Source organism: Scardinius erythrophthalmus (genome assembly GCF_964197995.2).
Source record: "Scardinius erythrophthalmus genome assembly, chromosome: 12".
Taxonomy (NCBI): Eukaryota; Metazoa; Chordata; class Actinopteri; order Cypriniformes; family Leuciscidae; genus Scardinius; species Scardinius erythrophthalmus.
Window position 1 is genome coordinate 35,675,499 of NC_138232.1, and position 255,226 is coordinate 35,930,724.

A 255,226-nucleotide genomic window follows, 5' to 3' on the forward strand; every position below is an offset into this window, starting at 1 on the left:
TATATATATATATATATATATTATTATATTTTTGCTATTTGTTTATTTTGAATTGACAATATTAGTGAGTTGGGGGGGGGGAACATGTCAGCCATTGCTGTTGAAGCCAGTGCCAGGAAGGATACATACACACAGCCTCAAGATTTATTATTAGTGAGAGAATCAGTTTCCAGCATCTGTTTATTGATCAGTAAATCACAGAAAGCCTTACGTTAGCAAACACAATTATACACATGACAAATATGCAGCCATTGAATCGAGAAATATGGTTTAGTCTCTGGCAGACATTATTTACTTTCATTCATAATAGACCGAGTCAGTCAGACAGAGTGAGAGAAGAGACCAAAACAACATTGCCTGTTTTTTTTTTTTTATAATAATAAAAATAAAATAAAAAAATTAACAATAAAAGAAAGATTTGCCAGTGGAGTTAGAAAAAATATATATTCAGTTAAATTTTTATTTGTTTTAAGATTATAATATGATTAGATATTTTATACTGAAAACAAACCAAAAAAATACTGATAACTTTTTTGCAGTGCATTTAGTACAGCTTAATATAGTGGTAGCAGTAATGAATAGTGGAAGCTGACTCAATATGTGAATCAAATTATGTCTGCTAGAGTCTAAAACATAATCCCCATCCATCAGTATTCAGCTGCCTGTCTAATTTGCCAATAATATGAAGTGTCTGAATGTAAATGTCCAGTTTGTATTTAGTAACAGTTGGTAATGCTGCTATGACCCAAAACATATCCAGAATATAGGCTACTGTATATAGGTAACAAAACAATATATATATATATATATATATATATATATATATATATATATATATATATATATATATATATATATATATATATATATATATATATATATATATATATATATATATATATATATATATATATATATATATATATATATATATATATATATATATATATATCTCTTCAGTATCTCTCTCCTTCTCCCAAAATTGAAAATTTGGTAATCATTTATTCACTCTTGTCATGTCATTCCAACCACCCATGGCTCTTTCTGCCATGGAACACAAAGGAAAGTATTTGACACATATCCTGGACGCTTTTCTATACAATGAAAGAAATTGGAAAATCGTGTGATTGTACTTGTGTCAGGTCTGTTATGGTTGTTGGTCATGTTTTCATGTCTTTTATTTTGAAGTTTTCTCATTGTCATGTTTCTTGTCATGTCGAATGATCAGGTCATGTGCTAATTTTGCTCTCGGTGTGTTCGACTACTGCTCTTGACTGAATAACTTTTTTAAGCTTTAATAAGAATACATTTATATTTCATTTATATAGTGAAGACTATACAATATATATATTTTTTTCTGTACTAATGTACATGATAAATAATGTTGTACTTGAAAAACTTTCATATTTTTGTTATATTGTATTTGTCCTATTTTTTGTAATTTGCTTCTTTTTTCTTATTTTTAATAACAGAAATTAGATAAAATAACACAAAATTAGTATTTGTTCTTATCGCCCACCCCTACTTACAGCCAGGTGTATCTTGTCATTGGTCTTTATGTATATATAGCCCTCATGTTCCCATTGTCTAGCTTTGCTTCATGTTACCGTTGCTGGTGAATTTGTGTCCGGTTCATGCTCAAGTCAAGTATTTGTTGTTGTATTTGTTCATGTTTTGTCATGCACTTGGGTTCGGACTACTCGCCTCCCTTGGACTTAAGTGACCACTCCAAAAGGACAAAAAAAGCAGTAACAGCCATACCATAACAATAGGCCATATGATTATTTATTATATTATATTATATTCGCTGCATATAATATCCCACAATCCTTTGTATGCAGTTAGTTGTGTAACTAATTAGCTCAAAGAGGAAATCTTAATAATTAATCATAACTTGTTATGATCAATTATGAATATTTGAATCTGTTAATCTGGTTAACTTGATGTAGCTAAATAACAATTAATCAGTTCGTCCAGCTAACACTTTTGATTATTCATTAATTTTAATAAAGGGTATTTTCATGGCCACAGAAAAATAATTCTTTCTCAACATGTACAGCGCTTAGAGGATGTAACAAGACCAGAAATCATTAAATTGACTTTGCGGCAAGCAGAGAATCAGAACCAAATATGTAATGTGCACAAGTTTTATTAACTAAATCACAAACACAACTAATCTAACACGGAAACATTATGCTATGGAAAAGATTCATCCAACCATGAAAAGAACCATCAACCATTTAGTCGGTTACTTGCATTGCCGTTGCAGTTAAAGCAGTTTAGTTTAAATCAAGTTCCTGATTTAATTTAATTCAGTGAGTCGATGGCATTAAAGTTGCAAACGATCTCTTCTGCGTTGAATGAATGAAGAAGATATGATGAATTTGCACGGTTAGTTTGACTCTGTCGTGGTCGAGGAAGTTGATGCGTTGGGCCTGCCGGTCCGTGACCGGCCTGCAACCGTTTCCAGTCCCACACACGTACAGCAACCAGTATAAGCAGAGGAGGAACTTGTGTGGAGGCTTTAAATCTCTGAGGATGGCCTGTCCTCCAAGGGGTTAGTGAGCCAATCGTACTTAAAGGAGAACTCCGGTCAATTTTAACATTGAGCTCATTTTTTTGTACATTTGGAGTGCTGTCAATACAGAGAACAACGACAAAAATCGGTGTTGCCTACACCGAGTTATTCTATTTTTAAAATTTGCACCCTGTTGACTTCAATGGGGCAATGTTTAAACCTGCTTTTAGCCTCTTAACATCCTTGATGTGTCATTACAAGTGCACAGAAAATGTGAGTGATTCCTTCTGAGTGAACACGGGTGAATCTGACTGCAGTAGATTTAAAAGATATGTATAAAAATGATGTTATTTAAGCCAGCGCAAATACCTGTTTACATCCTGTTTTTCGGTTGAAGTCCAAAGTAGTCAATTGCCGAGTTCACGCGCGTTATCATTGGTAACTAAACCTATGCGCGTGAACTCGGCAATCGACTACTTTTAAATCTACTGCAGTCAGATTCACCCGTGTTCACTCAGAAGGAATCACTCACATTTTCTGTGCACTTGTAATGACACATCAAGGATGTTAAGAGGCTAAAAGCAGGTTTAAACATTGCCCCATTGAAGTCAACAGGGTGCAAATTTTAAAAATAGAATAACTCGGTGTAGGCAACACCGATTTTTGTCGTTGTTCTCTGTATTGACAGCACTCCAAATGTACAATAAAATGAGCTCAATGTAAAAATTGACCGGAGTTCTCCTTTAAGCTTTCGGAGGGAAAGTTTTACGGCTCTTTGTGTTCTTACAGGGCATTTGCATGTGCAACTGGATTGGGTGCTGCATAAACATATGATATACACGATCATGCAGGGCATCGAAATACAAATTCTTAGATACCCAGAAAAATATATATGTGATCTTAATTAATCGAATAATAATAACACATTCATCACAGGATTGATAGATAGGCAAAAACACTATAAAAGAATGTGTCACCACATAGGGAAATGGGATGCATGATTGTATATGTCTCGAGTGATTATTCGACTGAGTAGGAATAGGGTACATTATCTAATAATTCTATCATGATGCATGCATAGAACAAAATGCAATACAAGAGACACCATACCAGACAGTAATAACACATACACACAATGTCCTTGGATGCATGTTCATTTATAGATCAGTTTGTCTATAAATGAATGCAGGAAAGTCTGTTTTAAGGGCTATGGGTCTTTTCTGATTCAAATGACTTCAAATGAGCTCTGCATTCTTTTAAATCATAAAACCACGGCAACTAGAGGCCTGGTTCTATTTGGGGGTTGTAACAGACACCTTGTTTTGTGGTCGGTGAGGGGTTTTAAAGATTATTTGTTAAATATAATAAATACTTTTGTCTGATTTGTCTCAGTCGTTTTAGGTGCTTAGTGGAATTTAAAGGAGTGCTTAAGGAACACTTGATTAAGTGTAGTCTTAACTGACTGGGCAGCAAGGCAGACAGAAAGTCACACTGTATGGGTTTAGAATGACAAGAGAGTTAATGATGACAGAATTAAAAAATTTGGGTGAACTATCTATCCATTTAAAGATGAAGGAGAGAGAAATTACCAATAGATTGAGAAGGATATATATATTTTGTGGTCTTAGCGGCCATGAAACAATCTGGATAGTTTTCTGGACACAGCTGTGCATATTGCTAAAGACACTTTAGCATACTTTTAAAATGAGTACTTATTCTGGAATTAATTTAAAAGAAAATACTTTGAAAAAACTTTAGAACTGTGAAGTAAATGTAATGTTTTCAGACAAGTGTAATTCTTTAAAGCATGCACAAAAGACTGATTTAATGTTTAAATGTACTTAAAGTAAAACTTTTCATTTGACATTATTAAAAAGTGATTAAAAAAACTGTACTTAAGTGTGTTGAGTCATGAAAGTATATTATCTTTAAGTACATTTAAGTGGCATTTTATTTCATCAATAATATATAATCTGTAATTAGTTTTTTTTCATATACTTTTATGATTTGAAATACACTCGAAGTGCACATTCAATACAATTAAGCACAAGTTTTTTTCATAAGGATATACTCAGAGGAAATGGTTAATGACCCAGAAACAATTTCATGCATATGCAAATTTACTGCTAGAGAGAGACACACAAACATGCACATTGGGTTTTCATGTTTTATGGGGACTTTCCATAGACAATGATTTCTATACAGTACAAACTTTATTTCTATTCCCTAAACCTACCATGTACAGAACATTTTCTGCATTTTTACATTTTCAAAACTAGTATGATTTATAAGCTGTTTTCTTCATGGGGACCAAAAAATGTCCCCACAAGGACAAGGATTTTGAATATAGGGAATGTTATGATTTGTCCACACGCACACACACACACACACACACACACACACACACACGCACACACACAAAGCTGAATTTTGAGAGGCCATTACTTCATTTTTCAGTTATAAAAAGATGTGTACAAATATGTGTTTAATTTTGTCATCGTGTTTGTCCCCGGACTTTTATCTTACTTCCTGTCCTGAGTGCCATGTTTGTAGTTTGTTGTAGTTTTTCCCGGTGAATAATCCCTGATTGTTCCCAGGTGTGTCTTGTTCGCTTGCTTCCTCTGTTCTTTGTTGGTTGTTGTCCTTCCATGAATGTCATTTGTACTATAGTTTTCTGTTGCATTGCATAGACAGTAATTTTTAAAGTTAAAGTCAAATTAAAGTTCTGATTTGTTTTATCTTTCACAAAAACCTGCTGTTATAACAGGGGTGTTTAGACTTTTTATATGTGCACTGTATGTTAAGTTATATTTAATTGTTTGGCAGACTCTTTTATCCAAAGTGACTTAAATGGCATTCAATGTGTACCCCTTTATTATTCAAATATTTTTTTTTTATTGAAAAGGTGGAAGAAACACTTCAGTCCAAATTGCAGAATATCTTTAGTATGTGTGGCACAGGGTTATTATCGTTACCTGGAACTAAAACTATTTTTAAAAAATCTTGAAATAAAATAAGCATTAACTGAAATAAAATATAAAAAAGTAAACTTTTTTTTTTTTTTTTTTTGCTATTTGCCAAGGCAAAATTTCTTATTTTTGTTTAGTTTATGTTGTTAAAGGGATGGTTCGGAGTAAAATCAACCTTATAGGGTCCTTTGTACCATGACCTCGAGCCAAACACCCTCCCCAGAAGCTTCTCGACATCCGGGTTAGCGGTAGCATTAGCCATCAGGCAAGTGTTATTTAAATAATCTCCTGATGTACTTACAAACTTTCCAATGCCTTGTTTTATGAGTACAAAACCCTTTAGTACTACTGTAGATGTTTGGTACCATTCTGGGCATTATTAGTGGGGCAATTTATGAGATACAACCTTGGACCCATTAGCGCCTGCACTAAGCCATTCGGCTGATATCTCTAAATAAGCTCTAACTTTAATGTTCGACCAAGGGGAAAAAAGGCTTCTGGGGGGGGGTGTTTAGCTCGAGGTCATGGTGCAAAGGACCCTAGGTTGAAATTACTCCGAACCATCACTTTAACTAAAGCGAAACACTGAAACTTAATAAAAATTTTAAAACAGAAAATAAAATCTAATTCAGAATATTAAGAAAAACTATAACAAAATAACTTTGGTGTGGCAAATTATGCTTGGTGTTTTATGTGCTGAAGATGCTTTATACTGCCTAACACAGAAAACAGCAGTGGCTTAGTCTCTCCGGTATCTAACCAAGGTTAATCGAGGTTCATAGAAACATTACAGGCCAGAAAAAAGGATGAGTCGCTTTTCTCTCCCAAGTGAGGTTCAGAGGGAGCGGACAGGCTAGCAAATCGCCTCTGGCTCTGCTGTTGGAATCCTTCCCAGACATTTGCTGCTGATGTTGTTGTTTGTTTTTCGTCTTTTGTGTTTTCAGGTGCATAATATCTGCTGAAGTGCAATTTTGTAATAGAGACAGATAGATCTTTTCACCAGGTCTGCCTTTAGTTTACAGTCCCACCCGCAGCACCATCTGTTTATGTGTATTTTTGTGGGGGATTTCATGAAAAAGTAGGGGAACCCGGGGACTGTTGCAACAGGGGATGGTTGCAACATTTAATTTTTCTCCAATCAGAAAGAAGTTAGAGTGATGACACTCACACTGCACATGCGCAGTTAGACCCTCCCCCCACCAAGAAGACATCTGCTGCTGCATTTATTAAACAATGAAAGTACATTTTTTTCATGAGATGTATTTTTGTAATACTGTCCTGACATTTTGTATGAATTAATCAAAACTACTTAGTCTGAATTATTGTTTTGTTGACTTCTAAGTGACATGGTTATTAGCATGTGTCAAAGTCAGCGTGTCTAGCAGGCATATGATGTTCTGTCATGGCTGATAGGGTTGGGGACGGTTGCAACAAGTTATAAATTACATGTTTAATAAAAGTTTGTTGCATTGCAAATTGTTCAATTCTTCCTGTCTGACACTGAAATATGGAGAGATTGAATAGCATCTGTAACACCTGCACACTGAATCTATGTAGGCCTATGTTCTACACATAAACAAATAAAACTCAATAAATTTGATAAATATGACTAAATAAATAAATTATAGGCTACAATGATATTATTGTATAAATAAATAAGACTATAATATTATTGTAGGGCTAAAACAGTTAATATTTTCAGAATTCTATGCTCATTGAGACAAAAAGATAAAGTTAATTAGTCAAATTTAAGGTATTTTTAACATGTTGCAACCGTCCCCTGGGTTGGGGTCAGTTGCAACATCTGGCTTCTTCCATTCAAATAAATACTGTGAATGATATGTCATATAATCATCTTTAAATGGTATGGGTAATTAGCAGACAGATGCAAGTTTAATATATACAAATTTGGTTGGTCTAGTCCAAATAGTCTCTGAGTAACTGAGAGAAATGCAAAAAGTGTTGAAACCGTCCCCGCCCGGTCTCCCCTATTCTTTTTAAATGTGCTATTAAAATTCATTTAAATTCAAAGGCCAATTTATAAAGAGAGCCATTTACTTCATTCCTCAATGAAAAAACTGTTTGAGCAAATCGAATGAATTAATGATTCAGTGACTTACTGGCAGTTTTAGTTTCTTTCTTAGAGTATGATTTCATAATTTTTATTTATTTATTTTTTAATCATATTTTGGGGATAGTTTGCCCAAAAATGAAAATTCAGTTTATTTACATTTACTCACCCTCATGTTTTTTCAAACCTGTATGAATTTCTTTCTTTTGTGGAACCTAAAAGAAGATATTTTGAAGAATGCTGGTAACCAAACTGTTTTGGTCTGTGTGTGTGTGTGTATATATAATATATATATATACCAATTCAGATGCAGCTTCTGAAAAAAAAAACCATGGCCATTGTAGCCTAAAAGTCTGTGTGTAATAATTTCTGTTGAATCAAATAAAATCTTTCTTTCTAAAGCAACTTTTTGTATGTCTTTTTAGTGCTTTTCTCATTTAACACAATAATGACTTTAAATCATCTTTTTGGGGTAATTTCTCACATCATGTAATTAATTAGATAAAAAAAATTAATCGCTTGACAGCCCGATAGATAGATAGATAGATAGATAGATAGATAGATAGATAGATAGATAGATAGATAGATAGATAGATAGATAGATAGATAGATAGATAGATAGATAGATAGATAGATAGATAGATAGATAGATAGATAGATTGATTGATTGATTGATTGATTGATTGATTGATTGATTGATTGAATTTTATAGTTAAAAAAATGCAGCTGTGATTGTCAGAACTTTACGGTACAAAAAACACAGTTGCAAAATTTTAAAAGACAACCACCAAAAAAACAGGTGGTAATGAGAAAATCCTCATGTTGACTAGTTCATCAGTAATTTTACACACACACACACACACACACACACACACACACACACACACACACACACACACACACACACACACACACACACACACACAAACAGTAGCTTTTCCACAAGTTAAGGTAAATACTAATATAGCCTATAGAAGGTGCATGGTGTCACACACAAATACACAAATAAAATTAGATCTACAGATTTTGACTGTATAGAGTAAAGCATCTTATAGTTAACCAATTGACAGGGTTTTACTATTATTTTATTTATACTATTCATTTTATATAATTTCCTGGATATATAGACATGGTTTTATAAAGATTATGAAGTCCATAAAATATTTACTGTACGTGTCTAATTCTAACAAATGTATACTTGTGTACAGTTTATTTTTGTAAGTATTATTAAATCAGATAAAGTACAGTGACTGGAGAACCTAAGATGCTGAGAGGGCTAGAATGATGTGTGTGTGTGTGTGTGTGTGTGTGTGTGTGTGTGTGTGTGTGTGTGTGTGTGTGTGTGTGTGTGTGTGTTACAGTACATACAACATTCAGATAGACTTAATTTTTCTATATTTTTCTGTTTTTCTATTTTAGATTCGCTTTCACACTCAAATCTGGGAAGACAACAAACCCCCTAAAGAGGACAGCTTGGCATCCTGCTGCACCTGAACTGAGCATCTCTATCCACTCCACCTTATATGCTTTATTAATGATGTCGGAACAGACGCAATGCAGTGATGATCCACAGTGATTAGAAGGTCAATCATAATGAAGTGGATTCAAATCTCAGCAGATCAGAAGAGTATAGAAGCTTCTAGAAACATCTAGAGTAGTGGTTCTTAATCATTTTGACTCAAAGTCTGCTCATTGTCTGACACAATTTTAGATGGGATATTTCTATTAGAATTATGAAAAAGCTGTCTTGTTCTTAATTGTTTTTATAAACAAAAATAGATACTTAATGAGGGAGGGGGGTATATATGATTTCTAGATTTTTTGTATTTTTAAGCATTTTAATAAAGTTGTATTGTTTTAATTTATTAGTAATATTATTAATATAAATTGTATTAATAATAATAATATATTAATTTGAATAACTGGTTGCACTTTATTTTACAGTACTTGCACTTACATGTACTTACCTAAGAAAGTACTGGTTAATATAAGGTAACTACATGTGTTTAAGGGATACTTCACCGATTAGCATTAAGCTTTGTATCAGTAGAAACCCTAGCCTGGCAAGCCAGACCTACATCAAGATGTAAGGTCTGGCAACTCACCATAGACACGGCTCAATCCGAGGGGCGGGATAAACGGCTGTCTTTCAAATTCCCTCTGCACGCAATAGGACAGCGCTTCAACCAACCAGAGCGTTTTCCCAACAGCGGAGCTAACGTTAGTTGATAGATTCAACTTTTGCCATATCTGGCCGGCAAAACTACGAACACATCTTCCTTTTTTTAAGAATGACTTCAGTGCTGTTCTATGCTCTTTTCTCAAAGAAAAACTTAACTCCAAGTCCTCCAGAGTCGCGGGCAAAGCCGATTCGAAAGATGTTCGCCAGCAGCAGCCGTCATTCTTAGTTTTCAAGTGGCAAGTAACCGTCGCAACTCTGTCGTCATTATGTTAAGCCCGCCCCGCCTACTCTATAGACGATGTGATTGGCCTGACCCAATTTAGGTTTTTGCAGCTCGAAAGTCAATGGAGAGTTGCTAGACTACCCTGGCTGCAAAATACATTTTGCTGCCGTTAGGGTGCGTCTAGATTTCTAGGCTATAGAAACCCGGTAGTATTTTCGAATGACCGTGCTTCCCTCCCTCATGTCCCCCTGAGACGAGAGATTTTTGTATTGTGTGTCTGGAAGAAAACCTCCGATGACGCAAAATTCATCATTTTGCGTCATCGGAGGCTTTTTTTGGCCAGAGGCGAGAGACTACAGCTAGTAGTAGAAGCTCATTCCGCATGTTTTCAACCCGCCCATAAGGGGTGGGATTTCACGATAAAACGGCGTCTTTTCGGTTTCGAGTCAACTATAGCCTAGTTGTATCATTTCTTCCGATACTGCCCTCTGTAACCGGAAGGCGTGGTTTGGGAGTGGCCTCGTTGGGCAGCAAAGCAAGTGCATTCTGGGAGTTGTTGTATTTCATCCACATGAGCCAAAAATACATTTTCTGGCTTTTCTCAGTCTAGAGGGCACCAACTTCTATAATAATTTCACATTTCTACTACATAAATGACCCAATTTAAAAACACATTCATCTTTCCAGCGGTTATTTTAATTACTATTATAAGTACATAGTATGTACATGGGGAACAGGATTGTAAAATAAAGTGCTACAAATAATTTTAAGTCATCCCTTGGAAGTTTGCTGATGCACCTACAGTAATTGGTCCTGGCCACTTGGTTGAGAACCACCGATCTAGAATGAGAACGAGTAAAGAGACTGCTTTCTTTGTCCTTTATCAATAACTGCATATGAAAGAACATAGATATCCATTTAAATAACAAGAGATAATTGGTGGCATTTGGTACGTGAGGAAAATGTTGAGTAATGTTTGTGTTTCCAGAACGAATACATCTGAGCAAAACTAAACCAGCACTGACATCAAAAGATGGAGGGCTTGTGCTCATTTGAGTCATGTTTTCCAAATAACTACACGTGATTGGCCTGTGGGCTGAACACGTGTGATTGGCAGGTGATCCAGCCACTGACGAGATGCCATCCAAGGTGTCATGCCTGTATTTGCTGACTGTGGTCTGCTGGGCCAGTGCTCTGTGGTATCTCAGCGGCTCCCGGCCCTCAACCACCTACGTGGGTCAGATGACCTTCGTCCGCAAACCGCTCCCGCGGCTCTCCAAGAACGACACGCTCAGCAATATCCGCACGCGTACTCTGAACCCACACAATTTCAAGTACCTCATCAATGAGCCCAAAAAATGTGAAGGCACAACGCCCTTTCTTGTCCTCCTCATCAGCACCAACCACAAGGAGTTTGACGCCCGGCAGGCGATCCGGGAGACGTGGGGAGATGAGAACATATTCGGCGATGTTCGCATTGTGACGCTGTTTCTTCTCGGGTTCAGCACTGAACCTGTGCTCAACCAGATGGTGGAACAAGAGAGCCAGATCTTCCATGACATCCTAGTCGAGGACTTTGTGGATTCCTACCACAATTTGACCCTGAAGACTCTCATGGGGATGCGGTGGGTGTCCTCATTCTGCCCAAATGCACAGTACGTCATGAAAACCGACAGTGATATATTTGTCAACATGGACAACTTAGTGTTTAACCTTCTGAAACCCAACACCAAACCAAGGCACCGCTTTTTCACGGGTCGCGTGATAAACGGAGGACCCATACGTGATGTTCACAGCAAGTGGTTCATGTCAAGAGAGCTCTACCCTGAAAGCAGGTACCCAGCTTTTTGCTCTGGGACTGGATACGTGTTCTCCGGAGACATGGCGGAGCTGCTCTATAAGACCTCCCTACATACGAGACTCCTACATCTGGAGGATGTGTACGTGGGACTGTGCCTGCGGAAACTAGGCATTCAGCCCTTCCAGAACAATGGATTCAATCACTGGAAAATGACCTATAGTCTATGCCGCTACCGAAAAGTGTTGACTGTACATCAGATTTCACCAGAGGAGATACTGAGAATATGGAACGATATGTCCAACAAGAAACATCTCAAATGCTAACAAATAGTTGAGGAATATATGGAGACAATATGTGATACTGAAAAAATGGTTATTTAGTGGTGTTTACAGGACTATTTAGGGCTTTTCACATTTGAAATAGTAAATCGTGGGTCATTTTAAACCCTGGGGAAACAGAATCCTGGGTTATCTTGGTTCACGTTTAACAATTAATCCTGGGTATTCATAAGCTGATGTTTCACACTGTACGTAGACCTTATTCAGAGCAGTACCACGACCGGTCTGAAAGCTAGGGTGTGAGGGATAGGCTTACCTTGTTTTCAAGTGCACCTGCTGTAAAAAGCTGTATAGCTGCTTGGTCACTTATAATTTTCCACAGCTAATGTTGTTTGGAGTTTTTTGTCTACTGAAATTTCTTGGAATGATATTTTTGCAGTGTTTTGTCAGCAGAACAATCCAAAAACTCATTAAATAACAGTACAAGCCACTGAAGAGATGAATGTCTGGACCCCACAGCCTCACTTTCGTTCCGGTTAAAAATCGAACATGGCGCTGCTTTGAATAAGGTCTATTCCTAAAGCCTGGGTTAACGTTCTTATTTGCGGTGTCAGTGTCATTGATTGGACGAACGCACGCAGCACGCGACCTGTTTGCATAAAGGCCTTGCGCATTCTGTATTAGCGGCTGTATTATCAAGTTAATATTGAATGGACTTTTCAAACTATAAAAGGTAAGAATGAAACGGTGTTTCATGTCACTATTTGACATTTTCCCCTCAAACGCTGAAACATAGCCTACAGTTTATACAAGTGTCCGGGTGTTTCTTTGACTGATATTTGGCACCGTAATTAACACTGCAAAAGACATGCTAACCCTGGCTTGCTTCAGAGCAGGGTTTCATAACCACGGGTAAAAAACAGTAGACCTATTTATCTCGCTTCTAAATTACAAGTGTGAAATGTCCCTTTACCTGGGGTTAAAAGCGGGGTTTAGAATGAGGATAACCTGGGGATAATTGCAGTGTGAAAAGCCCTTTTGTGACCCTTCAGGTCTGATAAAGCAATACAGTCTGTATCCTCATGAAGCTGATGTCAGTCTGTAGGGTAGGGTCAAACTGAAGTATCTGCAATGGTAATAATGATTTTAAACAGGTTTGCATATTTACAAACATTATTTATTTACCAGGCCGCTGTGAATTGCTTTATAATAATAGTACCAACTTTCAAATGAACAGTATTATATGAGAATTTACTATCACAAATGTCTGTCATAAACTACATTTATTCTGTATATCCTTCTCAAAATGAATGATATCTATAGATTAACCTACAATAATGCATATGTATGTGTGTTAAAGCCTTTGCAAAGCAGTAGAGCTCAGTTCTATAACTGAGTAAAGGAACATTATTTTGCTTTTGTTTAGGTTACAATGAAATAATGATGCAAAAATAGATGGTATACACACACTTTAATTTTGCATGCAGTGCTCACTTTTTTTTCTTAAATGGGGTGTATTATTTTTAGCATAATTTTTACCATTCATTTTTAAATAGTATATTTTATTATAATATTTTAATATCATTTGCGTGTTTTTATATTTTTTTTGTAATATTACATTTTCTTTTGTTATTTTTATTTTTGTATTTTGTCCCCTAAGGTTTTGCACCAAAATATATCATATAACTATTTTCCAACCTCTCTTTTACCCTTATAATGTATTAGTTGAGAAAGTTACAGTTTGTTTTAATGGTACAATTAACATTTTATTTAAAATAAATGAACATTTAATTTCTCATGATGACCACTTTACATAAGCAATTCTCCAAGCAATCTGACTAAATTTGAGAATCTGAGCAGCAGGCTTAAACTAGTCATCCAAGCATACAGTAACCCCATATAATATCACTGGGACAAAAATGTGAACTTTTCATTTTTACAAGTAGTATGTATTTTTGACCATCTTGAGTGATTGTGTGCTGCATAACTGTATATTTAGCCATATGATTGTACTGCTGGTGGATGAACGAAACAGGATGGGGATGAAAACTTCAAACTGTATTGTATTGTAATGATGTAACTGCAATACTAGTGACAAATATCACATATAAGGCCATGCTGGGACCATGCACTTTATTTTGTATCTAAAAACCCATGGACAGGCTCGTTTTACACTGCTAACTGTATATTTAATAAACATATCCACTTTTTCTAAAAATTTAAGTGTCAAACTCTGCAGGACACTCTGCCCTTTGTCAAATGTTCAACATTACTGACACCTGTTGGCCAAGAAATGCCAAATCAGCAGAACCATCTTTGTTGATCCAGGAACAACATTTCAAACAACCAATCAGATTTGAGGGACAAGTGTTCATGTCAAGTTTAGGCTTACAACCAGGGTTAAGTGCTTCTACATCAGTGTTATCCAACTATAATTTCCCTCTGAGTTTAGGGATAACTTGTGGGTAGGGTTAGGTTTAGGGGTACGGATAGGGTTAGGAATACATTTTCAGACAGTAATGTTGTTTAAGGATCAACAAAATATGACAGAAGAAACGCGCGTCTAACTCGGAAAAATCAGGATGTGCACCAAATCAACCTTGTACTGTACAAATCGATAAATCCATTTATCCATTCCACCAGATCCATCAATCCAATCCGCCAGAGAGCAATGTTAAATAATCTGATCTAGTAAGCAAATGCTGTTAGAAATTGTTGCCAGAATTTTACCAATGTAAGGTTGCTTACTGTATTCATTATTGGAAACTGGCTTCTAGATTCTGCCATTAGATGGATAAAAAAAGTAAAGAAAAAGAAAACAAGCTTTAAGTCATTTTTCATGACCCTTTTAGTACAAAATTAAACTGGTTTTACATGCATGATCACAAACGCGTATATTGCCATTCTCCGATGCAATAAAAAGAGAATGTTGATATCACTAATCCTGATTCCGATAGACAGCAGACCACTTAAAAAGGGTAAAATTGGTGGTGGACAGCTCACATTGCGGTGAATCAACCAACTTGAACCTGTTGCGAAATCTGCATGGGGAAAGCTTCCATCCTCATGCTAAATTCCTGCTACCAAACAACAGTAATTGCAGCAACAGTATAAAAAATCTATAATTGTAAAATTATATTACATTTTAAAATTTGTATATTTATATGTCGTTCTATGATAAAACATTTCCAGCAAACTGTCATCTGATGAAGTCTACTAATGGCTAGTTGCTTTACACAATGTTCCTTCCCCAGGTGCTGGGTTGTGTCTTGGAGGTGTGGGAGGAGTTTGATTTCAGGGAGGAGGAGCCTGAGGCAGAAAAGCTCCGCCTGTGTCTGTCCAAACTTCGGCTGAATGAAAGAGGGCTGCAGCGACGCTTTTCCAGTCCTACGTGGGTGCTGACCTGAGATGGACTCAGACTGAACTTATGACTCTGAGCTCTGGACTCATACTCCTCCACTGATGTTTTCTTGTAGCTAAAAGAGAGACAGAGAAGGATATTTACAGTGTCACGGGAAGGCTAATAGGAATGATGAAGAGCTCTGTTCCAAAACCTCAACATGGGCAGTTAGTTACCCTCCAAGACAGTATCCTAACCGAAATGGAGCATAATAAGTTTGAATTATCATTCATCATGTGAAGTGCACAGTTATATATACAAGTTACATATATTAAGACTTCTGTTTGATTAGCTGCTATAGGTTATAATGAGTAACAAAGTGCAGTAAATGGTCAAACTATTTGCACAAGTGTTTATGAATAAGCTAATACATTATAATAATACGATTACAAATGTCATTTTGTAACATCGACCAGCATTACGGACTGTTTTTGTACAGCTAAAGTAACTGGAAGTGACAGAGACTGGAAGTCTTGCACATTCAAGTTGAAAATGGCTGTTTGCTTTTACAAATTTGGTTAAAAAAAATAAATGCTGCGTTTACACCATGTCCTAATTACCATAATTTTGAGATGACAATGTGACGTTCCACTTAAAGCTGTTAAAAGCTGTCTAACGTAAAAGCTGTTCGAACGCTTTTACAAGTTGGAATCTCGTAATTACGGCAATTACGACATGGCATAAACGCACCTGAAGCTCCTGAAAATTAAGCCAAAGAATTTCAATCGCCCACTGGTGGCTGGCTGCAGTATAAGTCATAAATCCCACCATCTCCATGTAATCGAATGGGACACGGGCCAAACTAAAAACTATAGACATGTTGAGGTGTTAAGTTTGGTTTTAGTTAGTTATTTTATGCTGTAAAAACGTTGTGCTTGCGATTGAGTATGCGGGAATATGGGCGCCTCCACCTCATACTAGGCAGACTCTGGCTCCGGGTGACAATCGGCAAAGACCGTTTCTGCAATATTTTGGCTTAATTTTTCTACATGGGAAGGAGGCGGAAACACATCATCCATCTTTTTTTAATAGTCTATGCTAAAGTCAGGTATAAGCATTTTGCTAAGCTAACAACTCATTCAAACTATCTTGAGTGATTGTGTGCTTCATTACTGCATATTTAGCCATTGGATTGTGTGCTGATGGATGAATGAAACAAGATGGGGAAGAAAACGGTCTTGTATTGTAATAATGTAACACATTTAAGTTAAAAATGGCTAAGTTTGCTTATAAAATATGGGCTGCGTCCTAAATCGCATACTCTCTTGAGTAGGTACTTATTTTGAACAAGTAATTACTTCACGACCACTAAAAAAGTATGTTCTAGATAGTACTAATGTGTGTAGTATAAATGTAACCTGGACATACTATATTCGTCATGTTTTCATTATCATGTGACCTACTAGCGTCAGTTACGTCGCTTCACTACCATTCATAAATCCTCTCCCGTGGCCTCATGGGATAGTAAAGTGTCTATCGTACACACACTTCAGAATCTCGCCAGAAGTAGTAGGTCATCTGTGGACTTTTTGCCTAATCTTTTATGAGTACAGTGAATTTGGACGTACTTTTGTCTCAAACTCTTTTTCGCCTACTATATAGTAGGGAAGTATGCGATTTCGGATGCAGCCACGGTCTGGTGTTAGCATGTTGCTAATCTAACAACTCTGATGCTAACACACATTTAAGCATATTTTAGGTTACCAAACAACACATTATATTCAGTGCAGCTTATGAGAAATTTTCTTGATTTTGGAAAAGAGCTATAAAGTGTTCACTGATGCATGCGGGTAGAATGGAAGACCACATCATGATGGTGTACTGTAGTGTGCACTCACAGTCGCAGCAGTAGAGAGGAGAGCACCACTGAGACAGATGAAGCTGCCATCGCAGCAGAGCCCATCCACGGCTGCAGCACCAGACCGACAGGCATGAACACACCTGAAAATCAGTAAACCACATCCATCTATTACTGAATGCACACAGTACACACTAATGTAAGAGAACATTGGAACCAGTGTGGTTGGATCTGTTTACCTGCTGCAATAGGGATGCCAAGCAAGTTATAAATGAGAGCAAACACAAAGTTTATCCGGATTCTCTGCACTGTTTTTTTAGACAACTCGATACTGGCCACCACATCCAGCAGATCATTCTACATCAACACAAAACATAATTGAATTTTTTAAATAGAATTTCCCCTTTATTTCCTGATAAATTTATTTTAATAAGGGCTTACCCGTATAAGGACAATATCTGCTGCCTCAATGGCAACATCAGTGCCAGTTCCTATGGCGATGCCTAAATCAGCATGGGCAAGAGCGGGCGAGTCATTGACCCCATCGCCCACCATTGCAACTTTCAGACCTCTTTCCTGCAATTCCTGGACCTTTGCCACTTTATGGGAGGGCAAGACTTCTGCAAACACCTTCCTGATGCCTACCTGTAAAATAAAACAGGGTGTTCTGGTGTAAATACTATCAGACAAAGTCAAAGACACAAAATGCAAATTGGATGTCAGAAACATGGTGGTCACATTAGAGAAATGTTAGTTGCAAATGAAAAAAGGCCATTGTTAATAGTGTAGTGATGTATAAAGCACAGCTCACACAGAAGTCACTTTCAAACAAAGCCGCTTTCTGTTGCTCAATGCGGCGAATCAACGTGACCAACTTGAAACTGTTGTGAAACATGCGCGGGGAAAATCGCTAAATTTCTGAAATATTAAAATAACTGGATTTCATCTGCGAAAATTTACAGAACAGATGTAATTATGACCACACCTTTATGAACATACTTCAGTATTCTGAATGGTGGTGCTTATGTGTGAACGAATTGAGTTTGAATCCAGCTTGTGATATTTTATATTGTTTTGTGTTATTATATGAATTCCTGCTCATATTTTATTTGGTTCTAGGCAAAATGCGTGTATGGATATGCACCTGTGTGGCGATGGCCCGGGCTGTACGTCTGTTGTCTCCTGTGATCATGAAGACCTCTATTCCCATACTGCACAGGGTGTGAACAGCTAGAGCCGACTCTGGCTTTACAGTATCTGCCACAGCTAACATAGCACACAAGACACCTAAATAAAAAAAGACACAGAAAGGGGGAGAAAAAGAGTGAAGACTTTTGAGAGAAAAAAGCTTGACATTTAAAGGAGTAGTTGACCCCAAAAATGACAATTATACCATTATTTACTCACACTCAGGTCATCCTAGGTGTACATGACTTTCTTCTTTCAGCCGATCACAATCCCAGTTATAATTAATAATAGCTTTAAATAGCTTTGTTTTTTGAGTTTTTGAAGCTCCTAAAAGTGCATCCATCCATCATAAAAGTAATCCATTTGACTCCAGTGGGTTAATAAAGGCCTTCTGAAGCAAGATGTAAGAAAAATATCCATATTTAAGACTTTATAAACTATAATTACTGGCTTCAGACAACAGCCGTACGTCTGTTCACAAGATAGTCGAAGTCTGGCGGAAGGGTGACTTCTGACCCGACGTATGACATAGCGACTCTTCTCCGATATCAAAATCCTCTGACATTTTTCTTTAAAATTTCCCGTTTTAGACTTCTAATTCATAGCTGGTGTTTTGTTTTTCTCTATCCTCTGCGCTTCCACATTCATTCAGCCATTACAAAGCTGGGAAGAGCCAGGATATTATTTAATATAACTCCTATTGTGATCGGCTGAAAGAAGAAAGTCATATGCACCTAGGATGTCTTGAGGGTGAGTATATTATGGGATCATTTCCATTTTTGGGAGAACTATTCCTTTAATAGCTTGATTTAACTAATAATAAATACAAAATATATTATAAATGGACGTCAGGCGGAAAAAGTATGATACGACCATTTTAAAATTAGACACACTGGCAAGTTCTGTTAAAGGTGCAATAAGCGATTTCTGAGAAATTGTTGATATTTGAAATCACAAAAGCAAACACACCCCTACCCAAAAGGATCACACCTCTATCTTGATAGCTCCGCCCCAAAATCCATGAACACGCTATAGAGCACAGGCACCTCCCCCCTCATGAGTGGACACGCCCCTTACTGCTGAAATCGCTTACTGCACCTCAGTAAATGTCAAAATGTCAGGAATATGTTTTGTTCGTAGTGTTGTTCTGTTTCCCAGCCATGTGTTCTCCGACCTAGTTTCCTAGTGTGTGCCAGTTTGTTCCTTTAATTAATGATTTCATTCACCTGTTGATCTATTAGTTAACTCATTAGTTTTCCCTGTTATTTTAAGCCCTGTGTCTCAGTTCCTGGGTCCAGTATTGTTTGTGTGAATGCCAAACGTGGTTGTTATCCAAGTTTATCTCCTAAGTTTTCCTTGTGGATTCTAATAAAAAACTGTTTAAGTTTCTTTCTCTAACGTTGTGCGCTTCTCTACAGCCTCCAACCGTTACAAATATAAGAACATTTTAATTTTTAATAATAAATGCCTGTTAGACAAAACTTATTTTCTTAACATGCAAATAAACACAAAAGGTCATTTATGAACTTGGGCGGTACCATCAATGGCCACAAGTATGGCCGTCTGTCCTTTAGTCTCATGGCTGCTCATGGCATCATCCACATCAGATGTGACCTCCAAACCGTTCCGCAACATCCACTGTCTGTTCCCGATCAAAACAGAGTACGAGGGGCAATCTGAGAAAACACAAATACATATATCAGTACTGTGCATCTGTCTTCATACACCAAGAGATTCATTCATTCAAGGTAAGCTGAGCCACAATCACACTGAAATAAATAAATAGATAAATACATGAAAATACAGAAAACTGACACACAACAAAGCTTTTATGCTTTAAAACTACATAAGCAATGTTAAGTGCTGGAAATATCAAAATGATCAAATATCTATGGAAAAAAAAATAGAAAAAGACCCTAATGTAATACACAAAGCTCACAGTAGGAGGCACCAATAACCCACATTTACCTTACCTGACCCTGGATCTGTGCCTGCCACCAAGCTACTCTCATCTGTGGTGGCTCCTTGGATAGTGACAAGTGGTGTTTGCTTTGCTGCGGGTGTGTTTGTTTCTTGTGTCTTTGAGCTGTTCTGCAGCAGATCCTCAATGTTGGAGACTTTACAACTGATTCCACAGCCTGGAACAGCCTGGAAGTCATGGCAGGAGCCCAGAGTTTCTGTTCCCAACTCCTACAGAGAGACAGATTTAGAAGCAGACAGATTTAGAAACCTCTTTTAACCTGCAAGAGCACTTTCATCAAACAGACACGGAAACAGAAGTGGGTGGAAAACATTTTTTTTCCTAAATTTTGGAGACTTTTGTATGTACAGCTGGATCATGTGATACTGTCCTGAAGTTTCAAAGTTTGTTGTGTGTGGAGGCTTTCCCAAACCTCTTTGCAATGCTTTGCGACAGCTATGCCCAGTGGATGTTCACTGCTGGCCTCGGCGGTGCCCACCACAGCCAGAACCTTCCGAAGAGGAAGCCTTGCTCGGTCCCACAGAACCAGTACTCGGGTCACCTGCGGCACACCATTAGTGATGGTGCCCGTCTTATCAAACATAACAGCCCCAACCTGCAGGAGCCGCAGGGAAGAGAGTCCAGTTTAAACAGATTACCCAGTGAATCCTAAAATAATCTCTGAACATTTTTGTCTGAGCTAGATTTATAACTGCATATACTATGTCTCTATATACAAGAATACAGATACTATACAGTTTTAGACAAAATAGAATATATATATATAATATATGTATATTTGAAATTATATTATATTATATATATATATATATATGTTTATTTTATAAATGATTCCTGCAGAGACCATATATTTTGCTGGATTTTTATATATTATGTATCTACAGTATACACAATTTGTGGTCAGTATGTTTTTGAAAGTCTCTTATGCTCACCAATCTTACATTTATTTAATCAAAATGGTAAAAAAAAAAAAAAGTATTGTGAGATATTATTACCATTTATAATAACAGTTTTCTATTTGAATATATTTTAAAAATGTAATTTATTCCTGTGATGGCAAAGCTGAATTTTAAGCATCATTACTCCAGTCATCATTGCTAAACCATTCTAATATGCTGATTTGGTTCTCAAGAAACATTTCTTATTATCAAAAATGTTAAAACCAGTTGTGCTGCTTAATATTTTTGTAAAAACTGTAACATTTCTTTCAGGATTTTTTGATGAATAAACTTAAAAAGAACAGCAGTTGTTGAAACATTATTTTTTTGTAACAATATAAAATTCTTTACTGTCACTTTTGATTATGTTAACATGTCCTTCCTGAATAACTGATCACTGTGACCAACCCCAAACTTTTTAAAAATATATACAGTATATACATAGTACATAATATATGAAGAGTTCAGATGCAAAAGCCTCTAAGTGCCATCTGAAATTTTCTTCTAGAATGATAATTTTTATCAAGCTCAAAGTTATAAATAATTTCACTTAAATGGCAATGCAAAGGACCTATTAACTGTCATTTAAGTGAAATTACTGAACTTAAATATACAAGCTTGATAAAAATGATGGCACTTAGAGGCTTTTGCATCTGAACTCTTCATATACAAATCCAGCAAAATTCCAATACTGCTGCACCCTGGGATGTCAGCTTAATAAATACAGACTTAGAAGAAGGAATTAGTGTTGAGCATTGCCTTGTGGGCCATCTCTAGGGGTTCTCCTCCCTTTATGAGAATGCCATTCTGAGCGCCCACCCCTGTGCCCACCATAACAGCAGTAGGGGTTGCCAGACCCAGAGAGCAGGGGCACGCAATGGACAGAACTGTGATGGAGGCCTGGAAGGCAAAGCGGACGATCACATCTGTTCGGGAGATGTTTTGCTCATAACCCTGTAGAGGTCATACTTAGGTTAGAGACTTTTTCTATTTTTTTCCTCTCGCACACATGCTTGCGTTAACACACAGTTGATGAATTACTGTAACTCACAGGGAAATACTTTGCCACAATATCAAAGTCCAGAAAGCCAATGATGAGCCATGCTACCACTGTTAGCAAGGAGATGACCACTATGAACGGAACGAAATAGCCACTCAATTTGTCGGCTAACTGTTGAATCGGTGCCTGCCAAAAGAAGAGGACAATTATATCATTACAACAATCTAAAGTAGATAAGTAAGAATGTTTTTATTTTTAAAGGGGTGGTGAAATGCTATTTCATGCATACTGAGTTTTTTACACTGTTAAAGAGTTGGTTTCCCATGCTAAACATGGACAAAGTAAAAAAAATTAAGTTGTACGTTTGAAGGAGTATTTTTGTTCCAAAAATACTCCTTCCGGTTTGTCACAAGTTTCGGAAAGTTTTTTTCGAGTATGGGCATGTGTGACGTCAGATGTGGCGGAATTTCCTTATATGGGTCCTAAGGGCACTTCTCACGGAAGAGCGCGCGCGCACACGTAGACCAGAGCAGAGACATTGACTGAACAGAGCGAGAGAGCGAAATGTCACCAAAGTGTGTTTTTGGTTGCCAGGGCAAGACAACACTGCACAGATTACCAAAAAAAACAGCATTAAAGGACCAGTGGATGGAGTTTATTTTTACAGAGCATCAACGGAGTTGTGCAAGTGTTTTTGTTTGTTTCCTGCATTTCGAAGATGCTTGTTTTATAAACAAAGCCCAGATCGACGGATTTGCAGATCGTCTAATGCTTAAGGATCGAGCAGTCACAATGATAAAGGTTCGCGGTCGTGCGTTTGAACCGGGCGGTGAGTAAAACTGCTTCAAATGTCTCTGTGTGTTGTTAGCTCGGCGCGTTAGCACAGCTTTAGCTTCGCCCACACGGCCCGCCTCCAGCCGCTCGTTTTTTTCCGGAAAGACTCGGTACAGCCTATCTTTCTTTTATAAATATAATAAAACTAAAGACTTTTTGGAGATATGAAGGATGCAATACTACTCTATAGGTACTCAAGATTAACATGAGATAGAGTGAAAATGAGCATTTCACCCCCCCTTTAACATAAATATGTAAAAAAAAAAGTAAAAAAAAAAAATTAGGTTAAAGTAACAGATTGAGCGGATGTTATTAATATAGTGTTTAATTAACTTAAACACAACCAACACCAGACTACGAACAAATTAAACTGAGGGCATATATACACTGGAACAAACGAACAAATGAGGAAAAGGTGTGTGTAATCAATGAAACAATGAGTAACAATGGCAACAGATTAAATTAAACTTGCTTTTGTATCCACATGCATGTCCATTAGCAGGTTTTCTTTACTCTCGGCCTCTTATTACATTGCTGATACCTCTAAAAGCAAAGGTTTGTTTGCACACATGTCCGAGTGTGTTTGTATCATGCTTGTGTACATGAATTACTACCTTTGATGTCTGTGCCTCTTCCACTAGTTTGACTATCTGGCTGAGCGTGGTCTCTGACCCCACATGTGTGGATTCCACTAGTAGAGCTCCATGAGCGTTAATAGAGCCTGCAATCACGCAACTGCCAGGTTTCTTAATCACCGGCATTGGCTCTCCTGGAATGATAAATAGACTTTCAGTTAGGATTTCCAATTTTTAGGATTCATCAGGCAGCTTTGAAACCTTGGACCAATATAATGCTAATATAAATAATGAACATGACAGATCACTAGGAAAAAGCAGAAGGTGAAGCCAGAAACCAAAAATCATACTTTGAGCAGGAACTCAAACATATGGGAGTAAAAAATAAAGGGATAGTTCACTCAAAAAGGAACATTTTGTCAGCTACAGTTCGTTTAGCTACTCCCTCTTATGCCGTTCCAAACCCATAAGAATTTTGCTCATCTTCGGAACTCAAATGTAGATATTTTTAATGAAATCTGAGACATTTCTGTCCCTCCATTAAAACTCTATTCACACAAAACTATGACGCTTCAAAACATTCATAAAGAGATCGTAAAATAAATCCATATGAATTGAGCAGTTCAATCCGAGTCTTCTGAATAAGCATTGATCATGCTTGAGCTTCCATGACCAAATTTGAATGCTGTAATCACTGTTCGCTGAGTTTTGGGTAAATAGACTTTCAATGGAGAGATGGAAATCTCTGCTATTTCATTAAAAATCTTAATTTGTGTTTTGAAGATGAATAAAAGTCTTTTGGATTTGGAACGACATGAGACTAAGACTTTTCATTTTTGAGTGAACTAACCCTTTCATTTTTCACCAAAGGTCATTTGTGTACTTTTTATGTTAAGACACTTTCTCCTATCCAAGCTTAATATGCAAAGACAACTATAAGCACACTGCACCTTTAACTTAAAATCAGAATGACGTTTCTGAATCACTGGGAAAACCTACAATGTATGTACTATGACACTGTTTACAAATTTAACATCCTAAACCACACAAACCCCCACTGACTAAGTCAAAGTCTTACCAGTGATAAGGGACTCATCAGCCATAGACGTGCCTGAAATGACCTTCCCGTCAACAGGGAACTTCCCCCCTGGTGCCACCTTTACCACGTCACCTCTCTGCACCAGATCCACAGATACCTGCTCTTCTCTGACACATAAAAGGAAATTTACAGTTTAATTTTGCAAACGTCTCATGCAACACAGCACACACATCAATCAACACCATTCACTATTCAAATTCATGTCAGGGGTGCTCAACCCTGCTCCTGTTGCCTCACACTTACAGCAGTGCTCCTTGCCTGTCAATCATTTTGTGTGTTCAGGTTTGCTGGCATGTCCTTGGGGGATTTTTTATTTTTTCACAGGAGTCAAGGTGTTCATTTTTACAAGACTAAATTTGATACATCTACTGTAAATAAGAAGGTTGATATCAAAATATGAAAAAACAAAACCGGCACATCATGTCAAAAAGGTTGCTGACCCCCGCTATCAGTCATACCTGAAGTATCCAATTCACTTATGAGCACCCCTGAAATATGATTAGTTTAGCTAAAAGCTCATATAATGACTTCAGTAGACTCTAAAGAATGAACTGAACCTGATGATGATGTTGTCTCGGCCCAGAGACACTACAGTGGCATCTGTGGCCTGAAGTGACATGAGTTTAGCCAGAGCCTCAGAAGTTTTACTCTGAAAGGACAAAATAAAGGCAAAAATCATGGGTTTTTATCTCATTCAGGTTAGAATGATGCTCAAATGGTAAGCTCACATAAACAGTCCGACCATATAACCTTAGATTTTGTGTTTTCTGTTTCACAAAGACTGCTGCATCATTGCAATAATAATAACCAACTGCAGAACCCCAGAACCATATGTCACATGTCATATTTCCTCCTGCCCTACCGTCAAACACTCACTCTGAAAGGACGAGTTTGAGTTTCTGTCACATATCATCCGCACACACTACAATAAGCTGACAGAACAGAGGTAAATGTGTTTTAATGCCGGGTGAAATCGGGGTAAGGGGCAAAAATCGATCGGTTTCTGGTAAAGCCGTTTATGATCTTACTCCGATATAGGAAAACCGTATGTACGCCATTACCAAAACAGAAGTTTCAGTATATTTGTGGCTGTTCCTGTTACTGATTAAACTAAAGAGAGTTCAGAGCAGCTTGGGGAATTCATTTTGTCAGCAAGGAGCAATTCATTATTTCAGCATTTTTATGACATAATGATAGCACCCATTTGAAGCATTTGAGTGAATCCATTACAGAGAAATTACAGCACCAGACATAAACAAAGGGACATAAACCACTGCTGCCGTAAAGCAGCATGCATTCACATCCCACAAGATAAACAAATAATTGTAAATATATGTAAAAAATCGATTAAATCGACGTTATTTGGTTTTAAATAAGCATTTTCTGATACAATGATTTTTGTTGCATGTAAAAAGCAAATGCATGTATAAAAATGCATGTAAAAAGCAATAAAAACTCAGTGTGCAGCCAATAATGTGATATATGGCCTTAACGGCTTGCTAATAAATTAGGTTGTGTGGGAAATATCAAGATAAGTGTATATTAAAATATGGATATGGAAATGACCACCAGTCAAAAGCTTACTAATTTCCTCATAAGGGATTTAAAAAAATGAAAAAAAATTGTTATGTAACCAAAACCAAGTCCTTTATATGGTAACATCTAAATTAACTGCCTTTATTTAAACTTTATTTCATAGACTAATTTTAATATACTACATTAGGTTGACACCAACAAAAGACATTTTTAAGGGTCAGATCACCTAGAATTATCTCTTTAATCCCCATTTTCTGTTTTGGGTCTAAGCGCTGGTTAATATCTCGAAATACATACTTGCCATTAGGGTATTAGGCTGATATGCCATGAATTTTCCTAATGTCATATGAACTAATTAAAAACATTCAACTTGATAACATGCTTCAAATATCTCCTAAGATGTGCTGCCACTCAGTATTTATAACACATTTACCATTGTCAGAAAAAGCATAATTTTGTCACTGCTAACTTTACTGTCCTAAAGAGTGATCATTAGAGTTTTCTTGATGTTTCTTTACCTTAGCAACATGCTCCAGCCAGCGTCCTAGAGCGATGAACACAAAAAGCATCGGAGGCGTATCAAAGAATGTCAGAGGACTCTGTTTGGCTCCTTCAATCATGGCCACGATCAGCACAATGAATGAATACACGTATGCAATGGTTGTTGCCAAGACAATGAGCACATCCATGTTGGCTACACCATGTTTTAGCGAACGGTATGCTTGTATGTAGAAGTATCGGCCACCTAGAAACTAGAAAAGAATCAGAAAAAGAGAGTGAAATACTATTAAAGATTCATCGGCTGTCACTCAAACTATTATGTATGACCTTTATATGATAAATATTCACAGTAAAATATTAGGCCACTTACTAATATGAAAAAATACATTAGTAATGACTACTAAATCTGAACCACTAAACATCTAATCAATACAATTGCTGACTCATAATGGGTATTTATTCACTAGCCAATCACATCTGTGCATAAAACCAGTGCATGTTCCAGTCAGTCTCTGCATTAGTGGTGGGGATTGTTCAGTGAATCTTTCTACAGATTACATCCAGGCCAGTAGGTGGCGACAAGCGACTTCCTTTACATGTGAGTTCTTAATATCATTCACTCATACAATTAATTCAAAAACTCCATTCATTCAGGAACGAAACTAATGAGTCATTAAATCATTTATTCACTCATTTGTTCCAAAGCTTTGTGTGGAATAACACTGAAAATTGGAGTAATGATGCTTAAAATTCAATAAAATACATTTTAATAATAAAATAGTATACAATTATTTAAATTTTAATAATATTTCACCATATTACTATTTTTTACTGTATTTTTATCAAATAAATACAGCCTTGGTGAGCATAAGAGACTTCTTTCAGAAACATTAAAAAATACCCTTTTTTTAATGTTTCTTTAGTTAAAGTTTACAAATATTAGATTCTATATATACACTCACCTAAAGGATTATTAGGAACACCATACTAATACTGTGTTTGACCCCCTTTCGCCTTCAGAACTGCCTTAATTCTACGTGGCATTGATTCAACAAGGTGCTGAAAGCATTCTTTAGAAATGTTGGCCCATATTGATAGGATAGCATCTTGCAGTTGATGGAGATTTGTGGGATGCACATCCAGGGCACGAAGCTCCCGTTCCACCACATCCCAAAGATGCTCAATTGGGTTGAGATCTGGTGACTGTGGGGGCCATTTTAGTACAGTGAACTCATTGTCATGTTCAAGAAACCAATTTGAAATGATTCGAGCTTTGTGACATGGTGCATTATCCTGCTGGAAGTAGCCATCAGAGGATGGGTACATGGTGGTCATAAAGGGATGGACATGGTCAGAAACAATGCTCAGGTAGGCCGTGGCATTTAAACGATGCCCAATTGGCACTAAGGGGCCTAAAGTGTGCCAAGAAAACATCCCCCACACCATTACACCACCACCACCAGCCTGCACAGTGGTAACAAGGCATGATGGATCCATGTTCTCATTCTGTTTACGCCAAATTCTGACTCTACCATCTGAATGTCTCAACAGAAATCGAGACTCATCAGACCAGGCAACATTTTTCCAGTCTTCAACTGTCCAATTTTGGTGAGCTTGTGCAAATTGTAGCCTCTTTTTCCTATTTGTAGTGGAGATGAGTGGTACCCGGTGGGGTCTTCTGCTGTTGTAGCCCATCCGCCTCAAGGTTGTGCGTGTTGTGGCTTCACAAATGCTTTGCTGCATACCTCGGTTGTAACGAGTGGTTATTTCAGTCAAAGTTGCTCTTCTATCAGCTTGAATCAGTCGGCCCATTCTGCCACATACTGGATGTTTTTCCCTTTTAACACCATTCTTTGTAAACCCTAGAAATGGTTGTGCGTGAAAATCCCAGTAACTGAGCAAATTATGAAATACTCAGACCGGCCCGTCTGGCACCAACAACCATGCCACGCTCAAAATTGCTTAAATCACCTTTCTTTCCCATTCTGACATTCAGTTTGGAGTTCAGGAGATTGTCTTGACCAGGACCACACCCCTAAATGCATTGAAGCAACTGCCATGTGATTGGTTGATTAGATAATTGCATTAATGAGAAATTGAACAGGTGTTCCTAATAATCCTTTAGGTGAGTGTATATATTCTTCTTAATCATTATTATTATAATTAAATAATTAAATCAAACGTATACTAAATAAACTAAGTGACACTACAACTGAAGACCACTCTGCTCCCCGTTTTGTGACGATGGACACATTTTTTTGTGTGTGTGAGTGTGTGATTTGCTAAGGCTCATGGCAGATCCATCATACATATAAATAGGCCATTATTAATATATGAGACCCAATGTGCTTCCATAACCTGCAGTGGAGGTACCTGAACAGGTGTGCAGAGCAGGAAGAAGGCCAAGTTGATGATGGAGAGACCAGGTAGGATGTTCTGGTCCACAGGCATGGATCCACCATGCTCTTTGTGTTGACTGTCCATCACTATCATGTAGATCATCAAACCCATCACTGGGATCCCAAACACCAGGCTGAACAGAAACGAATGCTTCCATCTGCAGGTATAGAGCAGTTTACACTATTATACAGAAATACACTGGTTTCTATGTTTTATGGGGACTTTCCAAACACATAATGATTTTATACTATACAAACTGTATATTCTATCCACAAACCATAACCCTACTCCTAAACACAACCAACACCAGACTACGAACAAATTAAACTGAGGGCATATATACACTGGAACTAACGAACAAATGAGGAAAAGGTGTGTGTAATCAATGAAACATTGACCACATTTTTACATTTTTAAAAAATAATAATTTTCTCATGGGGGCCAAAAAATGTCCCCACAAGGACAAGGATATTACCATGTTTGTGGGGACATTTTGTCCACATAACGTAGGGTTTACCTTGACCACACACACACACACAGAAATAAGAGAGGTTAAATTTGAAAGAGATACTTGCTGCCGAATTTCCTCTTGGTGGTCCAGTGTGTTGTTCAGTCCATCGTTTTTTATTAAAGACACACCAAAACCCAAACCCTATAGAAAGGGGGAAAAGAAGAGAGTGACAAATAGACAAATAAAATGAGCGAAAAGGAATAACAACAATAAATTCATAAAATGACACTAATGTTAAAAAAACCTATAAATATAAGTTTACCTCAATAATTTGAACGATATCTCGAGAGCCTACCAAATCCGAGTCAAATTTCACATGAGCTTTGTTTGTCGCCAAAGCAACAGAGGCTTCCAGAATTCCCTTTGTCCTTAAAAGTCTGCTCTCGATGTTATGGACACAGGAAGCACATGTCATACCAGTGACCTGATGAAATAATTTACTATTTACTAGTACATGTAACATGTAACAAGGACACTGTAAAATAAAGTGTCACCAAATATATAATGTTTTGCCTTTTGTGGAGATCATGTTTCCTGTAAATACAATAACTTTTTAATTCAAGCAGTGAAAAATGTTTGAATACATTTATTGGGGAAGATATGAATAAATGTTAATTCAGCCAGCGCACATACCTGTATTTTCTTCCTGTTTTCGGTCGAAGTCCACAGTAATCAATTGTCGAGTTCACGCGCATAGGTTTAGTTACCTCGACAATTGATTACTGTGGACTTCGACCGAAAACAGGAAGAAAATACAGGTATGTGCGCTGGCTGAATTAACATCACTTTTATTCATATCTTTCACATCTACTGCAGTCAGATTCACCCGTGTTCATTCTGAAGGAATCACTCACATGGCTGTGCACTTGTAATGACACATCAAGGATGTTAAGAGGCTAAAAGCAGGTTTAAAACTTGCCCCATTGAAGTCAACAGGGTGCAAATTTTAAAAAGAGGATAACACGGTGTAGGCAACACCGATTTTTGTCGTTGTTCTCTGCACTGACAGCACTCCAAATTTACAAAAAAAATGAGCTTAATGTTAAAATTGTTAAAAAAAGTTATATTAATAACACTGCCAGACACTCACAGATAGATCCAAGACACCATCCTGGACTGTGTTCTCTTCCATCACTGAGGCGCCAAACCCTAAGCGAGAGATAAGTTGGACGATCTGTGCTGGGTCCAAAAGCCCGGGATCATACTTCACCTCTGCCTTTCCACACATCAGGGCGACTAATACGGATTTAATACCTAGACAATCAATACACATACAAATCAAACCACTGTTGCTTATTATATGATACTGATAGCTATTTAAATACAGTTCAAAAAAGTACTCTTAATCCTGAATGCCATTTTTACCTTCATGTTTCAACAGGTTTCTCTCAATGTTGGCCACACAGGATGCACAGGTCATTCCTGTCACATGAACAAAACATTTCCGTGTCTCTCTTTCCTCTGAGCCACAGAGGTTATCTTTGGTGATTTCACTTAGTGAAGATTTGGATGTGTGGCTTTGTGAGGGCAGGTGTTTCACACCACTTGACATCTGACTGCTTGATGGATCTTCACAAACTGCAGAATCTTTGAAAGAGATAAATAATTGTGCACAGTATAGAAGACATTTAATGTGCATACTGAACATAAGTGAAGAATTATTTGTAATTTTTTTAGCCAGTTATTTTATCATTGATGCACTATTATAGTTTTTGTTAATATAATGAATTAGATTTTATTTTTATATTTTTGTTTTCATTTTAATTTTACATTTTTAAGTGTTTTTGTCATTTTTATTTGTTTTGTTGTTTAAAATTAAGTTTAAGTTTTAGTTTATTTATGATGGTACACTGCACAAAGTCATTGGATCGCTGTTCTTCTCACGCTACATGACTGTCTGGAGCACCATTAAAGCCGGGTACACACTGTATGATTTATAATAGTCCTTTACGACTGTTTCTTTATACTGTAAGAACATGATCCCCATTGAAAGCCATGTCACACTGTAATTTCTCGGGTGATATTAATGTCAAACTGTACGGCAGTCAAGACGCATTAAAAACAGATGCACACAAGAAGACTCGTCCGGAGTTTTACATCATCAATCCATGACACGTTCAGTGAAGTGCGCTGCATTTACATGTGGGATAGAAATGGTGGCTAGCAAAACAAAATCAGTCTCTAACATAATAAACCTGCTTGTAGCTTGCTATAGTTTGTATATATATATATATATATATATATATATATATATATATATATATATATATATATATATATATATATATATATATATATATATATACTAAATGTTTTTTTAAATGGATTTATGTTCAGGGATCACAGTTAAAAAGTTATGAATATTTCAGAGAGAGAAAGAGAGAGAGAGCAGTCTACCTAAAGCCTCTTTAATCCGATTAACTCACCCACTTTCCCTTTTAAAGGTTGCCATGTCTGGGTTTGAGTCATTCAAGTACACTTCATGTTATTCTAGAATGGCAACCTGTGTGATAACCAAGGAAACCATTGTTCTGGACAGATTTTGTTGGCAGAGAAGAAGCCACTGTCTAGACAAGATATCTATTAGTGGTCCCTGTGAGAAAGATGATCTTCACTGTGTGAGATATGTATTATAATATGTATTCACTACCTTGATCCAGCCACGCTTCAAATCCCATGTCCTCAATTGCTGCCCGCAGTTCTTCTGGACAGGTCACGCTGGAGTCAAATGTTACAATTCCATTCTTTTCCTGTAAGCAAACTTTTATGGAGCGTACCCCAACTCTCTGGGACACAATTCCCTCTATGGCTTGAACACAAGAGTTGCATGTCATCCCTTCAATTCCAATGGTGACACTCTGGAGTGGAATTTTGGTGGAATTCAATGTAGAGTTCCAACCAGGAATGGAAACCCTAAAATTCCCTGGTGGAATCTCCTCTAAGAACCCTTTAACTGTCTCCAGGGTTAGCAGAGACGGGTCGAATCTAAGGTCCACACTTCCTTTTTCCAATGAAACGAATACAGCGTTCACACCTAACATTCCCGACAAGGTGTCTGTTATGTTCTTCACACATGACCCGCAATGCATCCCTTCTACACCCAATGTCACCTCAGACCAATCAGTCGTCAAAGGCTGTAATTGGCTTGGCAAGACCAGAAGTGAAGCATCAAACCCCATATCCTCAATATGTTTTCTCAAATCCTCAGGTGTAACCTTTGCAGGGTTAAACCTCAAAGAGGCTTCTTTATCGCTCAAAGACACCTGGACACCAACAACACCCTGAAGACTTCCAATGCGCTCCTCAATAGATCGAACACATGATTGACATGTCATTCCCTGCACCCGGATCTTCACCTCAGTCTCCTCGACCACTAATTGGTGGCCCAAATTGCGCTTCAGTCCATTGGGGCCCTCTGATTCATAACCAAGATTATCAAAAGCATGTTTTTCAGGGGTCCAGCCCTCCCGTGGACTTCCTTTCTCCTAAACAAACAGAGAAACTGAGCATCAACTTATTAGCTTACAGATATTACATACCAGTTGAGAAATATAATGTATGTCGCTTTGTATCATTGACGTGATTCAACCTTCAAGGCATTTGAAACATTTATTAAAAGTTCTTAGTGAAAACACTCAACTGAACCCAATAAACTGGCTCTAAATCTGAGGCTCTACAACAAAGCACTTGCTACACACACACAGAGAAGTATTAGAGCAGATTAGTAAAGGTTGTCTGACTGAACAATCAAATCACAAGACTTGGAATTTACTCCACCTATTTTACTACTCAATGACTTTTACATGATTACAACTGAGTGTTGATCAAATTTGATCCAAAGTGCCATTTTTATTTGTACTTTATGCATTTTTTATGCAACAGGCTTTGATCGAAAGAGCTAAAGTTTCTCTGTGGCCAAAAGAGTCAAGACTGTAAAAGGTTTTACAGTGGCAATAACTGTTGTCGTTAATTCTTTGCATGCTATTTGTATTCATATTAATGTCATTGAATTGGACATTTAACCTTCTAATAGATACAGATTTAAAAGTCTAGAAGTTAATGGTCATTCAAGAAGTGGAAATATGTAACCTATATTATCTATGGGCCCCTATTTCAAATATTGGCATTACATAATAAGTAAAGATAGATAAAAATAAGATAGCACACTATTTCAAACAAAGCATTTCAAATGTATAACTCAAATAAATTAATATAGACGTATGTTTAAAATAAAAATAGATTTATTTGAAATAAAAACTAAAATAATTGACACTTTGTGCATGTGTCTATATCTGCAGAAAGCCTGTTAACTTCGGGACAACTGACTTCATTCATCCACAAAAATCACTGCAAGACCAATTAATGGCCAAAAAGCATAAGAGAAGTTACTTCTAGTTACTAGCACTTTAATATAACCAAATGAAATTCACACACTTTTGTGTTGCCAACTGTAGCCTACATAGGCTACATAGACAATATGTACTGTAAAAAATAAACACAATAATTTTTAGATAGGCCTATTTTAAAATAGTTTTTTTTTTTTTCTTAATTAAACTTTATGTAATTGTTATAAATGAAACTAACCTTACATTCCTTCAGTCCATCTTTACTATTTTGTGAGGAAGAACAAACGCAAAGGTCCGGCTCGCAGCGGCACAAAGGTTTGCAGTCTTCCATGCAGAGCTTCTCCACACTGACTGGCCCATTATCAGACGACTTTGAGATAAACTTGGCGAGATTACTGAAAGGACTGAGTTTATTCATTGTAGCGGTGTTCCGGTAGACCTAAGACTTTACTTTAGATTACCCTTCTTTAACAAACAATCGAAAAACAAAAAGCGCTAGTTTGTGGCATGTCTCTGCTGTTGAGTGAAAGGATTGTCCTGTCACGGTCCGTGACTCCGTGCGCATTTAAATCTCCGCTGGTTTTGCGCCCCGCGTGTCATCGCGCGCTATGGATTTTGCACCCGTCACCGCCGGGCAAACCTTTACCCGTCATTTACTGTCAATGATTAAACTGAATGATGTTACCGAGTGCAAAACTAAAACAAATAAATGTATAAATCAGTTCCGAGCAAAGCACACCACTATCACGACATGACTTCCATGTTTCCAAAACTTGCCAATTGAAACAACACTTCACTGTAGACCTCCCAATGGTCCAAACGAGGACACCAAAAAGGCTGTCTTGATTAAAATTATTTCATTAATCAACTAAGTAATCTTTAAGCTAATAAAAGTAGCCTAGCCTACAGACATATTTCACAAAAATAAACAGCATTTTGATTGGATCAGTTAAGCTCACGTTGCATCATTCTGTAGGCCTACTGTAGATATAAATTAGTTGAACAAGTATTTGGGCTGCTACCTCTGACAACCTAACAGTGTTTTTGGGGCCTTAAAGGTAGTTCACTCAACATTTTTGTCATAATTTACTCACCCTCATGTTGCTCCAAACCTGTATGAGTTCTTTATTCTGTTCAACACAAAAGAAGATATTTTGAAGAATGTTGGTAACCAAACAGCTGACGGACTCCATTGACTTCCGTAGTATGTTTTTTCCTACTATGGAAAGGGTTCAGTCACTTTCTGGTTACCAACATTCTTCAAAATATCTTCTTTTGTGTTCAACAGAAGAAAGAAACTACAGGTTTGGGACAGCAACCTGAGGGTCAGTAAATTACTTTTTTTTTTTTTTTTTGTATGTGTGTGTGTGTGTGTGTGTGTGTGTGCTTGTTTTTTATTCCGAATATGCCTATCCTACAATCCCTTTCATAGAGTCACTTATAAACAGTTTATAAACAGTTTAGTCTCACATTTAGCAAAGCTGAAAGTCATTTTGATTAAAAATAAATGTGGGATAATTGGGGACTCTCATTCGTTACACAAATTTCCATCTTAAAATTGTTAAAAGTTAGATAAAATCACAGACATAGTGCATAGCATAGCTAATGTAGATAAGTAAAATGTTTGGGAAATTTCTGTGGTGGTTTTTCTTGCTAGCGTTTTAAGAGAAAAATTAAATCTGGGAGAGCTTAAAAGCGAATTAATAACGACACGAGCAATGCAACAAAGCGCCAACCAGCGGCGAGCAAGTCAAAAACATGCGAGACATGATGCAGATGTAGTATTTTTGTTTTCCACTAGGGCGCATGCGTGCTGCAAAATCTGTGCTGCTAACGAGAGGCACTGCTGATCTCATAACCCGCGGAATAATTGCTCATGATTATTTACATTATTAAAAGGTAAATAAACGTCTATATACTTTATCCTTTAAAATACCTTAGAGTAAATTAGACATACCACATTTTAAGCTATATGAATTCTTTGTTGTAGGCCATGGCTATATAGCCTGTCAAAGTACCTGCCTGCATGGTATTAAATATGGTGATAAAAGTACCACCACAGTCCTTTCTGTAAAGGGTTCAGAGTGTCTTTTATGGTTCAACATTCCTTTAATAGTAACTCTGACACAAAGAATCACATTTTTCAAACCTATGGCCTATCTTCAGTCTGAAGTGCTGGCCAAAGAAGCTTCTTAAATCTAAGAGAACTAACGTTACGCCAGATCTTACCTTACCCATACTGTACACCAGGTGGATCCGTACGTTGGCTTTCGAGTCAGAGAAGTATATGTCCACGTTGTGTTGCGTTGCTTAGATGAGTGGATAATCTGACCTCTCACATCACAGTCACATGACTGTCATGAAATTTCAATTGCCTTTAATTAGCAATGACATCTGTAGCCACAGAAAATGCAACATACAAATGCAACCAGTGCACACACACTGGCATTTGGTAGAATGATAAATGAAGTCCAAAAATCCATCCATCATTGTATATCATAATCAATCACAATTAATAACAATCATAATTATTGTTCCATATATATATAGTATAAAGGCTATACGTTTTTACATACTCAATATAATTATGCAGTCATTTAAAAAGCCTTTCCAGACTACCCTGCAGAAAATCCAGCATTGCTGGTCCACCAGCATGTTTTGCATGCTGGGAACAGCATGGGAATGCTGGCTGCTGCTTGCTTGTCCGCAGCATGGGGAGTGGGAGCACTGGGAAACCAGCTTCGCAAGCTGAATTTTGCTTGAGAACTGCAGACCATGCTGGTCCGCCAGCTAGACCAGCACTATAGGCAGGTTAAGTCTGCTTTTTTTGCAGATTAATTCAAATTATTTGGTGATATACAGCCCTGAATTTAAGTGGCCAAGGTTGTTGACACAAGGCACTCACCCGCCAGAATTGCCATGTTATGTCCAAACAAATCTGTTGAGAACAAAATGTTTTGTACGTCTGGCAAGTTTAAAAGTCAAGTGCTGTTTAGACACTTTCATTTAACACTCCTCAGTGTCTCAAGTTGGGCTGTTATTGGCCTCCCCCTTCACTTTGTCTGCATTTGTTTTTCATTCAGATGGCATTTAATGATTCGAGGTGAATCGTTTGCGAGTTCATTTGCCAAATCCCAGTCTGTCTCAAGAAAGCGACCAAATCATCCTTGCACGGTTTATTTAATCTACCCACATATCATGAACAGGTCTTCACAATATACAATCTATAATAAATTAATGAACATAAAACTATTCCTCACTAGAGGCAAGATAAAGTGAGAAAAGTGACGTATTTCATTCATACAGTGGATATTTGTGTTAAGTAAACATATACAGTGAGTTTTTTACAAATCTTGTACAAAATAAACAGAAATTTGTGGTGTGAGTCCCACAAAGAGAGTTGTGAAACTTTATTGCTGTTGGAACAATTTAAAGCATCCGTCTTCTCTTTTGGCTTTGAGCCGTAGGTGGTACCATCTGCTGACTGTGCTGTGCTGCACAGGTGGACACATGAAAATAAAAGACTTCATTTTTCAAGATTTTACACCTTCAAAAAGACGGTCTCTAAGGTCTGTTGATGTGAGCCATAATTAAAAACCCTCTAGAGTCTGGCTCTAGTCTCACAAATGGCTTACTACCTCATCCCTTTCCTGCTTGTTTTGTGTGTTTCCAGAGTTTGACCTATCTGTGTTGGAGAAGCTCCCAGACCGGCTGCCCTCTGCCCTCTTCCTTAATGAGTTCTCCACCTTCAAGGGAATCCCGGAGGTACTGTACGCCAGAGGAGGGATGGTGTTGACAAGTATCATCTGCAGAGGCCTCTTCTCCTCACGGTAGCGGCAACGCATATACCGGGCAAAAGCGGCACGGTAAGTCTTATTGAAGAGCGTGTAGATGAAAGGGTTGACCGCCGATGACAGATAACCCACCCAAACAAACACGTTCATCAGTCCCCCCACCAAATCTTCGTCACACGCCGAGCCGCACACCACCGCTATCACGTTTGTCACGAAAAACGGACACCACATGATCACAAACAGAAGGAAGACCACGCCAAGCACTTTAGACGCCTTCTGCTCATTGCTGAGGGACTGCATGGAGCGACGGCTGGAAGCCCTGTCACGGCAGATAGACGAACGCGAGAAGAGGCGCTCGGAGGAGAGCGAGCCACGAGGGAGGAGTATGGTGGACGACCATTTTGGCCGCACGACGAGTTGGTCCAGGCACAAAGTCGCTTCGCTTTGCAGAGCACGGATGGTGAGGAAGTAGGTGACGACCATGATGATGAGCGGGATGAAGAACGCCACAAAAGAGCCAATCAGAACGAAATTGTTGTCCGTCAGTTGGCAGCTTTCATTCCGGAAGACTTTGGAGTGATCGTGCAGGCCGAGAACTGGGACAGGCATGGAGATAACTTGAGACAGATGGAGACAAAATGAGAGTAAGAAGATGGTTTGGCATACCAGTGCTAATAGATGCAGTCTCAGTTGTTTAGCATTTCAGAAATGAGCTGGAAAGCAATTTCCTACTGGCTTTGAGCGTTCTTGAACTTACCCACAGAGATGGTCCAGGCTGCTGTGATTTTGACTCTGGCTCTAGTAAGAGAGTTTGAGCGGCTGTGGTGGATGGGGTTACGGATGGCGATGTATCGGTCCAGAGAGATGGTGCACAGGTGCATGATGGAGGCGGTGGAGAAGAGAACGTCCAGGTAGATCCAGATAGGACATAAGGCCTGGGGGAGTGGCCAGGTGTAACCTAACACATAAGAGATATTCGGGACAAGCAAATACTTGTGTGTCATTGGTTACAGTCATAAAATATTGAATATTCATTGGTCAACATTTATCCTTCATGGAGCAAGGAACCTGACTTTTTTGTACAGGACGTTCACATTGTCGAAACTACAAATTTACTTGTTTTTGATTAGTGACCTACAAGTAGGCTAGTGCAGAATCTTAAATATTTTTTCATTCTTTTTACATCATAATGTTGCATAAGAGACTTCTTCCATAAAAACATTTCAAATCTTCCAAACATTTCAACAGTAGTTTATATACATTATAACTATTATTAATTTAACACGCAAAGAGGGCATTCAAATGGTCTTAAAAGAGTCTTAAGGAACAGCAGCAAACTAAATAAAAACAGACTTTTAATTTTAAGGGTCAGAGAGAGGGTGAAAAGTTGTAAAGTGTGTGTTTGGGGTACAAAAAACTTGGTTGCACTTTATTTTACAGTATCTGCACTTATGGGACATCGGTGTACTTACCTAAGAAAGTACTGGTTAATATAAGGTAACTACATGCATTAAGGTTAGGTTTAGAGGTAGGTTCAGGGTTAGTACCTATAGTTATTACCCATTTATTGTAATTACTATAATAAGTACATAGTATGTACATGGGGAACAGGACTGTAAAATGAAGTGCATTTTACATCATAATTGGACCTCAGGGTAAAATAAACATATTAAATAACCCTTTTAAATGGAATTTGCACTATACAGGAGCAAGAACTGCGATGTTTAGTAATTGCTGACACACAACTGTGCTAATACATAATTACTGTTAATCTTAATACTTTTCATATCCAAAACATGTTTTGCTTCTTAAAGTCCATTACCACCCATAATAATCAGGGTACCAGTAGTCACTGGCAAAATAAAGTGTTGTATTTCATGAGAATCAGCCTTTTAGTTAGCTGACTTACAAAGGACATGATGTTTTGGAAGCCACTGTGTCTACAGATTGAATCTAAACACAACGAAATGTGTTCTGGAATAAAGATGAGAGAGTAGAAGACTCTCGGGTGCTGATGAGACAGTGGAAGTCATCAATAGCACCATCACACTCAATGGTGTGCTTCGAACTGTGAAGTCATAGAATCTCCCAGAACTCTCAGAACAGGTTCAGCTGAAACAGAGAGCCCTGTTTTTATCAGTGCCTGGAGTTTCATGTAGGCTATATAAATTCAACAGATCACAACCGGTTATATAATAACATTACATCATGCGGGAATAACCTGTTTCAGGGGGCAAAAGATGATCTTGTAGCTGCTGTCACTCTGAGTGAGTTCTGCATTGCGTGTTTGCATGTTTGATTTAGAAACAATGTGTTACGAGTGCTTTAGGCGGACTTTGTTTTGTCTAGGTTTTCATGTCAAATTCTGATCTATAAATGATCAACTCCACTAGTAAAAGAAGAAAGAAGCAAAATAAATAATTTAGCTGTGTGTTATCAGAATTCTGTCCGTACGACGCCAGCTGTCATAACACCAAAAAAACACATACGTCTGATAGAAACAGGGAGTGGCGTGTTTTATTCTCTTTGGTCAAACTATTCAGTACATCAAATAGGAAGCATAACAATTTTTGCTGCATAAACACACACCAAAGCGCAGCATCGTTACTGCATAATTAATTTCTCATCAAAGCGCTGGAAGGAGTAGGAAGAGGGATTTCTCTCCCCATGCGTGAATACAAGCAGACTAATTTAGGACACACCAGACGGCCCAACACACACTCATTATCCACTGAAATAAATCACCTTCCAGCAAAATGTATGGAGGCCTAATTATTGTTTATACATCTTTTTCCAGAGATACAAATGTTATAACACAAGAAAGTTTGCAATTTACACCTTTGACATGGAAGAAACTCACTGGAGACATCTAATGAGTGCTGATTCTGTAAAACAGCTCAAATAAAAAAACATGTGATACAACTTGTGTTGTATAAAGGAATGATCTGGCTTCTAAACAACTTAATGTCTCTCAACAGCATCTGGGGCATGTTGTCGACAATAACAGAGGTCAGAATTATGATCTATCTATGCTAAGAAATGGCATCACCCAAGCTGTTGTGTTGATTATGGCAGAGAATAATTATGGTTGATTTTTCCCTGTTTGAAAAAAACAAAGGAAAATGCGCTTATATTGTTAATAGTTCAAGGCATTCCCGATATTTTTAGGCAGTAGATGCTTAAAATAAAAAAATTGTACTTTTTGAACTACAGCTATTTAAATCTTTTTTTTTTTTTACGTTTTGCTGCCAAGGACCCCCAAATAGACAGCTTCTGGAAGAGGTGTTTGTGAGGCCGGTATGGGGTGCTCACCCTGTGGTCTGTGTGGATCCTAATGCCCCAGTATAGTGACTGGGACACTATACTATACTGTCAAAGAGCAAAGAGCTTCGGAAAAAAGAGTAGGGGTTTAATCCCGGCATCCTGGCCAAATTAGGCCATTGGTCCCTGTCCATCATGGCCTCCTAATCATCCCCATATATATACACTGATTGGCTTCATCACTCTGTCTCCTCTCCACCAGTAAGCTGGTGTGTGGTAAGCGTTCTGGTGCAAAATGGCTGCCGGCCCGTCGCATCATCCAGGTGGATGTTGCACATATGTGGTGGTTGAGGAGATTCCCCCCTTATATGTAAAGCGCTTTGAGTACCCAGAAAAGCGCTATATAAATTTAACAAATTATTATTGTATATTTTTACAATAAATATTGTATATACATTATTGTGTATGCAATTGGACTCTTGTGTTGTGATATACTGTGTGAGATAAATAGTGACAGACAAAATGTTGTTTCCAAAATTGAATAAAAAAAGTTTTCCTTAATTTGACAGTGTATCTTTTTCTACCCACTATTATTATACAATGTAAAATTAAGTAAATCTTTGCTTGATTTTAATTTTAACCCTTTCATGCATGAATTATGATAACCTCAGTCAGGATTTTTTTCCTATGTGTTTTTATTGCTCTTAGAGCATGAAAAACAAGAATTGATTTTTATTTTATTTTTTTACAAATTTTTCAAAGAGATCTTCAGATGTCCACTTGAGTGGACAGCATGTGGTTATGGTTTAAACTTAAGATATACTATATTAAATATAAGACAATAATCAAACAGATAAAGTATGTGAATTTAACGAACTAATCAATACAATTATATCAAATCATGTGAAAACTATAAAATATACACAAAAAATATAAATGCAAAATATTGCAAAGGCTTCATACAACTTCTTACAAGTTGCACTTCGCGTATCTTTGATATCAGAACATGAGGACGTGATTCCATCAGAATTTTCTACAGTCTGTCAAGGTACTACTGTGGAAACCACTCAGATGCTCCCTCCAGTGCACCAGAGTATGGAGATTTACCCTTATTAGCTGATAATTCTGATTATGTTCAAGATGGGCATGCACATTTCTATCATAGCCCTCCTCTGAGAAAACCTAGCGATACGTTTTTTCAATCTCATCTGAAATGATCAGTGTTGGGGGTAACGCATTACAAGTAACATGCATAACCCATTCAGATTACTTTTTTGATGTTACAAGTAAAGTAATGTGTTACAAGTAACATGCATTACCTAATCAGATTACTTTTTGATCTAACAAGTAATTAACTACAAGTGATGTGCATTACCTAATCAGATTACTTTTTGATGTAACGAGTAAAGAAACACATTACAAGTAACATGCATTACGTAATCAGATTACTTTTTGATGTTATGAGTAAAGAAACGCATTACAAGTAACATGAATTACGTAATCAGATTACTTTTTGATGTTATGAGTAAAAAAAATGCATTACAATAACATGCATTACGAAATCAGATTACTTTTTGATCTAACAAGTAATGCATTACAAGTGTCATACATTATGTAATCACATGACTTTTTTCGATGTCAATGAAAATTAAATTCTAATAATACAAATACATTTATTTACAGTAAAAAAGTCACTGCAGATTAAGTTTTTAAGTTTTAATTTTAAAAAAAAAAATTTGAAACACAAAGGCTTGCCTCTTGGTTTTAATTTATAGGATGATGCACCAGGGTCCAATGAAGAGGCTGATGTGCAACTTTGCCATAAAAACCCGCGCAAATTCAAGAAAATGCTTTTTTTAATAGCTGTCCACTGTAGTGACCACTATGCGTGAAAGGGTTAATACATTTTTTTTTATATTTTAACTATGTAGATTTGGTGCTTATTTTGGTTAAAATAGTAATGATTCATCTCAATGCAAACCAAGACAATAATAATGTCAAAACAATATTGCGTTTAATTAATATGTTTATTCAAAAAGTATTACACATTACCTAGAAACGCCAAGATGCGCAAAAATTCTACAAACGCTCATAAAAACCTTATGCGCTCAAATGAGTCGTGTACATTTTTTATCCGTTAACAAAACGTGCATAAACTACGTCTGAAACACATTTACGAATAATTTCCTCGATGTGCATCAAAAAAGACGTGGCTTTGCAATGGGACGGCATAACTGGTCCAACCAGTGGATTGATCTCATTAAACAGCATCTAAAATGCTGTTTTGGTCATTCTGAAATGCATGAGTTGCCAGAATGTCTGTCGTCCTCCCAGAACTGTCTTATACGACTGCGTTCCCAAACAGCAGGCATCCGCCTCAGAAAGCAAGACAGGAACACGTTTATTGCATTTCGTCTGCACACACTCTGGAGTAATATATTATATATATAGGCTAAACATTATTATATATAGTGGCTTCTCCTACTGCATCAACTTCCATTTTTCTTAGTGAGTTTATCAGGAAGTGACATTTTTGTTCTCTTCAGCTGGATGGAAACGGTGCTTTTTTCGCAAAATGTTACATGCGTTAATGCAATTTTGCACATAAAGTCCTGTTTTTGGAGATCTGCAATTCTGCAAAGTTTAGCTCCAACCCTGATCAAGCACAACTGAACCAGCTAATTAAGTTCTTCAGGAGCACTTGATAATTAGGTGTGTTGGATCAGGGCTGGATCTGAACTCTGCAGGCAGGTAGATCTCAAAAAACAGGATTGGACACCCCTGTTGTAAACATTCTCTCTGTGCTATATCCTTGTGCATATTATGCCTACGGTACAAGTTATACAGGCTTAAAATTGAATGATGGGAGTTGAAAGACTGAACACAACTTTGCATCGCAAGGTTAGTAATCCATTGTATCACGTTAGTTAACATGAATAATGTTCATGCCTTTAGGCTATACTTTCAAAACTTTGTCTGTTTTAACAGTTATTTTGAGGAAATGCCTTGCCCCATAGACTTCTATTGTGTATTACTGCAAATGTATGATGATATGTAAAAAATGTAAAGAAACTCACCATAGAGTATCGTCAGCATGGCTACTGGCATTACAAGGATACCCAGAAGCATGTCTGTAATGGCTAAAGACCTCAAGAAGTAGTTGGTGGCATTCTGTAACTTCCTCTCCAAGCTCACTGCCATGATGACCAGAATGTTTCCTGTCACTGTGATGATTATGACCAGCGAAATCAAAAGAGCCACCCAGTTCTTATGGCCATTAAAGGTCAAATCGACCGACCTATTTCTGTCTTCGCTACAATTGAAATCCATTGAGTTATTGAGAACTGCAGACACCTTCTGCTCCATGAGCCAATGTTCAGCGCTTTTGTCTTTCAAAATCTCAGTCGATATCCCAGAGGATCTGAGTTCAGCAGTCGTCCCATTCAGGGCCATTAAAGGACTATTTTTCCAAATGCGCATTCGATTAATTCACGGAACTGATAGTCCATTTGAAGAGTTCCATGGCACTCCAGGTCTGAGCAGCCCAAAAGGTTCCGGTTTGAGGTCGACAACATGTTCACAGTCACCTTCAACAGCCTCCTGTTTTCCACACCGCTGTTGATGGTTGTTGTACACAGATGTTTAAAGCTCCTTGGGCAGATGGATTGTGATTCAGAATAGAGGAGGGAACTTTACAGCTGCTTTTTTAATGAGAGAGAAAGAAAGAATGAGAACACATGAGAGACTGGAACGCACTGATGTTTCAGCTGTCCTGGTTTAAACAAAACACCACATAAACACACGAAACATGCTATCTACGCACTGCTTCATTCCCACATGAACACACATTGCACGCAACCACAATTCTCAGACTCGTGGCTCCAGTAGCTAGACTGATTCAAAAAAAGTGTAGGTAGAACATCAAACTCTGTGTTTATGTTGTGTTCATATACATTACCGTTTAATCTAGAAGTATTTTCCGGTTTCATGTCACTCCGAACACCAGCGCTGGAGAATGAGCCACTGGTGATGCGTGCTTGTCACATCAACCCAACATGTGGTCCTTTTCCATTCATCCTTTCTCTTTTCAGCACTTCGGTCTCTTATCTCCCTCCCTTCCTCTCTCTCTCTCTCTCTCTCTCTCTCTCTCTCTCTCTCTCTCTCTCTCTCTCTCTCTCTCTCTCTCTCTCTCTCTCTCTCTCTCTCTCTCTCTCTCTCTCTCTCTCTCTCTCTCTCTCTGCGGATAGTTCTCTCCAGCTGTAACTAAAGCTAGACTGTTTGAGCTTCTTCCAGAAAGACTTGTCTTTGAATGGTCCCTTTGGTACTTGTCAACTGGAACAAAGACATATGAACCTATTTTTTATCCACACACATTTACACAGATATTCAAATACGCTGTTCAGGCAGGAAACCAACGGAGGAATCTAATGGAATGCCCCATTTAATCTTTTAAACTTATTGCAATTTCAGGAAAACCGGACCCATTACAAATATAGCACAATATTTAGTATAAATCAGGTGTTTACATCCATGAAGATAGCAGGTAGCCCATCAAAGGGGTGGTTCAGCCCTTTCATTTATATCACATACCCAAAATGCCTATATGCATTAACAGTGTGCCTATATGCACAACATTTTTTAATAAATTATTAAATCTCAGTTTTTTGTCCTTATGTGAAAGTCAATGGGGTCCAATGTTATTTGCCCCCGCATTCTTCTGAATAAATTATTTTGTGTTTTCGCAGAAGAAAGAAATCATACATGTTTGGAACAACATGAGAGTGAGTAAATGATGGCAGAATGATTATTTTTGGGTGAACTATTTCATCAAAAGATACATAACTGGCTTTTAAATGATGGTCAGACAAAATACATCAAGTAATAGGCCTATAATACAGCACCAATTCACTTTTTAGGAGTTCACACTTACATATAATTATATAGAGTAAAGGATAGGCTATGCGTATTTGGCGTACTGTCTGAGGGGAGGGCTCCAAGCTTGGAATTTGTCCCGAACCCAGAGTACTCCCGCCATCCCAGGTTGGGATAGGAATAGTTAGAAGTGAGGAGATTGAGTGGTGAAGGGATGCTGGAAAACATCATGGAACAGAGGTAATTCTGCTGTATATTCACCTCTTATCTTGTAAATTGAGTTGACTGACTGAATGTGCTCCTCCATGTTAATTAGGTTAATTATCTGAACATGCTCCTCCCGGACTTTGTAAATAAAACATCATATGAAAAAAAGGTGCTGGAGTTGATGTGCAAAGCATCACTGTCTGTCAACTAGCAATGTGATTTTGCATCGTATAAAAATGACACTGATAAAAATGTATATAACTCTGTTGATTATATTATAAAAAGCCGAATATTTTCATTGATTTATTTAATATCAACATTTTTTTTGTCAGTGCAAACCAGTGTTTTTTCGATGGTTCTTAAAAGCATGACTTTTATATCTTTATTTGCTGCCTTTCACCTCACGGTTAATTTTTGGGACAACGTGCGTTGTTGTGTTACCATCAGCCAGTCAGCACTGTCATGATCAGGGTTCTAAATTAACACCCGCCAACCCGCCAAATGCGGGTTAAAATTCATTTTGGCGGGTGTTAATAAAAACTTACTAGCCAGTTTGGCCGGTGATGCATGAGCCACTACATGCAGGGATGTAGTGGAGGCTAAACGCACGTAAACGCCGTTTACGCACCTCCCAAAATTCGGAAATAGCATTTACCCACCTCCTAAGTGTGTAAATTGCGTTTATCCACCTCTAAATTTCACGCTTTTCCAGTGCGTGATCGCCGAGCGGTACATGATTCGAGCATTTGGCCCGTTAACGACAGAGCAGAACATTGAGCAGAGAGCGCAGCGCTGACACACACACACACACACACACACACACACACTCACACACCGACACACGGAAGAGAACGGAGCGGAAAAGACACGCTCGTGAAGTTACTAGCTGCGAGAGAACGAAACCTGATCGCCGAACACGGAGGGGCGGAACGGAACATTTATTATTTTATTTTTTTTCTGTTAATGTCGGCAGCATTACACTTGTGGAAACTACAGTGCAACTTATATTGTCTTTCTTCTGTTAATTACAGAAACTTTTTTCTGAGTTTTCTTTAGCCTAAAGTTTGCGAGAAACCATGGAAACGAACGGACACAGAAAACACAAGAAATAAGACAAACGGAGTTGGCTAGTAAACTAGGTTAATATTAAACGAAATGCGGCAGTGGTTGGGACAGACTTCTGGGGGCGAGAAGAGGAACGAGGCAGGGGATGAGGAGGGTATCGACAGAGAAACTAAGAAAATGTAATGCCAAATGGCAGTGACGGGTCGTGAATGGCTAGTGTTTGATCACAATAATGTCGTCATGTATTGTCAGGATTGCCACATGTATAGCCTACTCAAAAAAAAAAAAAAAAAAAAAAAAAAAATTGGCTAGTGGATATTCTGATTGGCTGGTAACTTTAGAAAGTTACCAGCCACATTGGCTGGTGATCAAAAAAGTTAATTTAGAACCCTGGTCATGATGTCATTTTCGTACAGCTGTTTAGTCACATGGCATTACAGCTCAAATTGATTCAAAACTGTGAAGATGGCAGATGTCAAATTGTGTAATTCAGGGTTGGTCCTGCACCAGATGACTTAAAAAATTGGGAATGTTAACAGATAGTTTCCCCTAGATATGAAATACCTCCGTGTGGGGTGTGAGACCCATGGATAGAGCATTGTTCAAATTCTCATTCCCTTTAATTCGGTTGAATTTTCCTCTTGAACCTGCAAGCTCAGGTAATTGAAAATGAATTAGGGAAATATTTGCAAAAACAACATACTTAATAATAAAGGTTCCAAAAGAGGTTTTTCACAGCATTGCCCTTGAAGAACCATTTTGGGTTCCCTAACCTTTCAGTGATCCGTTCTTAAAAGAACCGTTTGTTTTAGTGTAAAGTACATTTTAATAATCTGAAGAACCTTTTCTTTGTGTCCCATTTACCCTTTTTATCCTGAGCTTTTATGCACTTACAGCAAAACCAGGAGTTTGTGTCATTAATAAAGCAAATTTTTATGAAAAGAACAAGACATTTGTCATCCTGCGAAAGGTGTTCCACTGATCCCCACTCCCTCAGGATATAACCTAAAATAATCTAGGTAAATTGATAAATTTTCCACAGAAGACCTTTGCCATCACAGGATATTAATAATGCATTATTAATACACATTGTGAATTAATATTTAATATTGTCCAAGAATACATCCTCACTTTTATCAAAAATGGGGAGAAAATGAGATACTTCTTCCTCTAGGCAAAATTGGGAGAGATAGATTAAGGTAAAGATTGAAGAGAGGGAAATATATACAGAAAAGAAAGAAGAGTAAAAATAAACCAGGACTAAGAAAAAGTAAAACCTGGGTAAACATGGTGAGAAAAAGAAAGGTGAGAGAAGGAGAGACAACCATAGAGTGAAAAGAACGTATTAAACAGAAAATCCATAGATCGTTGGACCTGCTTACTGTCCAAGGTTTGTGATGAAAAAGGCAAAGTGAAGGACGGACCAGAGAGGGCAAACAGATGTACAGTAGCAGAAGGAAAGTGTTCAAACTGTAGAGGACAGAGCTAGGGAAAAAACTCCACCTTGCCTGTCTCCATCCATATAAATGATGGATCGCTCGGCTGGCAGACAGACTGATAGAGCATTCTCTTTCACTCACTCCTCCGGTAATGGAAGGATAGTGTGTGTGAGAATAAGAAGTAGCTGGATTAAGAATGTGTGTGTGTCAAGAGGCTCCCGGCGGTCCTGTAATTGCTCACCTGGAAGCAGGACAAGGGGAGCGAGATGTGGTCCAGGTGTCAGACTCTGTTCTGCACACTCTACTGTGATTATGACCCCCATTAGCGCTCCTAAAGTCACCAGGTGTGGAGAACATGATACGTTTAACTGCGGGAGGTCTGGAAGAAGCACAGAACCAAAGCTGTGCTGTACTGTTCAATGCCCAAAAAAAAATGTAAATTCACAAAAGAATTACAAAAGAACATTTTGAAGACCTTCATCACTTGGAAGAAGAATGCCGGACACCCTTACAAAAAAAAAATGTTCATATAGTAAGATATAGTGATAATATGGAGCATAAACTTTAAGAGGAAAAAACATCTTAATGTTATTCAGAGGTCCAAACTGAGCAAAAATGTACTTTTGGTGCATTTGTTGATAATATGCAGGACCGGTAGATGGAACTTTATCGATCAACTGAGATGAATGACAGCTTTTTAGTGATTATAAAGGGAGTGTACTTTGCTCGCTTTATTGGCTATACTGTATAATGCATTGAATAAAAGTTGCTGCAAAGTTTCTGAAGTGACATCTACATATACACTCACCTAAAGGATTATTAGGAACACCATACTAATACTGTGTTTGACCCCCTTTCACCTTCAGAACTGCCTTAATTGTACGTGGCATTGATTCAACAAGGTGCTGAAAGCATTCTTTAGAAATGTTGGCCCATATTGATAGGATAGCATCTTGCAGTTGATGGAGATTTGTGGGATGCACATCCAGGGCACGAAGCTCCCATTCCACCACATCCCAAAGATGCTCTATTGGGTTGAGATCTGGTGACTGTGGGGGCCATTTTAGTACAGTGAACTCATTGTCATGTTCAAGAAACCAATTTGAAATGATTCGAGCTTTGTGACATGGTGCATTATCCTGCTGGAAGTCAGAGGATGGGTACATGGTGGTCATAAAGGGATGGACATGGTCAGAAACAATGCTCAGGTAGGCCGTGGCATTTAAACGATGCCCAATTGGCACTAAGGGGCCTAAAGTGTGCCAAGAAAACATCCCCCACACCATTACACCACCACCACCAGCCTGCACAGTGGTAACAAGGCATGATGGATCCATGTTCTCATTCTGTTTACGCCAAATTCTGACTCTACCATCTGAATGTCTCAACAGAAATCGAGACTCATCAGATCAGGCAACATTTTTCCAGTCTTCAACTGACCAATTTTGGTGAGCTCGTGCAAATTGTAGCCTCTTTTTCCTGTTTGTAGTGGAGATGAGTGGTACCCGGTGGGGTCTTCTGCTGTTGTAGCCCATCCGCCTCAAGGTTGTGTGTGTTGTGGCTTCACAAATGCTTTGCTGCATACCTCGGTTTTAACGAGTGGTTATTTCAGTCAAAGTTGCTCTTCTATCAGCTTGAATCAGTCGGCCCATTCTCCTCTGACCTCTAGCATCAACAAGGCATTTTCGCCCACAGGACTGCCGTATACTGGATGTTTTTCCCTTTTCACACCATTCTTTGTAAACCCTAGAAATGGTTGTGCGTGAAAATCCCAGTAACTGAGCAGATTGTGAAATACTCAGACCGGCCCGTCTGGCACCAACAACCATGCCACGCTCAAAATTGCTTAAACCCCTAAATGCATTGAAGCAACTGCCATGTGATTGGTTGATTAGATAATTGCATTAATGAGAAATTGAACAGGTGTTCCTAATAATCCTTTAGGTGAGTGTACATAGGAATGCAGGATTCACTCTCGAAATTGCAATGATTGACATAGTGATAAATATAGCATGGGACAGAAATATGGCATATCAAAATAGATACGCATTAAGCAATGTAAATGCAGACTAATAGAAAAATATTCGTAACAAAATATTTTTGAAATTCTATTCCAATTATTTGTAAAAGTAATGACTCGTAAATAATCTTAAATGTCTCACTGTACATTGCTGTTCTTTTTATGGTGGAGCTGTTGCTTACACATCTGCACTTTACTAGAGAACCCTCACTAATTTCAGAAGCACCCTCAGTGATTAGATTCTGGAACCGGACCCATTTATATGGCCAAAAAGGTAAAATTCTGATAGCTTGTAATGTAAGTAAATGAGATTGTTATAACAGTCCAGCAGACCACTTTGCATAGGCAATAGAAATCAGTCACTCTATATCTTCCAATAGTATGTCTTAGTAAGATTATATTTAAATGCTTAGATTTCATAATTTATAGATTTCACTGCAAAAAGAAACGTGTGTACCACAACCCGAAGAGGGATGTTTTTAGAATTTTGTATTTTTTAGAAAAGGCCTTTTACTTGACCATTAAAAAGGTAAAAGGTGCTTGAAAAGAAAAAGGTGTGAAAAACTGGGAGTGTCCTCTTTTTAGAAAACTACTGTATGATCACACAAATTTACACATATGTGCACATGTGCAGGTGTAACACCATCAAGCATGTTGTAATTGCAAACATTGCTACTCAAGAATCTCTGCTGTCTCCTTTAGTTCCCACAAGCACAGTGTGATCTAACAAACACACATTTCTCAGGCGAACCCACAGTCGACAAGCCTGCACCAGCTGGGGAGACTGTTGGCTCTCGTTTATCTGATAAATACTTCATGGCAACCAATTAGCACGTCTCATGTGTATTCAGATACAAGCCCTCAATCACATTAAAATCTGTTTGAATTATATTAGCGGCTTGTGCAACTATAAAGTAGATGTTATGTGGTGACAGTGAGCCTGGGGAGTAACAGACTCACACACACACACACACACACACACACACACACACACAAAACAATCATAACAATCATGTCAGAACAGATTGCCTGTAGCTTCAAAAACTGCAGACTCCTATCAGTCTTATAAAGTGAGCTGAAATGATTTAAATTTCACATATTAAACTAAAATTAACATTTCAAAATCCGACTTACTAAGGAAATCCTTAATGTAGGCTCATACAGTATGTATGAAAAAATATCATCAAAAAAGGATAACTTAAAGACTCTGTAATACCTTTTTATTACATGACATTTTAAATTTCATTTCGGCATTAAAGGGTTTAATTATTATATTATATTTATATATATATATATATGTATATATAATATATATATATATATATATATATATATATATATATATATATATATATATATATATATATATATATATATATATATATATATATATATATATATATTATTGACCGCTGTTACAGAAAACACAATAAAAAACTAAAATACTCGTAAGAGTATTTCCTCTTCCCAATACTATGGGCGTCAGCCACGGTCACAATCACCCGAACCTATACAACACACGAGCAAGAATTACACTTACTCTGCCCCGTTCGGCCCTATAAGAGTATATAGAGTGCTCTGCCCAGTTCAGAGCAGCTCTTTGTGTGTTTCAGAGGCCGCACAAAGGGCATCCGGTCACAAAGTAAAGATTATCCTACTGGATAGTAGACGCCATTGCAATGGCCATGGCCTCTTCCTGGGCATGGTCAGAGGCGTATACATTGGCGACATCTGTGCAGCGGCCAGCTGGTCCTCGCCATCCACTTTCGCCAGGTTTTACAACTCGGATGTTCCTGCACTTCAAGCACAAGTCCTCTCTGTTTAGCTGGGTTTGACCTCAGAGTGAGCTCAGCCCATTAGTATTCCCCTGGAGGCTCCGACTCAGGGTCTGAGCCCCTTTTTTATAGCCGGGCGAATACCTTGCCCTTGATTAGCCCTAAGGCCCTCTAGGCCCTTATATCGAGTGTCTTAGGCTAGGGCCTTAGAACAATTGTCATTCTGCAATCATCGATTGGACTGGTTCCCCATCGTGTCTAGCGACAAGTGAACCATACTGATATAGTGAACGGTTACTAACGTAACCTCGGTTCCCTGAGGCTAAGTTTACACGTGGCCGGTTATTTTCATAAACGGACATTTTACCCTCTCCGTTTTCAGAAAAGTGTTCGTTGACACAAACCCGTGTATATGCCGTCAAGAGCATGCCAAACCTGTAGGTGGCAGTGTAACGAGAAGCTCAAGCCCATGTTAGCCAAACCAAATCCTGAAAATACAGTTTGACCTTTGACACAGTGCAAGTTCTGTCGCATACTGTGACGTCGACTGCCTAAAACTCTGTTTTTCTCAGATTACATGCAAACGTGCAAACGGAGTTTTCCAAAATCTCCACTCTGGCCGAAGTTTTTAGAAAGAATCGGTTTCAGAGGCGAATTCTCTGTTTGCGTGTAAACGAGGGGCACAACCAAAGGGAAATGTCTCTGTTTTTCAAAATAACCATGTACGTGTAAACGGAGCCTGAGACGAGACGAGCCAGTTTATATGGACGGATGCTCCGTCCGTTCTGGTGGGCTGATTGGTTCGCGCAGATACGCTGCATCACTATAGGTTTGTGCAGATTACACTGCTCAGCCAATTGGCTTGTGCAATTCCCCATCGCGTCTAGCAATGCAATACTTGTTCCTGTTATCTCAGGGAACCAACGTTACGTTAGTAGCCAAGTACGTTATTAGGACAGTCATAGGAGAAAAGGACAAAATAGAGTGCATTAGTGCACTAGAAAATTATTAGGCTATGGTTTAGACGTCTACTAAATTTTCACTGACAGCCCAAATTTTGCCTTGTTTTAGACGTCTGGGCTGTGTTTGGACGGCTATTAGACGTCTTTTTTAAACGCAAAATTGCTTGCTGGAGGGAAAGAACTACAATACCATAAATCATTGTGAACAGCAAAATCAAATAAAAAAGTATGGAGAAATATAAAACTACTCATTTAAAAATGTTATATATTATATACATATCAATATATTTATTGCACTATATGCATATTAAGAATTTTTAAGTATACTGAGAGCATAGGGAGACCGACTTATGTCATTTACGGTTCATGGGAGTGAGCGGAGCTTAAAGGAGAACTCCGGTCAATTTTAACATTGAGCTCATTTTTTTGTACATTTGGAGTGCTGTCAATACAGAGAACAACGACAAAATTCTATTTTTAAAATTTGCACCCTGTTGACTTCAATGGGGCAAGTACTAAACCTGCTTTTAGCCTCTTAACATCCTTGATGTGTCATTACAAGTGCACAGAAAATGTGAGTGATTCCTTCTGAGTGAACACGAGTGGATCTGACTGCAGTAGATGTGAAAGATATGTATAAAAATGATGTTATTTAAGCCAGCGCAAATACCTGTTTACATCCTGTTTTTCGGTTGAAGTCCAAAGTAGTCGATTGCCGAGTTCACACGCATAGGTTTAGTTACCTATGATCACGCGCGTGGACTCGGCAATCGACTACTTTGGACTTCAACCGAAAAACAGGATGTAAACAGGTATTTGCGCTGGCTTAAATAACATCATTTTTATTCATATCTTTCACATCTACTGCAGTCAGATTCACCCGTGTTCACTCAGAAGGAATCACTCACATTTTCTGTGCACTTGTAATGACACATCAAGGATGTTAAGAGGCTAAAAGCAGGTTTAGTACTTGCCCCATTGAAGTCAACAGGGTGCAAATTTTAAAAATAGAATAACTTGGTGTAGGCAACACCGATTTTTGTAGTTGTTCTCTGTATTGACAGCACTCCAAATGTACAATAAAATGAGCTCAATGTTAAAATTGACCGGAGTTCTCCTTTAAGAGATCTAAAGATTGGTGGAATTTTCTGTACAGGTAATGTAGTTTTCACCACAAATTCCACTGTTAAAAACTATTATTTAAAAATTAAGTTGAAATAATGCGGGCCATCGATTAACAATCTTGTAGCTAACGGTAAGGCTGTCTTTAAATGTTTCTACGTTATCGTTAAAAATCAATTTCCCTATGGAGAAAATGAATGGAGTTTTTACTTTTGGAACCCGACTGTTGCACTCTATACAGATAAAAAATAATTGACACCCCTGGTATAATAGTGTGTGAGAGAGTGCTGGGTTGGAAAGGGGGTTGAAATCTATGGTTACCAAGGCAACAGAGTGTCAGTTCTGTTTCCACAAACTGATGAACGAGTTTGTTGAAGACTCACATCACCCTGTCTGTATCCATATCAGAAGCATCCCACTATCTCAACAAATAAATGAGCACCGCCTTTAAGGCATAATCTACATCCAGCTGTCGAATGAGCGTTTGTAACAAAAGCAGACACTTTCAAACAACAACATTCCCTTCGAACGGCTCCACCCCTTGTGCTTTCAGAGACGAGACTTTCACGAGACGTTTTTTTAGCATGAATTCCCTCAGGCAACAGCGGCTCCATGCTAACAGTTACACATTGTATCTTTAATAGCAGGACAGCAGCAGCTTGACTGATGCAGCTCATCTCATTCAGCAACTGAGCACATAGATAAAAACATGTGTGTCTCCTGGGACCACCTGACACTTCGCTCCATAACAGCAGGTGAGGTGGGAGGGATGCAGAGAGATCCTCAGCTTCACCTCTTTCACCTCTCTCAGCAAAAGATTTATGAACCGCTGTCAGAACCGCACAACTAATGAGAGAGAAGATGATCGGGAGAGGGAGGGAGGGAGAGAGGGATGAATGGACTTAGAAATGCTTTAGGGAATATGATGAGAATAGCTAATAAAGGGATACGGCTTTGGTGAGAGGTCGACTCTAAAGGCTCAATTTGAGGCCTTTGGTCTAGGCAATTTTAATGGATCGGGTGAGGTCAACTCATGTCTGAGATATCATATTTACGACTTGAAGGAACATTAAAGTAATAATTAAAGGTGGGCAACTCTGAACTTTCTTTAAGCCCTTAAGGCACCGATATAACTCAAGCGAAATCGAAGAATAGAATCAAAATAAGGAGTTCGAAACCCTTAACTTCACTGTGAGTATATCGGGGCCTTTCGTTTACAAGTTAGAGGCATGTCAGTGAAAATATTGACAGTGATTTTTTTTCTTTCATTTACTATAAAACTTGTACAAAATACGACAGAAACAATTCAATTTACAGCACTTTTATGTGCTGAATAAAAACAAAGCAAAAACACGCCTGATGCGCATTCTTTATTCATCACAAAAAAATCGTTCAGATTTTTTGTAGTAAAACTACATTCATCTTACTCTGACCAAAGTGATGAATGCACCTGACACTGTGATTACGACTTCACTGTCTCGTAAATACAAACTTCTCAGGAGGACTTGAACGCACCTTAGTCAGTGTAGCGCCATATTTATTTTTAGACAGGAATGCAAAAAAGGGCGCTCGTGAGCACGCTTCCAAAACCTAAAATGATAAATGCATGACACCCTACGGTCTCGTGGACTTAACGGACATGTCTGTCACAACTCTGCAAGAGATAGGACCCAGATGCAAATGAGCAGACAAGGGGGTTTAATTAACAAGACTGAAGACTTGAGACAGCAGGGAGAGTGAAGCGTGAACCACAGTTCAAACATTAGGGCAGGGCAGATGACACAACGACCGGCAGGACGGATGACCACTGAGACCGTCAGGAAGTTGGCGATGTCGGGAGTACAATAGAGGCAGCTCCTAAGGAAAGACCAGGCAGGAACTTGATGTAGATCTCAGATGTAGCACCAGTCTTGCCACCAGGAAGAGGCTCACAGAACTAGAGAGCTGTACCAGTCAGGCAGTTAAGAGTCACTGGCCAGGGAACTCAGGGTACAGGTTTTTTAATGGAAACAAGGAGGGGGGACACAAGTAGTACATGGCAAACAAACAAAGACAGTCATGTGCTCAAACACAAGACAAACATAGAGACCTGAAACAAGGCTGCCAGGGAAGAACCTTGATACGCGGCAGCCATTGTATGTCCACAAGACCTAAAGTGCAGATGAAGTGTACCATTTGGGACAAGGCCAGAGACTCATGGTCTTCAGCTCCGGAGTCACTTCATGAGTGTTCATGCAGGGTATGTGTTCATGTCCTCATATAGCATACATTGAGATGGCAGATGCTGAAAACACCACAAGCGCCACATCCTTGAATATACCTATAGTAGGTGAAACTGTCGCTCATTCACACACACAAGCAGAACAAGCAGACTTTATTTTTAAATTAGGTGTATTTTTGCAGTTTAATATTCACAGACTCTAGTCCATAATAATTCATTTTGATTAAGTTTACAGCCCTACTTTTAATTTATCCAAATTTAGCTAAATTCTGTGGCATTCCGTGTTATACCGCAAATTAAATGTTGATTCATGAATTCATAGGGCAATGGGGTGAGTGATACATTCTGGTGTTATAAGAATTGTTTAAATCCACAAATTGCCTTCTGAAAAGTTCCCACAGACAAATGCAAATCTCCCACAAAAAAAAATCCAGATTGTCATTTCAACTTATTTCCAGTGAGTTCAAATGCAAAGCCATGAAGAGGTTCTCCTCCTAAAGCGGAGGATAATTTCAGCCTCAGCACTGCTAGAAAACATTCAGAGGCCCCACTCCACCAAAAATAAACAGGTAAATGTGAACAAGCCTGCGGCATGGTGGGAAATTATGTAAATTTCATTTCCACTGAGAATTGTGAATCTTGACTTGATACTGATTGAGGAAGTAGGTTAAATATACCACAATACAGCAACTGGCTTCAACAGAGATATATAGGCCTACCTCTAAACAGCAGAGAACTGAATTACATTTCAACTGAAATGCATGTAATGACTAAATTATGGTGATGGAAATGGTTTGGTAAAGGGAGACCAACAAAACAATCTCAAGTCTTCTGCAGTGATGCATGTATTTTGCTTTTCACTTGTCTTAATTAAGTGAGTTTCTTAAGTACTTTAAGAAACAGCAGTTGCATAATCTGAAACTCATCTGAGATCAAATCATTCTCTCTGGAACTGCTGAATAACAAGTGTTCACACGTATCATATGCACGTAAAAACAAATTTTCACGTATAAGTTGCACGATAAATACAATGCGTGGGAAATTTTATTTTACAGTGTCCTTGTTACAAATGTTACTTACCATAGTAATAACAGTAAATTATACATAATTACATGCAACTAACCCTCCACCAAATCCCAATCCTACCCTAACCCTATAGTAAGTACATAATGGCTTAATATTACTCAGTACTTAAATATATAATTACATTGTAACAATGACACCTTAAAATAAAGTGCAATAAAGACGCATTTCATGAGATGGCCAGCCAGTTCTGTTGATCCCTGTTACATCGCCCCGATATTCTTGAAACAACTCAAATCTAAATGGTGATTGTAAGATTGTATATATTTCTCTAGAAGAGGTCACTTCATAATGTTGGCCAGAGCCTTGGATTAAAAAAAAAATCCTTAAAACAAGATCAGTGCAATGTCAAGATATTAAGAATATTGAATAAAGTTCTAAACACTGCAAATTGAATATGTTAAAAACATAATTCAAAATACATTTGAGATGTTTTTTGCTTGTTTCCTGCACAAATCTAACACAATTTAGTGAGGATTATGCCAACAAATAAAAAAAAAGCATGTTTTTAACTGCATTTCATAACTAGTAATAAAATATATATACTGTATATATATATATATTCTTTTTGTATTCTTTTTGAAGAATCAATAGGCTAAGGCATGCAGGGAGGAGAGAACCTGAAATGATACAGTATACGAGACCAATACTGTGTGACATAATTAAAAAATATGAAGCAGAGCAGCATCGATTCACATCCAGAGCTGCAGATTATTCACAGGAGGGAACATATCAACATGAGTTTGCCTGATCCCATGTTTTACATATTCCCATAAACATTCAAACACATCCGGGCCTGTAGGGATTATGAAAACACATCTCTGAGACTGCATTAAAACTGTTTTTTTTTTAGATATATATATAGGTTGGTGTACATCAAATCAGCCTTGGCAAAGACATATATTGTTTTAATTTAATTAAAGCATGATGCATTTGCAACAGGCCTAAAGACAGATTCATCCCCACACAAGCACTTGTCTGAACAGTGTGTGTCAAAAACATTTCAAATCATTTCAAATCAACACTAAAACATAATCAAAGAAGTGGAAATAGTTTTGAAAGCAACATATATGTAACATTTTTTTACATTTTAAATTAAAAAATAATTTTTGGGCCTAAATGTAAGATTTATGTATTTAAAACGCAAATAAAATTTCCACCCGTTTGGATTACAGTTTTAACAACCTATAAACTTAATGTTATGATTATTTGTCAGTCATACATAAATGAAATGGGTGAGATTTCTTTTAAAGTTTAACTATTTGCATCTATTTGATTTTATTTAAATAATTGTATTTATTGCATGCATGAAAATTTCAAATCATTTAGAATCAGCATAAATCTGTTCATTGTGAAAATTAAATTTTGTCAAAAAGTATGAACATGGTTAGAATATGGCTGGCTGTGGAACAAGTATGAGATTAAAACAAACTGGATTTACTGATATATATATATATAAACCTGGTTATTGTGTATGTAAAACCCAGTTAGTTTAATAATACTAATACAGAAATCGTACCTGTTTCTTAACAGTTTAATTTATGACTGAAAAAAACCTTAATATTCAACATTACTGATCTGACTGTACCGACGCTGCTGTGTGAGATCTGAACTGAACTGGACAGTGACAATTTTTTGCAGAACTGCTTTATTAAATTAACTGATTTAATAATTGATGATCTTTCCAATGGAACTGAATCAACACTGAACTGACTTCAACTGAACAACAGCTGAAATGCTTTATTTTCCTGTTATCACTTTAAAGCTGCATTTAAACAATCTGTATTGTGTAAAGGGCTATTTAAATAAAGGTGACTTGACAAATATGCATTTATTGGTTTGTTAAAAAAATGTAATCCAAATGGATGGAAATGTAATATGCATTTCAAATACATAATTTAGGCCTAATTATTTATTTATTTGAGTGTATAATGTTTTTGCAAGTGACAATTACTTTTAGGACTCTTAAAGGAATAGTTCAAGCTAAAAGTCACTGACTAAAAACAATCAAATATGGTATATATATACTATTTTGCCCATAAGCAAAGATTTTTCTTTGGAAGGGGGTCCTGCACCAGCTTAGCAACTGCCAATGGATAGTTGAGGTATTACAGACCTCAAACTGTGAGCTGCCACATCCAGACACTTCCTTCTTAGAAAGTTGAATTCTCACCACAGGACCCACTCTAGCATGAAAGATGATTCAAGGGACACACTTTGCCAAAGAAGTACATGTTCTACATGTCAAGACAGTGACAGAACCTTTGAGCAGAAGCAAACATAATCCTCGGAGACGCTTGAGTATTTTTATTGTTTTCTGCTTCCGCTGCACCGATGGCTCCATGTCAGACTGAGAGAACACCAATAACACACATATTCCCTGTGAGTGCTTGTGCGTTTGCTTAAAAAGGGAAATGGTGTATTTCTCTTCAGGAGAACAGAGATGACATCCTACATCGACACACACACACGCTCCCGCCGGAAAACACAAGGCGGGGGAGAGAGGAAGGAAAAACGGGGTGGGATTTTCTTTTAATGATACTTTGTGTGTGTGTGTGTGTGTGTGTGTGTGTGTGTGTATATATGTGGCGATAGTACCAGTGTGTCAGAGACATTCTATATCAACAGAATCATCTCTCCATGTACATTTCAACAGTATAAATACATCCTCCACTTATGAAATCAAGCAAACAATAACATTGACAAAACAAAAAGCAGTAGGCAGTAACAATGAGCCGATCTAAACCAATGGAACCAAAAAACCCTTAACAGTATGTTAGTGGACTGATTTGATGGGCTCTGCACTGGATGAGGTTGATCGGATGAAATGAGAGTGGCGCCATGCAGAAACACGTGTGCTTTTACAAACTGAAATGCACAGAGAACCACCAAGAGACAGAAACGAGAGCTGACAGAAGCTTGAGCAGGACACTGGATTGTGGAGAACACTATTGGAGGTCTGAGACGAGACAAGATCAGGTGGTGGGCTTAGATTCAGTTCATATAAGATGGTTTGAATAGTGAGGTGACTTGTGGGTCTGTTCTGTTAGATGGGCAGCTGGAACTTGACATCAACCTGGGCCTCTTTGGCCAATGATACAATTTCAGAAAGCTTCACAACCTAGAGAAAAAGAGAAAAGATATGGTAATTATGATCAGCTAAAATATAACGCAGTGTCCTACCATAGAGCAAATAAACAATTCAAGCTTTTTCTCATTTTGATGATTCTGCTGTGGCATAAAAAAAGCTCTATGTAATGGTATGTTAAAAATATCAAATATGTTCTGCTTGGCTGTCAATGTCAGGTCATGCTGCGGTTCCGCATTCATTGCTTGTTGCTGGAAACCTGGTTTGTATAGTCATTATTTGTAATGACGTGTGTTAGTTCTATGTACTTGATGCAAAGTTGTGTGGACTGCAACAATGGCTTTCATTTTCCTTTTTGTACACTTTCAATGTATTTGTAGAAATTAATATTACCAAAAGATTTTAAAAAGTATTTTTTATTGGCTACATATACATGCACCCACATAATGTGATTATGAGATTTGGGCAATATTGCGATTAAAATCTACCTCATGTAAACACAATACTTTGGTCAAATTGATGCGATTAAGCCAATAATCGTGGCATATGCCTGTTCCACGTGTCTATTCCACTCTGGTCAAAGTGCGCATGTGCATTTTTAGGGTGCTGTTCCAATGTTGCGCGACATGCCAATGTCCAAAACATTGAAATAAGAGACATTTTTAGAAACGTCATAAGGCTGAAGTCAAATACCAAAGAACCATGGAACAAATCCGAGTGCGCTGGAAGAGTGTGGCTGGTGACGCACCTGCTGTACTGTATGTGAGTTTATCATTTGTGCTGTGCATTGGGGTGTGTGAATAATGGCAGTAGAAATAACCACAGTTTAAATGATGAAATAATAATGAAACTGTGAAAAGGTTGTGCCACCTAAACATCTTACTGGGATTAAGACCTTATTGGTGCACGTTAACGTAGTCAGTGTTAGTTCATGAAACCTAATGCATTAACTACAATCAACGAATTGAACTTTATTTTAAAGTGTTATTACAGTGCTATGCATAAGTTTAGACACCCATGCTAAAGTTGACTAAAAAGAGGAATAAAAAATAATCTTTTGGAAATTGAACTTAATGCCTTAATTAAAAAAATTAGGAAAAATCCAACCTTTAAGGACACCAATTTTCTTTGTGAATGAATAATGTATCGTAAATAAATAAATGTTCTTCCTTAAAATACAGGGTGCATAAGTTTGGACACCCCTATGATAAATTCCCATAGAGACAGGCAGATTTTTATTTTTAAAGGCCAGTTACTTCATGGATCCAGGATACTATGCATCCTGATAAAGTTCCCTTGGCCTTTGGAATTAAAATAGTCCCACATCATCACATAGCCTTCACCATACCCAGAGTTTGGCATGGGGTACTTTCCATAAGATCATCTCTCAATGCAAATCAAACCAGCTATTAGGCTAACTGAAATAAAACCATGCCAATCTCTAGGTATGGTGAAGGCTATGTGATGATGGCTATGTGTATTTTAAGGAAGAACATTTATTTATTTACAATACATTATTCATTCACAAAGAAAATTGGTGTCCTTAAAGGTTGGTTTGTTCCTAATTTTTTTATTTTAAGTAATTAAGTTCAATTTCCAAAAGATGATTTTTTATTCCTCTTTTTAGTCAACTTTAGCATGGGTGTCTAAACTTATGGATAGCACTGTATTTTTTCTTGCATGTGTTGCCATTTTTACATTAATGGCATGTAAAATTATGGGAAGTTTGTCACATCACTCAAGAATAAGTGACTTTGAAATGCCTGAAGAAGGTTGACTAAGGCTACGTTCAAACTGCAGACAAATGTGGCCCAAATCCAATTTTTTTGCTCTTATGTGACTCAGATCTGTTTTTTTTTTCGTGACAGTGTGAACAGCACAAACCACATGGAATCTGATCATTTCAATTCCGATTTGAGCCACTTCCATATGTGGACCTAAATTCGATACAGGTCAGATGTTTTGCAATGCGACCTCGGTCTGAAGAGTCAAATCGGAATCAATGAGACTTTTTTACGTCTAGATTCATTACAATTCCGCACTAATGGGAGTCAGATTTTACACAGTTGAAGTTGTCAAGACAGTTGTGAAAGGTAGTCAGTGAAGGACAGTGATGTGTCAGAACTCATAAGTATTAGTTACAGCTCTACAAGCAAAACATGGGGACTCGTATCATAAATGTTTAAAAACCCTGCTCTCTTTTTTAGCATTTTTATATTCCCTGCGCGACAATAAATAAATGTGTACTTCAATGTTCTCCGTGTTTACTTCCGTATGACAGTATGCTGCGTGACGTCTTTTATCGTTCTTTTGCGCATGCGGGTCAGTCCAGGACCATGATCGGTTCAACAATGTGAACAGCTGTACAAAAAAATCAGATCTGCGCAGTAAATCGGAATTGAGCACTAAGGCTCGCAGTGTGAACGTAGCCTAAATGATGACAGATTTTTAATTTCTGGGTGAACGACTTAGACTATCAATTTGATTACTGAACCATGATGTGCAGATTCTTCTCAATTTTCCATTCCTTGTCAGTTTCGACTTGCCCATATACATGCATAAATAAGAGTAACCAACCATTTTGGCCGCCTCGTCCAGATCATCACAGGCCAGGATCTTCAGAGGACTGGCAGCGATCAGAGCCTTGGCATCGTCCACTCTTGTTCCTGGAGATCAGACAAGCGTGATGAGAGTGAGATGAAGGCAAGAAAGGCATGAAAACATGAGCCACCTGCTTCCAGAAATCTTTTTTCTTTCTGTCACCCTTCTGTCAATGTTTCCTCTCTCAGACGTTCCGGGGTTTTTTTCCAGCTTTTTATTGATATAGATAAGGGGTGTCCGCAAACTGCTTGGCCACAGCTCTGATGAGCCTTTGTTTCATGTTCATGTGAATCAAACCTACTTGAAGTGCTTGTTCTTATGAGTTAAATTGATAACATGATGACATTTTTCAGATCAGCACCCTTTTAAATAAAGTATGGGTGCTGAAAAACATTTTTAATGGGTTTCAAACCTTCCCTCCACCTCTCCATTGATCAAAGTCATCCGCACCATCAATAATAATCATAGTGTGAAATTCGGTCTCTCTCACCTTGTAACCGCACTACGATGGGGATTTTCAGGTCTAAATCAGTGACGGCCATGATAATGCCCTGTGCGATGACATCACACCGCATGATGCCACCAAAGATGTTCACCAAAATAGCTTGGACCTGTTAGAAAGAAAACAACATAGATTTAGAATTTTCCTGAAAAAAACTGATGATGTGTGGTTTCTAAGGTGTGGTTGCAAGTAGTTTTTAGGGCGTTCCTATGTGGTTGATAGACTGTTGCAAGGTGGTTACCCCCCAAATATCTATGATAATATGGACCCTAAATATACAGTTGTGGTCTGAATTAATGGCACCCCTGGTAAATATGATCAAAAATGGCAGTAAAAAATAAATCTGCATTGTTTATCCTTTTGATCATTCATTCAAATTTTTTTTGCAAAAATCTAACTTTTCATTGAAGTAAAATAATTGAAAGTGGGGGGAAAAAAAAATCACATTACAAAATAAATGTTTTTCTCCAAAACACGTTGGCCACAATTATTGGCACCCCTAGAATTTGTTACGAGTAAAATATCTCTGAAGTATATTCCCATTAATATTTACCTTTTCTTAGCACACCAGGGTGACTAGGAACATGAAATTGTCTAACTATGACTTCTTGTTTCACAGGAGTTTAAATATGAGAAACACAAAGGCCAAATCATCCATCACAATGAGTAAAACCAAAGAATATAGATCTGATGTGCATCAAAAGATTACTGAGCATCACAAAATAGAGAGTGGCTGTAAGAAAATAGCTAAAGAATTGAAAAATCCCCATTTTGACCATCAGGGCAATAATTAAGAAGATCAACTAAAGATGTTACGAATCTGCCAGGAAGAGGACCTGTGTCTATATTATCTTAATGCACGGTGAGGAGGAAAGTTTGAGTGGCCAAAGACTCTTAAAGGATCACAGATGGAGAATTGCAGAGATTAGTTAAGTCTTGGGGTCAGAAGCCTACCAAAAAAAAAAAAAAAAAAATAAATTCAAAAACCCCTACATCCCCACATCCTCCTTGCTCATCCAAAAACAAACTGTTGTCAGACATGACTGGAACTTCAAACGGCACAGGGTTCTGTGGTCAGATGAAACTAAAAAAGAGCTTTTGGAAGCAAACACGCTAGATGGGTTTGGTGCACACAAGGATAAAAAAAAAAAAGTACCCCATGTGTTCAAAATCAAAACCTGACGGCTTCTGCTAGAAATCTTATAATGGGCCGTGGTTGGATCTTCTATCAGGACAACGATCCAAAACAAACATCAAAATCAACACAAAAATGTGTTAGGGAGAACAAAATGAAACTTCTGCCATGACCGTCCCAGTCCCCTGACCTGATGAGTGGAGTGAACTGAAGAGAAGAAGCACCAACATGGGAATCTGAAGGATCTGGAGAGATTCTGTACGGAGGAATGGTCTCTGATCTCTTGTCAGATGTTCTCCAAACTCATCAGGCATTATAGGAGAAAACTCAGAGCTGTTATCTTGGCAAAAAGTATTTAATAAAAGGGTGCCAATAATCATGGCCAGCGTGTTTTGGAAACATTTCGTTCATAATGTGATTTCCCCCCACTTTCAATTCTTTTACTTCAATGAAAGGTTTGATTTTTGCACATTTTTGAATGAAAGATCAAAAGGATAAACAATGCAGATTTATTTTACCGCAATTTTTGATCATATTTACCAGGGGTGCCATTAATTCTGACCACAACTGTAGCTTGTGTCCCTAATAAGTATATGGATTTTTTTTTCTCTGTTTTATAGCCCGAGTGTCTCGCTCCACAAAATATATAAATCATTCAGTGACAATAACAGTGAGACTTGCACCACTAATAAGAGAGTGGGCAAAAAAAGAAGCTAATGCAACACAGCACTGCCTCCCTTGACCATGACATTACCTTTTTATCAGAAGTGATGAGCTTGAAGGCCTCCGTCACCTGCTGTGCAGTGGCTCCGCCTCCAACATCCAGGAAGTTAGCGGGTGTTCCACCATGCAGTTTAATAATGTCCATGGTTGCCATAGCGAGTCCAGCCCCATTGACTAAACACAGGTGACATCACATGTATAGATTTATACATACACATATTCAATCTAATAAACTAGTAAAATTGGTACAAATCACATCTAAACAGAATAATTTACTAAAAGTGCAGAATTTAATATAAACCTAGTGGTCGAAGATATGACCAATCTTATACCACGATATCAGTCATCTTTATTTCACGATAATGATATATATTACTATGTAGTTATTATTGCTTTAAAGGAACACGCCGACTTTTTGTGACTTTAGTTTATTCACCTTATCCCCCAGAGTTAGATAAGTCCATACATACCCTTCTCATCTCCGTGTGTGCCGTAACTCTGTCTGACGCACCCACCGCTAGCCTAGCTTAGCACAAATGCTAGAGGTAAACGGCTCCAGCTAGCATACTGCTCCCAATAAATGACAAAATAACGCCAACATTTTCCTATTTACATGTTGTGATTTGTATAGTCACAGCGTGTACAAATAACAAGGTCACATGAGACACAGCCATCTTCTAACCGTATACATACTGGGAACTATATTCTCAGAAGGCGAAGCACTGCTACTTCTGCGGAGTGATTTGAGCAGCAGCTGAGAAGCCCCGTGGTGAGGAGCAGAGAGTTCGCTCAGAGTTGGAGTCATGTTGGTTTCGTTGACGGAAGTAACACGGTGCTTTTCAGGTGTTGCGCTAATCACTCCGCCCAAGTAGCAGTGCTAATGGAGGGTTGAGGGTTTTTGTACTGACCCAGGCAGCCAATAGTGCCATCTAGGCCGATGTAGTTGAGGTCTGCTTTGGCTGCCTGTCTGTCTCTGACGTCCTCCTGGCTCCAGTCTCGCATGTCGAACACTTTCTTCTGTCTATAGGCTGCATTTGTGTCAAAGTTGATCTTGGCATCCATACACATCACTGCAAAGCATAGATGAAGATTTCGATGAATGCATAACTCTGTGGGCCTGGTTATGGATTTTATGTTAAATAAAATTATGAAACAGTAAGAAATATATTGTAATATTACTGTAATGTGAAATAAAAAAATTAATAAAAAATTCTTTGGTAACACTTTATTTAAAGGTGACGTTACTACATGTACTTACTATAGTAACAGTAAATTATGTATAATTACAAGTAACTAACCCTAAACCAAACCCTAACTCTATAAGTACATTAATATTATTTAGTACTTATTTGAGTAATTACAATATAACTATGTCACCTTAAAATAGTGTAACCAAAAATGTTAGGATACACTTTATTTTAAGGTGTCCTTTTTTAGTGTTTTATACATTTAAGGTCTGTGTAATATTAATTAACTAGATGTACTTACTATAGGGTTATGGTTAGGATTAGAGTGTGGTTTAGGGTTAGTTGCATGTAATTATGCAAAATGTATTGTTATGTTACATGTAATGTGTAACAAGGACACTGTAAAATAAAGTGTTACCTAATTTTAAGTTATTAAGAGATATGTTTTTTTTCCCTCCCCCTGATATATTGTGCAACCCTAGGATGGGGTTGTTTAATGTATGCATAATGGTCTAAAGTGCAGGTCGTCTACTTTAAGGTAGAACTTTAGGAACTTAAAGTTAGTTTAGTAGAACTTTCTACTTTAGGTACCAATGCCAGATGCATCTTCCACCATTGGGTTGATCTCCAACATAGATGCATCATACTTGATGAACACATCATAGAGTTTCAACATGTTTTCTGCAGCTTCATTGATCAATGCAGCGGGGAAACCCATCTTCTCTGCCACCTGAGAGCGAGAAAAAGAGAACAAAAACATTTTTCAGCCAGTGTGGGCACTGTCTTGCAGTGCAGAGCTATATCATACTCTGCATCTCACCTTAATAGCCTGATCCATCTTTATTCCCTGTACGATATCAATAGGCTCTTTCACAATAGCATCAGGGTTCTCTGCAGCCACATCCTCAATGTTCACGCCCCCCTGAGAACTGCCAATCAGCACGGGGCCCTGCAGGAGGTTGAGTAGAACCCATGTGATCATTTTAGCCATTTCAGGTCACGACATGAGTAAAAGTTGACCTCTACTGGCCACTCTGCTTACTGCAGCATGTGAAGTGGTGATGTCATTTTTTAATGCTTGTTATTAAAATACTTTGTACTTGAATGTTATCATATGAAAAGCAAGTTCATAGATAAACCACACAATGTGTGACTTCTCACCTGGAAAGACCTCTCCATGGTGATGGCAAAATAATACTCTCTGCGTGGGTATCTGCGCTCGCAGATAAACACTTGGTTGCAGATGCGCCCTGCCTCTCCTGTCTGCTTAGTGATCAGCTTCTTGCCAATCATCTTAGAGGAGATATCCCTCGCTTCCTCAGGCCTGCAGACACACAGAGGGTGAGAAGACAAAGAGATGAGATCGGAAATGTAATAAAGCAAAAGCATTGAACAATTGTGTCGGCACCAACACTCACGAGTAAACTATTCTGACTCCGCCCTTAAATCCTCCCTCAAAAGTGCCTTTGCCTCGACCACCCGCCAACACTTGGGCTTTTACCACCAGGTCTTTAGAGCCTGAGAAAAGAGAAAGAGTAAACAATAATGAGAAGAAAAAAAAATTAACATAAACATATGGCCATGCTCAAAGGAAATTAGCAAACAAACAAAGATAAATGAAATTGACAGATGAAAGATCCAGTACACAACTGCTGCATCCTCAACCAATGAGTCACTCTGTAATTACCTACAGTCTCTAAAACTGAGCTGCTGTACACACACAGAGCAGGCTTAAGCAAGGCTGCTGGACCTGATTGTTTGATCAATGTAATGCCACAAAACAACATGACGCAAGTCACAGTTTTGATTTACAAGGATTTAATCTGCATAAACAGGGTGAAAACAACAGACTTACGACGCCAATGAGAATGATTAACCTGCTTGGAACAATAAGGTGGAGTTTTATACAATATCTACTGGGATTTGTAACTTTACAAGCTCTCTTTTCAATAAACAGACAGAATTATATATTTTATTAACAAAGATATTAATAAAAAAAAATGTTTTGTTCCTAACAAGGAGATGTTACGTTGCTTGTTTCCTGAACAATGGCTTGAATTTCAGGACTGTTTTTTTTTTTACATGCTATCATATACTAACCACCATTCAAAAGTTTGGTTTCAGTAAGATTTCTTTAAAGAAATGAATACTTTTATTCAGGAAGGATGCATTCAATTGATAAAAGTGACAGCAAGGACACCTATAATGTTACAAAAGATTCAGATTTCAAATAAATGCTGTTATTTTGAACTTTCGAAGCAAAGAATTCTGACAAAAAAAAAGTGTCCACAATTTTTTTTTTTTACAATAATAAGTAATGTTTCTTGAGCAACAAATCAGCATATTAGAATGATTTCTGAAGGATCATGTGACACTGAAGACTGGAGTAATAATGATGCTGAAATTTCAGTTTTGTCATAAATGACATTTTAAAATACATTTAAATAGAAAACAGTTATTTTTAATTGTAATATTTTTTCACAATATTACTGTTTTTATTATATTTATCATCACATTTTTTTCCCTTGAGCAATTAAGTCCTTTTTGCCGCTTGCTTTCATCAGGGAGAGTAAATAATGACAGCTCTGGGTGAACTAACACTTTAAAAGTTGTACCATGTTGGAGCTCTGAAAAAAGGAAGTGCCCCACGAAACACCATTTTACCACTGATCGGACATTGTGAAATTTTGGATATTTCCAACTTTGTCCATGCTGCAATTTTGCAAATAAAAAACTCCCACTTTCTACAACCCTGAATGCTCAGTTTGTTGCGTTTACAAGAAACATATTGATTTGGTACCAGAAAATCCAGGCTTATGCTGCTCTGAGACCCAGATTACACCAAGATCTAGACTGTTAGGTCACATAAACCTGCTCTCTATTGTGCACATCTCTCAGTCCAAAGCTAGTTCCTCCATGCTTGTGACACACTACCCTGCTTTATTCAAGCGAACAGCACTGCTTGTCCATCACGGGTCTGTGCCGGCATTGCCTATATGCTGACAGTCAGATTAAAGGTTAGGGCAGCCACATTCTCCAGAGGTGGCACAAATCTATGTTTAGACTGCAGAATGATTGAGAACAGCACAACAGCTGAAACACAAACACACAGCACATTCAAGACCTTAAAATAGGGTAATCTGGCTGTCCTGTTCAAAACACCATAATCTGGCCTGCACTAAAGCACAGTGGATCGAAAAGTAAGCTGTGCACGTCATCGGCATTTAAGTATGCTGTGCTAAAATAGCCCATTCCGATGTGTAAAATACATTAAATAAATCTGCATAATCCATAACTACAGTTATGCAGTCCCTTTAAGAAGAATATATTTTTTTTTTCCTCAATTAGTGCCCAGCAGCATATGTATGTTCATATGTTCTTACCGATCTGCTTGGCAGCAGTATAAGCCTCGTCAGGTGTGTTGGCAACCATACCCGCGGGCACAGAGATGCCCGCCTCCTTCAGCAGCCCGATGCTCATGTACTCATGCAGGGAGAGGTTTCTCTGCTGCTGCAATGACAGCATTGGGGACGGCTGGTTCCCATGGTTACCAAATAGACCTGATGTCCCACCAAGCACCTGGTAATTGGATGTAAAGATACAAATTAATTCCAACTCCACATAGAAATCCAGGTTACACCGCAAGGGATATTGTTGCTAAAAAGCCATGGTCGTATTTACCCTGCAAACACGTACTTTTGTGTATTGCTGAAACGATATTACACAACCAGAAGCAAGACTAGGGAAAATATCTGATTTACAAGACAAAAGGTTCTTACAGTGACTCGTTGCAGTTTACATCCATACGGCAGTAGACGGCAGCATATGAGTGGCTTTTATTCAATTGAATCATAATTGAATTCATTTAGCTACCTAACTGATTTATTTTTGGAAAGGTGCAGCAAAAATAAAAATGATTATTACTGACAATTAAGTAGATCTATTAATTTTCCTCAACTTTGTCAATTTCTTGGTACAATATTTAACAATATCCATAATTTGAATTGTGCATAGCCATCAGTCATTTTTACACATTAAAGGGTTAGTTCACCCAAAAATAAAAATGCTGTCAGTAATTACTCACCCTCATGTTGTTCCAACCCCGTAAGACTTTCGTTCATCTTCGGAACACAAATCAAGATAATTTTGATTAAATCTGAGATCTGGATCACTCCTCCATAGGCTTCTATGTTATTGAAACTTGCCGGCCCAGAAAGTTAGTAAAGACAATGTTTAAAATAGTCCAAGTGAGTACAGTGGCTCAACCATAAGTTTATCAAGCGATGAGAGTACTTTTTGTGCGCAAAAAATAAATAAAAAAATAACAACTTTATTCAACTATTCATTTTCTTCTTCTGTGTGTGTAGTGTAACTCAGAACGTAGGCTCACTACTGGCCAGCATTACACACATGACCAGAATCGGCCAATAGTGAGCCTACGTTCTGACGTACGACCCAGAAGCGCTGCTTTTTGATTTAATCATAAATATCTTAATTTATGTTCTGAAGATGAACGAAAGTCTTACGGGGTTGGAACAACATGAGGGTGAGTAATTACTGACAGCATTTTCATTTTTAGGTGAACTATCCCTTTAAGGATTCTCACGCCCTCTTCCTAATATCTTGATGCCTAAATTTAAAACCATGCCATTTTAATCTGTAAAACGCAAAAATTAGTAATTATCTTTATTATCCATGTTTTTATGTAAAGGATTTTAAAAGGAACAGAGTAAAGTCAAGAGCCTTTCAACAAGAGAGACATTAGGAAATGAGGGATCATAATATCTTTTAAAAAAAGACTGTCTGCGCCAGCAATATAGAGATCATTAATGGACTACTGAATTACTAATCCATCATTTGCTGTGCTCCACAGCACAATAAAAATAGGGAATAACCTGGGTGTCTTACTCAAGGGTACAACCTTCCAATGACCAAACAGAAGACATAAGATTCTTAATCTCAACAAATTTATGATTCAGCAAGTTTTAAATTTAGAATTGTGTTCAATATAACAGGCACAATTGCAGTTCTCAGTTGTTCAGGAGTTAACTTTATTAACCGACGGCACTGCAGTTGAACAGATACACTGAAGTGAAACAAAACAGGCTGTCCCTCTGTCCATGTAGGTCAAAGTTAACTAGTAAGCTCAGATGACATGTAACGTTACAGTGTGTATACACACTAAAATCCCAGATATTTTAACGTGAATCTGGTCAGACTACAAAAGAACATCCACTCAAAGGAGAATGAATAGACTTGCTAACCTAAGCATTCCTAATAATGCCAGACAGCTAGCCTAAAGGCTAATGTCAAAGGAGAATCACCCATTTGGTGTCATTGAAAGTGACCAAAACAGCAAGCCACTTCACAAACGACAATCGGATATAGTTATCTGATGTGTGTACGTAAAACTGACCTTAGCTGCCGAGCTTAAAGTCGTCCTGGAGCCGGAATTCCTCAGTCCAGCGGACAACCGGCCACAGATCAGGGACGTCGCCATGTTGCTCTGTGTACAAGCAGCGCAGCAGAAAACAAATGACTGGACGCGCCTGCGTTAGGACGTACGTCAACTGCGCAAGTGCGCTTCGAGAATCGCGCCTGGTTATTTCCTTCTTCATGACATGAGCCAAAGCTTTTCAAATCAGTTTATGATGTGTGTTGATTGACTGTGCCAAAGATCTGATTTCTTTTGGGAATAAAGATGATTTGATACCATTTGTACATCTCACAGACCACGAACGTCACGAGCCAGGTCGTAAAACACATGCTATCGATTACGAGATTTATCTATTAAGTAAGATAGGTAAGTTTAGACTATGATGTGGTTTGCACTAAAGCAGTGTTGCTTTATGCTCGTGCCGACGCCCAGCATTGCACGTGTTCTTAATTCTCTCACTAGTTTTGAGTGACTCGAATCTTTTCAGTCCGCTCTCACGACTCTTTCTGCCGTTTACATTCTTACGCCAGTAGATGGCAGCACGTGAGTGTCTTTTTGTGTGTTATGACAAGTTATTGAATTATTGAACTGATTCATTCAAAAATTACATGTGACAATTAAGCAGATCTATTCATTTTTCATCCACCTTCATCTACTTAAGTTTCTAGGTATGGCTTTTATCAAACTATAACATAAAGACAACAATAATTTCCTAAATATGCGTTTCTATAATATCCATCATTTTAATTGTGCATGATTATCAGTCATTTGTACACATTCATGTATCTTCCATCCTTTTATCAAGATATCTTGATGTCTAAATTTAAAAAAGCACAATTTTACTATGTAAAATAAAAAAAAATAGTGATTGTTTACACTAATAAATTCAAATGTGTGGAATAATTCCTATTTTTAAATGTTTTTAATGCTATCCCTGTGACAGCAAAGCTGCATTTTTAGCAGCTGATACTGCAGTCTTCATGATCACGTGATCCTTTAGAAATCAGAATATATTGTAGAGATTCAACTGACAAAATGTTTGCACTACAGCTATATAACAGTTAGTGTGTTTCACTACAGTTTAAATTCAGTTAGTGTGTTTCATTACAGTTTAAATTCAATGTCTGAGGCTGTTCAAAATGAAAAACCCCTCCTCAAACGTCCTGGAGTGGGACTTGGGGTTCTTGTGACAGACTCCTCCAAACCAGGATGTGTCCTGTTAGGAAAAAGAAAAACTATAGTTGGGAAAGGCACCTACCAATTACCAGGAGGTCACATTGAATTCGGGTGAGTTTACTGGACACCACAGTATCAAATTAGAAAGACATTTATGTTCCTTTATAATTACTGCTTATTCATGTTAACTTTATGCTTTCTTGTGTGCTAATGCATTTATCCACATGGGTTGCTTGCAAATGAATTTCACTTATCAGAGAAACGTGGGAGCAGTGTGCCCAGAGAGAGGTGATGGAGGAAGCTGGTGTCCGTCTGAAGAACATTCGCTTTGTATCCGTCGTCAACTCCATCAGACTGGAAGAAAACTACCATTATATCACAATCTTCATGCAGGGAGAACTGGACAGGTCTTTCTCAGCCGAACCAGTTAATCTGGAGCCAGAGAAAAATGAAGGTAAATTGTTTCTTTGAATGTGTTATAGCCTGTGTAGAGTCTCAGCCCCAGATGGCCCACCCACAGATCATTTATAATGATCGTGATGAAAATCTGTCATGTGAGAGACTATTATCTGTCTCACTCCAACTTGGCAGTCACCATTACAACATGTTTTAGTAGTTTTGAGCAAGTATTAAAACTTTATTTTAATATAGCTACAAGAATTAAAGGCTTAAATGCATGTTTTTGTAACTAAAAACATTAGATATGTTAGACAAAGTATTATTTAAAGTGCCCCTGTTATGCTTTTTTTCTGATATTACATTTAATCTAGTGTGTAATATATAGCTGTTTGTAAAATATTAATGTAAAACAAAGTGCTTGATAAATGGAGTTATTAGCTGTGTTCGATTAGCTGTGTTATTAGCTGTGTTGAGAAAAATCAATTTCTCAATCAATTTATACTTGAATGATATTACACTGTCCCCAGCGGTTTGGAAAATTGTATGATTGGATGGATGATTGCAGGCGCCATCTTCTGGCGTGTATTATGGGTATTCTCTGGCCCAGGGGTTCTCAACTCTGGCCCTCGAGGTTCTCTGTCTTGGAGAATTTAGCCCATAACTGTCTAGTAATCCTGAAGACCTTGACCTAGCTTTTTCAGGTGTGTGTGATTAGGGTTAAAGCCAAACTCTGCAGGAAAGTGGACCTCGAAGGCCAGAGTTGAGAAACCCTGCTCTAGCTGTTGAGTGTACATCAGTTGTACACTCGTTATTGCAGTGCATTATGGGATAAAATGAGTGCACTCGATAACGTCCATCATGGTTTCGGACCCCACTACAAATGGCTCTCCCCTCAAATAGTGCCCTATTTAAGAGTATAGGGGCGAATTTCAGACACAGCCATTTTCTCCCAAAAGAAAGAACCGATTCTGAACTGCTGAAATGAGTCGTCAGTAATTCCAGCCTTACTTCCTGCACAAGCCTACGTAAGTTTGTAACAAATTTGCATAATGCCAGCTAATGGTCTTTATTGGCTGCCCGTGAACAATGTCTACTTTGACCCGCCCTCAAACACTGTAGTTTGATAAGTGTTATCGACACTTATCGAGAACATACTATTTTCTGCGCTGCAAAAGTAAATCCACTTCCAAAAGTATAAGGACTCAAGCTCAAATCGATACGGACGCCATTGTTACTGTTTGTATCACTGTGTGGAAGCTCCGGACCCGAAATTCAGATATGGTAATGGGCGTTTTGTTTCCGACACATGCTGTAAAAGCGGCAGACCAATCACAACAGACTGAGCCATCTAACCAATCAGAGCAGAGTAGGCTATGACTCATGTAAACCTGATGTAAACTTATTGTAGGGACTTCCAAAACAAAATTAGGAACCTTTAGTTTAATCGCATAATAGGGGCACTTAAAAACAAACGATGATTGGTCACTTTACATGTTGGTTATAGGCTCTAAATGTTACTAAATCTAAATGGGGGCTTTTTGGCCAGAATAGCTACATATAACTGGCAGCAAACCTAACTGTAGATTTACTCAATGTTTACATGTAGCCATGCATTGTATAAAACAATGCTTGAATTTTTATGTTATGAGTAAGTAGTGACCTTTTGAATAGAAATGAGTTCATTTAGTATTACACAATCATTTAAGGTGTTGTTAAATCATCGTAGATAATACCGAAGAATTAGTGAGTCATTTTTAATTATTAGACTATATCTTAAAGTTCCTAAATTTCAAGCAAACACATCTGAATATTGCTGCAGTATTACACTAAAAGAGTCAGATTCATAAGTTATTTGTTTTTCAGGTTGGACATGGAGGCGCTGGGAGGATTTTCCGCCAGAAGAGCAGCTGTTCTTGCCATTGGCCAACCTGAGACAGCAGGACTTCCAGCCATTCAGAGAGGGTTAAAAGGGATTTTCTGTAATTAAGAAATCACTGATCACTTCCTGGCTTTATCTGATTCAGGACCAGGTGAACTGAACTCAACTTAGGCCTTTTCTTGCTCATTTTGAGCTTGTGCCCTGACCTTAAGTAGTAAGATGGACATGCTGTACTTCCAGATTAACTGTTATGGATAATTCATTACTGAATATTATTCCAGCTTCTCAATAGCCTATTCCAAGTAATGATTTTATTGAACACACGTGTACTGAACTATATCAAGGCTATTAAGGCTTATCAGTCATTTATTTATTTCGTCACGCTGGTAAAGTGTCTATAGAGCATTTGTCATGGGTAAGGTTACACTAAAATATTTAGGTAACAGTTTACAATAAGGTGTAATTTGTTAACATTAGTGAGTGCATTAGGAATCTTGAACTAACAAGAGCAATACTTTTACAGCATTTAATAATTTGGTTGAAAATTAATTTATATACATTTTAACATTTCAGGTTGTATATAGTTAAAATTAGTTTTTTATAAGCAAGTATGAATTAACAATGAAAAAGGTATATTCACAGTATAAACCTATATTAATAATGAATGTAATCTTATTGTAAAGTGTTACCAATATGTCATCATAACTTACTCTAACCGTTCCCAGAACTTCCTATCAGACAACACCCTTTTCATGTAATCTTACTGCAAGGATTTCATAACATATTATTTCCACATAAACATTACCTGCTTGTTTTATTATGTTGGGTTGGACAGTCTTTTTTTTCCTTTTTTTTAAACCATGCCCTAAACGGATTATTATATTATATTATATTATATTATATTATATTATATTATATTATATTATATTATATTATATTATATTATATTATATTATATTATATTATATTATATTATATCTCTTGCTTTTCATGTCGGCATTGCATTCATTACAGGTATATTTTCTACTTTATTAAAAGGTTGGTGTAAACAGCGCCCCCTTCCCGTTCACTGATGTATATACAGTCTGAATCCGGGGCTAAATGCGCCACAGCAAGTTGTGAGGCAGCGCTGTGTACAGAGAGGTCGTCGAGCTCTCCATAGTTAGGTGAAAAAGGCATAGACAAAAAATTAACAACAGTTACGCAACATGGTGAAACTCGCTTTCAACTCCGCTCTCGGACAGAAGGATTTAAAAAAGGAGGAGAAGGATGAAGCTTTGATCCCTCAAGATGTGGTGAGTTTTTTTTTTAGCACAAACGCTAACCGGCTAAAGTGATTAAAAACAACGTTGTTTTTATCCATACAATTCTTTATAACGTTTTTATTTGGCTTAGTAGCGATCCGTGTATCGATAAACATATGTCAACATAACGAAAAAAAGAAAGGAGTTTTTTTGTTGTTGCGAAAAAACAACAAAGTGACAAAAACAGTTGTTCTAATCGATATAAGACGTTATTTAGATTATGTGACTGAAACGCCTAGTTTGTCTGAGCTTTGTTAGGATTATAAGATTATTTTTGTCTGACAGTTATGTTTTTTGTGTAAGTAGAGGGAAGCCATCTCCTGCCTTGTTTCAGTGTGTGTGTGAGAGAGTGAGAATCAGACAGCTTTGAGCTTACAGGAAAATGGCCGACAGTCCAACACAAACACCAGGATATATACGCACAAAGCTTGCATTGATCATGCACTGCACTTTTACATGCTTCTAGCAGCCTGGTGCATGTCTGTGCAGCCATTGCGTTGTTGTAAATCAACCAAGAACATTTAAGATTAGATTTGCATTTAAATAAGTGTAATTTTGATGTGTAAACATGTCTAATTTTGTCCCTTGCACTTCCTGTTGCAGCCGTAAACATAGTAAAGTCAGGAAGAGGAAATGGCTTGCTTAGCCAGATTATCGTGGGAGATTGTTCGTAAGTGTGAGACCAGCTCCCACTCATATGCGTGAACCGTCTGGCTGGTTGTGTTCATCAAACACGATCATCATCTGCCATTGAGGATGAGTCAGCGCCTAGTGTGCGAATTGGGTTGATAATGAAGAAGAAGAAGAGGTCGTGAATCATTCATAAGACACTGTTGTGTCTGCTGTAACAGAGCCACCGTGATCAGACCAATAGTGCAGCCTTGTCTCAGTGGCACTAATGCTGTGAAGATGGAAAGGAGTGTTTTAGTAGGCACAAGTCTTATGGTAGAAGTATTCATGCATGGGGCAATGCTCCTTTAAACTTTTCTGGTAATCAGAGACACTGATACTTATCTAAAGCGGTTAAAGGTATCAGTTCATCGTGAAGTAATCTGTTAAGACCGTGCTGTGTGGTCTGAAATCCTCTGTCACACAGGTGATCAAAGCCTCACTGAACTTGTGGCTGGAGCAGACTACCAGAAACAGACATCTTTTGTCCCCCGGTAAATCTCCTGAAGGCTCTGGTTATTTAAACAAAGACCGTCTCTGTTAGGGCTAAGCCGTAATCTGCAGTGTGTGTGCGAGGGTGAGGCGGAGTGTATTTGAAACAGGTGTGTTTGTGTAAATGTGAAAGAGTGAATCTCTGAAGCCTTTTGTTTCTGCAAGTTCATTCATGCAAACAGAACGTCACGTGACTATAAGGTATTAATCTGTGCGTGTAGTTGAATGGATAAAAGAATTGAAATCTAAAATAAAATGTAATGAGTAATGGATTTTAAGGCAGGGAAGGCAATTTCAGAGAGGCTAGCAAAAGAAAGCTAGCTTTGAAAGCATAAGATCCCACCCTCCTTCAAAACACATGAACACGCACAGCCAGAGCAGAGTCTGCAAAGCGTCACGAGAGATGGTGTTAAATTTCCTCATGTGTCAAAGCACAGTACATTACAATAATAATGAATTGTGGTATGAAAATACATGTTGACAGCCAGGTAGGACATCGTATAATTGCATTTGGATCGAATGCAATAATTGCAAAAATTAACATAATCATTGAATTAGGATTAGGGCTGGGCAAAAAAAACTGGGTGAGAAGTTTTGACTGTGCACACATCCAAAGCGCACATGGTTGTGCGTGCAAATAATCAAATTAAATCTCTTTCACGTCTCCCTTCGCTTAAACGGACATATTCACACAGTTTAATCTCAAAATGCCCGCCTTTGCGAGGATCCAAGCAAACCTAGTCGCCTTAAGTGAACAAAGACAGGTTTATTTAAAATGGATTAGGTGGGTTAGGGTTAAGAAAGAACGCATATGTATCAGTATATTGGATCTGTGCATTGTGTATAATATTCCTGCTGTCTGTAGGCCTGTCACGATAACAAATTTTGCTGGACGATAAATTGTCCAAGAAATTATCGCGATAAACGATAATATTGTCGTACTGAGACCATTTTCATTTAATATAATTATAATGGCATAATAATGCAGGTACACCTTTTCAACGATCTATAAACTTTTATTTCTAAAGAATATTAAACATTGAAAACGGAAAACATTTTAAATATCCAAAAAAATGAACAAAACAACCAAAAACAATGAAAGCAATGGACTCTTAGTGTCTGTTAACAAAATAAATGTCTGTTAATAAAAAAAAAATGAAACAAAATTGCACTTCAAAAAATATTAAATATTAGGCTTTAGACATTATTAAATAGTGATACATTCCATAACAGGCAAAACTGACAGTTAGGACCTTTGTAAACAAATAAAAAAAGCCTCAACAAGCCATATCACCCAAATTTTGCACTGTTACTCCTGTTACTTTGTCAAGTGATTGTGTACTGTCGGGAAGACAGAGACGCACTTTATTGCGTGCATGCTACGCACTGAAAATACTTGGTTAGGATTAGGGGTGAGGAGTCCGTGCGTATTACACGCCATAAAGAGTGTATCATATGCACGCAAAAACTATTTTTGGCATATAAATGGCACGAGAAATAACATTTGTGGTATAGATATGCATTTTCATGTGATTGGGCTCGCTGTCGCAACTCACAACTAGCGTCTTCTCTCTCTCCCGGCAGTAGCCGCAAATAGTCCCGCGGCCGCCGGCGCTTTCCCATACAAAGACCATGTGACTGACAAGCGCCGCCTTCCCACACAAAGACCATGCAACTGACAACAAGAGGGTTCACTCCTCCTATACGCTAAAGAACCGAGCGAGAGTGGTCATCCAGTCTCTTTGGTAGAGAGAGAGAGACGAGGAAAACAAACAAGCATGCAAATGGAATTATCGCGGCCGGAAAAATTATCGAGCTCATTTTTTTTATCGTGCGATTAATCGACTTATCGACTATCGCGACAGGCCTAGCTGTCTGTGTTTTTAATGTTAATCAAACTACAAAAGACAAAGAAATCTCTCACTTCTCTTCACTGAATAAAAAAAAAAAGTGAAAATTGAATCATTGGATGAATTGAGAATCGGAGTCGGGACGTCTGTATCGATACCCAGCCCTAATTAGGATGATTTTGTCTGCATTGCATGTTGTGCACTGTGCATATGTTTCGGCCTCACAGATAATTAAAGCTTGGGTTGGTGTCCTAGATTATGCCTAACTTCAAAGTCAAACTATTTTCAGTAGAAGATCATTTGAATATAGCTTCAAATGTTTGCTTAATCAGCATTCATAATAAGGCTTATTTAGCTTTTTTTATATCAATAAAACTAGCCTATTTAGTTCAGTTGGACAACAGACGCTACAAAAGCGTCTGCTCCGCTCCATATAGGCTACACAGGACAAGCAGCAAATTCACAGCAGGAGTCAGATTTCACTTATCACGTAACGAGAGTAGGGAGAGATGACTGACAGGATGACGACGGAGGATTTTGGTGCGCAACAGATCCTGAGCAACATATCTTGTAAAATATGCTCCCTATACTGTGAATTTAAAAGCTAAAGTGAAACTGGTGTTATCCATAATACCATCCCAGTGCAAATATTTGTAACTAGCTGTTATTTTGATAATTACGGAGCCCCTGAAGGGACATTGTGATTAGGGGTTGGGAATTGTTGGTACCTCAAGATTGATTCGATTAAAAAAAATCAATTTTCGATTTGGAATCAATTTTTGATTCGATATATGCATAGATTTGATTGTAGTTTCCTGTTTAGTGTTACTTTTCTTATTTGACTGTTTAATGAAAAAAAAAAAAAAGTTTCTTCTACCCATTTTAGTCAACCCAATATTATTATTGTGATTCATTACACTCTAACATGTCAATAACTTTTAGTACAGTGAAGTTTAAGAAATCTAACACTTTAGAATATCAGTTTTTGAAATCACTCCTAGTGGAAATTACAAGATGGGAGAAAAATTATATTTCAATGTGTTTGCGTTCTCTCGCAAATGTTTTGTGTTCCCCTAAGAAACTTTGCGTTCGCTCGCAAAACTTTTGAGTTTTTCCTTTTCATAAAATTTTAACAATCATAACATTAAAGGGGTGGTTCAGGAATTTGGACATCGGACCTCATTTCCAAGTTAGCCTGGGTGTTATTTATCAGTGGAGACAGTTTTCTCAACAGACATTTACATCGATAGTCTGGCGTTATAATTTATTTGCTTTTGGTGTACTGTGGAGTGGGTAAAACTGTTTTAATGGCAGGCTAGCAGTTACCGTTGACTCGCGCTAGCCTAGCACCGGCAAACCACGCAACTGAGAGGACTGGGTGAAAATTTCATAGTCTCCACTGATAAATAACACCCAGGCTAACTTGGAAATGAGGTCCGATGTCCAAAATCCTGAACCACTCCTAACTAATACATTAGTTTACTAGATCATTGATTAGTGTTTTTTTTCAACCCTAATCATTTTCAAACTGTCTAGACCCAATCTCAAATATTAAATATATATGCGCAAGATCATGAGGTTGGTGTTTACTGAACAAAAGGAGAGATAATGATGACTAGACTCCTTTAAATTGCAGCACTGTCATGGGAAAATTATCACTTGTAAACAAACCTGCAAACCTGCATGTATATTATAGACGTTTCCAGATGAAATTTACCCACTTTTGTTGCTCATAATTTCCCTGGAGTCTACATTATGATGGCTGTTGTAAACACAGGAAAGCTTAGCTCGTTTATCTTGTTTTGCTCTCATTATGTTTTATGTGAAAAATGTGACAAAAAAAACCCCCGACAACAACAAATGAGTCTGACCAAGAAGATTTGGTGCCAAATTGTCGTCATATTCAGTCTGATTTGTTTTCACTTTCATCCTTGTTCATCAGTCACTGTGTCAGCTAATGTTTTGTTCATTTGCATCATGCAGTATGTTTGTTCCTGTTGGTCTCTGGAGGGAGGTTGGAAATTTCCCAGTATCTGTTGTGCACAATGCAATTGTTTTGAACAAAGCCACACCCAGGCTAAACACACTCTCATGTAAAATCGAAGAAAACTCTCTCGTTTAAGACAAATAAACACATGCAGGTACAGGGGTCTGTGGGAAAATTGTGACAGTTGCAAACAAAAACTAAAACATAGTTGTTCCTGAACACATCGGGTGCAGTCGTGACCTAATGGTTAGGGAGTCAGACTGGTAACCCGAAGGTTGCGGGTTTGACTCTCATGACTGAGGTAAACTTGAGCAAGGCACCTTACCCCCAATCGCCACAGTAAAAATAGCTGCCCACGACTCGGGTGCCAGGGTGTGTGTGTGTGTGTGTACACCAACTTGGATGGGTAAAATGCAGAGGACAAAATGGGTTGCCATACTTGGCCTTCACGTCATGTCACTTTCACTTTCCACTTTCAATGGTCTTGAAATAGTGCATGAACTCTGAGCCCATATATATTCAAAAACAATTTATAATAATATGTTTATATGCTTTACACCAAGGCTAACTATAAATTAAATGTAAATGTAGCATGTATGTTATCAACTGCTTAAAGAAACATGATTTTTACTAGGGGCAAATAATAAAATTTTTCTTTGTGTGTGTGTGTGTAGGATGTGGAAGATGTTCTGCGTGTCAGGCAGCAGTCCAGGGCCTGGTGCTGGTGCATGTGTCTGGGTCTGGCCCTGATTCTGTCAGGTGTGGTTGTGGGCGGAGCTTACCTGTACAGGTATTACTTCATAGAGGTGAGAGAACAAGTTCCATCAGAATTAAAATGTAAATCTGTCCTATCCTTAAATTGAACGCAGTAAAAAGTCCTAACAGTTTCAGTGATTTGATTTCTGCTATTACATGAAAAAATTGTTAAAAAACATGTCTTGATTGTTCAACTGTTTATTCAACTGAATGCATTGATGTGATGTTAAAACCTTACTATTTTTTTTTTAATCTTTGGTTACAAAATTGGTGCAAACTTTAAAAAGCATTTAATGTCTTAAAATGAGTTTTCTTAAACATACTGATGCAATCAGAGAATGATGTGTCTTGTTGATCATGGTATAGTCTATTCCTAATGATGGTGTTCAGGAGGAGAGGATGTATTTCTGTGGGGTGAACTACCGTGAGGAAAACTACAAGATGCAGGACAGCCAAGAGGAAAACGAGATGGATATGCCAGCCGCATCCAAGAGGATTGAGGAGAGAGTCAGGGTTCTGGAGGACGAGGGGGTGGAGTTCATTAACATCCCAGTGCCCAAGTTCAGTGACAGTGACCCTGCTGACATCGTTCATGACTTCAACAGGGTGAGAGCCAATGTTAATCTCCCTGTCTCCTTCGCCAAGCCATACGTGCACACACAATTCCAGGATAGACACGTTGCCTGTTTCCCATCAGATTCCCAAAAATAAACTACTTGTACCAAAATAGTAACACGCTGGTTTTCCTTCTTTGCTCTTAGAGACTGACAGCCTATCTGGATCTGCGTCTTAACAAATGCTACGTCATTCCTCTCAACACTTCTGTTGTGATGCCGCCCAAAGACTTCCTGGAGCTCCTGGTCAACATCAAGGTAACAACAAAAACAGAGCTTCGGTAAAGTCGGCCTTAACTTAGTGAGCTGCCAACGTAGACATTTGAACAATGAGCAGAAATCCTGTCTGTGTGGTTAACTGGCAGTGCTTAGCAAGCATGTGAAAGTGTCAGGTCACCTTTATTTATATAGCGCTTTTTACAATAGCGATTGTTTCAAAGCAGCTTTGCAGAACTAACAGGAAAATAATGCGACACAGTTTGTTTCCAGAAGAAAATAGCGTCATAGTCCAGCTTAAGTAAGTTCAGTGATGGTTCATTTTTGTTGTAAAAAAGGTTTGGTGTAACTCTGGGTGTGTGTTTGCAGGCTGGAACATACCTGCCGCAGTCTTACCTGGTGCGTGAACAGATGATAGTGACTGGGAAGGTAGAGCATGTGGATCAGCTGGGTTTCTTCATCTACGGACTCTGCAGAGGAAGAGACACGTACAAACTGGAGCGCAGAGAGACCGTTTTTGGTAAACACATTAACTTTCCACCTATACTTGTGGCGAGAGTCCCATTGTTTTTAGGCTGAGTAATTGCTTATTGCCAGTGAAGACTTTTTTTCTTCTTTTTTGGGGAGGTGCTTTTATTAACCTTTTTACAATTTTGGCTTTAATACAGTAGTGGCTAAAAGTGATGTCCGGAGGGGATATTTGTTTCTAATGACCCTACATGTTTTATTAAACCATCAATATATGTGGAAAATATTTTATATTTTTTAAATAAAAGGGAAACACTAAACTTGGTTAAGGTATTTGTCGGACTAAATTATTTGGCAAAAAAAGGGCAGCTGCATGGTTTTTACTTGAAAAACAAAAAGCTCACAGGAAAAGGCATAATTAACTACAACATAATCAGTTAATAATACATCATTTCTTTGTACTAATCTTTAACACATTTTTAAGGGTGAATGTTAATCGTTTCCTTGGCTGGACATCACTTTTGGCCACTAATGTGTGTGTATGGGGTCAGCAATTATTTTTATTTTATTTTCTAAGAAATGAATATATCTATTTAGCAAAGAAGCACATTTGTAATGTCGCAAAATATTTCTCTCTCTATGATTTCTGTGCTGTTTTATTTAAACTTTCAATTCATCAATGAATCCTGAAATAAAAAATATATATTATAATGATTTCTGAAGGATCATGTGACACTGAAGACTGGAGTAATGATGCTGAAAATTCAGCTTTGCCATCACAGGAATACATTTGAAATAAATTGAAATTTTCTGATAGTAATAATATTTCAGAATATTACGGTTTACTTGTATTTGTATCAAATGCAGCCTTGGTGAGAAGAGACTTTTTAAAAACATGAAAAATCATACCATTTCCAAACAAATATATATATATACACGTGTCTGTGTGTATACACACACACACTTTACAATGTGTTCACAGATTTTTTTTAATTATTTAGCTCTGAAACCAGACACATAAATTCACACGCCATTTGTTGTTTTTTTCCAGGTATCCAGAAGCGAGAGGCCATCAACTGCCACAAGATCCTCCACTTTGAGAACAAGTTTGTTGTGGAGACACTGATCTGTGAGCCGTAGTGTGGAAAAGGCAGCTGGGTAACAAGATAAACCACTTTTGACAAATTCCACTCTTGACCCTTCCTCTCCTTCCATTAAGCCTCTTCCTGTTTTCCCCTGTGTGTTTGTGCGCGCGGGAGTGTGTGGTGCTCTAAGATTTGTTTCTCTGTATAGCAACAATCATTATTACAGAGAGAGAGAATGTGAATGAACGCAAAGAGCAATATTATGCGTAGAATTATTTGTGTTTAGGCAAACATTTGGACCAGTTTATCTCTCTCTCTCTCTTTCTTTCTCTCTCTCTCTCTTAGTAAATGTTTTTTCTGTGTCTGGGTTTTTGTTAAGCGGGGAGTTTAAAGTCTCCAACAGGGTGTGTGGGATCATGTATGACAGAATAACTAGTACCAAATTGACCATGGGAGAGGGAAGGAATCACAGAGGATAAGTGTACGATGAAATCATTAAAAGATGCACTAAAATGTTTAGTGTGCGTATAAACTGTGAACTGTCACAGATACCAGATTAAATACTGGAAAATATATTTGACTAGAGATTTGTGATATATGGCCAATAATTACATGTAAGAATAAACATAGAATTGATTTTTGTACTAGTTCCACTTTTGTCTAGATTTTTATTTTAAATGAAATGTTTCGCTCTGCTGTAAGTTAATACACTGCTTAAACACGTCCTATAGTCAAGAAATACAAATCTAGAGGATGTTAAACATCAGTTTTCCTAAACAATTATCCGAAACAAAATGCAGACTAATAAAATGTGTAGCTTTTATGTCATTTAGTGATTGCTGAGGTGTTGGGTGTAATAGACGACGGAAGAATTATGTAAAGATCGTTTAAATTTACTAAAATGTCTACCAGTTCAACATGAGTTGGAATGATTTATACTTTGCACATAACCCAAAAAGGTTTTAATGTTAAACTTAATACTAATAAAAATTTGACACCTCATTTTGCTCGTCTTCGTTTCTGCTTTTTCTGAAGGAAACAAATCTTGGTGGAAGGGGAAACTCTTACAATTTCTTTTAAATTGTACATATTTTAAAACAAGACTGTTTTTGACATGTATGAGGAACAATGACACTTTGCATAATTTCGTTCTTATCTGGAAAGGGTGTTATTTTTGGCTGATGGTCTACTAAAAAATGAGCACTTGCATTAATCATGTGACCATTTATTTAAAAAAGGGCTCATCAAATACATCTATATAAGCACTTTTAAATACTCAATCTCAACGAAAACTTATCCAGGTCTAAAAATATATATCAGTGTATTAAACTATGTTCATTATTTGGTTAAAAATGAACCATAAATTATTAAACGTGGAATTAAAATTGCAGGGCAAGTTGTGCGAGATGCTTTGGGGTAAGCTGTGTCAGCGATACTACTTCTTGTGTTTCCTTCATATTCAATGAAAGTATTTTATTACATTAAGATATTCTGAATATTAAACATTTTCATATTTGATCACATTTTAAATTTAAATGTGATTGTTATTTTTCTTTTCTCATTTGTTCATATTTTACTATATGAACCATTTACTATATAGACATTTTCTTCTAGTTTCACTTAATAGGAAACCCTAAAACATTATTGTTAGAATAAATCTATCAAATGTCTCCTTAAAGGGTAACTAAACCCTAAAACAACTTTTTTTTTTTTTTAGTTAATGATCTGTAAGACTGGGGCTTTATTAATGCTGTTCATTGATTCAAGTACATTTTTTAACATTTGTGTATAATTCTACAAGACAGGGTGTAAAAACATCTGAATGCTGCCCTCTTCAGGTTGAACGGTGGCTACTGCAGTTTTCCAGCATTTTTCAAATATTGCCAGTGGGTGGAGTTACCCTTTAACCAGAGACCATGGCTGTGTTCCAGTCCACTTTTAGACATGCACTTGCAAACTTCCCTAAACAGTTCCCCACAATGCAGTATGATTGTGACGTCCCCACAGATCTCATCTAATCACCACCACAACAAACAACTCTGATATATTCATTATATTTTTTTTATTTAAAACAACCCAAACACACCTATAAACATTTGGATGCTGCATTAAACCAATTCTTAAAGGGATAAATAAATCAACTCCATAGTTGATTCCAAGTGATCAAGGGCTTAGGACGTTCCAATTCAGCCCATTGCAGTTTCCGCCTGTAGTGGGCGCTTGTGCAACGTAAGCAATGACGTACAATCGACTTTGACGTACATTGAACCAGACGGAGGGAAGTTAGCGAGTGAAGAGCATGACCAATTTGGACTGGAACACAGCACTTGGTAGTGTAGGGGCTTCTGATCGACACACCTGAACAACAAAATCAGGGTTACTAGAAAGTTGCAGGCTTTGGTTGGAGCTAAACGCTGCATGAAAGCGGATCTCGAGGGGTTCCACACCTGAGCGAGTCTGGGCCCGGAGAAAACTCAGAGGAAACGTGAGCAAGAAGACCAGATATATCCAGTTTATTCTCCATCAGCAGGAAAATCACAGAAATGATCAACATGCAAGACTCAATTCACACACCCTCACAACAGACCTTTCATTTCAAATAAAGATTTGCACACAGACAAGCAAGTCAGTCACCAATGATCCACAAACAGTGAAATCGATCCATTTCACGCTCACGCACACACTCACACACATACACTTACATATAGACATCAAAGTACTTTATAGAAAAGGTCTCTGTGCATTGGTACAGTTTGTTCCACATTATCTGCATGTGGCTATGAGGATGCTTTAAAACTTGGGCTGGTTTCGGTTTAATATCTCTTCATCAAAAAAAAAAGTCTGTTCTTCACATTTTGCAAGGTCTCCCTAAGATCACGTTTATCTCTTGTGCTTTAAAAATCTCTAGCTCGTCGACTGAGGACTTTCTAACTGTGCCTTTGTTATTGCAGATAAATGGGGTTCTCTTGTCTCTACACCAGTCATACACCAACACAATAGTATTTCTATAATATAAATCAATATATAACATACATATAGAATAGTCTTGTATCTTTAAGTCCACAGTTGGTCAAGAGGGATGAATCGGAGGTTAAAGATCACAACACACATTTTCTTCCTGAAGAACACCACGTCCGGTGCTGAGATTCAAGAAACGACCTCTCACATCCAAAAATATGACCATCTACGAACATATCTTTATGGCACAAACTTCCTGAACGATTTTATAGTGTTTTTTTTTTTCTCTTTTTTTATCATACATACAAAGAATACACATACTTGCAAATATTTCAAGCAATAAAATCTCGTTGGAAAGTAATGAATGTAAAGGAATGGTGAGAAAAGTATTTTAAGGTTGTAGTCGGTCCCGTTCGTGATCCCAAACGCCACTGAAATCCTTTGGTATGTCCTCCTGCTGAAGACTTCGAAATGAACTGCACTCAAAACGTTAACAAAAAAAAAAAAAAAAGAAATTCAACTTCCAACACAATGACAAACTAAAGAAAAGAAAAAAAGCCCACCTGTATCGAAGTGTTTCTATATGACCTGGCACAACAATTATGCATAAAATCCCTGTTCTGTCATTCTTGGCAAAAGCTTCTCTCTCATTTGCTGGTCAGTGACAGCACACGGTTAAGAGGTGATGTAAAAGGAACATGCACGTCCGAGGTGGCCGTCTTCCGATTTCGTGAAGACATGAAAGAAGATAACTGTCCTTCTACAAGTCAGAACCGTTCCTCCAGAATACAGACGGATAGGAGCGAAAGCAAAGCGATCACTATCAACACAAGTCAAGCAAACCAACACTTTTCTGATACATGTTTCTAAGAGAAATTAAGAGATGAATAAAAGTTCCTAACGCATTTATCTTACACATTTCAACGGTCCTAGTTTTTCCTGCAGCTGTCAGTTGGTTTGTTTTGAACAAGCCTGTGCGTGACGTAGTGTAGCTGACCTCCGTGTGTCTGAATGAGGAAGATGATGGGCGGAGGAGCAGTGGCTCAGTCAGCGTAATGCATGATGGACTCCACGTAGTTCCCCGGGAAGAGGCCCGTGGTGCCGCACATCACACCCTCGTACCAGCCGTCGTCGTTCTTCTTGATGACGTAAATGATCGCCCCCTCCTGGAAGGAGAGCTCGTCTTCTTTGTCGCGCGCGTAGTCGTAAATCGCCACCACTGATGGCAATAGCGGGATAAAAAGAAGGAAAACAGAATGTCTGGTTATCTTTTTATTCCAAGTTTTACTGTACGGCGGACTGTGCTACGCTGTAGATACTGTAAACTGGATAAGTAAGAGGATGTTGTGATTATGTTCACAATACAGCACAACCTCTCCTATCTTACTGCCATTTAGAAATAGTGTATACAGAGAAAAAAAGGTATTTTTATTTTAGAAATGTTTTATTCGTTGTTAATGCTCTGTACTGGATATTTAATTGTGCGTGTTCATCTGCCCTAAACATACACAATTAAATATCACAGCCAATTTTTAAACTTGAGGTATAATGTAATAACATTGCATCCACTGTTAATACTGTACATTATAATGTTATGACACCTAAATTTACTTGTACTATTTAAAACAATCGGCATTCGGTTTTGTTTTTAATTTCTGTCATTTTTATTACATTATTTCAATTATTTTTTACTTTAAAACTAAAATGAATCTTTTTAAATATTACAATGTTTTATTTTTAATTTATGTAGTTTCATTGATATATTATATTTCTTATTTACTTGTAGTATTTTAAATGATTGATTTAAGTTTTTAGTGTTTTAATTTTAATTAATATAGTTTTTATTATATTATTTCAATTATATATTATAACATGTATTTATTATTTATCAGTTATTTTCCATAATATAATAAATAGTTATCGGCTTATCTGTATTGGCCAGAGTTTTAATAACAGTGCAAATATTAGTTTTAATGGAAACCCATTTCTGCCACATAAGGAAAAAAAAAAACATTTGGTAAATAAAAAATCATTATTATGACAACAAAAAAAAAAAAAAATCATGAGATACCAAGTCATAATTCTAATATAAAAAGCTGAAATTATGGAACAATGCAAAATTATCAGATAAAGTGTCATTTAAGATATTTAAATAAAATTTTTTGGATTTTTTTATCTGTAGTTTTACTTTTTTAATCATGAAATGGCATGTCAAATGACATAAAAGGTCATAATTATGATTTACCAAAGCATGTTTTCTTATGTAGCAGAAATGGATTTCAATACATTTTCAATACAACTGTGAAAAATAAGCATGAAAAATTTCGTTTTACTGCAAGTTTAGCTAAACAAGCAACATACATGATAATGTTTGTCCGATTTCATTGCCGATTAATCACGTGTTGGAGGATTTCCATCTTTCTCCATTCAAAGCAATAGGAGCTGTACTTAGAAACCTATTACCTACATAGAAAAAGCTTTCCGAAATGGCCAAATGAGTGTTTAAAGTGCGTTGTGAACATGCCTTTCTCCAGGTAACTGCGAGGGGCCCATGGCGGGTCTTCTTCAGCGTAAGGGTCACTGTACTCCACCACGGCTGACTCTTCCTCATCATCACCCTCCTCATCCTCATAGTCCTCTGGAGGAGGCGGGGGTGGGGTTGCCTCCTCAAACTCCACCTCTTCTGCAGGGGGCGGTGGTGGGGGAGCGTCTGAGACTGAAGGGATGGAACAAATCAATTGTTTTTAAAGCAATTTCTGAAGAAATTGGGTAACTTTTGTTTGCTGATGTGAGACAAATGACTCGTGCTGGATCGGGAAGTTAAGGAGGAAAATGTGTTAGTAAGGAAATTAGGGAGTACTACATTTAGGGAGGGAAGAATAACACTGACCTCAAAACAGCAATAATATTAATAACGAAAAGGGAACTTCACTAAGGTCATGTACACACTGCAGCTAAACAAGGGCAGGCAAATAAGGTTTTTTCCCACACCACTACATCTCAGAAATGATATATTTTAACCCTTTCAGTCTGAATTAAGTGTTATGAGATCAAATGAACATGATCAGCCTGACTCTTATATGCTAGTTTTATAGAATCACTCAAAAAGACTTTCATTACTTTCAGTCATGTCTGACTTGAAATGAACCAATGAGTCAATGAATCAAGAGTTTTTGTCCTAACCAGCCGCGACAGTGATACGCGACCTGCAACAGGGGACTCTATTTTTAAACGGTTTCTATTTCTGCAACATTCAAGGCTGGGAACAAGAACATACAAATTATATGTCCAATGACAATGATATCCTCAGGTACTGAATATAAAAGGGTTTCATTTAATTTTGAATATCACTATGTGTGACTTTAATAGCCATAATGAAAGAGACAATGGATAATTGACCTCAGATGTTGGAGGAAAAAAAAGAATAATCAAGAAGGTATAACAGTTGAGCTTTCTCGTGCTCTCTTTTCTCCAGTGTTGCCAAGTTTACCACGGTACGTGATTGGGCTAGTTTTGACCGTGATGGGCGGGTTTTGAATAGCAATTGGGCTGGTTTCATTACGCAAACCAGGCAACCCTGCACCCGTCTTCTCTCACTCACTGGTCGCATTCGTTTCGACTGAATAGTGTTAGAGTTGCAGGGCCTGAGTTCCGGTGTAGTGCCAAATTCCACGACCCACTGAATTTTATGAACCATAGTAGGTGCTGTAGTGAGGGTAGGGTTAGGGTTAGGGTTAGGATTGGGATTAGGAGTAGGTCGGATTAGCTCAATACAGCGCCTGCTAGGGGTCCTATGCACCATCTTAAGGTTGTCTCTTTATTCTACAGTATTTATTTGTGCTATCGTTTGCATTTTTTTTTTACATTTAGTTCAGAGTTTCAAATAAAGCCTCCTTGTGTAAGCTATTGCAACAGATGTACCCAAATTATCATAAAATTATGAGATGATAAAAATATCTATATGGCAGTATATATGGCAGTTTTCCCAGTGGTATCGAATATCGATATTTTTCAAGGTATCGTATCGAATCTAGAAACTCCAGTATCGTGAAAACACTAGTTAAAACTGTGAACTCTGTGTGAACAAACAAGTGTATTCCATGACAAAGTCACAGAGTATGTATATTGAATAATATTTTTATTCATTTTATAATGTACTCATCCATTTCATTCTGAGTGCGAGATTGCCCACACACTCTTCTGATTTGTGAGTTTTGTAGCCTTGTCGCTTGCCACTGGAATCTAATTGCATTGCAGCTGGTGAGGACATGCAGGGGGTTTACAACACTAATGTCTAAAATGAGCATGCAAATGTTTAAAGAGCATGCACAACCAGTCAAACACACACAAAAATTCCCAAACCAATAACTTACTGGTCTCCTGAACCCGAGCCACAAAGCCCATGAGTGGTAGCTGGGGGGTGATCTGGAGAATAGAGGGGGGTGGAGGGGCCATAGGGGCTGTCCCAACAACAGTGACAATTTGGTACAGAAGGGAAAAAAAGCAAGAAAGGGAAGTGTGAAAAAAATGTGGGTGAAACAAAGGGAACGACAAGAGAGGAAGTTGAAAAGAAAAAAGAAGAAAATGAGATGGCAAATGAAAGAAAAGAGAGAGGGCAATCAGATCAAGTCGGTAAGACAGAGTCCACTGGTCTAAATGACATGCATTCTAATTATTGTAATTATTTTCTACCATTATATGAGGACACTGGTCTCTACCTTGGTTTAGGTTGTAGTGTGGCCCTCCATTGAGCTGGTTTTGGATCATGTTTGGATTAGTGTTTTGAGGCATGTTGTTGGGCTGTCCAGTAACTGATGACGGCCGGCGATAGGGCAGGGAACCTCCCACAGAGGGCGTGGGGTGCCGCGTCATTGGCCGGTTCATACTGTAAAAGTGAGGACCGTTGCCTGGGAGATAGAGAGATAAGAAATAATAAAACTGTTAATAATTCTATAATTCTGTTGGTACATCTCTGAATCAGTATGGAATACACAATAAGTAGACCATGGCACATTCAACGGTATATGGAATGAACTGAAGACATGCTCTAATCAAACCACAGTCAGCCGCCTTACTCTCTTTATTTATTTAATTGGCAAGTAGCCGTGTAATAAGCGTGATAGTAGAGTCAGCCTTCATTAATCACAAAATAATGAACGGCTTTGAGGCTGACTGTACATTCCTTACATTATACACACCAATACTGAGTGAAGCTGAGTGTATTTTAATCAGATTGAACACTTTTTAGCAATACTTTTAAGTATATATATATATATATATATATATATATATATATATATATATATATATATATATATATATATATATATATATATATATATATATATATATATATATATATATCCCTCATGTGGTGTTCAAAACCCTATAACACCTGTGGTCTTCCCGGGTCAAAATGACCCGACTATAAAAAAATAGCTTATAAATCACTCATTATACCATATTTTCACACAATCTTGGATTCAGTCTTTTTGTCAACTTGTTCTCTTTCAATTAGGACTGGTTTTACATTTCTATTTGCATCTAATTAATCGTAGGCCTCATTTATTTGACAGTAGAGATCTAATTTTTTGAGTAAAAAAAACATTATTTTTGAATATTTTTGAATAATTTTGGAAATATTAAATGAAATCTAAAGAAAATTGGCACTGTTTATCACACTAGTCTACTTTAATTTTTCACCAGGAATTTTGTTTTGAAAAACTTTTATTTTGTACAAAATGGCACATTGTCACACTTGTGGTCTTCCCGGGTCAAAATGACCCGACTATAAAAAATAGCTTATAAATCACTCATTATACCATATTTTCACCCAATCTTGGATTCAATCTTTTTGTCAACTTGTTCTCTTTCAATTAGGACTGGTTTTATATTTCTATTTGCATTTAATTAATCGTAGGCCTCATTTATTTGACAGTAGGGATCTCATTTGTTGAGTAAAAAAAACATTATTTTTGAATAATTTTGGAAATATTAAATGAAATCTGAAGAAAATTGGCACTGTTTATCACACTAGTCTACTTTAATATTTCACCAGGAATTTTATTTTGAAAAACTTTTATTTTGTACAAAATGGCACATTGTCACACTTGTGGTCTTACCGGGTCAAAATGACCCGCCTATAAAAAATAGCTTATAAATCACTCATTATACCATATTTTCACCCAATCTTGGATTCAATCTTTTTGTCAACTTGTTCTCTTTCAATTAGGACTGGTTTTATATTTCTATTTTCATCTGATTAACCGTAGGCCTCATTTATTTGAGAGTAGGCATCTCATTTTTTGAGTAAAAAAAAAATATTTTTGAATAATTTTGGAAATATTAAATAAAATCTGAAGAAAATTGGTACTGTTGATCACACTAGTGTACTTTAATTTTTCACCAGGAATTTTGTTTTGAAAAACTTTTATTTTGTACAAAATGGCACAGAATTACACTTGCGGTGTTCCACTGGGCCATTGAGGGCCATTGTTTCAATGGGCCATTGAAAGTGAATGGGAGAGACTGAAACATTTTCAGGAGCATGTTCATTGTTTATGTACACATATGAGCATGTGATGGATTATGGTGAGTTTGGGCTCTTTTTAATCTTAACAATCTCATGTAAATAATGATGTGCCATTTTCCACAATTTATGCATGCTTCATTGAGTTACGAGTTAAAACGCGACATAAGTGCTAGGCTACATCTATATATTTAAAGCTCTGTGAGCGCCTGTGGGGGTTTGTGTGTTACAACTCTATTAGGAATATCTTTAGATCCGAGTGATGGATTGTGCTGTGTTTGGGCTCTTTTTAATTGTGATAGTCTACTGAAAATAATGATGTACATTTTTCTACGATCTGTGCATGCTTCATGAAGTTATGAGCAAAAACCAAACGTGAGAGCTTCATGAGTATATACTTGGCTAGGTGCGTCTGTGGTATTTTTTGTGTTAGAGCGCCATGAGGAATATCTTTAGATCTTGTTGATGGAATATATTGAGTTTGGGCTCTTATTAATCGTGAGCTCCTGCTGTAAATAACGATGTGTCATTTTCCATGATCGATGTATGTTTCATGAAGTTACGAGTAAAAAGGCCAAGTCTAAGCTACCTTGCTTGGCTATGTGAGTCTGTGTGTCTGTAGTATTTTTTGTGTTAGAACTCCATGAGGAATATCTTTAGTTCTGAGTGATGGATTATGTTGAGTTTGGACCCATTTTAATTGTAAGCATCTGCTGTAAATAATGATGTGTCATTTTCCACAATTGGAGCATGTTTCATGAAGTTACGAGTGGAAATGTGTCTAAACTTCCATCATCCATGTATGGTTTACACATGGGTCTCTTGAAGGGCTTCTTTTACAAAAATCTCACTCAAGTTTAGAAAAAAGCCTGAAACAATTATGCTTGCTGTATTCTACTAATTGAGACCTTTCAAATGACATATGACACAGGACTATCTGAGCTGTATGATGTATTTGACATATTGCTGAATGTAGTAAAAAAGTAGTTTATAAATTATGAATTTGTTTTTTTCTATTTATCAGCAAATAACTCAGCACTACTTAGGAGTTTATCAAACTGGCTACATTCATTGTAAGTTTCAGACTCTAAGCTTTCAAATGACACCTATTTTAAGTTGATCAAGGTAACAGTTTTGAAAAATATTATGATTATTTATTTCGCAGCTAGGTGGCGCCTGCAGGGGAAAACTCTTGTTTTAGAGTGATAACTCAGCTCTCGTTAGGAGTTGATCAAAGTGATTAGATGCATTAAAAAGCTGAGATTCTAAGCTTTAAAATGATACCTATTTTGTGTTGTTCCATTCATTGTTTGCATTGGTCTCTCCCATTAACTTTCAATGGCCCATTGAAACAATGGCCCACAATGGCCCTCAATGGCCCAGTGGAACACCACAAGTGTAACTCTGTACCATATTGTACACAAGTAAAGTTTTTCAAAACAAAATTCCTGGTGAAAAATTAAAGTACACTAGTGTGATCAACAGTGCCAATTTTCTTCAGATTTTATTTTATTTTTCCAAAAATTATTCAAAAATATTTTTTTTTTACTCAAAAAATGAGATGCCTACTCTCAGATAAATGAGGCCCACGATTAATCAGATGCAAATGGAAATACAAAACCAGTCCTAATTGAAAGAGAACAAGTTGACAAAAAGATTGAATCCAAGATTGGGTGAAAATATGGTATAATGAGTGATTTATAAGTATTTTTTATAGGCGGGTCATTTTGACCCGGGAAGACCACAAGTGTGACTATGTACCATTTTTTACAAAATAAAAGTTTTTCAAAATAAAATTCCTAGTGAAATATTAAAGTAGACTAGTGTGATAAACAGTGCCAATTTTCTTCAGATTTCATTTAATATTTCCAAAATTATTCAAAAATAATGTTTTTTTTACTCAAAAAATGAGATCCCTACTGTCAAATAAATGAGGCCTACGATTAATTAGATGCAAATATAAATATAAAACCAGTCCTAATTGAAAGAGAACAAGTTGACAAAAAGATTGAATCCAAGATTGGGTGAAAATATGGTATAATGAGTGATTTATAAGCTATTTTTTATAGGCGGGTCATTTTGACCCGGGAAGACCACAAGTGTAACAAGGTATCAAAACCCCCGCAAAAAAAGTACGAAAATTTTCAAAAAACATTTGAGAAGTAGTTATACCCTTTGGGAACAGAGTCACTAAGTTTCAGCCCAATGCGATAACATTAACTAGTATTTTTGGGAAAAAGAAAATCTTCTCCGGGTCAAAATGACCCGAAGACCACATGAGGGATATATATATATATATATATATATATGTTTGTATATTTATAATTAAGGATGCACAAATATAAAAAAATCTATAGTATTTTACAATAACAACATCTTAAATATGGTGCATCCCTATTTATAAACAACAATACTCTTGCTTGACCATTAGTCTTGGATTCATTTTTACTGAGCGTGTCACAATGCATTCTGGGATTCCCTTTTCCATGAATGACACATATAATACTGCCTTGTGTAATGCTGATTTTAGTCAAAAAGAGGTATGATAGAAGGCAACATATGCTCCTTAAAAATCATGCCTTAAAACACCGTCTAGGTAGTTAGCTCACTAGTTCTTGAACAGAGCTATAGAAAACAATATACATAACCTCCAATATAACCTTTGTCCAAGTAAAAATATTGGCCCATCATAACTTCCTCATTTTGATTTGGTATGAAACATCTCATCATTAAAAGTAAATAGTCCCAAAACAGTCCCTAAGAAGCATGACCAGGAAGCAGAGATGGACCAAATGATGTGATGGAGACGTCACTGGGAATGTAATCCTGCCAAGAACTGGAGCACAGATGCACAATGAGCCAAGACAAACCAAGCCCATGCAGGTGAAACCTGGGTGAGGTGGAGGAGGGATGAGTGCTGGGTGAATCACGCATCACGTATGTTCACGTGCAGGTTGTCATTAAAAAATGAACGATGGACTTGAGGAGGGGGGTGAGGGGACTCACCTTGAGCGGGGGTGCTAGTTGCAGCAGCAGGGTTGGTGTTGGTGCTAACAGGAAGGTTGGGGGGCAGCTGTGGGGGTGGTGGTATCTCAGGAGGGCCCTCTGCTGGCAGAGCGGGGGCAGGGGCAGGGGCGGGGGGCACTGGCTCTGGGGTGGGAGGTGGCGGAGGTACGGGAGGGGCAGGGATAGTAACGCTTGGAGGGGGTTTCGGAGGGTTGGGAGGGGTGGGTGCTGTACCTGCAGCTCCGCACGCCACACAGAGACAGGAAGCCCAGGGGAGAAGAGAACAAGAGTGACAGAACAGAGGGAAGAAAGGTCGAAAGGAGAAACAAGGCCACAGGGAGGAGGGATAGGAACAGCGAGTGAAAAAAGAGGTAAGTAGTGAACAGAAAGAGAAGTTATCATCGCTAACAGTGGGACAGGAAATAGCACTTTCAATGCTGCAAAGATACTTCCTTCAGAACCTTGGACAGTCCTCAGATTCATTTACTAATACTTAAGGCCTTGATATACTCACGGCAAAGTTTTTTTGTTCAACTTTCCTCTCAATAACACAATAAACAACAAAAATGACAGTGGTGAGAAAAAAAGCAGTTAAGAAAGCATCTGATCACAGGGATGTTACAAAAACAGCCTTTTTTCACCTTAGAAATATTGCTAAGCTACGTAATATGCTATCTGTTTCTGATGCAGAAAAGCTAGTTCATGCATTCATGACCTCGAGACTAGATTACTGTAATGCTTTATTAGCTGGTTGTCCTGCATCCTCAATAAACAAGCTACAGTTAGTCCAAAATGCCGCCGCTAGAGTTCTTACTAGATCAAGAAAGTTTGACCATATAACACCAATTTTATCATCACTACATTGGTTACCTATAAAGTTCCGTATTAATTACAAGGTATTGCTACTGACTTATAAAGCCCTAAACGGCTTAGCTCCAGTTTATTTAACGGATCTTCTATCGCCCTATAATCCATCGCGCTCTTTAAGATCACTAAATTCGAGGCTTCTGGTCATACCTAGGATATCCAGATCCACCAAAGGAGGGAGAGCATTTTCACATTTAGCACCAAAACTCTGGAATAGCCTTCCTGATACTGTTCGTTGCTCAGACTCGCTCTCCCAGTTTAAAACTAGATTAAAGACGCATCTCTTCAGCCAGGCATTCATATAATATTTTAATCTTACAGTTAAATCCGGTCTCTACTTCATAAACGCCAGAGGAGAACTGGCCCCCGACTGAGCCTGGGTTCTCCCAAGGTTTTTTTTTCTCCATTAGGTCACCTGATGGAGTTTTTCGGTTCCTTGCCACTGTTGCCTTTGGCTTGCTCAGTTGGGGATACTTAAATTGATTAATCGATTCACCAGTGCTATTGATCTGCATTACCAAACGTGGATGTTTTACACCAGAAACAAACACTGATGTACTATTTTATTTAATACTGTGAAGCTGCTTTGATACAATCTGTATTGTGAAAAGCGCTATATAAATAAAGTTGACTTGACTTGACATGTGAATATGTTTGAATAGGGGATCCAAAGTCTAGTCGATTATTCTACCATGATGCTTTAAGCTTGATCATGGCCTATAGAGGGCACAATCTTTGATGTCCACTTTCACGCTCCGTTAAATGACAAATAAGTGCGTACTCCGAGAGTGCTCCACAATATACGTTCGATTATACCATCTAGATGCTCAAAATTTGCAGTTCTAAATGAATGTGCTGCTGCATTGTAAGTACACAATCGCTCTCTCACTAATGCATTCATATAAATGTAATCTTTACTGTACTTTATCAGTATCTGATTTAGAACGAGCAGAAATGTGTGAGAAATGTAACAATCCAAAGACAAAAGAACTGATAAAAATAAGCTGTTATGTAGGAGCAATAGCCTTGTGGGCAGCGCTGTGTCATATGCCATAGCAGTGCCCGCGTTCGAGTCTCAGCTCAAGATTCAGGCTTATTTGTTTATTAATGACGTCATCAGCGATAGTCGACATCAACTTGACTTTAATCACATAAATGTCGACTTCTGAAGTCGTTCAACCCCTAGTTTGCACATGTCGGCACTCCAAGTCACATCACGTTTATTTTTATAGCACTTTATACAAGAGACTGCTTTAAAGCAAGCAGCTTTACACAATGTTAAACATGAAAAACAATGCCAGTGTTTCTTTCAATTAGAATTACGGCTTCAATTTACACTAGTGTGTTCTAGTTCTCCCGAAACAAACGTTTTGGCCTGATTTTGTTCGGAATGACATCACACCAGTTCGTTCTACGATTTCACTTGAATTATATTGGGGGCTCTTACACAAAGAGTGGAAATCTCACCGGGAAAAGCCGTGGGCGGGGCAGGAGTTGGCACGGCGATGGGCACGCCCACACTTCCGCTGCCACTGTTCTCTCTGCTGCTGCTACGACTGCTGGGATGACTGCCACCGCTGCTGCCACTGCTGCCACACACAAAACACACATCATGCTAGTTAATGTAAATTGCCATTTGACTGTTTTAGCTCCGTAACTTGACGTTTTTCAGAGTGAAACAGGATAAAGGATGGGGGGGGGGGGGAGTAGGGTGGGACTTGATATTTGTTCATCAAGAACTGATTAGATCTTCAAAAGTGGCCGTTTCACACCAGAATGAAGCCAGACTGAATGAGAGTTAGCTTAAACAATGCTAAATAACTGTACAGCCACAATAAATTGCACAGATGAATCATTCACAACAAGGAGTGAGCAAGAAAGTAATTAAGGTTAACTTCAGGTTGATTTTAAACAGCACACATAAACAAACATAAATATTTCTTAAAACAGCCCCACACTCAGTCTTGCATATTTCATTCTGCCCTTACCAAAAAATCCACATGAAATATAAAAATTTCAGTACATTTCACAAAATCATACAAATTTCATTGACGAGACCAATTAATCAATCAATATTTAGGCTATTTTCAGATTATAGCCTGATAACTAGAAGTAAAAAATTGAATCAGCCTGGTCGACATTTGGCCTTTTTTTAGACTACGAAATGGCCAGGAAGAACAACAGTCCCATATTTGGCAATTGTCATATTATCGGCTAATTATTACTAGTGGCAGACTGTTCAAAATGTTGGTAGAACATTGGGCAGGCTTTTAAAACATTGTCATATTATCAGTTAATAGTAAGTGGTAGACTGATTTATCGACCAGGCAGATTAAAATCCCTGTATTTGGCCATTCAGATAATCAGCATCAACTGACATTCATGTCCACATAGCCACATAACCACATATTCCTTTTTATATCAGGTTTAAATTTACCAACAGCCTTGTAATATTGTGCATTCCCTGTTTTTAAATATTTTTGAGGGATTTAGTTTAAATGATTTTGCTCTGTTAACCATAAGTCAAAATAGAAACTACTGTGTTTTTAAATCACTCTCCCTTGATGATCAATTTCAATATACAGTCATGTGAAAAAGAAAGGACACCCTTTAGAATTTTATGGTTTTACGTATCAGAACATAGAAATCATCTGGTCGTTCACAGGTAAATGCAACCTCAGACATATTACACCGTGTCATTATTTATTTAACAAAGATAAAGCCAAAATGGAAAAGCCATGGGTGCCAAACTAAGTACACCCTATGATTCAATTGCTTGTACAGCCACTTTTAGCAGAGATACGATGGAGGAATTATTTTCTGTATGACAGCATCAATCTCTCGCATCGTTCTGGAGGAATTATGTAAGAACGCTGCTTCAGTTCATTGAGGTTTGTGGGTATTTGTTTATGCACAGCTCTCTTAAGGTCCCGCCGCAACATTTCAGTCAGGTTGAGGTCTGGACTTTGACTGGGCCATTGCAACACCTTGATTCTTTTCTTTTTCAACCATTCTGTTGTAGATTTGCTGGTGTGCTTGGGATCTTTGTCCTGTTGCATTAACCAATATCGGCCAAGCTTTAGCTGTCGGACAGATGACCTCACAGATTTGAATAGAATACTTTGGTATACAGAGGAGTTCATGATAGACTCAATGACTACAAGGTGCCCAGGGTCCTGTGTCTGCGAAACAAGACAAAAATCAGCAATACTATACATCAGCGTGATGGACAGTTGGTATGAGGTTTTTGTTCGTTTTCGCCTAACTTGGTGCTGTGCATTATGGCCAAAAATCTTCATTTTGGTCTCGTCTGTCCAAAGGGCTTTGTTCCAGAAGTCTTGAGGTTTGTTCAGATGCAACTTTGCAAACCAAAGCCGTGCTGCAATGTTCTTTTTATTAAAGAGGAGAAGTTTTCTCCTGGCAACCCTTCCAAACATGCCATACTTGTCCGGTCTTTTTCTAATTGTACTGCCATGAACTTTAACATTTAACATGTTAACCGATACCATGTCTGAGGTGTAGCTCTTGGGTTTTCTGCAGTTTCTCTGAGCAGTGCATGATCTGACCTTGGGGTGAATTTGCTGGGACGTCCACTCCTGGGAAGATTGGCAACTGTCTTGAATGTTTTTCACTTGTGAATCATTTTCCTCACTGTACATGGACTTTTTGTTTGGAAATGGCCGTATAACCCTTCTCAGATTGATGGCAGCAAAAATTGCTCCTCTAAGATCATTGTCTTTTTTCCTTGACATTGTGTTAACACACACCTGAATGCTCCAGAACAGCGAACTGCCAAAACTTCTGCTTTTATAGAGGTGATGACACTTGCTGATGATCAATTAATCAAAGACATTTGATTAGCAGTGCCTGACTGCTACTTACCCTCTTAATTCACATGGAAGCAGTAAGAGTGTATTTAGTTAATGACACTGTGTAATATGTCATATGTTGTCGTTAATCTGAGATTGTATTTACCTAATTTTAAGACCTGCCAAGGACCAGATTACTTTTTATGTCCTTATAAATAAAACTAGAATTCAATAGGGTGTCCTTTCTTTTTCACATGACTGTATATACACTATCATTCAAAAGTTTAGTGTAGTTTAGTTTCTTTTAATGTTTTTAAAAAGCTTTTTTATTTGATCAAAAATACAGTTAAACAGTAATATTGTGAAATAATCCAATTGAAAATAACTGTATTCTGTTGTAATATATTTTAAGTTTTTAAATTTTAAGATGAATTTTCAGCATCATCATTCTAATATGCTGATTTGGTGATTAACCAACATTTCTTATTATTATCAACGTAGAAATCAGTTGTGCTGCTTAATATATTTAGTGGAAATGGATGATCCTTTTTTTTTCCAGGATTATTTGCTGAATAGAAAGTTCAAAAGAACAGCATTTATTTGAAATAGAAATCTTTCGTAACTTTTTAAATGTCTTTACTGTTACTTTTGATCAATTTGATGCATTCTTGTGGAAGAAAAGCATTCATTTCTTAAAAAAAAAACTTGAATTGAGGCCATGAATTGAGGAATTGTGGGTGAAAATCTGAGAAGAGGAAGAGGAGGAAGCGTTCTGTAAGAATGTGATTATGTGCTCTCTGTTTGTCCCCTGAGATTCTCAAAATCAGAGCGCTGAGGATGCAAACAGCAAAGAGATGAAGCGATACGGGTAAGAAAGACTGAAATAGAAAAAGACGGTGAGTGAAAGAGCAGGAAAGAGCTCTTCTTTAAGTAGGCTATGGCTGTTTGAACCCAAAAAAAGATCCAAGTATGAGAGAGAGAAAGCAAAGGAGAAGAAAAGAGAAAGTTAGTGAGTGACTGTTACTTTGGCCGAGAGTCACACTGCCAGACGACATACACCAAACAAAGACAGCTTAAAAACAGAACAACAGCGACAGGAAAGACAGACAAGAAAGGAAGAGGATGCAGAAGAAAAGGGTGAGGAAGTGTGAGGGACCTTTTTTGCTTTTCAAAGTTTGTTTTTTAAGCCTGTCTAGGGGATAATGCTGTGTGTGTGTGTATGTGTGTGTGTGCGAGTACCTGTACGTGCGGGTCCTCTGATTAACAGATGCAGTTCTAGCCGGGCTCTGCAGGGGTGGTGCGGTGTTGCGTGTTGGACTCTGCACATAGTCGTTAGGGACGACGGGTGGACGCACAGGCTCGAGCGTCCGGTAAGGGGAGTGCCGCCTGCCAGGGGGGCGGGGTTAAAATATTTTAATATCCTCTAAGGGGTGGAGTCAAACATCATTGATGACAGACCCCAATAATTACATACTGGGAGATATTGTATCACATCTTGAAGAGTAAAAATCCATTTAGAATATTTCAACAGTAGCGTAGAGCAAACCTCATGAGTCATGTCTAATTTATAGTTATTTGTAGATCTCAGGAGTAACTAGGGTGGGCAGTAGAGTTCGGTACAAAGTCGGTACTGAAATTGAAAAAATGTGATGCTTTGAGCGCTGTTGAGTGGAATCTTAAACATCTCTGATTCCCCATTGTGCTCACGCTCACATCGGATATGTCTGTGATTGGCTACAAATCTTGAAATGCTGAATGAAATGCTTCAAAAATATATTGTAAATATACATCAATGACGCTCTTCACCGAGCACTTACACAGATACAGACGGGAGTGTTTGAAAGCAGGCGTCTATCAGCAGTCCGGTCCGCTGATATACGCCTGCTTGTGCTTTCAAACGCTCCCGTTTTTTAACACTTTCAAACACTTCTGTTCGCTCTCAAACGCTCCCGTGCGTTAATCATTGTAACCAATCACAGACATATCCAATGACCGTGTGAACACAATGGCCAATCAGAGGTGTTTACGTTTCCGCTCAACAGCGTCACAATTTTAAAATTTCAGAACTGACTTGGCACCGAAATCGGTACTTTTTGACAAATCTAGTGGGCAGCATGACCAAAATAGATCAAGGTATGAGTCATTTTATTTCCAAATCTACAAATAATATGAATATTTTAATGGAATATGAGACACTAAAGTTATTTTTGCTTGAATTTATAAATAGTCACCTGAAAATGCCTTGCCTATAGACAATTTAGTGAATTAAACACTTTACAAATGAAAGATACTTTATTAGAAGTAGACTGAAAATTGGTTTGACCAATACTTGGTTATTGGTTCTTTAAAAGTCTACTAATAAATGACTACGTTTACATGTACCCTCATTATGCGATTATAATGAGACTCAGGCAATACTGCGATTAAACCATGTAAACACAATATTTCAATCAAACTGATGCAATTAAGCTCATAATCGTATTAACCATAATCGCAGTAAAACGTGGTGTATGCCAATTTCTGGGTCACGATAAACAGGCATGTAAACCCTTTAATCACAACTATTCCAATCTGACTAAAGTGTGCACATGCTTATGACGTACAGGGATGACAAACATAGCGGTAAAGGAGGCAACACATTTTTGGGTTGCTGAAGAAACTGAGTTCACATTGACAAAGCTGCACGACATGAAAAGAACGCAGTATTTTGATGGACGAAAACACAGACATTTTAGGTGTGTCCCCAAAAAATCCATAGAATCCATAGAAATGTTTTTTTAAACAATAACGGGTTCTTCCTCATCTTGTTTGGGATACGTCCCACTCTGCATGTTCACAATAATGTATGTTTCTTCTCGGTATGAGGAAACTCTAACGGTGATACATTCATACAGTTGCATATTATATATCGTCAAACTGCCCATCCCTAGCAGGAAACTATTATGTAACGGCCGAGTAGATATTTAAAGGAGCCTGTTGTGGTGTATTAAGATTGTCTGAATTGCTTGTGGTTGGTCGTTGTGTTGCCATGGTGACAGTGAGGGGTTAGGGGCCGTGGACATGGGCATGAGCGGGAAGAACACAGTTGAGGTTTAACAGTAACAAACATCAGCTGTAAAAACTCAATGACATGAAATAAAAATAACAGATCACAAACACAACATGACATTTTGTTCTCCACAGTGACCTGCAGTGGCAGAAAAAGGCACAAAGACTAAAACACAAAGATCCAGAACAAATTAGTGTGTCAGTCCCTGAACAGAGAACAAGCCAAAACTGTGAACTACAACACACAGAGTCGTAGACGTGTGTGAGCCTGGCTGTCAGGGATCAAGATTAGATAAGAGATGGAGAGAAAGAGAATTTCCTTTTCAAACACCATATCAACACATGTGCACAACAGAATCTCATCATTTAAAGGGGTCATATCATATACATAATCATTTTATTTTTGTCCTAGATGTCCACATATAATGCAAGGTTTTTGCACTGAAATACGATGCAAAAACAATTCAGATCAGACTTAAAATGCTCAGAGACCTTATTAAAGATGCACTCAGATGTAATTTTACTCAGATTGCTCCAATGACTTTCAATGTCAACTTCCAGCAGCACGGATGCAGAATTACGCAGCACAAGAAACATTTTCAGTTATCTGTGCTATTCAGTTACTCACAAATAAATTATTCTGTGAGAGAAAGGGGAGTTAGCAAGATAAAGAGAAAAGCATTTCAACTGGTCCAATTAGGTGACACCAATGATTGTATTAAGCCACTGATCAGGCTATTTATTTTGTTTAATTCTTTTGTGTAAAACTTTAATGAGGAAAAAAATTACTGAGTGGCACCTTTAATGTAACAGCCCAAAATATGTAGGACCTTCCCACAATTTACTCTAATTATTAGTTCTACAGGTGTTTCGAAATAATAGTGCCTATTGTACTTATATTACCTTACCAAATTGGCATTATTGACATCTAAATGTTCAGTACTGATATATAAATTGTGACTGGTTAGGACACAATGTTATTTTCAACAAATGAGTTTTGTGGACCGGAGCCCAAGTTTTGAGTTCTGAAAGTTTCAGACTGTTTTCATAGTACAATGAGCTCTTTTAATCTAGGAAAGATAAAGGAAAATTTGATCCCCCTTTTAAGGACTGCCTCTGTTCTTTCTATAAAAATCAAGACCACACAAACTTTTACAGAAAAACAGCTTGACAAACAGAAGCTCCTTTTTTATATTAATGAACCGCAGCAAATTTCATCTCCATTCCAGAAGGCTGTTTGACAGAATATTTCTGTTCTACATCTGTAAACAACTATGAAATGTATGTCTGGGTAAATATCTCATAAATATCTTATGTTACTGGTGTTTCACAACAATACAAATTATTACTTTAATTTTATATATGTCATGAAAAAAGCAGGTCCTCTATCTAACTTACCCCAGTGTTCCTTTGCCTGGGCCAGGCGGGCTGGGTGGTTTCTGAGTCGGGGCAGCTGTGCGTGGAGTTGTACCTGCTTTCATATTCTGAGCGTTGACCTGTGGGGCAAGTGTCAAATATTATTAATCTGAGTGGGAACAAATATATAGACACGGACATTCTACCACATACACAACACACACATCAACCAAAACCCGACTGAATCCTTACCTTAAACCTTAGTAACCACTACATTCAGAAATGAAGGCATTAAGAGAGGTGAGGAGAAAAAAAGATACAAACTGTTAGTGTAAAGAGTAAAGAAAAACTCACACACATGCAAACACGCACAGAGCAGCTAGTTAAGCACCGCAAAGAGAAAATACATTCATATTAATAAGGATGCATAATATGCCAATATTACCATTTTTAAATGGTAACTTAAAGATGCCGTAGGTGATTCTCTGCAGAAACATTTTTGCTATGCTGGTTGAAAGTCTCCTCATATACTGATAGCAATCACTCAGTTAAGCGGCCTAAATGTATTTTTATAAATATATGTCGTCTTTGGAAGGTGTAGGACCATAAAATGTTCGTTCAATCATTGCGTTCGGTCCGAACGGTCCAATAGCATGTGTTCCCTGTCGGTCAATGTGTGTTTGCATGCCACTGCGCAGGTTGTTCACGCAGATATATGAATTCATCAGCGCGTTCAAGTACGCTGTGAAGACAGAGCGAGAATGGCAAGCAGCAACAACCTCACTTTCCTTCTGAACCGACAACAAGTGGCACTGGCAAAGGAGCCAAGCAGACTCTCATCGTGGGAACCCTGTCATGCAAGAAATATTATAACACACTGACAAGTTTTGCTAGCTAAACAAACCGAAAACTTGCTGCATCTAATTCTGTTTTTAAGAATTTGTTTACGTTTGGTATTGTAGTGTTACTAACTGTACTAATAAAGTTTTCTCACTGGTGAATGACACATGATATTGGTATTGCAGTAACGTTGTCTCCGGTCTTCTAGGCTGTGCGCGTACATGCTTTCAGGAGGCGTGACTTTGGGTGGGACGTACGCTTTCACTGCTATCAGGCTAAAGTTAGCATTTTCCCAGATGTCCTACAGCACCTTTAAATGTATTTTTGTTTATGTAGTCCAGGCTGAAATAGCAGTTGTTTTGAATGTATACTGCCACCTAACAGCATGATATAGAATCAAGCTTTTTGCAGTCAGCCATGATTAATTTATACCACAAGCCAAAGTATCCAATAACAAGGGGGATGTAAAAGAAAACACATATTTATCAAGTGAACTTACATATTTTCACATTTTACAAACGGTATTTTTCTTTTACTTAATTACTTTAAATGTAAAACATAAAATGATACCTTTAAAATTACAGCTCTGAATTTCCCCATATTTTAAGCAGATAATATCAAGACTTATTTATTTCATTTTCAACAGATTACTTCTTTTTTGTGCCCCAAAATTTCTATATCATATTTCTATACCCACCACCCCCAAAATATATTCAGGTTTAATCATATTTAATTTAATACAAATTCCACCATAGTCAGCGCTCTTACAAATGCAGACATAGAGAGTTTGGCTTCATCCCTACCTTTACGCCGTGGCCTACGTCATCCAGCAAACTGTAGTCAATGGGTTTGCGGATGTAGCGTACAGGCCTCTCGGGATTGGCTGGTGCGATGATCTTGTGTGTGCGGGAAGTGTTCTTGTTGGTAGTGAGGATGCCAATCTCTCGCCTGGCCACCTTCTCTTTATGGATGTCCACCGTCTGCGGAGAAACGTTGTTGTGTGATTTGACGTATACAGTAATGTACATAGTAACAAAGCAAATTACAGGTTTTTGTATGAAATCATGCCTAAATCATGTTTAAATAAAAAAGTAAACCATGAATGACAAGCAGTCTGTAGAAGAGATTTCCAAAGTCAAAAGACCATAAAACATAAAATGTAATTTGATTAATATAAAAGTACTGCTATGTGCCAAAGTTTAATATTTAGGCTTTTTGATTTTAATAAACCACTTACTTTAAGTATGAGCAATATTAAGAGTGATGCTTTCGTTAGAAAATGAACTGAATGTAGAAACAAAACTCCAATGTACAAGTCTGTTCATCTCACAAAGTGCAATATACCCACAATCCTAGATGTTTCTATAGCAGTAAGAATTACCTGTGAGATGTGGTTGATGGACGACTCCATGCGGCGTAGCTGGGACGCCTGTATATCCAGCATCTGGAGCACATTGTTGGCAAGAGTGTTGATCAGATACGCTACACTGGCCAAAGACTGAGTGGTGTAGCTCTTGGTTTCTTCTAAAGCTCTGTGCTTATCTGGAGACTAGATGGAGAGAAAAGAAGGAGAGAGGGAGTTAATCTGAGCACAGAAGGATGGATAGAGGTGAAAGAGAACATTATATTGCAACATGGCCTAATTTCTACTCCCTCGTTTTCACTCCCCTTTAGGGCTGAACGTCTGATGCATATGGCACACAAAATAGGAAACACTTCAGGCGTTTTGAAGTCAACATCTGATTGGTTGGATTCTGATTGGTTGAATAAATCTGTCGTAATGCCAAACCCCCTCATGGAAGAAGAAAGCCATTGTGTTTACAACTGTGGCAATGAGTGCTTATCGGTATCAACTAAATGTTGGATTTTCAAAAATATGTGAAGTTCACGGCTCCATTGTTGCAGTAAACTTGGACAACATTATTGAATGGATAATTTATTAGATGCATGCTGGTCTGTTATCATATGGACGTCAACTTTCCGTTTTCACGCCCCTAAACATGGTGCGGAACAAAACAAACTGTTATTAGTTACTTTACATCTCACTCGGACGTCCTCTTGGGCGGTTCTTGGACAATGAAAGCTGCGATGGAGTCCAGACCTTCTGCAGTCAGTCTGAAGGTCTAGCTACGCAAGACTGAGACAAGCAAAGTCAAGTTCACGTGTCATTTCCGTCCTTTTGTGCATATTTAAGTTGTAATATTACTTTTATGTTGTATGCATATGAATAATTTCACATAGGACGCATTTGATGGAGTTAATAATTAATTAGCCAGCAAAGCACTTCAGTTTACCGCTGTTCACTCACTTAAACGGCAATGCCCGACATTATTGACTTTGATTGGGTTATTTGAGACAGTCATATTCCTTTTAGATGTTTCTTTTTCAGAAAAATGTAGGATATTATTAGTAATCCAGCAATGTTCTTTTATCTGGTCATATTTTTTCAACAGGAAGCCCATGTTTTAATTAAAATCACTTCTCGTAATGGCTTCGAAAATGCACGGGGATATCTGTAATCACCTGATGAAGTAGATGAAAATGAAGTAGTTAAAGAGGGCATTCACAACGGGAATAACACTTTCTGGCTAACATGTAGCCGACTTCAAGTTCACTTGTATTTGCCTCCTGTTGTACAGATACAAGTTGTAATGTTACGTTTATGTTGTACATCATGCCATATGAGTGGCACTGCAAAAGACGTAACACGTGAGCAGAATGGTCAAACATGGCCGTCTAGTATGTTTACACAGAAACAACGGAAAAACAGCACACAAAAACATTCTATTTGAACGGCCCCATATTTAAAGTATCAATTAACTTTTTTATTATTTCATATTTTAATAAACATAGAAAACAATATTTATTTACGAAATGTAAGAATTTGATATGAATGATGAATCATACAATTAGGTCAGAAACACACTTACAAAGGTAAAAATGGAAATCAATTTAGTGAAAAAATTGGATCAGTTTCTGTCAATGCGGTGAACCAACCACCGCGCAGAACATGAAGAATATGAAAAGCTTTGGGTTCAGTCATGGTATCAGCACAAAAACACAGTTCAAATTACAGTTGTAAACAAAATCCCCCAAAATATTGGGATAACATTTGTTAATATGGCACAACCTTACTCCCCTTTATGATTAATTTCCCATATACGAACAAACTAATTTAAACAGACACTGAAGCAACCAATCAGAGCAAAGCACTACCATGAAAAAAAACCTCGTCTCGGATCACTGCCTCATTGGCTGCCCACACAGCCATCATTCATTCCCTTCCGGCGTAACCATGGTGATGCTGTCAAATATATGGGAAGGCCCACTGATGAACGGTACGGTGAGTGAGGATAGTGGGGGAGGAGGGTAGTGTGTGAGAAACACGCTCGATAGCATTCACAGCAAATGAAACTGCTTCAATGATCACTTCAAAACCAACTAACATAGTAATTCAACAAAAGATCAGCTGGCCGAGTCAACAAACTGTGCTTGAACAGACTAGTAGCCATTTCAGGAATAGTTCACCCTATATTATTTTCTGTCTTCTGTGAAAAACAAAAGGAGATGTTAAGCAGAATGTCTGAGTGGCTCTTTTCTATACAGCAACTGAGGATGAAAGGAACATCATAAATGTATTCTATAAGACTTGTGCACCTCTTCGAAAGCCAAACAACAGCTTTATTACAACGCGACAAATGCAAGAACCAATGTTGCTTTGGCGTCAATAATAATGTCATATCTGGCATGAAAGGTACATTTTTTTTAAAATGAAAACAAATTAAAGATTTCTGAGCTCCAGCTCAGATTTTCAGAGAATTTTGATTTGTTTTTCACACTTCTGAAGAATTGTGCAGGAATTGTTTGGACTACTTTTATCTTGCATTTATGCTCTCCATTTTCATTGTATGGACATTTGGCCATTTGATGTTGCCCTGAAGAATGACAATCATATAGGGTTTTAATGAGACGATAATGAGGAGATAAACTATGGGAGAACAGTCATTGCACTGTCAGCTCGAGATAAAAACCTTCTTTGGTCATCTACGCTTTGAGGAAAAACATCAGATCTCCGTTTTGTTCAATAAAACACCAGAAATCCAGAGAACTCGCTGATTTTACTATCAGATGCACACACACACACACAAAAAAGGTTCTTCTATGACACCTGTGCAAATAATGCAACAATTAATCTGGCTTTTCCAACAACAAACATGCTCATTATTTGTGGCAAAAACAACCATCATGACAATAATAAGAACCTCTCTGAATAACCTTGCTAACATATCTTTATGCAATATGCATGCATTGAGGATGAGGGAAATATTGGGTTACTTACTAAACTAAACTGAAACCAGACCACAGACCACATGCAAGCAAGACTCATATCAACCCGAGCTTCAGGCTGTTATGGAAAGAAATCTAAGCTCGGTCACTTTAAGCTATTTATGGTATTTCTGAGCCTGCTGTGACAACGCTATGAAGTGAGCGGAATACAATGATTTATCACAACCAGCAGAATTTCTTTACAAAATGCATTCAGGCTCAGAGAGCACCAACACTATGTGCTCTGCACGATTCCTATGGGTCTGATTTAGATACAATATGAACTGAGATCCCCCTGGGTCAAATCACAACGAAAAAACTATTTAACATCTTTACAACTATCAGCTCTCACTCTTAAACTATAACCATATGGTTTTGCGCATTGACAGGCCAGCAAGTATGCAATATTTATAAAGAATGCATCACGACTCAAAAGTACTTGAATCAGCATCCTCAGAGAACAAACTCATATCCAGTGACATTCAGTCACTGATCTGCCAGGGTCCATGTGACATGCACTGTATTTTTGGAGCAATAAATGTCAAGAGTTTGATTTCGGATGCTCTCTAAACAGAGAAGTTTATATCCTTACACACCCACTTCTGTGGTTCCCCCAGGAATGCTGAAAATAACATGAATTTAGTCATTCATTTTTGTTCCAGAAGCATTTCACAGTTTCCAGAGTGAATCATCAAACTCATGCGAGCAGAGGAAAAACTGTATTTACCATAGTTCTTGCATAGAAGCTATAGGCTAGTTTAACTATGGTATTAGTGTAATGGAGTAAGCATTACCATGGATAGACCAACATAACAATGGATAGACCAACATAACCAACAAACAAACGGTGTTTGTTGTCAAAGAGCAGCCTAAACAGATTTAAAAACTCACAGAAATTAAGTAACTTGGATACCACAGTTAGTCAATTGGACCATAGTAATTTTTCGCGATTTCGAAAACTAGTACTCGTCACAAACACATCTCCCCTTTGGACTACAACCTAACTTAAACAACACCCTAATATTAACAAAAAAATATATATATATAGAAAAACTATTAATATTAATAGACAACAACACTAAATGTACATTTATCTAATAAAAACACTGCCCATAAGCCCTCGGCATTTAGCAGCTGAGCTAACTTCAATAACATTGCGCTGCTTTGATTAAGGTTTCCAAAAAAAGTATAACTCGTTAATACACCACTTTAAATCACAACACTCGGTTTAAGTTAAGCATTTAAACATGATAAACTCATAATACATGTAAAAATAGGGGAAACAAACTGTCTTTGGATGTGATACATTTGAGGTTTACACATTGGTTTCGCTTCGGCTAGCGCGTTAGCCTAGCTCAGCGTTTGAGGCCCCATATCTGTACTAAAACACTGAAATTGGCAATAAAACGTCCATAAAGTGTGTTATGTTTTGAATTAGTGTATAATAAACCATAACGAATTACAAAGCAGTTGTAATGTGGAGATTTCAGTCCACTCGACTGCATTATCACTCGACAACACAAGCAGTCGGATCATTCATCTCTCGTGTCATTTCTCCGGTGTTTTTGAATATTTTTCAGGGTTTTGTAATGTCACCTGTATGTAGTTGCTCTCGCAGTACTCGGCGACTCTCTCTAGGTTGGCGTAGCTGTCCAGCAGAGCTCCTCGACCAGCAGGAATCTCCTCTTCCAACAGCATCTGCAGCTCCGCCATCTTCACATCTTACTGATGCAGGCAGGAGGAAAACACCACCATCACACTCCCTCTCCCTCACTGAGACATGCAGGAGGAAAACACCATCACATTACCCTCTCTCTCTCTCTCTTTCACATTCACACATTCTCTTTCCTCCTCCCCTATACGTTTCTTTCTATTCGTCACTCTTTTCTGTCATTTTGGTGTATTTTTATGATATCCAGACAGACAAAGATAGACATACAGAGATAGACACACTTTTTATTTGTATTAGTATTGAAAGATTCCAGTTAAAAGATTGGATTCGTTGTTTATAAAATGTTGTTGTCCGTGGCATTTTGATGGAATGAAGCTCTAAAAACTGTGGCATATAGTTAACAACCTGGACCGTTTTTAAATGACATTGCGTTGATCTCGAGCACATGCCATTGTCCATGTATAATTCACATTTCCCAGAAGAGGCTGTCAGGGACGTGAGATATGAGTCCTTCAGTTCCTCTTGCTGACTGTGATCCAGGTGTCATCTTTAGGTGTGGTCACCAGCTCATACCTGGCCTCAACCACCTGTCCTTTAACACTGTGCAGTCTCAACCTGCGCACCAGCGTGCTGAGCAGCATTGCGGCCACAGTATATGCAAATCTAAAAAGAGGAAGAGAAGAGACAGGGAGAGAAGATTTGTGAACTAGATGACCCAATGATGATAATCTGGTCATTATTTACTCACCCTAATGTTGATTAAAACCTCTATGTTTTCTTTCTTTGACAGAACAAAAAAAGACAAAGAGATTTAGCAGAATGTCCTACACATTTATATAAGTGGTTCTCAACCAGGGTGCCAGGGACCACTAGGGGGCCTCAGCACACTTCAAAGCGGGCCACAAGATGCCATAAATTGATAAGACAAAACCAGCTTTAAAATAAGCTACTGTAAAACAGCTGAAAATCAAGATATAAACTGATATTATACTTGTTATTTTAATTCTCTTAAAAACTTTTCATTTAAAGTGCCCCTATTATGCTTTTTTGGGTATTACCTTTCATGTACGTAGTGTGTAATGTATCTGTTTGTGAATGTAAACGGCCTGCTTGATAAATGAAGAACAAAAGAAAGAACAGATTCTGAACTGCCTGAAAAGAGTCATCAGTAATTCCAGTCTTACTTCCTGGACAAAACTATGTAGGTTTGCAACAAATTTGCATAATGCCAGTCAATGGTTTTCATTGTCTACTTTGACCCGCCCTCAAACACGTTGTAGTAGAGCCCTAGAAGAGTTTGGTTCGTGTTGTTCTAAAAGACGCTATTCTCTGCGCTGCAAAAGCAAATTCACTTTACATGCACTTCCAAAGAATGAAGACTCGGGCTCGAATTTATATGAAAACCGACACTATTGTTACTGTTCGTATCACTGTTTAAACAAGTGCTGAGGAAGCCTCTGGAGCTGAAATTCAGATATGGTAATGATCGTGACCAATCACAACAGACTGAGCCATCTGACTAATCACAACAGATTGGGCCTCAGAAACCATTTCAAGCACTGTGAGAAAAGAGGTGATGCTGCAATGTATAAGAAATCAGAGTGTTTTTTGGCCTTGGATGAAAGTATGCCAATTGTATGGGAACTAAACAAAATTAGGAACCTTTAAAATAGCATAATAGGGGCCATTTAAAAACCAGGGTTACGATTGTTTTGGAAAACCTGGAAGTGTAATTTCTAGAACTGGAAAAGTCATGGAAATTTCTATAGTGAATATATATATATTCATCCAACTATATATATATATAGTTATCTCAAGCTCTAAAATATGTAACTGCTAAAAAGAGTGTAAACGGTGAAAAACATTCAGTTCTTGAAACTTCTAGAATTACACAGTTTTAATTATTTTAATGAAGTGACACTCCTAGTTTGTGCAAATATAACATTATGAAAACAAACAAATTTGTCATAACAGCTTTTAAATATAGTCTCCACTGTCTAATTGAAAATTGGACAATAGAGGGCCTTAGAGTAAAAAAATTCAGAAACACTAGACAATAGGACTCAATATGATACTCAGTAATACTTTATGGGGCTTGTTTGTCATTTTTGTAGCTTGACGGACCCAGTTGCCATTCACTTTTGCTATATGAAATATAGCAGCCTGAACATTCTGCCAAATGTCTTATTTTGTGTTCCACAGAAAATAAGAAAGTCATGGTTTGAAAAGACACAAGGGTGAGTAAATAATAAACTTGAATTATTCTTGTGATCTCATTGATAGCTATTTACTTAAAGGGATAGTTCACCCCAAAATGAAAATTCTGACATTATTTACTCACCCTCAAGATGTTCCAAACCTGCATGAATTTCTTTCTTCTGCTGAGCACAAAAGACATTTTTGGAAGAATATGGGTAACCAAACAGTTGATGAATTCCATAGTATGGGGGAAAAAAGTACTATGGAAGTCAATGGGTGCCCATCAACTGTTTGGTTACCAACATTCTTCCAAATATATTTTTGTGTTCAGCAGAAGACAGAAATTCATACAGGATTGGAACAACTTGAGGGTGAGTAAATGATGACAAATGATGACAAAATGACATTTTTCATTTTTGGATGAACTATCCCTTTAAGATTATATCTGTATTTCGTTGTACCTTAGTTCAGGGCAGGCCTGACTCCCTGAAAACCCAAGCAGCGAGAAGCTCTTCATCACCGACTCATCAGCAAATCTGTCAGGATTAAACCTTTCAAGGAAGACAAACCGATAAGAATACCAACAAAGCATGACTTACGCAACCTTATATGGGATGAACATACACAAACACACCCGTACCTGTATGGAAGTGACCAAGTATCTGCATCTTGAAGGACGACACCCAGGGCATAGATAACCAATGTCTACAAACATCACAGAACAACAAGTCTTGTTAGCATGCCTCTCCTCAATCAAAGTCAAGCTGTATTAATAATAACATAATATGCAAGTCACAGCACTATATTGACTAGACTAGATGTAATTAGCAGTATATAAAAGCTAAATAAAATGAACATGCAAGGGGCAATGGGTGTGTAGAATTTTGTGAATGATTGGCACTTAAATCCTGCAGTGTTTTTGTTGTTGTTGTTTTTGTGTTGGCCTGGTAATGAGAAAGGCAGGTTCTTACTTCTTTGGGAATGACGTGTTGGTCCACCTTCCCCTCCACCTCCTGTAATCTGGCAGCCATGGGTGTCAGTTTGGCTGTGCGGACGGTTTCATTCAGCACCTGCTGGCAGTATCTGGTGGGGAAGACATGAAGTATGATGATTTCCATGTTGTATAACTTCAAAAAACGTAAACTTGGTTTCCGCACATATACCCCCTTGGTGGTATATGTAAAGAGAAAAAGAAAAAATTGGACATTATAAATACCATCTCTTTTTACCAAAACATCAAATTTTTGTCCACTAATATGAAAACCTTTATGCCTGGTTTCACAGACAGGCTTAAGCTTAGTCCCAGACTAAAATATTAGCCATACAATGTAAGATGTTAACTTAACCGTCTTAACTAAAAACAACTTGCACTTACATATCTTAAAATATATCAGTGCCATTGTTTTGTCTCAAGATGCACACCAGTAATGTTTTTTTTTCTAAGGCACGTTTATAAAAGCTACTTAAATGTCCTAAATGGCTTAATCTAAGCCCTGTCTGTGAAACCAGTTAATGAGATGAAGATTAATCACTTACAGTCATCATGATTTATCATCTGCTGAATGAATAAATTCACCTAAGACTCACCTAAGCTGTGGAATCTTCTCTAAGGAAACAGGCTCATCTCCGAGGACTTCGACAAGTTCATTATAGAGCCGATCCTGCACTGCTTCTGAGACTGATAGGAAGTGAACTGCCCAGATGCACACTGGGAAATGATACAGGTGAGAATAACAGAAATGCAAACATGAAAGAGAAACAGAAGAGATACACTGGATTATTATCGTTAAGTAAAACTAAAACTTTTTTGTTAACTGAAATAAAATGTAATAAAATAAAAATAAATAATTTGTGCTGTCAAATCGATTCATCGTGATTAATCATATCTAACATAAGTTTGTAAAAAAAAAAAATAAAAAATAATACATATATATATATATATACACACATACAGTACACAAACTTTTAGGTTAGATACGATTAATCGATTTGACAGCACTAATAAAAATAAAAGCTCATTCAAAATATAAAAAAACTATTTACAAATAATACTAAAATAGCACTGGAGCAACAGAAAAGAGAAATTGAAACTCACAGTTAGCAGTGATAACACAGCCAGCTAGAGTAAAAACCATACCATCCTCCATCACCTGAACACAGCAAAACACATTTAATGATAATTTGTTTAAAATGTATGGATAAATGTATGGATGCACCAATATGAAAATTCTAGCCGATACCGATAATTCTTTATATTTGAAAGCCGATAACCGATATATTGGCCGATAAATCTAAATCCAAATTTGTATATAATTTTTGAGAACCCTGATTACAAAAACAAAAGTCTCACCATTAAAAGCCATGACCCAAGCACACAATTATAATGTTCTCATTATAATTGTATATAGCCTAAATGATAGACTTGAACAGCACATGTTGCACTTAACTGTATTTCCCTTTTTTGAAGTGATTTCAATCATATTTCAAGCAATTCAAAACCATAATGGTAAACACAGTGCGCATCTGAAGCGTCTCAGCTGAAGGAAATAATCCATTATTTATCGGCTTTAATATATCGGCCAAATTTTCTTATCGGGCCGATAACGATAACATTATAAATTATCATATATCGGCCGATACCGATACGGTGGCCGATATATCATGCATCCCTAGATAAATGTGTTAATAATAATGTCAGTATCTCGATTTAAAAATGTGTTGAGATGTTACCTGCCGCTCTGTCAGATTAGCCTGTAGTAAATAGTTAACGAAAGAGGAGTGACTGGATCCTTGCCCAGCTCTCTGCTTTGCCACAGACTTCAACACTGACTCCATCTCAGCCAGAGCTGCAAATAACAAACCCACATGATCAATTGACATTGAACAATCAAAAATAAAGTCAGCACTATCAAAAAGCTGCTGAGCTGCCTTCTTTCTTACCACTCTCATAATGGGCCTTTCTGCTGGAACTCTTCTCTCCATCCAGATAACCTTTCCCAATCTCTGACCAGATCTATTCAAATACAGAATTGTATACATTTAAGTGTAAAATGTAATATATCATTTTGATACGCATGACGCTAAATATAACTACTGATGAACGCTCACCGCTTCATGGTTCTTACGAAACCGAATGACCTCAGCATCATCCTGAAAGCGACTCCCCATGGCAAGCTGAGTGACAGCCTTCATTGCCAATCCAAGCAGATGAGCACAAAGTGGAGTGTGCTGTGATTTAGGATAAGATGCCCACTTATCGACCAGCTCCTCCACCAGCTAAAAAAAAAAGAGAGGAATTACATGTCCATAAACAAAAAACGGCACTTTCTTATTTAATCTTTATATTCAGTATTGTTCATAATCTGCAACGGTTTAATATTAGAAATAATTCATTTACTTAGTGTAAGGCAAATATCATTGGGTCAGATTAATGCAATGAAAATAACTTTGTTGCTGTTGGTCCTAATAGTGAAAAAATGTGAAACAAGTGATGCATAAACTCCTCCACAGACCTGAAGCAATAGAGGGAAGTTGCTCTCCAGGGTTTTATTGATAGCTCCCTCATACACTTTTTTTCGTATCATCGACTCAGTCGCTCCCACTCCTGAACCTGACTGGTAACCAAGCAGCGACTTGAGCATTGTCTCAAAGGAATCCGCTGAGGAAAGGGTACACACATATCTGTTAGATAAAGCATGCATAATAATATGCATAAAAAACGACTTCATGCTACTTTATACACTACTGTTCAAAAGTTTAGGGTCAGAAAGTAATGTTTTTTAAAAGAAATGAATCCTTTTATCCAGAAAGAATTTATTAAACTGATTGAAAATGACAGTAAAAAGACATTTCTGTAACAAAAGACTTCTATTTCAAATAACTTTCTATTCTAAGAATTCTGAAAAACGACTGTCACAGTTTCCTCATAAATGTTAAGCAGCACAACTGTTTTCAGCATTGAGAATAATATGAAATGTTTCTTGAGCAGCAAATCAGCAAATAAGAATGATTTCTGAAGGATCATGTGACACTGAAGACTGCAGTAATGATGCTGATTATTCAGTTTTGCAATCACAGGAATAAATTACATTTTAATATATATTATAATAGAAAACAATATTATTTAAATTTTTCACAATATTACTGTTTTAATGTACTTTTGATCAAATAAATGCAGCCTTGGTGAGCATTTATTTAAGCAAAGATACTTCTTTCAAAAACATTTAAAAAACAACAAACTTTTAAACAGTAGTGTATATTATGAATTAAACAAGTATATAAATCATATATCAGGTTATGATCAAAAATGTGAATTTCATTGAAGGGATAGTCCACCCAAATATTTACATTTTGTACGTACTCGCCCTCATGTTGTTCCAAACCTGTATGAGTTTCTTTCTTCTGTTGAACACAAAATAAGACATTTCGAAGAATATGGGTAACCAAACAGTTGACGGTAGCCACTGACTTCCATAGTAGTTTTTTCCTACTATGGAAGTCAATGGCAACCGTCAACTACCTGATTATCAAAATTCTTCAAAATGTCTTCTTTTATGTTCAACAGAAGAAAGAAACTTATACAGGTTTGGAACAACTTGTGGGTCAGTAAATTGTAACAATGTTCATTTTTTAAAACTACTCCTTGAAATTCAGAGCTTCTTTATATATAAAATCCTTTTTTTATAAAAGGCTCCTCACTGGTCCAGTTGGGGTTGATGTGTTGTTGCAGTTGGTCCACAGCGCCCAGGCTGACCACTGGTCTCCTGCCGAACCAGAAAGATGCCACAGACCCAAACTCATCATGAAGACCCACCAGGAACTCATGCAGGCTTCCTCTGTTCACTATATCTTGCAGATTCCCATCTCTGGAAAAGTGAAGAAAGATGTTTGTTGGAAAAAATGAAAAGAAAAGAAAGAAAAGTTTGAAAAGAAAGAGAAGGAGGGTATCTTAATTTACTTACTTCTCATCAGTGGGGTTTAGTCCAGGAACACCTGAGGCTCGTCTAGATGACTGGCAATAAAACAAGAACACGTAGAGGTTAATACAGTTAACCATAGTTTTAAGGGCTGACTACCCCCTCCAATGACTAAGTTACATTTAAAGGCAGCAGGTCAGAATTGAAACCAAACATATTTAACAGCGTTTCAAACATATATGTAATATAAAACATTACTGTACATAAATATCACAACAAACTACACAACAGTTTGCAAGACTGATCAGATAATATACAAAAATTGTTCACCGGATACAAATACAGGACGGCACCGATGAGGATAATGACAAAGGTCACTGCAAATATAGCAAAATCCAGCATATTTGCTTTTCAGAAATGTCTAAGGTTCCTCATAAATGTAATCTGTTCAGTGAACTAGTAGCTAACAATCCACGTCTGCAGTGACCATCAGAAACCTGCTGCGCCCCTGTAGATCGGCACTCAACTACACATCCTGTAAACGACCAAAACAATCAATCGCAGAGAGGATGGGTTCTTTTTATGGATATTTGGATTTATTTTAATCGATAGCCTACATCTTCTATAATTAAATCTATTTTTTTTACCTCACGTACCCAAACAAGTTCAAATAAAACATTATTGTATGGCTCTTATTAAAGATACGTTTTTTGTTTTGTAATATGAGTATTTTTTTTTTAAATAGACGTTTTCGTAAAATTTTAAATGTGGTTGTCTAAGCTATAAAATAACTCGTTTACCTTTACCGCATGGGTTTGTTATTAATTAAAGGGGCGGAGCAAATGTTAATTAGGGTCGTTATGAGCTCTTTAAATGTGAGACGCAGGAAAGAATACGTACTTAACGAAAGTAAGCCGCAAAAATGTTGGTAATTGCATCATCAGTTGTGTTTACGCTTATTGTATGTTTGAGCAATGCTCAGGATCCACAGTTTTCCTGGCAAATGCCCCAGTATCAGGCCGGTGGTTTACCATTCTCACCAGGTCTGAAGGAGTTTCCCCGGCAGCAGGAAGAGAGGACTCCGGCGAGGACCTCCGGGTCTCAGCGCTGTGTGGTGGAGCTGCACGAGCGCATTGAGTGTGGAGAACCTGACCTCACTCCAGAAGAATGTGAGGACATCAGCTGCTGTCATGATGCACAGGGCTGTTATTATGCCAAGGCAGGTGAGTTCCTGCAAGACACCGTGAAAGTGGATGAGTATACTTTGTGACTAGCTTACATGGTAGCTACTTTATAGGACATTATACTCTAAAGTTAATTGGGATTATAAAGTTACTTTTTAACTTTTATTTAACATTGATGCATTAAACTGATAAAACAAGTTATGTTTATAATTTTACAAAAAATGGTTAGTGAAAATTCAGCTTTGGCATCAAAGAAATAAACTGTATTTTAAAATGTATTAAAACAAGTTATTTTGAGTTGTAATATTTCACAATATTAATGTTTGTCTTGCTGTATTTTTGATCAAATAAATGCAGCCTTGGTGAGCGTAAGCAAATTCTTTCAGAAAAAAAAAAACGTAATTATTCCAAATATTTGACCAGTAGTAAATAGTCAATTTGTATAGTCATACTAGTTTTTATAGTGAAAATTTAATTTGACCGCTATGGCAAAAAAAAAAAAAAAAATGGGTTTGGGTTTAAATGGGGAAACGCTTAAGAGTCTATAACTGGATCATTATGTTTTTAGCATGTAATATGTTTGGGAACAGTTATTTTAACCCTAATTGATGGAGTGTGTAGCTTTTTATTTTTTTAAACAATCATGAAGACACACACATCATGGCCATATTCCAGGATGACAATTTTAAGATTCATCAGGCTCAAATTGTGAAAGAATGGTTGGGAGGAGCATGAAGAGTCATTTTCACACATGAATTGGCAGCGCTCGGTAAAGACCTTAAATTCATTGAATCTTTGGGATGTGCTGGAGGAGACTTTACAGAGTGCTGGACTCTTGCATTGTCAACACAAGATCTTGACCAAAAATATATGCATCTCTTGATGGAAATAATGTCACATTTATTTCCATTGTACATGCTACAGAATGTAGTAATCACTGCAGTAATGATCCAATCATATGCTCTTAAGCATTTGCCTATTTAAATCCAAACAGCGACTTCTTTTTTATTTTCTGGTCAGGCAGTGTTTAAGTCTATATATAAGCAATATATAATCTAGATACCACTGTAACTGTATGATGACTTCGTTATTGTGTGCAAAAAGTCTAATTACATTGAAGTGTTTTTTTTTTTCTTTTTTCCCCGTTTGTTCCAGTAACCCTGCAGTGCACGAGGGATGGGCAGTTTGTATTGGTCGTAGCTCGAGATGCCACCCTTCCACACATCAGTTTAGACTCCATCCACATGCTGGAGAACGACCCCAGTGGCCACTGCGTGCCTGTCGGCAGTACTGCCACCTTTGCCATCTATCAGTTTGCTGTTAGCTCCTGTGGCACCAGAATGAAGGTGGGTGTGAACGGAGGGAGAGCCCGAGTATGTTATTAGCCTATGGTCACTGTTATCTGTCCTATTTTATTTCCTTCAGGAAGAAAGCGGTTTTGTTATTTATGAAAACATAATGTCATCTGCGTATGAAGTGGGCATTGGACCTCGTGGATCAATTACGAGAGACAGTGCTTATGAGTGAGGAGGGCTCGTCTCGTCATGTGCACTTTTGGAGTTCACCTTGGTGGTCTGTTTTTGTGTTCAACGGTTTGGTAAGAAAATCCGTGGAAAGGGCCCTCAGTATTTCCTGTCTGTCTCGAAGGCTGGAGTTCCAGTGCAGGTATTCGGGAACATCAGTTGAGGCTCTGGTGGTGGAAGTGAATACGATTCCTCCTCCTCCCCCTGTCTCTCAGCTTGGGCCACTCAGAGTGGAGCTCAGGCTCGCCAAGGGCCAGTGCACCGCTAAAGGATGCTCTGATGGTAAGCAGAATCCTGAAACGAACTATTTGACATCATAACCAATACGAGTCAGGTTTTTCAAATGTGGCTTATTGGCAAAATATGATAAGGACTGAAATAAAATCATGAAACTCATCCAGTTTACCAAATCATCCTGAAATGTTCATTGTCAAACAAGCAAGGTCACAAAAAATCTGCAATTTTTTTCTCCAAAGTTACAGAAATTAAATAATAAAGACATGATACAAAAATAACTGCAATTTCTATATACACTATCATTCGAAAGTATGGGTTTGGTAAGATTTGTTTTTTTAAAGAGGGATAATATGCTCATCAAGGCTGCATTCATTTGATAAATACAGTAAATCTATAATTGTGAAATATTATAATTTAAAATAACTTTTTCTATTTTAATATACTGTAGAGTAGTCAACATTTGAAATGGATCAACCTTTCATCAAAGTTGTACATGAATTTTGAACAATACCCGTTCTTGTCTTAGGACAACATTGATGAACTTTTTTTGATCCACTTCAAATGTTGACTACTGTATATTTAAATGTAATGTATTCCTGTGATGACAAAGCTGAATTTTCAGCATCATTACTCCAGTCTTCAGTGTCACATTATCCTTCAGAAATCATTCAAATATGCTGCTCAAGAATAATTTTTCGTCATTCTGCTTGATGTTTTTGTGGAAACGGTGATGCTTTTCCCCCAGTATTTTTAATTTTTTCTGCATTGAATACCAGTAATATGACCATCATTAATACCAGGTCTATCAAATTACTATCATTGTAGTAGAGTGAGATGCAGTTAATTAATTCAGTAATCTCCTTATGCATTTAAGAGGATATGTACACATCATACTACTCTGAGGAGGACTATCCTGTTACAAAAGTGTTGAGAGAACCTGTATATGTGGAGGTGCGGATTCTAGAGAGGACGGATCCGAATGTTATCCTGGTCCTGGACCACTGCTGGGCCACTTCTACTCCTGAACCCCTGAGCCTGCCTCAGTGGGACCTAGTGCTTAAAGGGTAAGCCTGAATTCTTTCATAGCTTCTCCACTTCTCTAATTTATCATCTAAAGTTTAGGAAATGGGCATTTAGTGGAATTTGTTAACTTCAAAGCTTGCCACATACCTCAATGCCAAAGAACTTAATCACTATTTGAAGTGTACCATTTTTCTAATTACTCTTAATAGCTGTCCATATAAGGACGACCATTATCTGACCACTCCGCTTCCTGTTGGAGCCTCAGGGCTGCAGTACCCATCTCATTACAAACGCTTTGTGGTGAAGATGTTCACCTTTGTAGATCAGTCCTCTTTTGTGCCTGTACAGGAAAGGGTATGTATCCTCTTGCCCACCACATGTTGTTCTCTTAGCTCCTACTTATGTTCTTGTCCTCTGCCCTCTCTTCAACAGATTTTCATTCACTGCACTACGTCTGTTTGCCACCGTTCCGTCACTGAGCCATGTGAGCCCAGCTGTGGCAGCAGGGAAAGTGAGTGTGTGCATGTGTAAATAGAGGTTGCAGGTCCTTTACATGCAACTGCAAGCAATCGCATTACCACATGGCACAAGCTGATTGGCCTCCGCTGATCCTGCAGCCAATGAGATTGCTTGCTCAACTTTAAATAGTTTGGTTCAGTGTTTGCTGTAAATTAGTCCTGCAGCATGCGATCAGAGATCCTCTTTAAAAACCCTCCACCTCCCCCAGCTCCACCTGCCTAGATCTGCTATGGGATTTATGAATGTCTATTTATGCAGCAGCGTATCTTACATGCTCACAGTGTATCTGTTAAGAGTAGCATAGCAGATCTAGTCCGCCAAGACCAAATACATTAACATTGCTATATTTAATAACATACTAAAACTATTCCGAGAGTTGTCATGATTGAATATAAATACATAGCAAAGCTATATGGAATATTCTAAATGTTGTGGTGTATAATACTATTAATTAAATGTATAGAATGTAACCGCAAGACAAGTGGGTATAGCTACATGGGAGATTCTCGATGTTGTGGTCTATTATATAATTTTATGTACATTTAATATTATCATATAATGTTACAGCAGGACACAGTACAGCTACATGGAAGATTCTAGATGTTGTGGTGTAGTATTATAATACAAAAATAATGATAAAATGTATATAAGCTTATGTTACAGCAAGACAAGTGAGAACAGCTACATAGATTCTAGACATTGTGTAATTTTTTTTTCCTGACCTTTTAGGAAGGGCTGTTTCAGAAGACTTAAAGGATTCTAAGGAAAAGGTTGTAGTTTCGAGTGGGGAAGTCATAATTGTATCCCATTTGCCGGTTTCTGACAATCTTGTGTCTAAAGAAGGTATGAAAGCACTGTGATATTTGTTAACATTCATACAGTAAACGACCAATCCAAACTAGCTTCTACCTGGAAGTGTTTACCTCTTCTAGTCCCGCAGATATTGGATTATGGATTATGGGCTGCAGGAGCTCTTACAGTGTTTGGTGTCTGTGGGCTTGTGATGGCTGTTATAATACAGCGGACCAGACCTCGTCCTCAGCCTGCTCCAGTGTGATGTTAATAAAACAACTAAATAATCTGGCCTCTTTTTTGTGATCACTTATATCGATCAGACAGAGAATGTTTATCTAGCTTTTTTTTTTTATTATTATTATTATTATTATTATTGCTGAGACTTTACAATGGTTAAGCATTTATAATATATATACAATGACCATGTATCAAAATATAGTAGGAAAAAAAACTAGTTCAGGTGCCTTATGCAGTGATGTCCTTCTCTTCTGCTTTTGGATATTCCATTTCCATCGACATTATAAAATCTACAAGGGAAAAACAACATGCATATGCGTTTTAGATAAAGTTGTATCTAAACATATGAAAGTTTAGAACACACCGGCTTATATTCAAAATGCACTCTATTACTGTTCTGTGGGTATTGTAAGCTAATGTTCCTACTAATTTCATATATATATATTTATTTTTTCAAAGTTTACAATATATAAACTACCGTTCAAACGTTTGCAGTTGGTAAGAGATTGAGTAATGGGTGCTGAAAAATCAGATTTGCAATCATGGGAATAAATAACATTATAAAAATAATAGAATGGAATGCATTCATTTTACATTTTAATAATATTACCTTTTTTTACTGTGAAAAAGCAGTGTTTACTGTTTTTTCAAATAAATGCAGCATTGGTGAGAAAAGAAAATGCTGCATTTATTTGAAGATCCAGTACAGAACAGATTTCATTAAAATATCAAATCAATGTATTTTATTTTACTATGTAATTTATTCCTGTGATAAAGCTGTATTTTCAGCATCATTACTCCAGTGTCACATGATTTTTCAGAAATCATTCTAATATGCTGATTTGGTGCTCAAACATTTATTATTAGTATGAATGTTCAAAACCGTTGTGCTGCTTGATACTTGGCCATGATACTTTTTTTTTCTCAGGATTACATGAATAGAAATTTCAAAAGAGCCTTTATTTGAAATAAATCTTTTGTAACATAAAATGTCTTTACTGTTACATTTGAATCTTTGCTGAAAAAAAGTTTCTTTAAAAAAAACGGTTACACTTTATTTTAAGGTAACAGTTACATTGTACTTAATCAAATTAGTATTGAGTAAAATTAATTAAAGGTGCATTGCGCAACATTTCATGTTAAAAATACCCGTTTTTCTAACCCATACATGCTTAAACAATTGCCTGATGGGCTGAATGAGCCCTTCTCTGATCACTGCGATTGCCTCTATAATCATGTACAGTAAAATAAATAAGAGGGATTCGGGTCGGAATTTGAGACTGGGCGTGACGTCATGCGCGTTCAGTTGCAGTGTTGCAGTTTCGCTTGTCGCCAGAGGGGGCATAGTTCTGCAAAAACTCAGAGACTTGCACAATGCACCTTTAAAGGTATAGCGGAGGATTTTCTTTTTCCGGGTGGGTAGTGTAAACTATTGGTCCACCTAAGTGTCAATCATTCTGGTGATATGTTTACGTAAGGCCGTCGTACGTGCTCGTCCCTTAGTTTTCGCTTTCTGCGCATGCGCACTTTCAGGTGTTTATGTGTGGTGGTGAGCTAGAGTTACGGTTTAAGCAATTCATTGAAGCTCGCCGTTTCACCGGGTCCTTTGAAAATGTCTGAGGGTCGCAAGAGAAAAAGTTTGTACGAACTGTATGAGAAGAAGAGAAAGGCCTCAGAAGAGAGAAACAAGATCAGAGTGTTTTTGGGAGATTGTTTCACACGATGGCGTGCGCTGAAAACACAGGTTGGGCTTCCCACTGATGCCTCAGTCGCGAAGTTTCTACTCGACAGGTAAAGTTTGGCATGCTATTTGGTGAAAAAGTGCAAATCTTCTTTTGGAAAGTAATCTTGTATGAGTGATGCCGACAGCAACTTGTAAACAGAGCGTGCACGAGGAGAACCTCGCACACGTTTAATAGGCGTTCCCTCTCGGGAGCAAGTAGAGTGTTGCGCATGTGCATTTTTTCAAAAAGTGGAGAGGGCGGTTCTTATCTAAAATTCGGAAAGATCCTCCGCTATACCTTTAACTACATATACTTACTATAAGAGTTAGTGTTTGGTTTAGGGTTAGTTACTTTTAATTATGCATAATTTACTATAGTAAGTACAAGTAATGTGTAACGGTCACCTTAAAATAAAGAGTCACCAAAAAATCTTAATAATTCCAAATGCTTGAATGGAAGTTCATTATTTGATCAGACCAGAAAGCTTTTTTTGAATATATTTATTTTTATTCTGAAATAACTGCCGCTAAATTAAATGAATTACTTGACATGGTTCTGTGATGACACGGTATCATAGAAATGTTAACCGTTGCATAATGTGCTCTGTTTTACATGTATTTTTTAAAAAACCATATCCAGTACAGTACACTAGTATTCAATTCCAAACATAGCCACAGGAGAGCAGAAGACTGCTCTCTGAACTTCATCATCCTGTAGCATTTACCTTCTGTGTGGTCGATATCTGGACTTGTTGACATCAGAACCCAGGCCAGCCCGACCAGCAAAGTGACCACAAGATTGACTATGATCCAGGGATAAAGAAAGCTGTGCTCTGAGCCCGGCTGCCTGAAAGGAGACACGACAACCGCTTCACTTTTAATACTGTAGGGTATTTACCCAGCATGCTCTAATGCGATGGATCTTACCAGAGTGTTACATTATCACTGGAGTACTGATTATAGAGATTGATACGGTCACTCGTCATCTGCTGGCTTAACGATAAAACGAGCGCAGAAAAGTAAACTGAAAAAGAAAAGGAATACATTAAAACATTGCTGTTTAAATGTATGGCTACAGACATTAGTCAAGGTAGATGCCATATTGAAACGGATTAAAACAAGGCTGTGAGGGATAGAATTTTTGGTAACACTGGACTGTGTCCTTGTTACATATGTTACATGTCCTTACCATAGTAATAACTGTAAATTATACATAATTACATGCAACTAACCCTCAACCAAATCCTAATCCTACCCTAACCCTATAGTAAGTACATGTAGTTGCTTAATATCACTCAGTACTTAAATGAATAATTACACTGTAACAATGACACCTTAAAATAAAGTGTGACCAATTTTTTTTCAATAAGACATTTTGTCACCTTAACAGTTGGTATGTTGTTAATACATTGAACACTGTATTCTAACCCTCACAGCCTCATTTACATTCCTGGCAAAAAAAATAAACATGGCGCTACCCTGACTAAGGTCCACTGCATGAGTACATGAGGAAAAATATAGAAGGAAATGCTGAACTCACAGAAGGAGGCAAGCGCCACAGGACTCAGGGTTAGCAAACTCCGCATGGCCGCAGAGGCTTTGGCCAGATTTAACCTATTAGGAGAGGGAACAAAAACATTGTTTAATCTCAAGGGTTCTGAAAGCTATAAACACTTGTGACTACAGTGTAACTACTTTTGCTGGTCCAAGTGAATGGTCATGGTTAGGTTTGGTGATTCACCTGTCAAAGGCAGAGACGGTGCTGAGAGCCAGCAGCAGGTAGAGCAGGGACTGTGCGGGGTAGGCCAGCGTATGATACTGCTGCAGGAGGTTGGAGAGAGTGCTCAACTGTTCCCCAGCCAACACATAGACCACAATGATATTCCACACAGCATAACCAGCCAGAAAGCCATGAGAAAACAGGCCAATCACTCTGTGTAGTAGGAAAAGTCACGCTTTAGAAAATAGTCTTTCCATAGATGTACTCTACCATCCAAAAGTTTGGGGTCAGTGAAATTCATTTTTTCATTTTTCATTTTCAAGAATGCATTCAATTGATCAAAAGTGACAGTAAAGACATGTATGATGTTAAAAAATATTTAGATTTCAAATAGAATCCTGAAAAAAAGTAGCAAGGTTTAAAACAACTTTTAACCAATTTATTTTTGTGATAACACGAAAATGTTTCTTGAGCACCAAATCAGCATATTATAATGATTTCAACAGGATTAAAATGCATAATTTTGTATATTAGTCATTATTTTCCAACCAGACCATATATTTGAACAAAACAGCATGCAATTAATTTAAGAAACTTTGATATTGCTTCCACCCTCTAATGCTACATTCCATTTTTGAGTGATTAAAGTGCCCATATTATGCTTTTTTAAAGGTTCCTAATTTTGTTTTGCAGAACTAGGTTTACATGCATCCAAAGTCAAAAAACACTTTAGTTTTCTCATAATATACATTGCACATCACCTCTTTTCTCACAGTGTCTGAAACAGTTTGATAAAGGATTCGGACTTTCTAAACCCCTCCTTTCCAAGGCCCAGTCTGTTGTGATTTTTCTACCACTTACAGTGCGTGTTGGAAACTAAACGATCATTAACATATCTGAATTTCAGCTCCAGAGGCTTCCTCGGCACTCGTTTACACAGTGATACGAACAGTAACGATGGCGATTTTACCGTATCAATTCAAGCCTGTAAAGTGGATTTGCTTTCGCAGCGCAGTGTTTGAGGGTCAAAGTAGACATTGGTCACGGGCAGCCAATAAAGACCATAGTCTGGCATAATGCAAATTTGTTACAAACCTACATGGGTTCAATCAGGAAGTAAGACTGGAATTACCGACGACTCGTTTCAGGCAGTTCAGAATTGGTGGGGAGACAACTCCATTTTTAATGCACTTTGATCTTTGAAACTTTCCAGACCTTTTACATTCACAAACATCTATATTACATATGACATGAAGGTAATATCTGAAAAAGCATAATAGGGGCACTTTAAAAAACTTGTTTTTACTCAAAAAGGCACCTCAGGCCAAATCAATTGCGCCGATCTGAAAGAATTGGAAAATAACATGTCGTTTAATGGAAAGGACACCTGAAGCCACTGTGTACTCTCAAGGAGACATCTCTAGTGGTCCACATTGAACGGATGTCCATAAAGCTCTGCTCCATCGGGACACTGGGCTTCCACTGGTCCACTCTCTCAGCTGCTTGAAAACGACCTGTGACCAAAGAAACATGCTCACTACTTACACTTGACCTTCATTTCTTGCATGCAAACAATTTCAACTTACAAATAAGTAAAAGTTTAGAGGTCCTATTTTAACGATCTGAAACGCAAGTATCAAACGCGAAACACAAGTCACTTTGTGGGCGGATCTGTTGCTATTATACTGGCGGGAAGTGACATTGTATGAGGATGGGAGAAACCCACCCAAATTAGTTTCAGTTAAACAGGCGTATGATAATTTGGGTAAATGTGTAATGCTAGATCTATGCCTATTTTTTCACATCTTCATGGACACCACAATGATTTCCCTCGTGTGGAATATTTTTCCTTGTAATTATGTATGGTTTGCAAAAATGAAAACTGCTGCGTCTGTGTAGATGAGAGAAGCAAAGTGTATGCGCACACTCTACATTATGGCCAAGCATGCGTCCTTAAAATAGCATCTGAACGCGCCACTGACTTTAGACTAGGTTTTTCCTGGTCTGTAGCGGAATTGTTTTCTGAAACTGCAAAATAGCACCAGGGAACATTTGCGCTAGAAAACGCCTCCTCTTTTCTCTGAACCGCCCCCGGGAGCGCAAGTTCATTCCCTAATTTAGTGATGTGCGTCTGTGGAGGGAAAAGTCCGCTGTATGTCGGTTGCAAAATAGGAATGATACATGCGTCAGTGTACAAAGTCAATTGCGCTGGGTGGGGCCCAATATGTAAAATGTTGCAACTTATGAACTTGCAAACAGTCTTAAAGGGATAGTTCACCCAAAAATTTGAATTCTACAATTAATTACTCACCCTCATGTCGTTCCAAACCTTTAAGACTTTCGTTCATCTTCGGAACACAAATGAAGATCTTTTTTATAAAATCGGAGAGCTTTCTGTCCCTCCATAGACAAATACATAACTACAAATTTGACGCTTCAAGAGATTGTAAAACTAATCCATATGAATTGAGCGGTTTAGTCCAAATTTTCTAAAGAGACTCGATCGCTTTATATGATGAACAAATTTAATTTAGGCTTTTATTCACATATAAACATCAACATAAACAGAAGCTCAAGCATGTTTGCTTGACGTGAGAGAACCAATGAGGTTTATTCTCATGTTACACAGCACGTTTGAGCTTCCACAAGAACCAATGAGGTTTGTTCTCGCGCATCAATTCATATGGATTAGTTTTAAGATCTCTTTATGATCTTTTTGTCAAAGTGTTAGTTGCGCAGCTGTCAATGGAGGGACAGAAAGCTCTCGGATTTCATAAAAAATATCTTCATTTGTGTTCAGAAGATGAACTAAAGTCTTACAGGTTTTGGAACGACATGAGGGTGAGTAATTAATGACAGAATATAATTTTTTGGGTGAACCTTTAAAAACCTGCACCATATACACAATGTGCTTGAAACTTACGGCTCTTCTCCACAAACACCTTCCCCACAGGCTGACTCTGCCCTTGAGGAGCGGTGAACAAGGCATGCTGGGGAACTGGCGCCTGGGGGTCTGTGATGATATCATCATCCTCTATGTCCAGTTCATTGTTGGACTGCGTTTCTGTTACTTTAGGTTTCACTCTGAAGAAAGAAAGAAATATAATTGTTAATTCAATGGCAAATTAAATCCAGAAAGCTGTCATAAAAAAACCCAAACATATCAATGGTGCATATCTGGATCCTTCTTAATTTTCAATAATCAAACAGTTTAAGGTAAGAAAATGACTTACTTCCTCTTTTTTGGTCTGCGTGTCACCTCTTCGTCAGTGTTCTGATCCACCATATCTCCATTTGACACCAGGTCTGTCTGATCTCCCTCCACATCTGATCAATCAGAGCAAATGAGCATTATTGTGTTATTATTATTATAGTCTATGTAAATAAAATCACGCCTATACAGATATCAGATCAGTTGAATTGAACAGGACATGCAAAATGCGAATGAACACTGTTTTTACCAATGGCTTGTGCTTTCTTCTTCTTTTTCCTCCTTTGTGGCGGATTATCCAGAGGCTCCGGGGTCAAAGGTTCCTGACATTCGGATTGTCTGCGACTGGTAAGTCCACCCATTTCCATTCCAACATCTACAAAGGTGAAGGGTAAAACCACTGGTCATTATATAGATCAGTGGGTAAAACACACTTATCACAAGTGCAACACCATGCTTTTACAGGTAATACCCAGCAGTCAAGTTTAGCTGGTTTGCAATGTCTAGTAGACCATGTTAGAAGAAGTTGTAACTACAACATCATCTTCCAAAAATGCATCTTTCTCCATTGACAGCCATTCAAAAGTAAATATGTATTGTGTATACATAAAGTAGGCAAAACAATTCTAATTTGCTGATTTATAGAAGTTGCAATAATGTTTTCTTCCCTATTGTGATGTATATCTGAGTAAAACGGCTTCTCGAACCAGAAAAAAAATGTAGGACAGGACTCGATTTTGTCTGTTGGGAAATGATTGGCTCGTTGGATGGTTGTGGTTTGCTACTGGTCCATCTCATGTGAGTGACAGGTTGTCCCGCTCTCACGCCAGTATCATCATCATCAAAGAGAATTCGTTGTTGGCACATGGATTTAAAAAAAATTACGCAATGCAATATCCCATAAAAAAATAAAAATAATAATTGTCTATTTTGATTTCATGGTGACTTTAAATTTTAGAGCATCCACTTTTGTGACAACATGCCCCAAATGGGACCCTGCCATTTAAAGGAGAACTCCGGTCAATTTTAACATTGAGCTCATTTTATTGTACATTTGGAGTACTGTCAATACAGAGAACAACGACAAAAATCGGTGTTGCCTACACCGAGTTATTCTATTTTTAAAATTTGCACCCTGTTGACTTCAATAGGGCAAGTACTAAACCTGCTTTTAGGCTCTTAACATCCTTAATGTGTGCAACAGAGTGCACAGAAAATGTGAGTGATTCCTTCTGAGTGAAAACGAGTGGATCTGACTGCAGTAGATGTAAAAGATATGTATAAAAATGATGTTATTTAAGCCAGCGCAAATACCTGTTTACATCCTGTTTTTCGGTTCAAGTCCAAAGTAGTCGATTGCCGAGTTCACTCGCATAGGTTTAGTTACCTATGATCACGCGCGTGAACTCGGCAATCGACTACTTTGGACTTCAACTGAAAAACAGGATGTAAACAGACATCGATAGTTATAAACCCGTGTTTAAAACCAATATACAATATACAGTAATATATAGTTTATTATACATACTTTACTGTGTGACAACTAGCCCCACTCTCTCCCATCATGTGTGTTGTTTATCACCTAAACTCACCGTCAGGTTCGTCCACACTCTCTATGTCTCTCTTGACCTTCTTTTTCCTACTCTTTGGAGCAGGCATCTCCTCTGTGTGGAACAACAGAAGAGCTTCATTATATAATGAATATGTTACATTTTAAGTTTAAACTCAAAGGCAATCAAACAGACACATCATAGCCCTTTAAACACTATCACCTAAATGCCAGAATATGATTTTTAGACACTTATTGCAAAGAGATCTCATATGTAAAAAAAATCAAAGAGAAACACTCACCTGCTGTGTCTTGACTGTGTTTGAATGCATAATGAAGGAAGAGGAAGGAAATAAGAGACTCAGCGTGTGATTTTCCTTTATAAATTACAATGTAAACATTTAATCTGCTAGGTGATCTTACCTTGGCATAGATGGCAGTGCTCGTGGTCCCCGCTAAAATGTTAAAAGGGAATATTTGGTTAGCAAAAAACAGTTCCAGTCAAACTCGAGCATCAGATGCTAAACTTGTCGAGGGCTCTACATTTATTTATTTTGTCTAATGAAGCTTACCACCGTCTTTTTCGCCATTCCACTCAAGAGTACAGGGAGAACATAAGGGAAGAAATGGACATTTGCGCATGTACAAACAAACATCTTGATGCACTTAAAGCAAGGATTAATGCGTGTCTAAATCTGAGACGAGCATCTGCCAAGCAGCAGGATTATGTAAGGAAGGATCAAACGGTGTTACTCAACCTTCTGACATAAACACACACCAGGGTTACTGTAGTTAACTAAAACATTTGTTACTTACTTCATTATCAACACTGATAATAATAATAAATGTGTCTTGAGCACCAAATCATCATATTAGAATGATTTCTGAAGGATCATGTGACACGGAAAACTGGAGTAATGATGCTGAAAATTCAGCTTTACCATCACAGGAACAAATTACCAGTGTTGGGGGTTAACTCATTACAAGTAACTTGAGCTACGTAATCAGATAATTTTTTCAAGTAACTAGTAAATTAACGCATTACTTTTAAAATTTACAACAAATCAAATAAGTAACGCAAGTTACTTTGTTTTCTGATTTATTGACTGACAGCTCTCTTGTCCCCATGTTAAAATAAATCGAAGTGCTGAGGCGTTGTGTGTAAACGATGGTTATTGTAGTTCTAGACTAAATGTGAGCATTTACTCATCTCACTTGCACAAAAAAAGATTCAATATTCCTCAAAATTAATAAAATCAGAAATCAGAATACTATGCAAACCAATGTACTTGCTTCTGGCCTTCGATGATTCAGTTAAACCATAAGCAAAAATGACTATAGATTTATTTATTTTTCATTGGTAAAGTAAGTGTTAAACTTTTTTCTCCTCCATCCTATTCTTCCGTCATCCAGAACGACAGATGCTGGAAATGTTTGTTTGAGCTGTGCCCTCTATTATACATGCATGAATTTTCATTTCCTTCAGCCTGAGGCTTATTATTTCACTTTTGGTGTGAAAGGGTCTTTACATTTGCCCCAAAATATAACTTTTTTGTTATAAAAAAAACAAGCCCAGCCCAGATGAAAAAAAGTAGCGCAAAAGTAACGTAACGCAGTACTTTTCTAAAAAAGTAACCAAGTAACGCAATTAGTCACTTGTTACGGGAGTAACGCAATATTGTAATGTATTACTTTTCAAAGTAGCTTTCACCAACACTACAAATTAGATTTAAAATATATTAAAATACATAACAGTTATTTTAACCCTCTGGTGCTCTTTGGTAACTTTTGACCAAAATTATTTTACATCATCGCATAGTGACGAAACTTGCGCCCGGTTTCACAGACAATTAAGGCTTAAGTCTACTCCCAGACTAAAATGCATGTTTGAGCTGTTTTAACTGAAAACATCTTGCACTTACATATCTTAAAATATGTCAGTGCCATTGTTTTGTCTCAAGATGCACACCAGTAAAATGGTGTAAAAAAATTACTGCCATAGACATAGGAAAATAGGGAGACTTTTTTTGGATGTATAAACTACAAATTAGCCACAATGCAGAAAAAAGCAATAATAAAAGGGGGGGGGGGGGTATTACTTTAGTCCAGATTGTCTTAAACAACATAATTTAACAGAGATAAACAGATTGTACTGGATAAGCCCGGAACGCCCAGTTCTCTACATTTACAACCCTCCAGGGAGAGCAAAAGCCTGATGAACAAAGCTCAAAGAAACATAAACACATTTGAAATGTCATGAATATCCCAGACCTACCCTCTGTCCTTGAGGAATTGGAGGAAGATCTCTTCTCCTTGTGCTGGGAACCTACGTACAATAATATTAATTCACGCCTGTGAGCAACTGCTTGCCAAAAAACTACTGTACAGAGCACGAGGCTTATCATTCAGGCAAGTAACAAACCTTTGCTTCCGTATCCATTCTTTGGAGTTGAATAACATAAGCTTTATCGATTTAATTGATGAGTAAAAATTATCTTTGATTGTACATGTCGTTTGTGATCTGAGATTTTGTTGTGCACGCTGACTATTGTTGATGTTGGAGACGAGTGGGCGCGTCTCACTTTCCTGAAGTATTGTCTGTACTAGAGGCGCGCAACAATTCAGCCCGTAATTATACGTATATAAGGGCAAATGCTGTTACTCACTGTCAGGTAGCTAGTCACACTCATAGACTGTAAAAAATAGGTCACACTGCAATGTACACAATAGAAACAGAAAACAATTTTAATGTTTTTCTCGTATTATTCATATTTACAATTATTTAATGAAATTCCCTTAGAGCATGTAAATAATCATGTAGGCTAACTTATGTGTAATGCAGATGACTATTGTTTTCTGTTTAAAATAAATGAAAAGGTTGCAAAATAAAGAATTTAGAACTAAATTAAATGAGTAAAACCTTCAATTAATAAAATACTCGTTTAAAAAATAAAATAAAAGTCACACATTATCATTAATGGAAAGCCTTAAAGGGACAGACCCAAAAAATAAAAATTATGTGATACACCCTCATGTCATTCCAAAACTGTATGACTATTTATTCAAAGGTACATATAAATATATATAAAAAAATTTTTTATAAATTTTTCAGTGTTTTTTTTGTTTGTTTTTTGTTTTGTCCATACAACGGAAATTAATGGCTTCTAATGATGTTTGGTTCCCATCGTTTCTGAGTTACGCAGAAAAAAAGAAATGCATACAGGTTTGGAACAACTTGAGGGTGTGCGTAAATGATGACATTTTCTTTTTTGGTGAACTATCCTTTTAAATGGCGTGCATAGTATTAAAATTGTTTGATTAATGATTTTCACGTCTTCAAATTTCAGATGAAAATGCCAGTGCACATGCCAAATTAAACACATGCCAAATTAAAGGGATAGTTCACCCAAAAATAAAAATTCTTTCATAATTTTCTCAAATTCATACAGGTTTGGAACAACTTGAGGGTGAGATTTTTGGGTGAACTATCCCTTTAATTGGTGTTAGTTCTGTTCTTCTTATTTCTCCTCGTCACTCCAGACCTTGAAATCCTCAAAATCAAGTAGTTTAAAGTGGATTAAGAGTGCTCAAAAATACTTAATAACAGCTTAAAACACTTGTTTTCTGTAGCTTTTAACCACTGACTGACTGTTTTACAGTATGCCTTATTGAGGTGCATGTTATTTTACAAATGATGTAAAGCACATTGGTCAATGTGTTGTTTTAATTGTGCTATACAAATAAAGTGACATTGACATTAATAAAGGTTTAGGTTTTATTAATGTTTTCACAAGGGCAAACAAAATGTCAACAAAGTATTGACAACTGAAAAAAATGTGAACAGATTTTTTTTTTTTATAAAGTCTAACATTTTTACAAACAAAACACATTAAATTCACCATAAAAGGTGAAAAAGAAAGTTTATTTGTATATCCACACCCATCTGCACTCCTATAATATGATCCCTTAGCTCTTATTAAGACTGGTCTGTTGGCCTGATCCATGCGGTCGGTACCCACTGCGGTTCATCCTGAGCTCTTCTCACTGCAGTCAGCAGCTGAACACATGCAGCCTGCAGGCCGTCGTTCACGATCACATGATCGAAGAACTGACAGTAATGCTGCTCCATCTTGCGTCCTGCATCCTCTATCTCCTGAAAATCTTCATCCTGTCTCGAGAGAGAGAAAATATAGAGAACATTGGAGATGTGGTACTTTAAAGACATCTGAAAAGTGAAAACAATGATAAACCGAGACAGATAAAGATGCAAGCTCACCTTAAAGGGTCGGGTGATGTAGTAATTTGTGATGATATGCGAGTTCATTCGTGTGCGTTTCATCTGCTCAACAGTAGGAGGCTTTATAAAGATGACATACGCCCTCAGCTCTGGGGTCCTCACTGACTCTAATGCCTGAAGGTCAAGAACAATCGTCAGAATATGTCAAGCGTAATTCAATATACAACAAATGGTTTTGCCTAATTCAATTGCAATTCAACTCAAGATTAATTCTATAGCGTCTTCCCAGTACATGTTGTTTCAAAGCAGCATTACAGTTAGGAAGTATTCTGTTATCAGCCAGAGATGAGTGTGTCAGTGTAATGTCCATATGGCAGTAATATACAAGCTATATAACTAGCCTATTAGTAAACAACATGTATTCAGTTTGGCAGAAACATTGAATGTGTTAGGAAGTGATTATAACTTAAGCATAATATATGAAAGCATTGTTTGTCGATCCAAAGTTGGCATAAGATATGGGAATTAATTCTTTTTTTAACCTGTTTTATCATCTACTAGTTGAAAATCATAAATCTGATTGTTTAGAAAGGTTATATCACACTTCTCTTTCAAGGCTATTCTCATTAAATAAACTAAAACTAAAACTATTAAAACAATTTTTGTTAAATAAAATATAAATATTCGATGAAAAACTTCCTGCCTGGGCAACTAAGTAAAATAAGTTAAGTTGAAACACTAAAATTACTAAATAGAAATAAATTAAAACGGAACTAATTGAACTAAAACTATAAATTAATAAAAATGACAAGTTATAACAAAATTACTAAAAATGTAACATTAAAATGAAAATATAAAAATAACAGGTATACTATAAAAATAGTATTTCAAAAACAATAAAATAGTTCTCTTCAGCAAGCGGCAAGATTTGATATTTGAGCACGAGTTACACATCTATGTTTAATAATTAGGATTAAAGTCACCATAAAACCAAAATTGACAATTCTTGTTTGTTTATTTTTTTAATAGAATTTTGCAGTATTTATTATAAATGATTTATCCGTGCATATGCATTTTTTTTTATTCATGTGCGCTCATTATCTTTAATCAAAAAAACTTCCCCTCTCTCTTGCAGCAACATCTCTTCTCTGATGACATGTTACTGACGTGAGGGCGGGACAACCTGTCAATATCATGAGATCCACCAATAGCAAACCACAACCATCCAATCAATACCCGATGGATAAAATCAAGTCCTGGCCTACATTTTGTCTTGTTCAAGAAGCCGATTCACTCGGATATACATGACAATAGGGAAGAAAAAACGATTGCAGCTTCTGTTTCATGCCGACTTTAAGAGGCTGTTCACATTCCTAACATTAAATATTAGCAAACACCACTAATAACAACAGATGAGATGAGAAAAACTCACATATGGCTCAATGTCAATCACACAGATCTTCTCACTTGCCAAAACATCTTTAATCGCATCCACACTAGTGCCATAGAGATGACCTCTCAACTCCCCAAACTCAATGAACCTGAGGAACAAAGAGGAAAAAAGTGTCACTGACCTATTTAAGATTAAGAAAAACATTTTGTAAGATATTAAACTACTGACTGTGTTAAACATACACTAGTATATTTAGACCACCTGTGATTGCAGACCATGGTGTCAAACTGCTTTCGGCTGATAAAGTGATATTCTCTGCCAGATTCCTCATGGCATTTGGGTGGCCTTGTGGTATCTGAGTGGAAATAAAAGTTAGACATCTTCAAAATCAGTACAGTTATATCACACAAAGTCATATTTGTAGTATGAAACTCACGAGGAATGGCTCCTTGGTAGACCTTTGGATTGATCTCAATTAGCCTCCTGCGCAATTCATTCACGCCGACACCGGACGGACCTGACGGCATGTCATATTCATACATGATCATGTGCAAACAGGAATGGAGCTACACAAAGTTGTACAAGATCAACACTACCGGTGAAAAGTTTGGGTCAGTAAGAACTTTTAATATTTTTGAGAGAAGTCTCTAATGCTCACCAAGTCTGCATTTATTTCAATGCAAAAGGTAATATTGTTTAATTTAAAATAACTGTTTTGTATTTAAATATTAATCTTACGTACCATAAACATTTGAATGGCAGTGTATCATGTTTTCCACAAAATATTGTAATCAGCAAAAACTATTCTCAACATTATAATAATAAGAAATGTTTCTTGAGCACCAAATCAGCATTTTAGAATGATTTCTGAAGGGTCACGTGACACTGAATACTGGAGTAATGAAGCTGAAAATTCAGCTTTCCATCACAGGAATGTAAAATTTCACAATATTACTGTTATTACTCTATTTTGATTAAATAAATGCAGCCTTGGTGAGCATAAGACTTCTTTCAAAAACATAAAAAAATCTGTTAAAATTTTGACCTGTAGAATGTATGTGTATTTTGCTGCTGATTTTAGCCCACTCACCCATCAGTGCTATGAGGCGGTGTGTGTGCTCTGGATGGTGCTGGTACCGCACCACCTCCTCATAAGGGTTGACCAGGGAACTGTAACAGCTTGTGGGGCAGCGCATGGTGCAGAACTGGGACGTTCCAAAAGCCTGACTTCTCCGCCGACGACAAAGACGCAGACTTCGTCGAAAACCAGCTGACATACACATCATAAGATATACAAAGAATAAAAGCACATTAAAAATGCAAACAGTTATATGATGCTACAGAATCAGGAACAGATACTTAATGGGATAGTTCACCAAAAAATTCATATTCTAGCATTAATTACATGTTGTTCCAAACCCGTAAGATATACGGAACACAAATGAAGATCTTTTTAATGAAATCTAAGTTTTCTGTCCCTCCATTGACAAATAAGCAACTACCACTTTGACACTTCAGAAAGTTCATAAAGAGATCGAAAAACTAATCCATTTGAATTGAGCGGTTTTGTTCAAATTTTCTGAAGAGACACGATCACTTTATATGATGAACAGATTTAATTTAGGTTTTTATTCACATGTAAACATTGATCAGCGATCATATGTTACATAAACAGAAGCTCAACCATACTTATTTGATGCGCGAGAACAAACCTCATTGGTTCTTGCAGAACCTCAAAGTGCTGCGTAACGCGAGAACAATCTACATTGGTTCTTGCAGAACCTCAAACGTGCTGCGTAACGGGAGAACAAACCTCATTGGTTCTTGCAGAACCTCAAATGGAAGTGTCAAAGTGGTAGTTGCTGATTTTATTTGTCTATGGAGGAACAGAAAGCTCTTAGATTTCATCAAAAAGATCATCATCTGTGTTCCGAAGATCTTATGGCTTTGGAACGACATGAGGGTGAGTAATAAATGACAGAATTTTCATTTTTGGGTGAACTATCCCTTTAATACCTGTATGTGGTATGTGTTGTATTTTGTTATTAATATAATATACTCAATGCGCCATGTTATCTAATTGTGATTTTACAACTAAAATAACACCGAAAAAATTAGTTTTGTCATCCCCAGCCACCTGACTGGTCAATATAAAAAAAAACTTGTTGCCATCATCAGGTCAGTGTTTGTGATGCTGTAAACCATCTAATCTGCTGTGGTAAACATAAACCAGTAAATCTTGTAATATCTGAGAGACACTCACTCAGATAAATCCCCTCAACGTTCGTGGTGAATTCGCTCTCCTCTGAAACACATCACAAGACACAGTTTATATTTGAACAAATACAGAATAATTATCAGTGACTTAATAAAAGAAAAGAAAAAAGGAGTAAATCAGCACAAGCAATGGCGATTAATATTAAACTTTAGGATTTCTATAGTAATGTGTTATATACACACTCACCATCCTTTAGCTCTTCTGATGAATCATCATGAAGGAAACAGCGACATAAGATATCAAAGGCAATATTTTAAAGTATTTAAAGATGCACTCAATGTTGTGGCACACTTCATCTTTAACACCATAATATCATCATTTGTACACAAATCTAGTTATTGCTATAGTCACAGAAATGGTTTTGTTTGGGGGTCAGTACCGTTAAACATTGACCCTAAACCTGAATTCAGAAAATGTTTCTCCTGATATGTTCAGGACTTACCTACCAGATTCAAACGCCTCTTCATCTGTGCACAGGGAAGAAAAACACACAGGTGTAGGTTTAACAAGCATTATATAAGATACGGTTTTAATACTCATTTAAATCAGAAAAGAAAACTTACCTGTTTCTACACATCTCTCATCTATGGCAATCATGTCATCCTCTTGGGGGAAGGAAAAAGAGGAAAAAACAATGATTTTTCTGCGAACAGCGATGAGTCTATGGTCTGTTTCACATGCAGATTGAATTTTTTTTTTGGGGGGGGGGCATGAAATTTCACCATATTTTCTGCACTGACACTTCTTCTAAACCTTAAATTGTATGTCCACTCTATTTGGGTGGGAAGTATGAATACTGTAACCTGTTAAAGGGACAGTTCACCCAAAAATAAAAATTCTGTCATAAATGAATCGCTCTCATGTCGTTGCAAACCCATAAGATTTCCGTTCATCTTCAGAACACAGATCTTTTTGATGAAATCTGAGAGATTTCTGTCCCTCCACTGACAGCAACGCAACTACCACTTTTGACGCTTCAAAAAGTTCATAAAGATATCGTAAAAATAAGTGGTTTAGTCTGAATTTTCTAAAGAGACTCGATCGCTTTATTTGATGAACAGATTTAATTTAGTCTTATTCACATCTTCAAAAATCTTCATTTGTGTTCCTAAGATGAACAAAACAAAAGTCTAAGGAGGTTGAGTAATTACTGACAGAATTTTAATTTTGGGGTGAACTATCCCTTTAATATGACTTCTCAAAGTCAAATTCAAGAACAGACCTGTGTATTTCTAGACAAAATGCTCACCTTCATCCACAGTACTCACTGCAGGTTAGCATGGAAACAAAAGATAACCAATACATATCAGCTGAATTAAACACATCCTGAATAAATGCACATATAAAACAATAACAGCATTTATACAGTTTACTCACAGGTTTTGCCGCAAGTGTGAGGATGATAAGGCTGAGACCACCAGAACTCTTTCTGCTTCCTACAAACACACACACAAAATCGTATTTGGCTTTTAAAATTGGGGACAGCAGTGATTATCAGCGTAATCTCAAATCACATTCAATTCAGCTGCCAAATCTCATCAAATCATAGGCTATGCAGATGTGTAATTATTCAGTCACCGACCTTTAACCCCTGACTACTTAGAACTGACCTTTTCAGCAAGCTCGTGGAAGGAATGAGGCCAGCGCAGGCAGAGACGCTGGGTAGTTTTACAGCCTGCCACCAAAGGGTGTCCGACTGATCCACAATCTCTAGGATATCTCCCTTCCGGAACGCCATGCCGGCATCTGCGCAGGGAATGGAAGGGTCCACGTGGGGATTGTAGTCCACCATGGCTCGCACATACAGCTTGTGAAAAGAGAGCAAAAGTCATAATATTCAGTTACAGACATAGATCTATACAATACACCTTGACACTTAGCATGTAAATAATCATGTATAATTATTTATTCCAAGTTGTTATAAAATGTTTGATCTAATAACTAGTCAAGTAAAGGCAGTAAGCTGATTTCACTTCCAGAACATTCGTCATACAGAAAATGAAAGCTCAAGACTAGTGCATTGCATTTTGGGATACATACATTTTGGAAAAATGAAGTAGTGTGGTATTATCAGTTACACTCTATGTGTCGCTGTTTTGCTTTTGTTTAAAAAAAACAACAACAGTAATGGGTTGCTGCTGCTTGATTTCTGCCTTTTTATTTTTTTTAAATACACATATATTAGTGACAACAAGGACAGCCCTGTTTGGTCTCGCACCTCCTCCTGCTTTTTTGGAAACTTCTGGCTATCCAACTATACTACTTAATCCAAAGAACTGGTCTGAATGCTTGATTCCTGCCTTATCATCGGGTATTCCATGCTATTTCTGTTATAGACTAATCAAGTGTTGACATTTGATAGCTCACCATGGTTTGGTTGTTGACTGGCCTGTCAGTGATGGGAACCACCTTAAACATCATGGTTCCATGGGAGTGAGCCTGTGGTAGGAAATGAAGAAACAACTTCATGAATTTTGATTTATCATAGGTTTATTTTATTTTATTTTCCTTTAAATGAAATGAGAATAGCTTTGTTGTTTGGTACAGTAAAACCACTGGTTTGACTTTGAGATAAAGAGAGTTATTTATTTCATTTTAACAACCAATGCAAAGTGTTATTCAAAACACTTTGCATTGGTTATGGATATATTATATATATATATATATATATATATATATATATATATATATATATATATATATATATATATATATATATATATATATATATATATATATATATATATATATATATTGGTTATCTGTTGTAATTTTGGATATATATTATGGATGTGTCTTGCTGGTCCAAAGTGGTTTGGGGCTGGTCTAGCTAGTACACTCGAATAGCTATAATGTTCAATGAAAGAATTGGTAAAGCTAGTCAAGATGGTCTTGCTGGTAAAGCTAGTGTAATGGATACCAGCTGGCAAGAGCAGTGCTGGTAAACCTCACTCTCCTGGCCTTAAGAGGCACACTAGCAACTGACTCTTGTTAGCCTGCTTGCCTCCCATGCCATCAGTTGCCGGTTCGAGCCCTTCTTAAATTGGGACGAGCAGAACCAGTCATATTGGTGGCGTGACCCGGAGGGAAGTGAGGTTTAAGTGAGTGTCAAGTGTCACAAAGGTCAGCTGCTACGAGCTATTACAGAACCTGTTATCTAAACAGTAAGAGGACACACAACATATAATATACACTCATATGAGTGAGTGTGTGTACTAACCAGAATTTGTATGATCTGTTCTGGTTCCAGTCCAAACACAGGATTACCGTTTACTTCCACCAGCCTATCACCAGCATGCAAAAGACCTTCAACAGGAAGCACATAGACAAGAATGGATACTCCATGAGACATGTAATATAGACATTTTTTGTTGAGAGTTTGTGATAGTTGAGTATGGCATATCAGAGACCCAAATAGAGAACAGAGGTTCAGAAAAAACAGTACAGTCAGGGATTTCTCACCACTGCGGTCAGCCAGTCCTCCAAATATAACCCGAGCAATGTATATTTCTCCTGTCACATCATCTCTCCTGATTGTTGCTCCCTAAAAAAGCAGATATCAATGCAAATATCTGCAAGGCTTAATTCGATATGCATCAAGCACAAAACATGCATTCATCAAACTGCTACATCTGATGGAAGTGGCATGCTAGGAACATTGTTCAATGACAAACTGAACTGCAATGTTACATGAAGAGAAAGAGAAAAAAGTCAAAGAAGAAGAGAAAAAAGAGAAACTATGATCTGATAAGGGATAGATTCATGGAGATGATGAAGATGTTAAACCAATGAGAATGACCAATGAGAAAACAATACATCACTTCCAAAAAGGTAGGACAAGCACTGATGTGACAATGGTAACATCAAGGGCAGGTGGTGAGTGGTGACATATAAAAACACACATATTAAATATTTGAAAGACCTGCATCCTTGAGACAGCAAGAATCTGAAAGGATGTTCATAACGTGGAAAAGTGGAAGTAGCCTCATTCTTTTTTCTTCTTCTTCTGGTTAAAGAAACATCCAAATGTGCTGCTGTTCACTTTGTGGTTTTGAGCAGGGCTGGATGTCAAGGACCCATTGGTCATCCAGTCCTGTACATCAACCTGTCTCCTTTGAGAAGATAGTGATGGCTTTGTTTTGGGATTAAATGACCTCCCCTTTGATAGCACTGGCTGCTCCAGCAGAGTGATGGCAGATGAGGAAGAAGAAGAGGAGGAGGAGCAGGAAGGACAATGAGAAAAGCGAGAGGAAGAACCAATAGCTGGACTAGTGGGAACACTGAACGATCTGCTACCAATCCGATTAACCCTTGTACTTGTCTCAACAGTCTCAGCGCAATGTGGATACACTGAATTTGTGTTGCTTGAGGATACTAGCTCCTGGAGCTTCTCCACTACATGTGTTAGCATTGTCAAAGCCTGAGAATTCTCCTGCACACTCTCAGATATGCGTTCAGTAGCAACGGCCATCCTCTCACCAAGCAGGTGGACGTTTTCAGAACTGCGCTCCATGCAGCTGGTGGCCTGCTGCAACGTACTCCGCAATTCATCCAGACCTTCCTCCTTTGCCAGCCTTGTATGGGAGCATGTCATGGTCTCTCTTACCCGATGACAGTGCATTGGGCTTGGGGGAGCAGTTCGGGTATGAGGGGTTGTTCTAGAAGGTTCCGAAGGAGGATGATAGTAGCAAAATGATGAGGAAATCCATGGGGAAGGTTGAGAGAATGTATGTGGCACAGAATTAGCAACATCACACTCCTCCCCAGTGTCTAAATCCTCAATCAAATTGTCTTCAGAGAAAGAATGAGAAATGAATGGTGAAATGGATGAAGACAAGAAAACAAAGAACACTAATTAGATGATGCTTTCAAGAGAGGCAAACATGTCGCAAATCTTGATGAATGTAATAATGGGAATCTCCAAATCCACAGTTTTGGTCCTTACCAATCACAACTGTGCTACAGACACAAGGGGTGGAGCAACTGAGGCTCTGTTTCCATAATGCATTGCTCTGTCTGCAACTGCCAAAAGTGTTGTAGAGGTGTGCAGCAGTGGGAGCAACAACACTTGGGGACACAGTCTTGGTGGATATGGAACCACCCACCCGGGGACCTTCCAACTTGGCCTCTAAGCCTCCATCCAGCCGTCCCGCAGCTGAGAAGAGTCCACGGTGGGTTGCTTGCCTTAACGTTTCCCAGTGGTTTTGAAACCTTCTTCCAGTTCTGGTCTATCCATGACAACACACAGCTCATAGTTACCAAACAGAACTCTTTAAAAGATCAGCTATTAGTGAGATTTAAAAAAAATAAAGCATCAAACAAACTAATATATAATAAACACAAGAAGAAAGAAGTTTTTAAACCACTAGCAGTCTTTACCGTTGTACCTTTTTGCCATGCTTATCTGAAAGAAAGTCTCCAGCAATGTATATTAAAAGAGCCTAAATAAATCACAGGACAGGTCAGTAAAAGCAAGTCTTAGATTTGCCTGCCACTCCTTTTTCTGGTCATGCTCACCAGAGGCTGATTGTTTTTGACTAAGCAAACAATTCTCAAGGCTTCTTCATCTTCAGGTAGGTCTTTAGGCAGTGCTGGCAGATCTGGCTCATAGTCCCTCAGACTTACTGTGTCATGAGCCGAGAGGAGAGCCTGAAAAATATATGCGGTTTTTATTATTTTTACGGTTGACAAAACATTCCACACAACTAACTGAATACTGAAAGTGAATATCTTTAAAAACATAAAAGAAACATAACAACAATGTCTCCCAACATCTATCTGTCCATAAAGTCTGGCCTGAGAATTAAAAAAGTTTCTGATGTGCCAAAAAACGAATTACTTTGCCCCTCTAAACCACTTACTGTTTTAAAAACATAATTGTAACTTTAGAAAGAATGCTCACCTGAAGGTGGGGTTGACTGAGGAGGGCATACAGTTCTCGAGCTTCATTTGAGGGGTTTGGGACTGCAAGCAGGTCAGATAGAACCTAGAGTTCCAAAACAAGAGTCATGACTTATTAGGAAATGTATTAGCAAAAAAGTTGGAGTCAAGACCAGACTCCCTAAAAACAGACCCTCTTAGACAGAGATGGCAACACCAGCCCTCAAGATTCATCGTCCTGCAGAGTTTAGCTCCAATCCAAATCAAACACACCTGCCTCTAATTTTCAAGTAATTCTAATTTCTTTGGTTATATTAGATTGACAGTGGACCTTGCGGGCCAGAGTTGCCACCCCAGCTCTAAGACTTGTGTATTCACACCAGGAAAGTCCGATAGTTCACTTGCTTTGGTCCGGACCAAATAGAATGTTGATTTTTTTTTTGTTTGGTACGGTTCGCTTTCACACTGTTCTTTTTGCAAGTGAACCAAAATGTGTAAACAAAACCACACGTGTGCTAAGGTCGTCCATTCATTGGACAGGAATTCTCAAGCAGTGAAAAGCAGGAAGTGCACAAACAGGCTCAGCATGGAGATATTTCGTAATGTAATATTTGTTATTTTACTGATTTGATGTTATTCTCTACAAACGCAATATGAAGAAACTATATGGTATAGATAAAAGCCCGCCCGCACTGACTTGGGTCTTTACATGCGCTTCGTGAGGAACGGCACACACACGCAAGGTCTCTCGCTCCCTCTCTCTGCCGTGCGCGCGCTCTTGCTCGCTCGCTTTAGACACCATTATGCCAAAATGTCCGTTTTGTTAAGTATCCTCATAAGAGCAGTCAAATAAAAAAGACGCAGTTTTCTGCAGTTGGGTCGGTTCATGTTCACACCATAAACGAACCGTACCAGAGTTCGTTTGGAACCGTACCGAGACCACCTCTTCAGCTGGGTCTCGGTTCGATTGTTTGGTCCGCACCCGAGTTCGATTGCTGTATTCACACCTGCCCAAAAGGTCCGCACCAAGGGGGGAAACGAACTAGAGTTCGATTCAATCGAACCAAACGAGGCAGGTGTGAATACACCCCTAGATCCAGACCCCCAAAGGCCCAGACCAGCACTAGACATCACAAGCCCCAGATTCAGCCCACAACCTAACCCCAAAGTCACAAACTGGTGACAAGAGGTCTTAAGACCAAGACCACAAGATCAAGACTCCAGACTGGTACAATCTGCAAGTCCCCAGTCACAGGAAGAGATCAAGCCATCAAGGAAGTATAAACAGAAAGTACATGGTAAGAGCAGACCAAACTATGGTGAAAATTAAGGACAGTGAGAGTAGAGCTGACCTGTAGTGAGAGTCCAGATGAATAGGAGAGATACGGCCTAGCTGGACCCTTTATGTGCCTCTGTAGACATTCATACACCTTCAGAGAAAAAATAAATAAATAATGATGAACCCTGGCATATAACTCACTGTTAAAGTTTATGTAGGATGGACTCTACCTTTAGTAGAGACTGCAACCAGGGGGCATTGAGGAGACTGTGTAATAGTTCAGCTCCATTTATATCTTTATTGATAGAACCCCTCACCTCAGCAATCACAAGTGCTAAGATCTGTGTCAGGCCTGTAACATACAAAGCAAACACCTCTAACTTTAAGCTTGATGGGTAAATGCCAGTTATATGCCAGTGATGCTGGATGGCTTCTTTAGCAGCTATAGTAACGTTAATATTAGCATCTTGCTAAAATTTCAGTTGGCAGCTTCCAAATTTAAGTAGTTGCCTGTATTGCAGTTTCTTACCTTTGTCTCCCATCTCCAGTGGAGCCGACCCTTGATCAGTCTCCACGTTTGGTCTCATTGTTAATCCAGGAGGGTTTTGAGGTTCAGGGAATAACCAAACAATACACTGATCCTCCTCATATACAGCTGCAAGAAAACCCACATGAAACTAAAGTACAACTGCTGATCAGTTATTGCCTGTTATTTCCAAGTGAATTGTAAATTCAGTAGAAATGTCATGTTTTACAAAAGCATGGTAAGCACCGTAACCTTAAGTAGACCATAGAACCATTGGCGCACCGATGGTCCCTATGATCCACTTAAGCTAACAATGCTTTTGGGGAATGCAGTATAGAGCTTTTTTTTGTTGTAAATACAATTCCTGTTTCCTGGCTTACCTCACGCATACTTCATAATGAGTTAGATATGTACTTAAAACCTTTACAGAGAAAAAATGGTGGTTGTTTCAGGTGGTGTTGCTTAGCGATCAGGGCTGGTATCCAAAAGTTTGTAGGTTCAAACTCAACAAGGATCATCATTGTGCTCTTGTGCAAGGCAGTTAACCATAGTTTGGTCCATTTGGACTGTCCTTGTCATCAGTGTCCTATACTTTGGATAAAAGTGTCAACGGTCTGACACATTTGTGTTGGGGCTGATAACCCAGAGGTCTTAGATTTCAAAATGGAAATCCAGAAATCCGAGAATGGGGGGGGTCCATGAATACCCTTGTCACGGTTTTGACCTTGAGCAAAGCACTTAAGTACAGGTTACTCCAAAGGACCTTGCCTGGTTATAAGTACAACCTTAGTGGTTTTGGATTAAAACACATTTGCTGCATGAACAATAACCAAAAGATCACATGAAAGAGTGCAATATAAATATCTCAACAGAATTGGTTATGAACACTGTAGGTAAAGACACTGAATATTAGTTTGCAGATCTTTAGATCTTTAGCACATAATTTTCAGACTTTATAACTTAAAAGGGTTTGACATACTTTCAAACATTCTTCTTTTTGAGAGTTACTGTCCTTTTAAAAGTGGTTTTAACTCAGTGTTTCTGTATTTGAGTCAATTTGCATCGCCAAATCTGATTCTTGACTGAAGGATATGTATAGAATGTACACATAACATTGCTGAATTCCAACTGGAGCATCCCAGGAATAAACACAAGGAAGGATTTAACAATTACAGTGAATAAAAAGCCTACTACATTTGTCCCACAGGGAGCTTCCTCATTGATAAGCCTGGAAGGCAAGAACCACAAACTCACATCCAGGCAGAGAGACTTAGTAGCAAATCCTGTTCACTTACCTCCCTCTTCCCTCACGTTCAGTTTGTCTTCTCAGTTTAGATCCCAGTTTAGAATTTAACACACTGAAGAACTTCTGAAGAGAATTTAGTTTGCATGATGACTGTCAGTTTTAACTTGCTCAAATATGATAGTATAAACAGAGGAATAACGTGGATAGTATTCCATAACAGAGCACAGAAAAGTCCTCTTGGAAAAAAGAAGCGTAATCCCTCTCTATCCCGCTTAATCCCTCACAAGCAAATGAGTCAGCTGGGGGGGAGAGAGAGAGTGTGTAGGAATGTGAGAGAGGAAATTAGGAAGGGAGGGATTGGACAGTCAGGGTGTCTCTAAGAGTGAATGTCTCCTTTCATATTCTTTCAAACATCAATCTATCACAAAACTCCAGTCTTTCAGCTGTTAATTCATCATTACACACAATCAGTGTCACATTCTTATTAAGATTTAATCATTGCTCACCCACTGCATGAGATACAGAACACCTCTCTCTCTTTCTCTCTCTTCCGCTGACCCACTCACACATATTTACCAGCTGATGATCCCAATACATTCTGCGTCACACGTACATGTAATCCTCTTGATTAAAACAGTGGAGTGAATGACACATTCTGACTTGTTTTTTGATTCTCATCACACTTTTTTCACATTTAAAATAAAACTGTTATTTTTTTAACTGTTAATTGGGACTTTAAACAGTTTAAAAAGTAAAGTCATTTGAACACAACATGACCCAGAGCAAGGTTATACTGTTTAGCAGATGCCTATCAACTCATCTCTGTAAAAGCAGACTTTTTAATATATTGAAGCGCCCCATGCTTAAAAATGTTGTATACAGGCATAAGCTGATTGGGGGAAACTGTATCCATTTTCATTATGTTACTTCATCTCGTCCCTCTCTCAACCACCCTATAAAATCAGTTTAAAGTAAAAAGGATAAACAGAAGCCGATACTAACCCTTTAAGGCCAGTCTAAATCAGTCGTTCCAAAGATGTCAAAATTCCTCCATTCTGACAAGGCTGAAAACACAAATATTAAAAATACAACAAACCATTTAATCAGACATAGGATAACAAATAAATAAGCTTATCGACTTTCATAGAGAGTAGAAACACTTACCAAACCCAATGGTCAAGCATCCAATCAAATGATGTGCTAATTGGAAGCTATTTTGGAGATTATACACAAACATGACTTATTATTTTTGCCAGTAAAATATTCTAATTTTCATTTCATTTAATTTTCCCCTTCAAAAAACAAAGTTCAATAGATGGTTTCAACAGTCGCTGATGAAGTTTTAACAGCTTAATGCTGCCACTTCAGTGGAAAAAGACAACTAAGAAAAAATTGATTTTGGTTTATTAAGAACCAGCTATTTTTATGGTAACAGTTTATGATGGTCCACTTTAGACATTCTACCAACTTTAGACATTCTACTATGAAGTACTACAAAGTGATTAACTTTGCACCATGCCGACTTATTCTACTAATCCAAATTTAACCGTCTACTAATCCGAACTTAACCGTCTACTTTATACTAATTACTCTAATAGTTTGTTGACATGTAGTTGCAAAATTACTCATAGTTAGTAGAATGTCTAAAAATGAGCCATCGAAATAAAGGGTAACCTTTTTTTTTAATTCAAACCCCCTAAAAAGTTTTGGAAACAGCTGTAATAAAAGGCCAAGTAGGAGAGTCAAAACAACCATTTTAATTCCCAATCAATGTTTTATTGCCATCTATCTGAATTATGTCATTAAACAATTTGAACATACAATATTCTTCAAAAACGAAACTTTATACATACTTGCACACATACACATACGCACACTCAAACACAGGTTAATATGCACACCTTGGCTCAGCCTAGAAAAACTGGTGTGGGAATACAAACCGTAACTTCCTGTACGCAAAGTACAACATGAATCGTTATATTCATGCAACATCTCATGTGTCAATGGTTGCAAACATCAACAGTCCTTCGCCGTAACAGTTTGCACGATTACATTTAGTAACATACAATCACACACTAGCATCCAAATCCTGATCTCTGATCCGCGGAAATGGGTTTTCTGGCCATTTATTCGAACTCACTGTCCTTCTGGTGCTCTGTACGTGATATACCCCTGCAGATTATCTATGTCGCTCAGATTATCTGTGCTGCAGCCAGATCTAACCATCAAATAAATAAAACAATGTCAATAAAAGGAAATAACGCATTAGGCTGTTGAGCTTTAAAACGTGTGACTCAACTCAAAGCTATTGCTGGGTAAAGAGAGGTATTGACACACATCCATAACACTGTCAGAGGCACTTTTAAGAACACTTCATTAGAAAGAACTGATTTTAGCAGTGAATACTACAGTGCTTGCCTATGTCAAGTGACCTTTCTGCAGTAAAACGCAGAAAATAAATCTCATAACCAAATTAGTTTAGCATGCAAATTGTGGCTCGTTGCTTTGTTCCAGTGTGCCAGTCACATCCACTAAAACACTGCCGACGGTTACTCAGAGATGCAGTTGAAACCATTTGAAGTGTTTTTTAAATAAAGGCTTCAGAAAACTGACTAAAAGAATACTTAAGAGTGCATCAAAAAAAAAACTGCTGGAAACTGTTGTGCAAGTGCATATAGAAAGAACCAAAAAATTTGTGTTGACCCATAAACACTTTCTATTTCTTAGTGTCAACCGTTTAAAATACCAAGTTCAATTTGGCTGAACAAAGAAGCTGGTAAACAAAGACTTGTACATAATAACGCAGGTCACCATCCCTGCACAGTTGGTTAAGAAAGCTCAAAATGGATCAGACGTCAGCAATAAAAGTTTCTTTTCGTGGACATTCAAGCACAAGAAGCACATCATTTTTCATTTATGTGAACAGATTCATGATTTAAGTCCACGGCAGTGTGCTGTTTGCCATGAAAGATGTAATACGATCAGGAAAATGTAGTAGTTTACTTCAAAGATGGAGGTAGATTGCAACCATTATTTCAGATGGCTTACAGTACACTAATGAACTTCATACATCATTAATCGACAACTGGCACTGGATCGACCAGTGTGTGCTTGAAGGGGAGAGGTGACATGCTGTCAAACGTCATACATTCTGAGCCAATTAAGTACAGGCTCTTTAATAAAAGAACAATGAATAATGTATATCTGTAGCATGATGGAATGGCAGCAGTTAAAAAGCCTCAATTATAGCTTTTTGAGCGAGGAAGACACAAAAATGTAACGAATAAATGTAAATAAATGCCAAACCAAAGTCTGACTTGCACATAAACGGGAATATGAGAATGTCAGATTCTAATGGAATCACCCTTCACCGGCCATGTGATCCAGGCTCGGAACATGATTGGCTCCTCACACATCAAGTCCTTTTCTTGAACACTATTGGCTGGTCCGTCATTGCACTGCCTTACCAGATGGGTTTCATTACGTGACTTTCTCGTGCTGGATTTGATAGTAGCATGCCTATACAAAGCAAATCAGATAGATCATGTTTAAAAAATGTCATATTCAATTAATATTTAAAGACCACTGAGGCAGTTTATGATTAGTTGTCTGTTACTAAACAACTTTTACATTCTATAGGTGCGATGTTCAGCAAATTTTTACAGATGAATTCCAGTCATTTGAACGAGAATCTACGGGATTGGGAATATCATGTGAGGGCAAAAGATTTCTATACGCAGATTTCTCAAAGGGTTCAAGTTGGTCATGCGGATTCACCAATAGAAAGTTGCCTGGTTTGAAAGTGACTTCATGCATCGCTACACTACTGACAATTGACAGAGGACCTTTTTTGCTCACAAAATTTTGCCAATCTGATAACTTGAAAGGCAAAGTTTAAGCTAATGTCTGCTATAGTGAATGCAAGAAAAATGATATTTGGCTGAAATTTTACAGAAATTACAAGGATGAAATGATGCTTTAATTATAGCAAAAGTTAAATATATACACTTATATACCCTTATATACACTATTAACATACCTTGAGTGTGGTGAACATGATGCCATGCTCTCCATGTTGAACACATGGATCCATAAGGTCCTCAATGAGACTGACCTCTGACCCCAGATTCCTTATCCTGAGGAAAACAACAGCTGTCAACTAAAACATGCCTTGTTTTTAAAAATGTGTTACTTTCTGAGCTAAAGCACATGCTGATAAAAAAGACTATCTCTAAAAGGAACACATAATCATTTAAAATGATTTCTGAAGGATCATGTGACACTGAAGCCTGGAGTAAATTCTGCTTTGCATCACAGAAATAGATTACATTTTAAAATATATTACAACAAAAAGCTGTTATTTGAAATTGTAACAATATTTCACAAAACCGATTGTTTTTACTGTATTTTTGACTTGGTGAGCATAAGAGAAAGTTTTACCATCCCCCAAATTTGGAAAAGTAGTGTACAATACATACATATTCCAAAAAAAGGGTGCATTAGAAATGCCATGCCATCTTTACCGTGCACGCAGAACAACAAAGAGGAAGACAGGAAACAGGTCATCCATGGACCACAAGAAATCCTGTTTCAGAAGTGTAAGGACTTGCTGGGTTATCTCCTCAAAGGTCAGCTGGATGACCTGAAGCTTATCTGAGGGGGTAAAAGTTGTGCTGTCGAAATAAAAAGAGAAAAAAACCTTGAAAAAAACACACCAGAGAGAGAAACTACAAAAGTTACCAGACCAAAAAAAAAAAAAGATCTCCAACCTTATTTGCTGTAAAGTCTCAACTGCTGAGGCAAAACAGGCGTCTTTAGTGCTTGAGAGAACCTACACACCAACACCCAAAATATTTCCATGAATATTGCTTCATGTTCCAGGTTCTTATTTCAGGTATAATCAGCATTTTGCCTTCAATGAGAGTTTTATGAGATGTTTTAAAGTGCCCCATTATGCTATTTTAAAAGTTTCTAATTTTGTTTTGGAGGTTTCTTATAACAGGTTTACATGCATCCAAGGTCAAAAACACTTTAATGGTCAAATTAGATGTTGTTCGCAGCCAATGAAGACCAGTGTTAGGGGTAACGTATTACAAGTATTACAAGTAATCTGAGTTATGTAATCAGATTACTTTTTCAAATAACTAGTAAAGTAACATTACTTATTGTATTGACTGACACCTCTCCTGTCCCAATGTTGAGAGAAATTGTGAGTAAGTGCAGAGGCGTTGTGTGCGCTGCGTGAACATGATGCTTATTGTAGTTCTAGACTAAATGTGAACATGCATTTACTTATCTCACTTGCACAAAAACAGACTTAGTATTCCTCAAAATGAATCAACAAAATGAAACACAAACTCAGAATATTATACAAGCAAGCCCAGCCCAGGCAAGAAAAAGCAACACATAAGTAAAGTAACACATTACTTTCCATAAAAAGTAACTAAGTAACACAATTAGTTACTTTTTAGGGAGTATCGCAATATTGTAATGCATTACTTTTAAAAGTAACTTTTCCCAACACTATGCAAATTTTTGTACAAACCTATGTATGTACGTTCATGCACAAAGACAGACTGGAATTTCTGACGACTAATTTCAGGAAGTTCAGAATCGGTTCTTCCGTTTGGAAGACAATAACTTAATTTATGGTGCATTTTGAAACTTTGCAGACCTTACATTCACAAACAGCTATATTACACACTACACGAAAAGAAATATCTGAAAAAGCATAATAGGGGCACTTTAAAAAAAATCGTATAGAGTCTCTCTTATAAAAGGACATTTTTAAATACCTGTTGTTTTTCTCCATGTATTGTAACAGTCACAGGCCAGAACTTCCTATAAAAACAGTTGTTAGTGGCAGTAAGATGGATCACAATCAAATCCAAGTATGTCTCATTGTAGTTGTGTGTGGGACTCACTGTTGCACCCCGAGGAAGGCGAGCAGCGCCAGGTCTGGTTGTTTGTTGAGTCGGAGCACACACTCCCAGTACACATCATCCTCCTTCTCTTTCTCTAAAGCGTAGAGAGTGAAGAGAGGAGGATAGAGACGTGGCAACAGCACCGGCAGGAGGAGAGCAGAGCTGCTGACCACACACCTGCCACACACACACACACATCATATGACTACTAAAAAAAAAAATGTGTTAAAGACAACAGCTCATAAAAGCACAGGTAAATCATCTGAATTTATGAAAGGATGAGATAAAAGGTCAAAATTATGAGATAAAAAGCCAATGATATAAAAAGTCGAAATTATATCTCAACTGTGTCAATTTAAACTTTTATCAAAATTATGATTATCAAAGCATGATTTTTTTTCTTATGCGGTGGAAATGGGCTTACAGAGGTTGCGCCTATAAAATTTACTAATTTATCAAATATAAGTATTACCTCATGGTGATTTAATATGTAAGCATTTTTTGTTTCACTTCCAGTAAAAAAGCTAACTGTGACAAACAAATTACAGTTGTACTCGCACAGTAATATCAGAATTTGGTCAAGGTATTATTTTTCTGATAATATTATATCTGATGAGATCATGATATCTTACATACCCGGGTTTAGGAGACTCAAGCTGTTTCCCAGCAGGGTCTGAGCCGGCCGTCTCTTTTGGAGGGTCAGCCAATGAACCTCCTTCCTCAGGCAGATCAGGGAAGAGGAATCTAAACACAAACACACACACATAAATATTCATGGAAAAGACATTTAAAACAGACTTTGTTGTCAGTTTAAAAGCACTTACCTGACGAGCTGGAAGATGCGGCTGAGATAGGACTTGATCTCATTGACGGCCTGGGGCAGTAATCTGCGGTTGGCCCCAACACCAACGTATGTCATACGGTACACCGAAACCAATGTCTCCACCAGTCGACCCAGAGGATGCAGTGGGGTATCACATGCCTAGGGTCAAACATTAGGGGTCAGTGACATATAGTGCAAAATCATCACACAACTCCTAGAGGAGCAAAGAGGGACAAAATACACTAGAAAGACATAATTATGTTAAGAAAATGTGGTTATTATCAGTTAATTGATGACAAGAGGCAATGCTTACCTTGACGAGGTACCGGCGGATTGTTTGATACACCTCTAAAGTCACAGGACCCACATGATGAGGGATAAACTCAAGACTCTCCAGTGTTTTGTGATGAGAGCGACTCAGCAACTCTGGACTAAAAAACAAACACACACGTTCACATGCTATTTGAAACGTCCTACTTCCCACTTCTGAAGTAATGATTACAAGATCGCCGTATTCAAATGATTTGTTGTCGGAAGGATCAGGAATCAAGGAAGACACCAGGTTTATTCTTGCCTATTTATTGGGAAAATCTTATTAAAGCCAAAAATATTTAGCATCCTATTCATTGCCAACCATATAAACATTGACCACGCTATCTAGATAACCTGCTTGCTGACAATTCTGGAATTTCTCAGTGTATAAAACATGCAATACGCTTTAAATGAATATTCATATATGCAAATATGCACTTCTTTAACGACAGGACAAGGTGATGTAGTTGTTGTGGAAAAAAACTAATAAAGAATCCCAGTCACAGCAGCAATCATCCATTTAAGCCCTACCCTTTGGTTACACTTTATTTTAAGGTGTCATTGTTATAGTGTAATTATATTTTAATACTGAGTAATATTAAGCAACTACATGTACTTCCTATAGGTAGTTGCATGTAATTATGCATAATTTACAGCTATTACTATGGTAAGTACATGTAACATATGTAACAAGGACACCGTAAAATAAAGTGTTGCCATTTTTTCTGCTTTGAGTTCTTGGTTGTCAGCTTAGCAACATGCTTATGTCAGGCTCTACTGGAATCAACTGTGAGTGCATATGTGCAAGTGTACCTGTCTCTTTGCTGTCTCAGGTTAGCAGTGAGCGCTACAGCAATGTTGTCCCACGCTGTAGTGGTTTGCCCTTGTCCGGGAGAATCACAACCTAGCCTGTTCCAGCACTCCACGAACACGGCCTTCCACTTGTCTTCGGAGTGAACTGCTAACCTGCCCAGTTTACTGCAGACAATCACAATCACACATAGATATAGGCTCTCTATCAAAAATGACCATGTCACTTAACATTTGAATATGCTACACAGTTCAACACATGCTCTTACAGTGCATGAGCCTTCTCCTTGTCTGAGTCGTAAAGGCTGGGTTTGTAGTAGGAACCTGACATCTTTAGTCCAGTTCCCCAAACCCCACTAAAAGAGCCTTCGATATAGTCTCCATTCGGCATGGTCAACATGCCCTGCAGAAAGAGAAGATGACAGGCTTGTTTATGTGAACATACACCACCATTTAAAGGTGCAGTAAGCGATTTCTGAGAACACTGTTGACACCCAAACAAACACACCACTCCCCTCATTGCTCCGCCTCCAAAATAAGGAAAGGCTTGTTTTCATTGGTGTTCATTTTAATTTTCAAGAGCATTTTTTCAGAAATTGCTAACTGCACCTTTAAAAGTTAGTAAATGCAAAGCTGTTACAACTTAAAAAACAGCTTTCTGTTATAAATATTTTCAAATGCAATTTATTCCTGTTTTGGCAAAGCTAAATTTTTAGCATCATTACTCCAGTCTGCAGTGTCACATGATCCTTCAGAAATCATTCTGATATGCAAATTTGCTGCTCAAGACCTTTCCTATTATCTTCAATGCTGTGTAACATTTTTGTGGAAACTATGATAATTTTTTTTCAGGATTATTTGATGAACAGAACATTTTCCAAAAGAGTTTATTAAAAAATATACATTTCTTTAAAAAAATATATATATATATATTAATACCCCCAAACTTTTGAACGGTAGCGTAGATGTGTGTGCATACAAGTGTTTGTGAGCATTATAAATCACCTTTCCATTTAGAGTCCAGTCTTCTGAAAATTCCCCTTCAAATGTGGTGTCATCTTCAGACAGTAGCACCCCAGTCCCCTTGGAGAGAAACAAATTACAAGATTAAAAAAAGTATTTTTTTATACTTTTCAAGCAAAAAAGTAATTATACTTATGTCAGGTTTTGTCATTTTTGTAGGTTCAAAAACAGTAAAACTTAATGTGTGGGGAAAAAAACAGGAGCTATATTTTGTAGTGAAAAGATGGCACTTATTCAAATATAATTTTAACAAAAAATTATAACCATAATATTTGATAAATATTGTGTGACAACTGTTAAATAAAAGCAATAATGCTCAAGAGGCCATTATATATTGTGAATATGGTCATAATCAAGCATGGCTTATCATACAGAGTACCTACTTTGCTTAAATAAAACCAAATGTGTGAGTGTGAACCTCACCATCATTTTGTTGTTGCTAAAAGCACCTTCATAGTAGAGGCCGAATTGTGTAACAACAACTCCGTTCCCCTGACGCTGATCATCCAGCCACATGCCCATGTACTTCTCCCCTCTGACACAAACAACAGTTAGTATAGAGCATATATACTTACTCTTGTCTTAATGTGTGTAATATGTTTAAAGACCCCCTGTGGTGAAAAACAAGTTTATAATGTTGTTAATATGTCAATGTGGTGCTTTTAATATGCTTTGAACTACCATTGCTGAGCATTTTCTTCTTAAAACTGCGGTGAACCAAAGACAGTCTCAAAAACGTGGTTTGAAATCACTGGTGTTTCTGACGTCACAAACTACCTTGTAGAGCCCTGCGCGGGACTGTTTTCTTCATCCCGCTCCCGCCCGCGCCCGCCGAATTTCTGACCATTACCGCCCGCTCCCGCAACGTATGTGTTTCACTCCCGCCCGCTCCCGCACTATGTATGTCCACTCCCGCCCGCACCCGCAAAACTCTGAGAATTTATTCCCGCACAATAATAGAGATGCATTGATTTTGTGTCTTCTCCCGTCCCGCAGAAAAAAACACATATTTGTATTGCTATTATTAAAGAGATTCATGGGGTTGTTTGTTTCGTTTCCCTGGCCGGCATAGCCTACTGGACACATACACACAGGATAATGGAGGAAATCGAGTGTGCTGTTTTTGGATGGTTTTGTTTTCGTTTTTGCTGTTTTTTATTCAGGATACTCTGTCTTGCGCGTGCAATGATGACGCAGTGAATAGTGATGCTTCTCTCTGAACAATCAGCAGTCTGCCGTGTTTTCATGTCACATTTTAGTATCGCCTAAGCTCGCTCAGAACCCCGCCGGAGGGGGTACGAAAAAAAGTACCTGGAAGCAGATACAGTTACAACTTTTACACAGTGGAAAACCAAACAAAGGCGAGTAGAGTCGAGCCGCGCCGAGCCGAGGCGAGCTGGTTCTGTGTAGTGGAAAAGCGCCATTATTGACATCTCCATCATGTTGCAAGGCTACCTCCCGATCCCGCAGTGTTTTTTTTAGCCGCCCATTCCCGCCCGCAGCAAAGTTCAAACCGCCCGCTCCCGCGAGATTTGCGTTGGGTCCCGCGGGACCCGGCGGGACTCAATCCCAATGCAGCCCTCTACTACCTTGTCACCAATCACGTCAAAAAGTGGATCTCTGAGCTGGTGCGAGTGAGTGGAGGCAGGGCTAATTTGCATATTCATAAAATATTCAAGCTATTTTAAAGGGATACTTCACCGATTAGCATTAAGCTTTGTATCAGTGGAAACTGGGTAGTATTTTCAAATGACCGTGCTTCCCTCCCTCATGTCCCCCTGAGACGAGAGATTTCTGTATTGTGTCTGGAAAAAAACTCAGATGACGCAAAAATCATCATTTTGCGTCATCAGAGGCTTTTTTGGCCAGAGGCGAGAGACTACAGCCAGTAGTAGAAGCTCATTCCGCATGTTTTCAACCCGCCCATAAGGGGTGGGATTTCACGATAAAACGGCGTCTTTTCAGTTTCGAGTCAACTATAGCCTAGTTGTATCATTTCTTCCGATACTGCCCTCTGTAACTGGTAGGCGTGGCTTGGGTGTGGCCTCGTAGGGCAGCGAAGCAAGTGCATTCTGGGAGTTGTTGTCTTTCATCCACATGAGCCAAAAATACATTTTCTGGCTTTTCTCAGTCTAGAAGGCACCAACTTCTATAATAATTTCACATTTCTACTACATAAATGACCCAATTTAAATACACATTCATCTTTCTATTGGTGAAATATCCCTTTAAGGCATTTGTTTTCAAGGAAAAAACTTTTAAAGATGTAATTTTGGTGATCTAAAGCCCTATTCGGACGGGACTAGTTTTCCAAACGACGTTTGAGTTACAATTCTTATCAACCTACGTCTGTGATTTCATGTACGGATTCGGACGGGACTAACATCTCCGTGTTTATTACCGAGGTAGGAGTGTCTGTTTTACATGTGGGCATTGCAGAAGATCACGTGTTCAGAATGCGTGGATTGCGTATGGTCATTTGAAATTAAGTACTTTTAAAATTAAGCACTTTGAAATATAAAGTAAAACGTCCTAACGTATTTAGTGTTTTGTAAACCTTTTATAAAAATTGTAGTATAAAAAAAAACTAAACATAGATTTATCATCATGATTTTATAGAACTGGGTTCTTATAATAAACCCACCGGAATAAAAAGTTTTAACTTACACGTTAAATATAATTTACACGTTATGTAATTAAGTGCAGAAATGAAAGTAATCTTACCTGAAACTGATATTACAGTAGCCAGTCTTAACAGTTTACGTGATTTGGCTCTTCTTGTTGATTTCATTTTTTATTTAATTTTTTTCTTCGCAGTGTAGGCTACCAAACACATTTACATCCATTATCGGTGCGCAAAAAGCAGAAACTTGAATACCGGCGCGATAGTGAGAGATTGTATGGCAGTTCACGTTGACCAAAACACATAAGAAAAAGCGTTTTGGAAAAAAAATGTCCGGTAATCACAGACATTCGCATTCGGACGGGATTAGATTTCTCTGAGGACCGCCGAGTTTGACGAAAAACAGTAGGTAATTTGCTCTGGAATTTTTACAGAGGTCGTTTGGGAAAAAGACAGACATGGCAGATTCGGACAGGATTAAAATCTCAAAGTACGTCTGTGAAACAGGTATTTCTCTAACGTCCCCCTGTGAAACTAGTCCCGTCCGAATAGGGCTAAAGATGAGTTTTAAGGGATACAATTATTGACTACAGGGCGACTTTAATACATTTCAATTCAAGTCATATAAATGCCACAACTATTATGCAACCTCAACCCTTCTTGTCTATTTGCATACCTGGTGATGTCATCAAAAACTCCATAGCCAGATTTTTTGTCGTACTGCCACTGGCCGATGAAGACACTGGGAGAGGTGGAATTCAGCTTCCCACTACGCAACATCCCATGACCATGACGCATGTTATCTTGAAACGAGCCCTCGTACACTTCACCAGATACATACCTGAACACAAACACACACTCTCTCTGTCAGTTCCATGAAATCATATCACAATTTGATTTACACAGTTTATATGTTTTTTTTATTTACTTTTTTTTTATATTTTTTATATTTATTTTACTTATCAAAACTCAAAAGACTTGCACTTGCCATCACAGAAATGATATTTGAATTTATATTAAAAATAAAAATAAATTAATCATATTTTACAATATTACTGTTTTTATTGTATTTTTGATCAAAGAAATGCAGACTTTGTGAGCATAAGAGACTTCTGTAAAAAAAACATAAAAAAATCGTACAGACCCAAACCTTTTAAAAACGGTAGTGTACATACAGAAATAAACATTTACATTACAGAAAAATAATACAAACACACAACCACCAACCTGAACGTTCCAAAGCCATGCATCTTGCCATCCTTCCATTGCCCTTGGTAATGATCACAGCTGTTCAGGTTTTTGTTCGGCACAACATAATCTCCAAATCTGCAAAGGAAACAATAATTGAAATACTTCCAGAAATGGAAAATAAGAGAAGTCAGCATAATAATCTGAAAAAAAAAAACTAACCCATCTTCAAGGCCATTCTTGAATGTCCCTGTGTACATTCGCCCATCGAGCCATTTGACCACGCCCCTAGAATACACACATAGCCAATCATCATCTCTCTTTTAAGAAGACTTTCACACCCACAGTTCCCTGTCCAATGACCTACCGCCCGTGGGGTTTCCCTGAGACCCAACGGCCCTCATACGTGGCCTCCTTGAGCCGACTGTCTTTGTAGAACGTGTACGATGCCGTCCGTGAAATGGGCGGGTCTGCTCTCTGTGTCACCCCTGTAGAAGGCGGTATCCCATCATGCCCCAGTCCGCTAAGCGCCTGCTCCACCGCCTGGTTTATAGAACGAAACCACTTCGCCTGGGAAGCAGGACATCACCGTTTAACCAACTATGCATGCTCGTTTCTGTAAAGCTCATTATCATTTCGAGTCGAGCTGGGTCTACCTTTTCAGCCGGAGAAGAGGCCAGCAGAGTGAATGTCTCTTCTGGTGAAGTCACTTTTAAACCATATCTGCACAAAACAACACAAATCAACACTGTATATGTTGTTTTATATACACTTTACTACTAAATAATGCTAATATAAATGACTGGCACACTCACAGGCCCGTGTTCTCCTCAGGAATCGGCTCCACCCACAGAGTAGCCAATGGGAAGATGTGATGAGTGGAAAACTGGGAGAGATTAAAAAAAGAACAAACTAAAGCAAGAACAATATCCTGAAAATGAATGCACTAGGAATGTACCCAATTCTGCTGCCCATTCCTGATCAGTGATGCACAATATATCAGTACCATATCAGTTATCAGCAGATATTAGGATATATATATATATATATATATATATATATATATATATATATATATATATATAGATTGATTTAATATTTAATTGTGCATGTATTTCCCCTGTTTTTTTGTTTTGTTTTGATTTTCATTTAGATTACCTTTGTCTCACTCAAAGTTATTTAAAAACACTAATAACTTAAATGACTTTATTACAATTTAATCTATGGCAATTGGCAAATGTCAAAATAAATATCCATATGTCATACTCTTACACTCCCGTTCAAAAGTTTAACAGATTTTTTGTTTTCTTACCAAGGCTGCATTTATTTGATAAAAAATAAAGGAAAAAAACGTAATAATGTAAAATATTATTTCAATTTAAAATAACTGTTTTCTATTTTAATATATTTTAAAATGTAATTTACTCCTGTGATGGCAAAGCTGAATTTTCAGCATCATTACTCCAGTGTTCAGCGTCACATGATCAATTTAATGCATCATTGCTGAATAAAAGCATTAATTTCTTTAAAAAAAACATACTTAAAGGACTTCATTTAGATTTGTGATTTATTTTTATTTTATTTAGGCAAAAAAGTACAGAATCTGAATATCTGAAATTTAGATTTCGGATGTCATATGGTTTATTTACAAGTGTCAAGCTAAACTTTATCTGGTAAACCAACTGTGAATCGATTTACAGTTGTTGACTTACATAACTGTAGTTTTTTAAAATGTAAAATATTAAACATTGTTCTTTTTCCTGAGAGCATATTTTTGTTCTTTTAGGATGGAAAGGGATAATGCTGATGAAAGACAGACACATATATACACTGTAAGAGGTGTCAAGGGAAAAAAAACAGGGATATAAAATAATGGATTATCATCTCAAATACTGATACATTCACTAAGACAAGAATCGGCATTAAACAGAACCACTACTGTATAACATAAAACCATCCAGCACAACATGCCCCTTAAATTACAACCAGATACAGGTACAATTATGCATAAGTGTTATAACATATCTTTAACAAAGGGTTTGCAAGCAGGAAGCCTTGGAATGTACCCAACCAGATGTACTGTCATCTTACTAGAGTTTTAGACCACACAAAAACATTTTGGACAAGGTAGAGTGTAAGCACTACAGGAATTTGTCAAAACTACAGGTTCAAACTGAACTCATTACAAATATACATCATTTATAATAACTGATTACATTCTCTTTAAAGGAATATTTAGTGTCAAATACAACTTAAGTTTTCCTGACAGCATCTCTGACCACAGAAAATCATTTTGATTCGTCCATCAGTTTGAGTAATACGCTTTCTTAAATGTATTTTATGTACCCTATAGGGTTTGTTTTTGGTGTACATTATTTTGTTTTTTTTTATATATGTTGTAATTAACTTGATGCAGCCATATACATTTATATATTTGTTATTGTAATTTAGCTCTTTCTTTAATTTCATAATTCATTTTTTTCTTTATTTTCTTTGTTATTTATGCTTTAAATAAGCACTTTTGGGGTTTCTGTCTCTCCCCGCACAGTATATGGATTCTATTTTCTAGTTATTATTGTATACATTTTATATTGTGCAAATAAATTAAACTAAATGCTTCAAATGGAAGCCTATGGAGAGACAGTACAGCACAAGAAGTTTAAAACATGAACACTGTTGCAAAAGGATAATAATATGACATAACTGACATAATTATCAATAAAGCACTTTTTGGCGGAGCAAACCTCCACCCACAGGAATTAAAGAATTAGTTAACTTCAAAATGAAAATGCTGTCATCATTTACTCAACCTCAAGTTGTTTCAAACCGGTATGAATTTCTTTCTTCTGCTGAACACAAAAATATATATTTTGAAGAATGTCAGTAACCAAACAGTTGATGGACCCTATTGACTTCCATAGTGATTTTTTTCCTACTATGGAAGTCAATGGGGTCCATCAACTGTCACAGACATTCTTCAAAATATCTTCCTTTGTGTTCAGCAGAAGAAAGAAATTCATACAGGTTTGAAACAACTTGAGGGTGAGTAAATTACGTCAGAATATTCATTTTGAAGTAAACTTTTCCTTTAAGTATGTAACGCATAATCAGAAATTCACCCACCTTGAAATTAAGTCTTACTTCAAACTGACTTGCCCCATAGACTTCTATTGTAAGTGCATCAGTTAGTATAGTTAACTAAATTTAAACGTAAAACAATAATTACTTGAAATAAAATAAACACTGATTAGCATACACATATTCCTTTTTTTATTGTAGGACGAGTCAAAATTATTTTCGGATTAATTGGATGCCTCAAGCATTAAATAAAAGCTTTATTTAACTGCTAATATTCCTTTAACAGAAGCATTGACTAAACACTACAGCTGTAGGGTGCATCCTTGGGCACTAGGGGACAGTATGCTATGGAGGAAACTCTTCATTCGTACAGCCCATACTTACAAGACTCTTATAGGGGACCATGCCCTACCAAAACAAAGATAAACATCACTAAAACATCAGTCATTGGAAACAGATTGTTAGTCTGGCCCTATAAGCGAATATAAAAAAGAAGTGAAAGCATTAAGTAAGGAAAGAAGCATGAAACCAACAGAAAAGGCAGAGATAAAGCAGAAACGATACTGAAATGGCGGTGAAACGTACATATAAAGAGACAAACCTGTGCGTGAACAAGCGCATCGTTGAACAGCATGAACCAGTTGACGGAAAAACGCCCCGCGTTCTGAAGAGTCAAAGCCTTATTACTGCTCTCACAGATCAGCCGACGGGATGGTTTACGAAGAGAGTCCTGAGAAAAGAGGAGAACTCTTAATTAACAGCCCGACTTCGTTCACGTTCTCTCTCTCCTCCACAAGTGGACTGAAATAAAACGATCTGCTCAGCAGGAAGAGCACCTGGCTGTGTGGTGTGCATTAAACTGACAGGTAAAGTGCTTCTAAGGGCCTGAGACAACAGCGAGGTGACTCACGGTCATCTTCCCAGGAAAACTCTTCCAGAAGTGGAGCGTGCACTCGGCTTCCTTCCTCCTCCTCTTCAGATGAAGAGCCATTGACTCATACTTTGAACAGGCATCCTGCAGCTTCTGATAATCCACAGTACTCTGCCACACAGAGACAGAAATGAGATTTATGTAATGATAGTGTTTCGACTGAAAATCAGTGGAAACTGCAACTCTGCCAGTATTGCTATTTTTGAATAGAATGAAAATTATGCACATTTATTTATTTATTTTTTTGCTTTTACAGGTTGGTTCAGTTTATCATTTGATAACAAAATTAGTAACCCGACCAATCTGAATAAGTAAAAAAAAAGGCATATTTATCTAAATATTATTTTATGTATTTTATGTGTTATTTTATATGTGTATATATTATTATATTTATATATATTATATATGTCTTGTGTGTGTGTGTGTGTGTGTGTGTGTGTGTGTATGTATATATATATATATATATACACACACACAACACACACTGTATATACACACGCATACACATATTGATACATATATATTTATGAGTATATGTATGTATACACAGACATGCATTGCACACACAGACATAATATGTTATGTAAACAAAAACTTTTGTTAGATAAGATTAATTCTGATTACTCGATTTGACAGCTTATATATATATGAAGAGTTCAGATGCAAAAGCCTCTAAATGCCATCTGAAATTTTCTTCTAGAATTATCATTTTTATCAAGCTCGTATATTTAAGTTCAGTAATTTCACTTAAATGACAATTAATAGGTAATCTTCATTGCCATTTAAGTGTAATTATTGAATTTAAATATACGAGCTTGATAAAAATGATCATTCTATAAGAAAATTTCAGATGGCATTTAGAAGCTTTTGCATCTGAACTCTTCATATATATATATATATATATATATACAGTATATATTTTTTCTTATTCAGGATTAATGCGTTTATCATTTTGTATGCTTAATGAGAAGTTTTATATTAGGTGATATTTAAATTTTATTTGTGCTTAATTTCAGTCAAAAGTGGTTCTAATAAGTATTTTCTCAGACCACTGTTGTATTAGTTGTTTATGAAGACGAATCAGAGCCAGCAAAACATTACAATGTTCCTTTACATTACCACATTATGGTTTCATGCTGTAACAATAAAACTGGAAAACGTGGATGTGAAATGAAAGTTTTCCAGTGTTTCCAGTAAGTACCCACCACCTCATAGCAGGTAGCCAGTTTTAGCAGCAGTCGTCCATATTCATGCAGGTGCTTTATGGGCAGGTAAAAGAGATGTGGCAGAACATCCGCTAAGGGCAAACCCTCTTCAGAACATTCAGACAACCTCTGAACAACCTCTGCCCCTTTGCCAAACACATCACTATAAAACAGAGTCAAACAGACAGATTATTGTTAATCTAAATCAATCTGTAATCATGTTAACTTGAGATCTTTTCTAGAATTTTGCAGCAAGTGCTTTGGAAAGCATTTGGGACAGGGCATTACACACACATACGCCACTTACTGGCAAGGTTTGACAAGGGCTTGGAATCCTCCCATGACTAAAAGATCACCCACAGCACAACAGTACCTGCATGACACAATAAGAAAGATAAGAGCATTATTACAGCTAGGAAAACCAGCTGACTTGTGAAGAAGGGTACAACATTTTTGAGCAATAAACTCCCATGAATTTTACAATCATTTATTACAGAATAATATTTTTTAATGACCGTATAGAGAGACTGCAGCCAGAAAGAGTACTTTCTAGTTAATAGAATAAAAGTATTTAAAAAAGAGATTCCCATGACTTTTATTTAATTTAAAGTGCCCCTATTATGCTATTTTAAAGGTCGACAGTATGAAGCAAACTCTTCCAGTCTCAGCTACAAATACAACATTTGACGGTCAAAGTTGTTCGCGGGCAGCCAATGAAGACCATTGGCATTATGCAAATTTGTTACAAACCTACAAAGGTTAGCGCAAGTAAGACTGGAATTACTGACGACACGTTTCAGGCAGTTCAGAACCTCTGACTCTTAAAATATAATGACTTTCAAAGAAAATTGAAACTTATGATCATCTTAAACAACGTAAAGGTCCAACTGAGGTTCTGTCTGATTAAAGACATTTGAGGATTTTCTTTTTTCAATTATACATCATATTAGAAGTATTAAACATGTAAAGCTGGAATATATTTCTTATGAATTAGAAGTTAATTCAGTAAAGCTCTGTAGAGAAAATAACTTGCTGAAAACATCCTGAAATTCAGAAACTGACTTCAAGTTACTGTGTTTATCTAGTCAGAATGATTATCTGTTTATCTGGTCAGACTGTTTATCTGTTTATCTGTGTTTATCTGGCTCTTTCCAGTGGCGAAACAAATTGATGAACATTGAACAGGCAATGCTATTTAAACATGTCTGATATTGTGTTGAATATAGTGATGGCTGTGACACATCTACACAGTACACTTTAAAGAGCAATTAAAATCCTGTACTTCATGTTATGTCATTATAAATGAGCATGGGGTAACGAACAACCTTCAACCTCTTATTCCATCCGCTGAGGTAACCACTTCATGACTTCAGATTCTTTAATCGTGTGTGTGTGTGTGCTGTATACTTGCTCTGAATATGTGTCCAGGAACAGATGTGCGTCGTCAAGAATAACAAGACCTCGTATATCGCGCGAACGCCGCAGGAAAGAGGTTAGAAAGGCCGAGTTTTGACCCGTGAGCTGAGACAGCCGACTCAGTCGTCCAATCAGATTTTGCAGCAGCCCTGCAGTGGACTGACCGAGGCCGGAGCTAAGCGAATCTTAAAAAAAGAAAAAAGAAAAATAAATAACGTAAGATCTAAAAATCCCAAATGATTATCCAGACACACAGGACAAACATTTCTTGTTTTGGGCTATATATCTAAAAATTGAGCAACATTTCTAATAATTCTGAACACAAAAATACTTACAGTTTTAAGTATAACTGCATAATAAAAAATATTTAATAAAAAAAAGGCTTACAGATAGCCATCTTTAAATATCTACACCATATTATATTATAGTATATAGGTGTTAGTTTAGCATCATTAACATACCATTTTTGTTAATATTTTGAATTAGATTATATTTTTATATTTTCACTTTAAATTTTAGTTCAAAATAATATAAATGTTTTGTATATTTGTAATTTGTATTATATTGTCTATAGAGTATTTAATAATTGTTATTTATTAGTTTTAATTATTTTAGTACTGAGAAATTTTGCCTTGGTTTTTTTACATTAGTTAGTTATTAGTTTAATTATTAGTTTCAAACATTAGTTTCATTTCAAGTAACACATTTTTGCATGGTTTTACATTTAGTTAAAAATAATAACCTTGTTGCACACATCAAGAGATTGTAAATTATTTCATTCATTTCACTTTCACTGAATTAGACCATCATTTTACAGCTTGTGCAGGGCTATAATGAAGATATGTTAATGAAAGTCTAAATCAGAGAACAAAAACTGTCTCACACACACACACACTGTCATACCCAGTTTGAGCAATGGCTGGAGCAGAAGACTCTTGATATTGCTGAGTTTGCAGTAATATTTCCTCTCGGCAGCCGCCAGCTCATGCAGACTAGCAATAAAACCCATTACATTACGATCCGTCAGCGCCGCACATGTCCGTCCACCTGCACACACACTGCTTACATAGCCCAACTACCACACACACACAATAAAAAGAGACATAGTTATGTAAATAACTGTAATAACACATCATCAATTTACAGAATTTAAAGCACATTAATCTGAGAATATAGTTTATTATATACAATAGCAATTCGAAGTGATGATGATGATGATGATAATGATGACAAAGGCTTGCTCACATTCATACAAAAGGGCAGCAGCACTGGTTGCTGTGTGTACTCTCCGGTCTGCTCCTCCTCCTCCGCTTGCTCTGCCACTTCTTTCACCTGCTGCCCGCTGTAGTACAGGATTGGCTGCATACAGTCTCCATCAGCCAATAAGAGAGTGTGTTGATTCCCCGCCCCGATATCCCACACGCGAATCCCATCTGACAGCTGCGCAAAGACAAAAGAGGACAAACAAAGCAAAAGAGGACAAACAAAGAAAACAAGTCATGAATCAGTATGTTGTCAATGTCAAAACAAATTTGGGCACTAGCAAGGGCCTTAATCCAATAAACATTGGAGCACTGATGACACTGTTACATGATTGTGTAACTGTGCATTAAACCATCATTGGTAATTCAATAACATCAGGAACAATATCCTATTGGTCTAAATGGTTTTGTTTATCATGCATCTTCCTTGTAGATGTTATATAATACAGTGGCCTCATGAAATATGTACTCATCCTTCATTTTAAACCGTTTAAGTGAACAGCTGATGCTCACTGGTTTTTACAGTGCATTGTGGGAATTGTTAGATATTTAATGTTTAAGTGCACCCTTGGCAGTGTTCTGACTACTGAATTAGGGAGCTGACTAAGACCCATCCAAACCAACTGGATTCATGTGTACACTAGATGTCTAAAGACTCACATTGCTGAAAGGTGTGCGCGAGTGTCAAAAGTTTCTAACATTGCCATACTTTCAAGGCAATGTTCCCATACACAACTAGACCAGAAAAAAATTACTTTTTGGGGGGACCGCCTCAAAGGGAAAAGAAATGTTAATTATTTTCTTAATTCTAAAAATCCAGAAGTTTTCTTTTTTGGTAGTGTTATTCAGTTATATAATTAAAAAGGAAAAAATAAAAAATAATTAAAACAATTAAATAAATGAATGGTATACCCTCATTTAAGTAAATGTGTGTTGCTATATCGATACAATGTTATAGAAATGATATGAGAAATAAAAAAAATTGTAAAATTTGAATTAATAAAATTTACAAATGGTTCTAGAAATAAAATAAAATCTAAATATCAATATATTATAAATATAATAATAATATTAATAACTACACTACCATTCAAAGGTTTGGGGTTGGTAAGATTTTCCTATGCTCACCAAGGCTGTCTTTATTTGCTCCAAAATACAGTAAAAACTGTAAAAAATATAAATATAATTAAAACTAATTGATTGTAAAATGTAATTTATTTCTGTGATGGTAAAGCTGAATTTTATAAATATCTTTATTTTCATCCTTGATGAATTAAAGTATTACTGTCTTTCACTTTTATAGATATAAAAATATAGATTATAAATTGACAAATATTAGCTTTTTAATGACTTTTTTAAAACTATTTTAAAATTTCCAAACCTTTTGATCCATTTCAAAACGTTAATCTCCCTGTTGTGATATTTTTCTGTGTTATGTGCATGTGTGGATATACCTTGGCTAAGTGAGGGAAGCTGGTGGGTGATTCCATGTGTCCCAACTGCCCAGAAGTGTTGCATCCCCAGGAGAACACCTGCCATACACACACATTACAGGAGGATTACACTAATACACACTCTCCGCTCAAGAGAAAAGCCACAGATATGCAGGTGAAGTGTGTCACCTGTGATTGGGCGGTCAGGGCGAGAGAGTGATGAGCACCTGCAGCCACTCTCAACACCTCTTTACCATTCAGACTCTTTACACAGTCGGGCTCCAGTCTGGAAAGAAAGAGGGAGAGAAATCACTACATTAGGTTCCTCTGTGATGCATCTAATGAGGCTGTCCTCATTTTGGCAGAGCACATTAAATTTAAAGCCCTGAACTCTTATGTAATTCATGAGTTGTTAGGGAAGACTGAAGCTCTTCGTGCCAACCCTGATGATGGGAAGACTCTGACCTGGGAAGGAGGTCACCATGTCCAAGCTGCCCTTCCTGGCCTCGGCCCCAGCTCCACACTTCTGTCTGCAAAGAAGGTAGGTGGGCATCGGCCTCAGGTATGTCTCCTGGAGTGAGCGGGATGGCCCGTGCACGGGGGCGGCTCGTTCGCCGCAAAAGACGAGGAGACACTGAGAGAGTAGGAACGAGAGAGAATAAACAACAAAACATATTCAAATAAATGTAGAACATCAATATACAGGGCCCTATCATACACCCGGCACAATGCAGCGAGTGTTATTTGCTAGTCTCAGCCCGACGCAGTTATCATTTTCATGTCCTGCGCCACGTTGTTTAATAGCAAATGCATTTGCGCCCATGGGCATGCTGGTCTGAAAACGAGATGTGTTCTGTTCTGGCGCATTGTTGGCGCGTTGCTATTTTGAGGCAACTGAAATAGACTGTGCCATTTACCAACAAAAACCTGGTCTAAAGTCAAAAGGCGCAATATTTTTTTGTAATTTAAAGAGCGCGTTAGTAATGTGTGCCTATAGGCGGGTCCACAACGCACATACACTCTGCTTATTACACACACAGGGACGCGAAGCAGCACACAGACATGCCAAATATAAAAAATAAAAGGATTACAATGTAAAAGATTATTATTGTGTACATATAGATATGGTGGAGTCCGGCCTGATGGTCTGCTTGTGCACTTTAACCTCGCGCACGACCCGTTTCCTCGCTAGAGAAGCTTTCATTCTTTCCGCTTGCAAAATTCCACCATGTAAATAGTGAATCCGGCATGGCGTGAGCGAAACTGGCTTTTAAAGGAAATGGGAAATTACACACTGTTTTTTTGCACGTTACACCCAAAACACACCCATTACTCATTAAGAGACTAGGGACAACCGTTTTGGACCATGCGCCGACCATTTTTCCCATCGTTAAACTAGCAAAAGTATATTCGGATACGCCCTAAGTGCACTTGCGCTTTGCGCTAGGGCCCTTAGAGGCAGAACACAGTCTACATCCAAACAAAGACAGATCATAAGAAAATGCAACTCATGTCAGATTGTTGCTCATAGAATATGCATTAGTTTGATTCTGCTATATGAACACAAACAAAGAGCATAGGGAAAATTCCCATGAATCATTTAACAGCACAGACAAAGACCTACAGATTAGGCCAACTTCAGTTTAACTCTCTGTAAAACACACTCATATATACACGGTATGGCCAGGTGCACACACAAATAAACACACACAGACTGCTGTCATGCTGAGTTATGTTCCAGCCCCACTGGGGTCCATCTGTCGCGCAGGAGGGGGCGAGGAGACAAGAAAGGTGTGTATGTAGCAGGTAGCTGGACGCCATTGTCTTCTCTAGCCTGTGTATCAGCGGATTTATGAACTCAGACAAACACACAACCAGGCTGAGGTACACTATTAAAAATAAAGGCTCTTTACTGGCATCGATGGTTTGCTGAAGAACCATGAACATTCATTTTCATTATATAAAAGGTTATTTACAGAGGAAAAAGGTTCTTTAGATTCTAAGAAGAAAATGTTTCTGGAAAATGGAACTGTTCACTGAAAGCTTCTTTGGCAAAACAAAAATGGTTCTTCCCTCTTTTAGAAACTTTATTTTTAAGAGTGTGTCCTGGAGCCTCATGAGCAGAGAGGTCCAAAACATTTTCTCATATCACAATCTCTAACTCAGCAAACTAAATGTAAATCACTTTAAAAACATGCAAAGCACTAGAGCAGAAAGTTTCTGACATCTCTGGAAAGTTTTGATTACAGAAATTAAAAGGGGGGTGTATTCATGTATCTACAACCTGCTTGTTACTAAAAATCAGAAGGTCTACTTCTCGCTAGATTGAATCGCACAAAGTGTCAACAACATGACTTGGTCATATTTCTCCCAAACACAAATATAATTTTTTTTTATTATATTTTAATTAAAACATTGAAGCAAGAATTTTCTTCATTATGACATTTTTATGAAAATGATGCCCATTTTCAACCAAATTCAATTACTCTAATGTAAACATTCTCAAAAATATTATTCAAATAATTAATTGTAAAAAATATTTTCTTTTAACATATGCACTACCGTTCACAAGTTTGGGTTCTGTAAGATTTTTTATTGTTTTTAATTAAGTCTTTATGCTCACTGAACCTGCTTTTATTTGCTTAAAATTACAATAAAAACAGCATATGGTAAAAAAGTATTTACAAATTACAAGAACTGCTTTTTATTTTAATATATTTTGAAATGTAATTTATTCCTGTGATGCAAAGCTGAATTTTCAGCATCGTTAATTTAGTCTTCACTCTTCAGTGTCACATGATCCTTCAGAAATACTTCTAATATGCTGATTTGGGGAAACACTTTGATGAAAACAGTAGCACTGCTTAATGTTCTAGAGTTTTAATTTCTTTAAAAAAAAAAATTACAAAAAAAATTATACTGCCCTTAATTTACTCTGTAGTCTGATTAGTCTGATTTCAATAAAAATAAACTCTGTATTAAAGTATATTTTAATTTCTAAATTTGTAATTGCAATATAATCAAATCAGACTCATCAAAGAAAATGAGAATTACACAAACAACTGTAAATTTAAAAAAATAGCTAAAGTGATGTCAAATGTACATTACAGCAATAAGAATTTGGGTGTAAAATGTGCTTGATTAAATGTCATGAAAATGATCATAATCATAATGCAAATAGTTCAAAAATAAGCTTATTTTCTTTTATGCTAAATAAAAAAAATTATTTCAATTTTGTTTCTGTGAGATTCACTAATAAATCTACTTCTAATCTAAACATTACGCTTTGTACAACTGCAACTGCATATAAATACCTTCAGATGTTGTGTAGGATGCCCACACCGTCACCTCAAATGCCGCATTGTCTGTAACGATGGCAACAGCAATATATGGGAAACCTGTTCACACGTCTCGTCGGTAGAAATTTGAAGAGCCATGGCGATAACAAACACATTACAGTTCGCTTAAGTTGGCCAATCGGTGATTTGGAGGGTTTTACTTTGAACTGAATGAACTAAGTCTTAACACACTGCACAGGATTATGATTAAACATATTCAACTAATAAAAGAATACATTCATAGCAATCCTCCCTCTGGTTCACATGGGTCTAAAGAGCGGTACAGTCTCGTTACGCCCTCTACACTCAGATGATTATAAAACCAGGCCATTTTCTTTAAATATTTATGAAATTTGTCACAAAAAGGAATGGAGTTGTTAGTTATTCATAGCCTCTGCAGCAGAAACACCAAGCGCGTTGACAGAATAGGCAAAACTCCGTAAGATGCTCGATAACTAGTCCATGCTCATGAAAACTCAAGCGTAGATGCACATCCCCACGCAGACTTACGGAGACGGTACACTGGGTGTAAGAGAAGGAGAGCGTGTGTACCCTGAGAGAGCAGGCCAGGCAGGGACAGGCGACGGCTGAGCTCCGCCTCCTCCTCTCGGATGTCCCCCAGGCTGGAGCTTTTCTTCCCCTGCATGGGCTCCTCCAGACGGAGTCTCTCCTCCACTCGCTCACGGCCCTCTCCTGGAGCCTGGAGCACAATAACTCTGGTCAAACACATCATAGCTGGATCATCATTAGGGGTGTAACGGTACACAAACATGACGGTTCGGTAAGAACTTCGGTATATTCGGTACAGCAGGGGTATTCGGTGCAACACTCAAATGAAAAAAAAAACCATGTAAATTTCACATGAGGCAGGTTGTGCATTAACTTCTCCAATTCATTATTGAAATATAATCATTTACACAGTTACAGTCATAACTTGTTTTCATAGCACATTTATTTAAACATATATTAAAATAATTAAGACATTACTAATGGGTAAAGTAAATATAATGAATATATAAGCTAACATAGTGCATATATTTAGTGAAATTCTCCCCTCTAGAGTTCATAGACTCTACAGCATGTTAGTTCACGAGAGAAATGAACTCTAGAGGGGAGATTGACACTATATGACTTGCCTGAGGTAAATTTAATGCTATGCGAGATATTCTCAAGCTGAGCAATTGATGCCTTTCTGCGTTTGAAACAATGGTTGAGAGATTACAAGTAAATATATCTATGCAGAGATCATCTGTTCTTCTTCTTCTGTGCTTTTTCCTGTTGTGGTGGCTAGCAAACAGCGTTGCATTACCGCGCGCGCCCCTTCTGGATTGGAGTGTGGATCGCCTGTGACTGACTGTCTTTGTCGTCTGACTGTATGAACATGTACCGTTACATCCCTAATCATCATCCTTCAGTTTCTTTCCAATAAAAGTGGCAAGTATGAAAATGACATAATTATATAGAAAATGTATTGGTGTAATGTTTAAAGAGCGTGATTCTGGCATGTCAATGAGTATAAAAACTGGAAAATACACTTACCCAGTAACCAATGACTTTTCTCAGAGAGAGAGCTTCATATGTGGACACTACACGTTCCCCAACTGCAGAGGCACAGGACACCATCAAGTTGTTCAACGCAGAGCCCATTGGAGTCACAGACTGGGCGACCGGGATCAAGGGGTCAGAGGTGAAAGGATCAGCGGGGTCACTGGAGAGCTGTGATAGGACAGATATGAGCTAGGCGTGAAAGTTCTGAATTGCACATTTAGAAGAAATTGAACAATTTGAATTACGATGGCTTGGGATGGTCGACTTGTTGGACAGGGATGGTCAGCTAGTATATTTAAATAAATATAGACATTTTTAGCTATAATATTTGTTAAAAGTGAAGCTGTCAACTTCTCGGGGGTTTTAGCATGTTGACGAACTAATAGTTAAAATGACAAATTCTGAACAAATCATTTACTCATGTCATTCCAAACCTATATGGCCATTTATTGGTAACCAAACAGTTTTAGTGACCACTGACTTCCATTGTATGGACAAAAAACACTGAGACATTTCTCAAGATACCTTCTTTTATGTTCCACAGAAGATAGAAAATCATACATTTTTGGAATGACATGTGGATGAGTAAATGATACATTTACATTTTTGGGTAAATTATGAATTTAAATTTTTGAGCCAACTATCCCTTTGACCATTTATATTATATCTGGATATAGAGATATAGATATGTAGTTGTACATGTACATTACCATTTATTTCAATATTTACATTTAGATTACTTCTGCCTGACTTCAAGTTTTTTTTTTTAAATGCTAAATTAATAATACTGTTCAAAGTAATCTTCAACAGAATCTCCATTTTTTTATACTGTACAATACATTATAATGTTGTAAAGCCCAAACTCACTTCTAACATTTACAATTACCTATTTTAGTTGTTGGTGTTTATTTTTAACTAATTTAGACAAAATAGTACTGGATTTATAATGCAGGCCAGTTATCAGTTATAAGTATCAGCTAGAATTTTAATACTGCATTCTGTACAGCGAGCTAACTGCTATTTTCAAAATGATCACACCATTTTAAGTGAAAAAGTTAATAAAACGTATGTAGAGAAATCCATCTAAGAGTGTTCATTTATCAACATAATGTTTACTGGGCATTAGGTATGTTTACATGTACTAGTCCAATCCAATTTCATATTCTGAATGTTCTATTTATAAACTTTATATGAACCCTAAATTTTGCAATCTGATTCACAGAACTGGAAAAAGCCACCGATATTATGTCGCCAGAGCCATGATATAATGCCCTGATTACATACCTAAAAGGAAAGCTGAAAAAAATGAACTAAAAATGAATTAAAAATGTTAATAAACATATGCAATTTCGAATGGAGTAAAATGTTTATAGAGATCTTATTAAATAAAAGGGCTCTGGTCAACATACGCATCATAGCACTGCTTAAGTGTGCAAGGTTAAAATGTTAAATCATTTTGAGAAGAGTCCTATTCAAGGGTTTTATATGATTCGTTTTATATGATATATGATTTTTCTTATTAATCAAATTATATCAGGTCTACACCACTCCTTTCCCTCCGATCGAAATTTCACTCTAATCGAGCTCTATCAGACCAATTAAGTTGTTTATATGAAGGCTTTTCAATCCGATTGAGCCAACTAGCGGATTATTTGGATGCATGTAAATGATGCTACTGTTGTGCCAGAGACTAACCTGAGCAGAATGAAGTGTGCTGGGGGTCTTGGCGATGTGCTCTGCCAGGGCATGATCAGAAAGTCTCTTAAGATAGGCCTTCACGGCCTGCTCATCGGGGAATGGGGAGTACTTCCCCCCTGTGGCTCGACAGCTGTCCGGCTCAAGGGTGCAGGACTCTGAGGCTTCCACACAAACCTCTCCATTTGCGACCGGAGATTCATGTTCAGTCGAGACTTCTATGGTTGGTTCTACAGGTTCTTGGCTAGATGCAGGAACCTGAATTTGAGGTTCAGAGGCAGGTGTGCTGTCAGGAAGAAGTGTAGATTCAGGGATTGTGCTGGAGCTGGGTGATCTTGGGATCTGGGTGGACATGGATGGAACAGGTTCTGTAGGAGAGCTCTTGCCTTGTTTAACCTGTTCTGGGCTGCCCTCTAATGCAGACTTGGTCTCGCCGCTGTCCAGCTCAACACCTAGTGGACAGTGATGGCCATCAGAGATGATGACGTGGTCCTCTTTGTCAGTCATAGTGTACAGCAGCTGATGGCACTGACCGCACTTGTCTTGAGGGGGTTTCCGAGGCACCAGAGCCTCAGAACTTCGCACCACAGCCAGGCTGTGAGCGGCTCCACAGGCCACCTGCAACACGTGCCTTCCCGCCAGGGGCTCTACCTTCTGGGGCTTCCAGACAGGAAACGTGGAAGTGTTCAGGCCCAGCTGGCACCCGCTGCCCCAAGCCCAGACTTCATGCTTGGCTGAGAGAGCGAGAGTGTGCTGGTCCCCACATGCCACCTCCAGGATCTTCACCGTCTGAGGGGGTGTGGACTCCGAGTCAAGCACGCCCACAGGGGTGGGGTTAGGGATAACAGAGAGTCCCAAAAGGCCACACTGGCCATGAGCGTTTTCTCCCCACATGTGCACGCCTCCATCCTCCGTTACTACTCCACTGTGGGCGGAGCCAGCAGCCACAAAAACAACATGTTGTTCGCTAAGCACTGCCTCCAAAACGGGCTCATTCACCACTGATGATGATTGGTTCTGTTTCCAAGGCAACTCACCAAAACTGTAGACTTGTCCCCCTAAATATAGCATAGAAATTATTACATATCTGGATTGCAATATCATTGCAAAATGTATGAGAAGCAATAGTTTTATCTTTTCACAAGCATCTGTTTAAAGCAGGTCTCAACCAAGGGGCTGGTGACACCTAGGGGACCTCAGTAAACTTCTAAGGGGGCCATAGAATGACTTTTAAAAAAAATCTATTAATTATATTAACATAATCAAACTTAATAAAAAGTACTTTCTCTCTTAATAACAACTGTTTTTATTCAAGAATGTACAATTCCTGAAACTTTTGGGATCACAACGTGAATCCTGCTTAATTTAATTTCTGCATTCCTAATTTCTGTAAATAAAAAAAGAAAACGAGATGCTTTGTCATAATTACAGGAGACATACCGGAGGAAATATCTTAAGGTGAGGTCACATATAACATTGTTTGGCAAAAATTTTCCTGAATTTCCTATAAGAGTGAGTTTTGACACAGATTCCGTGACGGATTCAAATTGGTCACGCAGATTCGCCGTGTTGACCAACAGAAATCCGCTTACTTTGAAAGTGACTTCTGTGTGAGCTGTGCTTAATACATCACTAGTCACTACACTATTTTCAACAGACATAGACATTTTTTGCCTGTGACATTTTGCCGAAACCGTCATGCAGGCCCATTGACCCTCGAAAATACCTCAATGTATCCAAATGGTCTCTTTTCAAATTATTAATTTTTTCCATTATAGAATAGTTCACCCAAATATAAAATGCAAACCTGTATGACTTTCATTTGTGGAACCCATAAAATGAAAGTCAGTGGGGTCTAAAACAACACTGGACACCAAAGACTTTCATTACATGGACAAACACAGACATTTTTCAGAATATCTTTTGTGCTCCATAGAAGAAATAAAGGTTTGACATTAGGGTGAGTAAATAATGACAGTATTTTAATTTTTGGAAGACCTATCCTGTTAAATTACTGTGCTAACATAACCAAGACCTCTCCCGACTTTTAAAGGCAGATGTTATTATATTTTGATAAAAGAGATGACTTGCACACATTTAGCATAACATAAATAGCATCAATAAATAGTGTTAATTTGACACCGACTTTAAACTAAAAGCTCATCAAATATTAGTTATTTGCATCTACAGAGTTTCCCAGCCAAATTTGCATGTGTATCTATGCCTTGTTCACATGTGAATTATAAATGTATTACCCTCTACTAGCAGAACACCATGTCTAGCTCCCAGGGCAGCCTGGAGCACGGGCCGGGAGAGCAGCACCCTCTCTGGTGTGGTGCTGTAGGAGTATCCCCTCCACGTGTGGAGCAAACCCCTCTCCCCAGAACCGTCCTCCTCTCCAGAACTACAAACACAGAGATGCACACACTCTTAGAGAAGTCATGAGACAAGAAACAAACACTTCTTTGTTTAACCCTGCTGGCAGTCTGTCTTTGAACACACTCACCTTATCTGCTTCTCCATCTCTAAACGTTCCCCATGTCACCGTAGATGATTGTCCTGTGAGAGAACAGGTGACAAATGATTTCAGATGCTGAATCACAACAAAAGGTTTGCCAACAACTTGTTTGTTTAAAACTGTCCCCACACAACCCCTTGAACATAGGTTGTAATTCATGAATGCTTTGAAATACAGACCTTCTAAAGATTATTACAGAAGTGAAAGCAGCTTTAAAAATGAAAGTGTAAAAAAGTTACGAGTTAAAGGTTATGTGTCTGAATTAAACATTTTTATTCTATTCAAAATATATATTTTACAAAATAATTCCGACTCTAAAATTCCAATTTTAAATTTTCCAATTTTACACATTTAAATTTGATGTCACGAAAATGGAGCTTGCTAAAATATTTTAAAGTACCATCTTCATAATAATGCAATGTCCAATTTCAAAACGGTTTTCACATTAATTTTGAGTGTGTGAGTGAATTTTTAACCTTTCGAATGACAATTTGTGATTATGACTAAAACAAGTAATGATACTAAAGTAATAATAACGTTAACATACTGAACTAACAATGCTTCATTGAACTACAGTCACGAGAGTGAGCTAATTCTGAGTATATAAGAATAGAATATAATAAATCTAGATTATGTGTAAAGCAAAGACCCTTGACTCTAGACTAACTGTGTAAACACATGTGTGTACACACACCGATCAGGGACAAAGGTGACGTAGAGCTGTGATGAAATCATCAGCTGAATTGACAAAAACACAACACCAGATCTGGGGTACTGTCTAATAAATGTACATTTTCTTAATAACTCCTTATAAAGAAGTTCTTCATTTAAGCACAACCTGTCAAGCAGGTTAAGATGGTCATGAAAAAATTGACATGAAATACAGCAATAAGAAAACTTCGCTTATCAGATACAATATACTAATTGTAATTGATAACAATGATCCATTATGATAATGTCTAATATGAAACTAGACATGTCTGATGACACCAAAGCTCAACAGATTTGGAGAAACAGCATCGACAGGTGGGGATCATGTTAAATAACTGATGAGTGGAAGATCGTTACACCACTGTAAAGTCATACAAATACAATGCAGTCCCTTGAAGACAGAAACATTCCTAATCTTCATTTTATTCGCTGCTTCAATATCAATCTGACATACATTATGCTTCGTTCATTCTTACCCCGATATGTCCGAAGCGAATGATTCTTGGTTTAAAATATATCTTGTCAGCTTTTTAAAACGCTTGATCAGAGATGTAGAATAACCGGTAATGAAAGTAGAAGACAGATGGCAGAGCGAAGTTCATGATGATGATATTAATCGGGTGTTGTTGTGGTTGTTGTGAACGCTTCAATCCACGGAGAAGCAGGAGGGACAAACCAGATGGAGTATTTACGCTTTCGCTTTTTTTACTCGGGCAGGTAGCGGATGAGAGATGAGTTGGTTGCTTAATGCTCAGCTGGTAAGCTAAATATATTATTTTATTAGTCTATAGAAACTGTAGATTAATAATAATATATAGATTCATGTTTTGCTCTTGCAGTTGTCTTCGTGTCACTTTCGCTAAAAGTTTTTTTTTGACGTAGACTATTTTTCTTAAAGGGATAACGTTAGTTCAACCAAAACTGAAATTTCTGTCATTATTACTCACCCTCATGTTGTTCCAAAACCCTTGAGACTTTCATTCATCTTCGGAACACAAATGAAGATCTTTTTTGATGAAATCTGAGAGCTTTCTGTCCCCCCGTTTACAGCTAGCCTAAGTTACTCTGACACTTTACGTCAACAAATAAATCAGCTTAGATTTGCTATTTGTTTTGTATTTTTTGTATATTTGTTTTGCTATTGTATATTTATTTAGCTTATTTGCTGAAGTGAAATTTCAAACATTTGTTTTTCTCTCTATCCTTCAGACTCTCTTTTTCTCACACACTCATAAAGACGCACACACTTACACCCTCTGGGTTTTTTTTTTTTTTTAGATGCACCAGCCTTTCAAAACAAACCAGCAATTCCCTTGCCTCTCTTTAATTTTCAGCCAATCGGATGGTGGTTTGCAGAAGAATTCTGATTGGCCTGTGAGTGTGACCACACAAGCGGCAGTGGCAGCTGCAGGAGGCAGGAGAGCAACAGAGTGAGACAGAGAGAGAGAGAGAGAGAGAGAGAGAGAGAGAGAGAGAGAGAGAGAGAGAGAGGTACAAGGAGACAGGAGGAGAGCTCTCAGAGTAAACGTAGGAGGACAGAGAAGGGAACTTGTCTCAGCGTGGGTGCTGTCTGCCACAAGCTGCCTGAAGCAAGAGGATGACATGCTGGGTAAAGGAACAGTGATGAGGTCCAGTACCACACTCAAAATGTATGGGTCACAGTGAGAGCCTCCTGTCGTATCAGCAGTTCCATCAAGGTCCAGCAGAAGAAGCAGACAGCATGCAGAACCTCCGGCATGCAGCTTCTGAGGCTTTCCAGCGTCTCGGTAAGTGCATTTCAGCTCTAAGAATATACAAACAGTACCGAAATCTGTCCTTGATAAGGTGTGTTGATGATGTCTCATCACATGTTGGAAAGAGGAATAGTGCAATAAATCTTCTTCATCCCCAGCATCTCAGCTGCACATTGAAACTGTAAATAACTTGATTCATGATCTGCTTATAATGGTTACATTCACATTCTCATTTGTGCCAAAAATAGTGAAGGGTCCCATTCCAATCAGGATCATAACTTTATTTTTCTTAGGGTCATTCCTGATGCATCCTTGACCAACCAATTTAATATGTAGAAGGAAAAGTATTGATTATTGATTAATACCTTGATTATAAAGGATAGCCTATATGTATCAGTTGTATGTAATTGAACACAAACTGTTGCTTAGAGTAAATTTAATGTGAGAAGATACTAGCCCCTTTAACTCATAGATTTCATCTCCTGAAACAAACAAAACTGTTTAAACCAGTCTAAGGTGGTCTGAGCTGGTTTAGTTGGTCTCCCAGTTTGGCCAGTTGACAAAATGTCCTGTAGAACCCAGAGTTATTATTGTTAATTAAAACTAAAACTATGAAAAAGATTTTTGGTAGTTGAAATAAAGTTGCAAATAAAATAAAATACAAATATTAGATGAAAATCTTAAACTAAATAAAAATAGAAATGTTTCCTAGGCAACTAAGTGAAATAGTCAGCATGAAACAGTAGATGTGATAGACCTTTCTTCCCTATTGTGACGTATATCTGAGTGAAAAGGCTTCTCGAACAAGAAAAAATGTAGTGGGAACTTTTGTCCAGCGGGAGTTGATTGGATCTTTGGATCATTGTTGTTTGCTATTGGTCGATCTCGTGTGAGTGACAGGTTGTCCCGCCCTTGCGGCATTAAACGTGTCATCAGGTTATTTCGATTAATTTCGAAGGATTAAGAGAACAAATGAATAAAAAAAATGATTTGCACGGATAAATCATTTATAATAAATACCGCAATATTCTATATAAAAAATAAGAATTGGTCATTTTGATTTCATTGTGAATAAAACTGATGTAAAAAATAAATTTAACCTAAATATTAATATTAAAAAATAAATAAAATAAAAGAATACAAAAAATGTCAAAAATATGTCAAATAAAATAGGTATAGGAGATATAAAAATACATTTGAATTAAAAAAAAACAAAATTATAATAGTATATAAATAAAATAAAATAATAATCTATGATGTTTTTCCAGAAGGGTATATGCGACTCTGAACCATAACCGATAGATTGTTGTGGCTAAGCACGTGTCATTGTCGATGTGCTCTGGATGACAAATAGCCCAAACGTGCTTGTAGCAGAACAGAGAGGATTCTGCTTGACCTGTGGATACAAGACAGAATGACCTACTACACTGTAGAGATATTATCCGTGCTTAGCTTAACTGTATGGCAGAAGTGTGATTTTGCTGTGATGGAGAAGGGAAGGCTCCTGTAGGTGAGAGAAAAACAGCCTGTAACAGCATCTGTGTTCCTCTCCTGAGAGGCAGGGGGGCTGAGAGTTAAGAAAACTGTGTGTGTTAGATGTGAAAAAAGTGAAAGGCATTGACGTTAAATAAACCGCACTAGTGGTAAACCTGTCGCTGGCTATTTCTGGAGATGAATTTAAGCACACTTCCTCACCATGTAAGAAATTAGCCTATTACTGTCCTGTGAACAGCCAGCAAATCTTTTTCTAAATCATCATTTATAAATAATTTTTCTCAGAACTGCCAGTTTGTCTGCCTTTCTTGGGCTGACCAACCTGAAATCACTTTCCTTGTGATTATTTTCCTGAATTTTGTGGATGTTCTGTTTTTCTCTAAATTGGTTTATCTGAAGTCTTATTCCTGATCTGGGTTAAGGGCCTCATTAAATGGCTTGATGAGTTTCTGTGTTGACATATTTGCTATTGAAGAATCATCAGTATCACCAGATAACAAATTAATAACTTGTATTCATTAGAAATTAATAATTAATAATGAATTTTACGATTACTGATATAAGTATTTCCAACCTTACCTGGAGATATACAGTACACACGTTAAGCAGTAGCCTATATAGCAAATATCAACAGCTTGATTGTTATATTGTTACAAAATGTAAACTATATTATCGCCCAGTGATATTAAAATTTGGATGTATAATACATCCTACTTTGATATATATTTCATCCAACTTTATCTGCTTATTAACATTACACTAAAGTGGTGTATTCTATAATAGTATATAGCAAATCTCAACTACAGTACCTGAATTTTATTTATTTTTTGTCACAGAATGTAACTGTATTATCACCCAGCTCTTTACATAAAGTTGGATAAATAAGTATGTGTAACTTTATTCATATATATACTTGCGTAGCGCGAAAAATACATAACACATCTCAACGGCTTCATTGCTTGTATTGTCGCAAAATAAAAACTATATTATAACCCAGCATGAAGAAATTAAATTATTATTATCATTAAAATCATTATTTTCTGTAAAGCTGCTTTGACAGAATTATAATGAAAAGCCCTATACAAATAAATTTGACTTGACTTAAAGGGATATTTCACCCAAAAATGAACATTTTGTCATCATTTACTGACCCTCAAGTTGTTCCAATCCTGTATGAGTTTCTTTCTTCTGTTGAACACAAAAGAAGCCATTTTGAAGAATGTTGGTAATCAGACATTTGATGGTAGCCATTGACTTCCATATTATTTTTTCCCTACTATGAAAGTCAATGGCTTCGTCAACTTTCTGATTACCAACAATCTTTAAAAGATCTCCTTTTGTGTTCAACAGAAGAAAGAAACTCATACAGGTCTGGAACAACATGAGGGTGAGGGTTAGGGTGGGACCAGGGCTTAATTTGAGCCGGAACACGCCGTAATATGTTCCATCGGAAAATTAATTGCCTAAATTAAAAAAATTAAATTAGCCTACTGTTTGTGTAGTGTTCAATGTTGTTATTTGTCTGGTTAGTCTTTATTCCCCATTGAAGTTCTACAAAAATCTTGTGTTTTGAGATTGCTGTTAGCCTCAATGTCAAAAATGACGTCAAATGTCGATGAAATGTCAAAAAGACAGCAAAGTTTGCTTAACTTTTTCAAATACGCTGGCTAGTCAGATCCTAAACAAGCAAAAATCGTTTCCGCTGATCAAGAATGTGGAGACGGTGGACACAGCATAGTGTCGACATAATATCTTGTTATTTCGACATTATAAGGGGACATTCTCTGCATTAAGCCACATTAAGCGTTCTTATAATGGTTTTCTATGGGAGGAAATGCTTAACGTGTAATTGCGTTCATATTCTGGGATCATCTGATTTTTTGAACATAGCATAGCCTACTTTGTTATGATTTTAGTATCATAATGATTAATAAATATAAGCACAATTATCCGTGAACTTGATTTGAACAAATGCCTTTCAACTTGTGTGTGCAAAATTCAGAATTAAATATTTGTTAAAATATTATAATGTTATATTTTTTTTCCATTTATGTTGATTTATGAAAAGTGAACAGCAGGAGATAGGATGTGCAATATGAGACGAGTGGGTCAGACATGATTTTGACCACTTCATTAAGTTTTGTTTTGTAGAAAGCGTTTCTTTAAAGTGAATTTCGTTTTGTATAAATTGTTTCTTAATTTTAATCAATTTTTCATCAACCAATTCCCTGGATTTAATGAATAAGAAGCAAATAGCCTATAACAGACAATAATCATGGAGGCGCCCGCGCGGTCACTTGCATTGCACGTTAACTGGAGCGCATCTCATCCTAACTTAACGAAACTCAGTGTATGCCTCACACAGACATGAGAAATACATCAAATACACAAAGCTTGAAATGTCTTTAAACGAAATAATTCAAAACGAAAAGAAAAAGGCTACTCTCTGATTATGTAATCCATTATGTGCATAATTTCTCTCTATAACGCGCATTCATTATGGCGATCGTCAACTTCATCTTTGCAGCTGACACTGTCAGAAAACACTAGTTTATTAATAAAAATTAATACATGCGTCACCGGATTACAAATGCACATCTTGCTTGTTGCATGCACACATATTATGTCGAAATAACGAGATATTATGTTGAAATAACATTATCATTAATAATAGCCTCTTTTGGAATATTTGATTGAATGCTGAATGTTGCGCTTGTTCAATTTAATAGAATTAAAACTTTAATTGTGATCATTAAAATAATTGAATATTAAATATTTAGTGGCCAAGTTTTGCGCAGCAAAACCCCCGTTTTGAGTTGCCGGATCCACACCCCCCTCTGCGCTCCGGGACCTCCCACTTTACAAATTAAGCACTGGGTGGGACATATTGAAGAGGTTGTCTTTTAATAGCCAATAGCCTTCTGTGTATATGACACAATCATGAACTATGATTTGATGCTTATTGCTAGTCAGAGGCAGGAGAGACATTCTCAAATTTCAGTCTAGAGAACATTTTATTGAAAAAAAAAAAAGTATATTCCAAGATTATCAATACTTTGGTCTGCTTTTCAAGAAGAGAAAGTCTGTGTATTTAAAGTCGGCAGACAGAAGTTGTGATAGTCTTTTCTCCCTATTGTGGCGTATATCCGAATAAAACTGCTTCTCGGACAAGAAGAAATGTTGGGTGGAAATTGATTTTGTCTGGGAATTGATTGAATGGTTTTGGTTTGCTATTGCTGTGATGTCATGTGAGTGACAGGTTGTCCCGCCCTCACGCCAGTAAACACATCATCAGAGAAGAGATTCCCTTCTTTTACATGTTGAATTTTAGCTCCTCCGTTCCTGTTTTTGGTTTGTGGCCCCTAGGTAAAGAATGAAGTGATACAGGAATACTTTTAAACCTGCAGCAATTGCATTATTAAATAAAAAAAGTATGAGATGACATGCATGGCACTTAAAGGGATAGTTCACTTTGAAATTAAATTTTGGTATGTTTTAGCTTACCTCAAGGGCATCCAAGATGTAGGTGTCTTTGTTTCCGCAGTAGTTTCAATTTTGATATTTTTAGGTCAAACCGTTCTTGTCTGTCAGTCATATCATGCAGGTCTATGGTCACCACCTCAAAGAGCATGCACAGAGAAGTCCAAATTAATCAATTCCCCATGGTAAGTACACATTGATGGCCTAAGACATGAAACGAGCGGTTTGTGTGAGAAATTGAACAGTATTTATATTTGAAATTTAATTTCAAAGTGAACTATGCCTTTAATGCTTTTGAGGGGGTGGGTGATTATGTGTGTTTGTATAGGCACATTGCCATGACCTTTTTCTTAGGAATTTTGTATATTTTTATTTGACCTTTTTTGATATTATATTATAATGGTATATTGATGTTCTGATGTTTTATGATTTTGTCTTAATTATAGATTGCTGAATCTCCTGTCTGCACAACAAATTTACCCTCAGCTACTAATAAAGACACATTGACCTTGAGATGTCACTGCAAGAGGAGGAGAAGATATTTTGATTAAAGATTACGAGGGTGCATTCATATAAATATATATTTTAATGATGTGCATGGATAAATAATTTATAATAAATACTTTAATGTTCCATTTAAAGAAAGAAAATTGAATTGTCAATTTAGATTTCATGGTGACTTTAAATCCACATATTTGAACTGATATACGCTAGCTTTTAGATGGTATCAAAGCTAACAGACATTTACTGTGGTCTTTAACTTGACTTGTTTAGCTTGTTTGTCTGCACTTGTCTGATAGCCTACGTGAGTGATGGGTGGCTGTACACATTGCTTACAGAATACAGATCAGCGAGCGAGAGAGAGAGAGAGAGGGAAGGAGGGAAAACGTGAGTTGGCAACAGTAAGAAAAGGATGTCAAGTGGTGATGAAGGAGAAAACAATCTTGATGGAATATGGAAACATGCTTGTGCAGAGACAGAAAGAGTGGAGTGTAGAGATGGATGAGAGGATGAAAAGAGAGAACGGGAAGCCCTGATGCATCTGAGCATGAGTTATGAGCTCTCTGAGCCCTCCCTTACCCTGACTCATAAATATCTGTGCGATAAATGCTCCGGGGGATGCAGAAACACACAGAGACAGCAAAGATCATTGGTTGACACGCAAAAATATACTCCACTGAGTAACCTGTGTGAGTGACGTTTGTATGCAGTAAACGGTAAAACTATTGCCGCTACAAACTAGTGATTATGATTACAAAAATAAATTAAAATATTATGATAACAAATACCAGTTTGCAATACAATCACAAATGGCTGTACCCGTTCTTATGTTAAAAAAACTAGGTGGAGAAATAGCCAGGAATGGTTGTTAGGGTGTTGCTAGGTAGTGTCATGGGTGGTTTCTTACTGGAAATTTTTTCAGTGCATTCCTACCCCCTTGTCTTAAATACATGTATTAATAAAAATCCATATTAGCGTTGTCATCAAGTATGAGAAATATTTCTTTACATTACATTACATATTTACAAAAATACATTTTTGATGAGATGCTTGATGTGAAATGGACTCCCTACAACCTCCTTGAATCAGTTTCATGGCAGGTTATGGTTAATGGAGCCCTTTATGATGACCTTTCTTTCCTGTCAAGGACGATGCTAATCTGATGGCATCAGCCGCTCCTCAGGGTGACACCTGCAGCAGTGCCAAAAAGAGTTTTTAGCAAATTAGATCTAGAACAATCCAACAGAGACATACAGTCTTCTGGGTCAACATGCAGGGCATTGTAATTCATTCATCTAATGTGATGTAGTTATATCAACATTAATGCAATCAACACTTACGGGAGCCTTTAATAAAATCATTCCTATATATAAATCATAATAACTATTTTTGGTATTAGTCTCTGCTATGGGCTTTAAATCATTCTAGCGTTAAAGAAAAGTTATCTTTAAAAACGTTCTTCTGAACTGAGATGTTATTTGACATGGTAAAAGTTGTCTGACATTTTTAGGGCAGGAATGTCTTCCTGCAGTCACATTGATCCATAAAACTTACAAAGATGGGCTTATTTTTATATTCCCTGTATCTTTTGCTTAAACGGAGTTCATTTCATTGTGACTGGCTGTCAGAACATATCTAATCACACATTACATAGCAGATGCCCTCCACCTCTTAGAGACACCTTTCAAGTGTACATCACCAAAATGGACGTTTTAATAGCTGTGGGCTGTTTTACAGAGCACCCATCCACTGAACTGTGATCATGGGGTCTCTCTCTTCCCGTGTTTGTCCATTTCTCTCTCTGATCTCATTTAGTGTTGTATTTGCTGTTTAAATTTAAATGAAGGTGAAGGGTAAATCTCAGACCCCCTGTCCACAACCACCTGGTCCTGTTCGCCTCTCCCGTCAGGAGCTTAAACACTGAGCGTGACTCACCTTCTACCTGCTTTATAATCCCAGACACACACACACACACACACACACACACACACATGTACGCACACACGCACACACACACACACACACACACACACACACACACACACACACACACACACACACACACACACACACACACACACACACACACACACACACACACACACACACACACACACACACACACTCACACACACACACACACACACACACACACACACACACACGTTTTATGGGGACTTTCCATGGACATAATGATTTTTATACTGTACAAACTTTATATTCTATCCCCTAACCCTACCCATTCTGTATTTTTACATTTTCAAATGTAAACACACACACACACACACACACACACACACACACACACACACACACACACAAACAGTTATATACTGAGAATTATGGAGAATTATGTGTTCTTCCACCATTGTCTATAAAATTAAAGTTGTCTTTTTTTTAAATGTGTTAAATGGAAGTAATGTATATACATGTATTCAATATAATTAAATACATAATATTATTATAATTATACCTAATTTGTATTTAATTTATATATTTACATTATAGGACCCAGTTTATATTACAGTTTTTCTCGATTGCTTAAACACATTTCTTGAAACTATGCCTCGTATTCTCAAAACTATAAACACAAATCCATAACGTCTCACCCAATTCCCCAAACATCCTATTTTCAGGTCAAAATGAAGCTCTACACTCAAAACCATTCACTCTTGCTGAAAAACCAAACTTTGCCCTCAGACAGGACACACAAGCCCTCAAAATCACACACACTACAACATAGTCTAAGACACTGGTGCAATAAATTCAAAACAACATTTCCAAAACTGGTAAGTTATGTTGCTTGTGGTTCCCCCCTCACAAACCTTTTCACATGATGAACACAAAAGACACAACCAGTGGATACATTGGCACATTTTTATTCATACACAGAAAACACACACACAAAAATATTTTTTTTTACTGGTTTACTCTTTTTTTTTTTTACTCTTTTTTTTACTCTCTCCTCTATTTTTTTTATTTATATTTACTTACAGTAAGATGTGTGTGACCAACATATGACAGTAAAAGAGCACACACAAACCATATTCTAATATGGAATTCGAATTGTTTTGGACTGGTAAAGAGTGTTGGACGTGACAGGAGGGCCTCCACTCAAGGATACAATATGATGAACACGTCTATGAATGTTCCACATATGGTTGAAATACCATCATTTGCCTAGAAAGATAACATTCTGGTAGTCAAGACTATAAAGGAGAAAGGATGCCCTCCCTTCACTGTCACACTCTGCAGCCACTCTGTGTGACTGTTCGACTGCTGGCCTTTTTTTGCAAGAAAATACACCTCATCAAAGACTATTGGAAATGTTTGTCTCTTATTCAGTGATTTTGTTTGCCACCACTCCTCCCTGAAGGCTCTCGAGGCGACGGTAAAGCGACTCAAATTTGGCCTTACTCGTAGCCCAGCCTCCCTCATAGTCAAACCATTGATAAAGACATGGGCAACTAGAGTGGCTTGAATTTCATCTGAGACTGCTTGTCTTCTTGTCCTTGCCCTTCCTCCTCCTCATTCTTATCCCTCTTCCTTCATGTCTTTCTGGATCCATTGTTCCAAAACGCAATAAACTGATTTGGGCCCTTTTATCTATTGAAGGTTCTGATTGATGTGTGTTAAATTTTGACTCTTAGTGTTTCCACCTGGGTAATTGTGTGCTAACTGAGCTGAAGCTGTGCTGACTTGAGTGAACAATATTGAACGCTAGTGCTTTATACATGACAACATGGTCAAGGCAATGAGAAATTAAGGGATTTGTGTGTAGAGTTTTGCAGTGAAAGTTCGTCAAATCTGACTCATGTGTCAAAACAGGGAATAGTGTTTATAGTTTAGTGAAATGGGTGTGCTTTTTGATAAATGGCGTTATGGTTTTGAAATTTTAGTTCAAAAGCCTGGTTATAGTGTTTAAGCAATCGAGAAAAACTGTAAGTGTTTAAATTTAACTACTATGTACTAACATTTAAATTAATGATTTGATACAATGCAATGTGTGCATGTTTTGTATTAACAAATATTTACATTATTACTTATTTATATTTTTTAAAAACCTACATGTAATTGCATTTGCAATTGATTACTGTAATTACATCTATGATTACACGGTGGGACCATAGAAGTGGGACAATATTATATTTATTATATACCGTACATATTATACACACACACATACAAGTATACAGTTGTGGTCAGAATTGTTGGCACCCCTGGTAAATATGATCAAAGATGGCGGTAAAAATAAATTTCATTCTTTATCCATTTGATCTTTCATTAAAAAATTCACAAAAAATCTAACCTTTCATTGAAGTAAAATAATTAAAAGTGAGGGGAAAATCATTATGAAATAACTGTTTTTCTCCATACAAACACACACACACACACACACACTCATCTGACATAATAGTTTCAGTGAAAAGCTCTTAAAACATCATAAAGCCATTACAAACAGTCAAGCCATTTATCACACATGAAGCGTACCACAGTGGAAACTATGTATGTGGACACTTAAAGCGTTGTGGTCCATCTAAACTGCTCTTTTTTTGTTTTACAGGGTTAAAGCAAAGACATCTGGGCTATGAGGAGGTAAGAACCTTTGACATGACATTACATGAGCACAAACAAACATCTCTCCACCCGCAGACGCAGGACAGATGAAATACAGCACTACCCCCTACAGGGGGAGGAAGAGAGAGAGAGAGAGAGAGAGAGAGAGAGACAGGAGAAAAGGCAAAAGAACAAGAGAGTTGAGGAAAAGAAATGCAGCACTGCCCTCTACTGGGGGAAAGATAGAGAGGCTACGTTTGGAAAGACACTTCCATTCTACTCTTAGTTCTGCAGTATATAGTACACACACACAGTGATGCGCATTTTCTGTATGCATGCTATCTACTATATTTGCTAAAATATTCAGTATACAGTAGAGACTATATACCCTGTACCAACTGGTGCTTAATTGCCATTTATTTTGATCAACATGTGACAACAATGCAGCATATTTTATATACTATTATTTACAGAATTCAGTATACAGTATATACTGCACAGAATTCAGTACAGCTAGTATGTTATTATGTAGAGAGAGGCAGCATAGCTGCACACAGCAAACACTTTTCTCCTGTCAGTAAATTGGTGTCTCATTCCTGGCTCAACCGAGTATGTCCCATCTGGGCACAGAGTCCAGATAGCCAAAGTCAATAAAGAACAGAGAAAACATCCATCATGCTCTCTCGCTCTCTCTCTATCTCTCTGTCTCTTTTTCTATGATTATACTGGACAAGTAATGACCAGCCTCACCAGAGCATAGAAAATCACACACTCAAACACACATACAATGACTGCAAAAAAAATATTTGGACACTTACATATGTATGGATGTCATGTAATAAAAAAAAAAAATTGAATTATTTTTTGAGTAAAGGATCATGTCACGTTTATCTAATTAATTTGTCCAATGTATTTGAATTGACAAAATAAAAAAAAGTTATCTCAACTTTTGGGAGTAGGTAAAACTCAAAACAAAATATAATGAGCTGAGTTTTTTTTTATTTATAATTAATATAATATAATCTAGGCTATACACAAAATATACAAAAAAATATTTGGACACTTACATATGTATGAATGTCATGTAATTTAATCATTTTATTTGAGTGAAGGATCATGTGACACTGAAGACTGAGGTAATGGTTGCTGAAAATTCATATTTATGCAATATTACTATTTTTAGTGTATTATTGATAAATACATGCAGCATTGCTGAGCATAAGAGACTTCTTTCAAAAACATTTAAAAATCTTACCAAATGTAAACTTTTGAAGGGTAGTATATATATATAAGAAAATAATATAAAATTGTGAAAAAATATTTATATATATATTTTTTATTTGAATGAACTAAACTTAATTTACTGTGTTTATCCAATTCATTTGTCCAACGTATTTGAATTGACAAAATAAAAAAAGTTATTTCATCTTTTGGGAGTAGGTAAAACTAAAAAGTCCAACTTCAACTTCCACAAAAAAATAAAAAAATAATGAGTTGAGTTTTTTTACAGTGAATATAAAATATAATATAATATAATATCATTTGAATGTGGGTGAAACATTTTAGCCACAGTTAGAAAAGCCCCTCTTAGAGAGCGATGAACCATAGCGTGTGGACGGAGGAACGAGATCCAGCTGACTTCCATCACAACCAACATTGCAGTTCATCTTAGTCTGATGAGAAATACTTTAGAAAGTCGGAAAACCACTGTATAGATGTGACTGTATGGTATGGGTTCTTTCTCACACTTACATTCTTTTATTCTCTTATTTCTCTCTCACAATCACCATTTCTCACTGTCCGTCCCATCATGCTTTTCTCTCCTGCGGTTGAATGGATGCATTTGTTCCCCTTAGAAAGTATAACATGGCTGTTTGTGTTTGGCTTTCATGGATGGGAGATGGAGTCATAAGACCAGGCCTGCAGACACACACACGCGCGCACAAACACACACACACACACACACACACGCTTTCCCATGCAAGTCATATGAGTTTTAGGGCTTAATCAGAGATAGAGAGAGAGTAAGTGAGAGCGGAGAAGAATTGGAGATGGAGGATTTCCTGTGGAGAATGCGGGTCTGGTCGTCCGTGTGCTTGAGGAAATGTTGTTGGTGTTGTGGAGATAAAACAGTCAGAAGGGAAGAAAAAGAGGAAATGTTTGAGATGAGAGTAGAAGAGATAAAAGAAACAATGAAAACGGAAGAAAAACCATCAAAAACTTGGAGTGTGTCCTCCCTCCCAGTCGCTGAGGTCAGATGGGCTTGTGTGTGTGTGTGTGTGTGTGTGTGTGTGTGTGAGAGAGAGAGAGCGAGAGAGACAGAGAGAGTGTGTAACATCAAACAGGGATAAATGATAATGTCTTGTCCTTTGAATTACAATAATATTGACATTTGCAACATCATAGAAGAATGTCTCATAAAAATGTCACTAACTTTGTAATGTCATTGAAAAATAGGTCTGATTATGTTGAAAACTGTATCATAGGCGTCTCTAATTTACTGTAATGTCAAACGATTAAACTAATTTACCGTTTCTGATTTTTTACATTTTAAATTGTTCTTGTGCCGTTTCCAAGCAAATATTGAGAGTCAAAAGTAATGTATTTGCTTGAAGAGGAGTCTTAAGATATAATGTACAGCCATTTAGTTCCAAATTACCTGAAGATATTGTTGTCTGGTTACAGCACATTCTTGTACAGCTAAACCTGAAGTCCACTCTGAGAGTGTCAGTTGTTCCTGTGTACAATGAAATCACTCAGATTAACCGAATTTAGGCAAAGAGACAGAAATAGGGAACATAAGCACTAAAAGAGATTTCTATGTCAGGACATTCTGACATCATCTGCTGTACAACTAGTTCCAAGTCGTCTTCACTGTCGCTGGTTCAGTCCAGTTCCAAGTCCTCTTTGTCATTGCTGGTTCAGTCCAGTTCCAAGTCCTCTTTGTCATCGCTGGATAACTCCAGTTCCAAGTCCTCTTTGTCATCGCTGGATAACTCCAGTTCCAAGTCCTCTTCGTCATCGCTGGATAACTCCAGTTCCAAGTCCTCTTCGTCGTCGCTGGTTTAGCCCAGTTTCAAGTCATATTCGTCATCGCTGGATAACGCCAGTTCCAAGTAATCTTCATCATCGCTGGATAAGTCCAGTTCCAAGTCCTCTTTGTCATCACTGGATAACTCCAGTTCCAAGTCCTCTTTGTCATCACTGGATAACTCCAGTTCCAAGTCGTCTTCGTCGTCGCTGGTTCAGCCCAGTTTCAAGTCATATTCGTCATCACTGGATAAGTCCAGTTCCAAGTAATCTTCATCATCGCTGGATAACTCCAGTTCCAAGTCCTCTTCGTCATCGCTGGATAAGTCCAGTTCCAAGTAATCTTCATCATCGCTGGATAACTCCAGTTCCAAGTCCTCTTTGTCATCACTGGATAAGTCCAGTTCCAAGTCCTCTTTGTCATCACTGGATAAGTCCAGTTCCAAGTCATCTTCATCATCGCTGTTTCAGCCCAGTTCCAAGTCATCTTCATCATCGCTGGATAACTCCAGTTCCAAGTCCTCTTCGTCATCGCTGGATAACTCCAGTTCCAAGTCCTCTTTGTCATCACTGGATAACTCCAGTTCCAAGTCCTCTTCGTCATCGCTGGATAACTCCAGTTCCAAGTCCTCTTTGTCATCGCTGGATAAGTCCAGTTCCAAGTCATCTTCATCATCGCTGGATAACTCCAGTTCCAAGTCCTCTTTGTCATCACTGGATAAGTCCAGTTCCAAGTCCTCTTTGTCATCACTGGATAAGTCCAGTTCCAATTCATCTTCATCATCGCTGTTTCAGCCCAGTTCCAAGTCATCTTCATCATCGCTGGATAACTCCAGTTCCAAGTCCTCTTCGTCATCGCTGGATAACTCCAGTTCCAAGTCCTCTTTGTCATCACTGGATAACTCCAGTTCCAAGTCCTCTTCATCATCGCTGGATAACTCCAGTTCCAAGTCCTCTTTGTCATCGCTGGATAACTCCAGTTCCAAGTCGTCTTCGTCATCGCTGGATAAGTCCAGTTCCAAGTCATCTTCATCATTGCTGGATAACTCCAGTTCCAAGTCCTCTTTGTCATCGCTGGATAACTCCAGTTCCAAGTCGTCTTCGTCATCGCTGGATAACTCCAGTTCCAAGTCATCTTCATCATCGCTGGATAACTCCAGTTCCAAGTCGTCTTCGTCATCGCTGGATAACTCCAGTTCCAAGTCATCTTCATCATCGCTGGATAACTCCAGTTCCAAGTCCTCTTTGTCATCGCTGGATAACTCCAGTTCCAAGTCGTCTTCGTCATCGCTGGATAACTCCAGTTCCAAGTCATCTTCATCATCGCTGGATAACTCCAGTTCCAAGTCCTCTTTGTCATCACTTGATAAGTCCAGTTCCAAGTCCTCTTTGTCATCACTGGATAAGTCCAGTTCCAAGTCATCTTCATCATCGCTGGTTCAGCCCAGTTCCAAGTCATCTTCATCATCGCTGGATAACTCCAGTTCCAAGTCGTCTTCGTCATCGCTGGATAACTCCAGTTCCAAGTCCTCTTTGTCATCACTGGATAAGTCCAGTTCCAAGTTCTCTTAGTCATCGCTGGATAAGTCCAGTTCCAAGTCATCTTCATCGTCGCTGGTTCAGCCCAGTTCCAAGTCATCTTCATCATCGCTGGATAAGTCCAGTTCCAAGTCATCTTCATCATCGCTGGTTCAGCCCAGTTCCAAGTCATCTTCATCATCGCTGGATAACTCCAGTTCCAAGTCGTCTTCGTCATCGCTGGATAACTCCAGTTCCAAGTCCTCTTTGTCATCACTGGATAAGTCCAGTTCCAAGTCATCTTCGTCGTCGCTGGTTCAGCCCAGTTCCAAGTCATCTTCGTCATCGCTGGTTCAGCCCAGTTCCAAGTCATCTTCATCATCGCTGGATAAGTCCAGTTCCAAGTCATCTTCATCATCGCTGGATAAGTCCAGTTCCAAGTCATCTTCATCATCGCTGGATAAGTCCAGTTCCAAGTCATCTTCATCATTGCTGGATAAGCCCAGCTCCAAGTCATCTTCATCATCGCTGGATAAGTCCAGTTCCAAGTCATCTTCATCATCGCTGGATAAGTCCAGTTCCAAGTCATCTTCATCATCGCTGGATAAGTCCAGTTCCAAGTCATCTTCATCATCGCTGGATAACTCCAGTTCCAAGTCCTCTTAGTCATCGCTGGATAAGTCCAGTTCCAAGTCATCTTCGTCGTCGCTGGTTCAGCCCAGTTCCAAGTCATCTTCATCATCGCTGGATAAGTCCAGTTCCAAGTCATCTTCATCATTGCTGGATAAGTCCAGTTCCAAGTCATCTTCATCATTGCTGGATAAGCCCAGCTCCAAGTCATCTTCATCATCGCTGGATAAGTCCAGTTCCAAGTCATCTTCATCATCGCTGGATAACTCCAGTTCTAAGTCGTCTTCGTCATCGCTGGATAAGTCCAGTTCCAAGTCATCTTCATCATTGCTGGATAAGCCCAGCTCCAAGTCGTTTCAGTCATCACTGGTTAAGCCCAGTTCCAAGTCTCCTTCATCACCATTGGCTCTGCCCAGCCCTCCGACCTCAGCCCTCCAAAACATCGGCTCCACCATGCCTCAATGCTCCCTCAGGCTTCGCTGGGCTCCCTGGTCCCTATGGCTCCACCTTGGTCCATCATCGCTCTGGCTTTGCCAGGCTCCTCCATTGTCCTAACTCCCGTCGTCTCCGGCCCTGTCTGCCAAGCACACGTCTCCACCTTGGTCACACCCACCTGCAGCTTCTCTTCCTCTGGCTCCTCCCATCTCTGCTCTGGCTCCTCCCACCTTCTTCTCCTTCCTGGTCATCTCCTGGAGTTTCCCTCTGCCCACTCCTCGTCCTCCTCCAGATCCCCTCCCTTCTTCCTCTGCTAGAGACACGCTTTCCACTTGTCCTGTTTCTTCTGTTCAGTGTTTGCATTAAAGTTATGATAGGTTGTGTTCTTTGTAGTCGAAAAAGTGGAATAATTAAGATTTTTTTATGTTTTTGAAAGAAGTATTTTATGTTCACCAAGGCTGCATTTATTTGATGAAAAATACTGTGAAAACAGTAATATTGTGAAATATTAGTCTATTACAATTTAAAAGAATCGTTTTCTATTTGAATATATTTTAAAATGTAATTTATTTTTAATTTTCAGCATCACAACTGCGTTCTTCAGTGTCACATGATCCTTCAGAAATCATTCTAATATGCTGAATTGCTGCTCAAGTAACATTTCGTATTATTATAATGTTGAAAACAGTTGTGCTCCTTAATATTTTTGTGGAAACCATGATATACTGCCATATAAAAAATTCCGGCAAGTAAGATCTTTTTATTTATTTATTAGAAATTAATAATTAAATTGATTCAAGTAACAGTTAAGGCCTTTATAATCTTACAAACGATTTCTATTTTAAATAAATGCTTTTAAACTTTCTATTAATCAAAGAATTATGAAAAGTATATTATGCAGCAAACTGTTTTCAGCAATGATAATAAGAGCCATTATTAATAATTGAACACCAATAAATCTGCATATTAGAATGATTTCTGAAGGATCATGTACTGTATTTTTAATCGAATAAAATCAGCCTTGGTGAGCAGAAGATACTTCTTTTAAAAACATGAAAATATACATATATATGTATATATATATATATATATATATAAAGAGCATTTTTCTCCCTGCTGAAGATCTGAGGTCTGTAATCATCTGATCTGCATGTACAGCACATGTACAGTTCTGAGCTGGAATAAATAAAAATCCTGAAGCCACGTAGACCTAAATATGAGGACACGCTTCACACACAGACAGATATGGATACAGTAAGATGGCTGTATCAGCAAAACAAGGTGTTATAACATCTCACACTGTATCTAATATAGATCAAACTGTCTCTCTCTCTGTCTTTGTCTCCTATTTCAGCTGGGTGAGCTGGACGGGGTGGAGAAACCACAGCCGCACTGGTTTCACACGCTGCAGGTGCGACGGCTCAGAGTTCAGAGGGGCCGCAGTAACAGCGATCCCATGGGAGGAAAGAGCTTCCAGCAAGAGTTCCAGTGGGTGAGGGACACACTGATACAACTCAGACATACAACATGTGATTTAAGCATGTCCACATACACAGCCATGCACAGTAGGGTGCATCAAATTTGAATGGGAAATTTTAATTTCAAAATATCAATTTGACTGGCATTGCATTTTGTTCCAATTAACATAAAAATGACTTTTGCAAAGTTTTGAGGGATTCCATTGAGATTTAGGGGTGACACCTAACACATGAACTTTGGCGAAATTTCGAAAAATGTGCAATTTTTAGTCTAATTGCCAAAAGGTTGACCTGGAAATGTTGAGTACAGTGAACTTTTATACAGTAACATGTTCTATAGGGTTATCAAAGTAAAAGTTGTTTGTTTGAACCCTTTGGGCAACTTGGGCATTTCTCAGAATTCAACTTTCAAGATTGTCCATTCATTTGTCCTATAGACAAAATGAATGGAGGTCAATGGGACATGTTCATGTGGCCTTACCCTGTTAATTTACTGTAACAACAATGCTACTCTCAATACACATGAGACATCTACAGTGGGGAGAACAAGTATTTGATACACTGCAGATTTTTCAGGTTTTCCCACTTACAAAGCATGTAGAAGTCTGTAATTTTGATCTCTAAAGTTGACTCTACAAACTGTGAGTGACAGAATCTAAAACAGAAATCCAGAAAATCACATTGTATGATTTTTAAGTAATTAATTTGCATTTTATTGCATGACATAAGTATTTGATACATCAGAAAAGCAGAACTTTGGTACAGAAACCTTTGTTTGCAATTACAGAGATCATACGTTTCCTGTAGTTCTTGACCATGTTTGCACACACTGCAGGAATTCTGGCCCTCTCCTCCATACAGACCTTCTCCAGATCATGCAGATGTCGGGGCTGTCGCTGGGCAATACGGACTTTCAGCTCCCTCAGAAGATTTTCTATTGGGTTCAGGTCTGGAGACTGGCTAGGCCACTCCAGGATCTTGAGATGCTTCTTACGGAGCCACTCCTTAGTTGCCCTGGCTGTGTGTTTCAGGTCGTTGTCATGCTGGAAGACCCAGCCACGACCCATCTTCAATGCTCTTACTGAGGGAAGGAGGTTGTTTGCCAAGATCTTGCGATACATGGCCCCATCCATTCTCCCTCAATACGGTGCAGGTGTCCTGTCCCCTTTGCAGAAAAGCATCCCCAAAAAATTATGTTTCCACCTCCATGCTTCACGGTTGGGATGGTGTTTTTGGAGTTGTACTCATCCTTCTTGTGGAGTGGAGTTTAGAGCAAAAAGCTCTATTTTTGTCTCATCAGACCACATGACCTTCTCCCATTCCTCTTCTGGATCATCCAGATGGTCATTGGCAAACTTCAGACGGGCCTGGACATGCGCTGGCTTGAGCAGGAGGACCTTGCGTGCGCTGCAGGATTTTAATCCATGACGGCGTAGTGTGTTTCTAATGGTTTTCTTTGAGACTGTGGTCCCAGCTCTCTTCAGGTCATTGACCAGGTCATGCCGTGTAGTTCTGGGCTGATCCCTCACCTTCCTCATCATCATTGATGCCCCACGAGGTGAGATCTTGTGTGGTGCCCCAGACCGAGGGAGATTGACCGTCACCTAGAACTTCTTCCATTTTCTAATAATTGCGCCAACAGTTGTTGCCTTCTCACCAAGCTGCTTGCCTATTGTCCTGTAGCCCATCCCAGCCTTGTGCAGGTCTACAATTTTATCCCTTATGTATTTACACAGCTCTCTGGTCTTGGCCATTGTGGAGAGGTTGGAGTCTGTTTGATTGAGCGTGTGGACGGGTGTCTTTTATACAGGTTCTGAATTTTTGTTTTAGATTCCGTCTCTCACAGTTAAAATGTACCTATGATAAAAAAATACAGACCTCTACATGCTTTGTAAGTGGGAAAACCTGCAAAATCGGCAGTGTATCAAATACTTGTTCTCCCCACTGTATACTCTGAATATGACAGTGTCCACTCTAGAATACTGTTGATGTTAAGTTTAATAGCTTAGCTAACATAGATAGCTGACTGGTTAGCAAACTGTTGCTAGCTAACGTTAGCTAGATGTAATGAGCACCAAATACCTATAAATATGACTTAAATGACTTATAATAAATAAGTATACAAAGACACAATTACAGATATGATAGTAATTATGTAATAATACATACCCAACACAGAAAGATCACCTCAAACAGAAAGATCATCTCAGTTTTCTTGAGCTGTAGTATTGTTTACCTCAAATCTCCATTGTGACCATTGAGCACTGTTAAGCACTTTATCCAACAAAAACAGATGTGCGGTGGCACCCCTAAATCATCATGTACTGGACAAATATTTTGCATGTGTTGTTTCTACATATATTGGAACATTTTTAGCACCCAGCCATATCAAAATTCAAGAATTGTGTTTTTTGATGCACCCTAATGCACAGTGTTGAGAAATATTGCGTTACTTATTACAAACTGTAATGTCACATTGAAAGTAATGTTAACCCTATAAAGGCAGATGCATAATATTAGATACGTTCATTTATAAGACCTCTGAATTATCTTAATTATTACTGAATTATAAATCTACTACATGCCTTCTGTCATTTGATTGATGGTTTATACTTTTTTAGCAATTAAAATGCCTTTTAGTATAATTGTAAAAACGTATCACACATCTATTTGCTCTGAAATCTTTAATGATGTTTATGAAGTAAACATTAGAATAATTTTATATTGTTACTAAAATTTCAAGATGAACATTTACTAGGCTGAAGCAACTTAGATTTAATCGAGTATCCCTATACTAATTTTTTGAATTTAAATATATTATATTGGGAGATATAGATTGACAACTGATATTTATATGCATTTTATGTAAGTAGTCTCATAATTTCATCTTACTTTTTGGCAATATAAATAACAACATTGCAGCAAATTGCATTATTTTTTGCATTATTTAGCTCCATATTCTCACGATATCATACTTAATGGGCCATAAAAGCCTAATGAAATAATAATAAAACTATTATTTTATATTATTATATATTTTATATAGACATTTTTTTTACTTTGGAAGTGCTATTTTTATATCAGTTAACATGCTCATTCATTTCAATGGCTGTTGCTTGGTGAAATAACAGTGTGTGTGTTTTATTTTCACAGAAAACTGGCCTGCAGTTTGGGAATGCAACATCTTATCTTAATCTTGAAAAACTTGGAGAGGGCACATATGCCACAGTTTACAAAGGAATTAGCAGGTTAGTAGTCATATGTAATCACTCACACAGACACACAAATAAATAGTGTAATTGATAGAGCTCAGTTAGATGTTGCCTGTAGGACATTTATTCACTGAGGCGAGATTTATGTTTTACCTTTATGGCAGCATTTAGTTGGCAAGCACATTATTCAGATACACCACCCTGTGGCTTTGTTCCTTTGTATAATAGACAGCAAATTATTCTTTTCACTGCCTCCCTGTAGGCATTCCTTGAGTTCTTCTATAACAGCTTGTTTTACATGGATTCATTTTATAAGGTCATCCTGCAACATATGGATACCCGCCTGAGGCCTCAACTCATAGGCAGTTTGATGTTGTTGTACAACAACAAATGCGTTTTAATGAGAAACAGCTCCCATTCATCTCTGTGCAGATGTTTTAGGATAGAAAGCTTTACATTTAGCAACATTTTTGCTTGTTTATGTGGTTAAAGGAACAATGTTACCTCAGTTACAGAATAAAAATGCTTTTTCCATGAATTGTACAATAAATGATATCGTTCCAAACCCATAAGACTTCTTCGAAACACAGATCAAGAGATTTCAGTCCCTCCATTGAAATTTATTAGGCTTTCTGTTGATAGCCAATAGGCTTTCATTTACCTCACAGCCATGAACCATGATTTGCTGCATACTACAGTCATAGGCAGGTGTAATTAGACCAATGGCACATTCTCTTCACATTTAATCAGACAAAAAATAGAAGATAAAGACTTAAATGTGTGTTTTCTACAACTTACATTTGTCATATTAGTACACTAGCTAATAACTTCACGGCTAATGGACATCTGAAACTCCAATTCAGATTTCATAAGGTCAGAAAAAGGAAGAGCTTGTGATGGTGTTTATTCTACTTTCTTTAGGTAAACTTTTACCAGCAGACGCATGTTTGTGGATTATGCTGAGGTTTTTATGTGTTTCTGGCAGGATAAATGGTCATCTTGTGGCTTTAAAGGTGATTCACATGAAAACTGAAGAAGGAATTCCATTCACGGCTATTAGAGAAGGTACTGCAAGTGCATAACACACACACATACACACACAGCCAAGAAACAAAAGTGCTTATACACACGTAGGGCAGTGGGGTAAAATGTGCCAGTGTGTACAAATTGTGTTGTCCACGTAATTATGAATAATAATAAAAAATGATATATATATGGGAAGAATTATATATAGATGTCTGTGACTGAAATATGATGGAATAGTGCATTAATAAACTGTTTTTATAGAAATTTTTATTTTTTAGATGTTATGTTTCTACGTTTTGACGTACTACCATTCAAAAGTTTGAGGTCACTAATTTTTGTTTTAACAAAATTAATACTTTTAATCAGCAAGGACACATTAAATTAATCAAAAATAACAGTAGAGGCATTTATAATTCAGATAAAGATTTATAATAACAGATTTCTGTTTTAAACAAATGCTGTTCTTTTGGTACCTGAAAAATATTAAGCAGTACAACTATTTTCAATATTGATAATAATAAGAAATGTGTCTAAAACAGCAAATCAGCATATTAGAATGATTTCTAAAGGATCATGTGACGCTGAAGACTGGAGTAATGGCAGCTAAAATTCACAGGAATAAATTACAGAAATTAATATTAATACATATATAATGAATAATATATATCGATAGAAAATAGTTATTTTAAATTGTAATAATATTTCACAATATTAGTTTTTACTGTATTGTTGGCCAAATAAATGCATAAGAAACTTCTATCCAGAACGTTAAAATATCTCACCGACCCCAAAATTTTGAACGCTGGTGTATATAATAACTAATTTCCCCTTGCCTAGAGGGCTACCTGAGTGAAAAGTGGCTCATCTCACCCCAGTCTCCTCTAAATATGTGATTGTACTGCACTTGTTGATGCCGTATGCCCATGTTATTTGTGATTATTCCCAGCCTCCTTGTTAAAAGGCCTCAAACACGCCAACATAGTCTTGCTCCATGACATCATTCACACGCGAGAGTCTCTCACCTTTGTCTTTGAGTACATGGTGAGTCTAAGACGTTAGCTGTCGCCTTCTAATATTATTTTGTTTTTGGTTTATTTTTGTCCTTCTGACCTATTTCACATCTTTCTCTTTCACTCCTTCAGCAAACAGATTTGGCTCAATATATGATTCAGCATCCTGGCGGACTTCACTCGTACAACATCCGGGTAAACAAACCCGTAAACGCACACAAACACAACGGGGGCAGAAATAATGAGCTGTCTTTCTCACACTCTGTCTGTTTGTTCAGCTCTTCATGTTTCAGTTGCTGCGAGGATTGTCTTACATTCACAGCAGAAGAATCCTGCATCGAGACCTCAAACCTCAGAATTTGCTCATCAGCTATCTGGGAGAACTCAAATTAGCCGATTTTGGTAGGTTTCGTTTAAACTACACACATGCAAACACTCAAATGCTAACTAATCATGTATTCTAAACTTGTTGCTTCAGGTCTGGCCCGATCTAAGTCCATACCGTGCCAAACGTACTCTGCCGAGGTCGTGACTTTATGGTACCGCCCGCCAGATGTTCTCATGGGCTCCACTGATTACTCCACAGCCCTGGACATCTGGTGAGTGCCTGCAAACACACAAACACTCATTCCTCTTAGAAAATAGTGAGAGCAACAGTAATGTCTGACTCAGAATGTGTCTCTTTAGGGGAGCTGGCTGCATTTTTATTGAGATGCTACAGGGGTCACCAGCGTTTCCTGGAGTTGCTGATGTCTTTGAGCAGCTGCTGAAGATTTGGACAGTGAGTCTGTACTATAATTGTGTGAAATTTCTCTTCTATCCATTTATTTATCCTCCTCTCCTCCCATTATTCATCTCTCCTCTTCTTTCCTCCTGAGGTCCTCGGGGTCCCGACCGAGGAGAGCTGGCCAGGTGTCGGTGATCTGCCGAACTACAAACCAGGTGTGTGCAAAATCCTTCTTTCATCTGTCTCTGTACTGTAATCTCACAGATGTGTCTGCTATGAGAGGTGATTTCCTGTCTCAACAGATTTGTCTCATTCATTAAATGCTTATGTCAGGGTATGTTAGTTACATAAAAAATGTATTTCGTATGGTAACATCTAAATGAACTGGTTTTATTTAAGTCAAAGAAATGTTTAAATATGATTGAATAAGCTCGATTATATTATGTTACAGCAATGAAAGTAATTTTTAGGGACTTAAAAGGGATAGTTCAACTTTTGTCATCATTTACTCACCCTCATGTCATTCAAACCTGTACAGCTTCTTTCTATTATGGAACACAAAATAATTATGTTCAAATTAAGTTGATATTCTCTGATGATCTTCCTCTGAATCATAGCTCTCAAATCTCATTCACACATGATGATGCATATATTCAGGCTTTTTAAATGCAGGTGCATCACTCTACTGTCGGTAGAGTCAAAGCCATTGATCCTTGCATGTTTCATCTCATGGCCTCTAAAGTATGAAATTTAACCTACAAATCATGTGGGCTACTTTTATGGTTCATTTTACATCAGTGGTTCTCAACCTTTTGACAATCATTGTCCACAACAATATTTAAAGGCCCCATGACTTTTCCAGTTGATTGTGATTTACTGGATTAGAATTAAGGATAAGTAGTTTTTTGTTTTACTTAAAACTGATAAAACCTGATAAAATATAGTTTAGAGCTTGGCATAACTAGAAAAATGTAAATTCATTATAAAATTTGTATTCATTTGCAGGCTTAGAATTTTAAAATTACATTTTATATATATATATATATATATGTGTGTGTGTGTGTGTGTGTGTGTGTGTGTGTGTGTGTGTGTGTGTGTGTGTGTGTGTGTGTGTGTGTGTGAGTAATCTTTAGTTGATCACAAGATGAATATCCATTTTCCATATTGAAAACTCACCTGTAGAGTAGTTTTACTTTTTAGTGTTTTGTTTTAATATATTCTGACAGAATTGTGTAGAATTTTAATATTGCCCATTTATAATCAGCTGTAACATATAAAATACAATAATACGCTATGCATTATTTTTAACGTAAAAGTGAGTGTGGCCGTTTCAAGCGCTTCCAGTTATTTTAGCTGTATAATTAATGTCTGTTATGCTGCTTGACATTGCAAACTGGTATTTATTATTCTACAGTTTTAATTTATTGTAATAATAAACAAATGGTTGTAGTGCAAAATAGTTTAATTGGTTACTGCACTTTTATATTCTAATTAGAATTTTTATAATAATATATTCTGTTTACCTTACAACAGCTAGTAAATCTAAAGTCAGGCACATTCACAGGAGAATGACTTAATTTTGCAATGTAAAAAATAAGTTTAATATGCAAATTTGTACTTTTGTGACACATAAAAGTTTTGAATTTTTCTACTTTTCTGTTCCATGGAAGAAAGTCATATGTAAATGATGTCAGATTTTTAGTGAACTTTTCCAGCACATCCTCACTTTTTACAGATTTGATTTCTTTGTTATCTTTAAACATCAAGTAAATACAAATGTACCCATTAATTTAGAATTAGAACTACACATAGACACCGTCATCTATATGCACTGTGTGCATGTTCTTATATGGTTTAGAGGTCATAAATGTGTATAATGACATGGGTATTACAACGTAAACATGGTTTATGAGGACACTTCCTTTGTCCTCGTAAACCAAATGGCTTAAAAAACAAAATAAACCGTGTTTTTGGTCTCCATGAGGAAAACAGCTTATATATCAAACTAAATTATGTTTTTTTGAAAATGTAAAAATGCAGTTAGTTTTCTGTGAGGGTTGTGTTTAGGGGTAGGGTTAGTTTAAGGGCATAGAATATACAGTTTGTACAGTATAAAAATCATTATGTCTATAGAAATTCCCCATAAAACATGGAAACCCAATGGCCCTCATTTATCAAAAGTGCGTACACCAAATTTCCAGCGTACACCCAAAACCACGGTGACTTTGAGATTTATCAATATCAATATGGACGTTGGCGTACGGCACGCTCAAATCCTACGCCAGCTCAGGAGGTGGTGTACGCACGTTTTGAGTGCGGGAATGCGCAGAAAAACAATTCCTAACACCACAAAAAGCACTGACAAACTAAAAGATATAATATATTATGACCCACTGTAAAAAAACAACAACAACATAGTAATTATAAACTTCAGTGTTTATTTTTGTGCAACATGGACTTCAATGTTTAATTTGTGTGAATTTACCAAAGCATTTGAATTGTAGGCATATGTATTCCTTAAGTTGCGAGCCTGTGCGCTTTACCTGACGTTTCAAGCCTTGATTATACTTTCGCCTGGCTCCGCAGCGCGAGTCTCCGCGGACTGCGCGCGCACCTCCCCAAACGGACGAGGCGTTTATACTCGACGCGCTCGCCGTTGTACTATTCTTTGAAACGATGGTTAGGCCAGGGTTAGGCCCGGCAGGTGTGCACGGACTGGGTTTAGTAATGAAAGGCTTTCAATGACCAAAAACATAATTCAGACTGACAAAATAATAAAAATGCCATTCTTCTTATTTTAAATAATAATAATAATAATACAAATAATAATAATAACGAAATTCTTCTTCTAAATAACAATAAGCGTCATTAATAATAAAAATCTAGAAATCAATTTTGTTTCTTTCCACTTCCCTTCTCTTTCTCAAAGAAGTTTCTCTTCTTTGCCGTCTTCCGTGTGTCCATGGCGTAAAATGAGGGCGTGGGGGAAGCGGAGACTTGAATATTTAGGGGCGTGTTATTCTAATGACGATCGATTTCAGCCGCGGCATTTATCAAGGGCAGGTATTGCGTACACCAGAATTTCAAAGGTACGCACAGCTTCATAAATCAGGCGATGAGAAGAGTGTAAGCATAATCTTACGCCAATATATACGCCCATTTCTACGCAAGATTGATAAATGAGGGCCAATGTGTGTGTGTGTGTGTGTGTGTGTGTGTGTGTGTGTGTGTGTACTTAGCTATGTGTGGGTGTAAACTTGTTGCCAAAGGTCTGTCATTTTAATAACATGCAGTCATACAAACAGAAATTCGCTAGAGCAAATTCACAAAGTCGTGCTGAAGCTGTGTTTCCAACATAAATCATTTTGTGTGTATAGGGGTTCTGTTAGTGGTTTTGTTGGCCATGAGTTGACTTGACACCTCCGAGTCAGACACAAACACACACCTTCACACACTCATGCAGGAAAGGGATTGATGTCTTTCCACTGCAGTACTGGAAATTAAGTCCAAACTCATTACACAGGTGCACAACTGAGCAATGTGAGGTGGCTTTGGGAAATATGCCTCATTTAGAGTGTGTGGGTACTGATGGAGATGATGTGTGTGGTAGGTAAACTGCTGGCAGGACTTCCCTGCTGTGTTTCTCCATGAATATGGGTTTACCCAAGCCCCAGGCTGCTCTGTATGTGTGTGTGCCGTGTGTTGGAGAGAAGCTACATGAACCCGCTGTGGTCTCTCAGGTATATCCAGGTGTGCTGAAGCAAAGTGTGGCTTCAGGTTTCAGCCAAGAATGACCGGGTGGCCCGAGACCACAGCCACTGACAGAGGGACACTCATAATGAAGGCTCCTCAAAAGTTCTTTAAAGCAAAAAACAAATCTGAGTGGTTTGAATGTTTCCTTGAATGTTAAAGTTGTTCAATTAATAGTTTACCCAAAAATGGTATTTTAAAAAGCAATGTTATTTTAGTATTATTTATATACTCGTATAGGGGTGTGCAAAATGATGAAAATCTTATTTCACGATACAAGACATTTTATTTCAGTCAGCATGTTATTAAATATGGCAATGTTAGTGTATTTGGTGTACTATCTGCCATGTTTGCTGCTGCTGATTATTGCTGCTGGTTATTGACTGCAAGTATGTGAGCATGTAAGATATGCTGCTGCTGCATAAATAGACATATATAAATCCTGTGGAGCTGGGGGAGGTGGACAGTTTCCAGGCGGGTAATCCATCGACCGGAAGTTGAAGCCGGCCGCGTGCCGCCATCTTGTAGCAGAACTTCACCTGCTGTTAGCATCCCATTGTCTCCCATTCATTTTGGCGTCACTTTGACAGCGAATAACTTTACATCTGAGGCATTTAAAGACTCCATTTGTCCATTATTTATTTCTAAAGAAACACGACAATGTATAAAGGGCTCCATTACCTTCTATGTTACATTATGGCCCCGTAGAAACAGTTTTTGTAAAAATAGGCTAGCGATTGCATCATAACCACTCGACTCTCTGTCGCACAGTAGAGAGATTACCGTACAGACAGGAGGAGAAGCTCGCAGGCAATCGGGGGGACGTCAAGGGAGAAGCCCATAGATACATTTTAAAATAAATACTATACAAAATAATTAATCAGGATACTTACTCCTGCTCACTCACGCCAAAGAACTCTTTGCTCAAGCTCGCCGTCTCTGCAAGATTAACGTTGGCAGTTTTCATGCACAGCTACTAGAAGATTTACATCTGTCAGACAGGTTGCTCACGTCATCAAGCTAGGTTTGAGTCGGTTTGAGTCTGCGCGTCAGGAACGGAAGTGCTAAAAAATCGCTAAAAATGGGCTTCACCAGAGAATGTCTAATATGGCGAGAAGTTTCACTCTCACTACACTTCCGGCTTCTGAACTGGTTGCAGTTCCACTCTGATTCCATATGAGGGCGCTCACAGGACGAGTGCAGAATGAATGGAGGTCTATGGCGGTATACCCCTCAAAATCCACTTTTCTCAGGATATAATTTTTTGTCTAGTAATTTGAATGTTGTACTATTCGAAAGGAGATGCAAAGAAATTACACATTGCTGGGTGTTAGATTTTTTAGAGTCACTTATTTGCTTTAAAAAGTCTTTCAAAATGTCAATGACGTCAGAATGCTGACGTCATTAGCAGAATGCTAGCGTGTTATGGGCAACAACAACTCAACCTGTAAGAAATCAAAACGACATAAGTACTCGTTCATTCAACTTTTGACCTAAAACCCATGTTGAACTTGCAAAATCTACAATCAGATCTGAGATTTCTCAACGGCAATCAGGTGAAATAGACAAATTTAGCCGTCTAGCCCCATTGACTCCCATTCATTTTGCACTCATGGCGATCGCCCCCAGTGGAACTCTGGTGGTACTACAACCAAAATTCGGTACAATAGGGTTTAATAGGGAGTGGGCAGGCTCTCCGTAGACGGGCTCTGGCTTCACTCAATTGAGTTCCAATGAGATGGCTCTCTCCACTTCTTATGTTTCCGAGGAAATCTGATAGCATGTTGCAGGACAATTTTACATCAAACAATCTCATTGGCTGCAGGATCAGCTGAGGCCAATCAGCTTGTGCTATGTGGTAATGATGTGATTGCTTGCATTTGGCATGTAAAAGACCTATCAGCCTGTGCCCTTTAAAGTTTCATGACTGAACTAGATATTTATCACAATATAGTTATTTTTATTTTATTTTTGTTATTAATAAACAGAACAAAGATGCAAATGAGTACTTAAGGTATGTTAGTCAGCATCAGTACTGCATTGAATTTTTTAAAAATGTGCTTGATAAATCTTTTTAACGTCAAAACGCGCTTTATTTTCTCATTCATGCATTTTTCTTTATTGCTCTAAAGTGTCAAAGACTTTAAGTAGTTCTGCGCAGCTATATTTGCATACTGTGATATACACAATATAGCAAAATCTCTATTGATAGACACTTTATATCTTCACCATGATATTTATCATCATACCGCTTAGCTCCACTATTATACTATTTAATATTTAGAATTAGCTTTCGTTTTCTTTCTTTTTTTCTTTTTAAGTTTTAGCGACTTTGATATGTGCATTTTATTAGTTTGTTTTTTAATATTTCTATTTAGCTTTGCTTTATTTTTATTTCAGTTTTAGTAACTTTAGTACTTCAACTTTTGTATTTTATTTATATAATTTTAGTTCAGTTAGTTGCCAAGACAACATTTCTTACTTTTGTTTCAAATTAAAGTTTTTCGTTTAATATTTATATTTTATATTATTTGAGCTTTATTTCAATTAATGAACGTATACTATTTTTAATAGTTTTAGTTAATAATGACAAAATTGCACAAAAGGAGAAATTCAGCAGAATGTTCATGTTGCTCTTTTCCATGTAACAAAAGCATACAGTGATCATGGCTTGTCATCTCCAAAGAAAAATGACAAAAAGCAAAATAAAAGTGGCCTTCACAGCTCTTACGATACTGAAGTCTAGTTTACTGGTGATATGAATGAACATTGGTAAACTGAAATGTTTTGTCTACGGGTTAATTAACACATGAGATTAATCAGGAGTGAACTTGAACTAAGTTACATGTTAGTCAAAATGTGTCACATTGCAAATAAGACTGTTCTAAAACAACACATTAAAACAAACAATGAATAACTAAATTTCAATATATATGTATGTTGCAATATAAAGTTATTTCAGGAGCTCAGGTTTTTACAGCAAAGACAGTTTCCTGTGTTATTAAAAACTGTGTAAAAAACAAAGACATAGCATTTCTTTAATAACTTCATTTGCCAAGAGTAAATTGAGACATGTTGTGCAAAGGTCTGATATTAGCAATTGCCATTGGTTCTGGTGCAGCTCATAAACATAAACAGTTGTATATAGTGTGAAGCCCAAATGAGACTTTAGAGTTACACAATATTTTATGGTACTTTAAATGAACGTGTAATGAATTATCGTAAAATAAAGAAATGTAGAGCAGGAACTTGATTCTATCCATCATTGTATTTTAAGATGTGGACATTTCATTCAAGAATTAATGCAAGCTTGCAGTCAATTGTGAAGGGGCGGGTTTTAAGAGAACTGCTGTAAATGATTGGAGAAGATTGAAGATATTTGTCACCAGACAGAAGTCTGTCATTTCACCAGAAGGTCGAGTTATGACATTTTGATTTAACATTACAAGCTCAAAAAACAAAAAAACATTTAAATACATGGATAACTTATTCACCTTTAGATCTATAACATGCATTTACAAAATGGATATTGAATTTTCATCTCTTTCTGGCTTAAATAATGATCCTTCTTGGAGCTTGGCAGTTCAAGTCACCACTTGCTATCATTTTGTGGAAAGGAGCAGCGTGAACATTCTGCCAAACATCTCTTTTTGTGCTCCACAGAAGAAAGGAAGTCATATAGATTTGGAACAACACAATGAATAGTAAATGATGAAGGATTTCAAAGATTGTCTCATTGTCTCAACATGTTCTAAGTGAGGATACCTGATCATAGTTGGATGTTTTAGTGGTCTATTAAGCTAAAAGAGGACTCTTTGTGTTCCTGTAGAGTGGTTCCTGCCCTGCAAGCCCCGGCAATTTCGAGATATCTGGAAAAGGTAAGACCAGTTCATGCATTCATGCTCGTGCGCGTATGTGTGTGTGTGTGTGTGTGTGTGTGTGTGTGTGTGTGTGTGTGTGTGTGTGTTGGCTCCGAGTGGGAACAGAAGGGTTTTTTGTATAACGGTCCTCATCTCCCCTCCACCAACCCCCTCTAATGGATGTCTGACCCAAAGCTCTCTCTCTCTCTCTCTCTCTCTGTGTGTGTATGTGTGTGTGTGTGTGTGTGTGTGTGTGTGTGTGTGTGTGTACATTGGCCCAGACTCGCTCAGTTACCTTATAAGACGGAGGACCTGGCCCAGCAGATGCTGATGATGATTCCAAAGGACAGGATTTCAGCCCAGGATGCATTGCTGCACCCATATTTCAACACTCTTCCACCTCCGTTAATGCATCTAAGGGACAGTAAGTGCTGAAGAATTTCACTATATGAGCGGAATGCACGCAATTCCAGCTTCAAAGGCTAATCCGGTCCCGTTTCAGACGAGATCAAAGTTAAATCCCTCTATAGTTTCTGTCAAAACTGGCAACCTTTTTCAACACCGACTCGAGATGAAAAGAGATTATGCAATCTTAGAAACGTCTTTTTCCTCCTGTCATTTCTCTTTCCCTAACCGCCTCTCTTTCTCCGTCAGCCGTGTCCATCTTTAAGGTGCCGGGCGTAAGGTTAGAGACGGAAGCGAGGGATATCTTCAGCCCCAGCAGACGAATGAAATCGCCTCTTGCTCCGCTGGCCAAGTGCTGGTGAAAGACTTGTCTTTGTAAATAGTTGGTGTGCTTGTGTAAACCAAAAACACGCCAGCATGAGTAAACGTGACACTGTTGCAGCATGACGGTCAGTTTGTATATGCAGCTTTATCAAATATATTTCTTAAGGAATATCAGATTAAATTTCATAAGATTCATGTTTTTACATTTTGGACCAGTTATACCTTAGAGAAAGTTTAATGGTAGATCATGACGATCCAAGTCGAAGCTGATTTATCACCATGATCCACATTTCAAACACTCAAATTCACTGAGAGAGGATCAGTTATGTCTGCTTTCCTGCCTCTCAGCAAAGTGATGTTTACAGCACACTTTCATTGTGAATAAGTTTGAATGAAATGCACTTATTAATTTTGATATTATGTAATCATTTTTTGTATATATTGCACAGAAAAGAGTGAGAGTGTGAGAGAGATGAATTGGGAATGTGATATGAAAGTGCGTGGAAGAATATACCTACTAATATTTCAAAGCTCTATTGTATAGTGTGCAGGGGAAAAAAATACTTGTATGCATTCATAAAACACCTGGAGAGTCTCTCCTGAAATTACCTGTTTTTGTACAGCACATACTCAATTTCTGTGGCCGGCGTGTCAAAACATGTTTAGTACTGTTTTTAGCTAAGTTTGTATCAAGTTCATAATTAATAGTTTCAGTATATTTTGCATATTATGTATTTATGTGTATGTATGTATGTATAAGATGCAGAGAGTCAAACATGTGCTGCTTCTAAGTCAATGTTCTAAGTGAGAAATGCACAGCAATATTCGTCACCAACAATAACAGCTTCAAATAATAGAAACAATCACTCAATGCTGATGTCATACATATCCACACACTTCAACATAATCTGCAATACTGTGAAAATTGTGTACGTGTTCATAAAATTGTATACAATCCCACTGTGTCTTGACTTCTGAATAAATACCGCGAAAACGACATCGGTAAGGGTAGGATAGGCAATTTTCAAAACACATGAACACGAACAGCAAGGAGCAAATAAAAGTGTCATAAAAGACGGCGTTAAACCTCATGTCTCCAAGCACATATCATTACAATAATAATGAACATAAACAACTTAAAGAGCACTGACCTGTACCGCCTGACTGCTGCAGATTCATTTCAGCGTTGATAGTGTTGCCACTGAAACGCATAAATTCGAGTCACAGGTTTCCATCGCTTACAAATTACAGTAGTTATGGCATGAACGCAGCATAAGCTCGTTGTTTTGGATCTGGAGGAACTGTAAAAGGTGGCTGCTGTTTCAACCAGCATAACAAAAAAAAATTCTGGAACAAATCACCTACCCTGCCTTTAAGTGGGTTTGTGGTCGTTCACTGATGTCCCAAATGTTCTTGTTCAAAATCCAGAAGGTGCAGGAACCAAGTAGTGGTTTACTTCACCTATTGCCCATGAACAAAACACTACCATGTACCTCCAGGGGACCACCTGAGGGAACATAGGTAGTTTCAACCTGTAAAAAAAAAAAAAATGTACACAAATTAATAATTGCTTAAACGGTGGGTGGAAAAAATTATAATATACATTTTTAGCCATTTTTACAGTATATTTTTACTCTACAATGTAAATGGATCTGATATAGTTTTTTTACATTTAGCTCATAAATATACTATTATTACTGGAACAGTTTCCTCCATTTTACTAGTATATGGTCCACTTATAAGCTTTTGGTAAGTAACCACTCATTTCCACAAGAAGATACCACCTGATCTGACCGACATGTACAGTGACCGACCACAGTTTGTTTTGTTTTATGGCTGAATCTGAAATCGACGATAACAAACAATGAATGTTCCAGTTCTTCGGTCGCTATGCTAACCATCCACACCACACACTCCAACAAAAGGGATGCAAAACACGTGACAAGATAATACAAAAAAAAACCGTTGGTACAAATGAGGAGTGTCTTTTCATTGTGCTGTTTCAGGTGTGTTGTGTAACTTCTGGAGTTTTGTATGAAGATGGTCCGAAGAGAAACTTCCTTTCTGGTTATGAAAGCAGTGAATGGGCAACACAATGTTCCAACAAGCTCTCAAGATATCGAATTTCATTTAAACCTGAAGGGCTTTATACACACACACACACACACACACAGGAATATCAAACCTCTCTGTCTTTCTTCTTTTCCTCCAGCCTACTTGCGTCTCTCATTTTCCATCTGGCTCTGTTGAAAATGCAGCACTCATGCAGTTCCTTCACCAGCCACGTTAGGCCGCCCTAATTCGCACAAATTCACCCAACAGTAGCACGACTATCCACGCCGGGGCTAGTTGACACAAGGGCTCAGTTAAACAAACATCATGTATTTTCTCTAGCGCTGATTTAGTATGTTGGTTGCAAACATCAAATAGAGATACAATATTCTCTTAAATTAAAATATTATAATGAATACAAAACTCAAATGAACACAATAACACCACATTGGATACATTCAGGCAAACGACAAGCCTGGAAATCCAGACCCAAATCTCTCGCGAGAACTCTGGATTTCCAGGGTAGCAACTGACCATAATATAATATAATATATTTTTTTATTTGTTGTTTTGTACTTCATAATTTATCATTAAAATGTTGCTTAACCTATAATCTTACATTTTTGGTTTCTTTGATCTTTTATGTTGTCACAATGTAAGCTGCCATTAAACAACATGGCATGTTGTCACAATAGGTCAATATGTTTTCAGTTCACTGTATCCTTAGGCAATAGAGACTTCAAGGTAAATAAACATACCATGAGAAATTTTCACTTGAGTAAAAATGGTAACAACTATAGCCTTGGACTTTTTTAGTCTCCTGCACCTTCTCCCTAAAGCTGAATTCAGCAAGTTAAATGTATGTGTTGGTTTCCATCTCGGGAGTCAGTGGGTGGAGAGAGTTTTGACGAAGTGATTCAAGGCCATGAAATGAAAAGCTGAGAGCTCAGATGGTCTCTCTCAGTATGTATTTTCCAAGGCTTAACTCACTCTGATGTGGTCTTGTTAACGTTACTGCAGCGCCAGCAAGGTTTTATATGGGTTTATGATATTAATTAATGTCAAAGCACAAGGTCATAAGACCGTCGTTAGGTAAAGTAGAAACTATTAAGTGCTTACTGATGTCGGTAAAGCTCTGACAGATATAAAATAGTATAGGCCTGTATAAACACACGTACAAGCCAAAAACGTCACACAAAAGTACTCTAACAAACACCCACTCATAAAGTGAGCACAGTACAGTGGTGGAGATCCATTACTCACAGCTAAATTAAAGCGATCTGCGATCATGCACATACTCGTTTCACATGTGAGTGTGTTTAAGGGTGCAATTTGAGGAGAGTCAGTTCCAGTTTATTCCTACAGAAACACAGGATCCCTAAGTACAAAGAACAAAAATTAATCTGCCATCTGTCTCCAGTGTCCAGGCATCTCATCCGATATCCTGATGATTTGAGAATGCATGAGGACATTCCATTTAAACCATTCATCTGTCATCACCCACTCCACCCACTGAAGGATACTGAATAACTACTGTTATCTCCAGTCTAACACCCTGAGCTCTCCTCTGAGCTCCTTAAAACACTCTCTCCACTTAAAAATGATTTGTTAGAGGGGAAAAGAAAACTTGAGTCAAACTCCTCAGTAGATGTGCGTAGTCCAGTCCTTAATGGAAATCTTATCAATCCAACATCAGATCGATTACTTACAGTTATTCCAAGGCTATTTTGCTATCAAACTGCCTGGCAACCACTAAAAAACACTTTAGCTTTGGCAACACCCTACCATTCAAAACACTAGTAACATCTTAGTAACCCCCTCAGAACATCATTGCAACTATAGCAGAGCTATATGAAACAACTCAAATTTGTTTTTCTGTGATTTTGCCAAGACAGGTTCCTGGTTCAACATAATTAGTTGATCCTGGAACAACATTCCTCTCTGAACATTTAGTAACCATATCCCTACCCCTAAACTAACCCTACCCATAACTAATCCTTAAAATCAGAAGGAAAATTATGAATAACACTGATGTAGAAGCACCTAACCCTGGTTGTAAGCCTAAACTTGACATAAACTTTAAACTTGTCCCTCAGATCTGATTGGTTGATTGGAATGTTGTTCTAGGATCAACAAAAATGTTGATTCAGGAACATGTTGCACTTGGTTCATCGTCAGTCAATGGTGTTCATGTAGCATGATGCTAATGGCAAAGGTTCAATTCATGGACTGAAAAAAAGTGTATAGCTTGATTGCAAATTGCTTTGAAAAAAAGTCTGCTATCTACTATAACTCACTATCATCAATTTGTTATGTGGTGATTGTACATAAAGATAGGAAAAACAAATCAAATGCACATAACAGGCTATATGAAATGACAGAGGCGCTAAATCATGAATGCGATGTGTCAGGATTTTGCATTAGGCTTTTACATTGAGAATAAACATGAGAAAGGCATGTGGCCGGTTGGGTAACGTTTCAAGGTTGCAGTAGCATTTGTTTGGCACCATGTGTAGCTTAGGAAGGCGACTGTGAAGTGTGAGAGAGTGTTTCGGGTTCTGCGCGTGTGTGGTCTCGGGCTCTCTCGGCTTTTGTAGCTTTCTCTGTTTATTCATGGCTCCTCAAACACATGCAAGAGACAGCTGTTACGCCCAACCTCCATGCAGGCCTCACAAGCCTGGGGCTGGATTTACACACACCAGCCAGATAGGTGTCACTGCATCAGGGGTGGAGTGTGAGGATTTGTGGGAGCTGTCACAACAGAACTTTTTACTGTTAACTGCAGTATGGAAGGTGATAGTGATAGATAGATGTATTTGTGCTTTCGGAGCATGGAGTGAATTAAACAAGTTCAGCTATGTTTGGAATATTCCATCAAAACAGTCTTGAATTTTTCCTTTTTTGATTAAAATGGCCTTGAATCAATTCAAAAGTCTCTTTTTTTAGTGGAAGGGAGGAAATTTAAGAGACACTATCGCTACTTTATTACCTTGTGCAACTATCTGGAATCTTATAAAACACTGGCTTTTTTCCTATTGAGAATATTTTCCTCTTACCCTCCTCCCCATCCCGCTCTGCTCTTTATTTCCTGTCTTCCTCTCCTCCCTGCTCCATGTGAGATTGAGTCTTCAAACAATAAATCCCTCTGCCTGCTCATTTAATCTGCATATCACTCTTCCATTGACCATTATCAACAAAATAGCCACCCATACTTAGCATGCAAATAGTTATTTGGAGAAAGAGAGAGAAAGAGTGAGGCCCAGTGGGGGGTCTGCTGGAGGAGTGTGGGTTTCCTTTAACATAATGGGATTTCAATAGGGGGAAGGGGGCTATTGTCTTTTGGCAGCTCATTGAAACCCTTCAATTTTTTGGTTTTGTTGATAAGGTAAACCTGTTAAACTGTCAACTTTTGTCTCCAAAATACTTTGAGCACATGCTACTTTCAAGCAATTGTTCACACTGCAAAACCACCTCTGACAACAGTTTAGTTGAGCACACCGGACATGTTTTAACAGTCAGAACTCGGAAGAAAGCTAAAAGGAATGTTCCAGGTTCAAAACAATCTAAGCTGTATCTATTGATCAAGGCATTCAAGCAGAAATCAACAGCTCAGAATTCTTTCGAACTATTTTTTTTTTAAGCTGTAAAGATTGTTCTAGGAGAAATAAGTTATTCATCATAAAACTAAAGATTTTACGTGACATTGACACTTTACATAACAATAAAGACAAATTACTGCCTCAGTCTGAACCTTAAATGAACTTTAACTGAAACCAAACTTTTAAAGTGCAAATGCACTTATTCAGTTCCTAATTTTTTTTAAGGAAATTAATACTTTATTCAGCAACGATGCATTAAATTGATCAAGAGTGACAGTAAAGATGTTTAAAATTGTTTAAAAAATTATTTCAAATAAATGCTGTTCTTTTGAACTTTCAGAGAATCCTGAAAAAAAGTATGACCGTTCCCACAAAAATATTAAGCAGCACAAGTATTTTTTAACAGTTTGCCATAGTAAGTTTAAAAAAGAATCAATGTTTCCACCAAATCAGCATATTTGAATGATTTCTGAGTAATGATGCTGAAAAAAATCAGATTTCATTTTAAAATATAATATACTAGAAAACACATATTTTAAATAGACAACCTTTCACAATATGATTGTTTGCTGTATTTTAATCAAATAAATGGCCTTGGTGAGCATAAGAGACTTCTTCTAAAAACAATAAAGAAAAATATTAGTTGTGTAACTTTGCAGTTTTATCACACTACAGATCAAAAACAATTGTCAAAAACAATTTAAACTGAACTGTATATAGTCCAACACTTTGTTACACCAATCAGCATCTGATGTCTTCTGTCTTTCCACATGTTACATCAGCAAAGAAACGCTGCCCCATCCACCAGTTCTCCTTTAGTCTGACCCATCAAGAATTCGGCTGTGTAGTTTGATATAGTATAGTTTACATTACATGGAAGTAGGGCAGCACATGGGGGACCAGGCCAGTCACGGCCACCACGAGGTACATCAAATGCACTGGAGGTATTAGGCAGGATTTTCCTGCTATATTAAGAACACAGACACAGGGCTCAGAGGAATGACACAAGAGAGGCTCAAACGCCACTTTTAGTGTCTCAGTTCATGCAAACATTACATGAATAAAATGGGAGAATGTGAAAATGTGAGGGTTTTGACAGAATGATCAAGAAATGCTCATTAAGGAGACTGTTGCCTGGTTTTTGTAAGCTGCACTTTCTCCCAGATGGAATGTCAAAATGTGTATTTTAGAGAATAGAAAGAAAGAAAGAAAGAAAGAAAGAAAGAAAGAAAGAAAGAAAGAAAGAAAGAAAGAAAGAAAGAAAGAAAGAAAGAAAGAAAGAGCAGATGTGCTAATTCTTATTGTCGAAAACTTGTAACAGTTGCGAACTGAATGAAAGACTGTTCAGCAAGAAGTAATACAAGATGCCAACATTTGCTCCTTTTAGATAAAGGCGTCTTCTAAATGCATAAATGTAACACATTTTTATGGCATCCAATTTAATATGGCATAACCCATATATAAATATAATAAGCAGTAAAAAAAAAACAAAAAACAAAAAAAACATTTTTGGTCAAACAAATCTTTCAAAAAATGTAAGTAAATTGAAGTAAAAATTAATCCAGACTCTGAATGAGGCTCAGAAATTAAACAGGACGCAGAGCAAAAATGCCACTGAAAATGACATAAATATAGTAAAAAAAAAAAAAAAAAAAATAGGGCCAAATATTTATTTTCTATTTTGAATCATTTTATATATATTATATTATTATTTTGGCCTTGAAAAACATTTCCAAGGGGAAATATAGGTTATATATATATATATATATATATATATATATATATATATATATATATATATATATATATATATATATATATATATATATATATATATACATATATATATATATATATATATATATATATAATTTATTTATTTTTTTTTTCAGAATTTTATAGACAATTTATTTCCAAAACTAATTGAGCCATAATATGTTTTGAAATAAAAATAATTACGCATAGTATGTTTTATTTGCTTTAAAAAAAATGTGTCAGCATGCATAAGGTAAAAAAATGCCCCTGAAAATGAACTCTAGGGTGAAAATATTACCTCTTAATAAAAAAACAAAAAAAAAAACTGCTCTGACACTGCTCTGAATCCATTAGACTGCATCTAAGCACTAAGTAATCTGTGGTCAGTTTCAGGCCAACTGGAGCGCTACTCTTTCCTGCATTCCTTCTTGCACTCACCCCTCCTGATTCAGATTTTTTAACACAACCACCCATTTAGAATGAACCTTCCCTGCGTTCGGTCAGCAGAGAGCCGTTGATGAGGTGTATCAGCAGCAGGAGTGTGTAAATGTACTTTTCCTCCATTTGAGAGAAGATTTGAGACCAGACCAAGTCAAATGTATACCAACCCATTAGCGGTGCTGGACACTACACAGACACAATGTTACATGTGGTGTTTTTCCTAAGCGGAGCTGCTTGGGTATTAGTGTTTGACTTTCCTGGCCTGTTCTCACTCGGACTCATGCACCACAAGCAAGGAAATTAATGAAAGGACTTAACAATGACTGAAAAGCACCCCAGAAACCGCTGCACATTATGAAACACCTATTAGTATCTTTTGTTAAGTAAGTGAGTATCCGAGAGTACACTGAACTATTATTCTGATGAACATTTTTCCCCATGTTAGTTATTGCTTATTGCTGTTATACCATATTGATGTACAGCAATGAAAGCTGGGATTATTGAGGATCATGTCAGGTGAGTTAAGTTAATGAGCAGCTTAATTCAGATAACATTCTTATATGGCAATCATGTGATAATTTGATCTTTAAGTGACTTTTCCATGACCTCTTTTCTAAACAATCTGACTTTTGTACTCACTTAACAGATGCTAAAAAACAGACCAAAGATCGCACACACTTAAAAAAAATATTCTATTAAATTCACCCTAAAATGTGCATTCAGGGTGGCTGCATAATTCAACTTATGTAACATTATATTTCATTAACTGATATAATGTTACTACACCAATCTTGGACTAACAAAATCATTTTTTTTTTCTTTAAAATGTACTGATAACTACCATAAAAATAATTAATAGGTGGCAAAACAGAAAGTTGATGAATCAGAGTTCAAGGTGAAACATGGCCAATATTCATATATAGTAGATGCGCAGGGTCATACAAAGACAAAACACCATCTCATGACACTGAAATAATGGAATAATTAAAGGGGCTATATAAGAATTTCCATGCTTTTTATTGCCAATATGTGACCCTGGACCACAAAACCAGTCACATGGGTAAATTTTTTGAAACTGAGATTTATACATCATCTGAAAGCTGAATAAATAATAGCTTTGCATTGATGTATGGTTTTGTTAGGATATGACAATATTTGAAAATCTGGAATCTGAGGGTTCAAAAAAATTGAAACATTGAGAAAATCACCTTTAAAGTTGTCCATTTATGTTCACGATTACGCCTGCATTCACTCACAAAAATAAACGTTTTATATATTTACAGTAGGAAATTTACAAAATATCTTCACGGAACATGATCTTTACTTAATATCCTAATGATTTTTGGCATAAAAGAAAAATTTATAATTTTGACCCAAAATTCAATTGTCTGGTAACCAACATTCTTCAGTATATCTCCTTTTGTGTTCGACAGAAGGGAGAAACTCAAACAGGTTTGGAACAACTTGAGGTGAGTAAATGATGAATGTTTTGGTGAACCATCCCTTTAATGTAAGGGCCGTTTCACACTAAATACATAAGCGTAAAAGAGCATAATACGTAAGTGGCGCGTGAGAAGCATGTGTCTATTGTGCTTTCACACTGGCAGCATTTAGTGTACAAGTTGCTCTGAATCACTAAATCTCTATACTGTGAAACAGGAGTTACTCTACACCACAGTTTTTATCCTCGGCATGAGAAACAATTGGATTCTAACCGATTCAAGTTAGATTTGCCCTTTGGTAAAGATGTTTTTTTATTTTACCATTCATTAAATTGAATTAGTTGTTATTTTAGGCTAAACAGATGTGAATTGCGTGAAGTGTCTCACCTCTCTCACACACCAAAAGAAAACCAAATGCTTCTTTGGCACCATGAAAGCCACAATACAGTGTTAGGAACGACAAATTGTTGTCAGAGTGTGTGTGTGAGAGAGGAAAGAATGGAGAAAGAAAGGAGATAAACATTGAAGTAATTAGGTGTTAGATTTAGTTGCATTGTCTGAGTGGAATATTGATATGTCTTTCTTATGGCCTGGTGAAAGATCAAAAACTCTTCTTCACTTATTCTTAAATGTCATATTTTGCTAAAAGATCTGCAGAAAAGCATTTGAAACAGTACAGACGGCTCTACTCTCACATAATCAGTTTTCTTTGAGGGACTTTCTTTCACATGCGAGTCCAAACTGCTCCTATAAAAATCAATGAATCAGTTTTAAGGGATATTGAATACTGTGTATTTGTGTCATTAATTCATGAGAAAGCAAAGAGATTAGGATCCCTGACAGATTGATAAAATACTCGTAATAGACATTAACTCCAAACATAATGATAAACTTTAGAATCATTGATCAGGTTTATTTAAACTCTGATAAAGGATGATTGCTATCAGATTTGTCAAGCACACATTCATGGAGAAATGGAAAAACTATGTCTGAAAAATGCTTTGAATAATACTGTCTCAAAAGCATCTGTTATATGCCTTGCTTTTGGCTTAGACAGATATAGGGGTTAAAAAAAAGAATATTGTGAGTTTTGTCCTGGCTTTTTTCTGGCTGTATAAATCTCCAAAGCTCACATACCATCGAGATTTATCAACAAATCTAAGCTATAAACATCCCCATAAATACGGCCATTACAGCAGGAGCATGTCATTGCTTTGGCCTATGGCTTTCAACCCGTCCTTGGCCAGCGTTTTCTCATAACAGATTTCTCAGTTATCATAAATACACATGCACAGGCTTTCTGCCCATTTTCAGGTTACAAATCACCAAACTTAACATTTTCACAAGTTAAATGTCCTCTTTTATTTGTTTGAGATTAATAATTCAGTCCGGCTCCCACTTCATCACCAAATGGCTTTATGATGTATGTGGCAGAAATCACATTCAGTTGAGGAGTCACCGCTATAAATCTATTAGTTTAACAACACAAGCATCTATTTCTAAAGTTCTTGCACCAGAATCCCAGATCGCCAAAAAAAAAAAAACTGTCCCATTTAAATTTGACCAATTTTTGAAGACATTTTAAATCACCTAAGCAAAAAAGTTTTGACTTTGAACCGAAGCATTATAACAACACTCATTTCACTTCGTCTCTAATATTCCAGAGACATACCTAAATATTCATACATTTAAAATAAATGAAAGGAAATTAAATTAGGTGAGGAAGACACTGTAATCCCAGTACCCCACCTTTTTTCTGAAATATTCCTTCCGATCCAATAAGGAACGTTTCGTTATGAAAAACACATCTTCCCATTGGTCGGAAGGTATGAGGTTTCAAGGCGCCCCGCGGAGAGGTGCTAGGGGCCTTGAATGAAGGGCCGCTTGAAACCGTTTTATCATTACTGTGTGGAGCAATGTGGAGTCAGCGTATCAACTTTACAGAGATAGAGCTGCAGATTCAACCGGAGTGGCGGAGAAAGTTTCTTACATTGTTTTAAGGGAGAGGAGGGCCGAGCGTAAAAGGAGGCAGATGTTTGGGAATTCTGATGATGAAATATGTGGATGAGTCTCGAAAAAGGGGTCATGAATACCTGAACGCAAGACTGGAGGATAGTTTGTGACTCGCCTTGTACGAGTGATCGGTCACGTCTGGAGGAATATCACATTGTTGCACAAGTTTCGCGGAACACCGAAATTCCAGTAAGTTTACATTTGTTTGTGTTCGGTTTCCATGCGGTAATAGATTAAGTTTGTGTCTCTTTTAGGGCTTTATCTGTGTAGATATACATCTTACGACTTAGTCTTAGTCAGTGAAACATTCCTTTGTTTAAAAGTTTCCCCAAAACTTGTTTTCATATTTTCATTAAACGTATTTCACATTCACATTTTCCTTAAACGTATTACTAGGCTAGTCTATACGTTTTATGTTTTTATGTTTTATTTTATTGCTACTAAGAAATCCAATAGTGACTTTTGAAATGGTTAATATTAATTGTTCGTTAGAGACACTTTTTCCAGTAATGAATAGTGTTTGTCTAATTATTCACTAATAATCACGGCATACTAGTAGTTTTTAATTTGCTACTAGTCACGAACCCCATACTGGCGTTGTAACTTTTCCATTGTTACTGGTAACAAATTGCAGATTTTGCTACTGAATTCTAGGGGGTGGTCTTTAATGGAACTAGTAGCCTAACTTTTTTTCTCACTAGTTACACTAGCTCAGTAGTTAGTTGTTTAATATGTAATGACTACTTTTTTTTATAGTTACAATAAAACATTTTACTAGTAAGATGGGTGTTACTCATGGTGTTACTAGAAACCTAATATTCTGAGAAAACTGAGACTAGATACTATTAAATTTGAATAGTTAAGCGTTAAAGATTAAGTACTAGTATAACCTAATGAATAGTCAATAGTAAAGTTAAAATGGGTACTAGCAACAAATACAATGCATTGTAGTCAGAAGTGAATAGTTGCAATGTAAACCCCCTCAGAATTTCCAATCCATTTGCTTCCACTAACAATGTAGAGTAGTTTCTGCTATTTGGTTAACAATGAACTGAATAGATCATTTAGAAAAGTATGCATATTCAATGATTTGTTACTAGTGAAATTGTTAAAGATAGTAATCACTACTGGATTTCTTAACAGCAGTTAAAATAAGTTCTAGAAACATAAAAATAGGTACTAGTTATTTGTGAGGAATAAATGTTAAAATGGTTTTCCATTTTCTGTGTTTTCCAGACGACAATCATGGCGGTATGCAACATGTTCATCACAACACTTCTGCTTGGACTGTGTTCAGCCCAGTATCACGGAGAGAAGGGTATATCCACCCCAGACCACGGGTTCTGCCAGCCCATATCTATCCCCCTGTGTACAGACATTCAGTATAACCAAACTATCATGCCAAACCTCCTGGGACACACCAACCAGGAGGATGCAGGACTGGAGGTGCACCAGTTCTACCCCCTGGTCAAAGTTCAATGTTCTCAAGATTTGAAGTTTTTCCTCTGTTCCATGTACGCGCCAGTGTGTACAGTTCTAGAACAGGCGATTCCACCCTGTCGTTCCTTGTGTGAGCGTGCAAGACAAGGATGCGAGGCCCTCATGAACAAGTTCGGCTTCCAGTGGCCCGAACGACTCCGCTGTGAGAACTTTCCCGTGCATGGAGCCGGAGAGATCTGTGTGGGACAGAACAAATCAGACCCCGACATCCCGACGACAGACCCCACGCCACATATACCAGACCCCTTCACTCCACGTGTGCATTTGTCACGCCAAAGTCAGGCTTTCTCTTGCCCTCTTCAACTCACAGTCCCTACCTACCTCAATTACCAGTTTTTGGGGGCGAAAAACTGTGGCGCCCCTTGCGAGCACAAACAACCCCATGGGCTGATGTACTTCAAGGAGGAAGAGGTCCGATTCGGTCGGCTCTGGGTGGGAATCTGGTCTATCCTGTGCTGTGTGAGTACCCTGTTCACGGTCCTCACTTACCTTGTGGATATGCGCCGGTTCCGTTACCCGGAACGCCCCATCATCTTCCTCTCTGGGTGTTACTTTATGGTGGCAGTGGCTTATGCAGCCGGGTTTTTGCTGGAGGACAAGGTGGTCTGCATTGACAAGTTCAAGGATGATGCTTATAGGACTGTGGCGCAAGGAACTAAAAAGGAGGGCTGCACCATTCTCTTCATGATCCTGTATTTCTTTGGGATGGCCAGTTCAATCTGGTGGGTGATCCTGTCTCTCACCTGGTTCCTTTCTGCTGGAATGAAATGGGGCCATGAAGCTATCGAAGCCAACTCTCAATATTTCCACCTGGCAGCATGGGCCGTCCCCGCTGTGAAGACCATCACTATCCTCGCCTTGGGACAAGTGGATGGCGACCTGCTGACCGGCGTATGTTACGTGGGCATCTACAACGTTGACGCCCTACGTGGATTCGTCCTCGCCCCCCTCTTCGTTTACCTCTTCATCGGAACGTCTTTCCTTCTAGCTGGATTTGTCTCGTTGTTCCGCATCCGTACCATTATGAAGCACGACGGCACCAAGACAGAAAAACTGGAGAAGTTGATGGTACGCATTGGCGTTTTCAGCGTCCTCTACACCGTTCCGGCTACCATCGTCATTGCATGTTACTTCTACGAACAGGCGTTCCGTGAGCAGTGGGAAAAAACCTGGCACATGCAGACATGCAAGCGCTTTGCCGTGCCGTGCCCGCCCAACAACTTTGCGCCCATGACGCCTGATTTCACTGTGTTCATGATCAAGTACCTCATGACAATGATTGTAGGAATCACATCAGGATTCTGGATATGGTCCGGAAAAACTCTACAGTCGTGGCGAAGGTTTTACAAACGGCTGGGCAACAACCAAGGGGAGACAACAGTGTGAACTGAACTTTGTGGACTGCATGTGAGAAATACAGGTCAATATTGAAAGGAAACGTGAACTGCGATCAGGTCACACATAGTACGTTGAACCATGCTGATGGTAAAAGACACTGTTGTGTGAGCCCAGCATGATTCTTTTCTCATTTAAAGCGACATGTATAAAGTGCCCAGACTTTGCCAACACTTTTGAAAGCACAACTCCAAAGAACATGCATTTCTCCAATGGACTAAATTTCGAAATGTTTTTAAAACCTTAAGCCTTGGAAACCCTACTAATGATTTTTATGGAAAAGATGGCTTAACTCTTATCTTTTATACTGATGTGGGAACTTTAATGCTGACTTGTTATCAGTTTACGCCCGACGGCGGCCAGAAATGTCTGCAATTTAGTCTCGTGCCTTGCAGTACTGATCAATTCCTGTTGTTGAATGAATGTCTCTTTTGTTTTGTTTTTGTTTATTTACCACATTTTTGGTCATTTGCTCATAGATTACATATTTTAGTATCTGGTTGCACATGGCCATTTATTTAGATTTTAGAACTAGTTCAATTTAATGTTCTATGGTCATGAGTTGCTTATTCATCCATGTTGCCATATTAAGTCAGGTCTCATGAAGTAATTTAATATTCCGGCATTTTAAAGGCCTTAGCGGAGTGAAAGTGACTGACAGGATTAAAAATGTTTAGCTAAGAGGTATGTACAGGAGGAAATGTTACCATATTTCATTATTTGTAAATATCACATTTCTGTCAAAAGATGTATGATGTATTTAAGCAGATTACTTTTGTTTAAGGCCTTTTTCAATTTCACTTAATAAAGTGATTAGATTTTTAAAAGCTGCTTTCATTGGCTTGAATTTGTTTGCACAAATGGGTGACTTGTCGTTGCCCTGACGACACTTTGATTTTTCTCCCAAAACAGTTGTTAACAAGTAGTTGACTTGTTAAACTGATAGAAGCATAATTTACTACAATAACAGGCCTCAAGTGAGTAGCCCTCCATGTGTTTCGAGTCCATTAATGGTTTCAGTGTGTAGCTTGAATCAAGGAAAATGACAGAAAATGGGCGAAGAAAAGAATCAAGGGGGTCTTTAATGGTGAAAGAGTAAACATTTCTCTTAAGAAAGAAAAAAACTAAAGTGGCCTACAAAAACAGGATATAATCACGGATGGTGTGAAGTTTGTCACCTTGCCTCTGGGACAACAGGAAGCCCTGAGATGCACCAAAACATAAGATCTCCTCCCTTCTTCAGATGAAACTAGATACCACTTCATTCTTTAGGGTGAGGGAAACGCCCCATCCCACATCCCCTTCTCCTGTTTTTTTTTTTTTTCCCAGGGGGTTGGGGGATGTTTCTCAGTAAGAGCATTTGAAAGGTGATGGGGGTGGGTGGGTTACAGTATCTGTGAGAATACAGTAGGTACTTCACTAATGAAATAACACAGATTATGATTACAAAACTTCCTCTGTAAAACACATTTTAATGTTCATAAAACTTCACACCAACATTAGATCATGCAGTTGTTTTTCCAGTATGATTATTTGTGTGGGTACATGCACCCCAGTGTCTGATTGGGTGTTGTTGGCACTCGGTGCCTCTGGGGACGTGAAGTGTGTAAAATTCACAGCGTGTGCAGCCAAGAAACGTCCATCCCTTGATTGACGTTTGGGTTAATGGAATTTTTTTTACAACAGCATAAACTGTCACCGTCTGATTTGCTGCCAACACATAAACACACACACTCATACTTCAGGAAACATATGTGTTATGTTAAACATATGTTATACGTATGTGTCCCTATAGCCTACTGATATAATTAACTGATACTGAACTTATGATGCATGCCTTTACATGCTATCAGAGATTTCTTGCCTCCCACTTCGGAGTCGTGATATTGAGCTTGTCGCTTTCAAGTGCTTTGTTGTCACAAAAAAACAGGAATCATGGGGGACGCCAAGTTTATGTATGCCTATTTCTTGGGGAAAGCCAAAATTTATTGAAATATTGCATTTAAAATGTAGCATTTCATTCTTGACAACCATATAAACAGTGACTAAATTTTGGAATTTAGGTCAAATACATGCTTTTTTTTCGCTGTGTATAAAACATACAATATGCTTCAAAAGGTTATTCGTATATGTATATATGCACTATATGACAAGCCAAGGTGATGTAGCTGTTCTGAAAGAGACTAATAAATGATACCAGTCACAGCAGCAATCGTTCTCCCCTCCGCCATATTAAAGTTTATGGCATGCCTAACTCGGGAACTTGGGTATCAAAATTATCTCCAATTTTCCCAGTAGTAAATATGACTTGAGAGGGCATTCATGTCCAATTTCCAACTAGGAAACTCGTATTTACGATAATTCCAATAAGATGGCAGCATAAGTCACACTATTAAATACATTTAACTCAAAGAAAATGTAAAATGTTTCCCTTTACTTTGTCCTGGTGTAACGGACGCAGGCCAGTTAGAGCTGTGAGTGTAAATCTCACCTCGGTTCGAATCTCGCTCGGACGGGTCGAGTAGGACTTGTTAATTTGGCGTGACCCAGGCTCGTGAAGTCGAACGGCTTCTGATAGATAAATATAATAGTAGCTTTTTTACTTTATCTGGGCTTTCAACAAAAGGAAATTCTACAGGTGCTATCTAACAACATGGCATTACCATTTGTTTTAGGACATAGACGAGCACGAAGACTCGGCCGGAGTGGGTACCACAATCCTGCTCCAAACTTTATGAGGCACGTTGACTCGAAGCCTACGTGTCTTCGTGCTCGTCTATCAACGCCATCTGGGCCGAGAACACTTAACAGTATGTCTCCCTCTTAACCGTAAATCCTTTGTGGATACATTTTAAGTGCATCATTCTGTATCCAATCATTTGGCTGGATCCCGCGATTTCCTCTGATATTAACGCTGGATAACTCCATTCAGACTGAAAAGTGTTTTCGCCTGTAAAGTTGGCCTATATTCCGGCGCAGTAGATTTATTTTGTAACGTCCTTAAACAAATGGCAATAGGCTACCATGTTGTTTGATTAGCACCTGTAGAATTTATTTTTGTTGAAAGACCAGATAAAAGTAAAAAGCTACTATTTTGTTAAGATCCATGTTCGAGGCTAGGCTACATTAAAAATGACCACATAGTTCAAACAGAGGTAAATTTCTCATACAGTCTTCATCAATATTTCATTATGTGATTATGATTATGCCTTATCAAGCTCAATAGTTCAGCTCTTTTATGGTAAAAAAAAGAAAGTTTTCTTGGCCAGAAAAACACTCTAAATAATGTGCTTGACAATATTTGCTAGCAAAGACTTTTTTAGCATTCATCTTAAATTGCTTCAATATTCAACACCAAAAACATTAAATTATACATTTGAAACTTAGTATTATGAGGTTGAAATAATGCAGCGCTTATGGTTAGTAATAATAAATACTTATATATATGGAAAGGTGGAAAATGGATGAAAAGGCTGTAACCCTCAAGACAGGGAATAAAATTGAAAAATTGTCCATTAAGCAGCAAGAAAATTCAGCCTTTTTTCTAAATGCTTGTTACTAATTTTACTGTGATTTATTCATCAGTGTTTACTTTTTTTTACCTCGTCATTTTTATAAAAAAAAATATGGTAACTCGGTTTTCCAGTTAAACGGCAGACGTCACATACTAGACTTCTCCAATCCTTCAGTCCTCTTAAACCCTGCCCTTTTCTTACAATTGACTGCAAGCTCGCATTCAGATCTGCCTTGCACAATCTCAAAATTCAGTCCACAACCGATGTTTAGAGCCAAGTTGTTTTACTCGGATACACATCCCAATACAGAAAAAAAGAAGATCTGTCTCTACTTCCATTTCAACAGAACTAAAACTAAAACTTTTTTAAAAGTAATATTTGTTGACGAGTCGACTACCATCTAAATATTTGGAAATATGAATGTCCTTATTGAATGAATCTCCTTATTGTATTGTTTATCGCTGGTTAGGGCAGTGATACTTTGGGCCACAAGGTGGAAAAAAAATATTTCTTGAAATTTCAACAGTAACAACAAAGCAACAAATGCCACGGTCTCCTGAGAATTACCCATATAGAGTGCAAAAGTCATGCTTAGGACAAAATTCAGATGTTTTTGTCATAACAACAGGTTGTGAATGAACGTTTTGCAATACAACACAAGAAGCCTGTCTGTTTTAGGCTCAAGAATATATATTTTACAGAAATAACAAGATGCTAAAAAGCTCTTTTTACACACCGGTTAAAGTCGGCATGAAACTTAAGTTGTGATAGTCTTTTCTTCCGTATTGTGACGTATATCCGAACGAAACGATGTCTTGAACAAGAAAAAGATGTAGGGCGGGACCTGATTTTGTCCATTGGGAATTGATTGAATCATGTTTGCTATTGCTGTGATCTCATTGTGATTGACAGGTTGTCCCGCCCTCACGCCAGTAAATGCATCATCAGAGATTAAAAGAGATGTCGCTGCAAGAAAGAGGGGAAGTTGTTTTGATTAAAGATTATAAGAGCACATGAATTTAAAAAATATAAAGATGTGCACAGATAAATCATTTATATTAAATACTGCAATGTTCCATAGAAAATACAAAATTGTCCATTTTGATTTCATGGTGACTTTAATAAAAGAACTCACAGGTTATCTGAATATGGCCACACCTTGACAATTTATGGTCACCCACAGTCAAGCCTTTTTGGTTAACAGGTACATTTATCTGTGTTGAGCATTTTGAGCACATTTTTTTGTGGAAATCTGTTACCTACTGTGTGTCCAAGAAAGAAAGAAACATGTTTTCCCAGGTAACTGCATACCCATTACAGGAGCAGTCTTTCAGCCCCTTGAGATACAATTACCTGACTTTGTATCGATACTCAGCTCACAAACAAAGCTTTAACTTTGTTTTTCAAGGTGTTAACAATGTTTACCTGTGTAAAGAGCTGTCTCAGCAGATCACCCTAATTGTTGAGGTATCTGATGCCTATTCTGTGCTCTCACCTTGATAGAAATAGGCTATGAAAAGGAAGTTGATGGTGGGGTTGCCCAGGGAAACATTCCTTCTTGATACATTATATTTCCCCCAGTTCAGTGTAGTTTCCCACAGTACAGATCAGGGAGTATTTGTGCCAAAAAATATTGGATTGAGTTGCTACATTTTCTCCTACTCTTTTTTTCTTTCTGTGTATCAGGTATATTATATGCACCCTTAAAGACTTGTATTTTTTTATTTTATTTTCTTCCTTGAGGTCCAATTACAGTGTTAGTCAAGGTTACTGCAGCAAACAGTCAGAGCAGTCAGATTATTTTCACTCATTATTTTCGCAGTGCTGCTCTCTGCAGGTCAGGTGGAGAATTGCAATAATACTGCGCATGCGCATTGCGCAAAACACATCCACCGTTCATGAATGGTTTGAATCGCGTTGTCTGCGTTAACACAAAGAAGATTGCTAGGCACAACACATGATTAGCTGTACATAAAATAATCTTTTTTAAGTAATTTTAATCAAAATAACTTCCTCTCCCTCTTGCGTGTTTACCGTCGCGAGGGCGGGGCCTGTTGGCACTCACAAGCGATCACAGCGATGAACATTTTTTAGTATAGAGCGATATTTGTGTTTTTGAATAAAACAGGGCTTAGTAGAAGGATATGAGTTTAGTTGTTTTAGAAAGTTGTATGTAATAATAATTTACATTATTAATAATATTAATAATGTTATTAGATATTTATGAAGCTATTTATTGGTTTTATATATGTATTTATTTATTTATTTATTTAAAGGATAGTGAGAGAAGGCTATTGTGATCCACACTCCATATCAGAAGGTGGCGGTAATGCACACTGAAAAGTTGTTTGCCAACCGCCATTAAAAGAAAGAAGAAGAAGAAGAAGAAGAACATTTTTTACATTTCCGGTTACTCAGAAGCGGAAGTCGTCATAGTTGGGTAAACTTTTATAGCGGTGAATGAGAGACAAATATATTTTCTGTGTTCCCAGTTGTTCAAATAGCAAAAGGAAATTTAAAAAGATGGAAAAAACACAGAGAAATGTGTAACGGCAGTCAGGAGAGAGAAAGATGTCAATTTTACCGTCAATCCCAGTCCCAATAGAAACACCCTCCGTGCATCGTTAAGTAGTATCTTGTAATTTGATGCAAAGGTAATATAATACAAAGTATAGTGTTATAAATGTACATACATTTAAAAAAAAGAAGAAAATATAAAAAAACATACTATTTACTATGTGGATGAACGCTACAAATCGTCATCACAGTGAAAAGGGTCCATAGCAAATCACAACAATCCAATCTATGCCCATTGGATAAAATCAAATCCCGCCTTATTTTTTTTCTTGTTCAAAAAGCCGTTTCACTTTGATATATGTCACAATAGGGAAGAAAAGACTATCTCAACTTCCATTTTAGGGTCTGTTTTCCCTCTCCGTTTTCAACTAAAAACTGAAAACTTTTTATGCATTTTGGCCGTTCATTTACACGACAACGTTTTGGGGGCCTGAAAACGCAAACTTTTGAAAACGGGTTTGAAAGTGCAAGTTTTAGAAAATGATAGTTTTTGTCTGCGTCTAAACTACAAAAATGTGAATTTGTGAAAACGGTGACGTCATGCGCATGCAGTCTAGACGTGTTGTGTTTCTTTTCGAAGTGATTTCGCTAACTACTGACCTGATATGCATAATACAGGGTTTTAAGTCGTTTCCACGGATCCGTGTGAATGGGAATCATTTTGACAACGTTGTCATCTGTATGTGAAAAACGCAAAGGAAACTGTTGCATTTTTAGTACATCATTGTAGTTTAAATGTACCCTTTTTGCCCAATTTAAAAGAACGACCTGCTAGTGCTTGAGTCATGAGATTCCTTAGGCTTTACAACTAGCAATATTTTTTTTTTCTCTCTCTTAATATTATTGCTTTCATGACTAATTGAACCAAGTTTCTTAACTCAAATAGGCATTATGCACAAAAGCTACTCATCAGTCATGCGGAGATACAAACGAGACGTTTTTGCAGTTTAGCTGAAATGTAGCCTAGCTTATATGATGTTTATGGACTTGGGAGGAGCTCTAAAAGTTACAGTATGTTTTCATAGTTTAACTCTTGATATGATCCTTTCAACAAAATGTACATGTAACAGAGACATATGCTTTGTTCTAACGCATGCTAAACTTTACTGAAAATGTATGCTCATAGGTGATCTGCACCCTTCCCCCCTGAAACACACACCAGCCCATTTTTTTTTTTTTTTTTGCGAGGGCTCATCTGGTAGTGTTTAGGCTTTCGGAGGTGCTGTATCCCAGGCACAGAAATTGGATCATCCCGTTGGGGTTCGGCTATAGCAGAGGCCCCCACAGCAACACTTTGTGCCTAACAACCAGCATACACATTATTCATGTTAATTATACGCATTATGTTTGAACACTGTAGTAGGACACAACGCCTTGCTATGATACTTTTTATACACCGACACATAAACCACAAACACAGCGGCCTTCTCAAATCCTCAAGGTATCAATGATGACTGAATCAGAAGGTCTTTGATCTGAAGCTAAAACTTTGAAAAAACACTTCATCTTAAACGGTAAAACACAACCTTGTTTTAAAAAGACCCCTTAGGCATTTGTATGGCTCATGTAGCTTCAACACTGTTTCTGAGTGTTCCCTTTCTTTCCAAGAACCTCATTCCATCCCTCTTTTTTTTGTGTCTCATCTCTCTCTCTCATTCTCATAACTTTATCCACCCTTTGCTGTTTTTCCAACACCATGTTTCACTCCCCCCACCCCCCACACACACTTTTCCTCCTGCCTTAATATCTGGCCCTTCCTGGAATCAGACACTTAAAATAAACAATCTCTCTGTACAGCGCATAAGGCCCTCTCTCACTCCACACTGACATTCAGCAGACTGGGATCCTCAACACTGTAACTGGAAACACACTGAATCATAGGGAATAATGTTACATTTGCATGAAAACTCATCTTTTTAGAGCTGCAGTCTAAGGAATATTATCATCAAACATTATAGAATTAACATTAGAAAGATCACGGTTGTTCATCAAGTGTCCAGGTCCGGTCAGAGTGGATCACTCCCACAATAATACTGAGATCCTCAAAGTAATTGCTTTAGATAATAACATTGTGCTACAGGAGTGGTTCTCAAATTATTTCTCCTGTAATCAAATCGGAAACTCTATAGTCACAGCATTCACAAACAAAGAGCAACGTCATATTTTGATAAATATAGATTTTCAGTAAATATCAAAATTTAGGATTTTGGTATTTTAAAATTGTATAAAGATAAATTAAGCATAGTTTTACATTGTAAGGCCACATAATAACTTTTTATTTGTACTGATAAAAAGTACCAAATAGAACATTCAAAACAAAATAATGTCGCCTTTTCTAAGAGGAAGTGTAATTATATATTATATTTTACGCATTTACATTTATAAACTGGTGTTCAAAAGTTTTTAGTTATTAAGATTTATGTTTTTAAAAAATGTTTATTCTGCTCACCAAGGCTGAAATTATCAGATAAAAAAAAACTAATATTGTGAAATATTACATTTTGAAAAAACTTTCTATTTGAATATATTTTAAAATGCAATTTACTTCTGTGATTCAGCGCTGAATTTTCAGCATCCTTAATTCAGTCTTCAGTGTCCCATGATCCTTCAGAAATCATTGAAGATATTTATTCATTTAAAATGAGTAATTTAAAATATTTGTTTTATTACTTTAACTCTGTTCAGATTCCATCCTCAGACTGGGCTGATATATAAATACTAAAGTGCTGTAAGTGCATTTACATTTCTATATGACATTCCTTTTTAAATATTATCTGTTTATTGTTATCTGCTGTATTTCCCAACTGATATTTATTCATTTTAAAATAAGCTAAGACTTGAAAGGTGTTGCTGCCATCTAGTGTTCATAAATGGAACATTCCCAAGATCATTTCCTATTAAGATTTACATGTGAACACACTGTTTTATGACACATTTTATTTATTTAAAAAAAAAAACAAGACAAAAGCAAAGTCATAATTCTTCTATATCCACAAAACCATCTGGACCAAACTCCCTCGCCTCTCGCATAGCATTAAAAAAAAATATAAAATTGTAGGAAACGAAACATGAGTACAGTGACACTGTGGCCGTATTTATTGTGTGTATGTAAATGATGCCCCTGAGAACCAATCAAACAACATGGTTACCCATTATTTCCAGGCTTTGAAATCCATTATTGAGGTTAAAAGGGAGCCAAATATTCAAGACACGGCAGAATAGAAGGTGACAACACAGATCCAAACAGGGGCAGCACAAATTCTTATACATTAGACAAAAACATGCAAAACAAAACCCTACCTGTCATTTACAACAACACAGTGACCTCCCTCTTGCAATATCCCGTAAGACACGTGCAAGAAAAGGGAAGAAACATTTTACACTTTTCTAACATCAGACGACAATTGCACAAATAAACCACCTCTGAACATCTCAGAGTTTTCTAACTAGTGTGTTCACTAGCATTAAACGAGTCAGTTTCAGAGATGTTCAAAAACAATGAAACAGAACTCTTAACGATGGCCAAATACATAAACAGAAGTGAGCAACAGGAACACTAAAGCTGCCATCAAAAATTTGTCTTGATTTGTTGATTGGATTTAACAGCATAATGTAAAGGTTTTAAGCATTGCTTTATGGATAAGCAAGACTGGTTTCAATCAGCTCAGGGCACAACACAACATGTGTCCATGCAAACCGTGACCGGAATCCTTAAAAAAGAGGCGCGTGAAGGCAAGGATTGGTTAGCGCAAACACAGACAGAGAGGGGAAGAACATTTTCCACCCAACTCTTTCAAACTCAGCAGTCCTACCAGATTATCTATTTGATCCAGATGGTTTTTTCTGCTTCCCTTTGAGGTGACAGCAAAAGGAAACAGATGAAATACATGTCATACATACAAAATTATGATAAAAATAAAGAGCATGAAAAATAGAGGTCTAGTCATTCCGACAGCCACCGGTCTGTTCCTGATACACCTCGATCACGTCCTCGTCTTCCATTCCCAGCTGAAAGACAAACAGAGACAAACATGGTGAGCAGGATCATGACTGATTCCTCTTGTGTAGCTGAAAGGAAGTTTTCAGCAGTTGTGGTTATGGCCACCAGCTGGGCAATGCTGTTGTAGTGCATCATCTGTTAAAAAATGTTGTGTGTTTTCATTCAGTCACAGAACAGAAATGAGCTACTCTTAAAGTCCGCCTATCACGCTTTTTAAGAACCTTTCATGCAGTGTGTAATATGGCTGTTTGTGAATGTAAAAGTTTTGCAAAGTTTCAAAGGTCAAAGTGCACGATAATTAAAGTTATTGTCTCCAAAAAGAAAGAACCGATTCTGAACTGCCTCAAACGAGTCGTCAGTAATTCCAGTCTTACTTCCTTCTCAAACCTAACAAATTTGCATAATGCCAGCCTAAGGTCTTCATTTGCTGCCATTGAAAAAACGTCTACTTTGACCCTCGAACACTGTAGTTATAGCAGATGCCTGGAAGAGTTTGGTTTGTGTTGTCGACATGTCGAGTAGACACTGTTTTCTGCGCTGCAAAAGAAAATCCGCTTTTTGTTGCGTTTCTCACACATGCTGTACGTGGTCAACCACTCACAATAGACTGGGCCATCTGACCAATCAGAGCAGAGTAGACTTTAAGAAAGGAGGGGTTAAGAGAGACTGAATCCTTGATTGAACCATTTCAGACACTGAGAGAAAAGAGGTGATGCTGCAATGTATATTATGAGAATTTTTTTTGCCTTTGGATGCATGTAAACCTATTGTAGGAAACCTGCAAAACAAAACTAGGATCAGAAAAGGCTTTATGTAAACATCTCAGTGAGGAAAACATCTATATTTCAAGACCCAGATTTTATATCGGACACCAAAACAGCATTCCAAGTTTATCCTCATTGAAAATAAACCCTTATTTATTGAACCCCTTATATATCATGAACCCTGTCCATGTTGGCATCTGCATAATTTGGCTATCTTATACAAAGTGATAGATGATTTATGGCAAAATACCACAAAGTTTGATTGGATCTCTTTAACTTGTTGCAGTTTTACTCATAGAACTGTATATTGTACCTCTTTGGGGGTCTGGTTGTCTGCAATTCTCTGTCCCTCAAAAAGAAACCTTAGAGAGTTCATGGGTACACCCTGCAAAAAAAAAAACGCAAAACATACCATGTCAAAACAGGAAATCACACCTGCAATGAATAAAAAATGTTCTAATACATATCTAAATGTATACCAGCAAAAACAAACACTAGCCATGTATAGCTGCAACATATTTTCCGGTCTACTGCAGTGCAGCTCTGATATAGACAAACACTAGCGTTAAAAAGTTGAAGTCAGTAAGATTTATTGGATGCAAGGATGCATTAAATTGATCAAAAGTAACAGTAAAGACTTTTACAATGTTACAAAAGATTTCTATTTCAAATAAATGCTGTTTTTAAACGTTCGATTCATCAAAGAAACTTGAAAAAATGCACACCGGTTTTCAACATTGATAATAATATGAAATGTTTTTTGTGCACAATTATTAGAAGGATCATGTGACACTGAAGACTGAAAATTCAGCTTTGTCATCATAGGAATTACATTTTAAAATATATTCAAATCAAATAGTTACTTAAAATGTAATAATAGTTCACAATATTGCTGTTTCACTGTATTTTTGATCAAATAAATGTAGCCTTGGTTAGCAAAAGGGACTTCTTTTAAAATCCCCAACTTTTGAACAGTGGTGCAGAAAGATTTTATAAATCCCTGATTTGGAAAAGAATTTGAGCAAATGTGTGCTAGTGATCACTGACCTGTCTCTGACTGTATGATTCCTTCAGCTTCTTTAAATGTGTCGTCATCTTCACTTTGAAGTGAATTTCACTGTTATCCTGCAAAACAAAATGAAATAAAATCTGCTTACTACTGTGCAGCTGTATTGGCAGCCCATGTCAGCTTGGACAGCACTGGGTTTAGATGACTTAATATTACCAAATAGTGATCTGATAACCTGAATTGAATGAACTAGAAAGCACCTCTATTTACCTGACCGATCACTTTCAGTTTAATATATTCTCCATCCTTCTTCTCGCCTCCATCACTTGAGGGCTTGGTCTCCTATTGAAGCAAAATGAGAGTCATTAGATTTTGCACGACATGTTGGGTTCAGTAAAACATTCCTTGGATATATTATACTATTACTAGTTCTGATTTTAATAGGTTATAATCGTGCAGAACAACATTGTCAGCCTGATGTAGTTTGTTTGCTAATATTTCATTAATATATGCAGCAAAGAAACTGTAATAAGCAGTGTTTTAACAGTAAACACACAACTAGCCCTATTACAGTAAAGCATCAAGGACTGATAATGCGCCCACATACCAAAAAAACAACATGTCCAAATGTTTCACAACTTTTCCTAGTTAACATTTCTAAAATGAATGAATAAACAATGACTCAAATGTTCAGCATGGCCCATCAGCTCAAGCCTATATGAACTTTGCTTTCAGGGCCCAGAGCAGCTAGCAACTATAGCACTCAGGCTAAGTGAAAGATTTGAGAAAGAAATTCGCCTCTTTTTCAAGTTTACAAACAGAGTAAACGGGACTAATGTACGAAATTCCGGAAGCAAACACGGTATACGGGTTAAAACACTACAGCTGTTAATTCAGCAAGACTTTCCCATCCACAGTCAGTTAGCTAGCTATGGAAACATACAGGCTAAACGATGGGCCCTCTTATTTTCATTTTCTACAAGTCCGTCTTTCTCTTCTGCTCCCCCAAACAAGTTCGATTTTACAACATAGGTTTAAACTCACCGTATCTGACATGATATTCCGCAATGTGCAGCCCTTCTTTGGATCAACACTGCTTGGTATAAATAATGAAGTAAAATGTGCAGTAATGTGAGGTTTTGCTACCAGCAGACTCACAACACAGCGCCGTTTACGTCATTGGAAAGGGGCGGGACTTCCTGTGGATCGTTGACCCAAACTGAGTTGTTTTTCTCATCGCGCTCTTTCTGATTGGTCCCGTTCGCCCTCGAAGAGAATATTGTTGGATACTTCGGGGAAACGTGGGGGAGGCATGTACTGTGCCAAAGCAGAGATCTTATCCAGTTTTACATTTTTACAAAAAGATAAAAAAACACATAAACACTGTTAATCCACTGGACAACCATTTTTATTTTTACTTTCAACATTAACCAAAAATAATGAATACACAATATAAGCACATGGAGCTGGAAATGAAACAAATGAACAGTAAGGAGTGCATAACATGTACACGTGGTCCTGTAAATTACAATGAAAAGAACATGAGAAAAATTCCTCCAGTTCAGACGGTAATGCACATGCGCACATTTCCATTGTAGTACTGCGCATGCTCGCACTGTCCCCATGTGCACCTCGTGGTGGAGAGCGACTCCTTGTAGCGGAAGGCTCTCAATGTGGGGAGCGCAGCAATAAACTTGATTTAGAGCAAGAAAATATATTTCATAATGTTAGTGTTATTTGAAACTGCCGCCGGCTATGCCATATTCAAGGTAAGCATATTTATTATGTTGAGAAAATGGATATCGTGACTTTTTATTTCATTAGTAGTCACAGGGTTTGAGGTGTCTGTTAGCTAGCCGGCGTAAGTTAGTTAGCAATGCAATTCAGAGTTTCGGAAAGTCTGAAGTTAAATATTCTGACTATTTTCGTGAACACATGTGTTATCTTTCTTTGTAACTCTGTACATGACCAATTTGTAAAGCGAGGTCAGTAAGTTACGGTTCAGCGTGTGTCATGTGGCCTGCACTGCAGATTAGCCACGTTGTGTCCTTAAGACTCGCTCACTGGCTGTTCGTCGCGTTTAGACGATTTTCAAATCAAACCATAGTGCAAACGTTAATGCACACAACATTATAAATCACCGAAGAATGCTGTTGTACATACATAAACGACTTTTAAGAAGCTATTTAGACTTTAAATGAGGTATGGTATCACTGGGGCAAGGGTCCACATGGTCTTTCGTGTCGAGAACTTTAGGATTTGAGTAAATTTAAGCATCTCAATCGTGACTGAGAGATTGTGTAAGTACAGTTTAATCATAAGTTGTGAGAAAAAACACTCTTCTGTTGTGCAGGTCTTGGATGAACAGAAACTCCAGCAGGTGGACAGCCTGTGGAAGGAGTTTGAAACACCAGAAAAAGCTAACAAAGTGTGAGTACTTTTGAGAATATATTATTTCCCATGTTGTTTTGTCACTGAAATGCCTGTGATGATAAAGTATTTATTTATGGGAGAACTACTGCATGTTTTAACCATTCCCACTTTCATGGGAAACCTGGAAATATCAGGGAACTCTAAAATGGGAAAAAGGACTGGGAAAAGCTTGGGTATTAAAGGCATAATTCACCCAAAAATGAAAATTGTTGTCACTTACTCACCTTCAAGTTGGTTTAAACCTGTATGAGTTTCTTCTGTTGAACACAAAAGAAGATATTTTGAAGAATGTTTGTAACTAGACATTTGATGGCACCCATTGACTTCCATACTATTTTTTCCCATACTATGGAAGTCAATGGGTGCCATCAACTGTCTAGTTACAAACATTCTTCAAAATATCTGCTTTTGTGTTCAACTCATACAGATTTGGGGTCAACTTGAGGGTTTAGGGTCAGTAAAGGATGACAGTTTAAATTTTTGGGTGAACTATCTTTTAATAGAAATGTTAGTCTTAGACATTTTTGTAGTGAGAGTTTTTGATGCGTTTAGATTGAGATATTTTATTGGACAGTTAATTATAAATGTGTTCAAAATCCTTATTTATTAACCACAAATTGGTAATCTCGCTGCATTTCCTTGGTTGAAAGGGGTGAACAAATCTGTTATCTCACAGTATCCCAGTCTTTGAATGTTTCACACATTTTCCTTGAGTGCATTCAGTAACAACCTTTTTGTTTTTCAGTGTAAAACTGAAGCACTTTGAGAAGTTCCAGGACACAACAGAAGCTCTTGCAGGTAACTATGCTGAACTGAAACATTGACACCTGTAGTCCTTAAGCTTTATTCATATATGCAAAGCAGTTTAAATGTCCATTAGCTGTGTGTCTATGATGTATCTGTATATCTGACTCAAGCATGAGGTCGTCAAACAGTAGTTCGTCACTACCACTGAGACCACAGATTTCCTTTTATTTATCTTAATCTAAATATAAGATTGAAAATTAAAGGCAACATAAAAATAGGAAAATCTCATTCAAACTTTTTTTTCTCATGTCAATATCAGCGGCCACGGCGATGGTGGAGGGGAAATTGGGGAAAAGTCTGAAAAAAGTTCTCAAGAAAATTGTGGCCAAAGAGGCTCACGAGCAGCTGGCAATCACTGATGCTAAACTAGGAGGAGTCATTAAGGTAAATGGCGGGTTTTCCAACATTTTTTGGGGGGAAATGTCAGCACATACCAGTGTGGTTTTAAATCAGCTCTGCTATATGCATTCCAAATGAAATCATGTTACTGATATTTGCCCTATGAAACACTACAAGCTGTGATGATGATGACCATTGTGTCATGTTGCTGAAAAATCATGAGGCATTTTTGTCACTACCTCATCTGAGCTTGTTTATACCTGTAAAAAAATTATTTGGTAGTGCTAGGTGTATGGTTAAGCATCAGGTCTGGTAATGCAAAGATTGTAGGTTTCATTCCAGGAATTTCTAAAATGTGGTGTAAAAATCTAAAACAAAATTGCTGAGACTCTCTGCCGCCCCCTGCAGGAGAAGCTGAACCTGAGCTGTGTGCACAGCCCTGCTGTGGCTGAGCTCATGAGGGGCATCAGAAACCAGATGGAGGGGCTTATCACAGGTCTTCCTGCAAGAGAGCTCAGTGCCATGTCTCTTGGTTTGGCCCACAGGTTAGTTTGCATTTAAAAAAGTCAAGGATAAATCTCAATTTAAAACATTCTTTGTTCACGTCAATGATTATTTTTGCTGACCGACTTCTGTGAGGATATTAATCAGCATTCGTCACTACCACTGAGACTTTCTGAGCAGATATTTACATCAATCTCAACATGCATGCTTTTGTACAGCAATTGACTGGTTTTTGTTTGATCTTTCCTCAGTCTTTCACGTTACAAGCTGAAGTTCAGCCCAGACAAGGTGGACACCATGATTGTTCAAGCCATTTGTAAGAATACTTTTGTTTATATATTTGCACATACTTGAGCACATGTATAGATGGCAGTGCTTTAAACAGCTGTACCCTTGGTTCACTCTTTTACCTTGCCATATTCTGCAGCTCTGCTGGATGATCTGGATAAGGAGCTCAATAACTACATAATGCGCTGCAGGGAATGGTACGGCTGGCACTTCCCAGAGATTGGCAAGATCGTCACAGATAACCTGGCGTACTGCAAGACTGTCCGCAAGATTGGTTAGTACACACTTGAAAGCATTTGACGAGGATTTCTAGATACATCTTATAGATGCTCTTCCCTTTTGTTGGAAAGAAAAACGTAATTTCAGTTTTCCTTGTGAACAGTGATGTACACTGAGGTCTAAAAGTCATAGATTATATGTAGAATAACCTGGAAATAAACAGCTTATATAAACTTAAAAGAATAAGTTTAAATTAAAATTATTATTATTTTTTTGGGAGGAATAATTAAATATTATATGAATAAAATAAATATTTCAAATTAAGATTTCAAATGTTTAAAGTCGGCATGAAACGGAAGTTGCGATAGTTTTTCTTCCCTATTTTGACGTATATATGAGTAAAATAGCTTATCGATCAAGAACACGGGGTGGGATTTTGTCCATCTGTAATTGATTATATGGTTGTGGTTTGCTATTGGTCGATCTCATGTGAGTGACTGGTTAACCTGCCCTCACGCCAGTAAACATGTCAAGATTAGTGATGTCGCTGCAAGAGCGAGCGGAAGTTATTTTGAATACAAATATTTTGGGGAAAAAACCCACATGAATTTAAACATGATGTGGCTGAGAAAGTCCTTTATAATAAAAACTGCCCTATTCCATATAAAACAAGAATTGTTTATTTTGATATACTATGTATTCATATTTCCACTGTGTAGGTGATCGCACAAATGTGGCAACAACAGACTTGTCAGAGGTTATTCCAGAGGAGATTGAGGCAGAGGTTAAACTCGCTGCAGAGATCTCCATGGGAACGGAGGTGTCCGAGGAGGACATTGCCAACATCATGCACCTGTGCGACCAGGTTTGTTGAACAAAAACCAAGTTTAGTATGAATAGTTCTTTTAAATTAATTCTCATTCTTCAAGGAAACTCCTCACCTCTTGTGAATTTATGCATTTCCCCCCTCAACCTGTAGGTGATAGAAATATCAGAGTATCGCACACAGCTGTATGATTATCTGAAGAATCGTATGATGGCAATTGCACCCAACCTGACAGTCATGGTGGGAGAATTAGTGGGAGCCCGTCTCATATCTCATGCAGGTGAGCACTATTTGGTCTGTAACATGATGCCACTGGTCACACAAGATGAAATGCTGAAGTAATAAACCTTTGACTCTTAACTTGACAGTTAAGTTACTTGTGAATAAACCTCTACTCAGTGTCTAATATTACGTTTCTTTTTAAACTTGATTTGTTTGACTCATCAGGATCCCTGCTGAACTTGGCCAAGCACCCCGCGTCCACCGTACAGATTCTAGGGGCAGAGAAAGCTCTGTTCCGTGCTCTGAAAACCCGTCGGGATACGCCCAAATACGGTCTCATCTACCACGCCTCTCTGGTGGGGCAGACCACAGCCAAGAACAAGGGTAAAATCTCCAGAATGCTGGCCGCTAAAACGTCCCTTGCCATCCGTTACGACGCCCTGGGGGAAGACACCAATTCAGAGATGGGAATCGAAAACAGAGCCAAGCTGGAAGTCCGATTACGCTACCTGGAGGAGAAAGGGGTTAGTTGATATGGGATACATTTTATCTTTGATCATGTCACAAGCAGTGATGAGGATGACTTTATGTCACAGTCCTGAAAATACCATGTGGGTCATTAAGTCACTATCTCTTCTGAGCTTGGTTTTGTTTGGTCTTTTTATGTAGTTATTTTATACAGCACTCTGCTGAAGTTTCAGTGGGAATATTTGCATTTGCAGTCAGAATGATAAATCCCTGATAATTAGTTGTCTATTTTCTGACCTAGATCAGACGCATCAGCGGGTCAGGCAAGGCTCTGGCAAGGGCTGATAAATATCAACACAAGAGGTGAGTTTTTTTTTTTTTTTTATCCACATTGTTTTGGGTCAGTAAGATTTTATTTTTATTTTTTTTGAAAGGAACATTCATTCAGCATGAAAGCTATAAATTGATAGTTGCTTTAAAGACGTTTGCGTTGTTACTAAAAATGTTATATTAAATAAATGCAGTTTTTTGTCCTTTCATCAAAGAATCCTAAAAAATGTATCACGGTTTCCACTTAAGCATTAACATTAAGAATAAGAAATGTTTCTTGAGCACCAAATCAGCATATTAGAATGATTTCTCAAGGATCAATTTACACTGAAGACTAGAGATGCACCGATTGATCGGCTGGTGACCGGAATTGGCCGATTTTCACGTGATCGAGTCTGACATGTCGATTTTATGCCGGTCAAATGCACTCTCGGGCGCCGCATGATTAACCTTTAGAGCGTACAGGTACGGTCTATTTTTATTTCTGTGCCCCTGAGAGTACGGTGCCACATTTATAATGTTCAGTGACGTCGCATAACTGCCAGATTCAAACTGTGCTTTCGCGCGTTGGCTGGCGCTGAGCCAGAGTCTGACGCGTTCAGCGCTGTCATATATCACGACTAAGCTGTTTTCAACCTCATAATGTTTATTTTAGGTTTCAGATATTTAAATACACATAAGCACGAGTAAAACAATACATTTGGAGTTTGTAAAATACACACTGATGTCTGTGGAAGCAGCAATAACAATCTATTCACAAAGATAATTTGCCGACATGTGTTATTCATATCAGACAAACATAGTGGAAGTAACTATAAAGTTTACTCTATTCTTCTCAGTTCAGTTCTTGTATTTATTTCGGGAGAAACTGATGAATTCACGTGCTGTAAATCCGACTGACAGGACAACATTGCGGCGCCCTTAGATCAAGATTATTTATAAAGGTTTTTAAACGACCAAACACTCACTCACACGTATTTGAGAATCGGAATATCAGATAGGCTAGTTGATGACATGGTAAGCAAGTTTGTGAATATTTTGAATAAAAAAGGAAAAGCAAAATAAAAGCGACATCTGTCATACAGTATTATAGTATTATAGCTGCGGTGTATCGCGTGACGCATGGAAACATTAAAGGGAACATTCGCCTTGAAAAAACTCACTCTGGGGGTGGCGGGTGGGGGTAAAATAATATTTTAAACTTATGCGTGAAAGGGTTAAAGAAAAGATCGAAATAAATATTTGTGTGAGCTGTAAAGTGGTTAGAAATTTTTTTAATCGGAATCGGCTAAAATCGGTATCGGCAGGGCAAACTCAATGAAAAATCGGAATCGGCCTAGAAAATTGTAATCGGTGCATCTCTACTGAAGACTTGAATGGCTGTAAAAAAACAAAAAACATTTATCATGGGAATAAGTTGCAATTTAAAAATGTAATTGCAATTTAATTTCAAGCCATATGACTCTTTACTCTTATTTGATTAAAAAAACTTATTTTAAATCACCTTAAAAAGTTTGCTTTTTAGTCGCTGGCATGGTTTTGTTTATTCACTCTCTGAACAATTTTGGCTGTTACAAAGATTTAATGAGTACTTTTTTGATTAGTTAATATTTTATAGTTTTTAAACTTCTATTTATGGTATTAGTATACAATATTTTATTCATTATCATTCTGCTTTAACCATCTGTAACTGATACTCAAAGAAAAAATAATTGCACTTTTTTTTATATGACATTTAATCACCAGCCAAGCTTAAATTGTGACAGCCCTGGATTTAAGTCTCTTCTTTTTACTTCCTGCCAGTGATGTAAAGGTATACGACCCATCTGGTGACTCAACACTCCCCACCACCTCGAAGAAGAGGAAGATTGAAGAGGTAGAGGAGGGTGATGAGGAGGAGAAGCCCGTAGAGGCTAAAGCCAAGAAAGTAAAGCGGGAAGCCCCCGCAGAAGGTAAACATCCATACAGCAGAACACTGAGCTGACTGCTTTTCCAGACACTTGTTAAATGCAGATGAACATAATGAATATTAATCACAGGAGAAGAAGCAGAAACAGAGACACCAAAGAAGAAGAAGAAAAAGAAGAAAGCGGAGGAGACGACTGCAGCCGACCCAGCAGAGGTGAGGGGGTGGAGTGATAAATTCATCTGTGGTTGACGGTGCATTTAATTCTCTGAATCATTAATATTCCCACATGGAATTTTTTTCAATTCGAGTTCAGCTTATCTACAGACTGAATTTTACTTATGATGTATGTTAAGTAGATCTTGCGGTTTCTTATTGCTGCATTTACTTTATAGATGCCAAAAAAGAAAAAGGAAAAGAAACGAGCAGCGGAGGAGGAGCCGAAGGAAGAGCTGGAAGAAGCAGCAGTCAGTCCAGTAGAAGCGGTAAGAGCTGTGATGACGAATACAAGCATGTTATATTTTATAGTTCTGTAAGTCCTAAAACACAGTTTTTCCCTTTACAGACAACAGAAAAGAAGAAAAAGAAGAAAAAGGTTAAAGAAGAGGATGAATAGATGAATGGGACTTCTTTTCCATGAACTTTGTTGTATATAAAATGACTTTTATAGAGTTTTGGCCATCATATGATGGTCTCATCCCTTTTTTTGTGCCTGGCCCAGCTCACATTCAACAGGTCAAACGGACTGTTGTCTTTTCTTTTTCTTTTTAAGCAATTGATTTTTTTAATTATAGGACATTTTCTCTCCATTTAGCTTGATTGAGAAAAGTTCATAAGATTTATATGATTTAATGCTTCTTGTGTTGAATAGTACTGGATCATTCATTTCAGTTTGTCTTTTATAAGTGAATGTTTTTAGTTTAAAGTGAGAACGCGGTCACATAAAAGAAATCTCTGCGAGGAGTCAGTTTTGTCATGTAAAACTGAGTCATTTGTGTCTCAGGATTATTAAATACTGTGTTTCTAGCATGTGGTCTCATTTTTTGAAGATTTCGGCAAAATATTGGCTATTGAACTTTTGCTAAAGGACTGCTTTTCAAAATCTGTAATACTGCACTTAACCTTTTTTTATTTAAAAATGTTCTGATTCATATCCAATGTATTTGATTCAAGGATGATCTCCTTCCCAAAGAGGAAAAAAGATGTTGCTTACAAATTTAGTGGAGATGAAACTCTGAACAATGAGGACATTTAGCCAAATCTTAGGATGGAGTATTTCATGTTTTGTGTGTGTGTTTTACATTCCACTGTGGTTCCTCCTCTTTCCTTGTTCCCGTAAGATCAGGCAAAGTCAAGAAACTTGGCCAAAATACAGCATAAATTTAGGCAGCCATCAACATGCTCTAGGTCTAATGAGCAGGAGATAGAGCAGCTATTTTGATTATCTGTCTAACATGAGAGGAGGTGACAGAATCTGGATATCTCTGAGCCAAGATGCAGTAAATCACAGTTCTTAAGGAGAAAGCAGTGCATTTTTAATATTCGTAGGCAAAAAGCTAAAGAGCATTATGTGTGGCTCTCAAGATCTAGATCAGTGGTTCTCAACCTTTTGATTCATAGGCCCCACATTGTCCAAAGTCACCATGACTTTTCTAGTTATTCATGATTTTCAAGGCTAAATATGTGTAAATTATTTTATACTCTTTATTTTTACCCTATAAAATGCTTTAGAGCTCAGCATAGCTAGAAACTGTATATTCATTGTATATTCAAATAGTCATTTATAGAAATGCCCATGGAGTTATAAGAATTTAAGACAATGGGAAATGTGTGCACTGTAGGAAATCCATAAAATAACAGAAAAATGACTGGCAGCTCATTACCTGGAAATTATCTGTTTTTTATAGACAATGCAGAGTAAAATTCATAAAACACCTGTAAAAAATAAATATGGAAAAATTCTTCACATTAAAAGTACATTGTGCCCTATTTTTACAGATTGTTTTGAGTGTGGAGTGAATTTTGTTTTGGTGTATTTTAATAGTTTTGTCTTATTTAAAAAAATAAAACTTAAGTCATCTTGAGGCCCCCTGACTGAGAACCGCTGATCGGAACTTGGCAAAATAAATTATATATGTGTATATATGTATAAGATAAAAGTAATTGCCTCCCACTGCCAAATGCTTTTTTCCAGCAAATTTCTTAAATTGTAAATATTTGGCGAACAGAAATGGAATGATGAGTCCCTAAGGGGGGTCTATATTAAAAGTGGGAGCATCTGCTTTAATAACTGCAGTGCACATCGTCCTCATAAACTAGCAGATTCACCAGTTCTTGCATGTGAGATGTACAGTACTCCACTCTTCCACCAAGGCACTTGCAAGTTCTCGAATACGTCTGGGAGACGGTTTGGCACTGCAAGGACGATCAGCTGTCCTTCCTGTCTCCTTGTAGCACTGTCTTAGGTGTCTTACATTAAGGACATTTCAGTTTATTGCTGTTCACATGTGCAGTCCTCATGGCTCCTGCAACAGGTCTATAGCATGTTCACACAGGTGATCGGGGACCCTGGACCTCTTTCCCCTGGTGTTTTTCAGAGTCAGGAAGGTCTCCTTAGTGTCCTAAGTTATTGGAACTGTGACTTTAATTGTTTTCCGCCTGTAAACTGTTACCCCTGGTTTCACAGATCAGGCTTAAGCCTATAGTCCCAGACTAAAATGCATGTTTAAGCTGTTTTAACTGAAAACAACACAGCTTAAAATAAGACAAATCTTAAAACATGTCAGTGCCATTGTTTTGTCTCAAGATGCACACCAGTAATGGTTTCTTCTAAAGCATGTTCATAAAAGTTACTGAAATGTCCTATTGAACTAAGGCCTAATCGTGGCTTAATCTAAACCCTGTCCGTGAAACCAGACCTCAGTGTCTTAAGGACCGTTCCACAGGTGCAAGTGCAATAATTGTTCATGGTTCATTGAAGAAGCATGAAAAACATTGTTTAAGCCCTTTCTAATAAAGATCTTAAAAGCTTATTTGGGGTTTACAAAATGATCTTTAAAATACAGTATCCTGAAAAAGGCACGTCTTTTTTTTTTTTTTTTTTTTGGTTTCTTTGGATATTAAAGATGTTCTTGATGTTTCATTATAATCATCATGGGTTTTTGGAGAATGAGTACAAAGGTTATTTTCATGAACATCCAAGAAAATAACGTTTAAATGGAACTTAAAAAAGAGCTAATATTGTATCAGGCTGTAAAACTCGTTTGGCTCTAATTGGCTCAATTTGAAGTGTTGACATGTTTTCCCCATAGATCCCAGAATTTCCTCAATGTTTCTTGCTGAGATCGCTCCTTAAATGGTGAGAACGAGTTGCGGTGGCAGAGATTCTAACGCAGCAAACGTTTGCCCTCGTTCTCTGGCTCCGTAACCCTTGCCTTAGTAGCGCAGTTCTCTCTGGTCCATTTTGGCTATTAACATGAGAAAAAGGTTTTATCAGGAACATAGACAGATTTATAGAGTTAGCCTTGACCATTTCATATGGATGGGAGCCCAAAGACCTGGAGCTCTGGATATGAATGATTGAGGATAGGCATTTATGTTCCACACCACAAAAATACAACACACATTTAGCCACATATATGGTGGTTGACATGTTTTAACCAGTGTCTTCTCAGAAATGGCATTCATTTTGTAAAAATAACTAATGCTTGAAGCAAAGAATATTACAAGTAAAATGCAAGATTAGATAGAATCTATCTAAATCCTTATACATTTCATGATACTTTACATCTATGTGACTGTTAAATCAGGCTTTTTTTGAAGAACACTAACTACACATAAAATACTACCTATAATAATAATAATGTGGGAATTTAATAACAAATTAGTTTGTTAAATTATATTCCACGTTATAATTATATTTTTTCCCACATTTTAGTACAGTCATCAAAACTATTAAATAACACAACTGGAATTATGTAGTGTTGGGGAAATTTTATTTTTAAAGTAATGTGTTGCAATATTTCGTTACTCCAAAAAAAGTAACTAACTGTTACTTAGTTACTTTTTATATGAAGCTATGTTACTTTTGCGTTACTTTTTTTCACCTGGGCTGGGCTTGCTTGTTTGTTTTTTAATAACAAAATTTACATTTTTGGCACATAAAGTGAAATGAATAAGCCTCTGGCTGA

General features: G+C 37.5%; 16 protein-coding genes and 1 long non-coding RNA gene across 31 annotated transcripts; 7 read left to right on the plus strand and 10 right to left on the minus strand.

Annotated features, from left to right (window-relative positions):
* Positions 1-11,100: 11,100 nt before the first annotated feature.
* b3galt1a (UDP-Gal:betaGlcNAc beta 1,3-galactosyltransferase, polypeptide 1a) lies at positions 11,101-12,087 on the plus strand (the record flags this gene model as incomplete). The annotated part of the gene is made up of 1 exon (XM_081380451.1): positions 11,101-12,087. The coding sequence occupies one exon, from the start codon at positions 11,101-11,103 to the stop codon at positions 12,085-12,087; it is 987 nt and encodes a 328-aa protein (XP_081236577.1).
* Positions 12,088-15,274: 3,187 nt separating this feature from the next.
* Positions 15,275-34,567, minus strand: atp7b (ATPase copper transporting beta; the record flags this gene model as incomplete). The annotated part of the gene is made up of 21 exons (XM_081380525.1): positions 15,275-15,518; positions 17,281-17,383; positions 17,480-17,597; positions 17,682-17,885; positions 18,385-18,527; positions 19,967-20,104; positions 20,402-20,618; positions 20,822-21,004; positions 22,107-22,301; positions 22,399-22,533; positions 23,796-23,950; positions 24,835-24,962; positions 25,413-25,504; positions 26,910-27,143; positions 29,266-29,448; positions 29,864-29,944; positions 30,066-30,227; positions 30,894-31,057; positions 31,169-31,390; positions 32,454-33,288; positions 34,388-34,567. The coding sequence occupies 21 exons, from the start codon at positions 34,565-34,567 to the stop codon at positions 15,275-15,277; spliced, it is 4,116 nt and encodes a 1,371-aa protein (XP_081236651.1).
* Positions 34,568-37,769: 3,202 nt separating this feature from the next.
* Positions 37,770-44,657, minus strand: htr2ab (5-hydroxytryptamine (serotonin) receptor 2A-b; the record flags this gene model as incomplete). Its single annotated transcript, XM_081380581.1, has 3 exons — positions 37,770-38,560; positions 38,701-38,901; positions 44,282-44,657. 3 exons carry the CDS (start codon positions 44,655-44,657, stop codon positions 37,770-37,772), a joined length of 1,368 nt encoding a protein of 455 aa, XP_081236707.1.
* Positions 44,658-60,262: 15,605 nt separating this feature from the next.
* Positions 60,263-73,172, minus strand: sucla2 (succinate-CoA ligase ADP-forming subunit beta). The gene is made up of 11 exons (XM_081381212.1): positions 72,623-73,172; positions 70,590-70,785; positions 68,625-68,724; positions 68,368-68,530; positions 68,027-68,155; positions 67,798-67,936; positions 66,928-67,089; positions 66,051-66,193; positions 64,150-64,270; positions 63,636-63,724; positions 60,263-61,091 (listed from the first exon to the last, which is right to left on the minus strand). The coding sequence occupies exons 1-11, from the start codon at positions 72,704-72,706 to the stop codon at positions 61,017-61,019; spliced, it is 1,401 nt and encodes a 466-aa protein (XP_081237338.1). The 5' UTR covers positions 72,707-73,172; the 3' UTR covers positions 60,263-61,016.
* nudt15 (nudix (nucleoside diphosphate linked moiety X)-type motif 15) lies at positions 72,801-76,916 on the plus strand. Of its 2 annotated transcripts, none has more exons than XM_081381213.1 (4): positions 72,801-73,009; positions 73,754-73,930; positions 74,077-74,273; positions 76,082-76,916. In XM_081381213.1, the coding sequence occupies exons 2-4, from the start codon at positions 73,764-73,766 to the stop codon at positions 76,183-76,185; spliced, it is 468 nt and encodes a 155-aa protein (XP_081237339.1). In that variant the 5' UTR covers positions 72,801-73,009; positions 73,754-73,763; the 3' UTR covers positions 76,186-76,916. The 2 variants fall into 2 exon arrangements, with proteins under 2 accessions (XP_081237339.1, XP_081237340.1); XM_081381214.1 differs by having other exon boundaries at positions 72,882-73,186.
* A 237-nt stretch (positions 76,917-77,153) lies between these two features.
* itm2ba (integral membrane protein 2Ba) lies at positions 77,154-86,540 on the plus strand. Of its 2 annotated transcripts, none has more exons than XM_081380909.1 (6): positions 77,154-77,392; positions 83,074-83,205; positions 83,546-83,761; positions 83,917-84,027; positions 84,355-84,505; positions 85,505-86,540. In XM_081380909.1, the coding sequence occupies exons 1-6, from the start codon at positions 77,306-77,308 to the stop codon at positions 85,591-85,593; spliced, it is 786 nt and encodes a 261-aa protein (XP_081237035.1). In that variant the 5' UTR covers positions 77,154-77,305; the 3' UTR covers positions 85,594-86,540. The 2 variants fall into 2 exon arrangements, with proteins under 2 accessions (XP_081237035.1, XP_081237034.1); XM_081380908.1 differs by having other exon boundaries at positions 77,159-77,392; positions 83,522-83,761.
* A 1,488-nt stretch (positions 86,541-88,028) lies between these two features.
* Positions 88,029-114,113, minus strand: abi2b (abl-interactor 2b). Of its 5 annotated transcripts, XM_081380907.1 has the most exons (11): positions 113,874-114,089; positions 109,333-109,500; positions 108,755-108,931; positions 107,154-107,251; positions 103,947-104,093; positions 100,366-100,487; positions 98,032-98,265; positions 93,215-93,403; positions 92,870-92,956; positions 91,021-91,212; positions 88,029-89,715 (listed from the first exon to the last, which is right to left on the minus strand). In XM_081380907.1, the coding sequence occupies exons 1-11, from the start codon at positions 113,988-113,990 to the stop codon at positions 89,540-89,542; spliced, it is 1,707 nt and encodes a 568-aa protein (XP_081237033.1). In that variant the 5' UTR covers positions 113,991-114,089; the 3' UTR covers positions 88,029-89,539. The 5 variants fall into 5 exon arrangements, with proteins under 5 accessions (XP_081237033.1, XP_081237029.1, XP_081237030.1 ...); XM_081380903.1 differs by lacking the exon at positions 98,032-98,265 and having other exon boundaries at positions 113,874-114,110; XM_081380904.1 differs by lacking the exons at positions 92,870-92,956; positions 98,032-98,265 and having other exon boundaries at positions 113,874-114,113.
* Positions 114,114-114,130: 17 nt separating this feature from the next.
* cyp20a1 (cytochrome P450, family 20, subfamily A, polypeptide 1) lies at positions 114,131-121,620 on the minus strand. The gene is made up of 13 exons (XM_081380910.1): positions 121,395-121,620; positions 121,110-121,159; positions 120,847-121,013; positions 119,661-119,806; positions 119,257-119,424; positions 119,089-119,161; positions 118,879-118,994; positions 118,244-118,298; positions 117,736-117,856; positions 117,120-117,231; positions 116,789-116,853; positions 116,610-116,699; positions 114,131-114,612 (listed from the first exon to the last, which is right to left on the minus strand). The coding sequence occupies exons 1-13, from the start codon at positions 121,464-121,466 to the stop codon at positions 114,462-114,464; spliced, it is 1,386 nt and encodes a 461-aa protein (XP_081237036.1). The 5' UTR covers positions 121,467-121,620; the 3' UTR covers positions 114,131-114,461.
* Positions 121,621-121,881: 261 nt separating this feature from the next.
* zp2l2 (zona pellucida glycoprotein 2, like 2) lies at positions 121,882-126,697 on the plus strand. Of its 2 annotated transcripts, XM_081380911.1 has the most exons (10): positions 121,882-121,973; positions 122,108-122,287; positions 123,404-123,594; positions 123,674-123,771; positions 123,896-124,053; positions 124,883-125,072; positions 125,241-125,385; positions 125,464-125,542; positions 126,280-126,393; positions 126,483-126,697. In XM_081380911.1, exons 1-10 carry the CDS (start codon positions 121,907-121,909, stop codon positions 126,605-126,607), a joined length of 1,347 nt encoding a protein of 448 aa, XP_081237037.1. In that variant the 5' UTR covers positions 121,882-121,906; the 3' UTR covers positions 126,608-126,697. The 2 variants fall into 2 exon arrangements, with proteins under 2 accessions (XP_081237037.1, XP_081237038.1); XM_081380912.1 differs by lacking the exon at positions 121,882-121,973 and having other exon boundaries at positions 122,042-122,287.
* A 23-nt stretch (positions 126,698-126,720) lies between these two features.
* On the minus strand, positions 126,721-137,344 carry tmem237b (transmembrane protein 237b). Its single transcript, XM_081380913.1, has 14 exons — positions 137,208-137,344; positions 137,061-137,111; positions 135,209-135,240; positions 135,088-135,101; positions 134,829-134,900; positions 133,487-133,612; positions 133,259-133,352; positions 132,949-133,109; positions 131,413-131,539; positions 130,047-130,238; positions 129,846-129,919; positions 129,233-129,329; positions 129,031-129,152; positions 126,721-126,872 (listed from the first exon to the last, which is right to left on the minus strand). The coding sequence occupies exons 1-14, from the start codon at positions 137,223-137,225 to the stop codon at positions 126,811-126,813; spliced, it is 1,242 nt and encodes a 413-aa protein (XP_081237039.1). The 5' UTR covers positions 137,226-137,344; the 3' UTR covers positions 126,721-126,810.
* Positions 137,345-138,544: 1,200 nt separating this feature from the next.
* On the minus strand, positions 138,545-150,439 carry mpp4b (MAGUK p55 scaffold protein 4b; the record flags this gene model as incomplete). Its single annotated transcript, XM_081380377.1, has 21 exons — positions 138,545-138,953; positions 139,062-139,196; positions 140,455-140,563; positions 140,677-140,770; positions 140,852-140,932; positions 141,506-141,685; positions 142,679-142,720; positions 142,880-142,894; positions 143,140-143,160; positions 143,257-143,298; positions 143,943-143,960; positions 144,071-144,129; positions 144,304-144,500; positions 145,061-145,132; positions 145,914-145,999; positions 146,156-146,237; positions 148,211-148,342; positions 148,596-148,679; positions 149,926-150,003; positions 150,083-150,204; positions 150,382-150,439. The coding sequence occupies 21 exons, from the start codon at positions 150,437-150,439 to the stop codon at positions 138,762-138,764; spliced, it is 1,899 nt and encodes a 632-aa protein (XP_081236503.1). The 3' UTR covers positions 138,545-138,761.
* A 2,942-nt stretch (positions 150,440-153,381) lies between these two features.
* On the minus strand, positions 153,382-184,125 carry als2b (alsin Rho guanine nucleotide exchange factor ALS2 b). 7 transcript variants are annotated; one of them, XM_081381207.1, is made up of 37 exons: positions 183,939-184,066; positions 182,740-182,792; positions 182,489-182,637; positions 180,234-181,291; positions 178,530-178,706; positions 177,543-177,690; positions 176,967-177,017; positions 174,118-174,286; positions 173,842-173,938; positions 173,674-173,751; positions 172,203-172,397; positions 171,861-172,032; positions 170,953-171,142; positions 169,849-169,914; positions 169,542-169,704; positions 168,316-168,447; positions 168,007-168,135; positions 167,790-167,813; positions 165,143-165,213; positions 164,984-165,050; positions 164,695-164,897; positions 164,550-164,615; positions 164,367-164,465; positions 163,816-163,980; positions 160,940-161,051; positions 160,499-160,576; positions 159,763-159,896; positions 159,497-159,661; positions 158,685-158,802; positions 158,373-158,530; positions 158,185-158,292; positions 157,549-157,725; positions 157,420-157,465; positions 156,394-156,455; positions 156,148-156,297; positions 155,664-155,760; positions 153,382-155,143 (listed from the first exon to the last, which is right to left on the minus strand). In XM_081381207.1, the coding sequence occupies exons 2-37, from the start codon at positions 182,754-182,756 to the stop codon at positions 155,105-155,107; spliced, it is 5,130 nt and encodes a 1,709-aa protein (XP_081237333.1). In that variant the 5' UTR covers positions 182,757-182,792; positions 183,939-184,066; the 3' UTR covers positions 153,382-155,104. The 7 variants fall into 7 exon arrangements, with proteins under 7 accessions (XP_081237333.1, XP_081237331.1, XP_081237335.1 ...); XM_081381205.1 differs by having other exon boundaries at positions 177,501-177,690; XM_081381209.1 differs by lacking the exon at positions 176,967-177,017.
* A 671-nt stretch (positions 184,126-184,796) lies between these two features.
* Positions 184,797-217,591, plus strand: cdk15 (cyclin-dependent kinase 15; the record flags this gene model as incomplete). 2 transcript variants are annotated; one of them, XM_081380605.1, is made up of 14 exons in its annotated part: positions 184,797-185,228; positions 195,235-195,266; positions 202,195-202,332; positions 205,472-205,566; positions 206,516-206,595; positions 207,503-207,597; positions 207,699-207,761; positions 207,845-207,968; positions 208,045-208,165; positions 208,254-208,347; positions 208,445-208,508; positions 215,873-215,921; positions 216,185-216,327; positions 216,558-217,591. In XM_081380605.1, the coding sequence occupies 14 exons, from the start codon at positions 185,114-185,116 to the stop codon at positions 216,668-216,670; spliced, it is 1,326 nt and encodes a 441-aa protein (XP_081236731.1). In that variant the 3' UTR covers positions 216,671-217,591. The 2 variants fall into 2 exon arrangements, with proteins under 2 accessions (XP_081236731.1, XP_081236730.1); XM_081380604.1 differs by lacking the exons at positions 184,797-185,228; positions 195,235-195,266 and adding an exon at positions 197,279-197,479.
* On the minus strand, positions 215,084-218,970 carry LOC308699692. The gene is made up of 6 exons (XR_014031210.1): positions 218,818-218,970; positions 217,998-218,164; positions 217,784-217,833; positions 216,199-216,317; positions 215,809-215,912; positions 215,084-215,689 (listed from the first exon to the last, which is right to left on the minus strand). It is a non-coding gene; the product is annotated as an uncharacterized lncRNA (long non-coding RNA).
* An 8,837-nt stretch (positions 218,971-227,807) lies between these two features.
* Positions 227,808-231,653, plus strand: fzd7b (frizzled class receptor 7b). The gene is made up of 2 exons (XM_081380131.1): positions 227,808-228,123; positions 229,171-231,653. Exon 2 carries the CDS (start codon positions 229,180-229,182, stop codon positions 230,818-230,820), a length of 1,641 nt encoding a protein of 546 aa, XP_081236257.1. The 5' UTR covers positions 227,808-228,123; positions 229,171-229,179; the 3' UTR covers positions 230,821-231,653.
* Positions 231,654-239,841: 8,188 nt separating this feature from the next.
* On the minus strand, positions 239,842-243,885 carry sumo1 (small ubiquitin like modifier 1). The gene is made up of 5 exons (XM_081379988.1): positions 243,739-243,885; positions 242,965-243,036; positions 242,733-242,810; positions 241,999-242,070; positions 239,842-240,929 (listed from the first exon to the last, which is right to left on the minus strand). Exons 1-5 carry the CDS (start codon positions 243,748-243,750, stop codon positions 240,861-240,863), a joined length of 303 nt encoding a protein of 100 aa, XP_081236114.1. The 5' UTR covers positions 243,751-243,885; the 3' UTR covers positions 239,842-240,860.
* A 338-nt stretch (positions 243,886-244,223) lies between these two features.
* Positions 244,224-252,065, plus strand: nop58 (NOP58 ribonucleoprotein homolog (yeast)). The gene is made up of 15 exons (XM_081379816.1): positions 244,224-244,463; positions 245,048-245,124; positions 245,873-245,925; positions 246,194-246,318; positions 246,682-246,818; positions 247,029-247,093; positions 247,205-247,339; positions 248,004-248,149; positions 248,264-248,390; positions 248,558-248,856; positions 249,102-249,163; positions 250,934-251,082; positions 251,170-251,252; positions 251,432-251,521; positions 251,602-252,065. Exons 1-15 carry the CDS (start codon positions 244,419-244,421, stop codon positions 251,650-251,652), a joined length of 1,644 nt encoding a protein of 547 aa, XP_081235942.1. The 5' UTR covers positions 244,224-244,418; the 3' UTR covers positions 251,653-252,065.
* The last annotated feature ends 3,161 nt before the right edge of the window (positions 252,066-255,226 follow it).

Excerpts from the sequence above, each read along its gene's own strand:
- sucla2 (XM_081381212.1), bottom strand. The coding sequence starts at position 72,706 with ATGGCGACGTCCCTGATCTGTGGCCGGTTGTCCGCTGGACTGAGGAAT. Across the intron at positions 68,531-68,624 it reads GGAGTCAGAATAGTTTACTC|GCCTGAGGAAGCGAGGGATA; the intron begins GTGAGTGTTGGT and ends GTGTGTCTGCAG. Across the intron at positions 67,937-68,026 it reads AGATGGATCAGGCTATTAAG|GTGGCAGAGAAGATGGGTTT; the intron begins GTGAGATGCAGA and ends TCTCGCTCTCAG.
- nudt15 (XM_081381213.1), top strand. The coding sequence starts at position 73,764 with ATGTCTGAGGCTGTTCAAAATGAAAAACCCCTCCTCAAACGTCCTGGA. Across the intron at positions 73,931-74,076 it reads GGAGGTCACATTGAATTCGG|AGAAACGTGGGAGCAGTGTG; the intron begins GTGAGTTTACTG and ends TTCACTTATCAG. Across the intron at positions 74,274-76,081 it reads GGAGCCAGAGAAAAATGAAG|GTTGGACATGGAGGCGCTGG; the intron begins GTAAATTGTTTC and ends TTTGTTTTTCAG.
- itm2ba (XM_081380908.1), top strand. The coding sequence starts at position 77,306 with ATGGTGAAACTCGCTTTCAACTCCGCTCTCGGACAGAAGGATTTAAAA. Across the intron at positions 77,393-83,073 it reads CTTTGATCCCTCAAGATGTG|GATGTGGAAGATGTTCTGCG; the intron begins GTGAGTTTTTTT and ends GTGTGTGTGTAG. Across the intron at positions 84,506-85,504 it reads GCGCAGAGAGACCGTTTTTG|GTATCCAGAAGCGAGAGGCC; the intron begins GTAAACACATTA and ends GTTTTTTTCCAG.
- abi2b (XM_081380907.1), bottom strand. The coding sequence starts at position 113,990 with ATGGCGGAGCTGCAGATGCTGTTGGAAGAGGAGATTCCTGCTGGTCGA. Across the intron at positions 91,213-92,869 it reads GGCTCGGGTTCAGGAGACCA|TCTCAGACGCTCCCCCACCA; the intron begins GTAAGTTATTGG and ends CCATCCCTTCAG. Across the intron at positions 89,716-91,020 it reads TCGCAGTTACCTGGAGAAAG|TGGTGGCGATTTACGACTAC; the intron begins GCATGTTCACAA and ends TATTGCCATCAG.
- cyp20a1 (XM_081380910.1), bottom strand. The coding sequence starts at position 121,466 with ATGCTGGATTTTGCTATATTTGCAGTGACCTTTGTCATTATCCTCATC. Across the intron at positions 119,807-120,846 it reads CATCAACCCCAACTGGACCA|CGGATTCCTTTGAGACAATG; the intron begins GTGAGGAGCCTT and ends CCCTTTCCTCAG. Across the intron at positions 119,162-119,256 it reads TTCGTAAGAACCATGAAGCG|ATCTGGTCAGAGATTGGGAA; the intron begins GTGAGCGTTCAT and ends GTATTTGAATAG.
- zp2l2 (XM_081380911.1), top strand. The coding sequence starts at position 121,907 with ATGTTAATTAGGGTCGTTATGAGCTCTTTAAATGTGAGACGCAGGAAA. Across the intron at positions 121,974-122,107 it reads AGAATACGTACTTAACGAAA|GTCTGAAGGAGTTTCCCCGG; the intron begins GTAAGCCGCAAA and ends CATTCTCACCAG. Across the intron at positions 122,288-123,403 it reads CTGTTATTATGCCAAGGCAG|TAACCCTGCAGTGCACGAGG; the intron begins GTGAGTTCCTGC and ends CGTTTGTTCCAG.
- tmem237b (XM_081380913.1), bottom strand. Across the intron at positions 129,330-129,845 it reads TGTGGCGCTTGCCTCCTTCT|TTTACTTTTCTGCGCTCGTT; the intron begins GTGAGTTCAGCA and ends TTTCTTTTTCAG. Across the intron at positions 129,153-129,232 it reads AGTGATAATGTAACACTCTG|GCAGCCGGGCTCAGAGCACA; the intron begins GTAAGATCCATC and ends GTCTCCTTTCAG.
- als2b (XM_081381205.1), bottom strand. Across the intron at positions 178,707-180,233 it reads GCACACTTCATTCTGCTCAG|CTCTCCAGTGACCCCGCTGA; the intron begins GTTAGTCTCTGG and ends GTCCTATCACAG. Across the intron at positions 155,144-155,663 it reads TCATGTTCACCACACTCAAG|GCATGCTACTATCAAATCCA; the intron begins GTATGTTAATAG and ends TGCTTTGTATAG.
- fzd7b (XM_081380131.1), top strand. The coding sequence starts at position 229,180 with ATGGCGGTATGCAACATGTTCATCACAACACTTCTGCTTGGACTGTGT.
- sumo1 (XM_081379988.1), bottom strand. Across the intron at positions 242,811-242,964 it reads AACTGAAAGTGATCGGTCAG|GATAACAGTGAAATTCACTT; the intron begins GTAAATAGAGGT and ends TTTGTTTTGCAG. Across the intron at positions 240,930-241,998 it reads ACAACCAGACCCCCAAAGAG|CTGGGAATGGAAGACGAGGA; the intron begins GTACAATATACA and ends TTTGTCTTTCAG.
- nop58 (XM_081379816.1), top strand. The coding sequence starts at position 244,419 with ATGTTAGTGTTATTTGAAACTGCCGCCGGCTATGCCATATTCAAG. Across the intron at positions 248,391-248,557 it reads CCGTCTCATATCTCATGCAG|GATCCCTGCTGAACTTGGCC; the intron begins GTGAGCACTATT and ends TTGACTCATCAG. Across the intron at positions 251,522-251,601 it reads CAGTCAGTCCAGTAGAAGCG|ACAACAGAAAAGAAGAAAAA; the intron begins GTAAGAGCTGTG and ends TTCCCTTTACAG.